The sequence below is a fragment of the Labrus mixtus genome, chromosome 2 (assembly GCF_963584025.1).
Source record: "Labrus mixtus chromosome 2, fLabMix1.1, whole genome shotgun sequence".
NCBI lineage: Eukaryota > Metazoa > Chordata > Actinopteri > Labriformes > Labridae > Labrus > Labrus mixtus.
Genome location: NC_083613.1, coordinates 2,418,102 through 2,702,467, shown reverse-complemented (window position 1 = coordinate 2,702,467; position 284,366 = coordinate 2,418,102). Strand labels below are relative to the sequence as shown.

The 284,366-nt window shown below is 40.0% G+C and overlaps 19 protein-coding genes and 3 long non-coding RNA genes across 41 annotated transcripts in view; 15 read left to right on the top strand and 7 right to left on the bottom strand.

Annotated features, from left to right (window-relative positions):
* The window catches only part of naa15b (N-alpha-acetyltransferase 15, NatA auxiliary subunit b), a 23,163-nt gene extending 8,383 nt beyond the window's left edge, over window positions 1–14,780 (top strand). The window contains exons 5-20 of the mRNA XM_061047203.1: window positions 1,964–2,098; window positions 2,512–2,665; window positions 4,154–4,273; window positions 4,367–4,462; window positions 4,552–4,658; window positions 4,858–4,930; window positions 6,458–6,627; window positions 6,719–6,871; window positions 9,177–9,305; window positions 9,404–9,617; window positions 9,801–9,994; window positions 10,096–10,204; window positions 10,324–10,422; window positions 11,052–11,195; window positions 12,914–13,011; window positions 13,161–14,780. Coding sequence (XP_060903186.1) covers window positions 1,964–2,098; window positions 2,512–2,665; window positions 4,154–4,273; window positions 4,367–4,462; window positions 4,552–4,658; window positions 4,858–4,930; window positions 6,458–6,627; window positions 6,719–6,871; window positions 9,177–9,305; window positions 9,404–9,617; window positions 9,801–9,994; window positions 10,096–10,204; window positions 10,324–10,422; window positions 11,052–11,195; window positions 12,914–13,011; window positions 13,161–13,358 — 2,193 coding nt within the window. The 3' untranslated portion in view covers window positions 13,359–14,780. The remainder of the gene's footprint in view (window positions 1–1,963; window positions 2,099–2,511; window positions 2,666–4,153; window positions 4,274–4,366; window positions 4,463–4,551; window positions 4,659–4,857; window positions 4,931–6,457; window positions 6,628–6,718; window positions 6,872–9,176; window positions 9,306–9,403; window positions 9,618–9,800; window positions 9,995–10,095; window positions 10,205–10,323; window positions 10,423–11,051; window positions 11,196–12,913; window positions 13,012–13,160) is intronic.
* A 1,189-nt stretch (window positions 14,781–15,969) lies between these two features.
* LOC132980839 (ras-related protein Rab-33B-like) lies at window positions 15,970–20,199 on the top strand. The gene is made up of 4 exons (XM_061047192.1): window positions 15,970–16,217; window positions 16,347–16,590; window positions 19,311–19,489; window positions 19,577–20,199. The coding sequence occupies exons 2-4, from the start codon at window positions 16,372–16,374 to the stop codon at window positions 19,902–19,904; spliced, it is 726 nt and encodes a 241-aa protein (XP_060903175.1). The 5' UTR covers window positions 15,970–16,217; window positions 16,347–16,371; the 3' UTR covers window positions 19,905–20,199.
* A 6,050-nt stretch (window positions 20,200–26,249) lies between these two features.
* LOC132981115 (fibrous sheath CABYR-binding protein-like) lies at window positions 26,250–34,736 on the top strand. The gene is made up of 5 exons (XM_061047429.1): window positions 26,250–26,429; window positions 29,829–29,926; window positions 30,269–30,341; window positions 33,256–33,531; window positions 33,565–34,736. The coding sequence occupies exons 1-5, from the start codon at window positions 26,357–26,359 to the stop codon at window positions 33,747–33,749; spliced, it is 705 nt and encodes a 234-aa protein (XP_060903412.1). The 5' UTR covers window positions 26,250–26,356; the 3' UTR covers window positions 33,750–34,736.
* Window positions 34,737–36,111: 1,375 nt separating this feature from the next.
* LOC132980829 (fibrous sheath CABYR-binding protein-like) lies at window positions 36,112–40,284 on the top strand. Its single transcript, XM_061047180.1, has 3 exons — window positions 36,112–36,248; window positions 37,448–38,320; window positions 39,473–40,284. Exons 2-3 carry the CDS (start codon window positions 37,453–37,455, stop codon window positions 39,508–39,510), a joined length of 906 nt encoding a protein of 301 aa, XP_060903163.1. The 5' UTR covers window positions 36,112–36,248; window positions 37,448–37,452; the 3' UTR covers window positions 39,511–40,284.
* Window positions 40,285–47,292: 7,008 nt separating this feature from the next.
* LOC132980786 (ETS-related transcription factor Elf-2-like) lies at window positions 47,293–56,458 on the top strand. 5 transcript variants are annotated; one of them, XM_061047124.1, is made up of 9 exons: window positions 47,293–47,481; window positions 47,584–47,833; window positions 52,011–52,124; window positions 52,310–52,492; window positions 52,917–53,003; window positions 53,117–53,309; window positions 53,404–53,799; window positions 53,913–54,087; window positions 54,477–56,458. In XM_061047124.1, the coding sequence occupies exons 1-9, from the start codon at window positions 47,407–47,409 to the stop codon at window positions 55,035–55,037; spliced, it is 2,034 nt and encodes a 677-aa protein (XP_060903107.1). In that variant the 5' UTR covers window positions 47,293–47,406; the 3' UTR covers window positions 55,038–56,458. The 5 variants fall into 5 exon arrangements, with proteins under 5 accessions (XP_060903107.1, XP_060903098.1, XP_060903132.1 ...); XM_061047115.1 differs by having other exon boundaries at window positions 53,114–53,309; XM_061047149.1 differs by lacking the exon at window positions 47,293–47,481 and having other exon boundaries at window positions 47,690–47,829; window positions 53,114–53,309.
* A 1,644-nt stretch (window positions 56,459–58,102) lies between these two features.
* On the bottom strand, window positions 58,103–76,281 carry LOC132980814 (nocturnin-like). 2 transcript variants are annotated; one of them, XM_061047168.1, is made up of 7 exons: window positions 76,066–76,281; window positions 71,727–71,830; window positions 71,562–71,634; window positions 60,844–60,962; window positions 60,580–60,754; window positions 59,172–59,503; window positions 58,103–58,882 (listed from the first exon to the last, which is right to left on the bottom strand). In XM_061047168.1, exons 4-7 carry the CDS (start codon window positions 60,952–60,954, stop codon window positions 58,358–58,360), a joined length of 1,143 nt encoding a protein of 380 aa, XP_060903151.1. In that variant the 5' UTR covers window positions 60,955–60,962; window positions 71,562–71,634; window positions 71,727–71,830; window positions 76,066–76,281; the 3' UTR covers window positions 58,103–58,357. The 2 variants fall into 2 exon arrangements, with proteins under 2 accessions (XP_060903151.1, XP_060903143.1); XM_061047160.1 differs by lacking the exons at window positions 71,562–71,634; window positions 71,727–71,830; window positions 76,066–76,281 and adding an exon at window positions 63,005–63,213.
* Window positions 72,427–76,055, bottom strand: ccdc175 (coiled-coil domain containing 175). The gene has a single exon (XM_061047103.1). It carries the CDS (start codon window positions 75,567–75,569, stop codon window positions 73,359–73,361), a length of 2,211 nt encoding a protein of 736 aa, XP_060903086.1. The 5' UTR covers window positions 75,570–76,055; the 3' UTR covers window positions 72,427–73,358.
* Window positions 76,282–76,972: 691 nt separating the features above from the next.
* Window positions 76,973–92,494, top strand: LOC132980942 (uncharacterized). 4 transcript variants are annotated; one of them, XM_061047333.1, is made up of 10 exons: window positions 76,973–78,194; window positions 78,508–78,597; window positions 79,030–80,133; window positions 80,238–80,327; window positions 86,957–87,267; window positions 87,404–87,468; window positions 87,641–87,798; window positions 87,907–88,422; window positions 89,603–91,065; window positions 91,534–92,494. In XM_061047333.1, the coding sequence occupies exons 1-10, from the start codon at window positions 77,060–77,062 to the stop codon at window positions 92,185–92,187; spliced, it is 5,586 nt and encodes a 1,861-aa protein (XP_060903316.1). In that variant the 5' UTR covers window positions 76,973–77,059; the 3' UTR covers window positions 92,188–92,494. The 4 variants fall into 4 exon arrangements, with proteins under 4 accessions (XP_060903316.1, XP_060903339.1, XP_060903333.1 ...); XM_061047350.1 differs by lacking the exons at window positions 76,973–78,194; window positions 78,508–78,597; window positions 79,030–80,133; window positions 80,238–80,327 and adding exons at window positions 83,745–83,911; window positions 85,623–85,870; window positions 85,956–86,053; XM_061047341.1 differs by lacking the exons at window positions 76,973–78,194; window positions 78,508–78,597; window positions 79,030–80,133; window positions 80,238–80,327 and adding exons at window positions 83,936–85,870; window positions 85,956–86,053.
* Window positions 92,495–94,031: 1,537 nt separating this feature from the next.
* LOC132980767 (equilibrative nucleobase transporter 1-like) lies at window positions 94,032–106,775 on the bottom strand. The gene is made up of 13 exons (XM_061047091.1): window positions 106,617–106,775; window positions 105,060–105,357; window positions 104,351–104,480; window positions 103,222–103,268; window positions 99,804–99,880; window positions 99,602–99,694; window positions 98,984–99,123; window positions 98,729–98,880; window positions 97,081–97,224; window positions 96,791–96,898; window positions 96,520–96,706; window positions 95,104–95,227; window positions 94,032–94,883 (listed from the first exon to the last, which is right to left on the bottom strand). The coding sequence occupies exons 2-13, from the start codon at window positions 105,235–105,237 to the stop codon at window positions 94,734–94,736; spliced, it is 1,530 nt and encodes a 509-aa protein (XP_060903074.1). The 5' UTR covers window positions 105,238–105,357; window positions 106,617–106,775; the 3' UTR covers window positions 94,032–94,733.
* Window positions 106,776–120,010: 13,235 nt separating this feature from the next.
* LOC132980747 (equilibrative nucleobase transporter 1-like) lies at window positions 120,011–135,412 on the bottom strand. Of its 3 annotated transcripts, none has more exons than XM_061047062.1 (13): window positions 135,107–135,412; window positions 131,274–131,539; window positions 130,767–130,896; window positions 128,161–128,207; window positions 128,004–128,080; window positions 127,819–127,911; window positions 126,019–126,158; window positions 125,380–125,516; window positions 124,081–124,224; window positions 123,431–123,538; window positions 121,297–121,483; window positions 121,039–121,162; window positions 120,011–120,917 (listed from the first exon to the last, which is right to left on the bottom strand). In XM_061047062.1, the coding sequence occupies exons 2-13, from the start codon at window positions 131,464–131,466 to the stop codon at window positions 120,780–120,782; spliced, it is 1,518 nt and encodes a 505-aa protein (XP_060903045.1). In that variant the 5' UTR covers window positions 131,467–131,539; window positions 135,107–135,412; the 3' UTR covers window positions 120,011–120,779. The 3 variants fall into 3 exon arrangements, with proteins under 3 accessions (XP_060903045.1, XP_060903054.1, XP_060903036.1); XM_061047071.1 differs by lacking the exon at window positions 135,107–135,412 and adding an exon at window positions 131,826–132,383 and having other exon boundaries at window positions 131,274–131,616; XM_061047053.1 differs by lacking the exon at window positions 135,107–135,412 and adding an exon at window positions 131,826–132,382.
* LOC132980761 (uncharacterized) lies at window positions 126,465–127,812 on the bottom strand. The gene is made up of 2 exons (XR_009674202.1): window positions 126,944–127,812; window positions 126,465–126,901 (listed from the first exon to the last, which is right to left on the bottom strand). It is a non-coding gene; the product is annotated as an uncharacterized LOC132980761 (long non-coding RNA).
* Window positions 135,413–136,385: 973 nt separating the features above from the next.
* LOC132954405 (uncharacterized) lies at window positions 136,386–136,989 on the bottom strand. Its single transcript, XR_009665757.1, has 2 exons — window positions 136,746–136,989; window positions 136,386–136,648 (listed from the first exon to the last, which is right to left on the bottom strand). It is a non-coding gene; the product is annotated as an uncharacterized LOC132954405 (long non-coding RNA).
* Window positions 136,990–138,295: 1,306 nt separating this feature from the next.
* On the top strand, window positions 138,296–173,039 carry ctnnd1 (catenin (cadherin-associated protein), delta 1). 8 transcript variants are annotated; one of them, XM_061047377.1, is made up of 23 exons: window positions 138,297–138,381; window positions 144,984–145,131; window positions 147,438–147,512; window positions 147,630–147,755; window positions 147,880–148,172; window positions 148,258–148,348; window positions 148,589–148,779; window positions 148,897–149,152; window positions 149,593–149,664; window positions 150,354–150,504; window positions 151,155–151,356; window positions 153,528–153,645; window positions 154,168–154,324; window positions 155,364–155,381; window positions 155,660–155,725; window positions 155,972–156,099; window positions 156,604–156,754; window positions 156,889–157,084; window positions 157,191–157,384; window positions 158,072–158,119; window positions 158,255–158,336; window positions 159,819–159,874; window positions 160,303–162,357. In XM_061047377.1, the coding sequence occupies exons 2-23, from the start codon at window positions 144,991–144,993 to the stop codon at window positions 160,359–160,361; spliced, it is 2,871 nt and encodes a 956-aa protein (XP_060903360.1). In that variant the 5' UTR covers window positions 138,297–138,381; window positions 144,984–144,990; the 3' UTR covers window positions 160,362–162,357. The 8 variants fall into 8 exon arrangements, with proteins under 8 accessions (XP_060903394.1, XP_060903360.1, XP_060903377.1 ...); XM_061047394.1 differs by having other exon boundaries at window positions 138,298–138,381; window positions 159,819–159,912; XM_061047411.1 differs by lacking the exon at window positions 144,984–145,131 and having other exon boundaries at window positions 138,296–138,381.
* A 107-nt stretch (window positions 173,040–173,146) lies between these two features.
* timm10 (translocase of inner mitochondrial membrane 10 homolog (yeast)) lies at window positions 173,147–176,452 on the top strand. The gene is made up of 2 exons (XM_061047431.1): window positions 173,147–173,342; window positions 175,229–176,452. Exons 1-2 carry the CDS (start codon window positions 173,272–173,274, stop codon window positions 175,422–175,424), a joined length of 267 nt encoding a protein of 88 aa, XP_060903414.1. The 5' UTR covers window positions 173,147–173,271; the 3' UTR covers window positions 175,425–176,452.
* A 125-nt stretch (window positions 176,453–176,577) lies between these two features.
* On the top strand, window positions 176,578–190,400 carry unc93b1 (unc-93 homolog B1, TLR signaling regulator). 2 transcript variants are annotated; one of them, XM_061047425.1, is made up of 13 exons: window positions 176,578–176,734; window positions 178,109–178,219; window positions 178,334–178,475; window positions 178,571–178,724; window positions 178,810–178,971; window positions 179,324–179,453; window positions 179,577–179,670; window positions 181,089–181,213; window positions 182,028–182,210; window positions 182,325–182,598; window positions 182,689–182,810; window positions 182,910–183,032; window positions 188,066–190,400. In XM_061047425.1, exons 2-13 carry the CDS (start codon window positions 178,109–178,111, stop codon window positions 188,291–188,293), a joined length of 1,848 nt encoding a protein of 615 aa, XP_060903408.1. In that variant the 5' UTR covers window positions 176,578–176,734; the 3' UTR covers window positions 188,294–190,400. The 2 variants fall into 2 exon arrangements, with proteins under 2 accessions (XP_060903408.1, XP_060903409.1); XM_061047426.1 differs by lacking the exon at window positions 188,066–190,400 and adding an exon at window positions 183,428–184,201.
* Window positions 190,401–191,301: 901 nt separating this feature from the next.
* Window positions 191,302–195,419, bottom strand: cryba1l2 (crystallin, beta A1, like 2). Its single transcript, XM_061047430.1, has 5 exons — window positions 195,313–195,419; window positions 195,075–195,193; window positions 193,808–193,949; window positions 193,212–193,354; window positions 191,302–191,691 (listed from the first exon to the last, which is right to left on the bottom strand). Exons 1-5 carry the CDS (start codon window positions 195,349–195,351, stop codon window positions 191,544–191,546), a joined length of 591 nt encoding a protein of 196 aa, XP_060903413.1. The 5' UTR covers window positions 195,352–195,419; the 3' UTR covers window positions 191,302–191,543.
* Window positions 195,420–200,536: 5,117 nt separating this feature from the next.
* Window positions 200,537–205,306, top strand: crybb1l2 (crystallin, beta B1, like 2). Its single transcript, XM_061047428.1, has 6 exons — window positions 200,537–200,726; window positions 201,629–201,729; window positions 202,120–202,238; window positions 202,808–202,940; window positions 203,042–203,184; window positions 204,760–205,306. The coding sequence occupies exons 1-6, from the start codon at window positions 200,549–200,551 to the stop codon at window positions 204,929–204,931; spliced, it is 846 nt and encodes a 281-aa protein (XP_060903411.1). The 5' UTR covers window positions 200,537–200,548; the 3' UTR covers window positions 204,932–205,306.
* A 20,765-nt stretch (window positions 205,307–226,071) lies between these two features.
* On the top strand, window positions 226,072–230,959 carry rtn4rl2a (reticulon 4 receptor-like 2 a). The gene is given in 5 exon segments (XM_061047040.1): window positions 226,072–226,174; window positions 226,177–226,284; window positions 226,875–227,101; window positions 227,277–227,510; window positions 227,633–230,959. Coding segments are annotated over 5 exon segments (1,518 nt in total). The 5' UTR covers window positions 226,072–226,086; the 3' UTR covers window positions 228,494–230,959.
* Window positions 230,960–248,097: 17,138 nt separating this feature from the next.
* LOC132954394 (N-acetylaspartate synthetase-like) lies at window positions 248,098–251,504 on the top strand. The gene is made up of 3 exons (XM_061026950.1): window positions 248,098–248,374; window positions 248,611–248,775; window positions 250,660–251,504. The coding sequence occupies exons 1-3, from the start codon at window positions 248,173–248,175 to the stop codon at window positions 251,040–251,042; spliced, it is 750 nt and encodes a 249-aa protein (XP_060882933.1). The 5' UTR covers window positions 248,098–248,172; the 3' UTR covers window positions 251,043–251,504.
* Window positions 251,505–253,408: 1,904 nt separating this feature from the next.
* Window positions 253,409–260,251, top strand: LOC132980728 (CD209 antigen-like). Its single transcript, XM_061047029.1, has 7 exons — window positions 253,409–253,568; window positions 253,901–254,031; window positions 255,714–255,812; window positions 255,913–256,701; window positions 257,185–257,327; window positions 258,349–258,458; window positions 258,594–260,251. Exons 2-7 carry the CDS (start codon window positions 253,911–253,913, stop codon window positions 258,730–258,732), a joined length of 1,401 nt encoding a protein of 466 aa, XP_060903012.1. The 5' UTR covers window positions 253,409–253,568; window positions 253,901–253,910; the 3' UTR covers window positions 258,733–260,251.
* Window positions 260,252–263,964: 3,713 nt separating this feature from the next.
* Window positions 263,965–270,892, top strand: LOC132980722 (CD209 antigen-like). Its single transcript, XM_061047015.1, has 7 exons — window positions 263,965–264,125; window positions 264,312–264,423; window positions 266,192–266,290; window positions 266,386–267,180; window positions 268,713–268,855; window positions 270,206–270,315; window positions 270,440–270,892. The coding sequence occupies exons 2-7, from the start codon at window positions 264,315–264,317 to the stop codon at window positions 270,576–270,578; spliced, it is 1,395 nt and encodes a 464-aa protein (XP_060902998.1). The 5' UTR covers window positions 263,965–264,125; window positions 264,312–264,314; the 3' UTR covers window positions 270,579–270,892.
* A 9,716-nt stretch (window positions 270,893–280,608) lies between these two features.
* LOC132954387 (uncharacterized) lies at window positions 280,609–282,744 on the top strand. Of its 2 annotated transcripts, XR_009665754.1 has the most exons (5): window positions 280,609–280,718; window positions 280,867–280,967; window positions 282,166–282,212; window positions 282,291–282,435; window positions 282,571–282,744. It is a non-coding gene; the product is annotated as an uncharacterized LOC132954387 (long non-coding RNA). The 2 variants fall into 2 exon arrangements; XR_009665756.1 differs by lacking the exon at window positions 282,166–282,212 and having other exon boundaries at window positions 282,571–282,739.
* The last annotated feature ends 1,622 nt before the right edge of the window (window positions 282,745–284,366 follow it).

The following is a 284,366-nucleotide window of genomic DNA, read 5'->3' as shown; positions in this document are numbered from 1 at the left end:
ATCTTTTAAAGGACTTTAACAAACTACAATGAGGCGTTTGAGGCCCCTTCTATAATGGAAATGTCAATGCCAGAGGATGAAATCTAAAAAGTGACAAACATGGTTTTAACAACACCGTAAATATGAGACATTCTTGCACATGGGAATGGCTGATGGACTTCGGAAAATCTCAACAAAGGAAATGAAGGCTTTAAACAAAGACAATGTCTCAGTGATGATGCCTGAAATAGGACCCAATGACAGTATTTCAAATGTTATCACAGATCTCAAACCCATTTGTCTGCCTCGTCCAAAATGTCAAGCACATGAATAAGGGCAGAAGCTGAAAAGGCAGCACTTGTTCAGTGCACGGCTGCATTGGGAAAAAACTGTTTTGCAGGGAGCAGGAGGGAATCGAAGGGAAAGAGAAACTGAACATTTGGAACTAAACAAGCACTTACCAACGCAAAGCGAGACTAACTTGAGAGTTAGTCAGGAGTTGTTTTCATGTACCAGCAGATCCAGGATATGGAGGATCAAAGAATAATTTGAAAGAAAGCTCTGGAACTGAAATGGAAGTTGCAGCAGCTTACATTGAAAAGGCAATGGACCGTCCAGTAACTAAAGAGTACGGCTCTCTGCAGCCATTTTTCATTGTTCTTAAAATGGATGCTCGGGCATGATGGAAAGGTTACAATACATGGATGAGATGAGTGTACCTTCAGACCTCAGGCTCATTGTAATGAAGCTCCCATACAAGCTGCGGAAAAAGTGGGGAGGACTTTTTGATAGCTACAGAGCCATGTTCCCCGACTTTGTCAACTTCATTGAAAGACGAGGGAAGTTTCTCCCTGCCCCCGTCTTTGGAAACTTCCCAGACACAGTCTTACAAATCTGCATAACCACGTAAAAATCCCTCAGCAAAGAAAGAAGCCATGCTACTCTATCAGCCACCAACACCTCTGAAGATAGAAGCTCTACAGAGCAGCAGACTCACAGTGCTGCCACTCAATTTCAGAGAAAATCTGGTCTTTGCTGTGCATGTAAATGTGTGTCATGATTTGGAACATTGTGCACATCTCCAGAAAAAGGGATTTGCTTTGGCTGTTTGAAACCTGGACACATAAGCAATGAATGTACAAATTCTTCACATCTTCACCAAACCTCAAATCAGGACCATGTATGTTCCTCTACAAAATAATGTATTGTATTTAAATAGTTACTTAATTTGGACACTATGGTAATTATCTATAGTGTGGGTTCAGGTGTTTATAGGTGAAGAGGAAGTGGCAAAGGTAGTGGGAACACACGGTTCTTACTGTACACATGACAGATGCAGGTGACTAAAGGTATGGACATTGGACATTTGAAAGTCACTACAATGTCTTTTTTTAATATTAAAATCAAATTACAGTCCCACTGTGGTCAGGGCACATTCTCACCCATTTAGCACCCAGGTGGGACAAGCAGAATAAAGAAAGTGGGCACTTTTCAGTGAACATGTTGACATATCTTGGGGAAAGTACCTTTAGAAATAAACAACCTTTGTTACACTGGAAGGAGGACCCAGTTGGACAATGGATTGGACATGAAGGAGCATGTCAGTGGGTTCATATCAGGTTCAGGTCTCAGTCGTCACGTTATGTAGAACAGCTCTCCTGGGAAGCCTAAGATCAAGACATGTATTTAGTAAAAGGTACGGTATAAAATGGCAAGAGGAAGGTCTGGTTGGAAGCACATTCTGTATATAGATATCTAGGTGTTATTTGCTTTTTGCTCTCTAAACCATGAAACAGCTAAATGACTCATCTCTAAAATGTTAGCTATTCCATCCTACTACACGTCACATCGTCAATTCTTAGGTTCACAAATGCAAGAGTCAGAATATGGAGGAGATGGGCCGCTAAGTTCAGCGATATTTTCCCTGTGATGGTTTTGATGTTAAACGGCTAAATAAACCAGTTTGAATATTTCTTTCCTATAGGAGACACGCTACCAGCTGCTGCAGCTGCGTCCAGCACAGAGGGCCTCCTGGATCGGCTATGCCATCGCATATCACCTCCTGGAGGACTATGAGATGGCTGCTAAGATCATTGAAGAGTTTAGGAAAACACAACAGGTAACCCAGTAACGTGAGAGAAGAAGTGGTGTTTGGATCTGAACTGAGAGACTGAATATGAACAGTGTTGTTTATTCAGATGCCATGAGCACACTATGGTATTATTTCCTTTCATGTTGACGTCTGATGTCTTACTTCCAGTATGAGCTCTGAGGACAGAGACACCTTCTCTTTAACTGGGTCTTAAATATTGGTGTTAAGTGGTCACAACTACAAAAGAGCTCACTCCCCCTCTCTCTTGCTTGCTCCTAATAAGACCAGTCTGCTTCCTGTCTTTGTGCCATCTATGTAATACAACAAGCTGGTCGGACTAGGCAACGGCACACAGCTTGAATGTTGCTGAGTTTCCTGACCAGCATTGATAAGAAGTCCACCCAGCAGCTTGTTTTACTAACAGCTCTTTGTTTGTCCAGACGTCTCCAGACAAAGTGGACTATGAATACAGTGAATTGCTGCTGTACCAGAACCAGGTGCTGAGGGAGGCAGGCCTGTATAAAGAGGCGCTGGAGCATCTGTCCAACTACGAGAAGCAGATCTGTGACAAACTGGCTGTGGAGGAGACACGAGGTGGGTCACAGTCTTCAATGTTTCCGCTGAATTTAAAACCTCTGAAGTCTCATCTTGGCCGGTTGTGGCTCACTTCTTGAACAGTGAATGTAAACTAAAAGTGTTCAAACTGAATATTGACAAAAACATACAGCGTCATCAGCAAGGTAGTCTAATCTTAAATCTAAAATTATGATGGCCATGAGGTGATTTAATAGAGGGGGGGTAAAAAATCGATACAGTATAGTATCGCGATTTTTTGTGTGGCGATGTTATATCGTGTCATGGTATCGATGATATGTATATTTTTTATGATATTTTAGACATGCTTTTCAAATGTTTAACTGCTGAAGGGTTACACAATTCATTTTTAACAAGTTGCAATGTTAAGAAATCATGTTCAAGTTCAATTAGACTGAAATACAAATAAACAGACTTAAGAGAGATGAACAGATCCAGAACTTTATCTTATTTGACTAAACTGTTCTTGATTTAGTTTAGTGTAGTGGACATAATATGCTGTTAAAAAGTTAATCGCAATATATTGTATCGCAATTCTCAGCATATCGAAAAATATTAAAAAATCTCAATCATATCGTGTCTCGAGTATCGCGATATCGTATCGTTGGGACTCTGGTGATTCCCACCCCCTATGATTTAACCTTTTTTTTTTTTGCAATTTCCATCCACAGGTTTTAATTCGAGACCTTTAACGCTAGGGTAGGGAATTAATTTTGTGTTAAATTTGTTTAAATGATCTCAATATTTCTGCAGCAATAAATAAAACCAATGTCCTGGCATGAAACAGTAAGAAATCTTGTTCTGTCATAGGCCAGTAATAAGTGTGTCCAAAAACTTCATTTGGTAGCAATGATTGGATCTTGTCTCGAAACATGCCCTCCTTGGGTTACTCTACTTGTGTACTAATTCAGTCTTCCATAACCATTCATTGGTAGGATACTTTAAAAATTGAGCTTTCTCTTTCATGTTTTTCTAAAGTCGCCAGCTTTTATTCATTACTTGGCCTTATTGATAAGAAAAATTAAAGTAATATTTGTAAATGTTGTGAAAAGTTGTAATACTCAACAGAACAGGTGACCCAACACTCTGTGGTAACTTCATTCTGCTGTGTTCACCAGGAGAATGTCAAAAGTTTGATGACTCCTCCAATTTTTGATAAACTGTGTTTTAGGAAAAGTCACTTTGAAGCTTTCTTAACTTTATTGAAGATTTTTAAAGATTTATTTTTGGACTTTTTGTGCCTTTAATGGAGAGCAGTGCATAGAGTTGGAAATCAGAGAGAGAGGGGAATGACATAAGGAGCCACAGATTGAGCCACAGATTGGATTAGAACCTGAGCCGCACGCTTGGAGGACTACAGCCTCCATACATGGGGCGCGTGCACTACCACTGCGCCACCAGCGCCCCTTGAAGTCTGATTTTATACAATGGGGTCTTTGGTTGGATTTAGTAGCTTCTGACACTGGAGCTCTTTCCTCTGCTTAACAGGAGAGATACTGTTAAAATTGGAGCGTCTGGACGAGGCAACTGAAGTTTACCGCCGTCTGCAGGAGAGGAACCCGGAGAACTGGTCCTATTACCGTGGCTTGGAAAATGCACTAAAACCAAGTATGACGACTTCATCTTTAAAAAACATATCAGTTGCATCACCAATGACTATTAAAATATCCTAATTCATTCATTCGTGTAACTATCTTACAGACAGTGTGGAGGAGAGACACAAGATCTATGAGGACGCCTGGGAGAAGTTTCCCAGAGGCCTGGTTCCTCGTCGGCTGCCCCTCACCTTCCTCTCTGGTTTGTTCTAAAAATATGTCTTCTTTCACCTAAAACCCCATAACATTGTCATGGAAGTGCAGTAAGTGATATTCTCCATCTCTTCACAGGTGAGAAGTTCAGAGAGTGTCTGGACAGATATTTAAGGATGAACTTCAGTAAAGGCTGTCCGCCTGTCTTCACCACTCTCAAATCACTGTACAACGACAAAGAAAAGGTGACAGCACTGTTTTTGAACATGTCAGATGACTGCTCCAGATCTGAATCATTTAAACCATCTTACAAAATGCACAGACGGCAGCGAGGTCATTCTGAGGGAGAGCCTCTAGTGAAATAGATTACAACTATTCTGCTGTAGCCACAAATACTTCATGTTGCCCGAAAGGTAATGTTCTGTGTCCTTTTTCTCTTTTCAGGTGTCAATAATCGAGGATTTGGTGGTCGGCTATGAAACCACATTAAAAAGTTGTAGAATGTTCAACCAGAATGGTGAGGGAGACATTTCTAAATTTGAATGATAATGGTGTTTTGTTTTTCTATTAATTCTATTGTGTGCATTGTAGCATCTCGTAGCTTTTAAATTGTAATCCTTAATCCTTGCAATCCTACAGTTGTGGTAATGGCAGTGACTGTTAAATATAAATACTATAAATACTTCAGGGAACTCTTAGTGAGCGTCTACTTTGTCAGATATAGTATAGAGGAGCAACACATCTAAAAGAAGATTATTTTAAGCAGGAGCAATATGTAACTCTGACACCTACTGTTAAAAATGGAACTTCTCCACACAGACTGTCAAAACAGCGCTGCGTTATAGACAGCAAATATGTTTTTATTATTTATTTATTATTATTTTCTTTTATATGATCTGATCAAATGATCCAAATTATCTGTGACTTAAATCTGTGATTAATTGACATAATACCTTAACTCAAAGAAATGTACTTAAACAAATGTGTATATGAAATAACAGGAAATGCACAGATTTCTGTCAAATAAGGTAATACAGACTCGTAGACTATACTGTTATACGCGGGTCGAACGTTTACTACAGCGTGTATAGTCCCCCCCAAAGGCCCATTCTGAGCCAGGAAAAACCCTGTACTGTATATCCTAGTTTAACACGATCCTGGTCGTAGAGCTTGTTAGAAAAATGTCAAAGCTTTTTAGGTCCGGTAGAATCAGTTATACCTGAACCAGTTCACTCGCCCGCTTTTATCACTGCAACACCTGTTGGTTTACTGTTTGCCTGGCAAACCAAGAGACGTGGGGAAAAACCACTGTGTGGAGGTTTCGCTGGTCAAAACAAACACAGACCCTTCTGAATAAAAACCTTAGAAAGAGGACATACTGGCTGCTGCATTTTTAAAGAGAAGCCAGCACTTCAACATAGCATGTTTCCTTAGTTTTTTTTTTTTTTTTTTTTGAAAACCTATTACTTTTTAATTTAAAAACCGAGGACGATGCATGCACAACAGCATGGCCGACTGTAAACTTCACAAACTGAACATTAAACACTGACTGGCAATATTGAAACTTTACCAGGAGTCTAGATAACCCCAGAGGTGTCCTCCTCTCTCAAACATAAGAGAAGGTGATTGAACGCAGCAGGAACTCTGAATAAGTTATCTTCAAGTCCAATTTCAGTCTTTCTCTGATGCTAATAAGAAACCACAGGATGTCTGGAGGGATTGTGAAGAAATCCTGAAACAAAGTAACAAACCTATAAACGTTGAGGCAGCAGCTCAGCTCCAAGATCAGGGCTCAAGGTTTTTATGGGGAGAGTAATAATAAACATAGGTCTCCTCCCTGTAAATAGATTAATGCACTCTTGCAAAAAAAAAAGAAGCTGATTTGACATTTGATCTGTTCTCATGAAAATCTTGAGGTTTAAAACTATAAAAATGTGTTTGATATAACTCTATTTTTTAACCTTCAAAGTGTATTTGTTGCCATCTTTTGTTTACAACCCTGACATCACACTAACCTTATCTCCTTCTCCCTGCACCGTGTTAGATGACGGGAAAGAGGAACCACCGACCACTTTGCTCTGGGTGCAGTACTTCCTGGCGCAGCACTTCGACATGATTGGCCAACAGACACTGTCCCTAGAATACATCAACGCAGCCATTGAGAGTACACCTACACTCATCGAACTCTTCCTAATCAAAGCCAAGATTTACAAGGTAACAAAGGCCACACATTTGTTTATGTGTTTGCTCTCTGAACTGAGAAGCATAGTTTGATATCTGTTTACTAACCTTTATCCTCCCGCAGCATGCTGGGAACATCAAGGAGGCTGCTCAGTGGATGGATGAGGCCCAGGCTCTGGACACAGCTGACAGATTTATCAACTCCAAGTGTGCCAAGTACATGCTGAAGGCTGGCATGATCAAGGAGGCGGAAGAAATGTGCTCCAAGTTCACACGGGTGAGAAAAACTGTGCACACAAGTACACACTGACAGCTGACAAGTATGAAAATATCAACAACTTCTATTTCCTGTTGAGTCCATTCATGAAGAACTTGGAGATCTTGGAGGAAGTTATTCACTTTGGAAGATTCATGGAGGATTAAAAACACAGGATTGATTCTTCATTAGCAGTGAAAGTCATAATATAGTTAGGATTTATTATTGATATGACGAGAGGGCCCAGAAAGGTAAAAAAACTTCAATCCTAATTGACTTGTATTACTGACTCTGGTTACTTTATGTTTATGAATATGTGAGTAGGTGGAGGCTGTGATGTGTGAGTAAAGACATAAAACCTTGTGAATATTTTAAAAGAAACCGGTAATACTTTTTCTAGTTCAGCTGTAGCTAATGTGTCACAAACAGTTCTTTGTAGTTCAGTCTCTCTGATTGGCGGTACAGGAGAGCCAGTGCATGGGAAGAAATATGGAAGCGCATCTTCAATAGCTGACAATGCCAGCGCCATTTTCTACTTTTCAAAGGACATTATTTTCCATTAGAAGTTCCTATATCACGAGTGTTGAGCGACAGCGGTGAGAAATCTTCTCGTATCATAACAACGGTTTATTTTCTTCCTCGTCCTCTTCCGTTTTCCCCTTTGGAATGACGATTTCAGACTACCGCCCCCTGCTGGCGTGGAGAGTTATTGCCTCTCAAACATGCGCAGAATGTACGTGGTGGTTGGCCGTCGGCTGCAGTCTTTGCGGTGTGTTCTAGTGTAACTTTCTGGCCAAGACGAAAGGCGCCCCCTGCTGACGCCACAGGCAGCCTTCGTCGCCACCAGTTCTTGGCTGTCTGCTTGTTGTGTCAGTTATTCTCTGTGCACCAGCTGGACTTCTATGTTACACCTGGGGGTTACCTTAACACCTAGGATTGAGAAGGTGTCATTTTAGAAAGTCAGACTAGTCTCTGAGGTGATACAAACCGAAAAAACTTATGATAGGTGTTGTCATTGATCAGGCAAAGTGTACTCGGACAGTGAGCCAATCGAAAGGCTTAATTTTTCAGATGGAGCCTGTATGAATTGAGGAGCTTTCCCCTCAACTACATCATTTTTTTTCTTGATTTTATTTGTAAGGGACCATGTGCAATTAAAAGATAAATGTAACCATTTAATGCATTGCACCAGAGTTAGCCTTAGGCTAATTTACATCTGCAGTCCCTTGGCTGTCATGTGTCATACAGAGACACAGAGCTGTCCCCCTCTCTGCAGCTGCTTATTGCTTTCAGACTGTGGTCCCACTTTTTAACAGCTTTTTCTCTCATTATGTCATAATAGTCCATTTAAAGAAAACGTTGAAATACTATTTAGTACATGAATGTTGTGTGGTGCTTGTATAAAAGACTCCAGAACTCGAGAGCAGAGCCGGGTGGACAGGAGTGGCATTTTTAAAACATGGTTAATGTTCATCTGACAACAGCATGCTGGGACATAACTGAAGAAGTGTTCTATGTATGGCTCTATAAGATTCAAACTTCAACCTTCTTTTAACACACAAGAAACAGATTTAAGATGCAAGCAGAACTTGGAGTTAGAATAATATTGCTTAATGTTGTTAGATGCATTGACGGGAATCAATTGCTGGTGTTTAGTTTTGTCTTTATGTTCTCTGTGTAACTCCACGAGTTTCCTTATCATACTACCTGTACATTTAGGATTTCTATACTTTTGCTTTGTGTTATCCATATCACCTGTCGACAGATTGACAGGAGATTTGTGTACGCTACTTGGCGACACTCATTGCACAGCGAATGTTCACATTCAAGTCAAAAATTTAAGGCGGTCAGTTGTAGCTAAGTCGAGACGTAAGATGAGATGAGACCCATTATAGTTACACTCAGCTGGTGCATCCTGCAGTTGGTGCCTAAAATGAAAAAGGGGACCACATCTGCAAACAATTTCACACCTTGAACATGCCCGTTCATGAGACATTACACATGAGAGTTAATTACTGCTTTCTAAGTAAGGAGCTCATGGACCTTGTTTTCCTCCCAATTTGCAGTCAGGGTTGGTTGGTTAGTTTCTGACTACATGAAGACACTTCCTCCTTTTATATTTCATGTCATTACAATTCACACCCTGTCACATTCTTCCAACTCCCCTATTTAGCCAGAGATCAAGTAGTCTTCTTTTTTTACAAACTCTGCTGCATAACAGAGGAACAACAATGCTCCCATCGGGTACTGTCGAAAGAAAAACAGTGCTGCATTGACATCTGATAGTTTGTGTGACATGAGCTTGTTGTGCTTTCTTTTTGTTCAGGAGGGAGCGTCAGCAGTGGAGAACCTCAACGAGATGCAGTGTATGTGGTTCCAGACAGAGTGTGCACTCGCATACAAGGGCATGAACAAGTTTGGTGATGCCCTGAAGAAGTGCCATGAAATTGAACGGGTGAGCCCTTGTGATTGGGAGTTATACTCACATATTATAACTATGTTTTTTATGGGTCATATCCTTTATTCACTTTGGTCTTACATTACTTTCATCAGCATTTTGTGGAGATAACAGACGACCAGTTTGACTTCCACACCTACTGCATGAGGAAAATGACGCTACGCTCCTACGTGGACCTGCTTAAGCTAGAGGACGTGCTCCGGATGCATCCCTTCTACTACAAGGCGGCCATCACGGCCATACAGATCTACCTGAGCCTCCACGACAATCCCCTGACGGATGACAGCAAGGAGCTGCAGGCAGACACTGGTGAGGGTGCATGACTTGTGGAAACAAAGTTACAAATTGTAATAGAAACTTATGGAGAAATATTATTATATTATTAATATATATATAGAAGTTATCATATAATATATATATATATATATATATATATATATAAGTTATCAGGCATCATTGATCCCTGATGAATACCCCGCTTCTTTCTCTTAGCTAATCTTTCGGACAAAGAGCTGAAGAAGTTGAGGAACAAGCAGAGGAGGGCCCAGAAGAAGGCCCAGCTGGAGGAGGAGAAGAAGAATGCAGAGAAGGAGAAGCAGCTCAAGAACCAGAAGAAGAAGAAGGAGGATGATGACGAGGAGATCGGAGGTCCCAAGGAAGAGCTAATTCCTGACAAACTGGTCAAGGTGAGAAAGAGAAACCTAAAGATTCCTTGCCTGTACACGTCAACATCAAGTTATCCATAGAGCAAAACCAGTGAAAGTGATGACTGTTTTTCTGTTTACAGGTAGAAAATCCACTGGAAGAAGCAGTCAAGTTCTTGATGCCTCTAAAACATCTGGTCAAGGACAAAATCGACACACACCTACTGGCCTTTGAGATCTACTTCAGGAAAGGTCAGCGTGCACTCTTATGTATGAAATACTTTGCTGACTCCTATTCAGTTGAAAGGTGTCGGGAATTTGTGCGATATTTGAATACTTTGTCACTCAGATTTACAATCTTCTCTTTTCAGAAAAATACCTGTTAATGCTCCAGTCGGTGAAGGGAGCGTTGGCCATCGACGCAGATCACCCGTGGTTACACCAGTGTCTTGTTCGCTTCTTTAAAGGAGGTATGAGATTGTTTTGAGCATTTTCATTGTGTGTATATGAGGCCTAGCAGGAGGCACCTTGACGTCTGCCAGCTAAGTTAAAGGGATAGTATGCATCACATTCGTACCAAAATTGAAGCATACAGTATACTAAATAATGCACAGAGCTTTAAAGTTAATTAATTCCTCAATATAAGTCCCACCGGTATATTAGTCGCAGTCTGTTTTGGGGGGTTTCCCAAAGAGATACATTTTAAACTTTCTAACTGAGGACGGTTGCACTGGTATATACTGTAGGATGGAACCAACTTTCTGGATGTAAAAATAAAAGTAAATTTTATACACTGGATTTTACCCCAGTGCTGTACACTGGGACAAGGACAGTTTTCCAATTGAATTGACTAATTGAGCTTTTACCGTAGTTTGACTTAACTGTGTATGTGGACGTACTAAGTGTGCCTCATGCGTTTCCGCAATTACATGACACAATGTGGAATCCCACTCTGAGACACCGTTATAATGCTGAAACAATTTATGAGGACAAAGGCTTAATCATGGCGGAACTTTGTTACGAGGCTATTGTGAATCTACTCAATGCTTTCCCATTTATTCCCACCATAGCTCCTAACTCTCTCCTCTCGTTGTTTCAGTCTCAGAGAGTAAGGAGCTGCCGGAGGTGGTCAGGACGGTGCTGAAGCAGGAGATCGCCCGGCTGTTTGGGGACAGCAACGCAAAGAGCTTTAACCAGGCCTACCTCACCAAGCACTCAAACTCCATACCACATCGACTTGCTGGTAGGCCTCTCAGACATTTCAAAATGTAGTTTTTAATGATAAAACTATACTGACACATCCTGGAATATAAGTTTATTTTGCTATTTGAGACAAAACACAAGTTAGAGTTGAGGTCTCTGTGAAGCACCAATTGATCGGCATTCGACCGGAACCTCACAAGTATAGCTGATTTTAGGCCGATCACACACACACGAGCCGTTTCATGCACTGTGCAGCGACACAAACACTAAGGGACGGCCACACACACAACAAGTTAACATGTCGACAGTGTAGACGTGGGATGCCGATCAGCAGTGGAGAAAAAGGTACATGCAGTTTTAGGCCAGTGTGTGCGCTCTCTCTCTCACACAGGCTTGGGGAGGGCAGAACATTAAAATATTTAATTATTGTCTCCGTAATATTATTTGGTTACAGAGGGACACCTAAAATCCCAGTGTATGAGCACGTTTAGAAGTAGCCTATAACTTTGCAGGAAATATTAGGCTATTGATTAATATAGATAATTAACGGATAAACCTGATTTAAACTCTTGAATAGCAATCACAAAGTCAGAGAGAGGCAGACAGGTGAGAGTCTGTAAGCTGAACAGAGTGAAGCAGTAAACTTCTCTGTTTTTAAAATTTGATCTATTTATGAGATTAAAAACCTAAAGGGATAAAGAGTGTTACTGAAAATTGAATGCAGAGAATGAGTTGAGTTATGAGTTATTGTAAAAGATCATTGAATACCTTTTGTTTGTTTTTCTTCACACAGACATTTCCACCATATAAATGATGGTTTTAAACTAAAGTAGAATACAGACCTGTACCTGTAACAAAGGGTTTGATTTTCAAAATCTTCAAGTGGAGATTCATTTGAGTGAGCATGAGAGATTGTCATTGCAGCAGTTTTCATATTTTTTTGTAACAAAAAGTTACTTAACAGTCAGGTTTTATTATAAATAAAAATATATTTAAATCAAAGACATTTTCCAATTTTTCTTTGCTGTTGCTGTCAATAATAAAGATAGAAAATCGGTATCGGCCAGAGAAAGTGTAATCTGTGCATCTGTAGTCTCTATGCCACTTTACTGTAGTTTTTCTGGTTTATTTTTTAGTTACTAATTTCAAACAATCTCAATACATATAATAGGGGACGACTTGTAGCAAAGGGCAGAGGCGAGAATTGAACCCAGTTGGTAGAGTCATCGCCTCTCAACCAGAAGGTCGAGGGTTTAATCCCCAGCTAAGCAACATGTCCGATATGCCCTTGTGTCTTTGTTTTAATTGTACTCTCAACAGCATTGAATGAGGGATTGCCCTCAATGATTTCTCAATCAAATAGAGGTTGAATGAATGATAGTTCATTTATTTTCTGTCCTCAGATCAGATGTGAGTTGCTACAATTCTTCAATAGAAGTGTGTTTTGTCTTGTAATGATGTTTGACATGACCTCACTCACTGATCATGAGTGTATTGAAACATATGATGCATTCTGGCTTTAAACCGCCCTCTGGGAAAGATGAACATAGAAGAGTCCATCCATTCTTAGACCTCACCTGGGTCCAGATTTGGACAGAGGCCCACCGTTTGTGGCCGTAACAACAACCTGACAATCTAACCTTTCCCCCTAGACATTCCCCCACCCTTTTTATTTTTTTCAAAAGTTTCAGATCTCACCTGTCACAAATGTGCACGTTGTATATAAGACTCATAGTTGCTCTTCTCTCCCTCCTGCAGCTGCTAAGATGATGGTGTATCTGGACTCATCGACAGAAACAAAGGCAGCAGAACTGGCAACTTCACTAGATGAGTCACTCAACAACAGAACAATACAGGTTTGCATCTAATGATTATATGATCAGTGTTAAAATACTGGCTTTGATTGCACTCAGAGTTTATCTAATCTTTTTATACAGCTTAGTTGGAGTGAATAAAATACTATGAATAATATTTCAGTTAATAATTCTCTGTCTTTCCTCATCAGATCTGCACAGAGGTCCTGGAGTGTCTTCGGAGCGGCCTCCTGGGCGATTTTAAGGACCGCGCTGAGTCGTACCGCACTGAGTGTCACAAGCTTTATCCCTACACGTTAGCGTTCACGCCCCCAGGATACGAGGAGAACACCAAGATCGCCAATGGAGATGTTTCTACAGAAACAGAGGAGATGGCAAATGAGATGTGAGCAGGACAGAACAACAGTGGATGAGGAAAAAGGAACGGGGCCGAGCATGAAGCCTTGTGGTACGCCTGGCAGCCATTTTGTAGAGCCAGACATGGGAAGCGAGAAAGGGTGTTTCGGTCTTTGGCTCAGCTTAATCGGGTCTGACTTGGCATGGCTTGGCTCTCTCCCACATGGTGAAAATCAGGACTGTGCGTTTGTGTGTGAGTGTGTGTGTGTATGTGTGTGTGTGTAGAGAGCATGTATGATGTTGTGTATATTGTGGGAAAGAGGGGGGGAAAGAGGAAGACAACCGAATGGCCATTTAACTTTTTTAATAGAGCTGAAAACTATGCTCAATCGGAAAATAAACAGTAATTATTGGCAAACTGTTGGGAGAAACTGTGACAGACTGACACAGACGTTTGGTTTCTTCAAATACGATCAACAATGGTGACAGCAACCACTCGGGTTTGACTCTGTGCTGCCCCAACACACGTCTATCACATACTGTGTTCCTCTCATTTTAAAATGTTAATTTAAATAAAGTAGGACACCGCTGTCCCGGGGGAACTGGAGACTGAGCTGAGTGGATCTGACCTGCCACAGATCTGAAGGAAGCTGAGCAGGAAGAGTTACCGAGGACCCTGAAGCAGACACCGAAGACATCCAGTAACCACAGGTGTTTCTGCATTTGCTGTTGCTCTATTGAACCAATTATCTACATGTGACATCACCAGAGTGTGTGAGGAAGAGGCCAATCCTCATATGTTACCAGTTGTTTTTTTTTATCAAACTGTGCTTCCCTCACAGCTCCCAGCTTAGCTTGGGAATATGTTATCCTTTGTCTGTAATATTGGAGCACCTTGTAGCACAGATTAAAAACTGTAAAAGTTGTGTATTGGGCTCCATTTCAAATACACTGTTTCTCTTAACATTTTACATAGTTCTGAGAAAGTTGGATAGATCCAAGCAATACCATAGATACCTTCCTCTCCAATGGATCAATAAAACTTGATGATTATAATTTCTAGATCTGGTTGAAGTGGTGACACCGAGCCTTCTGGCAGAGCATTTGTGTTGTTGCTGTTGTCACTGCTAGAGATGGTTTCATCTGCATGTAACAGAGTCTAATATTGGAGTTGAAAAAGCTTCCAGGACACCTCACTCCTACAGCTCCTCTTGGTTTAATAAAAATGGCTCCTAAAGGTCAGAGTTCAGGCTCCAGGGACGTTAACCCGGAGTAGGAAGAAGTTTCAAGGAGAGTAAACATACAAGAAGTTGGAATTTGTCATTTTACTTTCTCTGTTCCCCCTTTTTTTTCTCCAGCAATCTCTTTTCTTCCCTTTTTCCTCTAATTTGGGTTCTAATGTGAAAGATGAAATCTGAGATGGCGATGTAAGATATCTCTGGATTTTTGTATTAAAACTAAACAAAAGAAAACAATTGACTTCTGTGCAACCTGTTTTTGTAGCTACTGTTAAAAACACCAGAGCTTCTGGTTGGTATCTACTTGTGTCTTTGGTTCAGACGTGAGAAGCTGCAGGGTGCTGCTCAGTTTGGGCCTGTTCAATGTGGGAACATAAACACTAATGATCATAATTATTGTATTTCTTCACAACTAATCTGGGTCTCTACATGGATTGCAACACTTAACATACCCTGACCATTTTATTGAAAACATGAAAGTCACATTTTTAACATTTTTATAGACTTTTCTAGTTGGCGTTCAGACTTCAATGATCATATACATAAACTTTCCAAGTCAGGAAGTCATTTTTAAAGTCATTCCAACATGACATGAATGCAAAGTAGAGCCCTTGGTGAATCTTCATTGTGGTTTTTCAGTTTCTCAATGTGTAAATAATATAGACCCTCGCTCTTTATAAAATTACTCAGACATTGTTTTACATTACAAGGCTGTAGTTTCATTTTTTTCACATCAGTAATTAATAGATAAGTTGCTGGGTATTCTTGTTAAAAGCGTCTCACCAAAGTTTTTGATCAAAAACAAAAAAGACTGGAGAGATTTTGACTCCTGAATTGGGATGAAGAAATTCTCCCTGGACTAACAACACATCGTTGATGTTGAGACAAATGTGGTTTTAACTACAAGCTTGAATGGGGATACATCTTACGGAGAAGTGCCTTTAATGGACAGTGGGTCCAGCGGGATTGTAAAGTGAAATACAAGAGTGTAAAGTAAATCCTGTAGGGGGCAGCAGCATGTTGCTCTCAGGGAAATTGAGTAGAAGGAGCTGTTGCAGGGTTGAAGTGAGAAGTTGGCATAAATGGGTTACTGACAGGACACATCAGGCACAGGTCGGTTACTGGACCGGAAAAAAAGCAATAATGCGAAAAGAAAAGGCATCCATATAGGTAGTCACAAAACATCATAGAAGATGAAAAAACATCACTAGGGCCAAAAATTACAAAAAAGTGCAAAATAACCAGAGACACAAAACAAATACTGAAGGATGTAAATTAATCTCGAATGACTTTAGGCCTACCTGTGACTCTGTGATGTATTAAGGGCTGGAGGGTCTCTACGTGTTTTTGCCTAGGGGTCATAATCCCCCCCATGACAGTTGATTACAAAAATGGACGAGAATTTAGTTTTTTTCCATATAGTGAGATGTTACTAAATGTTCAGGGACCTTTATTAAAACAATTGTGTTCATTTTCTTAAGTAACCGATCCCTTGAATATTTGCAGAGGAATCCACCCGAACCAAAGCAAAGCCATATGCTGATGCCTGCTTGTCATATGATCAACTCTCCACCCTCACACTCCAATAATCACCACGCTGCCAACTGAAGCAGAGGGGCAAACCCTACACACTTCTCCTCTCATTCAGCTTACTTAACGAGGGAATACTTGTCAGTGAGCTATTTATCGGAAACTTAGACATTAAAATATTTTTTTTTCTCGGAACAAGCGACGTTACATCTCTACTATTTGTCTTTGGGATCAACTAAAACGCCGAGCGCATTCTGCGCATTTCTCCACCAGGATTGTTCTTGTTCTTGACCTGTAAATGGAGTCATCTCTTGAGTTGTCAAACTCTATGAGCAGCGTGTCCTCGCTTCTAAATCGCTCCCGCACCTTTAAAGTTCTGGTGATCGGAGACTCCGGGGTGGGGAAGACCTGCCTCACACACCGACTCTGTGCCGGGGAGTTCCCCAGCAGAGTGGAGGCTACCATCGGGGTGGACTTCCGCGAGAAAGTCCTGGATGTCGACGGAGAGAAAATCAAGGTAAGTGACAAACTTAGTGCATCACATAAAGTAAAAACATTCAACTACAGCAAACCTCTGGTTCAACTCAACGTGCCACTTTTACGCACAGTGGTGATCTTCAATCCGATGTTGTTTTCAAATTCTTAACAAACTGAAATGTAAATGATGTTAGCTCTTAACCTAAATCACTTTCCAAAAATCTGTTCAAATCAGAGCTGCTCACTGGCTGTACAAAAGCCGAACACAGCCTGAACAAACCACAAAACACCCTGAAGCCCCATGTGTGAGAAAGGTCATCATAAATGTGTGTTAGATTCAATCAGGTGATGTAAGTGTACGTTTTAAACGTGACATTATCGTATTTTATCCAGCATTGTTAGCCTTAAATATCCCCTGAGGCTCTTTGGTAGTGTCCTGCAGTGTAGCTGGGCTGAATGAGTTATTTGTCCCATAAAACGAATGAATGGGAATTCTCTGGATTTCACACAATCGGCAGACCTAATGCACAGCTAATGCTGCTTGTAAATCACTCTGAACATTACATGCTTCATTAAAGAAAATAAATATAAATTCAGGTCTGATTTTGGTACCCTGCAGTTAAGGTGTGAACATTTTTAATTTATCACCATCTTGTAAATACAACTGACTGTTGTCTTTTAATACGCTGGGTGTGTGGGGTAGTTGTTTAGAACTGGAGCTGGTTATGAGCTTTGTGTACAGTTTTGTGTCATATGTTCAGCATTATTGTACCTGTCAAAGAAACATCTCATGCACCTCAATTGTTTGTGGATGTTGCCCTGAGTTCATCAAACTCAGTATCATTTTACCAAACCAAGTCTCAAGTCACCAAACATGAGTCCCAACACAAGCCAACAAAGAAAAGTTGTAAGAAAAATCATAGGTCACTTACGGTCAGACTGTGAAAAGTCAAAGTTTCAAGTCTGTCAATATAAGTTTCTCAATTGGTCTCATCTTATCAGGTCAAAGGTCAGTCCAGGTCCTAGGCTTAAAAAAATAAAGTTAAGCCTCAAACCAAGTGTACAGTATGTCCCAACAAGTCTCAAGTCAATCTCGTAAAGTCCTAATAACTCAAAGTTTTGTTAACCATGTCTCCTCTCTACCAGGTCAAGTCATAAGATCTAAACTGCCTTCACACACACACACAAGTCAAGGCAGTCATTTTAAGACTCAAGACAAGTCCCTATTGTAAATAATCCTGTCCACAAAGACTAGTTTTTAATCAATCTTTACACGTTTCCAATTTAATTCGAGGTTTGGTTTATCGAGTCAGGTCAAAATAGGTCATGTAATGTTAGCCATGTCTCCTGTCAAAACTCAGGTTAAACCAAGTCACAAGTCTATCACAACATGTTTTAAGACAAGTCATGAGACAGGTGGGTTAAGTTGTGAGTCAAGTTTAAAGTAAGTCAAGTCAAGGCTTGAACCAAGTCTCAAGTCTCTTCAGAAAGTTGTTAGTCCAAACCGAGTCGCAAGTCTGCCATGTTTCAAGACCAGTCATGGGACTGTTGGGTAATGTTGTGAATCAGGTCTCAAGCCAAGTCTCAAGTCAATGAAGTAAAGTGTTAGTCCAAACCAATTCTCAGCTCTATCATGGCAAGTTTTAAGACATGACATAAATCATTCAAGTCTCAGTAAAAGTCTGAAGGTAAACAGTTCAGGTCTCATGTCCACTGTCTCTTGCCATACAAGTCAAATCTCAGTCCAAACAGTTGGTCTGCCATCAATCAAATGAAATCTCAAATTCCTGAGGGCGTCCTAATCAAGCCACAAGTCGAAATTAACAAATGAAAAGCCAATTCCCAAGTTTTCAGAACTTCAAAGACTGTATGCAAAGATAAATACAATCATAACTCCAGTACATGTCCAGCTCTATGACCATGTAAGACCTGACACTTCTCTTAACATGAATAAAAATCTGTTTATTTAGAACTTTTCTAAAAGAGGGTTTTAGAGTGACATTCTGACAAAGCCCAACAGATAGATCAGACTTTCTAACCATCAGAACATGTTCCCTCTCTGTGATGACTCATTGCCATGCTCTGCATGTGGTGGTTTTTTGTGCCTGTTTTGTGGTATTTCACAACATGTTTTCTATTCCTTTCCGTGCCTTCCTACTCATTAGCTTCCTCTTTAGCCGTTTTCACATATGCACTCTGGATAATATCTAGATATTTACAGGAGGACTTCTCTGGAGATTCTCCCGACCTAGCCGTTCACATATGCTCCTCACAGCAGGGGACTTTACCTGTCTGGGGGTCCGCTACACAACGTTATAATGAGAATATTTGTCTTTATATCAATGCTATGTGTAATCCAATGGAATGACAACATCCACAAAAGAGAGGAGAACAACATACTGACGAACAGAAAACAGAACGCAGACGTTTAATTACGTGCACGGAGATCGTAGTGGTCGCGTGCAGACACTTTAGGTCACTATATAAACGTCATTCTCTTTCTATTGGCTCGAAATGAAATCTCTGGAGTATATGCTGCCACGTTCAGACATCAGCTCACTCGGACCTTCTGCAAAAAAAACACTAGGGGTCTGGAGGAGAAACTCCGGGTAAAGTCTGTGCGGAAAATGTGTCTGTTTGCGTTCACACATAGCCTAAAGAACCTCCGGGTAGACTAATCTCCAGAGTTTTTCAGGAGATTTCTGTATGTGTGAAAAGGGTTGTTCTTATGTTTTGTGTCCGATGCCCTCTCCCCTCCAGCTCCAGCTGTGGGACACAGCAGGACAGGAGCGTTTCCGTAAGTCCATGGTGCAACACTACTATCGCAACGTCCACGCTGTGCTCTTCATATACGACGTGATCCGCCCTGCCAGCTTCAACGGCCTGACCGCCTGGGTAGAGGAGTGCAGGCAGAACTCCCTCGGACATGACATCCCCAGGTAACTACACCAACACTCTGTTTGTACCAGTCTGTTCCAGCTCAGCCTCTCTCATTTGTCTGTCCCCGCTGTGTGACTTCCTCTCAGGTTCCTGGTGGGTAATAAGAGTGACCTCCGTGACCCCCGGAGGACCGAGGGCCAGGTCAACCAGGACCTGGCAATGAGTTACGCCAAGGCCAACGGCATGTTGTTTTTTGAGACTTCTGCCAAAAACCCACCAGACAAATGTGTGATGGTTCGACAGGGTAAAGGGGAGGTGCCTTATCAGCAGGACAAGCTGGAGGACATCGTCGTTGCTCTCGGCGCCAAGTTAAAGAGGCAGAAGAAAGTTTCAGGAGCGAACGCCACGGCGTGCAACAAGTCCTTTAACGTGAGCAGGAAACGAGCAGAGAAGGAGCAGTGGGCATGCTGCTGAGACAAAGAGGAAGTGTTGGACTTTCAGATGGCAGAATGTGACTTTTTACTGTGATTGTGTGTATGTGTGTGTGTTCATGTGTGTTTGTGTGTGTGCATGTATGTGTGTGTATGTGAGAGAATAAGAATATTATTTACGATGTTCACTTTTGACCAAAGATCAGAAATGCAGTTTTACTATACTTTCATATACAGCCCTACATTTTTAAAGAAAGGAGATGTAATACTGGAAATGTTGTGTAAATGTTTGATTTCATTGTTTACATATCTGACAAATAAAAGACTGTGAAAGTGTATTTAGTGGAAGTTCTGGTCCAAATTTACTTCAGTTTTTTGACATTTGGTTTCACAGAACTGGCTGTGGCTGTAATCCCATCCTGTGCTTTACAGTTAACCATAACTAATAGCTGTGCTGCACAATCAGTATGAGATTGTTTGAGCCTTGAAGAGACTGTGAAATGACAATGTGGCACAATGGCCGTTACATTTTGGTTTAATGACTGAGAAACTGACTTAAGCTGCTTTTTCAGGCACGTCTATGTTTCTCAGTACAAAGTCAGGTATATAAGATAACAGGAAAAACATTTCAACTTGGAAGTTATCATGTATCAGAGAAACTGGACATTTGAAAAACAACAGCATGACATGAATATTGCAAAAACACCAGGGTGTATAAATAACTGTCATGCAATCTGACTGGCATGATGTGGACACAAACGTAAAGGTAGAATGAAAAGGAGCTGGAAAGCCAACATTTGAAGAATTCAAAAATCGCTTATTTATTCCAATTCTCCTTCAAAATGATTAAAGAAAAAAAAATTTTTCCCAGCACACCATCATCATGTTAACGAAGTGTGAATGTCATGCCAAGTGTTAGTGTCGGCTGTTAGCCAGGCGTCCATCATGTGACTGGTAGTGTGTGTGAAAAAAGAAACAACAACCATACATGATAACACAATATACCTGGAACATCAGAAATACGTCATTTAAGTATAATTTTGGTAATCTATTGAATTCAGACTGCTAGAGCCTGAGATCTTATTATTAATGGGCAAAAGACATGATCATTTATTTAATTCAAATACTGGACTCCGACACAGACTACAGAAGTATGACCATGTGACCTACATTCATTGTGCTCTGGCCTGTTATGTAAGAATTGATTTGTAATAGTTTCTCTGTAATCTCTAACCTCTTAATCAAACGCTGCAGGTTCAGCTCTGCTTGCCACATTTTTGGAGTGAGTTTGCAAACTGACCTTCAAACTGGTGAGAATAGGCTTCCCTCACCTGCACTCCACTGCCCTGTAATCATCTGTGGGCCTAGTTTGTTTTCTTTACTAAGCACATTTGTGTTGTTGTTGTTGTTGTTGTTGTTGTTGTTGCAGTGTGGGTACAGGGCTTGGCATCATGTGTGTGTGTGTGTGTGCGTGTGTGTGGGTAACTTCAGTTTCCTGTCTCCACATTTTCTACTGAACATTCATCACTTCAGTTTATGAGTTCTGTTTTCACCATTGTGTATTTGAAACATGCTGTGCAGAATAAATCATTGTACATTTGAATTACTACATTTAATAGATAACTTGTTTTGTCTCTGACTTTAATATAATAACTGACATCCCTCTGTTGAACTGTTGAGGTTGAGCTTCTTCCTACTTTTTTAGGAAAAAAGAGCTAAAGGGTTAATTGTATTAAAAGTCACTAGATGTCTTTTAAAATGTTCCTGTAAGATTAAAATGACCACAGTTTGAAGATGTAAACATCTGTATATGCTGACTCATCATATATTGAGTAACTTAAATACAGTGTGATGTTAAACTTGATACACTCTAATACAAATCTAATCCTGGCTGTTCAGGGCTTCCCACCAGAGGACTGTGTGCAAATGGATCAAACATCACAGCAGTCATGCATCAGTCTTGTGCATGAGCACTGTGGGCATCTGGAAGTGTGTCACGTGTCGTGATTCTGTGTCCAATCGCTGATTCAGAGGTCGTCACATGAGGAGGGCGAACCTCTCCTGCTCTGGTCTTTAAACTCCTGCAGACCCAGCAACACAGCAGAGATACAGACAGCTGTGTGTGTGTGTGTGAGGCCGGGGTGGGGGTGGGGGAGGGGGGATAATGTGTGCAAATGCCAGTGTCACATTGGTGCAACATTCAGAAGGCGATTGGTAGAAGTCTGTCTCTAGACTCAGGGGAGGAAATAACTGAGGGAGGAGAGGAAGCTGATTTTTTTTGTTTGACATTTCGTGTTTTCTGTTCTCTTCATGTTCTGAATATTTGGTGAAAGTGGAAATAATCAAGAGATAGTGTAGGAATGTAATTCTTTTGTTTGCTGACTCTGAAAAGATACACACTAAAATCACTATTTCCCCTGAACACCAAGAAGATTCAAGGAGCTATGAGCAAAGGTCACAGGTCACATACTTACCTGCTGACCAGAGCCCGAGAACCCGTCTCCACATGTATTCATTTATGAGTGATAGTAGCTTAGTTTTGATTATCTGATTATGAAGTGGTATAAAGAGAACTCTAACTACCCTCTCTAGACGAACATTAGGCAGTCCCACCATGTTCCATTTTGCATCGACTTATTTTGAAGGGTGATTTGGCTTTCATTAACCCGAATACTAAAACCTAATTAACCATGAAAGAAGTGAAATATAATGAAACGTTTGAAAGTTACACATCCATTCGTAGAACCGTCTATATTGTTATTACATATTTACCACTGCCATCACTGTTTTTGCAAACTTACACCTCTCTTTTTTTTAACCAGTAAGAATGTTAAGTTCAATCCTTAATGTATAAATATCTTCTTATTCTTATTTGTTTATATTTTAAGTGCTTATTTACTATGTATCTATTCTTATATTGTTTTATTTGCTTTGATAACATGCTGCTGTAACACCACAATTTCCCAGTTTGGGATCAATAAAGTAATTCTATTCTATTCTATTCTATATCATGCATTGCTTGTTCAAGTAGATTTCTGGGTGGTTAATAACCATTTCTAACAGTTTGTAAGAGGACATGAGCAACACAGACTTAAGTTGTAGTCTTTGAAATAGTGACCCTGCATGATACTCAGTGACTGAAATGTATTTACACATCAGACTTTTGTCTTTTCAAAGGTTTTTCATATTCCGCCATATTGTAGGTAAGGCATTCATTATAAAACTTTACTGAAGCAGCTTCAGTGATGTCTGACAACTTTAAGAAAGTGTTGCAAATGTCTCATGAAGATGTTGATTTGTCATATATCACATGTCCTCTTTTACTTGATTTGACCTTGTGTAGACAGAGATGATTGCCTCAGAGTTCTGCTGAATCAGCATGATGATGATAGTGAGGCTCTGCAGTGACCTGGTAAGCTGACCTCGTTGCATTCCTGGCCTTACTTCCATTTCCCCTCCCAATGCTACACATCTGCTCACAGGTATCACCCTAAACACCTGGTACTTGACTATGCTGCCCTCTGCTGGATTGACCTGGGACTACAATGTGTGACAAATAATGTCTAGTTTACTTTCTTTTTTTTGTAGATGTTAATCCTCCAGTTCTTCAGAAGTAATTCCTATAGGTCAATTATGCAAAGCCTGAAATATTTTATTTTATTTTTTAGGTTTAGTTTTTTTTTTATGCATGGTTCAAAGGGAAATATCTAACTTAAACCTATAGGTTCCCTTTTTTATTTAGTAAATAAGTTCTTTGTAATCATATTTCTCAAATCTTTTTAATTATCTGCAAGGTCTTTCAAGGTTGTGATTGTGCTTGTTTTTTTGTCACTGATAGAAAAAGACCTTTGTTAAAGAGTGTGAAGCAGTTATTCAGCAGAAACAGACATCGCTCTCTCTAAAGCTCCTGCAGACTCCACTGCCAAAACCAGTAGTTGAACCTTGTAGAACACAGGAAATATCTGATGTACTGCTGCTTGAGCGGCTACTTTGTGTTACTGTTTGACTTTGTTGTTATAAAGGTTTGACTTTATGTTTTCCCAATTCAATTTAAAACCTCTAAACTATAATACACACCTAATGCATGCACTCTATGAATTCACATTAAAGAAGAAAAAACACTTTGAATTACCCAATAAAACTAGAGTTGAAACAAACACATTCCTTTAGATGTCTGTGTGGTTCATTGAACGCAACACCAAAGCAGCTAATTCAAGAAAGTTCTGTGACCCTTAAGGCGGATGCTGATTGGTTGATGTTTTCTTTCAGAGGGCTGAAACATTGTCAAAGATGCAAAGAGTCCTTCCCTGATAAATACAAGTAAAAACAGGACATTAATGTTGTATATATTTGTAGTTTAAGGGAAGTGGAACTTCGATATAAAGAGGGCCTCATAAGAACAATGAGAGGGGTTTCAATTCATGGCTACCAAGCTCCTTAACTTACCCTCAGATTTAAATAATAATGGGGAAACAATAAGTCATCCACATGATTTTTCTCCTACTTGAATAATAAATCAACTGAATTCCTGTTGTGTTAACAAAGTTAATATTTTTAGTATCTATATATGCAATATATTTGAATGAATATGAAATCCTGTTCAGCACTTTGTTGTTTTATTACATTCATAACTTCTTTATTTTTGCGTTTCCTCACAAAAACAATAATCTGCTCACTTTGTGCCAATTCCTCTGCCTCACACACAACGCCTCACCTCGCCTCTTTCCTGTCTCTTCCTCTGTTCACGTCCTTCATCAGCTGTGTGTTGCAATGAAGCGATTTAAAGCACAACTCAAGTTTAAATTCTATTTCAGCCTCAAACTGTTTGACATCAGGTGAGTCAGGTGTTTGAGAAAGAGGCTTGTTTTGAGTGACAAGGTAAAATGACATTAAACAGGAGATTGATTGATTGATTGATTGATTGATTGATTGATTGATTGATTGATTGATTGATCCAAAAACAACCAATGAGTGTGTTTATCTCACAACCATCCTGATCTCACTGGACAATAATGAAAAAAACAAAAACACTTTGAATGCTTTCTTTTGATAAGAGTCTTTAACAACTACAATTATCAAAACAACTTAATTATTTTTTTGTTTTTATAAACTAGAGTAAAGTGAAAATGGAAGTCTGTTTTGTTAACTAACAGGCTCAGATTGTTATTCTGTCTGACATAATTTCAGAAAGGACCCTACGGAGAGAAACATGTTTGTTAAAGAATAAGAAGATAAAGAAAAAGGTTGTTATCACCAGACTCCATTGGGAAAAAAACCTCTGCATTTTGACCTTGAATGGTTAGTTCTGATCCAAACAAAGAGCAAATGAAGTCACCCTTTGAGCTGTAGCACTAGCATTGTTTGAAAAGCTTTGGCACGGACCCATCCTCAAAATAACACAATCTAATACACAGTTTCACACCGATCAGAGAAAGTCTGGTGTGAATGAAAGTCTTCATGATGTTTAGATTGACATCTTCTCTCGGGGGCCTGAAACATTGTCAAAGACACTAAAGCTGTCCTGCCATGTGAAATAGATTTTAAAAAACCACACACGTCCTTATGATATGCTTGTGTTTAAATGTAGGCTATTGAAATCAAATATTCTAGTCCTCCATCGTATGTTATACATTGTATTATCATTTTAAGTACTTGGACCTACTTATTTTATTTAAGGTTACACAAAGGACACAATTAAGCACAATACAATCTTGCTTAATAAACTAATCAAAACTAGTGAATACGCCAAAACAGATAGAGTAACGGCTAAGGGAGATAAACCTCTGTTTGCATGTTATAACCACTGGAGGGCGACAAAGACACTGCATCGTATATGGATTCTAAATGAACTGTGGTCATCAATACAACACACAACATCATTAAAGTCACTCATGACGTTTCTATATGAAAGCAGAAATGACGTCATCTCTCGTTCTCACACCTCTACGTCTAGATTTGGCTCGTGCATATTGCAGGTCTACAGAAGTAGTGGGGCAGTGTTGTTGTGTTATGCAACCACAGTTCACTGTCTCTTTCCATGCAACCAGATGGGACTGTAATCCTCTTGAAAGCAGCCTGAGGGATGTCTGATCCTGCACTCACAGCAATGGCAGCATGATTTCAAAGTATTTTAGGGCTGATTTCTACACAGTACCATGTCCAATGGATAATCACCTGCAGCTCATGTGACGTAGGCCAACTTCAGCAATGCTGCGTCTGTACAGAAACACTTATATTATAGAAAATGTTTTATATCACTGAACTATAAGACAAACTCAAAGTAAAACTATCAGAAGACTATCAAGAGACCATTACGCTCTCACACTATTCCATCCTCTAGGGGGCGCGGTGGAGCAGAATTCTCCTCTGGAAAGGGGGTGTCCACCTTGCAATCAGTATTGGACAGCTGCTCAGCGCTCCTCCTCAATCATCTTTAAAACCTGCTTGAAAACGCGGATAGGCACTCATTTACCTGCTGCTAATAACCGAGTAAACATGTTCTGCAGACGGGCATTGCAGAGGGTCGGGCCGCTGGCACGGAGGGTTTTCGAGCCAACATCCAGAACCGGTGAGTCGAGTTGTTGATTGTTGACACTTTAACAGTTTGGCACGCTTTGTTTTCAAATTAAAACAGCAATTAAGGTAAAGTTGAGCTTTTTTTCCCCCTGTCTCGGGCATATGCTTGCTCCCTTTGAATCAAACGAATGGATTAATTGGGATGTTTTCTGACTGACTAATGGACTTTAAATCTGCTCAAAGTGAAGCCTTTTAACTTGTAAAAATCTGTTAACTAAAACTAAACTTCTACAAGAGAGGTTTCTTTTCATCAGCATAATCTATAATGTATTTGGAATATGTTTAAGTCCGAAGAAAGATGCGTTTGAGTGCTTTCCATTGTGCAGACAATCAGTGAGGAGGAGGAGGTGTGTCCTGCTTTGGGAACACGCAGTTCTTGCAGAGTGGTTATGAAAGAGCGCATCACATACACGACACTAACTCGTCTCATTCTTCGTTTTTTTTAACTAAGCTGCATGAATTGCATTCGGTTTTTAATGTTAACGGGGGAGTTGGGATCATTTTGCAAAGAAATGCCAAATTCAGAGCGATTCACTGTGGTAGTTACACGTTGTCCTAGGACCTCTTTGAGGTTGACCACATGGCGATCAACCGTGCTCTGCAGAAGTTTGAGCCCTCCTGAATTCTGTTTTAAAAACGTGGCTTTGTCTACAACGAGTTAATATATATTAAACCTGTGGTGACTTAAAATAAATTTTGGTGCTGCATATCTAATTATTAGCCCCCTTGGGGCGTTTGCATGTAGTGTAGAGGGGGTTTGAGGCTCACTTGTATTTTCAGGATGATTGTTCTTTTCTATATCATTCGGTGTCTAAACATGTGGAATTCGGCCTGAGGGTGAACTGCTGCTTTAATTTCCTGTAAAAAAAAAAAAAACCTCAGGTAAGACTAGCGTCTCCCTGAAAGACAAGTCTTCTTTTAGCAGACTGATAAAATGTGGCAGTGTTTGCCAGTTCTTGCTGGTCGCCCTGCAGGTCTGCATACATCCCTGCCCCCTCCTCATCTATCTCAGTGAGCACAGTGACAGACAGTAGCAGAAGAGCACCTTCACACAACTATATGTCCACACATGTGTCTCTGCTATTATAGCAGCCATCTTGCATGCTGTTGCCTGACATGCGTGTCCATTTTTACAGGCTTGTACCTCACTGCAGGGATTAACTGATTACTCGTATAAATAACCTGTACTTGGACTTGTCCTACGTAGTGCTGCTGTGTCATGGGTATTAGAGGACTTATTACTGCGTGTACTCAGTATCCACAACATTACAAGCTCAGTTTTGGTTTCCTCAATGTGGCTTGACTAATTAATCACATATTTGGCCTGATCCAACAGCCAGCTTAGATCAATCTAATTTGGCTCAAAGGTAACTGAATTGACCGAAACCAACCCTTGAACTTGCCAAGGAACACTATTTAAAATCGTATTAGTTTCATCAGAACATAAATCAAAATCTGAAAATGATGTATTTTGGTTTCACAGGGTTAATGTGCCTGGCTGTAAAGTCACTACTTCAGTTTCACTACTCGTCTTAAAACAGCAATGTGTCATTTTTCTTTGGATTGAACCAAAACAATTGAAGGTTGCTGCTTGTTTGACTTATTTTGTTCAATGCGCTCAAACTAATCTAGATTGCCTTTATCCTGCCATTGTGCTAAGCAAACTATCTGCTCGAGTCAGCATCAAAATGTATCTATATGTTACCATTTTAAACAATACTTTCCAAAAAGTCTTCGCCTAATGAAAGTCACTTCTGAATTTGACCTAACTGAACAAAGGTATCTTTAAATGAAGAAACCTTACTAAAAGGGAATGCTAAGTAGGCTAATGGTTTGCAAGTCCTAAATAGTTAACCTCCATAGAAAGTAGAATTCACGCAACATGGCCACCTAGGGTCATGCTTTGACTCCATGTATTGTGACCTTTGTAAAGGTCACCACACGGCCCTCATGAAGATAAATCAAGCTGCAGGTTCAGATGAAAGTTGTCTATTGGTTCCTTTAGGCAATTCCTTTCTAATTGACATTTAATACAAACAAGTTTACAGGGACTTTACATATAACACTCCTTGATATTTGGAAGTCAAGGTTTGCTACCTCATAAGATGTAACTAACATAAATGGGCAGGGCAGTCGGGGAGATCATGACTTGCAAAACCAGCTTTTACTTTTTATGTTTCAGTGACAATTGATTTAAGAATGAGATCTGGTGGTCAGCTGTTTCCATTCAATTTGAAACATTTTTATTAATGGAAACTCATCCCAGTATCATGTTAACCTGTGAGTGATTGAACAGGTGACACACTTTCATGTCTTCATATAGATACAAGCTGCCAGAGTAAAAGTCACAGGGGAGTTATGATTAGCTTAAACACACATGTAACAGGGGAAGGACAAAAGGGGGTGTGTGCCGTACATTGTGTTCTCTTGCTGCTTCAGATGGCCCACTCAGCTTGCTGAGTCAACCATGTACACACAGATTGTGTAAATCATGCTAAAGATATCATATGTACTGTAAACCTGTGCATGCACACCATCCTTGTGGTGTGTGTGTGAGGTCTAAGTGGAAAGAGATTAGGCTGAGGCAGTGTTGCAGGGCGTTTTATTTATGGCCTCCTCTGCATGCACCACTGGCAATCCTTTAAACACCAGCAAATCAGTTTGTGCAGAGTTTTTAATCAGCCAAACTCAACAACAGCATGGAAAGCATTTGATGGATCATTAATGATTCCTGACACATGTTGAAGGACTAGTTCCTAGAAATTCAAGCCTACTTGCTTGTTGTTTTGGAGATCGAGTCCGTCAAGCAGGAAGTGCTTCAATGTTTGTTTGTGTGTGCTGGGGGTTTAGTTTAAGGACAGTTTGGTGTTTAGTTTGGCTGCTGCTAAATCTTTCCATCTCCTCTGCTACAAATGAGCAGAGCTGTCTTGTGTAACTGGATTAAGGGATGATGACACATTGACGCTATCAGAATGCAGTCTGCCAAGTGGTTCCTGAAACAACCTATTAATTCTTAAACAAGCTGTCCTTTTGCCCTGACTTTCACTTATTATCAATGCTCACCCTGCATTCAAGGGATGCCTGAATAATTGGGGTGGGAACAAGTAGTCTTCAGGTTGAAATCATGGGAAGGCTTTCTTGAGACAGGGAAAAAAAAACTTGGAGGAAGAAATTGTACACAATCTGTGGAGTTCAGACTTGATGTCACATGATGTAGAAACATGGCTGACCTTTAAGTAAATGTTGGGGTGGGAAAAAACATTTTATTAATGCATACAAGTGTTTCCCTCATTAATAATATATTAAGCATGAACTATTCCCCAAACCACTACAGCCACCTCCAACATTTGAACCTTTAATATAATGTTTTCTTTTTTGTGTCTCTCTCCAGTTCCAGTGCGGCACATGGCCTTTGGGATCCCTGGTGGCTCCACCAACATGGCGTACTTTGTTCTGTGTGGAGGAGGCCTCACTGCTGCAGTTGTCTATGTGAGTACTTGTTAGAGATTTCTGCACTCCAGGTTAATGAAACACCAGTGCAAGGCCTGACCTCCACTTCCAAACCACAGCAGTGGCTGTGATTTTTACATTGTGGTGTCTTGGCTAGTGTGAACTGGGAACCAGTTAACATGAAGGCTCAGGTCAGACACTGAGACACACAGGAGGTTCTTTGTGTGTTCTACACACAGCTATTGTCCAGCCAGACTTCATGTGTACTGTCAGGCTCTTGGCAGCTTTGTTTTTACTGTTAGGATAAGGTTGTATTTTGTAATACTGTTATCATTTGTGTGCTGCAATACAATAAGTGCATATCTGCTCTCTTTCCCTCAGGCCTACAAGACGGTCAACGGTGATAGTGAGCGCTATGAGGACAGACTGGCCAACATGGGCTCTGCAGCAAAGGGTCAGTAACACAAACAATCAAGAAAGCACAAATGATGTTGCATTTTCAATCTTAAGTCCACAGCTGGATTCTGATTAAGTTGAAATAGCTGTCCTAATAATTGCTGTTATTTAATATGCTCAGTGATTGTATTTAACATCTTAGTCTGGTATGTTGAGAATCTAAAACCTGTTGATCAGCTCATAACAGACTACATTATTATTGTGCAGAAACATCACCAAATGATGTGTTAATTACAAAGTAAATAGAACTCTCAATTTGTGCATACACTTTTATTGTGGTTAAGTAATCAGAAATCCTGAGATACTGACATTTTACCCTAAAGCCAATATAATATAGCATCAAGATGCAAGTTGTCAAGATTTCTGACATCATTTCTATTTTTGTTTCTCTTTTTTTGTAGAGTTTAATTAAAGAAATATAACTCTGCTAGCTTGATTTTCTCCAGATTATTTTGAGACTTTTTAAGATTTATTTGAGGGCTTTCATGCTTTTTTTGGGGGGTGGGGGGGAGAGATTGGATAGTAATAAACAAGGCTACCAGCAACCACATTATTTTGAATGAATTATCTTAATTTTGTTGGGAGTTATTCAAATAGTCAGTACAGTATTCAGAGAGTGAAAGCAGACGATCTTTCTTGCTTCTGTGGGTTCTGGCTTCACCACCCAAACATCCAACATGGTAGACTGATCTCTCTCAATGGCTTTAGCTCTCCTGTCAGTTTTGATTTCTGTCAGCAAATTATTTGTCTATTCAGCCTGTTTGAGCCCGGCACAATCATGGCCCTGCGCCCGCAGTACCTAACTACTAACGGGGGATAAGCAGATGACTGCCATTAGTTCAGTTGTATACATGCAGCCTGGAAGTTAAAGCTCAGCTCCATGGAGTACTACAGGTACCACCACACATTATGCTTGACCTTGTGATGATAAAGGGATTGCGGTCAAAGATCATGCATTAATTAAAAGGATAATAACTGTATACTTTCGTTTTCCTGAGCTGCACGAGTTGATATGTGCTCAGATTTGTTTGACTTCTCTTCGTTTGCCTTTAAAATTTAACTTCTTAGATCAGATTAATTTATCCCACAATGGAAGCTGTGACACACTATGTGCAAATGTAAGCTGTTCTTCAATATTTCAAAAATTCAACCAGGTTGGAATAAAACCCAAACCCAAGAGCTTCACTAGTGTGCTCTTCATGGCACCGCAACAATCATACACTTTTTCCCAAAGTTCCACAATTGGGTATCTTAAAAAAAAAAAAAATGCTAACGTTTGATCCATTTTCTGGAATACTTTACGAGCCATGCTTGTCGCTACAAAGCTGTTTAGGGGTAACTGCTAATGCTAACTAACATGCTCACTGCAGGGAGAATATCACCATAGTGATCAAATGAAATGTTAACCTTAGAATTCTTTATTGGCTCTTAAGGATTACCTGATGGAATTTAGACTTAATTGTGTAGATGACAAAATGTAATCACAGTAGACTTTGAATAAGGATTTTATCTTTGTGGTAGAAAGCATTGCAATCCATTCGAACCAGAACAGCCATGAGGGGCGCACGCTCAACAACTGAGTTTAACCCGACAAGACATTTTGATTTTAACCTCAAGTTTCAACGTCATGCTAAACGGTGGAACAACCAACCTGCATGGCTTTTCTTTGAGCCACATTAAAGATGCAAGAATGCAATGATTTACATGATCTTGTAAGTTTTCAAGAATTATGAGACCTATTGAATTTGAGTGTATTGCATAGTGGTGCCTTGAAATTAGATAATCTGTAAGGCTACATTTTACTTTTGAATTCTGGCTTGAGCCATTAAACATGGCCATCAATCATCACTTAAACTCCATAGTGATTATAAATATGTAAATTCAGCTGTTTTTATAGGCATGTACTAATTGTCTAATCAATAATCAGCTAAATACTGCTGAATCATTCCCTTGTTGGTGTCTCTGTGTACTCAAGATCTGTATAAAGGATTAAAACAGTTCCTTAGTGAGTGAGACCCACAGCTTCAGTGAGGTCAGCAGTTATATTTCTGTCCTGAGGCTGACATATAAGGATGAAGGATTATCCTTCACTTTGCTAATATTATGCTGCTTTACCTTTGGCCCCTTAAGACATCAGCTCCTGACCTTCAACAATAGAATGGTTGATGGTATTCTTGCCCATTCATTTACTTTGATGCCATGTTTCTTTGAATTTGTACCATCAGAAAAAGTTCTGTTTGACCCCATCACTGTGTACTAACTAATCAATACATTTTTATTTGTATAGCGTCAACTCATAACAAGTGTTATCTCGAGAGACTTTACAAAAAGCAGGTAAAAGACCTTACTTATTATGTTACAAAAAGCAGGTAAAAGACCTTACTCATTGTTATATTACAAAGATCCGGCCTATCCATCATGAGCACTTTAGCAAAGCAGTAAAAGTTACAGTGGTAAGAAAAAACTGTCTTATTAAAAGGCAGAAATCTTCGGCTGGATCCCCGGCTCATGAAGAAACAGACTTCACAGGCCTAGACTGCGCCGGGCTTGGAAGGGGATAGGGGGAGAGATGGGATAAAATGCAGGAAGAGGGATGTGTGTATATATATATAGACTGCACTAATGTGTTCCTTTAATTACACAAACCAGTTTAAAAGCCCAAATAATTTTGTTCTCATGCTTTGGACATTTTATTGTTAAGGAAATATTTAATCTTAAATCGGATAATCCACAATGAGCACTTTTTTTTTTTTTGCCTGACACACAAGAACTGTTCATGTGGTTACATTGACCCACAAATCTCAGCTCCATTTATTAGCTTTATTTTCAGGAATTTTTTAGTTTCTCTGACCACAACATCAAATAAATAAAGAGACTGCATTTATTGATTTTTGGATTTCAACTTTCTGTAGCTCCAGAAGAAGCTGCTCCTGCACCAGAAGCCGCAGCAGTACCAGAAGTGACGTCTCCAGCAGCTGAACCTGTCCCAGTGGAGGAGGCACCACCATCCGCTGAAGTTGTTGCCGACTCAGAACCCACCCCTGCAGAACCCGTGGCAGAGACGGCTGCTGAACCTGTCGTTGAGGCAGTGGTGGAAGAAGCACCCGCCGTGGCCGCTGAGGTGGTGGTCGCTGAGGCTGAAACTGAGCCAGCAGTCGCAGAGGAAGTGGCTGCAGTCGCAGAAGTAGCTGCAGTCGCAGCAGCAGAAGAAGCTGCTACACCTGAAGTAGTGGAAGCTGCTCCTGTCGCTGAGGAAGTGGGTGCTACAGAGGAGACGCCAGCAGAGGCCCCTGCAGCTGAGAGCACTGGTACGGCACCAGTAGATGAAGCCCCTCCTGCTGAGGCAGAGACTGGCGCGCCAGCCCTTGAGGCTGAGGCTGCCCCTGCTGCAGAGGTGGCTGCATAAAGCTGTGATGGCTAGCTAGTTTTCCCAGAAAAGGAGGGCTGGGGGTTAGCTGTGCTTTGTCCAATCTCCCTGAGCCCCAGAGAAAGGACTCGTGAACCCCCCTGTTTTTTAATAGTGGGTAATACACACACTTGCAGAATAGTCGGGGGTTCATCAGTCTAGTTTTCTGGGGCCTTCCTGCCCTTACCTCACCCAAACCTTCTGTCCCAAACCAGAACATTTGGCATTAGGCTGCCTGTGTAGATTCAGTTCAGAACAATCGAGTTTCTTTAGGGATTTTACAACCAGAGCAAATCCAAATCATGGTTTGGCCGATGTAGAGTGTTGAACTAGGTAATAAAAGGGATAGAACCATGTTGACGAGTAATGTTCTTTAAAATGAAGTGCCCTTAAAACAGGTCAGCACTGCATTTCCTTCCTGTTAAAATGTCAGCAGGGGGAATGAATGCAGCCAATTTGATTGTTGACAATGTTCAGTCTCATCTGTTAAAATCTTTCTCTGCTCAGAATTTGCTCACATTCAGCTTGTATCTCATGAATCTTCCCATTTTTAGGTTAGGTTTGTTATGCAAAATATTGGAGAGATGAAACCTAATGTCACTGTGCTTCATTCAGTTTTAACTGTCTGTGTAAAGTTTGACCAAAATCCAGTTTGCTTCTCTTTTCCTGGCTGGAGATCTTGTCTAGTTTCCTTGGCTCTAAATAACATCGTATTTTGCACATCTCCTCAGAGCCAGTCCAAATTATTTTTTTTCCTCTCACACCATCAGATACTGTTATTTCAATGATTTGTCACTTCTCCAGTTATACAGCAGTCTGCAGCCCAGCCTACTTCAAGGTGTTTTTTTGTGTTCAACTCACTTCTGATTGCTCTTTCCTCTTTACATGTAAGACTTAACTCTTTCAGGGAACTCTCTTCCGTTTCTGTTGTCAATATAATAATACAGTTAAGATTTCAAAGAATAAATATCACTGGATCGATATTAAGATGACTTTTCTCTTCATTTTTTGCTACTACATGTTGACTTGTTGCATGTATGGTCTCTTCAGTGAATATCACTCGAACATCATCATCTATTTTTAAATTGACATGCATTTAAATATATTGCCAAGGGCTTGGTAGCATAGGTTTACTCTGCAACATTCTGATCTGATCCACAGTAAGCATAGAAACAACTGTATTGTAGATGTAGACACCCCCCCCCCCCCCCCCACCTGTAGAAATGCTCCCCCCTCCTGCTGAATCCCTGAGCCACGTTCATGCTTTAGAAGGCTACCCTAAGGCCTCATTTAAATTCTACACCCCGGATTGTTTTTGTGTGCTAAAAAAAATGTATCCGTCAAGTTGGTGGTACATTTTGTTATGAGCTTATGATGCAGTAAAGAAATTTAATACTGATCAATCATTCAAATAGTTCATAATGGAAGTCTTTGCTCTTACTAAACAAATGTCAACATCTGTGAAACCAAGTCTGTGTGAGGGCTAGACTCTGAACTTCTGCTCAGGAACAGTTATGTCCTTCACAAACCAAAACTTTGTAAGCAACATAAGTTTTATGTATTTCTAGTTTCCATAGGTGAATGCTTTTGGAAGGATATCAAAACATTTCCAGCCCATTGCCCTCAACAGGTTTCAGCCAAGTCACTGGTTTTTGTTTGGTCAGCTTTGAAGGTAAAGGTAGTGGAAGCTCAGTCCATGGAGCCTTGGCATTAAGGGAGTGATTTAAAAAAAAAAAAACATTATCTAGTGTTTATCATCAGGTTAGTTTGCTTTTGAAGGGACATCCTTCATATCTTCTGTTTTGACACTAAAGGGACAATTTAAGACTCTAATGTTGACTTTAAGGGGAGAGGTCCTCACAATCAGTCACCAACCCTCACATAGGTGTCTGTCATTTGTTAGCTTGACTATATAGTATATATTGTCATGTTGTATAAGAGGGGAGAAAGCCCTTCAGGCACCACTCTTAAACTGTCAGATGGTAGTGACTGGTCCTGCTCAACAAGTCAAAAGAAAACGTGTTTTAATTCTGCAGGAAGTCAAGCACATGCATGAAGCTTAACTGTGTCCTTTCAAAGACTCTGGTGAATGTAGATGTTAAACCACAGATTAGTTTTGGCCTCTGATTTGTCGTCTTAATTGTTAAAAGTGCAGTTTTAAGCAGTCGATCAGACAGATCGAGACTAATCCTAGATTACAATGCTTGTTTTAGGATGTTGTTGTTGCCTACCTGGATCAGTTGGCAGACAGGTTAATAAGACATTGTTACAGGTAATCCGAGGATGTTCAACAACAGGAAAGTGCCATGTGGATAAATCCTTTAAAGATGTGTGGAGATTTGTTTCTTTTAGTGTCTGAAAAACATGACTTGTACCCTCACTTACTGACATCAAACCAATTTCAGCAGCAGAAGCATGACCTGGGCAGGTAGACTCCTGTAGAGCCTTTACTGAACCTGTGGTGAATGTAGAACGTCCAGTGATAGACAACCTCTCCAGGTAAGTGTACAAAACTAACCAATGGGTGGAATTTGATGCCTTCTCCTTTAACTCATCAGAACAAAACCCCAAACGTCCAGTGATTTCAAACACAGATGAGCCGCAATTCATCACATCTGGAACAATGACAGGCATTTGTGTTTGATTACATAATAGATTATTTTTTTAATAGATGTTATTTTATCCGTCTGTTAAAATCAACCTAAATTATTTCAGCACCAACGAAACGTTTTTCTGATGAGTAGGAGGACATTAGCGTCCAACACCTTTAAAGTATGATGCATGAAAAAATTTAACACTCCAATGAAGGTTCAGTTAATGCTACCTTCATGTAACCAAACGTTAGAATCATTCCCCTAGAGCAGTGCTTCCCAAAGTGTGGGCCGCGACCCCCTGGTGGGCCGTGTGGGTACTGCAGGAAAAGCCCTCCACCAAGTATAAAAATAAAAGAAATATCACAATAATGATGATTTACCATGAGTGAACCCTTTAAGTGATTAGTAAGGCGTGTCATGACTATTCATGGACATAATGTTTAGTAAACTTTTGTGTCTCTCTTGCCATAATGTCATGTTGTAATGTCCAATAATTTACCCTAACTGAAAGTTATAGATGTAGTCATAAAACATTTTTTTATAACGGGCCCAGGAGTAATTTTGTATATCAAAGTGGGCCTCAGCAGTTTTAAGTTTGGGAAAGGCTGCTGTAGAGCTTAAGACACTGATTTTAAAGCAATGTCACTGCACCTATGCTCAGTTAAACTGGCATGGATACATAAAGGTGCACTGTGGGATTTTGGTAGAGAAATGTGAAAGTTGGAGAAGTGTACAGCTTCTGTGGTATATGTTCATAACTCTAAACACAAACTGTCCTCAGAGGAAAATTTGGACCCTGTAACACAGTTTGAAGATAAAATGCTACGCAAGAAGTTATGGTGGAGGGCCCACAACAGTGAAACCGTAACTCTCCTGGTTGTCCAAAGTCCAAACAGTCTTCCAGGGACACATTATTTCTTATGAATAAAGTTTATTTAGTTCAGAAAATATAGCATAGAATTGTTTCACTTCTCCAACTTTCAAATGTCACTACCAAATCTACAAAGTGCACCTTTAAATGAATATAAACATGTCAGAATCTGTGACTTAGGATATTACACTTTATTTTAAATTTGTGTGACATGTCCTCTCTCTGTCCTGTAGAGTCTATGCCAGAGCTGCTCACAGCGGTGCAGATCTTGGCCAGTTCTACAGCTGAGATTGCAGCAGCTTCTGTTGGGGATTCCAGTCTGGTGAAAGCTGATAAAGGTCTTGACACCACATGGGTGACGACACAGCCAGAGGCCCCAGATGCCACCACAAAGGTGGAGGATGAAGAAGCGACTGAGGAGGCAGCTGCTGTTGTGAACGAGGAGGAGCTGGAGTCTGTAGTTGATACAGAAGCTCCAGCTGCTGAAGAACAGACCGAGGAGGAGACAGACACACCTGTCGCAGATTCAGCTGAGGGGGAGGAGGCAGCTGCATGTCTCCTCGAGGATCTTACAACCCCAGCACCAACATTGGAGGAGCAGGGTGAGGTTGAGGCTGAAGGTCAGGCTCTCGTCCCTGAAGCTGCTCCAGAGGAGGCGGTCTCCTTCACAGACGCCTCACCGGAAGATTCTGCCCCTGTAGAGGAAGCTCCAACCACTGAGGAGGCAGTCAGTTATGCTGAAGCAGCTCCAGTGGATGAAACATCAACTGCTGCCAGTTCATTGGAGGAGGCACCAGCTGAAGCTCCATCAGAGAAGACCGTTGAAGTTCTGGAGACACAGAGTGAAGATGCACTAGTTGTGAACACGATTCAGCTTGCAGCAGCCTCCTCTGGCTCCTTCCTGGAGGCCGTTTCAGCGTCTGAACCAGAGTGTGCAGAAGAGACTTCAGAACATGAGGCCGGGCACTGCCACTCCTGCCACTCTGCTCCATCTTCAGCAGAGGAGGTGGCGCCACCTGCTGCTTATGGAGGGCATCCAGCAGTTGATGGTTCTGACGATATGATGCATGAGACAAATGAGGCAGAGTCACTGGTGGAAGGACAAAGTAAGAACAAACTGTAAAAAAAAGAAAAAAATCCATACCAACTGAAGCTTTATCTACTTAAGTAAATGTATCCACAGTTGGTGCTTTTAAGTTTTTAAATAGGAGTAAAGAAAATAGAGGTTTATGCTTCAGCTTATTTAAGATATTGACCTCATCCAGAGCTCACTACGAGAGGTTGTGTAGGCGTGAAAACCAAAATTGCCAGGAAGAGGATTTCTATTCTGACATTTTATGAAAAATCAAAACAAGAACAACCTTTTTGTTAATCCTTGTCATATTGGGAGTCTGACTTTTTCCTTAATATTTTAGACTTTATTCTCGACACTTTTCAAAATTCACAGCATGCAGAGTTTATTGTCATTTAACTATTCTAAAAAAAAGCGTTTTCCAAACTTTGACTTTAACTCATTATATTTGCACTTTTATTATAAAAATCTCAATGTTAATTTACTACATTCCTAATGTTCTGACTTTATTCACACAATATCAAGTTTATTCTTTTTTTCTTTATTCTTATTTATTTCAATTTCATTCTCAACATTTAGACTCCTTTTTAACTAATAACTTTAAACATTTATTTTTAAATGATCACATTCAATTTATTGTAAACACTTTACTCTACTTCAACTTTATTCTCAATATTTTAGCTTCATTCACAGTCTAATATCTTTATTTGAACATTCTTATTGATTTTCTTCTTTAAGGACAATTAGTCTGTATTCAAAACATTTAAAATATATTCTCAACATAACAACTTTACTCTGGACACTTCGGCTTAAAAAAAGACATTTCAACATTTAAATGTCTCTCATTCCTAATACTCCTGCAATGTTTTGTACTCTGCCTTACATTTAACTAGGTTAAAAAGACTTGCAGATTAAATACAATGTTTTGAATTATGAACTAAGCTTGTCATGTCTTGAATAAAATGTAACTAGAGCTTTGTTAGGGATTTGAATGCCCCTCTCTCCCACATTATTCATAAACATTTTATTTTTTGGATGACTGTGACTTAAAAATCAAAGATAAAAGACCGAGCTGTTTAAAGTTACAGTGGGATATATTGAAGTGAAGGCAGGTGCAATGAGTTGACCTCATCATGATTTATTTTTTTCTATCATACTAACTAGTGTTGTGCTTGTTTTTTTGCAGCCACAGAGACTATGGTGGTGGTGACAGCCCAGTCATGAAACGACAGTGTGCCTTCCACAACACTCAACCAATTGACCAAACCAGAATGACCAATGAAAACATGGGGAGAACTGGCAACAGATTTCTCTTTCTAAAGTGTAATTTTCTAAATATGACTTCCTTTTTCTGATAAATGTAATCCCATTATGTCTGTTGTCCACTAGGTGCCGCTGTTGCAAAGCTTTTCATGACCATCAGTTTCTGATGCTGTAGGCAGTGGAAAGAGTTTGTTATTGTAATGTCGTGATGGACTTCTTTCCATGGCATTAATATGAAACTATTTTGAGAGTTTTAAAAACCTATATATGTTTTCTTTAAGATTATAATATTAAATGTAATTTCCTAAACCCGTAAGCTGAAAGTATTTGCATGTTGACCAAGTTCGTCATAGTACAAAATAATGTGCAGGCATAACTATCTTTAGGCTTGTAAGTGTTTTACGATTATATTATTGTGTGGCAGATTTCAAAGTGATGCATTTAGAAGAAATATTACCAGGAGAAAAAAGTGTCGCAAAAGTGTTGTACCAGGTATGACAACATATAGGCCCATGTTTATAAAATATGTGAATGGATTTACACGTTTTGTACTTTATATATTTGTTCATTGTACTTAACTATAGGCTATAATTATATATTAACAAACAATTTCATCTATATATATATATTGAATAGGTTATATGTTTCAGTTGTATGTAGTTTATACCTAAGTCTGTTTCATCATGTGTTCATTTAAATAAAGTTATCAACAATTAAACCAAGTTTTGCTGTGCATTCAATTGTTAGGATTATGTATCATTTGCTAGTCTTGACATTTAATATGGTGAGGCAGCTCTTGAAAGTCATTTCACTGACCACTTGGTGGATACAGTTAAACTGTTATGTCATCTTTGTAATTTGCTCTTTTTGGAATATTTGCTGGCTTCAGGCAACGGAGATATTTGTAATATAGCAATCAGTAAGGTCTGTTACCTGCTTTTTGTAACATAACAATGAGTAAGGTCTGTTACCTGCTTTTTGTAACATAACAATCAGTAAGGTCTGTTACCTGCTTTTTGTAACATAACAATCAGTAAGGTCTTTTACCTGCTTTTTGTAAAGTGTCTCGAGATGTTATGAGTTGACGCTAAACAAATAAAAAATTGATTGAATTGATTGATATAAATTATCCTCTTGTTAAAGCATGTGCTGCCTATAAAGGATTTAGGAAAAATAACACATTAACTGTATTGTAAATAAAACTCAAACGTATGCGTTCATTTTAGTGATTGTTTATTGTACGTCATGACGTCACAGTGTAACTTGCCTGAACGTGTGTAGAGTAAACTGACAACAGTGTCTGTCTCCATTAGCAGAGGAGCAGCCTGGCTCTCCTGTCACTTATTATCCAACATTAAACCCCGGGGGCACAGAGGGCTTTATACTCTTCAGTCTGGAGGAAACACAGAAACTCTTAAACGAGTACAAACAGCTAATGTTAACCTGCGTGTTAATGTTTTGTCGTTAGCATCAGGACAGCAGCAGCAGAGGTTACTGTGTGACACACAAACAACAAACTGTCGTTAGCACGCCAGAAAACATCAAGTAGCTGGACACGAAGTTGGCGACAAGCAAGGAGGCGAAAGGAAGAATTTCACGGTATGTGAGCTGACTTTACGTTAGCCAGCAGCATTAGCCACATGGTTTGTTTTGTTTCTGTTTTGACAGCTTGTTGTCTCAGTGCTAACTTTGCTAGCTGACGTATATGTCAACATGCTCTTTCTCTTCACTGGTCTACTCATGTGTGACGTGTTTGATATACATGACATGCATCCTACAGAATCTCGGACTTTTATCGACCTGACTTACTTATCTGATATGGAAACGTGTGTAAATGACACCAGAGCTGATTATTCATTGATAAGGTTAGCAGATGTATCAGTGCAGCAGTGTGACTCACTGTACATGTCTGACTCTGTTTATAAAAAGGCTGTCAGCCAACTGTGTGATGAAGGAAGGGGTTTGTAATCTCAATAAACTTTGTTCTTGACAGGATATGGATATTATTACGGTTATTATCACCACCAGCAAACTAGATTTTAGACAACACACAAAAACTTAAAAATGGCTCTTTATTGTAAAGCAAGTGAGTCTTTATAATTATAACTCTGCACTATGATATAGTATATGAGGGCAATAATCACATAATGGTGATGGAAAGTTAAGACTTCATTGTTGTTGGTTTTTCATTTTCCCTTAGTGTCCTTTGAAAATGTGGAATAGAAAACAACCAGTTTATTATTTAGTTCCCTCTCTGTGCAGCTTATTGACATTCACATTATTTAACTCATCTGGAAAGTTTAATTGTCAATATTAGGAATACATTTGTACCTACTAATTATTGAACATCCAAAATGTTATAAGAATGACTAATTCCCCTTGTAATTTGAGGTATCTTGTAATTTTGTGTCTGTTAAAAATGTTTTTGGATATTTTAACTTAAATTACTGATTTTCTCTCAGTCAGGAAATCATGTCATGAATCGTATTTTAAATGTTGATTCTTGTACAGTGTCCTTGTGTGTCCAGAAAGGCACTTATAAATAAAATGTATTCTTGCTATTATTATTATGAATTGATGACAACATTCAAAGTAAGACTTCAGCTTGAGTTGGATGGATGAATAATTGAATCATTTACTACTTTACCTTTATAATTTCTTGAACATCGCCACCTACTGGTAACTATTTTTGGAGGGGGGGGGGGGGGGGGAGAAGACTACCATCTACCATCAGCTACCATCATTATAAGTAGCAGAATCCTTTAATCCAGTCACTGGCCTGTTGTATGCATCCGTAACCAGTGCTTTGTGCTGTTAAATGATTGACCAGTCTGCCTTTGCTTAGCCCGTATATACTGCAGTCTGAGCTAACACTTGGACTGCTTTCTGAAGGTCTCTACTGGGTTGCCACACTTGTGCCCATATTTTCCGTAATGGGGCAAAATCAAGAGCTCCCTGTCCAGAAGTTTCTTGATACAGACACTGAGCGAAGGCACTGGTACAACAGAGATTGGTGATGGAGGGGCTCGGATGTGACTGTGGGGCTTCTGGTTTGTGTGTGTTGGGCTTTGTTGGAGGCTCATTTACAAACTACACAACATTATAGTTGCTCATCTGTAAGTCTGTAGTTTGTAAATATATGTTTCGTATCTTCATACAGAAGTCCGGGGCTTCCTTGACCTGATATCCACAGACATTTCCGGATTGTGTTTTTGAAAAAAATATCCGATCACATATGGGATTTTAATATCTTTAAAACTTTGCAATTTACATAATCCCATAACATATATGAGGTTTGTTAACCTTATATAATCATGATATTAGTAGTTCACAGACAAGAATAAACAGCAACATTTGGTCCCATTGTGTCAAAATTTTGGAAACAGCAATATGGTCATGCTACATGGTGGAATATGAAAGCCGTGTTTTTGCTCTTGTGCTCTTGCTTGAACATGAACTGATGTTTGTAACCACTGAACGAAGAGTTTAAGTGAGACTGTAACAATGCACGGGTTGGTAAAACTATCTCAAGTCTACATTGTCACAACTGAGATATGTTTAACCTTGCCTTATTATTGGTTTATTTAAAGAGAACTAAATCCTAAAGCCATGTGTATTTGTGTGTGTGTGTGTGTGTGTGTGTGTGTGTGTGTGTGTGTGTGTGTGTGTGTGTGTGTGTGTGTGTGTGTGTGTGTGTGTGTGTGTGTGTGTGTGTGTGTGTGTGTGTGTGTGTGTGTGTGTGTGTGTGTTTGTGTTTGTTGGTAGAGGGCAGGACACAAGACAGGGCGTTGTATCTGTACGAACAGCCCCAGTAACTTGGAACAAAAGCCCTGTTGTTGGAAGATCATGTGACTGTGTGTGTGTGTGTGTGTGTGTGTGCGCGTGTGCGCATGTGTGTGTCTGTGTTCCACCCTTGTCATGTGATCTGAGCTCCGGGCAGGGTCTGAGAAGTGCTGAGTCGCTAGGAGAGGTTTCTTCCACCCTGGGAACAGTGAGCCAGTGAGCATGCGGGCAGGCAGAAGAGATGGAGGGCCAGACAGACAAGAGTTGTGGAAGGGAGTCAAAGAAGATGCAGAAATCCTGTTGCCTTTTTGTACCATGACAAGAAAGCACCACTCTCATTCTCTCATGTATCTGCTTGTTTTTCTTGGATGGATTTTTAAAAGCAGCAAAGTCATGATGCAGGCCTGCGTTTTGAATCATATCAACTTCTCTGCGGCGAGGCAAGTTTACACTTTTTTCCTTTTTTCATTTTGATGTGTTCATTTGGATCTTCAGAGACGAAAGTTGGCATGTTGTCAGGATGACTTAGCTTTATCTTCTGAAGTCTCACCACATACTTAACAACATTACTACTTGTGTGCTCCCCCAATCTGGTATTCAAAAGCCAAACGTGAATTGAGCTTGAATGCATTTACAGTGAGACGTGTAGCTAAAGCTCTGACCCTGGAATGATTGTCTTTGCAGCAGAAGTAGAATATCAACATGACATGTATAGCTATCGCATCAAAAGGCATCAATTTAAACCTTTCAAAAACAACTTTTCTTGTGATATGACAGGGTATATCTATTAGTCGATTCTGAATTGAAGTAGTTTGTTCAAACGCAAATAATGCAGCCTCTTGACTCATGAATGCTCCGGCTGAGGAGCGACAAGGCAGCCACGTGTTTCCAGTCGTCCGGCAGGTCCTGTTTAACTGGTTTGAATCAATGGAAACTGCAATTTCAGCTTCAGGGACTCCTAACAGATCTTGTATGCACAATTACTCGTTGAAGTCTGCTTAAGGGCTTCCATGTTATTACTCAGGGTCTGTATTTGTCCTCCTTGAAGGGTGCTCTCTCTTAAGTGAAAATAAAGGATGGAAGAAAAGAACAAGCTTTAAAGGCAGAAAGAACCTACACAACTCTGCAATGAATCGTTAAACTTACACAACTCTGCAATGAATCGTTAAACTTACACAACTCTGCAGTGAGTGGTTTTTGTCCATGCTGATCCATTGTGACATGCATGCATTTGTCATCTTCGTGCCAGCTCATTCTGTTGACCAAGTGGAAACAGACAGACACATAGAGTACAGGACTCTGCACTTTGACTCTCTCTTGCACCCACTCTCTCTTTATTTTATGTTTTTCTGATGAACAGATTTTGATGGGCCGAATAGATGACTAAATCCCAGTGTGTCTCAATCTTCAACTCCATGAACTTGCATAATAACTGCTGTCAGTTCAACAGCACATAGTTCAACTCGTGTACACACCTTTATTTGGTTTCTGTGCCAGAGAGCAAAGGGAGAGAAGTTTTAGACAACCTTAAGAGTGGAAAGGAATGGAGAAGAGAAAGGAATTGATTTTCATTAACTACTGAGCCGGATTAAATAAAAGTGGTTGTGTACTCCTTCCTACTATCCCATGACTCACGGGCAGCATCTATCATTTAGATCTCTTTCTGTGTGTCATGTGGTTATTGAACAATACCCCTGCATGTGCATGCACACCACAAATCTGAACTAGCATGCATGAGCCTGACTGATATAGGAGCTCAAAGACCAGAACTGATGTGAGAAGCGAATAATTCACTTATTACTGATATGAAGACGGATATATTGAACTTCTGAGATGGATAAAAATGGTCTTTCTATACATGGATTGTGTAATGAACAAGAGGCTGCTTCCTGACAACATACAACTGTATTTAAGAATACAATGCTTAATTAACAAATTATATTCTTACCAACTCTGAGAGTGTGGTGCACTATGGACTCTGAGGTGTTTTGTGTTATGGTGACATCATTTCTAGATCACCCACATTATTATCTTTCCGGCTCTAATCCTAGCCCCAACATACAGCTCTGTAGATGAGTGTGTGTAGTATGCTTTTGAATAATTGAACAGATGATCCAATCTGAGCTGATGGCATGTTGGTCCCAGTGGCAGAGGAAACACCAGCGCAGCGTGGCTCATCCATATTACAGCAGCTTGAGTAACTGAGCGTGTCCTCATACACTCCCTGTGAGAGGATGTATGGTCAGCAGGTTTGTATAAAACTAAAATGCAATGGATAATGCCTTACGTTACTTTGTGGTCTTGCTCTGTTCAAATGTTTGAACGCTTTTTCAATGAACATAAAGTGTTTGTGAGGATGTTCTTTTCTTTGTATGTAGAATTTTGTATTGTATTTGAACCCACGACTGTAAGATAACCTTGTTGTCTAACATCTGCTATTTGACCCCTCCATGCCATCATTACAATGTAAAAGGAGACGGGAAGAAGTAAGCCTATACTAATAACGTCAACCACACAAAAGTCACATATTAAACTGCTATAAGGCATAATATCTCTTTGCCTTGAATGTGACCATTTTTCAAAAAGTATGTTTACACATTTTTCCTGATATGGATACAATTGTCAGATTACACCAGATAATGATCCATGCGAAAGGGATGAAATATACAAGCACAGTGTTCATGAATTGCGGTGAAAATGTGTTGTGGCTTAGAAAATTAAAGCTTTGTATGATATTACATAAGGGCTCTATTCAGCTGCTGTGTTAAAAAAGTGTAGATGGGGTTTTAAAAATCCAATTAAGATCGGAACAGAGGCACAAATTGTACCCTAAACTTTGATCTAGTAGCATCAAGAAGTTTTTTTTTACCCGACCAGCTATGTCACAAATGAATATCATATAAATCCCTTACAGGAATTTGAAGTATTGCTGGATGCTAGATTAGATTACTACTCCAGTAAAATGGGTTAAGCTAGCTAATTGGACATGCTAATGTTAGTGGTTTACTGCATGCATGGAGATGCATATTGTGCTAGGATTTTGGAAAGGTCAAAAATAGACACCACATTTATTTTCTGTTAACATGGGATATCTACCTCATTTGACATCTTACACCGTAGTGACACCTCACTTTGCATTTTAACTTGTTTTAGAACAATTTAAAATGTCTTCTGGTTAAGTCAACAATTTAAAAACGTAGGCCTACATATATCAGTTTAATCGACATGCAGCTTATGTGTCTGCTTGTCAACACTCTTGTTTTCCCTTTGTCAATGATCCTATTGTCACCCTGCAGAGCAGAGCAGTAACTCAGGGCTATTGTTCTTAGCAACTGTTACCATGGCATAGCATACCCTGCCTTGATCTTCCACTGGACACTGTGCATGTGTTTAGGGACTGACTTGGCTTCCTGTTGGTGCATTACTTCCTGCAAATTGCACACACGCACTTCCTGCAGACCAAAGCCCAAAAGAAAGAGATGGAAAAGATTAAAGACATCTGCTGTTCATGAGCTCTTGGTCTTCACTGAAAAGAATTGTCCTGGTGAAACAAGTGGACTTTTCAATAGCTAGACTAAAAAAATCAAAAGTTTGACGTATTGGATTTGCTTTCTTGCCAAATGTTTGATGTGGAGGTTGATACCATTCACAGTTCAGTATTGTAAATATAGAGCCACACTGGAGGACTAAAGCCCAGGATCGGTAAGTGCTGGGCAATTCATCCAGTTTCAATTTCAGTTAAGATGTTGGCTTCAATCATGGAAATAAGATAATCAAGGTTTATCGATTATGCTGCATGCCGTGTTGCATTTGTTACATCCAAATTCTTGTGATGCAGAATCACCCGGGGGGGTGTCAGTATTCATCGCTATGATCAATGACACAGCACAGGGCAGCATATCATGACATTCATTTTTCAACTATGCTTTGCTGAATCATGGACATAAAAGTTATTTTTCTTTTTTTAACAGAATACTTCTTCTCTCTTCAGGGGCCTTTTTTCACCCAACGAGGGGAGGCCACCAGACCGAGGTGCTGCTGAAACCCCTGGCTGATCCCTCAGGAGCATGAGTCATGACCTCAGTGGTGCTGGTCGACACTGGTGGGACAGTGGTGGAGTATGTCACGGCTGAAGAGGACCCCCAGCAGGTAGGTCGGACAGTGACACAGACTAAAAAAAAACAACAAAGAAGAGCGCTGCAACTTTTGACTGACTTGTCCTACGTCCCTAAACCTACTTCCTCTCTGCAGGAGGCAGAATGTGAGGCAGAGATGGAGCTTGAGGGAGAGGTAGAAGGCGAGTGTGAAGCAGAGGCTGCCTATGAAGAAGTACAGGAAATAGACGAGGCTGAGGATTACCCTGCAGTCATAGTAGAGGAGGTACCTGGAGCCAGCCTGGCCGAGGAGCATTACTCAGGTCAGGTGGTGGTATATCAAGACGAGGCCTACCTGATGCAGGAAGTGGGCGATGAGCAGGAAGTGGAGACAGAAGGAGAGGCAGGTAAGACACATTTCTTGATTTTACATTACCTTGTTTTCATGCTTTGGCAAAGTATACAAGATGACTATCACATCGTCGCTGTTGCAAAAATAACACAAACACCTCTCTCCGGCTGACACTTTAGTTTTTTCTTGTGAATTACAAAGGTTAAAGGAGGAGTTGTGTCCATGTGGTTTTTGATTTATGGTGAAAACACAATTTGAATATTTCAAGCTTTTGTTGCGGTTTGCATTTTCATTTGATGATGCCGCTGCACTGGTGACACAGGGTGCATCCGTATAGTGCAAAAGACAGTACCTACTATCTGTACTGTATACATTTAGTATCTACTATTCAGTATGCACACACAGTAGGCAGATATTTGTTACTACTTCGTTTGATTCATTCAATAGGGAGGTGGCATCATGTACGTTTCCAGAACCGGCCGCATACATCCTGTTTTTTTTTTGTTTTTGTTTAGCTTTATTCAAGAAGAGTAATGCACATATACAGTCAGGTAAACAAAAAACAATATTACAATGTAAATCAAGTAAAAGACAGATTAAATAACTAAATAACATACAGTAAAGGAAAGAACAAATGAAAGACAGTAATATACAGAATATAAAATAAACCAATAAAGACACATTTAAATAGTGAAATCATTATTTAAATAGAGGGGAAAGGTTTTATAATAATGCAGATATTTCTTATATTTTCTGTTGTTAATTTAAAGTAGTGATTTCAGTCGGGACTTTAACTCTAGATTAAAAATTGATTCTATTAACTGAAAAGTAATGCCTACTGAACTGTGGATATTCGGAAAGGACCACAGTGAAGTTTAGCAGGCTGTGAGAGGATCAGGCTTCTGTGTCTACACACTGCCCCCTTGTGGATCTTATATATGACTCCAATAGAAATAGTGACTAGTGTCTGAATAAATTGGATGTTCCTTTGTATGAAATAGGCTGAAAGATGGAAGTACATTTTGACATTTTTAAAGTTAAATTAGTCAAACTATCAAGATAAAATCTCCACAATACACTTTCAAAGAATGTAAAGCACAAGTATCTGCAATCAGGTTCAAGAATTTGTCATAAAACCAAGAAATATATTTTTTACCACTGCATGTTTTTACCAATTTTGCCAAATGAAGCTAGCTTGGATTTGATACTTTTTAGAATACATTTATGTACCTGAGTAGTTCACTCTTCATCATGCCTGATTTCAAACAAACACAAAAGCTCTCTGCAAGTGCTGCAAATAGAAAGGAATTGCATATAGATGTCAAGTGAGATGAGAGTTGAGTTTTGTCATGTCTAATGACTTTTATTAAATGTATTAATGTTGCCTTAGACCTAAAAGTATTTCACAAGAAACTGTGAACTTTAAAAGTAAATATTTACCCACTCTATTCAAGTGCATAGTCATTTTACTAATTTTTGCTACTGGCAGTAAACTTTTACAGAAGAAGATTTTTACAGTTAATTGCTAATGAATGTACTGCAATGCATTCATTGATTTGACTGAGAGAAGTAAAAACCCTAGATGAATCAATTATAAAACCAAATAGTACACCCTTTATTTGTATAAAACATTACGCTGCAAAAGTGTGAACACGCATTACAAAGGGGAACTTGTTTTTGTGAAGACAGAATTGTTTGCAGCTTTATTTGACGTAGTTACTACGCAAGTGAGGGAGGGCGAAGGAAGGATTTCCTGTGTCGGCGGCGGAGGGATACCTTACTGCCGCCGAAACGTGTTCTGTTGAATGCGAGGAGATTTCCTATTAGCGGCGGAGTGATCTAAGCTAGTAGCTTCCTATACAATTTAGTGAGAAGTCAATGTGAATCTGCAGCAGGGGAAAACATGGCGACTTCGCAGCATGAGGGGCACGCAAATCAGCTCGATCTACTTATTAGAGCCGGTAAGATAGCTTTGTGTACTTAAAGTCTCGACCCCGAAGCTTACTCAGGGTTGTGTTTTCAACCGAGACCGCTGCGTCTCAGTCCGCTCACTACAGTGAAGTAATGGAGGGCAATCAGGAAGTGATCACCTTGGTAGCAACCTGCATGGCGTTGCTACGCGGTTTGTAAAATCCTGTCTTAGAGGTGAAAAGTTTCCAAGGGCTTGCTTGTCTGCACAAATAAGTGTTTATTTGCACAAAGTGTGGTATGCATGTTGCAGTGTACTTTTCTCAACACGATGTTGTGTAGAATAACGGTCTGAAGATCGGCGCTGCACAACCAGGAAGTGTAAAGATGTTGTCTTTCCTACGTCTTTGCCACGCTGTCTGAGTCGGAAGGACATGCGGGTTTATTTTTACTAGAACAACTCTGGTACAGAATGTCAGATTTAGTCTATTTTATTGTTCTCATGGATTGATATGTTCGTGTTAACCGTTAATGGCTTTTGTTTGCTCCGCTTGTGGAAATAAGCAATCTTCACACTTTGATCCTAAAAACATTTATACATAATTAATAGCGTTTTAAGTTTGTTAAAGACTTGTTAAACAGTTTCAGTGTTTGTTTCGTGGTTTCTGTTGTCGTGTTGCAGACTGTGATTGAAGCGTGGGATGGCCTGGCTTCTTCTTCTGTGCTCGTTTTAAGTACGGATTCAGACTTCGACCAAACTGAGGGGAAAACAAAATAAATCTGCGATTTCACTGTCATGTTCCCCTTTACTGATAAGAAACGACCTATTACAAACACATAGCGTCGTATCCTTAGAAGTTTAATCGCACATTTCTAAGTATTTTTGCTTCATCTCGATGGCGGAAGCATTGTGTGTGTAAGAGGGCGTCGTATGTCTTTGATTGACTTGCCCGTTTGTCCAATGGCGTGCTCATCCAATCAGGTTTAACCAGGGGCGGGATCTTAAACAGGGAATGAGCCAATAGGCGGCGAGGCTGGTGTTGAGTGACAAGAGGATTTGTGAGCTTCTTCGAAGAGAACTGGAGGGAAAGGATGAAGACTGTAAACACGGAAGTCATCAGAGGCGGCACTACTTTTTGCCGGACTTGCTGCTATTCTTGCCGCCGTTACATTTTAGTATAGATTGACAACGATTTACAAACCTGTTCATTTATTTCTAATCTTGATTACCCAAATGTAATAAACATTTGTTACATAATTGTCAAATTTTAAGATAAAGGATTAAATCAAAATCTTAATATTCTTTACAGACTACAGATGACTATATTTTCAATATTAGCCAATTTGTAGGACAAGCCAAGCTTTTGGTGATCTTATTCCAGCACGTCTGCCTGGTTTCAAGGGCAGCTCCTTTGCCTATAGGGTCTCTGCTGTCCTGTTTGTTTGTGAGGGGGACTGAATGAGTTGGACAATCTAAAGATAGCCCATGTCTCTCCCCTATGCACTGCCTTTTGCCTCAGTGAGATAGCCAAACATGGATAGGGCAGGGTGTTACAGAATCTCATGTTTCCAACAAATGATTGACACCAACAGCTGGTGCCCTGGCTTCTTTCTCAGGGTCCCAAATGGGGATACATAGCATGTCTCTTTAACAGGCTCAATGCAAGTTTTGATTGAAATGCCATTGTCTTTTCGTATAACGCCATGGCGTATTTAAGGTTGTAAATCTTTGTTTTGGATTATGACTGGTTGTCAATTACGTTTCTAGATGCCTGTATTTGAGTGCAGCTATAAGTGCCATTGAGCCATTGAACAAAACCATGTGTAACTTTTCTAAATGTCACTCTTTAATATTCAGAAAAAAAGACAATACTTTAGACAATGGACAGAGGTGTTAGTTAACAATGTGGTTGTGTTAATGTAGAGGCAATGTAATGACATTTCCTACTATAGAGTCTTTACTTTACATCAAATAAAACTGTCTGGGTGACTGAATGTTTACTTTTTATTTATTTTTTGTAATCAAAGCATGTATTAGCACTTAAACTTTCCACTAGGGGGCACCACACACTTACATTTAGTGTACGTTGTCTTCAGCCTTATGCTAGTAGGTCCGGTTGAGTGATCTGACCAAGTCCTGGCAGTTTTTATAGTTTTAATTTGGGGGAAAATGAAATTATACAGGAAGTCTTAAGTGTTAATTTCTCTTCCATCTAGTTATAGTCATAGTTCTAACTCCGGGGGGAATATGATTTAAAAAGTGTTTTCAGGTCCTATTATCTTCTCTAAACTATTTGCTACTTGTTTATTTGTGTGTGTTTCAGTGGAGGCTTCTGTCCATGGCACCAGTGTGCACTGCTCTGACAAGACCTTTGAGGCTGCAGAGGCTCTGCTACGAATGGATTCACCTTCCAGCCACAGGGAAGACAGAAGTCCAGGTAACATACATCAATTGTAATAAATCTAGTAGATTTTCCATTTACTCTAAACTTGGTGTAAATGAAAGGTCTGGAGCTTTAAACCTTTTTATAAATGCGTAAAATCAATGCTAAATAACCACTTTTTATTAGAACTTTCTAAAGCATAATTCTAACTCTTTGGTTTTTTTTGATCCCTTATCCAGAAGCATTTATTCCACCATGTATAGTGACACCAGATTTTCTCCACGCTGCCATGCGTCCGGACATGATTGCAGAGACGGAGGTAGAGATATCAACAGAGGAGTGCTGCGAGGAGGAAGATGAGGAGATGGTCACCCTCCTCGAGGAGCCAGACCACGGCCACGAGCCTGTCAGGAAAAGAAGAGGTAATAAACAAAAAAAAGCTTTAGTTTGTGTTTGTTGAAACGCCCCAGTACTGCAGAGATGTGGAAATTAATACAATAATATTCAAAACTTACTTCATGCAGTGGAAGAATCACTGCAGCACCAGATTGTGGAAGACTGGGAGCTGAAGTCCTAACTGAAAATAGGAGAAACTTTGTTAAAAAAAACTTTTTTTATCCCAAGTTTCAAATTGAAAACATCTGGTAGCTCTGTGATCAACCGTCCTCGCCTCACAAAGCAGGCCACAAACCCCAAAACCAAAACTAGACTTGGGCTCTTAATTACAGTTATTGTGTTTGCCCACAGGCACCGTCTAGTGGAGACTGAAATCCTTCTCTCTAGTCAGGGAACCCCGTTATTCTCTACAATGATAAACAGAATGATTAAGTCTCCTTGATTTTACAGCTGGACGGAAACCGAAGACACATCAGTCATCTGTTTCCAACGGCTCACCAGACCTCGGCATCAAAAAGAAACCAAGAGAAGGGAAAGGTACCTTACTGTGATAAACATATATGTATTTCTAAATCATATGCCAGTTTAATGTGTAATGCTTGGATGAAGAGATGTTAAGCAGTTAAAAAAATGTGCTTAATCTCCAGCAGGGAGCACCACCTACCTGTGGGAGTTCCTGCTGGACCTACTTCAGGACAAGAACACCTGTCCCAGGTACATCAAGTGGACCCAGAGAGAGAAGGGCATCTTTAAACTGGTCGACTCAAAAGCTGTGTCCAAGCTGTGGGGCAAACACAAGAACAAGCCTGACATGAACTATGAGACTATGGGGAGGGCGCTCAGGTGAGAAGTGTGTGTGTTGAAGATTTCAGATTGTTTTTCTTATTTGTGTTTTTTGGTAGCACCGCTGTAACTCCCTTTAACTCTCTTCTCTCAGATATTACTACCAGCGTGGCATCCTGGCCAAGGTAGAGGGCCAGCGGCTGGTTTACCAGTTCAAAGAGATGCCCAAAAACATCGTCATCATCGACGACGATAAGGCAGACCTGCCCACCCCCGACGATCTGATCACTTCAGAGACTACTGCGTCCTTTGAGCGTGTGATGCCCTCACCAGACATGCTAATGTCCTCCAAGAAGCCCAACATCCTGCGAGGTGGGAACAGGGCCAACGTGGTCCAAGCTTCTGTCGCCACAGTCGGCAAGACAGCAGCAGGGGGCGGTGCAGCGGTGGCAGCAGGGGTACAAAGGATTGTGACTGTTTCAGCAGCATCTGATGGGGGTCAGACTCAGCAGTCTCAAACAGCTATCATTAGTAACGCCTCTGGGCCTAGGTGAGATGAGAACATTTAGTCTGGTGGGGAAAGGACGATTCATAGCCACTGTGCTGGTGCATAGAAAAGCATTTTTTCTTAATTTGACTTTCTGTCGTAACTCTCATCTACAGGACTGTGCGGGTAGCTATGCAGGTGCCCGTAGTCATGACAACATCACTGGGTCAGAAGATTTCCACTGTTGCTGTTCAGCAACCTGCAGGAACAACAGGGGCTGCTGGACACACCGCCCTCCTCACCAACACTTCTGCTCTCGGTGCTGCTGGTAACCCAAACTCCCAACAGAAGGTGAGCACAACTCTCCAGTGACTAGACTTTTTATATTAAAGAAATATATCTACATAATAATAATCTGACAAAGCTCTTTTTGTTAAGCGTCTCTAGAGAACATTTGTTATGCACTGCCAGCTATAGCAGCTAGTTATAACATAGTCCCACAATGAAACATTATACATGTAGACCATATCTTCCCGACTGGTTTCCATCAAAACTCGAGACTTTTGCATGTATGATTGTGAAAAGGTATTGTGTTTTATTCCAAATGTTTGAAAAGTTCTAAAATGATGTGCCTTGAATGAGACTAGTTGAACCCAGTTGAACCTGTACAGACTTTAATGCCACCAAGTCATTTGTAACGTTCTCTAACATTTTAATTTCATGTGTTTTAATAATTGAAGGTTGTGATCCAGACTATCCCCACCATGGTTCCAGCCACAGCAGAGAATGGAGACAAGATCACCGTCCAGTTGGCAAAGATCATCACGATTCCCGCCCACCAGTTAGCTCATTGTCAGCTCCAGACAGGCACAAACAAAACCGGTTCCCAGGGCGGCATCAGCCTCCTCGGGGGCCCTCTCACAGTCCGGACCCTGGCGCCTTTCAACGTCGCCCCCGGAGCACAAGTGATGAGACTCACTGTGCCGACTCAGACGCATCCACAGACTCTGGTGGTGTCACAGCCAGGCAGCGGGGCCGGGGTGGTGACCGTATCAACAGCCAATCAGACGGCAACAACACAGCATCGGATCATAAGCGGAGTGATTAACGGTTCGGAGCTGGTTCTAGGATCAGCAGCAGCCGGAGGAGTCGTAGTGGAAAAATTGAAGGTCCAAGCTGTGCAGGTGCCGGTGAATATGGCGGTCCAGCAGAACCAGTCAAACCAAAAAACTGTCCAGAATGTCAAGTCAGAGGTCATGGACGCTGAGGTGGTTATCAAACTGGAAACACCTGATGTGTGAAGAGAGACGAGACAGAGTGTTGAGCACACTCGATCTTCATTAACCTGCTCCTTGTCTGCCAGAGACGGTTAGTTTGTGCATGTCAAAGGTCTTTTTTTTTCACTCTTTAATTACCAGCAACGTCTGTGAGACTTTAAAGATTCCCGAAGGCCTGTTTTTAGTCCTGAACCTTCCTCACATCTTCCCTGATGCTGCCTAAAACTGAACTGAAACGGTCTCCCTCAGGACCACACTGACACCTGAGTGTCAGAGGGGTTCAAACTATGCTGTGCAACAAATGAATACAGACTAAAAAAAGGGACTTTTTGGGAAAGGGACCAACCTCGATCACTACATATGCCTTCTGAATGGATTGCTGTCACTGACTCAAATTTGGAAAAAAAAGGAAAGTATCTTGAAAATACAAAAAAAAAAGCTGAAACACTACAAAAGGAGGCGAATAATTACAACTGACAATGTGAACTATGATTAAAGACAGTGGGGTGTGCGATAACGCTTTTGTAGAAACCATTTGTTAATGACTTTGCCTCCACTGATGTTAAAACCAGCAACTTTTTTTTTTTTTACGTATCACTGTGTAGCTCAAGTGTGTGAGGTGCTACATGAGTCCTGAAAGAGAGAGAGGAAAACAGAGAGAGTGAAGCTAAGAGAGGCTCTTGGTAAGGAACGATATGGGACAGAAAGTGGTTATGTATGTACATATATACATAAATATATATATTATCTACTATACAGTTTATGGAGCTCAAGTTTAACAGCCTTAGATTTCATTTTGACTTTCTTTTTCTTTGTATTGTCTGAACAGTTAAGAATTTTGTTTTGTGTTTTGATACGTTGTACCAAGCACAGTATTATTAACATAGGGGAACTAATATTTCTACTATTTTTAGTTCCTCGGTCTCTGTTGGGCTGTTAAGCGCCCATGTAGACTGAATCTAACAGGAAACACTGCAGCACATTGTTCTCCAGTGGAAAATGTCTTTTTGAATTTCAAATTGATTTCACAAATGTATCTCGACTTTTTCTTAATTCTTTTAATTCTGGATTCTTTAAAAAGTTCTGCAAATGAAAAAGGAATGTATGTGGACTCAGATTGAAATGAAGCGATTATTCTAAATGTTAAAAGAGAGGCATAGTAAGTCAAAGGTTTATGCAAAATGTCTGTGAGAAATCTCAAACCACTGGAGTCCAGGTCACTTTACTGTAAACAGAGGGTCAATATGCCAACATTACACTTTGTCACTTATATTAGGCCCCTTTATTCATTTTTATCGATATAAAAAAGAGGGAAGATGTTGTAGAGCTGTGTTCAGACTGAACTGTTTGTATATTCAACATTTGAAGTATATTCTATTTTGCTGTACTCTTGTTTCAAAGTGTATTAGATTTTACTGAAATATAAAAAAAACATTTGAAACCTGGATGTTGTGTTGGTTTTTTATCAGGTTCCTGTTCTAAGGTTATTTGTAGGTAGCCATAACTTTAATTATTCCTATGATAAGGAGGCTGAGTGCAGAATGTTTCTGTGGTGGCATTTTGTAACCCAGACTCTTACCTTAACAAAACGTCCCGTTTCACCGATAAAGAAGGCAAAGATACATTTGTGATAGCCAGATGTGCTCATGAGTTCAGAATAGAAAACTTTTTTTTTTTTTTTTTTTGGAGAAACCCTTCATGCCAAATATGCCCTACTGATAAATGACATGACCTACCATATGGTCCTTGATTACCACTGCAACCAAAACAGCATTACAGAGCCAGGCTCTGTTGGTGACAATGCTGATACTACCTACCCTACCACGTAGGCCCCTATTGGCCCCCACAACTCAAAGACATAGATCTAAAAGACATGACAAGAAAAGTTTACAAAAGTCCACAGCAACCAACTCATGGTTATCTAAAGACAGATGTTGTCTTTCTATCTCTTGTATCCACACTACAGGTCAACATTTTCATTAAAGTCTTTATATGTGATTTTTTGATCCAGCAGATGTCGCCCTTGAGCACCAGCATGAAACCAAAACAACTTGCGCTGCATTGTTGTGTTAGCATGCTAATGCTAGTGATCTTTATTATGCTCGTATCTTCACACTGCATGTAAATTTACCTGAAATGAGCGTGATCTAGAAACACAGTTAAGCAGTGAGTACAGTATGTTATTCTTCTTTTCTCTAGTCCCTCAATTAAACAACTTTTATACGCGAGGGGAGGAGTCAGCCGGCCGTCCAGACGATGTAAACAAAGTGAAGATAGGACTCTGAAAACTCTGAAAACATCACAGACAGTGGGACTCGGGTGTTACACCCATTGTAGACAGTCATGACTCACAGAGTTATTTTCAGAGGATATACTGGATTTATATTATATTTAAGTGTGAAAAATCACATAGAAAGACTTTAAATAGAGACGTTACCATGGACACCGTCGTTCACGTGATTTGAGTAATGAGTAAGGGCTTCTACCTGCTCTTTTGTAAATAGTCTTTAGATAACATTTGTTATGAAATGGGGCTTTACAAATAAAGATTGAGTGACTCGGCCACATTTGTCGATGACATTTTCCTTCAAAGAGGATTCTTGTACACTTACATGCTATATGTGGTGGCTGTGTGGTTGTTTTTTTTAAATTAAGACAAAACCTATATATGACATATCAAGGTTTATCGTTGAGACTGTGGCTCAGTGGGTCATCTCTCACCAGAAAGGTAAGAGGGTTCGAATCCCCAGTTCCTGCAGCCACATGTCCGATGTGTCCTTGGGTGAGACACTTAACCCCAGGTTGCCTTCGTCTGCGGCGTATGAATGGGAATCAGTTGGATAAGTTACTTCTGATGGTCACTTTACATCATGCTGTGATTAGTGACTAAAGTCTAAAAAACTGCTATACAAGCTCAAGTCCATTTACCATTTTAAAAGAAGCTTGTGTAATTTAGAGTAACAAGGACATTGTTTCTACATAGACCTACTGCAGTAATCACATTTTAATGCTGTTGAACCACGTACAAAATAAACCGTAGTCGCAAATCAAAGTGGACGCAGATAATACCTGAACCAATAAAACACTGAAGTGAATAGATTCTTTAATTCCAGCCAGGGAAAGGGGAGTTAGTAAATCTTAATAATAATATTCTGTAAAAAGCAGCAGTTGTAAAATATAAACATCACACATACAGCAACAACACTTGTCAGTCATTGTGAAGTTTACTTGGCAGACCTCTGAGTCCTGTCTTCATCCTCTGCTGCACACCTTCACCATGATCCAGTCTGAACTCTCTATACACCACTCCTTCCCTCCCGACTTCCTAGTTCATCATTTCCTCCTCACTCGTTCTCTTTGAAGCTCAAGTCACACACCAGAGAGAGATGGTCAGAGGGATAGCTAAAGGACGGGAGCCTGTTTGGCCCAATCTGTTCCTCAGTGGGCATGTCCAACACTGCGTCCACCCTCAGAGAGTCCTGACTGTACCAGATGTAATCCAGAGTGCTGCAGCATTCCCCCGTAGGCCTGATCTTCCACGTCGTGTACTCCGGCTCAGTCAGTCCGTCCTGGCTGAGTTTCTTATAGGCCGACTCCAAACCGAGAGGTGACCCAGCAAAACGTCGGTACACCTCCTCGGTTGGGATTGCGTTGAAATCGCCACATATGAGCAGAGGAATGTATGTAGCACCGGGGTCACCCGTTAGCCCGGTGGGGTGTTTCTGGACCAGGTTCTGGAGGTTTCGTAAGAGGTCGGAACCCTGCGCGCTGCGGAGCCACTCCCAGCCAGAGCGAGCCTTCAGGTGAGTCACGGCCACACAAAGACATCTCCCTGTGCTCCGACAACGTAGCATGGTCACCACGGCAACCTGGAGGAAAAGATCAGCCTGTGAGGTGTCTGTGGAAAAACTTTACATGGAGTTGGAAGTGTGGCTTTAAATGTATGTATATATCTTTTTTAAAGATTTATTTTTGGGCTTTTTGTGCCTTTATTTGAGAGATAGGACAGTGGATAGAGCTGGAAATCAGGGAGAGAGAGAGTGGGGAATGACATGTGGGAAAGGAGCCACAGGCTGGATTTGAACCTGGGCCGCCATACATGGGGCGCTAACTAACCACTGCGCCACCAGCGCCCCGCTTTAAATGTATTTCACCCACCTGATTTGTTGGAATCCTCATGGCAGAAAGCCGCATGTTCATGCTGTCCAGGAATTCAAACCGCGACTGATCGTAGAAGAGCGCACAGCCGTCGGGCCCATTGTTGCCCTCCACACCCAGACACGGTGACCAGGGCTTAGGGCAAAAGTTGCTGCTGTAACCCAGGCCTGCCAGGATGGGCTGGAAGGTGTCATAGTAGTGGTCAACTTCCTGCAGACACAGGATATGAGGTCGGTAGGTGAGGATCTCCTCTAATATGAGGTACTTCCTGCGGGACCAGCTGATGGCCTCCATGGGACATTGGACAAAACTGTCGAGTCCCTCGCCGAGAGCTGAGGGAGGCAGACGAGAAAGAATATCTGAATTAATAATAATACATTTTATTTATAAGCACCTTTCAAGACACGCAAGAACAACAATCAACATTTAAAAAAACAAGGATGGATAAAATCAGCATACAATAAAATAAATGAAATGTAGGACAGTGTAATTACAGTTTAGAGTGAGTATGTGATCTTGAACAGATGGGTTTTGAGTCTGGATTTGAAGATGGGGAGGGAGTCAATGTTGCGTATGTCAGGTGGCGTTTGGCAGGTAGCTAAACAATGATCATAGTTCATGTGAGCAGATACATCGAGACATGGTCGTGCTTACACAAAGATTTAAGATTTTCTAATTTCTACTTTCTTTTTTACATTTCCCATAACTTTAAATATTTAAAGTCTTAGTATTCCAGTTTTTGTTTGTGAAGTGAAAGGCTATTGACTGTTAAAGAAAGTTTTTAAATGCAGTTTAAATAGATTCAGGAGCCATCGAGCTAGTTGTCCAAACAACAGTGATGAATTATCCCCTTTTAAAACTGATTCTTGCTTCTATCACATCAAGCAGGGACAGAGCATCACTGGCTCTCTTTTGAGTATTGCTTCTAGCCACATGGCAAATGACACGTCCACTTTATAGAATGATTTAAACTGAGACTTTGCTCTCCACCAACTCCAGAGGGAAATATCTGGGCTTTTCTCCCCCTCTTATATTAAACAGTTTTAACAGACAGTGTTTAGAGAAGCTGCCTTCTGTTACTGGAAACTGGATTGATGAAACCTGCAGAGTGAAACAAATGAATAAAGCTACAGGCCATAAAACCCACACTAAGGAGCTGAGGGGGGAATGCTGAGGTCATATTTATTACCCTGCCCTTTCACAATAAAATAAGTAGATTACAATGTGTGCAGCTTTAGTGTGCCTGAAAACAAAAACAAATAGACGATATATCTCTAAATTAGTGGAGCATGAAAACACGTTTAAAAGCCACTTGTTTCATCTCATGTCACTGCTCATCTGTAGTTCAAATAAATCATTAAACGAGATCTGACAGTACTTTGTCATGTAACATTAGATAGTTGTCTACCTTGGGCTAGTATGTTCCACTGCATCACCCTAATGGGGCTACTGGTGGAGCAGTCCCCATCACTGAGCTCGGTGAACTTTCTATGGAAGCGAGGTGGTCTGTCTCTGAGGGCCTCCTCACATTTTTGAAGCAGCTCTGCTGGATCGGGGGGGCATAAAGGGGAGCCCTTCTGCTCCTGCAAGGCATGACATGACACTTGTCAACAATGATGTGATCCCATGAGGATGGTTATTACGTTACCACAAAAAACACAACTGGAGTCACCTGGCAGAACACTGGATCCAGTTTGTCCTCCACCGGCTGGTGCGGGAGAGGTGACCTGCTGCTGAGTGTTGGAGTCAGGTGGCTGTACAGCCTGGTGGCCCCTCCACCCATTGGACACACTGATTGGAAGACAAAGATGATGAGGTGTGTGTTAAAGCCCCACTCAGATCAGAAATTTACTTAAAGTTATCACTTTATTTTGAAGATGTACATGGTCAACCATCTTTACTGCAGACTCATGTTTGCTCAGCCGTGGTGTCTGCTACATATGCTGCAGATAGTACTCTGCTCTGGATAAACTATGTGATAACGTTATTTCTAAATACATCAAACCTTGTTGTTAAAATAATTTTAAAAAGGGTTTTCATTGGTTAGTATTGGAAAACATATATACTGTATCTGGTATCAGCTGATAATCCCGCTGTTTCATGTTTGAGGCTCTAGAAAAATCAATTAAGATGATTTGAATCATGTCGAGGATCTCAAGTGTATTTAACTGAAAATGATTTAGATAGTAGATAACAGATATCGTACTGAACAAAATATAAAAGCTGCAAAAAGATGAGACAAAGAGTGAGAGGAGCTAAAGGGAGCAGCAGAGTCAGGACACACAGACATTTAATAAGACAAACATTAAATCAACATTTACAAATTATTATTCTGTTTGATAACCAGACACTCTTCTCATTAAAGCTGCACAACAGGTAGGCAACTTTGGATGTTAAAGTGCATGTTTGCAGATGTCACACACCAGGTCGATGATAGTAAGCACAGTCACGTTCACACGTGAGCCATCTGTCCTAGTTTGAGCCTCCATGAGTATCCAACATGCTGCCTGTTTGTTTGTGAGAACTTTGATCTGCAGTAGGTCAAACCCAAGTGGGTCAAATTCACTGGTCGCTTAGCCAAGAGACACCGAGCGTGTTAAACAAATGTAGGTGACATTAAGTATGAAAAATACTTGATTTCATTTTCTTTAACCTTGATCATTCAAATGTTTGGACCATTGGTTGGTCTTAAACTCTTCTGTGTTTAAGCAGGGTTATTATAAAAACATTTATTTAGTAATTGTCTATGTTTTAATTTTCTGTGGCAGAGATATTTCAACCTTTTCCAGGTGCATACATTTACGTAGTTTTTAGATGTCTATATTGACAATTTTCCAAAATGAACACAAGACAACGAGGGATTTGTTGAAGGAAAAAACACACTGGCCAAAAAAAGTGAAAAAGCTCTTTCAATCAAAGCAACCTATAGATAACCCTTTTACTACTGGGTAGATACAAAACAATTATACAAGTACATCATAATAATTATACAATAACATTAATGTAGATTCATAATAAATATTCCCAATAATAATTATACATTTACGTTAATGTGTAACACAGTTTGCAACCTTACAACACTTTTCTCTCCAGATGTAGCCACTCTTCTCTGACATTGTAAGACTTAATCATGACAAACTGCTTCATGTGCATTCTCTCTGTTTGCACAAACCTGAGGCTGACCTCTTCTCTGTCAACACAATGTTGGTGAATAGCTTTTTTTTCTGGGCTCCTGTAGACCAGAAGAATTACAGGACTATAAAAAGGAGAGCTCAGTTTGTGTTTGACCACAGATGTTTAAGATGTGACCACTGATGGATAACAGGACGGGACTAGCTTGTTAACCCTCTCGTCCACATATATAAAAATAGAGCTAAACATAAACAGAGTTTTATGTGGGTTCATGTTTATTTATATACCTGCTGGCCCCACAATCAGATCTATGGTAAATGGACATTAGCTTGTACAGCGCTTTTCCAGTTTTCGGACTACTCAAAGCACTTTTACACTGCAGGTCACACCTACACATTCACACACTGATGGTAGAGACTGCTGTGTAAAGTGTCCATCAGTATAAAGTAATGCCAGTCATACACATTCAGACGTCGTTGCAGCTTGGAGATGAGTGTCTGCAGGAGCTGGGGATCGAACCCCCGACCTTTCCGGTTATGAGCTGACCTACTCTACCACTGATCCACAGCCGCCCCCTATATAGAAGGTCACTTTCACTGTGACTCCGCCCCCCTCTGTTCTTTATACACACAAAACCACACTATTAATACACGGTGAATACATGAACTCATCTTGGGTGAAATAAAAAAATCTACTCTTACCCAAAGTCTCCATCACTGTCCACAGCTTTGTCCTCTTTGCACTTGACTATACCGTCTTTAACGCCTCCTTTCAATGCAAGTGACTCTAACAGTTACAGTATGTTTCTGTCAGCTGGTTTATGTTTCCTGTTTCCACTGAAAAAGGAGACGGTGAGAAATGTGTTTTTCGTCTCTGTGTGAATGAAGAATTCTGACTCCCCACTCCTGCCTATAAAACCTCAGGGAGAGAGAGACGAGGAGGGGGGGATTAGGAAGTATGGACGTCATCAGGCCATATGGAGTATTACAGGTCATGTGCTGGTGAGCGAGAGGGACACACACACACACACACACACACACACACACACACACACACACACACACACACACACACACACACACACACACACACACACACACACACACACACACACACACACACACACACACACACACACACACACACACACACACACACACACACACACACACACACACACACACACACACACACACACACACACACACACACACACACACACACACACACACACACACACACACACACACACACACACACACACACACACACACACACACACACACACACACACACACACACACACACACACACACACACACACACACACACACACACACACACACACACACACACACACACACACACACACACACACACACACACACACACACACACACACACACACACACACGGCTGAGAATATAACTGATAGAGCACTATTGAATTACATCATAATGGAGAAATGTTAACTATTCAGCTTGAACATTTTTTAATACCCATAAAGAACCCAACAACATAAATTAATAATTGTACAGAATGTGCGTGACTGTGAGCAAGTGTGCGTGCATATTTGGCAATTATAACTTCCTCAGATTTTGTGTTGTAACAGCACCCGAGACAACTTTGATCACTATTAACCGTCACTATTGTTGCATCAGTGAACACTGTTATTTTCCATGTGATATGCTTAGCTCTTACAAAACAAAATCAACTACAGTAAGTACACGGCAAAAATCAAAACAACAGTGCTCACATGAATAGCTTCTGACTGGTTTATTGTTTGATCATGCTGCCTTTGCTCTACAGTTTATGTCTATTTATTTATTCTCTCCTTATTATTTCTCTGTTTTATCACTTTTCTCCCTATCTTAATTGTTTTCTTTTCAAAAGTCTCCTGTGGACCGGTGTTAAGAACTAGCATGCTTGCTAAAACACTTAAACAATGCATCTGGTTCGTCCAATGTGTCTGTGATGTCCATGCCAAATAAAGTTTCTTATTATTATGAGCTGGAAATAAAAGTGGTCACTGAGACAGTGAATGACAGTAATAAACAGCAGTTCTCAATCTGTGCTTTCAGACCTACTTAAGAGGCTCTTAGTATAAATGTGAGGTTTGAGACATGTTGATTTCTGGAAAACAGAATGAATCAGTTAAGAGATTCCAGGAAAAAAACACAACTTTATAAAGACTGAAATGAGGGTAAAATTGTGAGCCAAATTATTACACACATTTTCAACAGCAACAAAAATAGTCCCTCTCTACGACATAAATAGACATAATATTTGCAGATTAATATTTGCAGATTTACTTTACATAATCAGGCCAAAAGCATTCCAATTTGTTCCAATTCCAATTAGTCTCAGCTGACCTTTGTGCTGAGGGCTAACTGGCACATGTTGTAACACTAACCTGATAAACAGAAGTCTATTTACACTGTAACTGTGAGCATATTAGCACACTCAGGTTCCCTCAGCCTCAGAGATGATAGCATGTTAGAGACTTGAAAACATTTAAAGTTAAGTTATAGAATCATTTATTATCTCATAAAACAGCAGACAATGTTTTAAAAAGGATTTAGCTTTTTTTTCATTAATAAAATGTTTGTCCAAATCATTTGCTTCTCAGAGAGAACTAAAGAAATCAAAAATAATAAATATGATTCATCATCACTTTGGAGGGTTATGTGTGATGTACAGTCTAACTTCAGTGACATGCACAGATAGACAATATAATAAAGAGTATGGTCTAGACCTGCTCTATTTGTTAAGTGTCTTGTGATAACTTTTGTTATGATTTACAAATTTAGAATATAAAGATTCATTATCTTATTATTTAGATAATAAAGATTTAATGATTAATAGATTAGAGTCTTTATGAGACCAGCAGAAGGTATTAAAAACACTTCAGCATCTTTCTACAAGCATGCCGACTTAAAATGTAAAAAGAAAACAAAAAAAACAGTTTTGTTCTTAATCAGCATTGTGCAGAGACCTCAGTGAAACATCTACCTGTTCAACCCTGTGAATAGAAACCAGTCGAAGTCTATGTGAGCAGAATCTGTTTCATGAGTAACACAAAGCCATGTCATTCCTCTTGATCTGAGTCCCTTAATCCCACAGATTGGAGTCAAGACACAAACATTTTCATGTTCCACTTGTGTTGCTTTGACGTCAGCACAGTGCTGCCTCTGTGACTTTGATGACTCATGTCTGTGGACTGGAGATGGAGCATTGTCTCTACACATTACTACAGGTCACGACACATCATGACGAGGCACAGCGTGATACGGAAGTTCATGACTTTCCACAGAATGAAGCTTTTTCTTTACAGTGGCAGAAAAGAAAAAAAACATCGGTCACTGGCACTCAAGCAAATGATTGCAAAGAAGGTGAATAAGCGGTCGTTGATAACATATCAGTGCATGCAGCCGTGACCCTGTGTCCTTGTGAGTGCATGTGTGTTCATCAAGCCTTTAAGGCAGTGTGAATCATTTCCTGTAAACAGACAGAACAATTGAATGTAGTGGGGTTGATGAGGTCCATGAAATGAGAAAAGAGAAGGATGTGTCTATGCATGTAATGAGGCAGCAGCCTTCAATGTAGAAATGTCAGTGTGCCAATAAAAGATACAGCAACATGTTTCTGTGGGTGAGTGAGTGAGTGAGTGAGCATGTCACTGTATCTTTTATTGGCATACTGACATTTCTACATTGAAGGGCAACTGTCTCTTCACATATATGGGTCGGTTTGTGAATGTGACGCTTAAAATTAGTGATAGTGATAGTTGTATTGATGATCTCAAAGTTCCACTACTGTATATACACAAAACATGTTTTCCTCTTGAATAAACGATCGGCAGATGTTTCAATGAGGGAGCTACTGTATTCAACAGGTCATGTGGTTATATGTGAAAAACATTTAAAGACATAAATAAATCTGTAAATTTCTAATTATGCAGTTATCAAAATAATGTACTCAGATTTTGCATGATAACACTTTTTTTTTTTTTAAGATTTATTTATGGACTTTTTTGCTTTTATTGTAGAGATAGGACAGTGGATAGAGTCTGAAATCAGGGAGAGCGAGAGAGTGGAATGCCTGAGGACTTACTTTGGTTATTGGAATCAAACTAACTCAAACAGCTACCGATACGATACAAAAAGTTTGGAAACATTATTTTGGTCACTTAATTCGCCCATTTAATAATACTAATTGATGTTGTATTTTATATTGTTGGAAAGCCTGATTAGTCAACTTTACAACGAGGTATAACTTGTAAGGAACGTGCATTCATAGAATGTGCAACACAGCTAAACGTGAGTAGCGCTCTAAAAATGTTTGCCAAAATCCCCTAAAATCTTCTCCTGTTGGTATTCACTTTGAGCTTCAAGTGCTGCCAGGTGTGTGCCAGTTACAGGTGTATGACTGACACCTGATTGGCACCTGACTGACAGCACTTGTGGGATCATCTTGGGCATGCTGTTCACGCCAGAGTGACCAACACAACCACGCTGGTTGACCTTCAACAACTCCTGGTTGAGGAGTGAGATGCCATCCCACAGCAGAATGTGACCAGACTGGTGACCAGCATGAGGAGGAGGGGCCAAGCTGTTATGGTTGTGTATGGATATTCCACACGTTACTGAGGTCCCTGACAGTGTCAAATGTATAAAGTGTAAAGAACGTATTACTGTGGGAGAGTTCAATCATCCATTCCACCAAGAAACTCAAAACAGGAGTGAATACCAACAGGAGAAGATTAAAGGGGATTTTGGCACATTTTTGGGGCGCTACCCACACATTTAGCTGTGTTGCTCATTCTATGAATGCACGATCCTTAAAAGTTATACCTCGTTGTAAAGATTACTAATCAGGCTTTCCAACAATATAAAATACGGGTTTCCAAACTTTTTGTTGAGGAGTGTCTTATGACCTATTTTGGATTGAGACATCAGGCTTCATTTGACTAACTGTTGAAATAATATTCCAATTACAGCCATGCTAGCAGCCTCCTGGAGCTACACTTATCCATGCTTTGAACTAAATGCTAATGTCTTAATGCTAACACACGCAAACCCAAAATGCTACCTAGCAGCAACAAGGCAGGTAGAAAGTTTAAAGGGATAGTTCAGGTTGTATGAGGTACTTTTTAAAAGAAGATAGTAGTCAGCATGGCCCGTTTGTAAAAGGTACAAACATTGAACTGTTGTCATTAAAAAAAAGTCTAGCATGTAAATAAACATCTCAGTCAAAGCATGTACTATATTTTGGTTTTTATTTGTACCACTTAATCTTCAAGTAAACAGCTCTTTGAATGTTTGTTTTGACTGCACAATGGCCCTGCATTCTCATGCATACAGCACACGGTATCAGATCAGATGTTCTGCTCAGTAGTTATTTAAAAAGGCAACACAATACAATTACACTATGTTATCATAAATAGGATTTCAAGCTGACATACAGCATTATACATTGCACAGCATGTGTTGGAAGAATATAAGTCGTACCTAGTGCCAAAAGAAAAAGCTGTCTTTTGTCTACTTGTGGCCCCTCCTACATTGGAACATATCTTAGTAACTTTGGATGGTTTCAACAAACATGGACCATGCTGGCTGTTACTACTGTACATAATAGTAAATCAACTATTGATAAGTACCTCATACACCAGTTGAAGAAACCAGAACTATCCATTCATGTCAAAAATGTAGTTTAGTGTGCTAGCATTTCCTGTTTAGCAATAAACATGAATATAGGTTTAAGGGAGACTGTTGGAATTTTCAATATATCTCTTCATAAACTTAAGTATTAAGCCAAATAGAACTTTTAAGGGTTCACCAACACAGCTGTGATTCAACATGTACCATGTTGCTACCATGCCTATTGATAAATAGTGCACTTGCACTAACATATGTGCAAATGTACATGTGAGCATGCAAGTGTAGCTTTAAGTAGGTATCATGTGTGTTAGCTTGTTGTATAGCTACATAACTCTGTAGGTGAGCTGAGTGTAACATAAAGAGGCAACACAATTCACATAGGTCTTTCTTAGTAGTGAAGACGGTGGCTGCACAAAAGCTGCTCAAAGATATTTAGCCTACTTCTGGTTTGCCAAGTTGAACTGTTGTTGTGATCTTAGCATTTGAAGGAGGAGAGTTGCATCACAGTCTGCATTTTTGAATGTTGTCCCGAGGTTCCATCTTATCCATGTCACTGCATGTTTGCTTTCAAGAATAAACTTAAAGTGACAGTTTACTAACCCTGTAGCTAGCTGAAGCTGTCATTTGCATAACTCGCTGTTTTTTTATACGTACTGTAGATAACATCAAAGTTTTAATAAGATATTTTCAAAAGTGTTTTATTGCCATGATCTTATCAAGAATATAGGCTACTTATTACTAACAACAGTCCTTCTCTGAATTGGACATCCCACCTTGAATGACTCTGCTGACTCCTGAAGACACAGCAGGCCTCACCTTCAGTTTTCAGTCTGTCATGAACAATCAGTAAGAACAGTACTTTCCGTTCCTAACCATTTGTCACACATCCCCTTTTCTCAGCAAGATAAAAATGAGCTGAGCCTTAAAGTGTGAAGTTCTGAGTATGACAAATAGACTGTAAATATTACTGAATGAAGCCTGAGTGACGTCACCCATCTGTTCCTGCAGGGGGCTTTGAAGACCCATCGATGGCGGTCTCCATGCTGGAAATCCTGTCTCAGTCTAACTTTCAGTCAACCTAACGACAGGCTGAGAGCTGGAGCGGGTTTTAAACCTCCTGACAAACCGTTACATTGCGCCCCAATTTTATCTTCTTTCCATTAATGTTTACATGCATATATACTTTTTTTTTCTCTCTAACAAATGTTTAATTTATTTTTCATTTATTTATATTTTTGTTTGTTTTCTAGCTACTCCCTACTAAATTCCGCACTTTACTGCATTAAGCTGCCAGGAACGCATTTCACACCTTTCTAACACACTACCTGAAAATAAAAATCATTGCTTGACTCTTATCTCATTTAAATGTATTTTGTCTGTATTGTCGCTCTGTATCTTTGCTTATGTTTTTCTATTTTGTATCTATTTTTATTTTTATTTTTTGTCTTTGTTTGTTCTCGCTTTAGTTGTCATGTCTATATATTCTTGTTTCTTTTTGTTCACTTTATCACCAATAAAAAAATAAAATAAAATAAAATTTAAAAAAACATTGCGCCCACCTGTCAATCAGGTCAGCTACACATAAAATCAAAATGGATGAGTTATTAGAAAATGCACCGCCAAGGAGGGTCTTCTTTTATTTACCTAGGCTGCTTGAGTGTTGGAACAGCAGATATACAACCGAACAAATCACTGGCTGATGTAAATGCTGTCATGGCCTCCTTTCAACCAAAGAAGCTAATGTTGGTTAAAGATCTGTCCTGTTTATTTGTAGCTGTGTGTCAAAAGCTTCACTGGAGCTTCACTGTCACTACATAACAGAATGTAGGAAGGAAATGCGCTGAACGACTTATTCTGGGGCTTACTGTGCACATTTAGCCTGTTGCTTCTTCATTTTGACTGAACTCGTTCTGCTCTGAGACTTGGCATGTTTTTGTTCAGGTGATCTGTCCTCTCATGGTAAAAGGGTTCTTGGCTAAAAGCTGCCAGCAAGCTGCTTCTCTGTGGAGTGCTCCTGCCCAACACAACTCAAATGCTTCATTCTTCTAATTCAATTTTCAGAGCAGTCAACGACAGTCACATCTGTACCAACATTATCACTCTGGTCAAACCTGTTCAAATGAAAACCAATAAGAGCACTATCTGATTAAGACCTATGGTAGCTTAAAGTGAGCGCTGGAAATGACAGATCCCCCCCCCCGTCTGAACACAGAAATACACCCTTTATGAGGATATTATAAAACAAATGGAAAAACAAAGTCAGAGGTAAACTTCAGGGGTAACCTCTTAACAGTGGTTCATTATCAATCAATTTATTCATTACCATGGTAACTTACGCTTCACACCTGACCTGTCCTGGAGCAGAGCCCTGTACTACAACATAACCTTCTTACTGCAGGCCTCAGGTATCTCTAAATACGATAAGAGATAAGATAAGATAATCCTTTATTTATCCCACAATGGGGAAATTTACAAAAGCATGTTTGGAGACATGACACTTTGGTTATCCTGCATGATGTGAATCATAAGATATTCATAGTGCTTTTTACTGAAAACATCCTTTAACAGAGACACAAAAAGCACTATAGCTGGTACTTGAACTCATTAAATATAAATTAACTTCTACTTACTGCACTGAATTTATTTTCTCTATATTTCATAGGGTTGCAGCTGCAGTAACACATATAAGTAAGTCATCAGATGAAATTACAGTCCATTGGTTGCCAACTTATGCTGGATAAGTGATAGTATGATCTTTAATTTAATAATTACTCAGTCGGTGATTTGTTGCCCCTGTTCAGTCTTGCATTTAGCCCCTCCAGTTCTGTTGATTTTAGCTTGATTCTCACTTTATGTATTGTTTTCTCATGTTTGCACTAAGTCTTACCCTTTTTTGAATATGCTACTCAACCTGTTTAGGTTTGAATACGACATGTTAGTGCACTCATTTAATCCAAAGGGTAACTTAATTTTAAAAAACAATGCTACTCAACAGTATTTCACAGAGCCATCCTGTCAACACACTATTTAGTGTAGGCTTTTGTTTATTACAATTGTTTTGGTACCAAGTCTGGGATCATTTATGACTGCTTATTAAGGATTCTTAAATGCAAAACTAGTGGAGTCTCTTCTCTAAAGGAACTGTGTTAGAACTCACATGCACCAGTTCAGTAGGTAAGGCTAACATTCAGAAACCTAAATGTTTGTAGTATTTTGACAATAAGACATAGGACGGTATTAATCATGAACTAAACTTTTTTATCTCAACTCGTGCAAAATACACAACAGCACAAAATTTAAAGATGTTTTTCGACTTAACAACAACTCATGTCCTTCAGCTGAAGATAAAAAGCTGCGTAAACAGCTGAGTGTGCAGAGAAACAGCTGTGTTTGTGGAACAAATCTTGACTTCTACATGTATTTCTTCGCTGACACATAACTTCAGACACAGACAGAAGAGAAAATACCTCAAATAATCTCAATCACTTTCAAGCCAAATCTACATCCAAACAAGTTGTGTGATCATCAAAGTCTCACTGCTGGGTCACATGGCACAAAGAGTTCTTTGTGATTGTGTAATGTTTATCTGAAGACTTACCTTCTCTACTAGAATAAGCTGATTTCTGTTCCACTCCTCTTGTGCAGCTGCTGCTTTGTTTTCAGCTCAGGTTCTTAAAAAGGTGTGACACAGATTGAGAGAATGTTATGTTGTGTGCATGTGTCGGCGTGTTGTTGTCCACAGGATAGGAAGTGGCTGCCTGACCCTCTCACTGCAGGGTATGCTACAGGGCAAGGTCACAGTGGAGAGACGCCTGATCCCTTCTGCCCCCTGCTGGTAGGAGCTGAGTCTCACTTCATGCAGGGAGTCTAAGAGAAAGAAAAGTTGATGAAAAGCTGCAAAGTTATTCTGGGATGATTTAAAAATGACACTCTGTAAAAATGTTACATATTATCTTTGATCATTAATTAAATCATTTACTATTTGTATTTACAGCAATAGACATTAACTAAAGCAGAGTAAACTTTGGAATAAAAGAACAACCTCTTTTCATTGTAAAGTTTTTCACTTTATGTTCAAAAGTTTTAAGAAAAATATAAAATATGAAGTTAATGTTGATGATTTGTTTTTAAAGTCCTGTCATGAACAAAAATCTGCAAAAGTCATTGCATCATGTTTATAAAAATATGATACTAACTACTATTACGTTAACCTCTAGCAGGAGCAAAGGTTTTATTTCTACCAGAGAGCTTGGTGGTCTCAGTGATATAAAACAAATAAAAACATCTGTTGAAAATGAAGCCCCTGTGATATATTTTATGATTATTGACTTGAATCTAAATGTTTTGGTTGTTATTGTTATTTACCTCGTGGTGTTGAACTTCACTGCATAATCAAAAACTTTTCTTTTTTTTAAATAAAAAAGACAATCTATTATGACTTTGTATTAGTCATTATCAGTTTTTCTAGAATCTTATAGCATCATTACCCATTTTTAAAATGTATCTCATATTTTTGCTAGTAGTGAAAAGAAATACACATTATTATGTTTTCAATAACAAACGTATTATAACCATAGAAATGACAAAATACCACTACTTTCCCCCAGTCTTCCTTTATTTACAAGGGAATAGGATGCACCAACACATCGCACACTACACTTTGAGATTTCAAAGCAGAGATGTTTTATTTTATCTTTCTAGAGGAAAATGTGAGCCATTCACTCAACCATGCCAACATACACGATGCCACGACTCTGACGCCGAAGCAGCTTACCCTCATTTATTTGATTTATTACATCTATGCCTTTCTAACTTTAATGTCAAACTATATTAGTAAAAAAAAAGACTGTTAATAAAAAATAGTAATGCTACAGTCAAAAGCAAAGTATGATTTATATTCCACTTAAACTAACCATTTTAAATCATGAAACAATATAGATTGAAATGGACTAAGATCTAATGAAATTAAACTCAGGTAATGCTACTTTCACAGTGGATATTTCTATATTTTCTTTTTTTGCACAAAAGCACAGATGCAACTCAAAAAATGAACAGCAGCTCTACTGTTCAAACAACAAAGGCAGTGCAAGAATAGCTTCAATGATGTGGTTATGACCCGTTTCTTTACTAAACATGGGTACTGAAACTAAAACAGTATCTATATTACACTGTAACATCTATACACTGGCTGAGAAGACGATCAAATGAGTGAATATGTCCCACTTTGGATGATTGCTTTTTTTCCGCATATATATTTTCATATACTTGAGCTTAAATTAAAATAAACCCAACAGACACAACTTCATAGTATCTTCTCATACTTTATTCAAAAATGCATCACAATAGACACTACAGGCCAGCAGTCTTTTGAGCCAACCAGAAACAGCGACACGTCTCAGATCTGCTGCTCTACAGTCGCTTTATCTCCCAGTCGTTTGCTAAAGTTTAACATCTGTTGGTGCAGCAGTGTACTGACAGTCCCTAACTGTTGTCTTCTGCTCTTAAGATGGTCCAACATGGCAGCCAGTGACATACAAAGACCCCTATTACTGCACTGAAAGTCCTGAGTTGCCAATAAATCCTCTCTCCATGCGTCCTGTAAACTCTCAAACAGGGACGACGTCTTCTGCTTGTACTGCTGGACCTCCTGCCAGTACCGCTCTTTGTCCCCCCTGGCTCTGGTAACATCCTCTGTCATCTGTCTGATACGGAGATGCAGCCTGCTGTTCTCCACGCTGACCTGCTCCAGTTTCACTCTATTATCATAGACGCTCATCTCTACCGCTCTGAACTCTGAGGCCTGTTTGTTGAGCACATCCATGTGACTCACACGCAGCTCCCCCAGCTCAGCCTTCATTTCCACTTTTGGCTGAAGGAGGGATCCGGTTTTCTCCTTCATCCCCTCAGTCGACAGCTCAAGATAGTTTTTCTTTCTACAAAGCTCGGAGGTCAATGACTTCAGCTTCTGGTGTCTTGACTTCTCTTCACTCCAACTCTCCTCCACCTCCTTCAGCTCCCACTCTTTCTCTTCCATCTCCCTCTGCTTCTCCATGCTGCTGCTCATGATGATCTCAGTCTCTGCAATGCACTGCTCTATGTCCTGATGGAGTTTGGTCTCTCTCTGTTGGTACTCCACCTCACAGTGGTCTGTATAGCTAATCATCAAGTTTTCATCCACGCTCTTGGGCTGTCGCTGGTGAAGTATAGCCTCCTCTTGTTGAAGCTCCTCATATCTCTTCCAAGTGCTGCTGATATCATTTGCCATTTTCTGCACGTGCTCTTCCTGCTTCCTTTTTACCTCCTCCAATAGCTTTTTCAGCCTCCTCTTATCCTCCTCAAAGTGGCCGATGTTCTTCTTCTCTGTATCCACATTACCACAAATCTCTTCCTGATTCCTCTTGAACACGCGCTTGTTGATCGTGCAATCATCCGAGAGCTCTCTGATCTGCTTGTCCATCTCGTTGATCTCTTTGCTGTGTTTGACAATGGAGGTGATGCACTCCTCCATCTGCAGCTTGGATCGCTCCAGCTCCTGTGAGGCATGGAAATGTTCTGTCCTGACTTCATTCTCTTTATCCTGCTGGCACTTGAAGATCTCGTAGATTTGTGCAAGTGAGTCCTGACAGAGTAATCTCGATGTGTGACCCTCGTCTATTTTACCTTCAACTATGGCGATTTCCTCTTTAAGCTGTTGGATTGCAACGCTGAATTCTTCCATTAACTCGCTTAATTTTTTCTTCAATGTTTCTCTTTCCTGTTTTAAGTCTTTATGTTTTTGGGTTTCCCCCTCCAGCTTTTTCTTGTACTGGCACTGAGAGTCAGTCAATCTTCTCAAACTGCTCTCCAGCTTTGCCACTCCAACTGTGAGCTCACCCAAATGTGCATTGCGTTCCATGTACGTATCATTAACTCTGTCTAACTCCCTCCTGCACCTACTGACTGTTTGCTTCTGCTGCATTATTTGCTCTTCTGTCTGGTTCTCTTCTTTTGACAGGCTGTCTTTCTTGATGGAAAAAGCCTCTCTCTCCAGCATCATATTTTGCCGCACTGTTTCTCCGTCCTGTTTCACTGCAGCTATGGAGGACCTGAACTCCTCTATAAACTCTACTGTCTGATCCAGCTTATTCTGCAAGCAATACTTTCGGGTGATTTGATTGTTAAGAGCCGCTATGATCTCTTCATGTTCAGCCTTCACCTTCTCTCGCTCTGGGTACAGGCCTTCATTTTGGCTCAAAAGGGCTTCCTGTCTCTTCACGGTCCTGTCTTGTAGCTGGATAACTTTGTGGAGGTCTTGGTGCAGCTGCTTTATCTCATCTGCATTGGATGCGCGGGCTGCTGCCACGTCAGCCATGATTTCCTGACTTATTCTTTCACTCCTGTTGTTAATTTGGTGTCTAAGCTTACTGTTTTCTATAGTTTCCACCTCTAAATGTTCATGGGTAGCACTCCGCTCCCCCTCCAGCTCAGTGATAGCTGCAGTTATCTCAGTCAGGTGGAGGCTGGCTTCACTTGAAAAAGAAACCTCTTTCAGCTGCTTGTCCAGCTCCTTTATATGCTCCAAAGCAACCATGACGGCCGGGAAGTCGGGGACCAGACATGAAGCCATTTCGAGTCCGTGTTTCGTTTCCGGTTAGTGGTCGAAGATGTGTCAGCAGTTTAAAGTTTTCTACCGCCGATAACCGTAGACTGTAAATATTATGCGGATAACTTGTGAGCTTGGTTGCCATGGGAACAGCTGACCAACCACAGAAGAAGACAGCATGCTACGGAAAGTCCGCAAGGCCATGATAGTAGCGGTGGCTGAAAATACACTAACCAGTAGATGATACAAAGTAGCTAGGCTACTTGATAACATTAAGGTAACCTAATAAAATAAAATAAACCAAAGTTTAGTGAGCCAAATATTGAAATAAGAGTCGGGTGACCTTGGAAGCATGAAATTACTTGTGGTAGTTTGAGAATGTCACAACTTGTGTCTCGTAATTACAGCATCGTAGCAAACTTAGTTAGCTCACTAAAAGCGCTTTTAAATATTTCCCAACTTAAAACTATAGGCCCACTCGAGCAAACATTCATCGATGCATAAGCTGAGTTTCACTCACCTGGTGTTTGAAGCTGTAGCCCACAATGAGCAGCAGTAGCTTGTCAGGCGAGCCCTGGGTTGCCAGTTTTGAAGGTTTCACGTAAATCGTTTAAAAAGAAATTAAGGCCGATAGTTTATCTTTATTTCAGCAAACGGCAGATTTTTTTATTTTCTGAAGACAATACAATTATCTTAAGTACTTCTGAGATAATTTACCGTATGCCTATTTAATTGGACGGAAGGTTCTTCCCACAACAGGACCTGGCAACCCCATCCGGTCGAAGTCTTTGCCACAATCACACTTTTTTAATTTTAATTTCTTACATTTAAAAAATGAAATCCTTTTTTTTTAAATTTACAAAGTCAACTCAAATGTTATCAAGGACTAAAATTGTCTTCTAATCTGTTGTTGTAGCCTACTTAAATGTTGTCATGTATTCAATTTTGTTCTTGTGAAGCCAAAGACAATCTTCCACATTGTGGACAAATAAAGTAATATTCTGTTATAATCAAAGCGACTGCGAGGCTCCTTGGTAAAGCTCCTTAACGTTTTTTTTCAAATGTTTAATGGCCAATTTAAAAGTACATGTAAAAAAAAAAAAAAAAACACTTCACAATCTAATAAACACGTTTACCTTTTTTATATAATACGACGGAGGATTAGGGCCATGTTAAATTTCTTTTTTTTTTTATTTCGAGATTCTCGTAAATTTACGAATTTAATCTCGAAAATTAACGCCCTAATCCTCCATCGTAAATATAAGACTAGATGAGACTATATTAGAACCTGAATGTTTTTTGTTTTTGTTTTAATTTGTTTTTTTGCAGCCGTACAAAATCACAATTTTAATCTGACGTTTTTCGAAGTTTCGAGATGACACGGAACTTTAAAATAGTATATGTTTCATGACGAACGGCAACGACGTTGCACCAGTTTAGTAAATCAACAGTGGTGCAGACTCTTGCTGACACTTAATGTTTGTTTCAGTTAGCTTACAAAATCAGCAAACGACATGGATGATATTTTAAATATAAATTTAAATTCCTTCGTGGAGCACCGAACCATAGACTCGTGGTTAACCTTTGACCTGTCACCATCAAAGGAGGACGACGAGGAAACCGTGCGGGAGGTTAGAAGACATAAGGAGCTGAGTAGAAGAGACGTCGACCAACTTGAACAAGAAAGGCAAGAAGCAAGCCCTCACCGGAACACAGCATGGGCTTTTTCAGTGTTTAAAGACTGGTTAAATGAAAAGAAAATGTCAACAGACTTTGGAAGTTACGAGGCAGAAGACCTGAATCAGGTGCTGGGGTCATTTTATGCATCTGTTCAAAATGCCAATGGAAAAACTTACTCCATTGGTAGTTACAAAGCTTTGAGGGCTGGGGTAAGTCGACATTTCTCAGAGTTTGATATGATGAATTCTCCTACCTTCACATCCAGCAACGAGGTTTTTAAATCTGTTATAAGAAACCTGAACAAAAACGGACATTGCCTCGGCCAACACTTCCCCCCCATCTCAGCTGCAGATTTAAAGCTCATCAGGGGTTCAGAGGTGTTGAGTCCAAACACAGCGACTGGACTGGTCTGGAAAGTGTGGTTTGAAGTACAGCTACATCTGTCAAGGCGAAGCAGAGAAGGTAATCGAGAATTGAAAAGAGACTCTTTTATTTTGAAGCATGATGAGAAAGGCAATGAGTACATTTCACTTTCCCACAAAGCTCAGACCAAAAACCAGAAAGGTAGCGCAGACCCATGTAAGGAAAACAACAAGGGACGTATCTACGCTGAGCCCGGAAACCCAAACTGCCCTGTAGCCTGCTTTAGAAAGTATTTATCCCATTGCCCTGTTGATGCTAAGGCTTTTTACCTTCACCCTGTAAAGTTACCCCAAGACCTACTGAACAGTCGAGTTATGTGGTACACTCGTGAGCCCATGGGGCACAACTTCCTCGGTAAAATGTTACCTGAAATCAGCCAGGCGGTCGGGCTTTCAAGGATATACACTAACCACAGCTTGAGGACAACTGCTTTACAACTTCTCTCTCAGACTCAGTGTGAGAGTTGTGAAGTAATGACAGTTACCGAGGACAGATGTGAGAGCAGCCAGAGGAGCGACTGCAGTCCAGACAGCAGCAACACAGCTGGTGAGTGCATCTCTACGGCTGCATTCACACTGCAGCTAAAAGTGACCTCAATCAGATTGTTTTTTTCCGCTCACAGTATCTCAGCTTTTCAAATCAGATATGGCCCACTTTCATATGTGCATTCCTACAGAAGTCTGATACAGGCCACACTTAGAATGCAATCTGAACAGACAAACACAAAAATCAGACATGAGCATTAAGGCTTGCTCTGTGAACATGTGGCAGACTGAGTCTCTGATCTCTTCAGAGTAACATTAACATTAAGTGGTAGTGATGTTAGAAAACCTAACATTTGCTTCATTTCTGCTTGAAGTTGTATCAACTGCAAAGCCCCGAGGAGAGCCAGAAGGAGACAGAACTATCAATATTCCTTCAGATGTCCAGATCAACCCAAAGAGAAATGGTAAGTTTCATTGGAATTAAAACCATTGACTGCATGAATGAGTGATGGAGAAAGATGTCTATCAAAGTTTATTTGAAGTCCCTTTTCAGTATAAAACATGTCACACACAAATACACACGTCTACTGTTTTCAAGACTTGGTAAATGTACATTAGATCCTGAATACAATGTTGTTATTTTCAGCCATACTTAACACAATTTTAATAAGACTTGAAGCCGTTAAAGTTTTGATGAAACACAGAACTTTAATATCGGGAATATCGTTCATGGCAAACATTAAACGGCGTTGCACCAGTTTAGTAAATCAGCATTGGTGCAGACTCTTGTTGACACTGAACGGTTTGTTTCAGTTAGCCTACAACATCAGAAAATGACTTGGAGGATTTTTTTTAAACATTTATTTAAAATTCCTTTGTAATGCACTGAACTACAGATTCCTGGTTAAAGGCTGACCAACCACCAGCAAAGAAAATAAAAGTAGAGGAGGAGGAGGAGGACGACGAGGAAACCGTGCGGGAGGTTAGAAGACATAAGGAGCTGAGTAGAAGAGACGTCGACCAACTTGAACAAGAAAGGCAAGAAGCAAGCCCTCACCGGAACACAGCATGGGCTTTTTCAGTGTTTAAAGACTGGTTAAATGAAAAGAAAATGTCAACAGACTTTGGAAGTTACGAGGCAGAAGACCTGAATCAGGTGCTGAGGTCATTTTATGCATCTGTTCAAAATGCCAATGGAAAAACTTACTCCATTGCCAGTTACATAGCGTTAAGGGCTGGGATAAGTCGACATTTCTCAGAGTTTGATATGATGAATTCTCCTACCTTCACATCCAGCAACGAGGTTTTTAAATCTGTTACAAAAAACCTTCGCAAAAACGGACAATATGTCGGCCAACACTTCCCCCCCATCTCAGCTGCAGATTTAAAGCTCATCAGGGGTTCAGAGGTGTTGAGTCCAAACACAGCGACTGGACTGGTCTGGAAAGTGTGGTTTGAAGTACAGCTACATCTGTCAAGGCGAAGTGGAGAAGGTAATCGATACTTAAAAAGAGACTCTTTTATTTTGAAGCATGATGAGAAAGGCAATGAGTACATTTCACTTTCCCACAAAGCTCAGACCAAAAACCAGAAAGGTAGCGCAGACCCATGTAAGGAAAACAACAAGGGACGTATCTACGCTGAGCCCGGAAACCCAAACTGCCCTGTAGCCTGCTTTAGAAAGTATTTATCCCATTGCCCTGTTGATGCTAAGGCTTTTTACCTTCACCCTGTAAAGTTACCCCAAGACCTACTGAACAGTCGAGTTATGTGGTACACTCGTGAGCCCATGGGGCACAACTTCCTCGGTAAAATGTTACCTGAAATCAGCCAGGCGGTCGGGCTTTCAAGGATATACACTAACCACAGCTTGAGGACAACTGCTTTACAACTTCTCTCTCAGACTCAGTGTGAGAGTTGTGAAGTAATGACAGTTACCGAGGACAGATGTGAGAGCAGCCAGAGGAGCGACTGCAGTCCAGACAGCAGCAACACAGCTGGTGAGTGCATCTCTACGGCTCTGATGGCTTAAGAGTAAAACCTTAAAAGTGATTATTGTCATAATGTTAGAAGTTGTTACATTTGCCTGATTATGTTTTTAAAGGTGTGTTAACTGCAAAGCCCCAAAGAGAGCCGAATGGAGACAGAAATGTCAACATCGGTATTCTTACAAATGTCACCACAAAGAAAGATGGTAAGTTTCATGTGATATATAACCCTGGGCTGTATAAACAATATTATAACACATTAGATGGCTGTGTTCCCAATACACTGTCAATGGGAAGGTTCAGTAGTGTGACATACAGTGGGTACGGAAAGTATTCAGACCCCTTTACATTTTTCACTCTTTGTTTCATTGCAGCCATTTGCTAAAATCAAAAAAGTTCATTTTATTTCTCATGAATGTACACTCAGCACCCCATCTTGACAGAAAAAAAACAGAAATGTAGAAATTTTTGCAAATTTATTAAAAAAGAAAAACTGAAATATCACATGGTCATAAGTATTCAGACCCTTTGCTCAGTATTGAGTAGAAGCACCCTTTTGAGCTAGTACAGCCATGAGTCTTCTTGGGAATGATGCAACAAGTTTTCCACACCTGGATTTGGGGATCCTCTGCCATTCTTCCTTGCAGATCCTCTCCAGTTCTGTCAGGTTGGATGATGAACGTTGGTGGACAGCCATTTTCAGGTCTCTCCAGAGATGCTCAATTGGGTTTAGGTCAGGGCTCTGGCTGGGCCAGTCAAGAATGGTCACAGAGTTGTTCCGAAGCCACTCCTTTGTTATTTTAGCTGTGTGCTTAGGGTCATTGTCTTGTTGGAAGGTGAACCTTCGGCCCAGTCTGAGGTCCTGAGCACTCTGGAAGAGGTTTTCTTCCAGGATATCTCTGTACTTGGACGCATTCATCTTTCCTTCAATTGCAACCAGCCGTCCTGTCCCTGCAGCTGAAAAACACCCCCATAGCATGATGCTGCCACCACCATGTTTCACTGTTGGGATTGTATTGGGCAGGTGATGAGCAGTGCCTGGTTTTCTCCACACATACCGCTTAGAATTAAAGCCAAAAAGTTCAATCTTGGTCTCATCAGACCAGAGAATCTTCTCTCTCATAGTCTGGGAGTCCTTCATGTGTTTTTTGGCAAACTCTATGCGGGCTTTCATATGTTTTGCACTGAGGAGAGGCTTCCGTCGGGCCACTCTGCCATAAAGCCCCGACTGGTGGAGGGCTGCAGTGATAGTTGACTTTGTGGAACTTTCTCCCATCTCCCTACTGCATCTCTGGAGCTCAGCCACAGTGATCTTTGGGTTCTTCTTTACCTCTCTCACCAAGGCTCTTCTCCCACGATTGCTCAGTTTGGCTGGACGGCCAGGTCTAGGAAGAGTTCTGGTCGCCCCAAACTTCTTCCATTTAAGGATTATGGAGGCCACTGTGCTCTTAGGAACCTTGAGTGCTGCAGAAATTCTTTTGTAACCTTGGCCAGATCTGTGCCTTGCCACAATTCTGTCTCTGAGCTCCTTGGGCAGTTCCTTCGACCTCATGATTCTCATTTGCTCTGACATGCACTGTGAGCTGTAAGGTCTTATATAGACAGGTGTGTGCCTTTCCTAATCAAGTCCAATCAGTTTAATTAAACACAGCTGGACTCCAATGAAGGAGCAGAACCATCTCAAGGAGGATCAGAAGAAATGGACAGCATGTGAGTTAAATATGAGTGTCACAGCAAAGGGTCTGAATACTTATGACCATGTGATATTTCAGTTTTTCTTTTTTAATAAATTTGCAAAAATTTCTACATTTCTGTTTTTTTCTGTCAAGATGGGGTGCTGAGTGTACATTCATGAGAAATAAAATGAACTTTTTTGATTTTAGCAAATGGCTGCAATGAAACAAAGAGTGAAAAATGTAAAGGGGTCTGAATACTTTCCGTACCCACTGTATATGTTACATAACAGTCCCTCCAGGATTTAACTGGACGTTCTCAAATGCCGGATTCTGCAGCAGCATTTAATCCAAAAGTTCAATAACAGTTTTTTATTCCTTTAAGATATATACAGGCAGAACAAAAATAAAGGAAGTTAAGGAGGAGAAATCACTTACAGTTCACTAGTTTATTTGGCCCACAAACGTTTACTCTTTTGGCACGAGAGCTTCTTCAGAATTAGTCTGAATGTAAGTTCCATTCAATAAGATACACAACAGCAAAGACTGTTAAAGGCTTTATGTGTTTTTTTGATCCAGCAGGTGTCGCCCTTGAGCACCAGCATGAAACCAAAACAACTCGCGGTGCATTGTTGTGTTAGCATGCTAATGCTAGTGATCTTTATTATACTCGTATCTTCACACTGCATGTAAATTTACCTGAAATGAGCGTGATCTAGAAACACAGTTAAGCAGTGAGTACAGTATGTTATTCTTCTTTTCTCTAGTCCCTCAATTAAACAACTTTTATACACGAGGGGAGGAGTCAGCCGGCCGTCCCGGCGATGTAAACAAAGTGAAGATAGGACTCTGAAAACATCACAGACAGTGGGACTCGGGTGTTACACCCATTGTAGACAGTCATGACTCACAGAGTTATTTTCAGAGGATATACTTGATTTATATTATATTTAAGTGTGAAAAATCACAAATAAAGCCTTTAAACTTTTTAAATGTTGTGCTGAGTAGCAAAACAATATTATTGACAGAGTAATAATAGACAGGTAGGATGAGTGATGTAGAAAGATGTCATACAAAACCATTATTTGTATTTATTTTTTTCATATGCGTAGACACTAGGGATGTAACAATTCACTCAACTCACGATACGATTCTCTGATTATTTATTTTACAAAATGAGACTGTAGACAAATTATGACTGAAAAAGATTCCTTTATGGGCTGCAAACCCGTTTGTTAGTGTGGTTTGGCCTTTTCATGTTTTTTTTCTCACAACAAGGGGAGGTGATTGGAGCTTCTCATTAAATGCTGCATCATGTTGTGTGTGCTATTTGTGTTGTTCTCTGTCTTCTTGTAATATTTGAACACAGTTTTTGTCTTGTCTGTTATCTTCTCACCTCTTTCATGCCCAAATGCGTTTGAAAGATTGAAAACATGAAAAAGTGAAAGATCAGATAGGAAGACAGATCACGTTTTTAACCTCTTTGATTACAGTAATTTAATATGCTACTTCTGCTGTATGGAAATCTGAAAGAATACAAACTACTGTTGATGCTGCTCCTGTGACAGTATTGCCAGTTATGGCCAGAATTAAAAGGAGAGGAGGAGCTGCTCGGAGAGGCTGTGAGACCCTCAGAGCCTAGATTGAGGCGTTATCAGGTGATTCGATGACGGGTGTTTTCCCTTTCTTTTCTCTTTATTAATTTGAATAAATCCGCCGAAGTAAGTCGCATTTTCAGTCCAATAGGTGGCAGTAATGCAACACTTTGGATGACATCCGCCATAAAAAAAAAACGAAGAAGAAAAAGACAGCCGGGCTGCAGCCAGTGGACAGCTTACAGGGAAAAAAACAAACTACAGAGCTGCACTACGAAAACATGGATCTTATCAGTAAACCCAGAGGAAAATCTATCGTGTGGATGTATTTTGGCTTGAAAGCAGACGAGAATGGACAGCCTTTGAACTCTCGCGAGGCCGTGTGTCGTTTATGCAGAAAGATAGTGCTTTCAAAAGGTGGGAACACCACCAATCTGAGAAGTCATCTGAGACGTCGACATCGTGCAGATTTCTTCGAGACCTCTTCTTCCACGACAAATGGAGCTTTGTTTGAGTCGCAAGGTGATTTTCCATAACATTCAGGGCTTTCACTAGGTTATTATATACAAAGTGTGCATCAAACGTCCTGTTCACTTTAAGTCCAGGTAACAACCATTTCATCCATGGATTAAAATTCACCTATGCAACGGGGAACGATTTGTAAAGGTGCATTGTTATTGGAAATGCTTAACTTAAAATAATATGCTAATCTGTTATTGTAAAGGTTTATGCACATTGCATGTTCACAATGATTGTGATTCTACCAGACACACTGAAAGTCCAGATTATTGATTACAATGAATCATTGTTGAGTAATGCATGTTTCTATATCCCTAACTGGTAAATCTAATTGGTCCTCACATGTGGTCAATTTAAAGTCACGCTTGCACACTACACAAACGCTGAGCTCATTTTCACAATAACAAACAACTGGAACCCGCTAAAGATGCCTGTGCGCATGCTCAGATGCCAGCGGTTTAAGTCTGTTTTACGGCAGTCCCATACCAATGTTGTTGCCATGGTATCGCCGTGACAGTCACTCAAGCAGTCCATTGTAGGGAGCTAGCAGACGCATTTTGAAATATTATTAGATAATATCATGAGTTTCTGGTTGTTTTTCTACCTTCCCAGTCGTAGAATATGTCATGATTAAGGACAGATATGCGGTTGGTGCGTTTATTGGCCAGTTAGAGCCGCCATCTTTTGCGTTTCAAAGTACCGTCTGTTAACCGCCTGGCCCTGTGTCCGGTGTGATAATGTCCGTGCTATAAGAGCAGTATAGCACCGTGAGCTGACCGTACAGTATCACTCCGCTTTGTTTCCGACAACTAATCCTTCGTTTCATTTTACACTGGTACAAAGATACTACCTGGATTAGCCAGTGGAGCTAATGGCTAATAATATGAATGCAGACCTGAGAGAATCTGGTGATAATTTGGATTTGTTTGATATGGAAACTAAAAGGGAGATAATTCTGAAAGAAGAAGAGGAGTCTGAAGAAGAGGATGGTGAGGTAAATTCCAGTGACATTTCTAGACATGCAATTGTATCAGACTTGGAACTGGATGAACTTGAAATCAGCAGATCTGAAATAAACAAGCTGACAAAGAAGCAGACTTTATGGGCTGTGAATATCTTCTTTGGTTGGCTGGAGTCCCAGGGGCTCCAGGTGGACCTGAACACAGTGGAGAAGACTGAGCTGAACGGCTTGCTGAGACAGTTTTATGGATCTGTGCGAACCAGCAAAGGAGAGATGTATGGGATTGCTAGTTATGTTGCACTGAGAGCCGGACTTAACCGTTACTTCAAAGAGCCTCCTGTCAGCCGCCCTTTGTGCATTATGAGAGATCCTGAATTCAGCCCGGCCAACAAGGTCTTCTTGGGAATGCTCAAAAGAATTAGGAAGTCTGGTCGTGACAGAGCACAACACCATCCATCACTGTCTCCTGACGATATCCGCATCCTGAGACACTCGCATGTGATGGACAGCTGCACTCCGAGGGGGCTTCTCAACAAAGTCTGGTTTGATATTCAGATACATTTTGGCCGCAGAGGGAAGCAGGCCAATAGGAATCTAAAGCCAGATTCATTTAAAATCAGACAAGACGAGAAGGGGCTTAAATACTGCACTTTATCTTTTAGTGATGAGACAACATTTCACAACAAAAAGAATCACTGCTATATGTATGAGAAGCCAGGCAATGAATTCTGTCCTGTTACTTCTCTTATAAAGTACCTCTGCAAGCTCCCGTCCAATGCAACTGCCCTTTACCTGCAGCCGAAGAAGGAAATCACAAATGCGATATGGTACAACAAAACCCCCCTCGGAGTCAATCATCTGGGCTCGATGCTTTCTCGCATGTGTAAAGAAGCTGGCACATCGGCCATTTATACCAATCACTGTATCAGAACCACGCCCTTTGACCTGCTGTGTAATGCAGGACTGGAGGGGAGAAAAGTTCTTCCTGTCGTCATGCACAGGTAGGATAAGTTCACTAACTTGTTTCAATTTAAATTCAAAAATATCCTGCTGCTGAAATTAAGGAAATATCATTTTTTTCACCAGGGTTGTAAGCGCCCTTCAAAGTCAGCCAACGCATTCACTTGGGAGCAGTAAGAAGTGGAGAAAAATATTACCAAAGAGCGATTCAGCTGTCCCACCAGGTCTGGCACCAGACAACTGGGCATCCGTAAACAGAAGTCAACTGAAGCACACACATTGTGCACCACTGCTCCAGTGGATTCATTATACTAGTAGTAACAGTCTGAGTCATATCTTCAGATAAAGTGAGAAAGTCTGCCATACTCCATACTGGATACAAGAAACTCTACAAACACATTTTATTTGTTGGGGAACAAAATAAAATTGATTAAAGTAAATCAAGAGCTTGTCTTTGATGTAAATATCTAATGTAAGCAACAATCACTAGGGATGTAAAGATTAGTCGTTATAAATCGTTTCAAATCGATTCGAAGGTGTTAAGATTTACATCGGTACTCTGAAAAACAAATCAGAATTTAGAATTTTAAATCGGAGGAGTGGAAGCATTTGGGCTTTCCCAAGACAGAAAATGAAAGAGGTGAGAAGATAACAGACGAGACAAGAACTGTGTGCAGATATTACAAGAAGACGGGAACTACACAAACAGCACAACCAACATGATGCAGCATTTAATCAACACCACAATGAGAAGCTCCAATCCCAGAAAAAAACAACACGAAAATGCCAAACCACACTGACAAGCGGGTCTGCAGCCCCTAAAGGAATCTGTTTCACTCATCATTTGTCTCATTTTGTAAAATAAATGGTGAGAGAATCGTATCTTGAACCATATCATGAGTTGAGTTGAGTGAATGGTTACATCCCGAACAATCACACTATGATTCAGTAAATGTCTCTGCTGTCTGTATTCCTTGTGTTGCCTAATTCCATTGAATTTGTGTTTTGTTGCTCAAAACAATGAATATACTATACCAATTTAAAGTCAAGTCCTCATTTAGATTGTCAATAACATCTCTACTTAATTTCAATTCTGTCGTCTCTGTGTTTGTATCCAAACTATGAAGAGTTCCTGGATGATTTTCCGTTCCTCCAGCCTGCTTCAAACCAGAGCTACGTCCCGGACGGCGTGCTTCCACCCGGAGAGCCCTGGCTCCATGGCGGCCCCTCTCGGGCGGTGCTGTCCCTGCCTTCCTGCCTCAACCTCTTCAGCGGCGTCGAGTCAGAAATGTCCGGACCAAGCTCCTCTGGAGAAGAGCAAAGTGAAGAGATGAAGGTGTACGCCAGGTGTCACCTTCAGCAGGGAGTCATGTTTGGACCGTATGTAGGAGAAATGTGCAGAGGACAAATGCCAACCAACCTCAAATATGCCTGGGCTGTAAGTACACTCATGCTGTGCTACATTTACATTTTAAATTGAAGGAAAACCCATGATGTATTTTGTGACTTGACTTGGAAGTCCATATCAAATTGATCATGAAAGTAGTTGAAATACACATTTCTCCCATTTCCAGATCAGGGACGATGCTGCTTTTGTATATGTGGATGCTTCTGATGAAAACAAATCTAACTGGATGAGGTGGGTTGTTCTTAATGATTTTTGTAATGTTGCTCTCTTAAGTCAGTGTATTTTACCCCTTCTGCCCTCATAATCAAGTCCAACAATTACTCCCATTGTGTTTAATTTGATCACTGCATTAGTTTGAATACTGCTTACAGTAGAATATCATATTATGTATGTTTTGTCTCAGGTATGTAACATATACCAGTAATGAGGAAGAGCACAACCTAGTCATCTTCCAGTTTTACCGCCATATCTATTACAAGGTGACCCAGCCAATCACAGAGGGTGCAGAGCTCAAGGTGTGGATCGGCAAGGATTATTCCACCTTGTTGGGCCTCGGGATGGGTGAGTTCACTCACTGAAGCTTGGGAGTTGCATTTGGTTGTCTGGTGGATCTCACTTCAATTTATTTTGGTAATCATATTATGCATTTATTTTGGCGGGGTGATACAGGTGACAACGTGAAATGTCAATTTGGAGACAAGGAGGCGGTTCTACGCCTTCTGCAGGACATCCAGTTAGTCACCCTTCCAGAGCCCAGCAGCTCCTCCGTTTGGTCAGACCACAGCCAATCACAGAGCCCCATGCCTGTCATCAGTGATGTGACCACTGTGTCAAACCCTGACGCAGTTTGTGATTCAGGCATAGCATCTGGATCGTCCTTTCCTTCCTCCTCCCTCATGTCCTTCCCATCGCCCGGCTCTCATCCATTTGAAAAGTATGAATTTGTCCCTGGAACCGAGAAACTGCTGAGCAACCCGAATGTGACCCAGCAAAGCCCGTGGTACTTTTTTGGGTTGGAGCCTGACCAGGCCGGCCGACCTCTTGACCGGAACACTGCAGTGTGTAAGCTGTGTGGGGAACGTGTGGGCTGTGGAGGAAGAGCATCAGATCTCCAAAACCATCTGAGCAACAAGCACCACATCAGACCTCGTGACACTAATAAGGATCGGACCCTTCCTCCAGCAGGTGAAAAAAAACAAAAACGCTTTTTGTGTTGGAAAAAAATGTAACGTCTTGTCTGTTCTGTCCAAAACCTAAGAAGTGAAAGTGTTTGTTAACAAACTAAGAGTCATGTTAAATTATCTAAAGCAGTGGTTCTAAACTGGTATAGTATCAGGACCCACCAACAACTCCTTAAAGTCTTGATATGTGATTTTTCACACTTAAATATAATATAAATCAAGTATATCCTCTGAAAATAACTCTGTGAGTCATGACTGTCTACAATGAGTGTAACACCCGAGTCCCACTGTCTGTGATGCTTTCAGAGTTTTCAGAGTCCTATCTTCACTTTGTTTACATCGCCAGGACGGCCGGCTGACTCCTCCCCTCACGTATAAAAGTTGTTTAATTGAGGGACTAGAGAAAAGAAGAATAACATACTGTACTCACTGCTTAACTGTGTTTCTAGATCACGCTCATTTCAGGTAAATTTACATGCAGTGTGAAGATACGAGCATAATAAAGATCACTAGCATTAGCATGCTAACACAACAATGCAGTACGAGTTGTTTTGGTTTCATGCTGGTGCTCAAGGGCGACATCTGCTGGATCAAAAAAACGCATATAAAGACTTTAAAGTGAAATCGTGACCCAAATATCTGAAATGTTCTAATCATATTTCTATATTGAAAATGGTGCTGTTTGGATCTCAGATAGTAAAAAGTTTAAATATCACTTTATAGACTATTTTACACATTTTTCTTCCAGGCACACATTTGAGACCCACTGTAACAGCCCTTCGACCCATTTTTTTGAAGACCCGACCCACCAGTTGAAACCCAATGATCTAGATATTTTACTGAAGCTTGGTTTAGCAATTTGTTTAGAAAGTAAATTAAATTATGTAGAAAAAAGAAAAGATACCAAATAAATATCTTGACCAAATGATGAGTAGATGGATAGGCATAGCATGACTGATAAATGTCCTTAGTATAAAACATAAGTCCATTTGATATTGTGTTTATTGAGTTGTTTTACTTGGGACCACTATGATGAATCAACTCACTGGGAAACCTTCACTTTTGTCGAGAGCACCCATAAACTGCTTTAGTTCAAATTGTGCCACGGCTTGAACAGGCTTTTTCAAATGTGTTCTCAATCTGTTGAAAGTTTTTACTGATTGAAGTTTTTTTTGCTCTCACAGCAGGTCAACTACGGCCTCAGCCAGCGATGAGTAACAGCAGCCCGGTCAGTACCCTCCCTCTGGTTTTGTCTGTCCATGTGACTAATGCCATCACCAACTTTGTCATCATGGATCTCCAGCCCCCGTCTCTGGTAGAAGGAGAAGGTTTCAAACAGCTCATCCACACCCTCCTGCCCTTCTACAAGGAGATGCCTGTAACCTGTCAACTGGAGAACCTCCTGAAAGAACACCACACCAGAGGCAGGATGAGCCTGGCTCAGCTGCTGAGGGGGGATGTAATGAAGGAAGAAAGTGAGGAAACAGATTACACTGCTCCCATTGACTTTGAGCCCAGGAGACGTGGCCGACCTCCAAGCCAAAGAAAGGAAAGTCCACATTTTGTCACTTTAAGTGTGACTGACTGGTTCCACATCTGGCAAGGCAACACTGAGAGATACATCACCCTCTGGGCACATTTCATAGACAGCGATTTCAGTTGTCAGAACTTCGCTCTGGCAACACAAAGGCTGACTGAGAGTGAGGTGGAGGCTCAGGTGAAGGCGACGGCCCAGGAGTGGGGAATCTCAAAGCCCAATCTGCTCTTGCTGGGAGGGGAAAGGAAAGAGAAGGGGATGGGTCAAAAAGGGATTGGGAAAGGTGGAGAGGCTGCAGGAAGCATTCCTTATCCTAACTCGACAACGTTTCTTGAGAAGGACGACTCTGCATCGCCCGAGGAGCAAAGTGGCTCGACACACGGAGCGTCAAGTGAAGGATTACCGTCCGTGCCGTGTTTCTTCAGCGCTGTTCAACGCTGCAATGAGGAGGTGATGTCACACGGTGTCATTTCCAAGACCCTAGGACAATTCCAAGACATGCTGTCAAATCTCTTCCTGCCACAGGAACAAAACAAAGGCATGTTTCAGCACCATGTCGGCAGTATCATGCAGGCGCTTACAAAAGAAGAAGTGTCAGAGCTGAAGTCGTGGGCACACACGTGTCCAACGTGGAACAAACTCTATCCTGTCCTGAGCATACTCATCAAACACAAAAGCCTTTTCTGTGAAACCATCAAAGAGATTAAAGAGGAGTATAAAGAAGACACTGCTTCAGAATCCAGTTCATCTGGCAGCTGTCACGCCAACTCAACCTCCAACTCGTCATCAGTGAGCTTCACCACCTTAAAGTCTGAGTGGAAGGTTCTGGAGGAGCTGTGTTCGGTTCTCAAACCGCTGGATGTAGCGTGTCGAACTCTCGCCAAGGAGGCGTTCCCCCGCCTGTCCCTCATCAAACCCATTCTCACCGGCCTGCTCTCCCGCCACCTTGTGCCACGGCCGGGAGATTCCTCGACCATCCTGAAGGAAGTGAAGAGGATGATGAGGCGTAACCTGTCGAGCTGTTATGACAACCCGGCTGTGAACAGGGTTCTGTGTGTGGCATGTTCCCTCGACCCCCAGTTCCACGGGCTCGGGTTCATGGCCGAGAAGGTGAGTCATAAAGTTTAATGAGGAGGGATTGGTCTGTCTGCTACACTCGCCCAGAACCTTTAACTTGATGGTGCCAACTTTAAAACAACAACTGTTGAAATATTTATCTTCTTTCACCAACATGCTGTTTTAAAAAAGAAGAAATATTTTAAATAAACTTGTAGGCAGTATTTGTGCTCTAAACATCCAATGTTTAAATGATAAATATCTATCTGTTTCCTTTATTTAATCCTCCAGATTTTGAATGCATTACACTTTCATATGTAAAGAGAGATGTCCCATTCCTGTGCTAATGTGCTTTAAAGTTATTTGCTTGGAAGACTGAATCAGACAAACTTCTGATCCTAACCTTGATCTGTTTGTTTTCAAATACTTCATGTGACTTGTTTCTTCACTGAATGGAATCAAAGTTACAACAATGTATGCAAATAAGGACACATTTGAACTGAAGTTTAATTTCTTTTTAAGGAGCAGAAAGCCACTTTTGATTGGCTAAAGGCCGAGGCTGTCAGGATCGTGAAGGAGGACAGAAGGAGAAACAGAGGTAAGAGGCGGAGCCACAGCAAGAGAAGCCCTTCACCGAGGTCTCCGGATTCAGACAGCGACTCCCTCCGGAGGAGCAAGCGCCTCAAAGAATCCCGCCCGATCAACTTCAGGGAGATCGAGGATGAAGATGAAGAGAGTGATGAAGAAAAGCCTGATGAGAGTGAAGAAGCAGATCCAGGTGGTCAGGGTGGTGGGCTCTCGGGGATGGAGTTCCTCCTGGGAGACCTGTTCTCCTCTGCCCCCAAGAGCAAGCAGAACTCTGTCGAGGAGTCTGTGGACATGGAGATGTCTGTCTTCAGAGCTGACAAGGGAGCGTCACTGGGTGTCGAGCCCCTGCAGTGGTGGAGGACGAAAGCTGTGCAGTTCCCTCTGTTGGCTACAGTTGCCCGGGCCTACCTGGCTGCCCCAGCAGTGGCAGGCAGCGCCGCACAGGACTTTGTGCAGTACGGAGCACGATCCACCTACAGCAAGAGAGCCAACATTCCCCCTGAGAGTTTGGACTCAATCCTGTTCCTGCACCACAACCAAATGCTCACAACTGAGAGAGGGGAACTAGCAGTGAAGAATGAGTACTAGACAAGCTGGGTTGAAAAGGTCCCATGAACACACAGAAGACATGTATTCCTTTTTTTATAAGCTCTGGAGTTCACCCTCTTTCCAGTTCTAACCAGGACCTGAACAACAACTAAAGTGTATTTGGTGACCTAATTAAGCATTCTCAATTATTCATCCTCTCAAAAGAACAAGGTCAATAGTGATAGATATATAGAATAGCTATATGTCAGGATGTCTCCCATGCTAACCTGTCAGTTCTGAGGTTTCAAGGAGGGTCAACTCAACATAACAAAGGAGAAAGAAAGACCATCCCCTATAAAAACACAGACTCTGCTGTAGCGTGTCCTTGTAAATGCACCTGCTTCTTCTTCTGTCTGTTTTCATTTGGTAGCATTTGGTTTTGATTGTTTTTTTGTGATATCCTACAACATTTAAAACAATCCTCTTCCTAATGCTACTCACCTGTTGTTGCACAATTTGAGTTACGGTTGTAAAAAATCTCAAAGAAGTTTAATTGTTTTGTTTGACTTTAGAACACGTGCGGTTGATGAAAAAGTAAGCAAGAGTGTTTGGTTCCCAACCTGGGGTCCAGGCTCACCTAGCAAGGGGCAACCAAGGGACTCAAGGGGGGGTGTGAGGCTTTGTCTGATCTGAGGTCGTCAAACTTAGATTTGCACATGTTACCTAAAATCATGATAATGTACTCACTGGATAGTTCATATAAAATGCTTTCAGTAGGACCAAGTGTGTGTAGGCTTCTGCTGTTGGGATGTCAAAAGAAAATAGAATTTATACCAAATAAAAGAGACATTTATTAATGAAGACAAGTAAAGTTGATCACTTCTTTTTGAACATGTGGGTCCTGCAGGGATCAGCTTTTCTTGAATCCAATTGGGGTGGGGGGGGGGATAGATCAGGGTGGTTGTTGAATAAAAACTAACAAAGTGAAGAGTTCAAGTAGAATTAAAAATGGTGAAATAAAAAAACTACTAGAAATAGGCGTCTGTATGCTCGATGTTTTCCATACATAAACACCCAGTTCATGTTTGTGCTACCACTGCCTTCATGTTTCAGAGGCAATCTATCACTTGATTGATTCACGATATATAATATGACTGATCATGTATCCTCCAAATTATTAATTGTAATTGAAGGTTGGGCTTTGTATTTGATTGGAAGAAACTTAAACAATCTAAAGTTTCACTGATTTTACTCTTTTTTTTTTTTACCTCAGTTTTAAAAATCATTCAAGGTTTAAGACATAACCTTAAAGATGTACCCCCCTTCCCTTCCCCCCACATGTACATTTGTATAACCTTTCCACTAAAAATTAAACTGAAAAAAATCAGTTACATCCTGTGTACAGCTTGGACTGCTTTACTCCTATAGGTTGCAGTATCTATGAAGTACCTTGTAGCCTTGTGCCTTAACAAAACAGTTGTAGATGTCCAAAGTATAAACGACAGGGTGGAGATTTTCAAAACATAAAGAAAGTCCTTCATGGAAGTACTGTGATCGTGGAGTGAGAATGCTACCATGTGCCTTTCCTTATGTTTAACCACTTGTTCATTCTGATTGGCCCGACCCCTTCTTGGCTTTGACTCTGATATTCTTATATATTCATGTTGGTGTCTTTGTTTGGAGGTCTTAATACCTTTCACATCCTGTTTTTGAAATAAAATATTTCAACATTTGCTGTGTGGTACTGATTAGATCTGACAGATGGTGTGTGGACATAGCACAGGGCAAAGGAAATGATTGGTTCACTGCATTGTTTAGGTGCTTTACAGTAGTATATGTGTGGTTATGTACAGAATATAGCTTGTAAAATCTCAGACATTTTAGTAAATAAAATAAAACACATGTTTTAAGCAGTACACTCATTCTGTTTAATACAAAACATTTAAAACATCAATCTGTTTTCACAAATATGAAAATGACAAGAAATTGTATAAGAGCAAATACATTACAAAATGTATGAAAAATGTAAAAAAAAAAACTAATACATTTTTTGTCCTAAAGTCACATGTTGTGCAAAATACACTTCATGTTTTTCTAACACTAATATGTGTCTCTGGTCTGTCGACTAACCCCCCAATGATGAGAAAAGTCCATCCGCTTCGTCTTTTGCCTGCTCCACTTTTCAGATAATGTGTGCTCAAACGGGCCGTTTGGAGATTTTCCTTTATGACATCACAAAGGGCAGTAACCCCTCCCCAAAGTGGATGACACTCCCACAGCTCGGTGATTGTTCTGCCCTCTGAGCACTGTAACAGGTGTGCACGGTGCAAGAAAACCCCAAGCCCTTCCAGGGACACAGAAACAACCTGAGATAGAGGGGTTTATAGATCAAAAACAGGATCAGAGTGGATTTAGAACAAGAAAACTTCAAGGACCTTTGAGACTTATTTAAAATTGTTGCTAAGGAGTATAATATGTGACCTTTAAAATTCTTAACAGAAGCAGACACACCAGTGAGATTATATATAAAAAAGCATTTGAAACCTAAAAGTCAGGTTTCTAAACACATTTTAAAAACACTTATTTGACAATGTAATGTGTGTTTTCTATAATTTAGCTTCTGCCATTATGGTGCCTCTATCATCCTTGGTCAGATATTGGTCCTCTTTGTTGCGTGCGACTCTCCTGCAGTGGAAGAAGATGTATGCGGGATGGATGAACACCAGCAGAGTGAGAAGGATCAGAGCAATGTCCACCTGTAACACACCACAGGTCTCCATTTGTCTGCAGTCATTTACTATATCTGCCTCCTCCTGACAGTTTGACTGTTTAATGTGAACATACAGTAGAAACTGACAAATTCAAATAGTCAGTGCGTCTTGAAATGTATTCATGTTTCTCTTTCTACACCAGGATAGGATAGTCCCTCTCTGGCCTCTCTTTTCTAAAACTACTTGAGAGTTCTTTTAAACTCACATAAAAGGGGTCGCCGCCAAGAGCTCCTTTGACGAGGGCGAAACAGGGGTACTGCAGCAGGGAGAAAATAGCAGACATGGACATCACCATGCCATACAGCTTTCCGAAGTGAGCCGCTGGAAAACTGAGGGAGATAAGAGAGAGAAATCATTTGTTTTGTTAAGACTTGATGTCCATCGTTCTTACTACAGAATAAATATTGCTACAAAAGCAAGCTGAGATTTGACATTTTCTTCAGTGTTCATTTTCTACTTAAATGATCATAATGCCATAATACTCGACATCCTTCTGTTGACTGAACATGGACCAAGAAACTGTGACATCCAATTGGTAAAGGATATGTCTTGCTTTATCCTTAACCTTTTGATTATGGCCTTGAGGGTCAGAGGGGACTACATTAGGCCGGGCATTAATATCCCTCTGGTTAACAGGCTGCTGAAGTAGACCTGTGTCTTGATGGGAACCCACACCCTAGAGACAGCACAGCTTTCTTGTCTAATTAACACAGAATTAACAACATGCTCCATAGAAAATGATTCCGCTGCAGACCACAATAGCTTGACCATAAATTGCTTGGGAAATTGTTTACTGATGCAATGAATCAAGTGAGCAGTGAAGGTCATTCTCTGGTAGGTTTGCACAAAGTGGTAGTCTCCCCCTGCTGGCTGTTTTCAAATCAACAGGCTAATTCAGCTTATCTCCAGTCCATGAGACAGACTGCCTGATACATATCAGAATATTTTACAACTCAGGATCTTGTAAAAAATAATTGATGTTCTCAAACCTGCTCCAAAAGTAATTGATGACATTATCAGGGCTAATTTTCCGACACTAGAGAGAGCTCAGTCCAGAGGCAAAGGAGGTGAAGTTCAATTTCATCACATCAGAATGAGTAGTACATCTTCTGACAATTAAAATTTTTTTAAGACAGGACAAAGACTCATTGAAGTCACAGTTACAGAGGCATGCTGTAGGGTATGTCAACTATACATTCAATATTCTTTATTTAGTGTTGTTGTCAAGTCAAACAACATACCAGCAATTACAGCAGTCTGTACTGTCACAAAAGTGTCCTGAACAAAGACTGACCATTAACCTGGAAAAGTTGATAACCTGCCACAGTACCCTGGTATTTATGGGAGGACCTCAGGTACCAGGATGTGATGTTTATAGACTACACATAACCATGATATATGACAAGGGTACATGTAAACAAATAAATAAAAAACTATCGGCTAGAAATGCCTCGTTAGAAAACAAAAAACTTTGACATTGAGGCCAGGGGCACTGGTGGAACTGAAATTGTCCCAAACACTGAAATATGAAATACTTTAACCCAAGTCTGTGTAAGTTGGTGATTAATTTAGTTGTGGGGCTTTTTTGTTTTTTATGTATGTGTGTGTAACAACTACTCACGCAATGCTAATGAACGCTGCAGTTCCCCCATAAAGGAAGGAGCGATTGAGGACTTGCAGAACAAAGGTGAGGTACTGCAGAGGGAGGAAAGGAATAGAGGCGCACACTGAGAACAGCAGGCACATCAAGCAGGTGAGGAATAGAGACAGAATGGAGGAGCGCAGGTCCACCTCCTGCTCTGTCTCTCCTACAGCGGGGGAAATAGTTGAAATGGATTGTTGAAAGTTGCTTTCTCACAGACATGAAGTTCAAACACTAGTCAGTGATTTACCAGGAGCCAGAGGCTTCCCCTTGTGTCGGTCCAGGATGAGTCCATTCCAGGGAGCACACAGCACCCCACACAGCTGGGTCATGGCAAAAGCATTAGTGTACTGACTCACTGAGGGAGATATCATGACAGCACACAGTGAGCAACAAAGAGACAAAAAAAAGGATTTGAGGTTGGATTGTGAAGATTGGAAGAGAAGAATGGAAATGTCAGTGAGATAACAAAGATTGTACTGTACATGCCAGTCAGTTAGTATGTAGGACAGGAAGTCAATAACTTTTATAATGAGTTACCCAGGTCAGGGTCATTGTTTGCCAGCCGGGTGAGCCTGGGGTTGAGTGTGCCAATGAAGAGGTAATGTCTCAGCTGCATTACAGACAACCACATCAGGTGTAACATGAAGAACCAGGACAGCAAACAGCTCTGGAAACTTGCCACTAAACATGCAGAAAATTGTATAAATATCTCCAAGCAACTGTACCTGATACAGAGAAAGAACAGAAAGTGTGTGTACCTGCATCAGCTCTGGAAGCTATTACTCCAATTGACTGTATATTTACATAGCAAACAGTTGATATGTATGTATAAGAAGGCCTACAATTTATCATGTTTTAAATATTTTCTTTACAAATTTTTAGTTTTGCAAATGAATATCACAGTTACAGTTTATCCTCGTGCCCCATGGAATAAAAAGGATGCAAAGGAAGACAACAAGGAGGAAAAAAAGACAAAACAGACACAACTAAACAAAACAAAAGATTTGCTCTTATAGGACCCCAAACAATACAGTTACAGTAACAACAGAATTAATCTTGTGTCTCCTTGATTCAGGCCACTATACATAAATGCATGGTGCATATATGCAGATTCAACACATCTGTTTGTACAAACATTGAAACACTTTAGGTTGTTCTTGATTAGTAAAACCAAAAATGGCTGCTCCATTTTGCTCACTTACTTATTTAGGTTGTTGGGAGAGAGAGAGAGAGAGAAGTGCTTCTTTTTCTCTTTGACAATTTTGTACTACAACACACATTCTAATAATGATCATGTTCCACTGCACTCTTTGAAAAGGACGTCTGCTAAAGGCTCTTACTGTGATCTGAAAGAAACATTGTTTGACCTGAGCCAGCTGTTTCACCTCCTGGAAATTGTTCTAGTAATTAGAAGACTATTTCATTGAATATTAAAAAATTGCACATGTCTTCCCATTACAATAAAGACAATAAATCTTTGGTCTTAAGTGCACCTTAGAACATTAGACCGGATAAAAACTGCACACTGAAATGATAGTGTGGTAGAGTTGAATACAGTGACAGTGAGTGGCTGGAGAGAAGCCCTCGTGCATATCCCTCCTTATTGACATAGTCGTAGTCTATTTGGAGAAACATACCTTTAGCCTTTGACTAAAACAGTGACTAGGAAAAACTGGGTTTGACATGAACTTTTAGACTTTTAACAGTTATTTTCTACGTCTGTACACACTATGTATTGTATGAAACATATTGGTAATAATGTTTGTTTTCTTTTCACCGATTTCAGCTTCTTATATGTTCACACAAAAGCTTGAAAATGACTTAAAGAGGGGCGCCCAGGGCTGAGTGGTTGGTCTGCATGCCCCATGTAAAAAGGCTATAGTCCTCAATGCGGGGGCGACCCAGGTTCAAATCAAACCTGTGCCTCCTTTCCCGCATGTTATTTCCCACTCTAGCTCTCTCTCCTTCCCCCTGTTTATCCGACTCTATCCCTTGTCCTTTGTCTCCAATAAAGGCACAACACTCCAAATATAAATCTTGTAAAAATAGAGGGGGATTTGAAAAAAGGCTGCTTTATTTTTTTAAATCTCTCATGTGTGTGTGTACTTCATTTTTTATGGAGGAGTTTTACTGAATATACATGGCTGAGGTGGGAAATCAATGGCAAAAATAGAAGAACTAGTACCTTCTTTCCCCAAGTCTTGAGCATCTGTCCCATCCTCAGTTACTGTGGGCATGTAGTCTTTCTCACTGGACTCCTGTGAACCTGTCACGGCCCCCTCTCGCACTCTCTCAGACTGCTCTTCATTGTAGGTGACGTCCTTTCCGCAATCCAATCTGAAGAGCGGGAAAAAATAGAATGTCTATGTCTTTTTCAAATGCATGGAGATGATCTTCAACTAATTCTGAAGCTGCTTAATAGACAAGTAAATGTTGTCACCCGTAGGTGTAGTCTTCTTGCACCGTGTAGGGGATGTGGATTCTTGGCATCAGCACAAAGGTTCTCACCAAATGTATGATGCTGCAGAAGGACAAAACAAGGAAGGAGGCACGGAGAGAAACTTCCTGTTCATACATAACCTGGAAAGCAGGGGGAGAAACAAGCAGGAATTAGATAATACCAATTTGTCAAAGCTGATGATCATCTTGTGTTACTAAAGTAAGTAAAAATACACAAGGACTGTATGTCCAGAAAGAAGAGATCATAACACATTTTTTGCCACTCCATTTATGGATTTGATTTAAGAAAGACCAGCATTATTTTCATGCTGTTACTGTAGGAAAGATTACCTTAAGACTATGTAGATTTCTCTTGTTATTGATCAAAACTGTGATCTGAAGTCTGCATGTTTCACTTTGTTGTTAATGGTTTTTGTTCTACCTCTTTGGAGCAAGCTGTCTTACATTAGTTAGTAATCAATGATTAAGTGCAGCCTACAATCCTGCACTGTAAATGCCCTGGAGAGCTGTTAGTGTGTTGTGACAATTACCCTTCTAGTAAATGATTTGAAGATACTGCTTCAATTTTAAAATGATAATGTCTACAGTGACACTTTACCTTGATGAGGAGAAACACAGCAGAAGAGGAGTCAAAGGCACCATTGTAGAGGGTAATGATGGTGGAGCGATGAGCAGGGAACAGGTTCCCTATCTTCCAGACACACAGAAGAGCAATTAAGCAAAACTCTCTGAAGAGCTTAACCAGTGGAGAATATTTATTTGCTCAGATATCTAGTTGCATACTGAAATACAGAATTTACCTGCATGTTAGTTAGAAGGAAGAGAACTCCTCCAACAGCGATGCAGGAGAGTGCCGGAAAAAGCATGTTGGAAAATTCTGCAACAGTAATAGATCAAGTTTACAGCCAGTTTATCAATGTTTAACAAATCCCTGACAAATACATTAAAAAAAACTGAACAAAGTGTAACAGGTTTAGAATATGGTGGAAATGTAACATACTTTCCCATTTCAAAGATAATACACCAGTGAAAAAAGAGATGAAGACGTGGAGGTGAAAGGCTAATCTCCTCACAGTTTTCTTTCCCAAATGTCAAAAATACACTGGACTCAGAACTCCCTGATGAGCTGTTAACGTAGCATGACTTGAGAGCTTCTTATCCTTCTTACTTATCCTGTTGGGTTTCATGCATATCATGTGCAATACAGGAAATGTGCAAAATGTTCTATGCTGTTGTTAGGTATAGTATAGATGTTTGGTATGTATGGTATTGTATGGTATGGTATAGTATTTTGTGGTATGGCATGGTACAGTATAGTATAACATGGCATGGTATGGCATGGCATGGCATGGCATGGTATGGTATGATATGGTATGGTATGGTATGGTATGGTATGGTATGGTATAGTATGGCATGGTACAGTCTGGTATGCCATGGCATGGTATGGTATTTTGTGTTATGGTATGGCATGTTATGGTATGGTATGGTATGGTATGGAGTGGTATGGTATGGTAAGGTATGGTATGGTATGGTATGGCATGGCATGGCATGGTATGGTATGGTATGGCATGGCATGGCATGGCATGGCATGGTATAGATAGTATGGTATGGTATGGAGTGGTATGGTATGGTATGGTATGGTATAGATAGTATGGTATGGTATGGCATGGCATGGCATGGTATAGATAGTATGGTATGGTATGGTATGGTATGGTATGGTATGGTATGGAGTGGTATGGTATGGCATGGTATGGAGTGGTATGGTATGGTATGGTATGGAGTGGTATGGTATGGTAAGGTATGGTATGGTATGTTGTGGTATGGTATGGTATGGCATGGCGTGGCATGGTATGGTATAGATAGTATGGTATGGTATGGTATGGGATGGTATAGTATTTTGTGGTATGGCATGGTACAGTATAGTATAGCATAGCATGGCATGGAATGGAATGGTATGGTATAGATAGTATGGTATGGTATAGATAGTATGGTATGGTATAGATGGTATGGTATGGTATAGATAGTATGGTATGGTATAGATAGTATGGTATGGTATGGTATGGTATGGTAGAGATAGTATGGTATGGTATAGATAGTATGGTATGGTATGGTATAGATAGTATGGTATGGTATGGTAGAGATAGTATGGTATGGTATGGTATAGATAGTATGGTATGGTATAGATAGTATGGTATGGTGTGTATGGTATGGTATGGTACGGTATGGTATAGATAGTATGGTATGGTATGGTATGGTATGGCATGGCATGGCATGGCATGGCATGGCATGGTATAGATAGTATGGTATGGTATGGTATGGTATGGTATGATATGGTATGGTATGGTACGGTATGGTATGGTATGGTATGGTATAGTATGGCATGGTACAGTCTGGTATGGCATGGCATGGTATGGTATTTTGTGTTATGGTATGGCATGTTATGGTATGGTATGGTATGGTATGGAGTGGTATGGTATGGTAAGGTATGGTATGGTATGGTATGGCATGGCATGACATGGCATGGTATGGTATGGTATGGCATGGCATGGTATAGATAGTATGGTATGGTATGGAGTGGTATGGTATGGTATGGTATAGATAGTATGGTATGGTATGGCATGGCATGGCATGGCATGGTATAGATAGTATGGTATGGTATGGTATGGTATGGTATGGAGTGGTATGGTATGGTATGGAGTGGTATGGTATGGTATGGAGTGGTATGGTATGGTAAGGTATGGTATGTTGTGGTATGGTATGGTATGGCATGGCGTGGCATGGTATGGTATAGATAGTATGGTATGGTATGGTATGGGATGGGATGGTATAGTATTTTGTGGTATGGCATGGTACAGTATAGTATAGCATAGCATGGCATGGAATGGAATGGAATGGTATGGTATAGATAGTATGGTATGGTATAGATAGTATGGTATGGTATAGATGGTATGGTATGGTATAGATAGTATGGTATGGTATGGTATAGATAGTATGGTATGGTATGGTAGAGATAGTATGGTATGGTATGGTATAGATAGTATGGTATGGTATAGATAGTATGGTATGGTGTGTATGGTATGTATGGTATGGTATGGTACGGTATGGTATAGATAGTATGGTATGGTATGGTATGGTATGGTATGGTATGGCATGGCATGGCATGGTATAGATAGTATGGTATGGTATGGTATGGTATGGAGTGGTATGGTATGGTATGGCATGGTATGGTATGGAGTGGTATGGTATGGTATGGTATGGAGTGGTATGGTATGGTAAGGTATGGTATGTTGTGGTATGGTATGGTATGGCATGGCGTGGCATGGTATGGTATAGATCGTATGGTATGGTATGGGATGGGATGGGATGGTATAGTATTTTGTGGTATGGCATGGTACAGTATAGTATAGCATAGCATGGCATGGAATGGAATGGTATGGTATGGTATAGATAGTATGGTATGGTATAGATAGTATGGTATGGTATAGATGGTATGGTATGGTATGGTATAGATAGTATGGTATGGTATGGTATGGTAGAGATAGTATGGTATGGTATAGATAGTATGGTATGGTATGGTATGGTAGAGATAGTATGGTATGGTATGGTGTGTATGGTATGTATGGTATGTATGGTATGGTATGGTACGTATGGTATAGATAGTATGGTGTGGTATGGTATGTATGGTATGTATGGTATGGTATGGTATAGATAGTATGGTATAGATAGTATGGTATGGTATGTATGGTATGGTATGGTATAGATAGTATGGTATGGTATGTATGGTATGTATGGTATGTATGGTATTGTATGGTATGGTATGGTATGGTGTGGTATAGATAATATGGTATGGTGTGGTATGGTATGGTGTGGTATGGAGTGGTATAGATAGTATGGTATGGTATGGTATGTATGGTATGTATGGTATGTATGGTATTGTATGGTATGGTATGGTATTGTATGGTATAGATAATATGGTATGGTATGGTGTGGTATGGAGTGGTATGGTATGGTATGGAGTGGTATGGTATGGAGTGGTATGGTATGGTATGGTATGGTATGGAGTGGTATGGTATGGTATGGTATGGTATGGTATGGTATGATTCGGTATTGTAATATTTAGACAAAATATTTATTTTCTCTAACAGTGAAGACAGATACATAAACTACTAGAAACTGTAACTTGGCTAAATGCTTGTGTGAATATGCCTGTGAACCTACCAGCAGTCGAAAAGGCCACAAGTAGAGTTCCAGTTGTGTGCAAAGATCTGGAGAGAGAAATTTGACTGAATGTAGTTCATCAGCATCAAACACACATTAAGACACCATTTACATTTTTTTACACTTCACCCATTAAATAGTTCAGGGTAAAATATTGTAAGTTTACGATGAAGCCATATTTAGAGCAATTTTTGTGTCTGGAAATAGTTTAGCTGGTTATGGCTGAAATAATTATGATTTATTCATAATTTTGGACATTTGTTTTGCTGTTTTTTATTTGGGATTTGTTTATCCCAGATTTGTTTATATCTTTTAAAACACATTACCACAGTATGGGTGTTTTCATCCAAAGGTTCTTTATCTTGATGACCTGTATAACGTTATCTAAAGATATGCATCCACTTGGTCCATGAGGAGTAAATAAGTAACCCAAAGTGTAAATGTATAACGCTAAAACTCTAGAAATCAACAGTCCTTACCGTCCTGAGACAGAGCTTTTAAAAGGGCTTTGAACATCATCTTGCAAAGAGTTGCATTACATAAGTGCAGGCACATGTTTTCAGTGAAATGTAACTTTTATGGAGAAAAAGTCAGGGGGTCAAAGGGGTTGTGACCAACTGTAGCTATGTCTGAACTAGGATTGTCAGGTCTGGTACTACTTTTCTTTAAAAAGATTCAGGGAGGAGTTTTTTTCTTCATTTTTTATGTTTATTGCTTTATTATTATTTAATGTTATTTCTTTAATCTGTACTGTGCCAAAAATGCAAAATAAAAAGAGTCAGGGTTTTAAACAACAAAAACAAGGCGTTCTTGTAGGGTATAGGGTTATCTTTTGCCTGACTTATATCACTCGATCTCCATTAGACACTCCCTACTGTTATCTCTGCAACCCCTACTGGTCCCCCCACTGAACTGAAGAGCAAACTGAAACATACATTTGACTTCATGGATCCTATGTGTGTATCATGCATTTAATAGTGACTTTTTTCACCCTGAAAATATAAAATATTTTTTCCAATAGAACTTACAAACCTTTTGTTATTGCCCTTTCAAGAGCGTGTGTTTAAGAAAAATACAATAAACACAAGGAAAATATGAGTTTGTCAGACCACTATCAAAGTTAACTTACATTCCCAGCAGCCTGGTTACCATGGTGCCGAATCGATCAAACAGGTAACCAGTGATTAGATTAATGAAGTTGTTTAGGAATGATGCGATAGTGAAGATCAGAGAAAACTGCTCATCCTGTATACTGCAGTCTGTAAAGAAAAGAGACACAGAGACACATGGTGGGCTATTGAGCAAACTGGTAGTGTGCAATGCAATGTGTCTGCTGAAAACAGGGTTGGAATTAGATCCAGTAATTGAACTTGAATAGGATGATTATGTTGCTCTTTGCTGGGTGGTAACGTGGAAATATATATGCCAAGGCGAACCTTCTGACTGAGGTTATTGTCAGTGGGTGATTTGTCAATTTTTAACTGGGGCTATGGCCAAATAGAAGATAAAGAAGTCAGTTTAAGGATCAATGAGCCGTCATCACTGAGGCTAGTAGTCAAAACCCAACTAGAATAAAAAATACAACTAAATAGAGCCAGCTGGGTTTGAACAAGCAGTCCATCGTTTAGTTGGCAATAGTTACCATAGACTGTCTAACAAGGTAGACAGTCTCATTTTGGCAACAAGCAAGATGACCCAAAGATGGTCATCATTTGGTTTGGAGTTATTGTGCCTTAGAGCGAACAGAATGTACCCATGCAGCTAAAATGGACAGTAACAGTGCTTTTTGTGTGTGTGCTTCTAATCACCTTCAAAACCTTGAATCCAGAGTGTCTTACCTGTACTGTTGGAGCCTGGGACGCTGACACACAGATCACTGAAGTAGCCATCCTTCTTCAGCACAAACACCAGAGAGGCAAATCCAAACACCAGACCGGCAAAGCACAGGCACTCCAGCATCCCTGTGACCAGAGTCAGCCTGTAGCGCAGCCTGGTACCATCTCCGCACCGCTGCATGCTGCAATCGCCCGTTGTCTCAGAGAAAGGGATTGTCTTTCTTTCTCTTTTTTTTTTCTTCCTCTTGCACTACTTCCTCTTTACGCAGGACAGAAAAAGGACTTTGCCGGATTCAAGTTTCTACGATGCAGAAGAAAAAACCAAACAGGTGTCAGTCCAAACAGGACAATATGGAGCATACTGCTCCGCTGCATTAGCAACAGATGATCCAGGACTTAACTGTATTAGTAAAGAGTTTGAATGGATAAGCACATATGTCAACAGATTTATCAACAGCATTGTGTTTAAAGCAAAAGGTGAATATTGTACAATGTGTGGAGATGATGCTGAATACGTCCTACAAGTATTCAATATGAATAATGGGAGCCATTAAAACAGCAACAAGCAGAGTTATGTTGTCCTCTGCTGCTTGAGGGTCCAGTGTCCAGTTTACACTGTAGGGTGCCACACTGCAGCTGCAGAATGTGAATCATGTATATTGACACTAGAGTCATCAGTGTCCACAAAGCCTGCTAAGAGAAACTCAAACTGACTCTGCTCAAACTGATTGTTTCAAACTTGATATCCAGAATTAAAATATTGAATATCTGCTTACATCAAATCAATCTCTCTGGCATAAACATCTGAAGCTGGTCCAACAACACACACACACAAAACTGCTGGGGCACAAATTCAACACTGTACTGTTCTAAGAGACCTGCACTTTAAGTGGAAAACGACGTTTGCTGAGAGTTTATTTTTTGTTGTTTTTTTTGCAATCAGATTTTTGATTATCCAGTACACAATATCTGTCGTTTAAACCAAATAGTAGGCCAAGAGGAGCTTTCATCAAACTGCTCCAAACTTGAGGCAACACAATAAATGATTCTTTAAATAACACAGTCTGTAAAACAGTACAAAGACTTCAGCAGAGGTAGTTTGAAATAAAGGACTTTATTGTAATTGCAAGTTACAGTTTAATGCTAGTTTAATAATTGATAAAGGTTTATTTTCACTTAAAAGAGAGGGGGGTGGTGGTGGTGGTCTATATGTTTTTTTTCTGTTTCTTGTCTCTTGTGAACATGCGGACAGAGCGGAGGTTATCTCCAGGTTTTACTCACTCTAATCCAGATTACATCACTTAATCTACGCGCATTGACACATGGCAAAATGTTGACACAAAACCGCTACAAATTATACAATTATAATAGGTTTACATATCGTTGTAAATCGTTTTCATTGAACACAACAACATTTGGTGTGTATTAACGCCTGTAGATATGATACCTGTAATATCTCTATTTTTCTCAGTGGAGCTGCAGCAGCTCACTTGAGTGAAGAAGTCATTGCTTAATTCCATTTAAACCCTGATGTACCAATTCCATTTTTAAGTGTCTTACCTTGTAAATTCCTGTTGATCCAAACATCCATTACGGATGTTGTGAACTCCGCAGGACAGAGATGCGCCTTGCACCCAGCGAGCCGCACTTAGTTTGTTTTCTGTGCAGAGCTGCGCCTCTCACCCTGTCTGTCACAGAGCCAGCTGTAACTGCAGCAGGTGGACACGGGGCGGGAAACCACATTAACATATGGCTCTCACTAAACTGAAGTCATTCTCATTAACGGGTTGATTGAGAATTATTGGCTAATCCTACAGATTTACAATCACGTAGCTCGCGTTTTAATGGCATAAGAACACCTCTGCTAATTTAATGAATAACTATTAATGCTTCATAAACTCATCAATGACCAGCAGTAACAATTGAATGATTTTTAGAGTCCACTAGGGGGTCTTTATAATCATGATTGCATTGGCTTTCATTATGTTAACCAATGATGGCCACTGTTCATTTACTGCATGTGGACTAGTTTAGCTGGAAATGTTTGTAAGCAAAGATAAATATAAATAAATATACTCATCTTATATGAACATTGCTCTGTGGTTTGACTGTGTCATGCAACTGCATGTTTTTTCTGCACCACTGTATGCTTGTATGTAAGACATAGTACAGTGGATACTGTGTGTTATATGTCAAGCTGCACCACTAGAATTAGAAAATCACAGAGGGTAAAAATAAATAAATACACAGACAAAAGAGTGCATATTGAAAAAAGAAAATGACATTACAGCAGGTGCTCCAAGTGCATTTTTAAAATGTAAAACTGAAATACATTGGAATATTGTAGAATTCTTAGAACACAGCATTGCACATATCTACTCATTCATTTCATGTTTTAAATTTAAAGTGTGTATAAACAGCTATTAAATGCTATTAAATGTTTCTATTCAATACTCCTCACCCCACAATCCTCCACACGAAGCCTCCACTCTGGAAACACCAACCTCCTTCATCCCCCCAGGACTAAACTCCACACCATGGATGACTGGGCCTTCTGCTCCTCTGCTCCCAGTGTGTGGAACGCTCTCCCTGAGCAGCTGAGGGCTCCACAGTCTGCTGATGCTTTTAAAAGGGCCCTAAAAACCTTTTTAACACCTTCTGCTTGTGCTTTTAGTTTCGTTAGTTGCTTAGTTGATGAAATTTGTTTTTTATTTCTATTTTTTTTTTTTTTTTCCTGTAGCACTTTGAGATTTTTTTGCAAAAATGTAAAGTGCGTTACAAATTAAATGTATTATTATTATTATTATTATTATTATTATTATTATTAAGTCAAAACTATTTGAGCAGCAGCACGCATGTTTTTAAGAGAAATGTCGACCCGGTGTTTAAAGTTTACCGTCAAACACCAGAGAAAAAAGTAGGCCAACTGAGGAAGAAAACTGAGCAACAAACAAGATGAAAACTTCAACAGTTTTATTAGCAAAACAAAAGACAAGATGTTGATTTACAGTCAGGAAATCTTTTGTTCCCTAGTGGTCAAAACCCGAGTGAGGCAGCTTTTGTTACTCTGAAGCTTTCACAGAGTGGTTTGACATTTTGAAAAGGATGCTGGTTGCCACCCTCCTTTTTGTGGAGTTGATGTATGCACGCTGATACTGATGAAAAACAGTAACAGCGTTCACATGTTGTGAGTCTTCATGTGTGAGCTGAGGTGAGCGCTGCGAGAGAAGGTGCGCCCACAGACCTGGCAGGTGAACGGCTTGACGCCCATATGCAGCATCTCATGGCGCTTCAGGTGGCTCCGCCTGATGAAGGCCATCCCACACAGACCACAGACCTGGTTCCTCTCTCCGGTGTGTGACAGCCTGTGGCCTTTCATCATGCTCAGGAAAGGGAAACCCTTCCCACAGTAGTCACACTTGAAACGCCCAGGTGTCTGATACTGAACGCTCCTTCTCTTCTCAAACTGATGACTGTCTGAAGCATGCTGCCCATCTGAGGATAAATCAGTCATATTATATGTTCTTAGCATGTGCTGGTCTTCTTCTGGTTGTAAACTAGTCAAGCATGTTGGTGTTTGGGTGTCAAGCAGGGTGCCGCCCAAAGGGAACGCTCCAGATTCTTTGTACATCTGACACAGAATCCCTTTCTGGAGCTCGAGGCCCAGACTCACATCCTCATCCCGAGTCTGCAGGTCTGGACTCTCTACTTCTCTTTTAACATGAAATTCCAGATCAGTGAACTGGTCTCCACTTGGTGATAATCTTAACCTGCACTCCATTTCCAAAGCCGGGTTGTGTTCTGTGTGCAGATCTTGGCTGGCTTCTGGAGTTTCATTGCAGAACTGTGAGCTCTGTCTAGCTGCATGCGCACAACACTCCCCGACCTGAGAGACAGAGTGGAGAGGAGGTGCCACTGGAAAGAACAGCATCACAGTCATTTTAAAAAAACATCATATGAAATTGTTATTTTAGCTAAAACATTGTATGCTTACCTCTCAGTTTTGGTTGACCTTCAGGAACTTCCTCACATTTGACGGTAATGGGTTTAAACTTGCAGTCTACAGAAGTAAAAGTTCTCTGTGGCACACGAGAAAACAGTGAATCATTATCCTCTCCATCTACTAGTAGTTCAATACACAGTCACATCTGGTAAATAGTAAATGGACTTGAGCTTGTACAGTGCTTTTCTAGTCTTCTGAATACTCAACTTTAACACCACAGGTCACACCTACACATTCACACACTGATGGTAGAGGCTGCTATGTAAAGTGAGCATTCACACACTGCAGAAGAAGCAGTAAGAGCAACACGGGGTTGAGTGTCTTAAAGGCAGTATTTTAATTTCATTTGAATTAGACTGGATAGATGGGATTTATACAATTGAGCAACAAACACAGTGATATGTTGTTCTTCTTTCCTTTTGTCAGAACATTTTATGTATTGATGTGCAATATTAACCTTAAAAACAAAAAACAGTGGAATTATATAATGTAAAAAATATGTGTCAAGAAAACATATTTATATTTTCATTTCATTGTACAGTGTTCCCCTTTGTTATTTTTTTGTATTATATCTTTGCTTTAATACAGTGTATAGCTTCTGTACAGTTTATTTTAATTTACTTAGCTGTTACTACAACTTTTTATTTTATTTATTTATTTTATTTGTACTTTTCTACTCTTTTTTTCTTATAATGCTATTCTATTTTATATATAATTTTAACTTCTTTGTAGAAGCTGACTCAAAATTCCAATGTACCTGTACTGTCCTGTGCAAATGGCAATAAACATCTATTCTATGTTGAGATGTAAAGAACAATTCAACAAGTAAAACGACATGTGCTATTGGCTATCCCATCGTAAAGCATCTGTTACAAAGGTAAAAGAAATGTATTATATGATGCAAAACAAATATAAGAGTATGAACGTTAAAAAGCCTGAGTGATGAAGGTGAAGAGCCTCACCTCCTCCTGCTCCTCTGCTGTCTCTTTACTCTTCCTCTGATCTGCCTGCAGCTGTGCTCCTGCTCTGCTGTTTCCTACAAGTGAGCAAACAGACACTCAACAATGCATTAGCAAAGAATGAACACAGCTTTTTACAAAAAGCTATAATGATGTCATATTCGCATAATCTTACCATAAAAACAACCATTAAAAGTCGAGTGATTCCATATGATGGCATTTATGGAAGCAATTAGTGATCAGAATTCAAATGATAAAGCTAATTTGAAAATTCAAATGCATTAACAGAAATTATTTTTAAGTTTCAGAATATGAGTGTATTATTTGACTCAAAAATAAAATGATGATTAATTTATCTAATTTGAATTTTAGTTTTCAACTTCAAAAATGCACATTCTTTGACTAAATTAAAATGAGGAAGAAAATGGCATTTGCTTTATCATTTTCAAAAAATGCCCCGCTAAATCTGTATCATAATTCAAATGAAAAAGCTCATTTTAAAATGAAAATACAGTAACAGAAACACGTTTTAATTTTCAGATTATAGGTGCATTATTTGACCTATATTTAAAATGAATATTCAGTCATCCAGTTTGCATTATACTTTTACTCTCTATGTATGCATATTGTATGACATCATTCAAATGAAAACTAAAAGGTCTTTGGCTTTTCGTTTTCAAACTTGCCGTGCTAAAAAGTGATCATAATTCAAACTCGAAAACGAATTGGCAAAGTGGACAACGCAGGAAAGTGACGTCAGACTCCAGCTCCCAGGCAGGTGAACGTAATATTTACAGTCTATGAGGCGAGTGGGCAGAACGTGCAGTACGATGGGTGGCGGGGTGAATCTTTAACACTTGGGCAGACTTTAGTTCACACTGTGATGCAGGTGGTGATCGGAGTGTTTTTTTCAGCGCACACTGAACTTTCAGCGAGCATGACGCAGCAGCTTTATAACCAGAGCTGCCAAGTCTCACGCAGACACCATGCCCACTATCTCTGACCGTGAGAGTCACTCAGCATCTGCACGCCGTGAAATTCACACAGACGTGTCCTAAGACCGGTTTATTGATAGATTATAGATCACTCTCTTCTCTGCTTAACTTAGTTACATTAAAAAAGATTATCGATTGAATTTTCTGTTTCTAATAATCTCTCCAGCTCTGTGCACAAAGTGTCTCTCATCCTCTGTGCGTAATGGCACACACTCTCCCTCTCGACCGACTGTATGAGCTCTCTCTCCCTTTCAAAGGTTGTTTTGTAGTTATTAAAAGAATAATCAACTACAAAGCCAAAACTGAATCAAAATCAGGGCAACAACTAGTTTGGAGCTTGTACCAGCGTTAAAGGTTCACCCCGCCACCCATCGTACTGCCCGCTCGCCTCATAGACTGTAAATATTCGTTCACCTGCCTGGTAGTGATGTGTAGTTGGTTAACGATTCGTTCAAAACGAACGAATCATCTGGGTGAACGAACTGAACTGAATCACTTACTGAAAAGAGTCGTTCATTTCTCAACTTCAGTTGCGCTCTCCTCTCTCCCGTCTCGTGTCTCTCTCTCTAGACCGTAAGAGTCACTCAAAGCCCGCCCTCCTCTCCTCAGTCAGTACAGTGTGTGTGTGTGTGCTCTCGTTCTCGTGTGTGAGCTCTCGTTCAGTGAACGAACTGAACGAGAGCTCCGACATGAATCACTGAACGAACTGAACGAGAGCTCCGACATGAATCACTGAACGGACTGAACGAGAGCTCAGACATGAACCACTGAACGAACTGAACGAGAGCTCCGACATGAATCACTGAACGGACTGAACGAGAGCTCAGACATGAATCACTGAACGGACTGAACGAGAGCTCAGACATGAATCACTGAACGAACTGAACGAGAGCTCAGACATGAATCACTGAACGGACTGAACGAGAGCTCCGACATGAATCACTGAACGGACTGAACGAGAGCTCCGACATGAATCACTGAACGGACTGAACGAGAGCTCAGACATGAATCACTGAACGGACTGAACGAGAGCTCAGACATGAATCACTGAACGAACTGAACGAGAGCTCAGACATGAATCACTGAACGGACTGAACGAGAGCTCCGACATGAATCACTGAACGGACTGAACGAGAGCTCAGACATGAATCACTGAACGGACTGAACGAGAGCTCAGACATGAACCACTGAACGAACTGAGAGGAAGAGCGGATCTCTCGTTCAGTGAACGAACTGAACGTACTGAACAGAACGGTCGGGGAAAATAAATGTGATTGTTTTAGCAGCTTTCAGTTTGCAAACTGTAACTTTATCCAACTAAATTCTCAGCTCATTGGTTTATTATTCACCACCAGCTGTTCTCAGTACGATCGCGAGCAGAACTAAGCGTTCGGCCGTGTTTCAGCTTATTAAATTCTGATTCACAGACAGAGCTGCTGAGAAGCACTGAACGATTTGGTGAACGAATCTTTTGAACGAATCACTTTACTGAAGTGATTCTACTGATTCAGTACACTGAAAAGAACTGCTTTTCCCATCACTACTGCCTGGGAGCTGGAGTCTGACGTCACTTTCCTGCGCCGTCCACTTTGCCAATTCGTTTTCGAGTTTGAATTATGATCACTTTTTAGCACGACAAGTTTGAAAATGAAAAGCCAAAGACCTTTTAGTTTTCATTTGAATGATGTCATACAATATGCATACATGGAGAGTAAAAGTATAATGCAAACTGGATGACTGAATATTCATTTTAAATATAGGTCAAATAATGCACCTATAATCTGAAAATTAAAACGTGTTTCTTTTACTGTATTTTCATTTTAAAATTAGCTTTTTCATTTGAATTATGATACAGATTTAGCAGGGCATTTTTTGAAAATGATAAAGCAAATGTCATTTTCTTCCTCATTTTAATTTAGTCAAAGAATGTGCATTTTTGAAGTTGAAAACTAAAATTCAAATTAGATAAATTAATCATCATTTTATTTTTGAGTCAAATAATACACTCATATTCTGAAAATTAAAAATAATTTCTGTTAATGCATTTGAATTTTCAAATTAGCTTTATCATTTGAATTCTGATCACTAATCGCTTCCATAGGCATTAAATGTTGAGTTATAATTTTAAGCCATGCTATGATGTGTTTAGTAAATAAACAGAGTCAGACATTTCTATAGAGAACAGAGTAAAACAATGTGAATTCTTCTAGGTATGTGGGGGATACCGGGGGACACGCAGCAGCCCCTGAAGTCAAGTCATTGGAAGAGTGAAGAATTTGAAACAAGGATTGGATAGACTTCTTTTTTATTTATGACATTTAAAGAGCATAAAGGGAAATAAAATAACAGCGTAAAAAACCAGGAATGATTACATTATGTTTTGAACACAGGCCTTTATCTTGATGTGATATGAACATGTTTATAGTGATAACACTTTTAGTCTTATTATCCAACCCTTACCTGACTTCTATGCAAGGTAACTGTTTCCCTTCCATACATCTACAAGATCCTTTCATTCTTTGTGAATTAAGTTGTCACCTTTAGCCAACTCTTTGTTATGTGCTGCTCTTATAGAACTACAATACTGTGAAAAGGAAGGAACTAACAGACATCATGTTTTATTCTTTTAATAATCCAAGAGGATTTTGAGTGTTAACTTTAAAACCTATTTTAGCTCCCCCTGCTCCCCCCTCAGCATCTCCACTCCCCTCCTCCAACATCCTGGTGTTTTTACATCTGTAGTTGATGTCACCTTACCGTCCGGTGAGCCCGGCATGAAGCCGTCTACAGGTCGCTGCTGCTTCAGTTTCTCTCTCAAGGTGCAGTTGTCTTGTTTCTCCAGGCTCAGCTCCGACCGGAGGACGGCGCAGTACTCACACATTAACTGGTTGATCTCCGTCACGGCGGACAAAACCAGTTTGTCCATGATGGAGGACAACTGGGACTGAAACGTGCTCATCTCCTCCATGACGACTACAGTCAGTCTTTAATGAAGGGACAGGGGTATTAGTGATTTATCTCAGGCTCCAGCTGAGAGAAGAGGTCCACTGGATGTTAGCAGCTTCCCTTCTTCTTCTTCTTCGTCTTCTTCTTCTTCTTCTTCGCATGTAGTTCGTTCTTCTTCTTCTATGTGTTTTTTTTGTCAGGTGCACACCGACACCTACTGTCCCGGAGTATTAAGAAGGGATCCAGTTTTACAAATTCAAATATACAGTATATGTGTGTCTACAATGATATAAAATAAATAAGTGAATTACTAAAAACGTATGCAACCATATGCCTATATTATGCACAGATACATTTTCTATACATATAGACCTAAATATTATTTAAAATAAGACAGTCCTTATTAGTTATAGGCCATAGGTGTTCATCCCCTCCATGTTACAGTCTCGTATTTCTAAGTATCTGTAGAAATAAGTCTTATATTCACTTTCTGTCCAATCATTTTTTTCATTTTCATGATGCTACAATCTGTAATCTGAGGAAATATCCAAAGGGGAACATTACTTATTGGAGTAGGGGACTTGTCTTTGTAAAAGCATATGCATGTACTTTATCTTTAATCTTCCACCCAAAGCCACCTCCCTTTAATCTGCTGTCCTCCCAGCATTCATTTACTCTACTGTAATATACCTTTGTTGACATTTTCTTATCCACTTCCTCTCAGCTGAATCCAATATTCTAACATAAGTTCATCCCACCTGGGTTCTAGTGGAATTTCTCCACTTTCCACCAACACATAATATCTTGGAGTTGACCTCATTACACTAGCCCTCAGCAGTAATGACTTCCTGAGCTTTTTCAACAACAAAGTTCTAGACATCAGAGACAAAATTGGTAACCTCCTGCCCTTACCTGGTGCAGATACGTCTGATACGGCAGAGACAGTTCCAGGACCAGATATTAGTCTCGACCTCTGGAACCGCCTTCCAGCCGGGGTCCGGGAGGCAGACACAGTCTGTATTTTTAAGAATAGACTTAAAACTTTCCTTTTTGATAAATCTTATAATTAGGGCTGGTGCTGGTGAAGACCAGCTCTTAGTTATGCTGCTATAGGCTTAGACTACCGGGGGAACTGGCACCCTGAGCTCCTCTCTCTCGCTCTCTCTCTCTCTCTCTCTCTCTCTCTCTCTCTCTCTCTCTCTGCATATACAGTACATCATATTACTGCATGTATCTATCTGTAAATCTCAGTCACTAACCACCTACTTTCCTGGGAGCTCTTGAGCTCTCCTAGGCTCCTCAAGATCGTTGGTTGACGGCTTGCCAGAACAACCCCCACCCCACCACTACCCCCTCCCCACCGGATCGTGGGTTGGCGGCCTGCCAGAACAACCCCCACCCCACCACTACCCCCTCCCCACCGGATCGTGGGTTGGCGGCCTGCCAGAACAACCCCCCACACCCCCTCCCCTCCCCACCGGATTGCTGATGGACGGTCTACCTCCCCCCACCCCCTTGCTCCCTATCCCTCTTCCTGCATCTTCTCCCATCTCTCCCCCTATCCCTTTCCAAGCCCAGTGCAGTCTAGGCCTGTGAAGACTGTTTCATCATGAGCCGGGGATCCAGCCGAAGATTTCTGCCTTTTAATAAGGCAGTTTTTTCTTACCACTGTAACTTTTGCTGCTTTGCTAAAGTGTTCATGATGGATAGGCCGGATCTTTATAACATAGCAATAAGTAAGGTCTTTTACCTGCTTTTTGTAACATAACAATGAGTAAGGTCTTTTACCTGCTTTTTGTAAAGTGTCTCGAGATAACACTTGTTATGAGTTGACGCTATACAAATAAAAATTGATTGATTGATTGATTACACCAATGCACCAATCCCAAGGCTCTATTTTGCACCCTGTCTTACTTAGGTGTGATTTGGCTGCTTTCTGTAATACAAAGCATCCACGATCAATCGCTGATCTCATCAGTGCTTTGTATTTATCTCATGATGCCTGTTTGTCTGCGCTCCAGTTTGTTCCTGATATCGTTCTCATTAGGTTTAATATTTAGTTCATTTTGTTCCTAGTTTTTTTTAGTCTTCCATGTATATTTCTGATCAAGCCACATTCCTAAATACTTCAATTCTTTCATTTTTCCATTGGTTGCCTGTTGCCTGTACAATTAGAGATTCTTGTTATGCATTTTTCTCTTCCTAGTGAAGTACAAACTACAAGACTTATTGGTCGAGAGTTTAAATCCCCAGGTGTATTTCAATCAGGAGAAACTTAATTGAGAATGAACAATTATTTATATAACAATAAATGTGCAACAATTTAGATTTGAATGTGCAAAGTCTTTGGGGGATTAGACTTCATGTACTCGGAGGGGTAATGAGGCCGACAGCAGGATAGGATACCCCCCTATGGAGTCTAGACCCTGGTGGTGGTGATGATACCCCCCTATGGAGTCTAGACCCTGGTGGTGGTGATGATACCCCCCTATGGAGTCTAGACTCTGGTGGTGGTGATGATACCCCCCTATGGAGTCTAGACCCTGGTGGTGGTGATGATACCCCCCTATGGAGTCTAGACCCTGGTGGTGGTGATGATACCCCCCTATGGAGTCTAGACACTGGTGGTGGTGATGATACCCCCCTATGGAGTCTAGACCCTGGTGGTGGTGATGATACCCCCCTATGGAGTCTAGACCCTGGTGGTGGTGATGATACCCCCCTATGGAGTCTAGACCCTGGTGGTGGTGATGATACCCCCCTATGGAGTCTAGACCCTGGTGGTGGTGATGATACCCCCCTATGGAGTCTAGACCCTGGTGGTGATGATGATACCCCCCTATGGAGTCTAGACCCTGGTGGTGGTGATGATACCCCCCTATGGAGTCTAGACACTGGTGGTGGTGATGAGGAATGGAGGCTGTGATGAGCCTGGATCTGGACTCTGCTGAGCTGGAATGGAGGTGACTGGGGCGGTGGTGGGTTGCAGCGGTTGCCCTGAAATGACAGAATGACTGTGGAAGAGAGAGAACTGTTTTAACATTTTGTCGCAGCAGGATGATTGGTTGAGAGAGGTTGTGCACAAATCTGGTTGGTTAATTACTTAAAGAATAAACGCCCATTATCAGCTGATCACCAGAGCAGGTAGACAGAGGAAGTAGTTTAGGTTGAAGTGAAAGAATGAATGAATTTGTGAAAGAATATAACCAGTCTTCCTGTCTGAACTTACGCTGAGCTCCATGACCACTGTTCTACCTTTAGAATGTTCTTAACCTTCTGCAGAACATTCTGTTGTTCATTGGCAGCAGGCAAACAGTTGTTATGCCCATTACCGCCACCTTCTGTCAGTATGGCCGTTATACATTTAATTTACTATATACCTATTCCTTTAATTTAGAAATATATCAGTCATCCCCTGGGCTAGGCTAAGCATGAACCAGATTTATTTGATTCTTTAGATTTTGTTTTTGTATAAAAAAAACAGTTTTTTTCTGTTGAATGCCAAAATATCTTGCACAGAACTGTGAGCGCTAAATATCTTGAAGCCCATCTCAGAGCTTTTACTTTCTCCATTGTTTGTTGAACCTCTATAATTCTTTGTTTATCAATTTGAAGCTGCTCAATACGTAAATTATGCAAAGTAATTGTGTTTATCACCACTATGACATTTTTCCACAAAATAATCTTTGTTATCGAGATTATCATTCCCAATAAAATCTTTTGATCATCTTTTGCATTATCATTTTATTGAACAGTTATGAAACTAAAATGTCAATTCCTCATCAACATGTAGTCGTTCTTTTTCTAAAGTTAAGATGAAAAACAAATGACACTCTTTAGAGGGAGCTTCCCAAGTATGTCCTATACACATTTAAAGCTCTGTTCTGCTTCTTCCTCTCATATGTTCCTCCTTATAACATTTATATTATTTTTCTTTAAGATTTATTTTTGGGCATTTTGTGCCTTTATTGGAGAGATAGGACAGTGGATAGAGTCAGAAATTAGGGAGAAAGAGAGGGAATGACATGCAGGAAAGGAGCCACAGGTCAGATTGATATTCTTATTGAATTTGTAATGTAATGTTAAAATTATAAAATCTTAATATTTATTTAACATTTTCCTTTTAAGCTATTCTAACTCTCTGTCAAGCCTGGGGGCTTTTACCTTGTGGTAACCATTATTGGTCTTTTTCATTTAAAAGGAGAAAGATCAATTTGCCATTATCTTTTTATACCACTCTAACAATACTTCTTTACTCACTTATTTAAGCTGTACTCACAGTTCCTCCCTCTTAATGGAAGTTTGTCCTTGACAATGTAACTTACTGAATGTTACTTAGTGCTCATGATGGATTCATGTTGGGTCTTTGTAGATAATATAACAGAGAGTATAAAGGTCTTTTACCTTCTCTTTTGTGTCTTGAGATAACATTTGTTGTTCTGAATTGCCGCTATACAAACAAAGACTGATTGATTGATTGATTGATACTGATACTAATGTCCCTGAAAGTGACAGGATCTGTAAAGTTACCTAGTGTCATGTTTTGTTTTTTACTCATTTATTTAGTATTATTGTCTCTTCCTGTTTTATTTTGTACTTACCCTTGTCTTCTTTCAGATCCTGCTCCTCATGTTTTCTTGCCTTGAGCCGCCCTGCCCTGATTGTGCTCACCTGTGTCTCGTTATCCCCTGATTGCCTGTGTTGCCGGTTTGTAGTGTGTTCCTGTGTCACCTTGTTCCAGCATTTTTCATAGTAGACTTATAGTGATTTTTGATTGTGCCTGCCTTACCGTTTTGCCTTTTGCCTGCTCCCTTTGGATTTGTTTGCCTTGAAGATTTGCCTTCCTGTGTACCGACCTGGACTGTTATTAAACTCTGCCTTTTCCTGAACTCAGCCATGTGTGAGTCTGCTTTTGAGTCCCTGTCTCTATCTGGTTCTGATAGTAAGCCTTTAACAGTTTTGGTCATAGAAAGGGTGTTCATGCTTTACAGTCATGTACATGGAGACTTATCAGAGATGTGAAGCTCATTTAAAGATTGATGTCAATTACAATAAAGGAACAATCAGCGAATAAAACACCAGGAAGAGGCAATACATTTTAACACTTTAATTGTTGAAAGTTATACAAATATACAAGAAATAGCACAATACACTTACAAGTTTCTTATATTTAAGGCTGTTGAACATTTCTATTGTTTTCTTTCTTTGTAAACATGGGTAAACAGAATGCCTTTGTCATGATTTAATTTGCACCTATGTGAACACAGCTGTTACAGTACAAAAAAAGTTTAGCTTAAAGTTATTATTTCGCTTCTCCCTGACTTTTGACCTATCCTATGCTAATAACTGGGCAAGTTGACTTTGCATTTAAAGGTTACATATTATACTCCTTTTCAACATGTTTAAATAAGTCTCAAATGGCCCCAAAACATGTTTGTGAAGTTTCAAATCCACTCTGATCCTGTATTTTATGTCTATAAACCCCTCTATGTCAGCCCTGCTCAGAACAGGCTGTTTCTGTGCCTGTACCTTTAAATATGTAAATGATCTATGTGGACCACGCCCCCTCTCTGGAAGGGCTTGGGCTTTCTCGCTCCATGCTCAAATGTTTACAGTGAGAAGGCAGACTCAGAGGGCAGAATAAACTTTTAGCTGTGGGAGTGGAACCCGACTGGGGGAGAGGTTACTGCCTTTTGTGATGTCATAAAGGGAACATCTCTAAACGGCCTGTTTGAGCACAAGTTTTCTAAAAAGTGAAGCAGGAAAAAGACTGAGGATGAGCTTTTCTCATCATTGGGGGGTTTGTAGACGGACTAGGAACACTTATGCTGCGTTCCATTTGATCTTGGAAGCCGGAAATTCCGAGTTGACGGTCTGATACGTCATCAGAAACGTCAGAATTCCGACTCGGAAACTCGGAGAATCTTTAGTAGTCCAAATTCAAATCCAATATGCCTGCTGCTCGACAGGGATGTTTAAGCTGTAACTGTTGTCTTTTTGTGGAATTAAATCAATCACACCGATGGTATCATGCAAGTTCTCTCTGTGGAGGTGTTGTCATGTTATTTCAGGTCAGAAACTATCACGCAGTGTGTTGTTATCATCTGGTGTTAGCTAACAAAACAAAAGGTACTCCATGTTGCTTGTCTGACTTGCAACTGGAACGCAGTTAACTCGGGTGTGATGTCATTCCCAGCTCCGAAATCCGAGTTCCGAGGTAAATGGAACGCACCAATATTTGTGTTAGAAAAACACGGTTTAGTGTATATCGTATAATATGTGACATTTAAGATATAAACACAGGAATGTGTCACCCAGGTCAAGGATGAATCTCTTGTGCTTAAAAAGACAATCATACTTCTTTCATTCTTGTGAACAATCACATGATCCTTGATAATGCAGTTAAGACGGTTCAAATCAATATTACTCTCAGCAGCTTTACCCTGATGCTGTAATAAAATACATTGTGGTGTCTAATGTGATTAATGTTGTTCTGCCTGTCTATCTTCACATTCAAGTCAAAGCATGTCCCAATACATTCTTCACATAATGCAGTGTTATTACCAAATGTAACCTCGAAGCACAACAGTTACACAGTATATCTAAGTACCTAGTATTTATGAAGAGTTTAAAAAATCCTACTAATTGCTACTGAAATAAAAAAAAAGTGTGAGAGTTCCCATGAAGTATAGCAGTTACAAACCTGAGCTCCAGTATTTCAGAGACTCTCCCTCTGCTGTTCTAAGTAGACTGTAGTCTGTATCATTCACAGTCCATTCTTTTGTAGATTTCTTCTTATAGTTGGCTAAACTGGAAAAGTTCAATATTTCAAGAGCAATTGTTCGTTAGCTTCTGGTGTGGTGGGTGTTCTTTGTTTTTTCAGCTTCTTGCAGTAAAGTCTAACATGGATCGGATGAATGAGAGCAAGAAGGGACAGCAAGGTGACAGCTACATTCACCTGTGAAAAAAGGAAAGAAAACTTGATTAAAACCAATGGCTTTTTTTTTTTAACTTGTGGAGCTGAATCATCAGCTTAAAGTAAAGCTCATGTCAGAGGAATATCACATCTGAACACTTACATAAAGTGGATCGCCATGCAGCTGATGTTGGATGAGGTGAAGGATTGGAACTTGAAAAAGCAGCCCCAGAGCTGACAAGGACATAGCAATCCCTGAAATCTTCCCAAAATGGGACATAGGAAATCTAGAGTGATTTAAAGGAGACGGAGAGGGAATAAAAGAGGACAAAAAGGCACAATTAGGGATGGACATTTTTTTTCACTTAAATTGGATGTTCACTCTAAAGTGTGGTGGATAAAGATGGAGATATTAACGTACGCAATGCTGATGAAGGCTTGATGGCCTCCAAAAAAGAAGGAGCTGTTGATAACCTGCAGGACAAAGGTGAAGTACTGCAGAGGGAGGACAGGACAGGTGAAGCAAACACAGAAGAGGAAACACTGCAGGGAGGTGAGGACGAGGGAGAGACAGGATGAATTCAGGTCTGCCTCCCGTCTGGTTTCTCCTGCGAGATCGAGGAAAGAAGACAAGGTTTAACAGTGAGGCCTTTGCAGGTGAATACATATTATACAGTTCAGGAAGTATAACTCTTCTTTTTTGTTTTCATTGATTACTGATAGTACGAACTTTCATGAATTCATGCATTTTAGTAACTTTGTGAATGAACCATTTAAATCTGTCTACCATCTCAGAGTTATATTTGGCTTGGAGCCAACTGTCTGTTGTAAGAGAAGGTTTACTAAGAATGATATGTATGTATGTGGGCGGCAGTAGTTCACTGTGGGCAGCAGTAGCTCAGTCTGTAGGGACTTGGGTTGGGAATCGGAGGGTCGCTGGTTCAAGTCCCGGCACGGACCAAGTCCAGAAATTGGTCTGGTAGCTGGAGAGGTGCCTGAGCACTGCCGATGTGCCCTTGAGCAAGGCACCTAACCCCCCCCACCAGCCCAGGAGCACCCACCATGGGCAGCCCCCTCACTCTGAGACCTCTCCATCAGTGCATGTCCATAGGATCCTGTTTGTGCATGTTTGTGTAGCATGCTAACTAGGCAGAGTGTAAAAACAAATTTCCCCTTGCGGGATCAATAAAGTATAAATTATATGTCTGACATTTACGAATCAATCTTTCTTGCCTTTTAGAGATGTACCAAAGTAACCAAGAATTTGTAGGATGTACCTTCTAGCAGAATATAAGCAAGTCTGTTAACATAGAAACTTTGTCAGTACTTTGTCAGTTCGTGATTGTTAACAAATTGTGTTCTGTTGTAACTGTCTGACCTCGATCGATTAAACCGTATTATAATCCACAGTCTGTTTCACGATTTCATCATTGAATTTATACAGCAGCAACAACCCCCACCCAACAATAACATTGTGTGTTATCATGATTTTAGTTGATATGTGGTCAGTATAGCACTTTTCTAGTCTTCTGACTACTCAAAGCTCTTTTACACCACAGGTCACACCTACACATTCACACACTGATGGTAGAGGCTGCTGAGTAAAGAGTCCATCAGAAGTAACTCATCCATTCATACACAGTCACACACTGATGGTAGAGGCTGCTGAGTAAAGAGTCCATCAGTATTAACTCATCCATTCATACACATTCACACACTGATGGTAGAGGCTGCTGAGTAAAGAGTCCATCAGTATTAACTCACCCATTCATACACATTCACACACTGATGGTAGAGGCTGCTGAGTAAAGAGTCCATCAGTATTAACTCATCCATTCATACACATTCACACACTGATGGTAGAGGCTGCTGAGTAAAGAGTCCATCAGTATTAACTCACCCATTCATACACATTCACACACTGATGGTAGAGGCTGCTGAGTAAAGAGTCCATCAGTATTAACTCACCCATTCATACACATTCACACACTGATGGTAGAGGCTGCTTAGTAAAGAGTCCATCAGTATTAACTCATCCATTCATATACATTCACACACTGATGGTAGAGGCTGCTGAGTAAAGAGTCCATCAGAAGTAACTCATCCATTCATATACATTCACACACTGATGGTAGAGGCTGCTGTGTAACGTGTCCATCAGTTTGAATCCCATCCATACACATTCATACACCACCAACCGCTGGAGCAATTTGGGGTTAAGGGTCTTGCACAAGGACACAACCCCAACCTTCCAGTTAAGAGATGACTGACCATTGAGCCACAGCCTGATGGCCAACTCTTTCATGCCAAACAGTGTTTGAAAGCATGAATGTGGCTTGCGCTCTGCTTATGGAAGCATCTTGTCAACCGATAATGGTTCATCTCTTTTTAGTTATTTACCGATCTTTTGTGCTAAAATGTGCTTTGCATTTGAAGGTGGAGGTCTTTCAAACACACTCCAGTCATTAATTTAGCCATGAGGTTTACAGAAATACATGTGTGGAATCATACTTTTCATATCAAAAGCTCAGAGTATCTTTGAAGGAATAACTCACCTGAAGCAAGAGGTCTTTTCTTGTGTCTGTCCATGATGACTCCACTCACCGGGGCAAACAAAACACTGCACAGCTGGGTGAGGGCAAACGCATTGGTGTAGTGGCTCACTGGAAATTAGGGATGAAAATTAAGGGGATACTTAGTTTGGAGGAAACTGATTAAAAAGTGTAAAGGGAAAAAAATGATGTTATTAAAAGCAAGCTTATTTTCAATTCTAAAATGTAACCTTGTGGTTTGGGTTTACAAGCTCATGCATAGAAACCAAGGAGATAACTCTGAAGTTGAAGCATTGCTCCGACAACATAGTCAAACAAAAAAAGAAAAAGAAACCAATGGGGCAGATTAACCTAGGCCTGGGACCTGCATTACCTAAATGCAACACAACAGGTAACATACTTTTATCATCATATTATTAGTATATCTAGAATTCATTTTGATCAGTGGTAAAATGTTTTACGGCAATAATCTTCAAGTTTTCTCATTTTCAAGTTTCCTTCAGAAGGTATTCAATGGAAAAGTCACTGTTATGATCCAAGTCTTCAACACTCACCAAAACCCAAATCAAACGTGGTATCCTACTTTAATCAGTACAAGCAGAAAGCAACACAGGGGAGAAAATGTCCCAAGAAATCCAATCATTTTACCTCACCCAAGGTTTGGTCATCATTTGCCAGCCGGTTGAGCATGGGGTTGACGTTGGATAAGAAGATGAACTGACAGAAGAGGATGGTGATCACCCACACCAGGTGCCACAGGAAGAGCCAGGACAAGACACAGCTCCGGAAACTAGCCACTATTAGTACGACAGATGAGGAGTTGAAAAAACAATTTTTGATGTTTAGAAGTTAGCTGCAGTTGCACTTAATTTACACTATTAGACTTTTACAATTTGTAATACTTTAAGCGAAGATAAAAACATTTTTGGCCTTGGTTGGTGCGAATCTCCAGAGACCTGACTGAGTGTTAGGTGGGGGAAGTCACACCCATCAAGAAAACAAGCTTGGTACTGCTTTTGTCAAACTGTTGCTCTTACGGGCAGGCACAGGGCGGCTGTGGCTTAGTTGGTAGAGTCATCGCCTCTTAACCGGAAGGGTTCGATCCCCAGCTGAGCAACATGTCTGATGTGTCCTTGGGCAAGACACTTAACCCTGAATTGCTCCCGCTGCTTCAGTGGTGGTGAATGAATGGTATTAGTTACTTCTGATGATACTACATAGCGATCACTACCATCAGTGTGTGAATGGGTGGGTGTGACATGTGGTGTAAAAGCGCTTTGAGTAGTCGGAAGACTAGAAAAGCGCTATATAAGCTCAAGACCATTTACCATTTATTTGGCCTTCCCCCTGTGAGCCTGAAAACGTCTCTAGGCTCCTAGGAAAAAGGTTGGGAACCAGTGCAATAGGTAGCCATAAAGTAGAGGTTGGATGAAACAGTTCCAGCCAGTTCCAGCCGGCCCTCAAAAAACAGCCAAAGAGTTAACTTGTTGGAACTGCTGGTCGGCTGAGGCTCAGTTGGTAGAGTGTCGCCTCTCAACTGGAAGGTCGAGGGTTCGATCCCCCGCTGGGCAACATGTCCGATGGTCCTTGGGCAAGACACTTAACCCCTAATTGCTCCCACTGCTTCAGTGGCGGTGTATGAATGATGATACTACATAGTGATCTCTACCATCAGTGTGTGAATGTGTAGGTGTGACCTGTGGTGTAAAAGAGCTTTGAGTAGTCAGAAGACTAGAAAAGTGCTCTACAAGCTCAAGTCCATTTACCATTTACCCTGCGAGTATCAACTTCTCTTTTATCTGCTTTGTCTATTGCTTCCACTTAAGGTAGAGAATTCTGACATTACCCTGAATTACTTTAGTGTAAACCTGAAATGCCCCCCCCCCCCCCCACCAAGATCAACGTTGGTCTTTGTGAGTTATATCCTGGAAAACGAACAAAGAGAATATCACCTTCCTCGTTCTTGGGCTCGTGCTCTGGCTTTGCTCCGTCAGTCTGCTGGTCTTTCTGTGTCTTCTCGAGGTCTTTCTGGTCCTTCATTTCTTCTGTCTCATTATTTTCCTTTTTTTTACTTCCAGGGCATCTTACCCTGTAACAACAAATGTTGGGAGTGAAAAAATGTAAACCCCCCAGAGGAACACATTTAATTGTATCCGTCAATCAAGGAATCTGTCAATAATATAACAAAACTAATCAAATACAAATGGAGCAGGTCTAGACTGCACTCCACATAGTTTTATATACAGACACCCAAGGCAAACAAAAACTCAGTGGTGTAGTGCAGGGTATATAAATCTCCTCTGATTCACGCTATTGATTGATTGACAGCATTCAGTAGGATGCTGCAATTTCTAGGATGGTGAAGGGATGACCCTCCCTACTCTGTCCCTAATTGGCTAGTACACACTAACTTAATATGAGAGAGGAGTCTTATGTCACTGTTCGTAAAAGAGGCAGTTTATCCTCCGCTGGACGGGACGCTTGGGGAAAAATTAACCACTACACCACTGCAAAAAACTGCCTTTTAACAGGAAGAAACCCTGAACAGAAACAGACTGTAGGCCATTAATTTAGATGATGTTTGTTCTGACCCATATGTGTATGACTCCGGCAGCGGGTAGGGGATGTGTCCTCTGGGCATTAAAAAGAAAGTTCGTAGAAGCAGGATGGAGCTACACGAGGTGAGAAAGAGAAACGACAGATACAGAGACACTCCTCGTTCATGAAGCAACTGTAGACAAAGAAAAACAGAGAAGGTGTCGACTTGAGCTTTTTAAGTCTAAGAGCAATTAGGTCTCACTGAAATATTTGCTGCATCTGTTGTAGTTTGAAGGGTTGAATCATAACAGAAATATACAATCTGGTAAGCAACAGGCACAAATCAATAGTAATCTAACCCCTGAATTTAGCCAGATCATAAGGTCATGTTCTGATACACGTACACACACACTCTTTCCTGGTAATAGACCAGTTGTCCATCAAAGAAACTTCTAGCAAATGGTCTGTCATGATTTGGTTTCTTATTTTCAGAGTTTAGGTTTTCTTGTTGTTTTTAGTTCTCATTCTTGTCTGATGGTGTTGTTTCCCTTGTGTGTTTTCTAGGTTAGTGTTTCATGTGTTATTTTTGTAACTTCATATCCTAGTGTTTCTTTATGTTCTAGTGTGTTTTGTTTCATTCTTGAGTTCTGTGTGTCTTCAGTGTTTCATGTATTTTATTTTGTAGTTGTCCATTCCTTCCTCTGTGTGTTTCCCTCCAGTGTGATTACCTTCATTGTCTTCACCTGACTCCTGCTCCCTCGTCAGAGGCCCTGCTGACTCCTGCGCCCTCGTCAGAGGCCCTGCTGACTCCTGCGCCCTCGTCAGAGGCCCTGCTGACTCCTGCGCCCTCGTCAGAGGCCCTGCTGACTCTGCCCACCCCTGTGTTTCCGTGGGAGGCCTGGCCTCTCACTGGTCCCGTGGGTTCATCTGGTCGGCCTCACGGCTGCCCCCCTGATCGCCTCTCTAAGGTTGGTCGACCTTCCGGCCACCCACCCGAACTGCTCCCTGTGTTTGGTCGGCCTCCTGGCCGTCTGCCTGAACTTTCCGGGCTATGTGCCCTGCCTCCAGGCCGTCCACCTGAACTTTCTGGGTAATGTGCCCTGCCTCCAGGCTGTTTATTTTGTAGTTGTCCTCAGTGTTGTGTCCATTCCTTCCTCTGTGTGTTTCCCTCCATTGTGATTGCCCTCATTGTCTTCACCTGTGTTATTAGTCTCACCTGTGTTTGATTACTCCCTTGTCTATTTAGTCTCTGTGTTTCTTCCTTTCTGTGTCAGTTCATTGTATGTTGTTGGAATGTCAGTTTTGCTTGTGCTCCTCTGTGGCTCCCTGTTTTTGATCCCTGTGTTTTTTGTTGAACTTTTGGAATTGAGTTTTGTTACCTTTGGCCTTTTTGTTTAATTAAATATTTTTGGTTTCTGCACTTGGGTCCACCTCCCTTGTTTTCCAACTGTCCGTAACATGGTCTTTTATATAGCACACATGTTGTAATTGCCCGTTGTGATGATTGCCCATGACGGGATGATTGAGATGTTATAAAAGAACTGCTCCAAGAGAAATAACCAGATCCTCAATTCACAAGCCATAGTCTCTGTCTGATTGTTCAAGAGCATTTACTCTTCTACATAATGGCGCTGCGAGCACACTAGGAAGAATGACTGGAATGCTGGAGTGACACTGCACAGTGGCCACAACAAAAGGTAGGAGCTTTATCTTGCCAAAATGTATATGTGCAGTCTGACACCCAATCTCTCTCCTCGCTGGGGCAGCTTGACCCCAGAGTCAGAAGGGAGGAGAGGACGCTGTGTGTTTCAGTAAATTAACCTAGGAATAAAAGGATTAGAAATATACATTACCTTTACGACAAGAAACACTGCGGCAGAGGAGTCAAAGGCTCCATTGTAGACAGTTATGATGGTGGAGCGATAGAGGTGGAACAGGTTCCCCACCTTAACAGAAAATATCATCCTTTTAAGAATACACACACACACACACACACACACACACACAATGTCTGTTTTAACCATGGATAAAAACCTACCTGTGCATTAGTGATGTGGAGGATGGTACCAGATAAAATGAGACACGACATGGCAGGGTACAGCAGTATAACTGTATCTGTGTGAGGACAGAGCAGAGAGAGGTCAGAGGAAATGTAAAGATGACACCCTCAAATTGCAATGTACACAACAACATACCTTCATTTAACAGTGTGATGAACAGTGCACCAGTTGTGTACAAGATTCTGTAGGAATATAAAAAGAACTGTGACATTGCACCATGACAACATTTTTTAAATTTCAAGATTATTCTTTAGTTCGAGACCAGCCTGCGCAAAATGATGAAAGTAGAACTCTTACAGTCTTTTCCTCTGCAGGCAGCTTCCTCCCAGTCATTGTGGTTCTTTCTTCAGTTTCTTGTAGTATCTTGTCAGGGTGCTGATATTTTGACAATGTGAAGATGATGATGTGCCAAAAGCATGTGTAGTTTCATATCTGCATAAGTAAAGCCCCAACACGAATATTATCGTAAATAGTGTCTGTTATCTGTCTGCCTTGTTAAAGTGTCTCATGTGCAGAGACAGTTTGTGTCCTGTTCATCAGTTTACAGATAAACAAGGTCTTTCAAGTTGAAGTGAAAACTTCTCTTGAACTAACTGTTTTTGCCGACTACACAAGGAAGTAGCCTATTTCCTTATTCGTGAAACCTCCACGTTAGTCATTTGAGAACAGGATGCTGCTGCTCTTCTGATATAGACTAAAATAACCACTTTATTCTTTAAAGACTTCTACTTCTACTAAGAGTTCTACTTTCATCATTTTCGCACAGGCTGGTCTCGAACTCGTTAATTAATTAGATTAAACTCGTAAATTTACGAGTTTATTCTCATAAATTTACGACTTTAATCTCTTCTTTTTTTTTTTTTTTAACGTGGCCCTAATCCTCTGTCGTATGTATTCACCCAGACACGTGGCAACTTTATGACAATGGATTAACTGTTTTAAAATAAACAAGCTTTGGTAATAACAAAAACTGTTCCTCATAGGGTGAAGTCCCCCCCCCCTTTCTGACACATCGGCTCATCCTGATTTCATGCAGAAATTTAACTAGAAGGCATGTCGAAAAAATTCCGGGTAAAGTCTGGATTCAACTGCTTGCGTTCACACATTGTTCACGTGTGAATACAACACAGCTAAGGTTACTAATGATAGCAGCATTTCTGCCAAACAAACTCTTCCAGGAAGCCTTAAATCAACAAATAAAAGTTATCAACAATATCGGACATTTTATTCTAATTTAGTCATAAGCAGAATAAGTTCTGCAGAATACATTCACACCAACAGATAACTTTTTCTTTCCATGTCTTCTGAATTGATAAGCAGTCAGTAAAGAAGTCTGTATTTAAGCTGCTGACGTAGCTTTGGCCTGGATCCTTTAGCTCACTCATATCATGTCTGTAGCCGTCTGGGACTGTCAGCCAGTCTGCATTTTTTGTTGTTGCAAAATCGATTGAGTAAGAGTAACCCTAACCCTGACCGTATGATCGTTCAGTTTGCAAAATCAAGGTTTGTTGATGAGAGACCAGCTTTGTAACACTCTGTCACAAATGAAGGACCAGTTGTTTCAAATATTTGTATGAATTGAAGAGATTTTTCAAGTTTCAAGTAATCTTCGTAATCTGCACGGTGCTGCATGATAATGCAATTGTTGTTGGAAATAGCCATAGTTACAGGGGTACAGTGGGACATGTGACAACTCATGCAGTCACATGTCAAAGTGACTCTGGGCAAGACAGAGAACCCCAAACTGCTCCCACTGCTTTGCCAGTGAGTGATTGTGTGGATTGAATAGTATTGTTGGGCACATAGCAGCCTCTGCCTTCAATGTATGAATGTGGTGTGAATGAGTGGTCAGAAGACTACAACAGTTCTATAGAATAGAATAGAAAATACTGTGTCTACTTTTGCATGCAAAAAATTTGTCTTGGACTTGTAAATATGTGCAAATATGAGCCATACAGAAGGTAATACAGTCAAACAAAATATCACATAAGACTGTCCAAGTCCAAGTCCATCAAGTTAGAAGTGAACAACAATATTGTTTTGATCCAGGGGTTGGTTGGCTGGCACCAACATAGATGTTGACAATTCAAGAGGGAGATGAATGTCTTGACTTAAGTCCAGGGCCATCCATCATAGTAGTTGAGACATTTCAGTCAGGGCCAAAGTGGTGAACCAACAGACCAATGTCACATACCAAAAGTCAAGCCACAAACATGGCTCTAATGTTAAAAGGAGTTCTAAAAGACTTAATGTCACACTTAACACCGGTAACATATGGGCAAACACTTTCACCGGACATTTTTTCAAGAAGCAAAAAACACAGTTGAACACAGTTGAAGAGTTCAAGCTGTTTCACTGTCTGCGACCTGCAAAACAGGAGACTTTTCAAATCATGGCTAACCTGAGGGAAAATTGATCTTTCAGGGGGCTGCCGCAGGTCTTACATTAATGGAGTTTTAAAAATGTTTTTAGCTACTTTGAAATGTTCAACTTGAAGAAAACGAATGTTAACTGGTTGTGAAAGCTAAAGCAACATCTGCACATATATTAACCTTAACCACCTCATAACAATGAGCCCGGTGAGTTATTTGTCCACATCTAGGAGCCTGTTAGTTTGCAGCATACAGTCTAATTTGCAGCCTGAAGTTTCGAGCAGTGATACCACCAGTTGATTGTTCATAAATAAAAAAAACATCCCTTGACAAAAATGTTATACTAAAATAGACTTTCTGCGCACTTACATTGATATTAGCCTTGTTGCTGTAGTCCCAAAGTGGTCGAAGACACATCCAATAGGGAAGCGTATTAGTGTGTTTGTGATAAGAGCGACACACATGACTAGAGATAACTGCTCATCCTGACCCATGCAATCTGGAAGGAAAAGTAAGGAAATAAATTAATTAGGTATAGAAACTACTGGAAACCACTCAGTTCTTCTGTAGACTGTGTATACGGTGTGTATCAAGGTACAGATCAAGTGGGGACAGCAGGAAAAAAAGATTGCATCTGTACCACATAGGAAAAGCAAACACTAGTGTTGTTTTGCTTGACCTGCACTTTCAGCTGAACTAATTGTTACGTTAACTGTCAAGTTGACTTTTTCTTCTACATATGGATTGAATTAACTACCAACAAGGGTTAAAAAAAACATCATCTCTCTGCAAAGACACATTCAGATATAAAATATAGATTTAGGAAACATGTCTGTGTGAACATCTCTCCACATACAACATGCCCATTTACCTTACCTATATACACAGCATTGTCAGAATCTCTGGTAGTGTTGACACAGTATCCAGCAAAGTATCCATCCACTTTAAGCACAAACACGAGAGAAGCCCAGCCAAAGGCCATCCCTGAGAAGAACAAACTCTCTACCAGTCCTGACAGCAGGGTCAACCAGTAGTACGACTTGGCTCCGCTCCCTGGGAATCCAAACATGCTGCCAAACGCTTCTACTTGTGCTGAATGAGGTTGGAATGATAGGCTGTCACAGCGGGACCAGGCGAGGTTTCTTAAAAAAGAACAGACAGGACTGTGACTGGAGTACGACAGAGCTCACCATTGAATCTATTCTGTAGAAAGTCTGTGCTGTGGTAGTGGATTGAAAATTAGGTCATAATCACATCAGAATGCACATCAACACAGAGAGTCTTTGTTGTCTGCCACTTTTGATCACACAGACACAATCAGTTTAATTGAATCAACACATGGACACTGTGTCAGAAGAGAATCAAAGTTTGACATTACTGCAGCATTATTCTATTGTTTGAATGACAACACAATCCTGCAAGACTTACCTGTCGCACTGCTAGCTGTTGGAAGAATAATTGTTTACTTTCCCATTTCTTGCCACACCCTCTGTCTTTGCTCCTCAGACGTCTCACATCTACTGGAATGCCCTGGGCTGAAAACTGTTTACTGTCCTGCATGCCACATCAAGAGTGGGGGTGGTATATCACACCATTTACAGCTGGGAACTCAGGTTGCGCAAGGTTGTTGAGTGCATGAAACTGCAAGATGCATTTCTACCCTCTGCTACAGTGAGGTGAGGGTGGATGGAAATTATGATGTGAACTTTGATAATGTTGGATACAAGGACAAAGGTGCAAAAAAATATCAAGACTCTGTCTCAGAGTGGCACCAAAAGAAAGTCATAAACCGCCTGCGTGGTGGCAATATGAAGTTTATATGTAAGATAACGACTTCAATGTAGGACTTTGAGTTTAAGGAACACATGACCGAGTTACATATAAAACAAGAAAGATAAATCCCATCAACAAGTTGGCCCTTCAATACAACAGGTTCATATGGAAAAGGTTTCTTGGCAAAAATTTTAATTTCTTTATTATGATAATACTATTACATACATTATTATATTACATGATTTATAATGCACTTTTCTTAACATGGTTACAATGTGCTTCAAAAAACATATGGAGAGATGAAAAGAAAAAAGGAGTTAAAAGAAGATACAATTAAGACTTCATAAAAGCCTTCCCATAAAAGAAAGTTTTAATAGAGGATTTCAAACAGTCTACAGATGTGGAAGAGAGTCCCACAGTCTATAAGGCCTGGTCATCTTACAAGCTGGGATTTATACAGCCAGACGAGCTGCATCTCGCAGGGATCCACATAGGAGTTAGAAGATCTCTACAAAATTTGGGGGCAAGGCAATTTAAGGCTTTAAAAAAGAACAATAAGGGGCGCTGGTGGCACAGTGGGTAGTGGCTCCTTTCCCACATGTCATTCCCCACTCTCTCTCTCCCTGATTTCCATCTCTATCCACTGTCCTATCTCTCCAATACAGGCACAAAAAGCCCAAAAATAAATCTTAAGAAAAAAGAAAAAAAATCAATAAAATCAATACGATAAAAAATGGGCAGCTAGAATGAGCTGGCAAGAACAGGAGTGATGTGCTGGTCGTTGTGGTGTTGAAACTCGAGCAGCAGCATTGGCGTCTATGGAGGGAGCTCTGACTGAAACTATTTCAAATTACATTTAAGTACATACAGTTAAGAAGACAACGAGTGGAAGACAAGGTGAAAGACATAGCTGGTATTCACTACTTCAAACAGTATTGTAACTGTTTTTTTTAAAACTTGTATAACAGTAGGGTAGGGATGAGTTCATTGTGATGTGTCACATGGTGGTCCCCAGTGGGTATATAATAATTAATCTGCTGACAACAAGGAACAATGTGGGAGTTCTCTGGCTGTCAGGTTCTCTGGTTGTTTTTGGTTCTTTTGTTGTTTCAGTTTATTTTGTTTAGCTTAAAAAAATGTGTATGTATGTGTCATGATTTGGTCTCATTTAGTTTTGTATTTCAGCGTTTAGGTTTCCATGTTTTAATTTCGCCTGTCCATCCTAGTGTTGCTTGTTTCCCTTGTGTGTTTTTGTCTTAATGTTTCATAGTTTAGTCTTTAGTGTTTCCTGTTTTATTTTGTAGTTTCTTATCCTTGTGTTTCTTTGTTACATTCTTGAGTTCTGTGTGTCTTTAGTGTTTCATGATTTAGTTTGTAGTTGTCCTCAGTGTTTCTTGTTTTGTATTCCTGCCTCTGTGTGTTTCCCTCCATGTTGATTACCCTCATTGTCTTCACCTGTGTTATTAGTCTCACCTGTGTCTGATTACCCCTGTGTCTATATAGTCTCTGTGTTCCTTCCGTTGTATGTCATTTGTCGGTGTTGTATTTTCTCGTGTCGGTTTTCCTTGTGCTCATGTGGCTACCTGTGTTATTTACCCTTTGTGTTTTTTTTTCAGTTTGGACTTTTTGAATAGTAAGTTTATGTTAGATTAAATCATTTTTGTTATTCTGCACTTGGGTCCACCTCCCTTGTTTTCCTACACCCATGACAGTATGTTTTAGCAGGTATATAAAAGCACTGTGCTAACCTTCATTTTTTAAAGGAACTTTATGAATATTATTGTGTTATTATCATGCTTATGATGATGATGCCGACAGAGACGTTGACGATGATGATTCTGCTTCTTTTTCTTCTTATTAAATCAATGTTATACGTTGTGCGTTTTTCACATACATAGGCCTAACAAATTAACTGTGGATCACTAATATGAGGTCTAAATGCAGTCGAGGTTCTGATCTTGCTTCTAATTTCCTTTGAAGTGCTGCAGTTTTAACAAAGAAAGTGCTTTAAAAAACAAAGGTAATGAATATTATATATTTATATATTTGAGTCAAAAGATTTTTCACAGATCCAACGTTACAATATGGTGCAGTGATCTTCATTGAAGCTGCTCAGTATCCCATATTGGGTCAAAGGGTCTCGGCACAGTACTGAATTGTCACCCAAAACATTCCACTGGGGTGGCCTGTTTTCCAAAACCTGTTCAGAAACAGCTGTCATCACATCTGGAATTATTGCAAAACACGATGCACAGTGTAATGTAACTTATCCTGTTCCATTCAGAACTCTGTCCATTTTCTTTCATCCAATCCAGAATACATGGTTTAATGAATGAATTTCCTCAACAGATCTCAATGTCAACCAAACTGTAAACGCAGGCTCTGGTATTTGATTCATTGGACCAGACAGCCTGTGCTAAATGCAACATTTGGGAACAAACTTTCAAACTGCTGTTATGTAGCTGCTCTTCTTTACTGTTCTCAATGACAAGCTCTGCTCCTCATTAAAGATGTAATCTGTGAAGTGTTGACAACAAAGGCAGTCAAACTTCAAATGTAGGCAGACTCAGAAACAAGCTCAGCGGCATTCAAACAAACCAAACTCTGCACTCACTGAGTAGAACCAGTCACGGCAGTCTGTTATCATCCCAGCACATTAACACAGCTATCTGCCACCAGTTTTCTTTAAGAACTTGAATAAAAAAGCAGGCTTTGACTTGACATAGGTGAGTGGATGTATAACAGAGAAAATCCTTCTTTAAAGGAACACATTTCTTACAGTGGATAACAGTGCTTTTTATGCCAGTGAGGAGAAAACAACAGAGCATACAGTCACAGCCTTTAAAGTCCTGCCTGATTGAAAGTGTGACCACAGGTGGATGAAAAAGTCATTCAAATAGTGAGGACAACAAATAATGTGTAAATGTGTTACTCACATGGCTGCTGATGTTCTGTGCTGTTACAAATCTGTGACCTGTATGATTCTGAGCATTCATCTCTCCAGTGTCGAAGGTTATGTTCTCTGTTTGGTTTGTTTATCAGGATCGCAGGGACCAATGCAACAAGGCATCTCTTATTCGTCCTGATGTCAACAATCTGTTGATTTCTCCCCTGTTCCATCATACTGCTATTCCCAGATGATCTGTTGTGTTTGTAGCACAGTATCATGTTCTCCTGTACATTGCGGCACAGAGTCCTCTCACCTTTGCGCTCCACTCTATTTGTCACTTGTCTCACTATAACCTGACTCACAGACACTGCCAGCTTTTGTGTAACACTGAAACTGGAGTATAGTGGAGTAATGTGTAACTTCATCAGTTCATTGCTCTTTACTTTGCATCACTGACATTTAAAAAAACACAGGATTAGAAATACTACAAGAAAATCTTAAAGGATCATCTAAGAGAAAGATGTAATGAAATTTATGCAATCACAGTACAAACATGAATTTTCTTATAAATATGCTTAGTTTGCACACCGCTAAATAGTAAAAGCATTTGTGACCTTAACCTTTAAAATAACCAGGTTACGAACTGTAAAGTATACAATAAAAAATACTTTCATTATGGTATGTTTTTAGTCTTGATAAAAACATAAATAATGATGTGCTGACTGGTTGATAAAGAACATTGTGGTAATAAATTACAGTATAGCACCACTTACTGGCCCCTGGTGGTACTACAAAATACCATTTTAAAATAGTGAATGCTCCTAGGCCTTTGTGCTTTGTCTGCTTTAATTGTTTGCTGCCAAGTAACATAAATTTTGTCTGTTAAGATCAGATATGAGTAACCATAACCATAAGGGGGCAAATACGATCAACAGATAAGTGGCATCATTTAAAATGTTTTTTCTGCAACTATTTTAATAATTAAAAGTTAAGTTAATTATTACTAATTAATAATTTTTCAAGAAAAGATGGAGCAAAAAAAAAAGTACAGATCCCGCTGCCTCAAAAAAGCTCAGAGCATTCAGAATGATCCATGTCAGACCGGACACTTTCTGTTTGAACTGCCCTCCGGCAGGCGTTTCAAGACAATTAAAACCCGGACAAACAGACTGAAAAACTGTTTCTACCCAAGAGCTGTGACTGCACTTACCACTGCACAAAATGTTGTGTTAAATGTTGAGTAATCTGTAAAGTGAAATCTGTACCTCAGCAGAATGTGTATGTGTGTGAAAGTGTGGTGTGATGTGTTTTTTAGTATCCTCTTATTTTTATTTACTGCGTTCTATATGTAATGACAAATAAAGATATTATTTTTCTGATGCTCAGTTGCTCGTGTTATGGTTTCAGTTTAAATCAAAACCCCAAAGCAGAGACTGACACAGATATACAATGTAACAAAAAACCTGTTCAGTGTTCAAAAAGAGCAGGCAGTGAAGGCAGGGAGTTGGCTGGCCAGAAAAATAATCCACAAGGTGATGCAGGAAACTCAGGCGAAGCAACTTGAGAACAGTGAGGCACACTGGAGTACCTGAGCACAAGAAAAAACAGGTAAGAACAAAAAAACATCCAGAGCACAAAGATTCACTGTGAAAATAAGCAGCTCAATAATCACTGAGAGACACTACCGAACAAGACGGAATTATCTGGCAGAGTAGTGGAGTGAAGACCAGACTTTTATAGAGAAGATGATTAACTGAGTGCCTTGCCTGCTGCTGAGTGGAGAAGCCAGCCACACCCACTACCACTCACATACCTGCAGGAGAAAGAAAACAGAAAGGGGAGGGGGAGAACAAATACAAAAAACCCTACAGCAAAACCAAAACCAAACAGGATCATCACAGCTCCAGCTACTTATGTGTGAGGATTTGCAGCTAGACCAACTATGTCTTTGGTGCATTCACAAGCTTCTAACATTGTAAAGACAAAAAATAACGTTACAAATATTTTTATGATCAGAACTTTGACTTTTTTATATAGTGCTTATCCTAAGCTATATAACAACCCATCACATGAATCACGTGTAAAAAGTCAAAGTATAGCAATTATAACTGTGAAATGTAATTTATGCGCCTGATTAAATTGACAATAGTTCCCTTGAAATGTAGGTTAATGGTTAATGGAAGAAGCATAAATTTAAAAAAAAATCTACCTATCTGGGGTTTATCGTTCTATCAAATGTAGTTAGTAGAGATGCACCTATTTGGAAAATCCGGGCAGATGCCGATACCGATGTTTGAAATAACAATTTTGCCTGGTTGCAGATTCCAGTACCGATGTTGGTTTCATGAATTCCTTTTTGTGTAACACTCCCACAATGTCAACATTTTATCATGTTTGACAATGAAAACAAGTCAGAGTGATTTCATCTGCCCAAAACAAATCTTCTCTGAAATAGCAGTTAGATGTAGATACCAGCATTAAATTGATTTGGCACAACAAATAATCATCGGCGACTGACATCGGTTCATCCCACAATGTTTGATGATGTGCTGATGTCTGTCAACAGAGCCAATAATGGCCGTTATTGATATTGAACTGATGCCTTAATACATCCCTAGTATTTTTTTATTTTTTTTACCAGCACCATTGCACTGTTTCTTAAATGACTTCAGTATAGCTGATGTAGTACTTTTGTTTATTCAGACAGAATGTAGACACTCCATTTGGGACTAAAGCAGGAAAAAGAAGAAGAAGAAAAAGCTACAATCTCTATCCAGCACATCATTTTCATACTCCATATTGGAACTTTGTATTCATTTATTAAAAATACATCAATTTAGGGGTTATTATTTAATAATTATTAATTATCCTGCTCTGTCCCAGCACATCCATGACCACATGAGGGCAGTATCTGTTTCTTTAAGGTGAGAGGGTTTGGCCATTAAACAAATATAGTGAGGTTTTTGGAAGCTGAGAAAAAGATAGCAAGCTTATTATAATTTACTTTAACATTCATATAACTGTATCCCCCTGATTTAACTCATTTAAAAAGGTCTATATATGAAAAACATTTGACATTTTATAAATGATAAAATAAATATTTTATATTCTAAAAAATTCTAAAAATCAACAAATATGTTTGCACTGTTGCAAGTTAAGGAAAATGAGAACAATAGTCGTTAATAATAAAATAATACCTGCATGTTTCCAAACGCCCCCGCGTTATCCAGCTCTGCCCCCCCTCCTCTTCCCCCCAGCGGAGAGGAAGAGCACAGACAAGTGAACAACAAGCCAGGGCAAGGAAGATAGGAAACTGCATAGGTGGGTGTTTTCTCCTTCTTCATAGTTGTCGCTGTGCTCTGTCCCTGCGATGGACAGTGTACATGATCAGCTATAAGTTGTTTTTGTTGTCTCATCTTTCCTCACTTCTTCTGCGGGTCGACGTTTGGATCGTGTCGGCGCAGCAGCAGTGCCACTCTGCTATCGGCTAGGCCTGAAACCGCTGCCTCGCAAACACTTATGGACTATTAAAAACAAGCCGAACAGTCTCCAGAATCGGTAATGGCCTGTCTTTTTGATATGATATCTTCGATATAGGTGGTCGGGAGTGGTTCTGGGTGAACGGGGGAGTGGGTTGAACTTGTTTGTAGTAAACGCAGTGTTAGCCAGCTAGCTACCATAGTACAAGCTAATTTGGCTAGCATCGGTGTATGCGATTCGTCAGCTTGATGAATTACTTATTTCATTAAAAGTCTGTGAATGTTTTACAAAACACATGCCTGCTGTTTAAAGCAAGACTGCTAGACTATAATTTATCAAGTAGCATGACGTTTATCAGTTTGTTAGACTAATGGGTTAGTTTGTACGTGACTTGATGTGTATGTAGTTTTGACATAACACTTTGAGTATTTTGGGGTTAAAAAAGCAGTGACTGTATAAAGCAGTGATATTTTACCAGAGTGCTGTGAAACTTTTCTGTGCTGAAGGATATTGAGGGCAGGTGAGACTACACGGAAGTGGTCGTTTCCACCGCCGCCTCCCAGCCCGTAAGTTAGGAGTCAAAGTCCAACACGGTTTAATTATCAATTTCACATTTTGTATTGTACCTGCGACGCCCACTCCCTGCGGACACTCAAACTGCGTGGTGCTACTCAGGTCATTATTCTTGAATGCTGTGTGTCTTTTGGCAGATTGCATTTGACTTGTGTTACATATTTGTCTCCTAGTCTACTGTAAAAACCAAGCTTCATCTTCCACTAGTTGTGTTTTGATGTGGTCTACCAGGTAGATGAGAGAGGCGGGGGTGTTGGAGCTGCAGCGAGGGACAAAGCAAGAACCTGTTCTGTGAGTCTGGCTGTGTGGGGTGTGGTAAGGTGGCAGGCGTGTTTATTGCTTCATTATTCAGTCCCTTATGTGAAGGCTTGCAACTACAGATAACTTCTCACCTTACAGTTTTTCAATGCGAACGGATGCTGGATTGTTAGTAGACTGTTAGTAGAAACCAGACTTGTTCTGCGGTTGTAGTGTATCCCTTTGGCAGTAAGCTTTCTATTTACAATCTTTGTAGTGTATCCCTTTGGCAGTAAGCTTTCTATTTACAATCTTTGTAGTGTATCCCTTTGACAGTAAGCTTACAATCTGTTGTGGGCTTTTGAGGATTCTACATGCAGGCCTTATATTAAAATTTGTCACTTGAAAGAACAATTAAAACCGGTCTGGGTAATGTTTGATCGCCTGTCCAGAGTTTGAATTGTTAAATTGTATTGAGGCAGTCAGTTGATTGGTGAGTTTCAGTGCAGCAAGGCATGCCTGTCATATTATCCTATAAACCCTGTGGGCATGTCTGCCTTGACCTGCTGGAACAGAGATGGAAAAGATTGGGAGCAAGTTCAGGCATGTAGTTTGTTCAGATATGCCCACTTTGTAAGATGTGAAAAATAAACAGACTGTTCTTTTGCTACATAAAATTTGCTCCTAGCCATGTCTGCTGGGGTAGGGTTAGGGTAAGTTTTGCTGCTCAGCCAGTTGTTTTAGCCAGGGCTATCATTTGTGAACCTCAGTAATAACGGGCTTTCAGAGCACACCACGGGTGTGTCCCTTCAACACACAGGAGCTGGGGTTTTCTTACATTTGCTCCTCCCAGTCAGTTTTCTCTCTCTCCCTCGCTCTGTTTATTTCTCTGCCTCTCTCTTTTTCCAACGGTTACACCTGCAAGTCTGTTTTTATTTGAATGGTGATGAACATGTCAACTCCCTCCCCATGCAGGGGAGGTCATGTGAGGAGGTTTACACAAGGTGAAATCAAAGTGAACAGATTACTAGAGCGGTCTAAACTGTCACACATTACCCTTCCTTAGCACTGGTGGTTCACTTCCTGGAAATGTTGAGTGTCATTTTGCACTTTTACAGCCCCCACTGCTGCAATTAAGTCACCTTCCTCCTTAAACAGTCCTCACAGTCAGTGTTATTGCATTCACAAGTGGGAAATCTTTACCAAATGCTGAATGTCTTACTTTAGTTTGCCTTACCACTTCACATTTTTTATACCTGAAACGTTAAATACATGTCCCATGTGTTTTGAGGAGCTTTATAAAATGCAAATGAACTGACTGAGCGGTTGTGCTTTCTGAAACATCTTATCATTGACTTAAGTTGAAGTGAAGATAAAGTCTTTGCCTCTATTTAGAACCTTTATTGAAGAAATTCAACTAGGTGAGAATACAACATCATCTGCTTACTTTCACATTAATGATATGATGAAAAATGTGTCAGTGCTTAACTCTTTTTTGGGGAGATTTATCGGATGTACTGTTTAAACAGTGTTATCTATTGAAGTGCTATCATGTGATTGCTGACCATATCTCTTCATCATAGATATTTGTACTTCTACTCACACCGATTGGTAGTTTTTTCCCCAATCTTTTTCTGCCCTGAGTTACAGTTGCCTGCTGTTTCCTTCGTCCCTGAGAAGTCTGGGGTGTGCGTTGGTGGGTGTATGTTCATGTGAACGCTCTCTAACACACTGTCGGCCTCATGGGAGCATGGGTGGGGGTTAGGTGGTTCATGGTTTCATGTCAGGATGGCAAAGGCGGTATTAGTTGGAAGTGGGCCAAGGCTAACACACAAAATACACAATACTAGTCGCACGCACACACAGTGGTCAAATCTCTGTGTGACCATTCAAATGAGGCTGAGTCAGCGAAGCACTTGGCCAAGCCACAACAGCATTTTATTATAGCTTCACCCCAGCTTTATGTGAGTGTGAGAGTTTGTATGTGTGACTGGTACACTATGCATGTCAGTCTGCCAAAGCCACCAGTGGCTAAAATAGCAATGATAGCGTATGAGAATTATGGAATACACTACAGACACAATTGTCAGTGTGATCTGGGTGATAGACTAAAGAATTGAGTGTGAGTTTGTGCTACATAAAGTTTTCAGTAACTTGCCAACACTGATGGTGTCTGTGTGTGTCTACAGAAGCAGTATGAGGCTCAGTAAGCTAAGTGGCTTAACACTGTAAATCCAGGGCTAGCCCATTAGCAGATACAATTTAGCGTTGCTGCTAATGGCCTTACAGCAGATTAACAACTAATGCCTGGGCTTTAAGTGCCCAAAGCCATTTTAAAACTCTCACAAGCAATTGCTCGCTGCCACAAGAATCTTAGTGGTGAGACTTGTACAGCTAGAGAGTTTTGTGTGGGTCTGTCTGTTACACTGGGGGACTGCCCTCCCCTAAGCGTTTAGAAAGGCGTTGCCATTTTGACAGCGCTACAAAGCAGAAGCCTACAAGCAGTGGTATATTGACTTATCTGATGTATCGTGTCAGTTCTGCATCGCTAAGTTAAAAACTCGGTCCAATGTATAGTGTGACAGCTGCTATAGGCACCCTTCTAGAGACAAACTTTTTTGCAGCTTGCTGCTGTATATAGATACCGGCTTTCTGCTTTATTTTTGTGATCCAAGCAAAGATGTGTCACTGTTGAATGACGCCAAGGTTTCAGTTTTTATTTTAATGCACACTTGGCTTAGGTTACATATACCCACTTGAAATCACTCCTTAACCGTCTTTAAATATGTAAGCACATTAACTGTGGTTGAATGTCATGATTGGGTCAGAGAAAGTTACAGCACCCACTCCAGTGTTTCCCCTACCATTATTATGGGGGGGGGGGGGGGCGCCCCCCTGAAGGTCAAGTAAAAAAAAAAAAAAAAATTTTTAAGGATTTCTTTTGGGCTTTTTGTGCCTTTATTGTAGAGATAGGATAGTGGATAGAGTCGGAAATCAGGGAAAGAAGTCATTTAAGGATACCTTTCCAATAGAAAAGGACAGCTGTCATTAAAAGTAACGCATGAACACCAAGATTCCTTCAAGTCGCTGTGTCGGCTTGTCCCCACCCCCCCAATGCTGTAAACCTAGGGGAAACACTGCGCTCTACATATGCAGGGTTGAAGTGATTAGCTGGAACAATAAATGTTGGGATGAGTGATGGATGAGAGCAGCACAATGAAGCAGTGAAGGGCTCCCTTATTAGGTCAGCTTCCAACTGCTGACAGGATATGACACGCAAAATCTCTCAGTGGAATGTATGATAATAGTGGTGCGCGTGTTTTTGTGCAGCTCAAGTGAACTTAGTCCACAAATGTATGTTTTTCTTTCCCCACATAGACGGAGAGAAACAAGGCAGCATTAACTTCACCAAAACTCGCAACAGTTGTTTGAGTATTCAAGGATATAACTAAAGGTCACATACACATACACACTTTCCTCTGACCCAACCATTTACCCTGACACAGATGTGTGCAAACACTCAGGCTGGTGAAAGTGCACACTCAGTCTCAATACAGGATCCTTTGTTCACTCAGACAGTCCAGTGTCCACGGATAGGGAGCAGATTTGAACTACATGAGTCAGTGAACTTTGAAGAAAATGTTTTTTACCCTGCTTTGAAGATGAGCCACACTCGTGTCATCCCGTTATTAGACAGACAGGGGTGAAGTAATCTTCATTCCTCTCTCACTAGCTTCCTTGCTGAGGAAGTTGGTGAATAGGGCTTTGTTGTTGTTCTATTCTGAATTCAGGAGTGATTTTTGGCTTATTTTTATGCCTTATTTTTATAAAATATCCTTTTATTTAGCTGCAGTCATCAGAGGCACATATGTGTTGTTATGTCTGTTGTTGGTTATGTATACGTTTACGTTATGTGAAAAAAGAAATCGACTTTCTTCTTCCTTCTCTGTTGCTTAGTGGCACGATTCCCTGGGAAACCCTTTCACTAGTGCTCCTCAGTGCATCGTTGGTGTTTTTGATGACTTTTAAATCTTTGGCAATTAATTAATGATACTGTGCTCCATTGAAAGGTCTGGTGTCAGGCGGTCAAATGACTGGAAAAGTCATTAAACTCAACCTGTTCGAGGAAAGAAGTGCAGAAAGAGGATATGAAATGTCTCTCAATCTGTGAAAAATACCTAACCTCCTGAAAAGTGTTTTTTTTATCATATGAGCTCACTAGAGTTTGATTGAAAAGACACGTAAGAAGCCTCAAAACTATATCAGAGTTATAAAAGGCTGCACAAACAGGTGAAAAAATAGGTCACATTGCAGGAAATGAAATGTTGGGTGCTACAACATTTAACTGATGATGCCAACGACGGCTATGTAAATATTTAATGACACTGACCAACAGGTTGTTGCTGAAGATGAATAAATATTTTAAATAAAGTTAAGTTGTAGGCACAGTGTAGGTGTATCTAAACATTGGATACATTTTCTACTTGTTAGGTGTGTGTGTGTGTGAGTGGGAGCCGTATTTTTTCTGCCTTTTTGTCTTTGCCAATTACATCCCTGATTAATGGCTGATCACATCACAGTATTGAGCAGGATTGTTTTTGGAAGGTAGTTTTTGTAAAGGGGTCAACACAGCAGAGCATACTGCCTTAATTTGATTACTGGAGCTAAGGTGATTTATCGGCACAGTAGAGTGGCTTGTCACCATAAAATACAATGCATATTCCTGCTGTTAGGAAAGCCAGTTGTTAAGTTTTACTGCATGCACACATGTCAAAGAGAGCTCTTTGTCTAATAGTGTCATATGGGAAGAAGATTAGATTAGAATAGTATTTTATACCAAAATGTATCTTTGAAAACTTAGTGTGTGCTGTAGATCCCTGCTTGAGTTGTACTTACTCTCTAATGTTGTCCACTTTGGACAAAAGCATTGCTAATGGATTGTACAATTGTAGACTTAAGTAAAGGGAAGAAGTGGGCCCACATTCTCGTTCCCTGCCCTGGAGAGCACAGCCTCTGAATTTACAACACCTTTCTAAGTTTAGTGATACTGAATGGTGTCATGCTGTGTCTTGATAAATCATCTCACTTTCTTTGCATCCTCTGCGTAAGGACCTGCTAACAAGCTCAACATGCAGCAGCTGAAACCTGCTGTAATCATCACCAGTCACGTATCACACTTTCTATTTTTAACCCTGCATAGCAGAAGGTGAAGAAACGCAGTAGAAAAGTGCACTCCGGCTCTGCTGATGCCGGTCCCACCTTGAAATCTAACGGAATATTCAGTCTGAGTTGTGAGCTCTTTCTTTGTGCCTGCTCTTCTCCTTCACTGTTTCTCTACTTGCGTAAGTTCTGTCTGTTTGCCTTTTCTTTGTACCTGCTTCTTTATCTTCACAGTTCTCTCGCTTCCCTTCTTGTGCCAGCCCTTGCTGCTTTTTAAACTCCAAATATCAACCCCATTAGCACTTCACTGTGTGCATTCATAGATGACACTGTGCTAGATAGGCTTCTGACTTTATATCTGTGTGGTGGGTGATTCAGCATGTCTGTGTGTCTTTTCTTTAAACAAATCTGGGTGATGGTTGAATCTCTCCTCTCTGGTGTTGATCCTGTCCTGTCCTGTGCTCTGCTCTCAGCGTGTGAATGGAGCAATGTGCAAGTACGGCCTCCCTGCTGGCCTCGGTGCGGGAGCAGGAGAGGCAGTTTGAGATGCTGAGCCGAGCTCTGGAGGAGGAGCGGAGGTCGTGTGCCGGCACCCTGCCCCGCCCCCTCCCCAACATGCAGGTAACACAGAATGACCCCAGCCCACTCCTTCTAGCCCTCCATACACATTTTTCAACGTGAAATCCCTTGGATTCTCCCTGGATCTGAAGGAGTTCGTCTACTGTCATCTCCATGGTCACCCCATCCCATATGTGTGGACATGCATGTTGGCTGCAAAACTAAACCACACTAGGGGTTCCTCCTCGGTTAGTTTTTAGTGAGGTTGGGCTTTTGAAGGTTGCTTGAATTTGCATTGAATTTTGTGATTTGAAAGTTAAGTCAAATCAAGAAACTGAATCAGGCATTACCAATAGAATAATCTTGATGTTGACACCTTGAGTGCACGACAGTTTTAACTACATTTTAAAATGTATCTAATGAAACTACCCAGGATTCCTTAATTACCTGGATACTCTTCAAACTGACAGAATAATATAAATGTTGATCCATAGAAAAACAAAGTGTTGTAATATATTATTTGCCATATCTCTAAACTGAAGCACCTTCCAGTAAAGCCTTCCTTAGGGGGTTGTCAAACTCCCTGTTGCTTCCCACAGCTTTCACCACATTTTTTCCAAGTAACCGTCATTGTCTCATTTAAAGTCCTCTGATCATCGTCTTCATTTCACTCCACCAATCAAGCCTCATAACCCAGTGTCACCCATCATGTTTGTCTTGACTTGCCCCTCGGAGTTTGCATGCAGGGTGATGTCTTGCTTGACATTTTGTTTTGTTGACCTTTTCCTTGAAAGTTGTCAAGAGTCCAGAACACCAGCAATTATTTACAATTCACTTTCCTTATGATGTTTTTTTGCCCTGGTATAAAGACATTTTTCCAGCTCTTTTTTTCAGCGGATCAGATCAAAGGCTGTTTCATGTGCTTTGGTTTCTTGGTCAGAAATCTTTGATGCTGACTCTTGTTTCAAAGCTGACGTGTGTCTGCTGATTGCTTAGACGCCCTCTTTATCATTATTGAGTCAGTAGCCTGGCCCAGAGACTGAATGGTGAAGTATTGTCTACCTCACACACCGACTGGCAGTCACGCACACCCATTATTTATTCACTTCCTTATTGACGCTCTTGGTCAATGCGTGAATAAACCAGCATACACACTAACACTTACTTGTGGCCCTCAGGCAACCTTTGAACAACTCTTTCATAAACAAGTAAGCTCTCCTGCTTGCTTACTTTCACTTTTTCTCTTGTATGTAGACACACACTACTCAGGACATGTCCCAGTCCCAGGTAAGTGTAGTGGCTGATAACCAGCAGAAATATAGGTGGAGCGTGTGTTACAGTGAGAGTAAGGCTGGCTCTTATCTGTGTGTGTTTACATAGCCCAAAGGCTTCAGCATGCCTCTGCCACTCTCCCAGGCAGCGCAACACGACCTCAGTTCTTACTGACAGGTTCCCACACGCTTGCATCGCCCCGGCACTTTCTACTATTCTGTCTAGCTGAGTCCTTATCCGAACTTAAGAGTGTGTTCTTTTGCTTTGTCTGTGTCTTGTGTATTTGCCCTTGGCTGAGTGGCATTTAAAAGCTAGTCACTGCACTTCTCTCTGGTGTTATTTCCAGCTTCTGAAAGATATTGCTGTCAGCTCAAGACAGCTCTATACTGTCTCTTATTCAATGTTGAGTATTTTCCCCCTCCTGGCTGTGCCCCTTTACTTACATGGCAGTGTAGATAAAACTGCAGATTGCTGTAGAGATACATTTAGCTCCCCCTGTGGCTGGAATGGAAATTGCGCCACACCCATCAGCACTCCTGGGCAGACAATGCTGGTGGCGTTGACTCTTTGTCTGTCCTTCTCATTCCGCACTTATTCATTTCATTATCGACTAATTATTGAATCCTTTCATGTCATTATCAAATTCAGTCATGTGTTTATTGAATGAGTGTGTCCCAGTTACCTCATTGTTTGTGTTTTAGAAGTGAATAGTGCATGAATGCTCTGTGTTTGTGCTAATCTACAGTATATGATGGTAGTCTTCTTTCTTTAAATATTGAAAAAAATCACTTGATTTAAGAAGAGCTTGCTTATATTGGTTATGGTGTGGCTTTAATAACACCGAAAAAAAGCAGTAGTTTGTCTATTTAAAGCTAGATGTTTTTAGGATTGAAAAAGATTTTTAGTAAGGGCTGCCTTTTTAATTTCAACTGGTAATGTTTTACACTGGATGGCTGTAAAAGTTCAGCTGCCCTTAGTACAAAGTTTATATGGAAATGCAGATTCATCTTTTTAATTCCAAGTGTAAAAAAAGATACTTGTATATTCAATGTGTATGTGTATTGGATCCCCTCATATGTGTTCCTTCCTCCCTGCAGAACGGCCGCATTCCTTGTGATGCAGACATAGAGAGGCTGACACTGAACGAGGGTTACATCAACGGGTCGCATCTTGTAAGCATCTTTACAGCCCACTCAGTGTCCACTGTTTAGTTCTTGATAACAGAAAGTAGTGCAAGATCTTAAGTTGTTAATATTCTGAAATGTGTGTGAATATATGTGCATTTGCAGTTCAGTATGGAGCCTGGTCAGGTGATGCAGGAGACATACACTGTGGAGGAAGACCCCCAGGAGTTGCCCCCTGTTGTCTCTGTGGAGACCAGTGAAGATGGAACAACAAGGCGTACAGAAACGACGGTGAGTTGATTCAAAACAGAAATGAATCTGAGGTATTCGCTTTGAATTCCCTTGATTGGTTGGAAGTGAGGCAAGACCCCCCGTTTAAAGTGGTGTGAATGTTCTATCTCTTCTTTTGTCAAAGGTTAAGAAGGTTGTAAAGACTACCCACACTCGCACAGTCATCCCCTCCGTGTCAGACACACTTTCCCTGGATGGTGGTGGTTCAGTGACAGGGATGGGGGGCTACACTACGCCCATGGATCGGGTCTACAGGCAGGCCCCAGGAGGTGGTGTGCCAATGGAGTACCCCACCCATACAGTGCCACGCAACTACATCTACGGACCTCCAGCCGGCTATGACGACTACCGTACGGGACCCCCATCTGAGGCCTACACAAGCCTTAGTAGAGGAGCTTGCATGGATGATCGCTACAGGTATCAGTCTGAGGAAATTTATTATCAGACAGAAACTTTTGGCCAAAGATTTTGCTCTCAAGCTGCTTGTCCCTCTGTTCTCCAGACCTGTCCATCCAGATGGTTACAGAACTCTAGATCCAAACTACAGAGCCCTCAGCAGGAACCAGCTGGACCCCTATGCTGCGCAGCCACAGGTATATTCACCAATTGCTGGATCACCAAGATTGCTGAAGATACCCTTTTCCCAGGATATTAACTTTGACTCCTGACACTTTAAGATTCACTTGCTTATTTTTGTGTTTTGCCTTCATGCTATTAAAAAAATGGAATAGGATTTCAATGGTCCATGGACACAGTCCATAGGCTTGCAGCTACCCGTAGCAATTGAAATGTGGCTTCAATTCTTCTGGATCATACTCCCTGTCCCTGTGTAGGTTGGGCGTATGGGAAGTGCATTGGAGCTGTCCGCCATCCCAAGGTTTGTCCCAGAGCCGTATGGACTGGAGGATGATCAGCGCAGCATGGGTTATGATGAACCCGACTATGGTATGGGACCCTCAATGCACTACAGCACCATGCCACATAACCACCAGGCATTTAACCATCGACCCCCACGCAGGACAGGGTAACTACAGCTTTTTCGTTGTGACCCATAACAAGTGAAATGTAAAAGTAGGTACATTTTTAATGTGGTTTTCAAATCAACATGTTGATGGTTGTATGTCCTCTTCTTTTTCCCCAGGAGTTATGAGGGCACCTTGGATGGTGACATGAGTGGTCCAGGGGACATGTACTATTGGGGAGGAGGAGCACCCCTGGCTCAGGATGAGAGAGGCAGCATGGCTTCATTGGACAGCACTCTAAGGAAAGGGCCTGGCCCTGGTGGCTGGCGTCAGCCAGAGCTGCCGGAGGTCATTGCCATGCTTAACTACAGACTGGACCCCGTCAGAAGCAATGCAGCTGCATACTTGCAGCATCTCACCTATAAGAATGATAAAGTAAGTGCTGCACGTGTTTAATCTTTTCACAAACCTTAAATTGACATGACCTTAAATAAAGGCTTTCACTTGAGTTACGCAAATGTACTTCTACATCTACATCCTTAAAGACTGTCTGCCCATTTCTCAGTGTGTTTAGTTGTCAACATAGCAACATCTTACTTTCTAATGTGAAATAATGATTTTTCTTTAGTTAGTTTTCATAAGAAATTGTACCACCAAACAGTTTTTTACTGGTTCTTGGTTGCAGCTAAAGTAGCTCTTATGGTGGGACTTCCAGGTGATGATTTCCACACCGAAGATTTTTTTTCTTTTTCACTGATGGTCTTTAATTAAGCTCCAAGCTTTTATTTTTCCTCCTTTTTTTTCTTGGCTTTTTATAAACATATAACTGAACTTAACTTGAATCTCTTAATTTGAGGTGTCCTTTTTCTCTCCAGGTGAAGTCTGATGTGCGTCGTCTGAAAGGCATCCCAGCACTGGTCTCTATGCTTGACAACCCAAAGAAAGAGGTTAGTTTCATGTTGTCCTCCGTGGTTTTCTGTTCATTTTTTATTCTTTAGAAGTGTGTTTTGATTGAGCTTGAGGGGGTAGAAGAGGGGCTTAAGGGATGTAGTGTATTTCTTACATAATGTTGCCACAGTTCATTTGGCTGAGAAAAGGTGAACTTGACACTTGCCGCTAATACCAATTGAAAGGGAAATAGAAATAAGCATTACGTACTTGCCATCTTTGCATATCCTGTAGGTCAACATTTGCGCTAAATATGGTTTCAGCCAAAACATTCTTCAGTTTGACTATGATTCCCTTTCATTTAGCATACCAGTAGCAGAGTTTTGTCTACGCTTGTATGGGTGTTACCAGACAAACCACATCATGCATTCCACCCTCAAGGCAGAGCAGCAACTTAATTTCACATTTCATGCTCTAAGGCCAATGATAGGTCAGAAGCCCTGCTGGCTGGAGAAATGGGTCAAACAGCATCTGCATCCTCTAAAGTGTTTTCAAGTGGTTACAAAAACACAACACACTTTGTCCCTTCTGTGTATTAGCCTTTTAGGCAACATACCAAACACTCACAAGAAGACAAGGGATTTTTTTTTAGCATGCAACCAAAAATACAACTGTATGATGAATGCAGTGCTATCTTTGATCAATACTTTATCAAGATTAATAGCTTACTGTTGTGTCTCTGTTATAGGTTCATTATGCAGCCTGTGGAGCACTAAAGAACATCTCATATGGCAAAGATGCCGACAACAAGATTGCCATTAAGAACTGTGATGGAGTGCCTGCTCTGACCAGGCTGCTGAGGAAGACCCACGACCAGGACCTGACAGACACCATCACAGGTCAGATTGAGGGCGCGGTCACACTGGTCATCTGTGCCATGCTGTACCCAAGCACGTGGGGGGCAACGGGGGGGCCCGGCCCGCGGTCACACTACACAGGACTATCCGTGCCTAAGCACGATTACCTCTTGTACATAACGTCTTAATACAACACATGCACGCTTTATGTTATTATGAAGCGTGCTCAGTTTACAAACAGGCGGACGAGAGAGAGAGACGCGCAGTCGAGTCCGCGTCTGCACATCAGAGGAAAAACACAGAGCATGACAGCTTTCTCCTTAATGAAGGCTGTCAGCGGTGTGTACCCACATGCTTGTGCTCGTGCATGAAGTGTACCGTGCCGAAGCACACCTCTCTGAAATGTGCCAAAGACAAGGAAGTGTACCGTGCCTGAGCACGACACGGAGCGGTCACACTGGTCAAACGAACTGGACTTAAGCATTGAAGCGTGCTTGGGCACGGTACGGATGGCCAGTGTGACCGTGCCCTGAAGCACTCTGTGTAGACATGACTTGAACTAACAACAATATTAGTGGTCTGACTGGTTTGTTGATGTTGTGGCTAAATGTTATTGCTTTAGGTGAATAATAGCGTTGAAGTTCGCTTCATGATTACGAATATATGAATTTTCCTTGTTACACATTTTCCAGGAACACTGTGGAATCTATCGTCCCATGACGCTGTGAAAATGGAGATCGTGGACCACGCTCTGCACGCCCTATCAGACGAAGTTATGGTGCTTCACTCAGGCTGGGAGCAAGGAAGGAATGGAACAGGAGGAGGGGAGGAGAACTGCAAGCCCAGACATCTTGAGTGGGAGACAGCCCTCACCAACACAGCAGGCTGCTTGAGGTATGGAAAATGAGACTGTTTAACTTTTACTGATGATACAGAAAGAGAGGTAGGCAGATTGAGAGAGGGTTGTTGAAGACTCGAGAGGAAAAGGGAAACATGCCAGCTCAACAGACTGATGGAGAAGTGGGATGTTGATCACACTTCTGTTTTTTGGGGTGCTATCTGTCAGTCACTGCAGTAAAGTTAACTTTTTTAAGACACTCCTTATAAGGAAATAATCCAATTAGCACGCAGGTCCATCACGTTCAAAAGTTTTTTTTTTTTGTGTGCCACAAGCTTATAGACCGATTCTGACTTATATACCAGGATATCTTATTTTATCTATTTGATTAGGACTTTAGGAAGAGGACTTTAGGGTTAAATTAGCTGTTGAAGAGATATGCAGCTTAACAATAAACTATCAAGGATCAGGCAAGGGTGAGAAGGGAATTTCAGGGTTTGTAGGGAGAGGGTGCACAGAGGACACTGGGGCATTGACCTACACAGTGTAAACAGTGTGTTCCAGCCTGCCAGTTCTCTATGCATTCCCTTTGACCACATGATACTGCAGTGTTAATTTGAAGGTCTCCAGAAACGTGTGAATACATTTGTACTCTTGAAGAAACTGAAAAGTTTGGTTGTTGTTGTAATGGACTGAACAGCTTCATCCTAGTACAACATATGCCCATCCACAGTTGTCGGTCACATTTTGTAAAGTGTGTGTGTGTGTGTGTGTGTGTGTGTGTGTGTGTGTGTGTGTGTGTGTGTGTGTGTGTGTGTGTGTGTGTGTGTGTGTGTGTGTGTGTGTGTGTGTGTGTGTGTGTGTGTGTGTGTGTGTGTGTGTGTGTGTGTGTGTGTGTGTGTGTGTGTGTGTGTGTGTGTGTGTGTGTGTGTGTGTGTGTGTGTGTGTGTGTGTGTGTGTGTGTGTGTGTGTGTGTGTGTGTGTGTGTGTGTGTGTGTGTGTGTGTGTGTGTGTGTGTGTGTGTGTGTGTGTGTGTGTGTGTGTGTGTGTGTGTGTGTGTGTGTGTGTGTGTGTGTGTGTGTGTGTGTGTGTGTGTGTGTGTGTGTGTGTGTGTGTGTGTGTGTGTGTGTGTGTGTGTGTGTGTGTGTGTGTGTGTGTGTGTGTGTGTGTGTGTGTCTGTCTGTCTGTCTGTCTGTCTGTCTGTCTGTCTGTCTGTCTGTCTGTCTGTCTGTCTGTCTGTCTGTCTGTCTGTCTGTCTGTCTGTCTGTCTGTCTGTCTGTCTGTCTGTCTGTCTGTCTGTCTGTCTGTCTGTCTGTCTGTCTGTCTGTCTGTCTGTCTGTCTGTCTGTCTGTCTGTCTGTCTGTCTGTCTGTCTGTCTGTCTGTCTGTCTGTCTGTCTGTCTGTCTGTCTGTCTGTGTCTCCCTTCACTCCATCACCCTGCCTTCCCTCAGTTGATAGAGAACAGTGTGTGTGTGGCCCAGGCTGTGTTTACATATAATGCTTCCTCCGCACTGTAATGCACTACACTGCAAAGGCTTCTGATGCGAGCAAGGGAGTCGCACAAACTTTCAATATTTCCTGATGCTAAGCTAATCTTTTTATTTTGAGTTAGACATCTGTCATGTTCTGCATTCAAGATTTAATTCAAGTCAGGTTTTAACATTTTGAATGTTTGGTGACTGCTGCATATAAATAAATAAACTCCCAGAGATATGCATTGAAGTGGAACCCGTGCCCCCTGCTGTGTAGGGGAATGTGTCCTGCCATTGTGAGAGGGTGTGTCTGTCACTTTGACAAACAGGTCAGCACAAAAGAACAAGGCTGACTATCATTCCACAGAGTTTTCTCTCTAGTTTTTTCTATTTTTTAAAAGCTTTCTATATCAATAGATGAAGAACTTAGTGGGTTTCAGTTTCCAATTGTTTCCATCCATCAAGTCCTGTTAGAGCTCTAACAACAACTGAGTCTGAAAGCAGTTGGAGAAATAGGTCCAGAGCTGTAACTTCATCTTACTGAACTGCACTCTCTTTGTAAAGCACTAGATTTAACAGGACTTTCATTCAAACATCTCTTGGGGGTGTGTTAAAGCATTGTGGGCAGGAATTCTTCTCTACTCACTTAAATTGCCTTTTCCCATTCCCCTTGAGCATCCTAACTGCCTCATTAATGCTTCTGACCGTTAACAATGCTAATCCTTGTTTTGTTTTACATTCTTTTTTTCTCATAGAAATGTGAGTTCAGAGCGAAGTGAGGCAAGAAGAAAGCTAAGGGAGTGCACAGGATTGGTTGATTCGCTCATGTACATCGTCCAATCCCAGATTGACTGTAAAGATGTCGACAATAAGGTATGTGGACCTTTGAATTATTTGACCAATATAACTATTTTAGACCCAGTGGTTTTAAGGTGCTTGATAATAGTTATGCATATGTGACCTATGTGACAGCTGACGTTACGTTTGAAAATGAAACATTTCTGGGCATGTGATGTGACAGCGATGTAGGTTTACCAAACTTCTCGAGCCTGCGTCTCATCTTGATGCTAAAGGCTTAGGTCTACATTGGTTGCTACAAGAATTGCCCCCCCCAACTCGGCAACCAAACCATTTGGTAATAGAGTTGCATTGCTGGCAATGTGGCCAACAGGCTTTTACAATGAAGAGCAATACTTGCAATAAAAACAAGACTTGTGTTTAAATGTCGTAAGAGTGCAGTACTAAATCTGCTGAATACAGGTCTAAGGGGTAATGTAAATAGATAACACGGTGGTGTATGATGCACTCTGGCTGATTTGAAATAATTGATTTTCTAATGTTTTTCCTTCCATCCCTTCACTCCATCACCCTGCCTTCCCTCTGTCTTCTCCTCAGTTGATAGAGAACAGCGTGTGTCTGCTGAGGAACTTGTCCTATCAGGTGCATAGAGAAATCCCAGGCTGTGAGCGCTACCAGGAATCTGTGCCAATCAACCAGGGCCCCGCCCCCTCCAGTCAGAAAGGAGGCTGCTTCAGCTCCCGCAAGGGCAAAGGTCAGTGTCACTGAGAAAGTCGTACTGTATTTGTTCAGTCTGTAGGAGTATTTGCGATGATGTCATTGTTGACAGCAGTGTCTTGCCAGACTGATACTAACACACACACTTGCACAAACAAAACCACTGGCTCGCACAGGAATGTGAGCAATTTCCCCGACCAGTGGAAGCTCATCCTCTCTCCTGCTGTTTTCTGTTTGTGTTTCACTGAGAGTATTGATTTGTTTTTGTCTCATCTCATCCAGTGGCTTTGTCTGTTCAAATCAAATCTTTTTGCTGTGACAGTGAATATCTAAGTCAGACATTGTTGTTACATCTCAGCTATTTTTATTTTTTCCTGAAAACTTTTAATTTACGTAAAGGTAAGGGAGGGATAATACAATTAATAAATAAACAACTTGACTTTCTATTAATGATGATAACTTAAAAGATAAGCTCCAAAAAAAAGAGCAGAATATATTGCTGTGAAAATAATCAGAACCACTGTGTGATTTCTGCTTTTGACACATTCTGTATAATCAGGCAAACATCTCTGGTTGGAAATAAATTCATGGTGGCAGAAATGTTTCATACACTATACAAAACAGACTAAACTACAAAGACAGTGCATGAAAGAGAAGATTCAAGACGAGGCTGTGACGCACAATGTCTAATTTAACCTGCTATCAACCACTGCTTACTGGTTCAGTAAATACTTCCCCGTGAATTTAAAATGTTGTGTATTTGCACACGGATGCATTTCATTCAGTTACCGCACAGATTAGTATGACGTTACAAATTTTACAATGGTCATATTAGCTGCTGTGTGCTTTCATCTTCTGTTTATTAAGCCTTCATACTTGGCATGTCCCATTGCTGGTTTATGTGTGGGGTTAGCAGTGCTGTTGGGATGAAGGTGATAACTGGGTGGCTCAATGATGGCTGCTTTCCTCTTACTTACTGTAAATGCTCTCTCTTCCTCCCTTGCTGTTTTTATCCCTTTTTGCCCCTTCCTTCTTTCCTCTCTTCTTCTCTCCCTTCTTTTTGAGCTGGGCTCCAGACGAGTGGTTTTCCAAAGGTAAGTTCTTATCTCTGTCAGACTATGCTTCTGCTGCCTGTTGTCATGGTAATAGTAATAGAGTAGCTGACTTATAATGCTGATATGATTGTCTTAGTACTAACATGCATGCCCTCTGTTCACCTTCAAATGCCCAAATGCATCTTTTTTTTTTGTCATAGCATATGTCTAACCAAACCAGAACAAATGTACTAACATTGGAACAAATTCTGTAAAATCAGACTCAGTCATATTTAGTTTCTGTCTCTAAGGGTGTAAATGTGAATGTTTGATTTTAGGGAGGAAAGATGAGGATGCAGCTGCAGACATAATTGACATTCCAAAGAGGACCACACCTGCTAAAGGTAACTTAAGGCTCAGCTGACACTCTTTATTGAAACGTAAAACAGAACAATATACATTTCTTGATAACCTTAATGCCCTTCTAAAAATAATTGTCTACTGCTTTTATTCCTTTCCCCCCTGCTCTCCCCCTATCTGCTCCTTCTGCATACTTCTCATTATTTTATGTTTTCTATCCTCACTTGCTCCTCCACATTTACCCTCCCCCTCCTCCTTCGCTATCCCATACCTCTCTTTCGCTCCTGTAGGCTATGAGCTTTTGTTCCAACCTGAGGTGGTCCGGATCTACACCTCTTTGCTAAAGGAGTCGAAAAACCCCACTGTGCTGGAAGCCTCGGCTGGAGCCGTGCAGAACCTGTGTGCTGGACGCTGGACTGTAAGAGCTGCCATCCATCAGTATACTCTGCAACACCTTTATGCAACTTATATTGTTTAAAGTAGCAATAGTTGAGTAATCTATTAATGTCAGATGTTTAAAATCATATTTTCAATACTCAATTTTACATTTTATTGAATTCACCAGGTCTGCTAAGAAAAACACAGAACAGCTCTATTATGAAAGTTCAACCTGACAGCTGCCTGAGCACTGCCTGTCGGTAGTGGAACTGAAAGATCTTTCTGTGTGCATGTTATCAGTTTAGAGCCTCCACCCAGCCCACGCGAGCAGTTCAAAATCTAGACAAGCTTACCTTGTTTTACCACAAGTCACTTGTGGTGCTCAGGCAAATACACTGCAGTGATGATCCCTTGATAGTAACATTGTCATGATTTGGCATTTGCCCTCCAGCAAATAGGTTGGGCTTAAAACCATAATCATGTTTTGTCAAAGGTAGAGGAGGAAGTCCCCTGATTAATGAGCTTAAAATTTTGTCTTTTTTAGTATGGGCGATACATCCGTGCCCTGCTGCGCCAGGAAAAAGGTTTACCCATGATGACTGAGCTGCTGGCTCATGGCAATGACCGAGTAGTCCGCGCCATGTCTGGAGCCCTCCGCAACCTGGCCATTGATGCACGCAACAGAGATCTACTAAGTGAGACTCAGAGCTCTGTGTGACAGATTTACTTAAACTGTCCTGCAGCCCCATGAGATCGTCTTTTTTATCATTATTAATATACTTTTTTTTTTTTTTTTTTAACACTTCTCCTTCTGCTTGTGTGTGGTCAGGTAAACATGCGTTGCCTCACCTGGTGGCAAACCTGCCCGGTGGAGGTCAGAGTCAGCCAGTGCGAGCGCTGTCAGAGGAGACGGTGGTTTCAGTATTGAGCACGCTCCATGAGGTGATGGGCTCCAGCCTGGAAGCAGCTAAGTGGCTCAGGGCCTCACAGGGCATCGAAAGACTTGTGCTCATTAACAAAGACGGGTGAGAGATTTTGAGATGATCTTGTGTTCATTTTGACTTTCCTTTGTAAGTGTTGACTTCTTTAAAATATCTGTTCTTGTCCTTCCCTGTGTACCTGTGTCATCAGACATCGCTCTGAGCGGGAGGTGCGTGGGGCTGGCCTGGTGCTGCAGACAGTGTGGGGCTACAAGGAGCTGCGACGCACTTTGGAAAAAGACGGCTGGAAGAAGACAGACTTCATGGTCAACCTAAACCCTCCAAGCAACAACACCCGGGCCAACGGAGGATATGAGGACAGCACTCTGCCACTCATAGACAAAGGTGATGATGCTCGGGTGCATGTGAACTTTTGCAGTGACTTTCTCTGCAAGGCCAAAGATCGAGAAGATTGCAGAGCCTAAGCAAGTCTTCGGTGTCTGCTTTTCATTTTAATGGGCATACATGTCCAGTTCTGAGAAGCTCTAAAGACTGATTTGTTGAAATTATCGAGTGTGCCTGGCTAAAGCTTTTCATGTAGGACTTAGGAAAGCTCTACCTTCAGTGTTTTCAAGCAACACAAGTTGTGTATTTGACTTAAGCTCCACAGAGCTTACAGACTTAACTGTGGCAGCGTTTCAGAGAATCAGCACTTCTTACTGATTCTCTGTGTGTTATGGTAAGTTGTGTGGACTTCGTAGAATCATGTAGGGGCTGCAGTTAATCCTCTTATGTTTGTCTCAATCTGCTTGGCACTTAAGACGTTTAAGAGTCGTCAACACCCATGTTCATGTTATGATTTCTTCAACGTTTTCAAACTACTCCAATTAGGGAGCAAAGAAAGATACAATATGTAGTTACAAACACTTGCTGGCTCGTGTCTCACACTTGAAACACTTACAGAATACTCAAACACCTACACGCTGTTCTATCTTTGGCAGGAGATGGTGTGTCTGTTAAAACTGCCTCTGTGAGGGAACAGTAACATCAAGTACATATTGTTGCTCATTATTTTGTGTCCTTGATACACAGGAGGAAAAGGCGACCGTGAAATGATTCCAATGAATGACATGGGACCAGGCAAGTGTGACCACAGCAAAGTCAAACATAACAGACCAATTAAACGATAGTCTGTCATTACTTTTTTCTTTTTGTAAGATTGTTCCTGAAACTCTGGTACCTGTGGTTTAACCCCCCCCCCCCCCCCCTCTACAGATGCCTACTCCACACTGGACCAGAGAGGGAGAAGGAACACTCTGGATAACACACTAGAACCTGCTGACAAAGATGCAGTACACATGAACCAGCATGACTGAACTTCTGTACAAGTAACGCAAACTCTATTACATACTCGCAGCTTCCCTCTTCTTACCCGAGTACAACTTCAGGTATTTACAGCAGACAATTTGAAGACATGATTGTTATTTCCAGGTTCTTTCTGGACAGCGTTCCTGCAGCAGACGTTACTTTCTGTTAGCGCTGGGCAAGGCTTCCAGTTTGAAGTAACCTGATACCCTGAGACCACAGGGTTCATTAGTTAAACTTAATATATTTGTATTGCATATTAATTAACCTATTAATTTCACATTTTTAAGCCTGCATTCTTTTTTTAGGGCCACGGTGATTTAAAATCTGTATACCTTGAACCACATTATAAGAGCTTGCAGTGTCACATTTGAAATGAGTGATTCTTCATTATCAGCAGACTTCAGGGGCTGCAAACCAATCTAACTATACTGTAGGTACTCATACGGTTATAAAGGAATAGTGAAGGGGTCTGAAACAGTCAGAAGATCAGAGTCAAGTTGATGTGTTTAAGGGCACATTGACACTAGGCAATCCTTCATCCTCAAACTCCAGTTTCTTTTGACTAGTGTGAGGGCTCCGATGTAAGGTCTTTATCTGCTCTTTCTTAATATTAAATAACAAAGAGTAAGGTCTTTTATGGAAGCAATTAGTGATCAGAATTCAAATGATAAAGCTAATTTGAAAATTCAAATGCATTAACAGAAATGCTTTTTAAGTTTCAGAATATGGGTGTATTATTTGACTCAAAAATAAAATGATTAATTTATCTAATTTGAATTTTAGTTTTCAACTTTAAAAATGCATCTCGAGTCGCTTTACAAAAAGCAGGTAAAAGACTATGGAAGCGACTAGTGATCAGAATTCAAATGATAAAGCTAATTTCAAAATTCAAATGCATTAACAGAAATTCTTTTTAATTTTCAGAAAACGTTTCTTTATCCTATCATCTCTCTGCACCATCTTCTTTGTAAAGTATTTCCGTCAGCCCCGAGTCTGTCCTGACAAAGTTGAATAATCACCCATCTGAAAAGATGGAAACTGGAGGAAAAAAAATCTAACTTGTTAACCATGTGATGATACAGGGACTGACATCCTCACTTCCCTTGAAAAAAATGCTGCCGTGTGAACAGACATGCTTTCACACACGCCCACAGGCAGCATGTTGGTGCATGTCTTGTTAAAGCACTACTGGTGATGTGTGTCTTTCACATCATTTCTCACAGGTGTTCTTTTTTTTTTTTCCTGAAACATGACCTAACATTTAACCCACCCCTGTAACACATTCTCTCCTCTAACTTTGATTTGACTAATCGGTTCTCTCTCTCGTTGTTCCCTCTTCCTCTTTTCCTTCTACCTTCTCTTTGGATTTAAACTTTTAACACTCTTCATCAACCCTTTCTCTTGTCCTCTGGTCTCTATCTCTTTATCTACACACTCCACTCTTTCTTGTTGTCTCTCTCTTTCCCTCTCAGGGAGGGATGTATGGGGAGAGGCAGGCCTCTTTGCCTCTAATGGATTCTTACGATGGTTAGCTACACCACTGTCACACTGCATGTCAGCGCATGGTATGTGTGTCCCACGGGCTGCTCTCCACTCACTGCATGGCCTAAAATGTCAATTGTGTATAAAGAACTAAGACTTTGTGTGTTCCATATTGCCAGTGTTGTTAATGAGCATCCATTGTAATGAACTTTTGCTCCTCCTGCTGGTGAGAAGTGTCACTTATTTATGTTCTCCTTAGATGTGATTTTTTTTTTGTCTCTGCACTTGTTTGTGTCAAACAAGTGTCAACATTGTTTCCAGCTGCCTCGACTTTGAATTGTATTTTGTATTCAGTTATTTTAAAGCGTCTGCTGTGAATCTGAATTTTAAATGTGCAATTATTCCCACCCAGGCATGAAGTCTGCATATTAGCTGCTCTGCATGATCAACTCCCCACACTTCTTCTCTTACAGAAAAACTGATTGTGTGCATCACAAGACGACAGCCTCCTCCCACCTACTGCCCTTGCTGAACTGACAATGAGGGACCACTACACTAAAGATGGGGCTACACACCATCCTTAACACTCAGCTGTTCTGTCCCTCTTCATTCTTTTGTAGCCTCTCTCTCTCTCTGCTTCTCTGACATTCCTTCATTTTAAACTGATGTAGATGCCCTCTCCCTGTGGACAAACTGAACAAGACACTATGACCACTTTGTGATCTGCGAGTCCCTGGACTCCAAAACAGTAACCACTCAAATCAGCTACAACACTACAACTACAACTCGTCTGGACAACACTACTTCTTTCTCCGACAAAAAAATAAAGACGATGGATTCATCTAAGAACTTTTCTATTTCTTGGAGATTAGAACTAAGACCGATGAAGCTTACTGGAAAGAACTGTTGGGAACAGAGCGGGATACTTTTTGGTGAAATTTTACATAATGGCTTGATACTTTGGAAGAAATTGAGGGAAATGTGACATTTCCTTTCTCTCCTTATATAGTACAAAAAAAACGACCAACAACAACCGATGTTAAATGATCTTATCAGATATGTGTTCAGCTTCTGCTTCTGTTTTGGTCGTGGTTGTTCCTCTTCTTGCTTTTGCTCTGTTCCACAGTAATGCACACGTGCCAAATGACACTGCTAATGCTGCGACTGCCAATACTGAATGCAAGAACTTCATACACTGAAGACTTTTTACAACAGCTACAGTCATCTGCTTTGTTTTGTGCTCAGTTTGTGTAAGTGACAGTCCATTGCAAAGATGCATGGGGATGCTGCATTTTACTGTATATGATTGTGATCTATAGATTTAACCGTGGAGATACTAGAATGGGTATACCTACAGACAGAAATGGAGAGACAATAAAATGATTGTACATCTTGTTGAACACAGTATAGTCGGTTTATCTATAATGTAAGCCCCTTAACTATAATGTAATTCTTGGGAGATACCACATGAATCAGTAGGTGCATTTCCTTTTATATCTGCAGGTCTGTGATCTTATGAATGTGTACTAACAAGACTGTCTCTGAAAGTATCTGGGTGGGCTAACTGGAGTGCCTCGTCTGATGGGTTTGTCCAACATGACAAGGGTAACCAATTAAGGTGTCTTTTTTTTTTTTAAGCAGGTTACTCTTGTTGTGAATACTGTCTACAGAACTCAGCAGTTTTATGGGACAGTTAAACTTGTAAGAGTTGATTCTTGTCATTTGGATTGTTTTTTTTACAAGAAACTATTGAGTTCTGTATGATTGAAAACTTCACAAACCCATGGTCTAACCTGGCTTTAAAGAAACAAGAGAAGTAAAAAATGGGAGAAGACACAGTATTGTCGTTTTGTTTTTTTGCCCACATTTCTTGAGTTCAGTGCTTGTTGTGTAGAAAAATGCATTTTCTTAGTGCCGACTGAGATGTAGATACTTACTGAGCAGATGATTAAAAGAAGCACTAGGGGGGTATAATGTGTTTTTTCCTTTCTTTTTTTAAACTTTCCTTTGTTATTTTTTCTCCATACTGATTAAAACACGACAGGCGGTGCCTCATTTTGTCAAAGAAACATGTTGCCTTTTCAAAATGGACTGACTAAAAGAGAATAGATGAGCAAGGGTTTGTTTGATAATCTGTGTAAGGTGGACAAGACCAGAATTTGACATCAGATAAATTGAGAAAAAAAATAAAAGCACATTTAAACTATATATACAAGAGAATATTTGTTAATTTTAATAGTTTAATGTATTTTTTTGAATGTGGATTTGGGTTTAATTGTTTTGGGTGCTCTGGGTGAACGCATATGCAATCAGTTTTTATGTCGAAACATTCAGTTTATGTCTTAATTAAATGCAAAATAAGTTAGCTAAATGAAATTCAAAGATACTGGAACACTAATGGAAAAATCTGATTATTGACTACAGCGTAATATCTTTGCCTTGGCTCTTAAAGTTGCACATTCTCATTTATGAATGAATTCTGTAACTAGCAATACTGTTTTTAATAAAAAGGAAAATGATTTCTCAGAGCTTTTGTTTTCTCCTGTCTTATGTTCATCACATTATTTCATAACTTACAAAAGGGATTAGGGTCCAAAAAGAACGACATTTGCTGGGTCATGAAATTGTTTTTTTTTTTCTCGTGAATTTGAAAAGCTGCCAGTAGGTGTCGCTGTCCGTGTGAGAGTGTGTTTTAAATAACAACAGCCTGAGAGGTGATAAACATTAAATCACTCTGGGACTTAAACGTCGTTGCCTCACACTTGACTCATCGTTTGAAAACAGTTCTAGTGTCCAAAACGTCTCTGCTCCTGCAAAAGAAACACACAGGTAAGTGTACATCTGATGCTAATGCTACTTCACTTTAACTTTTGAAGGGTCGACTTGCATTCAGTGGCATTTTAGCTCGACTATTCAGATAAATAAAATAGTATTCCAACGGGTAATTATTTCTTGCAAACAGGTAGAAATTGCAGTATTTTTAAATTAGCTATTTTTTGACTGCTAACAATGCAAGCTTTAATAACGACTAGCCACATCGGCTATAGCATGCTACTGACAATGAAATAAACATTAAATTTGTAACCTGTCCTCAACTCTGAGTTAGAGAAAATACAACAGTTATTGTTGTTAATTTGCAGTTTCAAGATATTACAAGTTATTATTGACAAGTTCACCAAAGTTAACCTTGCACCAGCATGTTCCTGCTCCTCCACGTGCTGCGTGACAGGTCAACTTCAGGTCAAAGTAAGAGCTAACCACAGCTAGCTTAGCTGTTTTAGTTAATATTAGACTGTTGAAGTTGACAAGTGATATTTTTGAGCTCACATTTCAAAGTACTGAATATAATGCAATTTAAAATAATGTAATTTAATTTTTTTTTTTACAAAAGATATATCTTTGAAAAGTACAGAAATGAGGAAGGAGAATGTAAATCTCACAGATGTTAATGGCGCCTGTTCATTTTGTTCTTTTTTGTTTGTTTTTGTTTTGTTCTGTTTTTCTTAATAGCTTGATTGGAGTATTTTTTTTGTATTGTCCATTTAGTTTATTTTATTGGATTTTGCATTTGTTAATGCTGGGTAGGACTTGACAAGCCTAGGCTTCTTCCTATCCCTTTTCCAACAAGTCAAATGTGTATTATATTGAAATTGGCTTTTTATTTTTTTTATTTTATACAGATTTTTTTCCATTTGTTTATTCATTTTCATCTATTTTTAATCGTTCGAAATAAAGGATAAAGAACATTTCGACACGCTGCCTTTTTTTTTTTTAACTCAGTCCAAAGACGCTTTAATTTTAATTATTTTAAAGTAAAAATATTTTCTATATTAGAGATTTGGGAGGACTTCTAAAGTAGCAGTGCGTGGTGTTGTATTGATAGCACATACATCAGAAAGTATTCAAGACGTATAACATACAAAAGCAAATTTCAGCGACATTTTCCTGGTAAATTTGAAGTGTGACAACTCAATAGAGGTTGTACAAATATGTGTGTGCTTGACATTGAATTTAACCATTCTCTGCAACTCTGTCCTTCCTCACTCCCAGCGCCCATGTGGATATGCAGAGGTTCATGTGGCCTGGTTATAAGATGCAGCTTCTTGCAGAGCTGCAGAAACAACAGAACAACACCCAGTTCTGCGATACTCTTTTGCAAACCGAAGGTAGGGGTATGCTAATTGAAGATTTCATTAGTACAGCACACTTAAAGTCGGAGCTGAAATGGTGACCCTTTTAGTTGTCTTTGGTCTTCTAGGTATCTCAATCCCCGCCCACAGTTGCATCCTTGCAGCTCTCAGTCCCTACCTGTCTCGGAAGCTGTCAGCATCCACCTCTCTGTCGGGTGAGAAGCACCAGCTCCAGCTGCAGGCTCTGAAAGCCCAGACCCTGCTTAAGCTGGTCGGTCTTCTTTACTCTGGGGAGCTAGAAGTAAAAGGAAGTGTGGAGAAAAATGATGTGCTGTCTGCAGCCCGCCAGTTGGGGATCACAGATCTTGTTGAAGGACAGAATTGGCAGATGAAGGAGAGAGAACCACAGAAAAAGGGTTCACTATGTAGCAGAGATAAAGAAGAGAGAACTGAAAGTCTAAAAATGCAAGATGCACAACAAGTCCAGTTAGACTTCGCTGTAGCGAGAACTGCAGATTCTCCACCTGAAGAGAGAAGCTGTGTATCCATAGGCACACAAACTATTGCAACTGGTGAAAAGGCTGTGAGCAGCTCTTTTACTCACTCCAGCCAAACTAAAGCTTCAACCCAAGAGCCTGCATCCTCTCTACCTCAGTACAGTACATTACTAACCCAAAACTTCTGCTCCTCTTCCTGCCCAACCATACCCTTCATGCTCAGTGAGGCATCAAGTGATGGAGCGTCTACATTAGATCCATCCTCTGACAGCGTCACCAACCCCACATCCACCTCTGCTTCGTCCAAAAATGTGATGGCTTTGCCATTTTTACTTGATGAAGACTCGAGCTCAAGCGCGACACCTCAGGAACACATCGCATATCAACAGTCATCTGAGGGGACAACAAATGGCAAGATGGCTGACGGTTGTGAAAACACAGAGGAGATGAACCTCCATATCCATCGAGAGGATCCACGTAGAGGAGGAACATGTACCTCTAAAGAGAAGAGGCAAGATCATGCACATTTAGGGATGAGGAGTCTAGCTAAGATGAAGCAAATGCACAAGATGATGGAGGCCACACAGATTTCTATCAAGGTAAAAAAAAAAGTTTTACACAAAGAAAAATAAGCTTGTAGGTATGTTGTTGCATAGTTATGTGTTTCTAATCCCTTCAATACAAAGTGAATGTGATGCCTAGTAGTCCACAGTGCATCAGTTGTACTTTCATTAGATGTAATGATTCCTACATGTATTGTCCCTGACAAATAACATATCAAATAATAAGTAAATAAACCCTGTCAAAGTTTACACTGCTTTGAGATGGAGAGCACAATGATCCTCTCGGCTATTAAGACATCCCTCAATCAGTTGAAGTGGAACTTTTCAAGATTAAACTACCAAAATTGTGAACCACCCCTCTTGTTTGGTGGAAAAGAAGCCACCCCAAGAACCACAGTTTCCAGAGTTTAAGCAAACAGCAGTGCATCAACCCTGTACTCGCCTCCCTTCACTATCGCCCTGTTGATTTTAGAATCTGTTTTGAAATGCTCTTACTTGTTTTTAAGTCACTGCAATTTATTAGAACTTTTAACACCTTACACCCCAACATGATAACGCTGGTCCTCTGAGCAGTCTGTCCTTATCATCGCTCGGGCGCAGCGGAAAACTCAGGGGCGACCGGGCCTTCTCAGCTGCAGGCCCCCCGTCTGTGGAATCAATGCCCCCCCCCCCTCATCAGAGGCGCTTACTCATTAAAGTCAAAGCAAAACACAATACCTTCCTTTTTCCCCTGGCCTTTGAAATAAGTTAAAACATGTTGTTGTTTTTATGTCAGCTGAGGCTGTTGTTAATGTGCCATACAAATAAACTCCACTTAAGTCTGTCTCGCTCTTATCCCCTGGATCCCTCTGCAGTTTGGAGTTGAACTAAAAACAGCTACGTTAACATTAGAATCCTCAAAGTCTCTAAAATGAGACGGGAGATTTGAGACAGGCTTTGCTTGTTAACCAATACAGATGACTTTGTTGGATAAAAATCATCTCCCACTTGGGGCGCTGGTGGCACTTTGGTTAGTGCGCGCGACTCATGAATGGAGGCTGTGGTCTTCCAGGCGGGCGGTCCAGGTTCTAATCCCACCTGTGGCTCCTTTCCCGCATGTCATTCCCCACGCTCTCTCTCACTGATTTCCGACTCTATCCACTGTCCTATCTCTCCAGTAAAGGCACAAAAAGCCCCAAAATAAATCTTTAAAAAAAAAAAATCATCTCCCCATTAAGTATTAATAATTTTGTCAGCAGTTTCCTAGCTGACAGACGCAGCTTTAAAAACTTTTTGTCTTCTTTCACGGTCAACGAGAAGAAGGGGGGAAAAAGAGAGAGAGGATTTTCTGTGTCTTCATGCTTAGATGGACTGTGACTCCTTGGACTCAAGTACCACAGATTTAGCTGCCTCCTCAGTAGAATGTTCACATCTCTTATCTGGTATGTGTTTGGACTCAGTCACAACAAACATGTATGAATCCAACATGTCTGCTTCCCTCTGCAGGTGAAGCTGAGGAGGAGGACTGAAGAACAAGTGTGGGAGGTTGTGAATAGGCAAGACTCCGATGAAACATTAGCTGCTCTAGCTTCCCTGCAACAGGTAAAAAGTGATCCAGTCAGGTTACTTTATTGGATGTTTGCAGCAATAAATTAACAACAATTAGCATAATTTAAATTTGGAATATTTTTTCACAATATGTCACATTTGTTTGAAACGGCTGGAGCTTACATACGTGCACTTTTTAGAGTAAGAATATTTATAATGAATAACTTCTATAAAAACAAATTTGACTACAAATAAACTGATACAGAATATTTCAACTGTCATCTATTCTCGAGAATTAAATTAAGTGTCATAATGAAGTTTAAAACCCCTTTCAGCACAACAAACATGACATTTATTCATGTAGGTTTCTGTGGTTAAAAAAAGGCAACACATCCATTCAGTTTGTACGACCTGAACTGCTTTGTTTGGTGACAACATACAGTTCAATGTCACATATATAGCACAGTGCATTGCTGAGCCTCTTTCTCCTGCATAATGAATGTAATCAAGAAAATAATAAGTGAGGTGGCTGAGATATGTTGCAACCCATTTAAATCCGAGACTGTAAACAAAGCTGCCTCCAGAGCAAGTTTTGTCAGCCGCATGAGTGACCATGGCAACCAAAAAAAGAGCTACCTTTGTAAAATGAAAACTGCTCAACAAACCTCCCAACCTCATTTATCTCCCTACTACCTGCAGTATCATCTTTTACATTCCCCTTTCCTTGCTAAAGGACTGAGATGGTATAAGTGAACTATTCAGAGGAGAAAATAAAGCTGTCAAATGTGCTACAATGTTGTGCAACAGACACGGTGATCCAAAACCACTGGATGGTAGTTTGAGGAAGCCCTGGTGGAGTAGATTTAAATTCAAGGGGGGGATTGTAGGTGGAGGAAAGTGATGAAGGTGGCACACCAATGTGTCAGGACAAGTTGCTTTATGATGAAAACAAAGGGTTAAGTCTGTTTCATCATCTACTTCCAGAATCCACACGAGCATCAGCAGCATTAAAACCACACTGATAATTGTTGCATCATTTTTTCATACTGCACTAAATAAAAGATGTGTGATTTCTTCTTCTTCTTATTTTAAGGATGGCTCCAACCATAAAAGGCCACAGACAGACCTTACAAATGATGCTCCTCCATCCACATCTGTCCAGCCAGATTCAATCTCTAAACCAAAGAGCCCGCCTCCTCAACTTGCCACCAGCAACTCCACTGACCCACAGCCACCTCACTCCGACACCACCTCCAACTCCCAGATCCAAAATGGTGGGCTCGATCCGGTCCCGCTCCCCCAGCCTTCAGGCCAAGTGGAGGACTCTGATGAGCAGATTGAGAAGCTGCTGGAAGACATCATGATGGGTCTGAACATCCTGCCTAGTTTAGAGAGAGACCCTAAGAAGTCTCATCTACTTCAACCGAGCAACGAGCGAGCGCCTGCCACCTGCCAGATCCGACCTGCAGAGAACGATGCAGTGACCGGTCAGATGCATGCTGGTGTCGGTGCAGCAGTGTGTGAATGCTGCCAGGATCTTGGGACACAAATTGGCCTCTCTTCAACAGAATCAGGTATTAAATTACGTCTTTTATTTCTAAGAAAATATTTAACCTAACAAATGTTCAGTTTAGTTTTGTGCTTTATTTACTTAATTGTAGATGAATGGGTGTTCATTAATTACACCAGTGTGTCTAAAGAATATTTAAATGCAACTATAAATAATCAGTCTTACGGTTATTTACATTCCAGCACAGCACAAAAAAAAATCAAAGTTTCTTACATTTGTTGATTAGAGCTAGGCGATATGATTTATTAAAACTTATTGGTTCAGGATGAATGAAAAATAATTTTTACATCTTGAGAAATTATATTAAATTTCCATCACCACTCCCCTGAGCTACCTTAGGGTGCATTCACACCAGAGCTGTTTGGTCCGTTTGAAATGAACTCTGGTGCGCTTTGTCGCGTAGTCCTTTTGGTTCGGTGGTGGTGTGAATGCTTATACCAACTCAGGTGCGGACCAAATAATCAAACTCTGGTCCGCTTAAAAACGGGGGTCAGTTCACTTTGTTGTGAACCAGAAGAAAATCTGAACCAAACAAAGAAATGAAGTAAAAAGCAGTGCACCAGCCTTCAGTCCTCTTTGCTTGTTAACGTCAGCATGCCTGTGCTCACTGTGGTTACAGATTGCTCACCGTCGGTTTGCCAGTTTAACATGACACAGCAGTCATATTGCTTTATTTCCATACTGCCAAACTGCCCCAGGCTACAAAATGTCATTATCCCACTGTCCTGCTGTTTACTTTGAGGTCATAGAGCAGCATCAGGCAGGATGGGAGTAGCCTCTGAGATTATTTTCTGCTGAAAACTTGTCTTAAGATTGACTGTGGCAACAAGCAGCAGCGCGACTCATGTATTCAAGCTTTTTAAACAAGGGGACCCAGCTCAGCGGGAGAAGTGGCACTGACAGCAGCAGCCCAAAAGACATGCTTAACAAATATCTGTATCAAATTCATGAGTATGACAAAAGATGAGAATTTATTTTGAGCTATAGAAACTTAGGAGGACAGCATGTTTCCTTAATGTCTGATGATATAGTAAGATCATTTTATGATTTCAGAATCAGATTTATTGACCAGGTATGCTTACACACACAAGGAATTTAACTTTGGTGAACTGTGCTCTCTTATGTACAGGTCCAACATTAAATATCAACAATAAACATAATAAGAAAAGACTAATATTTACATGACTAAATATGAAACAGTGCAGTGGTGAATAGTGCAAAAGATGCTGAAGTAACATGATAATAAGTAAAATGTAGTTATGTGACAGATTGGTCAATTAAGATGTCAATTACAATTAAACAAAAACATGACAAGTACTAGAGAGCGCAGTACCATGGCAACCATCCGCGGTGCCATCTTTACATAGGATTTAATTAATTAATTCAGTAGATATCTTGCATATTGCTCCTTTAATTTTATTTTGATTAACTTGTCTTTCCATCTGTTTGCACAGGTATCCATTGTTGTTTTATACTTCAGAACCAGCCCAGCTGCTCAAGCCTTTCATCTGTTCAGTCGGATGTTGTACCAGCCAGGCAGCAGCAGCTGTGCTCTCCTCAAAATTCATACTCCGTCACATCCATGAGCGAAAGACCTCGACCGAGCCACCAGGACATGTCGCTGTCTAAAAGTCCAAATCCAAGCAATGAAGTTCCCACAGCTGTAGTCATTCCTGTAGCTCTCTACTGTACTGGGCAAATAATACATTACCCAGAAGTCAATCTTCACAAGTCTTCACAAGAGGATCAGAACAGCCTGGAGATTCTACCCCGGACAGATGTTCCTGATGCCCCATCCTCACTCTCTGTTTCTTTACCATGCATGAAGGACTTCCAGCTCCCTCCATGTCTCTCTCCTTTGGAGTCACCTTCCTCAGCAGCGAAACATCCGTATAACTTCAGCAACCCGACGAGCCATAGCGACAAAATCCAGCTGCAGCCATGTCTGCATAGGCCACCATGGCTCACTGAAGACCCTGGATCACTACAGTATCCTCTCATTGCCATCACTCACAACAGAAGTACAAGTGGATCTTCACCACGGGAGAAGAACAACGGCTGTTGGGAAAAGTGTCAGCAGGGGGATCTGACTCCACAAACTGGAGGAACCTGTGCAGAGTCAGGCCAGGTGAATGAACGAAGAACAATATCAGCAGATCAGCACAATGTAGAAGAAGGGAAGTCTCCACCCAAGAAGATGAAGACAGATGAGAAATGTAAACAAAGTGAAGCAGATACTGCAGCGCCTGGAAGGAGAAAGAGAAGTCGTCTCCAAGACGCTGCGGGTTCTCTTTCCCACAAAGAAGTGAACGATGGTGATGCAACACAGAGTCAGTTCAACATCAGCGTTTGTTCTGTCCGTCTGTCAAGCAACAACGTGTTGGCAAAGAAAAGAGAACAGGCCACCAGTTCATCAAACATGCCCGACACTCCTGCAGCGACACAAAATGAACCGTCAAATATTACAGAAAACCTGACGGAGAAAACCAGAGAGCCTCGTGGTGGGATCAGGACCAGAAGCTTTTTGAAAAAAGCTCAAGAGACTGCAAATAACACAAGCCCACAACATTCCTCTGTTTTGAAAACTATCGACCATGAAGCAACGATCGGGAACAAACAAGGTGAGTCATGCCCCAAACGGAAACGTGGAAGGCCCCCGAAAGTGAGGCGTCAAAAGAGTCCAGAGATCTCTCATACCATCAATGAGCAAAAGGATGACTCTGCTAAAAATGAGCCCAACAGTAGTTTGTCAAAAGAGGAGGAGGGCAAAACAGCAGAGAGAAAGTGTGAGAAACGGAGGAGGAATAGAAGTCGAGTTGGGGTAGTTCCTCTGAAGAAGACCTCAGGGGCTGAGAGCACAACAGAGAAAGACCTGAACAACAACGAGGATCCAGCCGTGAGGAAACCCAAACAACCTTGCATGGTCACTTTAAAGGAGTTTCAAAAGCTTTTCAGACAGCGGCACTTAAAAACCAGGATGTCAGAAGAAAACTGGGATGAGAAAATTAATAAAACCGCAAGAAAGGAAGAAAATGATGAAGACAGTTTCCCAAGAAGTGGATGTGAAGAATCAACCAAGGAGACAGAAATAGATCTCATTCAGCCTGACGACACCGAGGGGATCGGAGAGTCGCACAGTATCTTTGATGTCACAGTTGATAAAAAACAAAATCACATTTTAAACAACAAGGATAGTGAGTCACAGAAAGAGGAAACGCACAAGTCTACTGGTGAGGAGGCCCGTTCGTTTGGTGAAGAGCAGCACTCAGTGTTTTCCTCTGATGTTTGGGGAGGAGATGTGGAAGAGTTAGCAGTGGAGAGTGAGCAGCCACTCCGGAGTCAACATGAAGGTAATGATAATAACTGATGATTGTTTTTATTTCATTGTACAGGGACAGTAAGAATTGCATTAAAATAAAGATGAAACAACATCCTCTGTGGCCCTCTAGTGGTGAAACATGTCACAAACAGTTTGACTTTGCAGATTGCTCAGAGGTATCATGCCATGTGACTTTTTTGATACAAATTAAACAACATTAAAGTATCACAAGTAGTCCTAAAGTGAGATTTAATTTAAATGTATAAAAATACAAAAGTATAATCAGCAAAATGTCTTTAAAATATCTGCGGCCAAATTGTTGGTTATAACTGATAACTCGACACAAACTAAGTTCACTCAAACTAATCTAGATATAAAGGAACAAGATACTCGTCATTGAGCCAGTATAAACATACAGTCTTTAGTTGAAATATTTTTATGAAGTTAGGTGAAAAAATAAATTGTTCATGTTTTGGACTTCACATAAAAGCTTATTTCTCCTTGTTAGAAATAACTACTCTGCAATTAATCCTAAACACAATTTTCTCAAAACACTGCTTTGTCTTGTCAAGGACTACAAGTATAAAACACCTTTAGTCAAAGCATTCTCTACATGAAGCCTAACCACACATTGTTGTGTTCAAGTATCTTAAACTCCCTTTAAAGTGTTGTAAAAACTGCTGCTGATGTAGCTTACTGCTTCCTGTTTTTTAGCTCCGACTTGTGATGGAGCAGTGTCAACACAGCGGACTATCAATAATGGAGCTTCTCATAATGACTCCAATTTGGCACAAGACATTATGCCTTTGGACCACATTATAAACCCCCAGACTCCTAAGAGGACTGGTCTGCCGCTGATGGATGCCGATGGCTGTAAGAAGAGCTCAGGCTGTGATCAAAAAGAAGTGAATGAGGAGGAGGAGGAGGAAGTGGAGGTAGACGTTCTGCTTTGCTCACCGGACAAAGCGCCTCAGACCAGACATTGTGAGAATGGACAGGAAAATGTGGACATTATTCCAGAGGAGGAGGAGGAAGAAGAGGAGGATGTGAATGAGATTGATGTGACTGGAGATGAAGCAGAGTGACCTTTTGACCTTAAATTGTAATTGGTTTTTACTCTGACATGTTAAGCCGTTGGTTGGACTGAGCCTAAACTTATGTTCTAGTTTATGGATGTTCACAGAGATTCCAGAGGAAGTGAGATAATTATGTCCCTCCCTCTCTGTTTCCACCATCAGTCATCAGGTGATTTAAAGCTTTGTCCATGAAAGAATCACAGACTGAGGGACAGTTTTGACCTCCATTTGGTTCCATTTAAAGGTTCAATGTTATGTTTGTTTTGCCATTAACAATAATGCCTTAGCATTAATACAAATAGGGAACCAATGTTCTTGTTGTTTAGATTTATCCTTTGTATTTGTAAATAGTTTCATTAATTTTACATTTTCACTGAATGTTGATTTGGCAGACTGATTAGGTAAAAGTACTTGAAGTGATGACGTGTTTAAAAAGGAACCTTATTTTGAGCCTATGTTTGTAAAGTTCAATGTTTTTTATGTGAAACAAAAAATATAAATAGTGTTTATAAAATCAATGTCTGTCATTTGTTGAATTAATAGGCAGCCTACGAGTAAACCGGGCGGCCAGCAGAGGGCGCACTGTCTCCCTTTGCGGTTTGGATCCAACTTTATTGACAGCGGAAGTGCAGGGCGGAAATGGTTCACACGTGTATTCATGCAGGTTTGAAGGTTAAAGAAGTAGCCGGTAGGTTTTTTTTGTTCCGCTGTGTGCAGGAGAGGGTCACCAGGACGGCGTGAACAACACTGAAGTGCAGACATGGATCCTATGAAGGCACAGCAACTAGCGGCAGAGCTGGAGGTGGAAATGATGGCTGACATGTACAACCGGTAAAAACACGCTAACACTTAGCTAGCTATCGCTGTTTAATGCTTCATCTGTCATGAGTAAACCCATGGCCTTAATCAGTCTTTATTTAACTTGAGTCCATACGTTGTTAAATCGACATTGTGGTGAATGAATGAAGACAGTTATAATAACAGGAGTTATAATTAAATTAGCCACATGTGACACATTGATGCTCACACTTGTCATAGAGCTGCAGGTTTTTACATCACTGTACAAGCATCGATTTACAAACATTTAACTGTGTCTAAAAGTCATTTATTAATGCATGCAATCTACAATGTAACATATAATAACTTAACTTTTCTTTAGTTAAAATGCAGATGAATGTAGCATTGACGTCTTCTAATGGGTTTCAATGGAAAGCTAATAACAGCTTGAAGAGCTGAATGTCATCGATTGTCTTCCCCTTTCAATAAAAAAACCCAAAACAATACAATGGGATTTCATATTTTCTACCCTTTTTAAATGATTTATAAAAGCTATACAATATTGTTTATATCAATTTTCCAAAAGAGAATTTGAGAAATGTTAAAAGTATATTGTGTCCCCACCGTCCAAACACAGCAGGGAGGATTTGTTCCCTTTACAGTAAGTCAGGCCTTCTCAATTCAATCTGTTCAAAAAGAAGCTCCAGTTGTTGTTGGGTTTTTTTTTGTAAATTTTATTTCATTCAAACAAACAATAAAGTTAAGAAAAACAAACATAAAATCTCAGAAGACTAATCTTATAATATCTGCCCCTCTTTCACAAAGCATTAATCAAAACAAAACACTTCATTCAAAAACAATTCAAATTACTAAAACAATTCAAATTAATTGTTAGCTTGATGCGCAGAATAACATTAAAATGCTCTCAAACTGAAAGCATAATGTATCTAACAAATGAATCATTATGATCCAACGTTCCTACCTCTTTCAGTAAAAATAAATGACACATAAGGCATTATTAGCATTCAAAGCAACACATGTACATCACATACTGTGTTTAACTGTGTCAGTGAGCTAGCATGCTCACCACCAGAGCAACAAAAACACAAATCTACTGTGGCCGCTATGAATCAAATCCAAAGTTTTCTACTATGATGACATATCAAAATGTATATTGGTAACTTTGGCTCAATAGAGAACCCACATGCAGAGTGGCACATGCATGATGTGGATACACGTGAGACATATTGACTTGACCAAACTGAAGTCTTATAATATCAATATTGTCTATATTTAGGTTGTCTGTCTCACGCGCCCTGGTAATGTAGGTACTTGGTTTGTGGATTTACAAACTGTCATATCTTATCTGAGAAAAGCTAGTGTTTTTAAAATGACTTAAACTTGTATTCCCACATATTAATTTCAGCGTCCTGGTAATATGCGTGCTGCCTGTCACCTTGTCATGACAAACTGGGACACCTAAAAGGAACAAAGCCATTATTACTGTTATGAATTATCCCTGTGCTCGTCTGCTATAAGAAACTATATTCAAGGTCATGAGGCACATTGTTTCTGGAGTCAGCTCTACGGCTAATCTCACAACATATGTTTGAGTAATGGCTGCTGCTTGATGTTATGTCTTGGGTACTTACACACATTTATTGTTAATTTCAGACATAAGGATAGAGCATATTTTGCTGTAAAAAAGCAACTTTTTCCAAATCAGTTTTAAAAATGAATAACCCCCCATATGTGTTCTGCAGCACTGTCGTTGTTTTGTTAAGTCTGTTCTGAAGATATTTGATGACATCACAGTACACTTAAGGACCAAATAATTGAAGCCTTTTATTCAGATGTTTTCTTCACACACTCACACACTTGGTGTAATAATGATCGTTTTTTAAAATATCTGGCTGTCTCCTGTTTTCCTTTTCTCCCAGAATGACCAACGCCTGCCACAGGAAGTGTGTACCTCCGCATTACAAGGAGGCAGAGCTGACAAAAGGCGAGTCCGTGTGCCTGGACCGGTGTGTGGCCAAATACCTGGACCTCCACGAGAAGCTGGGACGCAAGCTGACAGAGCTCTCAGTCCAGGATGAGGAGATGATGAGGAAAGCAGCTGTTGGCAGCGGATAGAGACATTGATGAAGGGAATGAAGTGGAGCATTGTGGGGGATTTCAAGTCTATGGGTCGGGGTTTGCATATTTAGTTTCTCTCAGATGAGAGACTTGTGTTTTAAAGAGTGGGAGGGTTTTGTTGGAATTGAAAAAAAATTAAATAAAAGTCATGTTGAGGGTCTAGGACCTCCTCTGTGGCAGAGACGGAGACATTGGATGCAGCTGGAGGAATCACTAAGCTGCATGAATTGCTAGCGGTTATCCATGAGCCTCTCTGGAAGTGTTCAGCTTGGCCTGGTCCTCCTGAAGTCACCCAACGACCAACTGAAGGGGAGAACTTCCTGGACCCTTAAAAACATTTCTAAGTCAAACTTTGTGCTTGTTTTTAGCTGCTTGGAGTGCAAAAAAAAAAATCTGCCACTACTGCAGAAATTCAAATACCTTAAGGCAGTACCAAGCATCTTGTACTTAGGGCAGGTCAAAACAGACACTCAGGATCATCACCATGCAGTCTTTGTTCCCACATCACCCTTTGAACTTGGTTATCCTTACTTCTTTTGAAAGGTTGTAAACAGAATACGATATTCAGGTAGAAATACTTAACAAACTTTCTATTTTTGCCGCCAATGTAATTGTGTAAATTTTTGCACAAAACCATGAAATACAGCAAATCAAATGAACGGACAAAGATTAGGCCAGGCAAGGAATCAATTATGTATGACGGATGCCAATATGTCTTTCTCTATAAGACACTATGCAGAGTTTACTCTCTTACAGCTGTGAGGTGTTGACTCTGTGACATTAACTCAGTTACAGACTGTCAGCCAGGCCCTTCAGGTTACATGGACATGTGTTGAAGTTGAACTTTGCTTATTTGTCATGCTTGTTTTGACTGTGACGTCATAAATGTCAGTGGACCATGTTTTTGACTGTGATACTTTTTTCTGTAACGACTGTCAGCGGCACACCTACATATTAGAGAAGCTGCACTGTGTTGTATTTTGTTGTTATGAATGAATAATAAAACAATGCTATCCTTTATCATATCAACAAGAGAGCTGGAATAGTTTTTTTTTCATCGAATTAATTTTCCTTTCTTTTTTAAATATTTTCTAACCGAGAGGAGGGAGTGTTTAGAGATGTGCCTGTGCCTTTAAGACAAACAGTGAAGCGCATAGGAGGGAGGAAGTGAAAACTACCGACTTTCGTTTCCTTCGTGAAACTTATTTTTACCTTGACGTTGTGCCTGGGAAAGGGGAAGTAAATGTAGATATCAGAGGTGGGCTGAGTGTTTCTGTCTCATCGGGTGGACAAATTTCAGAAACACGGTAAGTGAGTTTAAGGTGTTGGTGGAGGGTGCAAAGAATGAAAGCTTATACATCAGCGTAAATAAATTATTCTTCTATTAGGATGTTTGGCACCGATGTATCTTGTACCATACTAATCAAATAAAGCAGAAGTCCTTAAATGTTCTATCAAATGATTGCCAGACGCTTCATTGAAGTGAGTAAAAGTTCATGATTTGGAGAACAAAAAGTAGCCTAAGTTACAACCTGTCAAACGCGTCTTAAAGTAGACTTTATTGTCCCCATGAATAACATGTTTATTATTCATATTATGCTTAACATGACCTCAGTAGTGTAGTAACCTACGTAGACTTCGACAAGACTTTGTGCTTTAATGCTAACATTGTAGATAACATGTTGAGTACATATCCTCTTTTCACAGCAGATTAAAGTAAACAAAAAAAGAAGCAAAGAAGAATCGATTTGAAAAGGTAACGATCAATAATAATAACGTACGAAAACTAGGAAGAGGGGACAGTCTCGTCCTTTCCTTTGAGACTTCGGTAAAGTTAGAAAGATATTCACAGATTCGTCTTTCCCGGATCAATAACTCATCAGCGGAACATTGTTTTTACAAAACCGACACCTCTCTGCAATCACAACAAGATAGACTGCGAGCTACAACCGGATTTTCCTCAAAACGAGCCTCCTCCGCGCTGGGGAACTTGATTTGGCCTTGGTCAAAGGTGGTTACAACACCGAAAAAAGATGCTACAAAAATATTCAATAACTTCACCCAGGAGAGGTGTAGTGTCATCAAAATACTTTTACACATATGTGATCGCATGTTTTTCATACTACATTTCTTAGATTGGGAAATAATACTTTTACATAATTTTGAGGATTTTGTAATAGCCTATAAATAGCCTAATTTTCAATAAAATCCTCTTTGTAAGGTCCCATCTTGAACAAATGTCCTTCTGCTGTTTTAACTACATCACATTGCTTTGGAAAACGTGCTTTCATGTAAATTTTAGTGAATTTTTATCATTAAAATAAATAATAAAACAAGTAATAACTGTAACATGTAGTATCATCAAACTCATAACACACATAGACCATCTCCTCTTGATTATACTACAACTCTTTTTTGATAAAAAGTCAATAAATGTAATTTTAGTGATTTGTTATCATTAAAATAAGTAATATAATAAGTAATAACTACTATAACATGTTGTAGTATCATCAAACTCACAGCACACATAGACCATCTCATTAGAAGCACTGAAAGACATTTGAAAGCCTGAATGGACCTTACAGGAATAACATAAAGAACATGTGTCATTGATTGGTTGGGATCATTGCTTTATGGTGAACCATCTGTTAGTCTGGTTTTCTGCTTCTTTTGAACACCAGATGGAGGCAGCTGACGTGGCACCACTGCTCCCGGATGAGCTTGAAGCACCTCCTAATGCCGCCCTGAATGAGCTGCTGAATGTGGGGCAGGAAGCCGACATGCAGGGTCAGGTGAGCTCCCCGATGTCCTGTGAAAAATACTTTCAACTCCACTCTCTTCAAATCTGTGATCAAAAAATATATATCCCACCCTTTCCTCCCATCACTTCTCCATGTTTACCTCAGGTGGAGGAGTTTCTGGCCCCGCAGGCAGAGTACAATGAAGAGGAGGAGGAGAGGAAATATTACAGGAGGAAGAGGCTGGGAGTCATTAAAAATGTTCTTGCAGCCAGTTTAGGAGCCATGATTGTGTACAGTGTGTACATGGGTGAGTGATAAGAGAATAGTATTTGAAATGAGGAAAGAATAACTTGGACCGGCACTTTGATGAGGTATATGCGGATGTGTTTGTGTATCCCACAGGTCTCCTGCAGATGCAGCTGATTCTCCATTATGATATGACCTACCGGGAGGTGAAGTATAGCAACCTTGGTTTGGAGGACATTGACCGTAAGATGCTGATGGGCATTAACGTCACTCCCATCATAGGCCTGCTGTACACCCCCATACTTATCAGGTACTTAAACACAATCAGTAAAACATTTCTTTTTTTGTGTCCTTGCTCAGCCTACCCTATAGAGTATATACTCCATATGTTTCAGGTTTCTAGGAACCAAGTGGATGATGTTCCTGGCTTCGGGAATCTACGCACTCTTCGTCTCAACCAATTACTGGGAGCGATATTACACCTTGGTTCCATCAGCAGTAGCCATTGGCGTGGCAATTGTGCCATTGTGGGCCTCCTTGGGAAGTTATATCACTAGGTAAGAAACAGGACGGGTGGATTGAGAGGTTTCATTAAAGGCTGAAGCTTGACCTTCACTACCTACCAGTAGTAGATTTTAAACACGTTTAAAGTAAAGAGGAAAAGGAATCCTACATGTATAAACTAAACTCAAAATAGAGTGTAAAGCCACATCCTCACTGTGTGACTGTGTGTGAATGATAAGCTGGTTAGTGGCCAGGCATGGTACATAATTAGCCTATGGAGAGTGTGCGTGTGAAAAGGTGACATGTGGTGTAAAGCTAGAATGTAGAAATGCGCTAAATAAATACATACCACTTATCTTTTTTTCCACCTTCTCACCCCGCACACACACGCTCAAACACACACAGGATGGCCCAGCAGTACTATGAATATGTCAACTACAAGGAGGAACACGTGCAGGAGCAGAAGAAGCTTCCTAAGGGGGCGTGCAACAGCTACATCATAGTTTTCCACTCAGTCTTTTATATCATCTTCCATGTGAGTCTTCAGATGTCTTTCTCCACTAATACTTCCATCAATGCCATGTTGTGTTGCAGTGTTTGTGAAGTTGTACAAACTAATGAGCATTATTTCCTGTCTTTTCTCTCTCTTCTTCATCAGCTGAGTTTGGTCTTTGCGGAGTTCCCCATGTTTTTTGTCCTTAACGATTACCTGCGTGAGAGCGACCACATTCTCAGTAGTGTCACTTCCTGCGGTAAGGTCACATTGGAGGAGGTCAGCTGACCAGTGTTTGCAAAAGTGAATTTATGTAATAAAATTAATGTTCACAGAAACCAAATTTAACGTATGTTAAACGTTCTGTTAATCATCTTTCAAGTTAAAGTCCACGTTAAATAGTAATCCAAAAATTAATATAGATAATTAACAATTCTACAATTCTACAATTCACTTAGCAGACACTTTTCTCCAAAGCGACGTACATCAGAGAGTAAGAACAACACAAGCAAGGATCTAGAAAAAAGGAACAATGTCAGTAAGAGCAAACGATCAGCTTTGAGTCTGATTGGACACACAGGTGCTGACAGGAAGTGACCAGAGGCAAAGCACAACATTGAGGGCAGTTCTTGAGAGCTCTAATCAGTATAGAAACCATCTTATAAGTCGACGTTATCAAACAAAAACCATCGTCATTACCATCATCATCATCAATAATATGGAGACCATCATCATTAAGTTAGTAGGTATTCATAAAGAGCTGGGTCTTTAGCTTTTTCTTAAAGGTGCAGAGGGACTCTGCAGATCAAATGGAGTTTGGAAGTTCATTCCACCACCGGGGGGCGACAGAGGAGAAGAGTCTAGTCAGTTAACAGATGAATGTAGATGTACCCAGCTCTGATTATCTATCATCACAATATAGATTGTTTAGTGTCATAGCCTCAAACGAGCACCATAGCATGCATCAAAACAACATGTCATAATTAATACCATACCTTATAGAGCTTTAAATGTTTCTTTATATTTCAAAACATCTAATTGTCTTACGAATTGTTTTATAAAAACCGTGTTTACTTTTCTCAATTCAAAGTCGTAAAAAAAACATACAAACAAACAAAAGAAATAAGGCTCAGGTCTTAAACTCATGACCTCATAGAGGACAGGATTTTACACATTTGCATCAAGTACAATCGTTGGCTAGCTTGTACCGTCTTTTCTTTTCTTTGGTGATAAGCGAGGTGCTACTATCTAACTTGTGAAGTGCAACACTTCTTTTAAAGCTGAAATGTTTCCATGTTGCACGCCATGTTTCCATGGCAATGCTTTATTTTTATTGTGAACAAGAAAAGACAAGAAAAAACTGTAGAGAGGTTTCAAACTTACAACAATGATCACATGATCTAGTTGTCTTTCAAATGCTGCTCTGTTAGTTATTCAATCATTCATTCAGAGGCTCCGTCTTACCTGTCAATCAAACTACACTGAAACCTGTAGTTTTCTTTTCATACTCCTCCTTATAACTGAACCTTCTGTTTTTTAGATGTTGATAAGACAGTTCTACGGGGAGAGGGGGAGAGAGAGTGGGGGATGATGTGCGACTATGACTGTAACCTCTGCTCTACCAGATGAGCTACAGTATACACTAGCGCCCCCTGCTGAGCCTTCTCTTTCTTTCAGGAGCAAATATCAGTGGCGTGATCCCCGGCTTCAACACCACCGTGCTGAAAAACCTGCCTGCCTCCATGCTGCTTATCAAGGTGGAAAGTGTCCTGATGGGCTTCGCCTTCCTCGCAATGATCATCGTAAGATCATATAAAACACACACAAGCAGTACACACACACACACACACACACAGAGCCATCATACTTCAAATCAAAACAAACATCAGAGCTACTCAGTAGGTTCACTGCCCGTAAGGTGTAAATGTGAGTGTGGATGGTTGTCTGTCTCTATAAGGGCTCTGTCAGCCCTGTGATTTACTGGCGATTAGTCCAGGGTGTAACCCCGCCTCCAGCCCCCTGTGACCCTGCACAGGACAACGCGGTGAAGATAATGGCTGGATGGATGGAAGTATAGACTACATATTTGAAACCTTTGAAGTCTCAGTTTGCAGTTTCAATACAGGAGCTGATAGAATATAGCATATAGTAGAAGCTAATAAAAATATGAATTGAATCACCCTTGTAGGAAGTTGAACACTGATTTTTGGATATTGAGCAAAATATGGGTTTTTGTCCTAACTTGTTTTTCAGGAGCTAGGAATTAAAACTGATGGCATCAGAGCCATCAGGAAGGTTGGCTTTAGTGGATAGAGTAAAAACTCAGGGAAAGAGAGTGAGAGAGTGGGGAAGGAGCAAGAGGTAGGACTCAAACCTGCTTGGAGGTCTACAGCCTCTATATGTGGGGGTGCGACCTACAGCCAAACCGCTTGGGCCTTCGGTGCCCCTAAAAAAGATTTGTTTTAATGTGCAGAGAATTGTGTTTGTATATTATCTGTTCACCCAAGCTCCCCCCCCCAACAATGGGCTGAAAAGAATTGTCCTCATTGTTCTGATTAAAGCACTCACAAACACAAGATTAATCACTAAATCATTCAACATCCCCTCTACCTACAGTTCCTCGTGCTGTGTGGTGCTGCTTACCGTCCCACAGAAGAGATTGACCTCCGCAGTATCGGCTGGGGAAACATCTTCCAGCTTCCTTTCAAACACCTGAGAGACTACCGGCTGCGACTGCTCTGCCCGTTCTTCATCTACAGTGGACTTGAAATGATGTTTGCCATCACTGGATTCTCTTTGGTACTGTGCCGTCAATAAACGAGTCTAAATAGTAGAGCAGCTTGTACTTGCACTTTTTGTGGTATATTTACATCATATAATATGTTTTTTATGTTGCTTCTCTTTTCTCCACAGTCCTATGGTGTGTGCGTTTTGGGTCTCAAAAAGCTGTGGCTCCTGATAGTGGTATACGGCCTCTCCTGCTCCATATTTTCCTCCCTCTCCCTTTGCCTCCTGCGCCTCCCGCGATGGCTGTGCCTAATCGGAGGTGCTTTTGTGCATGGAGTGCTGCTGGTGGCTCTCATGGCGTTCTCTCTAACGAAGAACCAACCATCTTATCAGGCCCCTCTGCTGGTTATCTCTGTGCTGTGGGGACTTGGCACCGCCCTCAACAAGACGGGTGTCAGCAGTGAGTAACAGCTGTGTTCCAGAGTCTGTACTGATCATACACTAACTCTGTTCACACCTGACCCCAAAAACTCCTCTGTGTTTGTGTCAGTTTTGGTTGGTATGCTGTACTCTGAGGATAAGGAACGTCTGGACTTTGTCTATACTATCTATCACTGGTGGCAGGCCATCGCGATCTTCATAGTCTACCTCTGGTCCCACCTGCCAATGAGGGTAAGACTCTTAGTGTTAAGACAAAAGTTAGACAGCGACTATTTGAAGGAAAAGCGCCTCCTTTTACTCCCTTCACCAATGTGTGTCCTTCTTCCTCAGGCCAAGCTCTCCATCCTGTTGGCCACTTTGCTGCTGGCCTGTTACTGTTATTGGTTGATGGAGAGTCGGCTGGCCATGAAAGTTCAATACAGACTGCCTCGCATCCCTCGCCCACGGCACAAGGTAAAAGAGTTTGGGGGATGTGAACCAAACTCGAACATGATTATATTAATAGTGAATAATTAGTATCAATCAATCAATCAAACTTTATTTATAAAGCACCTTTCAGACAAATTAAATTTCAGTTCAAAGTGCTTTACAAGAGTGCAGAAAAGTTATTGACGAAAAAGTAGTTTATAAAATCATTGATAAAATCATTGAGAGACTAATGCACACCAGTAAGAATTAAAAAATAAATTACGACATATAAAAGCAATAAGATATTAAAGTTAATACATATATATATATATACATACAATAATGTTAAGATTTGAATTTATAGAAAGCACTCTATAAAAGCCAGACTGAATAAATGAGTTTTAAGACTGCGTTTACAAATCTCAATATTCTCCTCTCAGACCCTCAGGAAGGTTGTTCCACAGTCTCGGAGCGTAACAGCTGAAAGCAGCATCGCTCTGTGGAACCACTAAAAGAGAGGAACTGGAGGATCTGAGGGGCCGTACTGGTTCATAAACTAAAATCATATCTGATAGGTAGTCTGGTGCAAGGCCAGTGGTGTAATGACGGACGATGAGATAGTTGTTTGTGTTTGGCAGCTTCAGTGCACAGTGAGGTAGGTGATGAGCCATATTCACATTCACTCCTGAAGTGCCTCCAGTTGCTTGTTCACACATGCACCTCACAGCGGGAGACTATCCCTATGGAACGGGAGGAGGTGGGTCTCAGGAGGCAAGACAAGAAGTGGTGGATGAAGCAACAGAGTCAGATGTTGTCATGATCATTTTTGCCTAGATACCAACGCTATATGTAGTTCAAAACATGTTGCATTACATCGACGGAGATTGCACCAGACACATACATACAGTCTATTCAGTCGTTTCCTGAGTATTTCTTGCTGCGCTGTCATATCAGCTCACCTTGAGTTCATATAGACAATTTACTAAAGGAGTAAATCAAAGTGTAAACTCAAAGTGAAATATTTTTCGGGGTTTGTAGCTCTTGAAAATTTCAGGAAGCTTTCTGGAGTTTTGTGAAACATTGATCACAATCACATAAATATTACACTCCGTAAAGCACTTTGTAACCTTGTTACAAAGTGCTATATAAATAAAGTTATTATAATTATAAATATAAATGCAACTATGCAAATAAAATGAATATTTGAATCTCAATCTACAGTATGGGAGCTTCAGGTTTCAAGTTTCTGCATTGCTGTTGTCAAATTGTTGTCAAAGTTTCATGATGGATACTGTATATTGTACTTAAAGTTAAATTAGAAGTAAATTATTTTTTTAAAAATTCATTAAAATATCACAGCTCTCGGGGTGCAGATAGCCTAGCGTCTATGTATGGAGACTATAGTCCTCGTCGCAGCAGTTGTGGGTTTGAGTATTTCTGCCCGTATAATAAAAAAGGGACCAGAGTAAGAGTAAGTCTGTACATGTTATGTCACATACACTTGTTTGAATATTAATGCACATTCAGAAATTCAGTTTTTATTTGTAAACTAATTAAATATTTAAGTCTGTGGCAATACAAAGCTGTGTAAAGCAACTTTGGATGAACATGTAACTGTTAGCTGGAGTTTAAATGTATCCAAAGGACCCAAGACCAGGATGTTGTTTTGTAACACACGTGTGTGTACAATATCAGAGCCAAACATTCTGCACATGAAGTCATTGTGGTTGCTTTGTGTGACAGGTGGATAATAAACACGGCTAGTTCAGTGAAATGTAAACTTGTTGTTGATATGTTGTTTCGGTGCTCCACTGTACCTTGTTTTTGAGCTCATACAGTGTTTGTCAAACGTCTCTGTATGTTGTGGCCGATACAAAGGAGTCAGAATTGTTCTTGGCTTTCCAGTCACAGAAGACAGAGAGGTATATAAATGAGTTAAATATGTGTTGTTGGTGGCGCAGTGGTTAGTGTCGTCTCAAGCAGGCGGCCCGGGTTCACTTCCCACCTGTGGCTTGTTTCCCGCATGTCATTCCCCACTCTCTCTCCCTGATTTCCGACTCTATCCACTGTCCTATCTCTCCATTAAAGGCATATAAAAGCCCAAAAATAAATCTTAAAAAAAAAAAATATATTTGTGTTGTTCACTCAAAGCTGGCTCTCTACAAAACGTGTCAAAAGAAAACCCTCTTTCCTTAAGATGAACAGACGGCTGAATTTGATGACCTCTTTAAATGAAATACAAATCAGTGTATCCTCTATTGGTGTTGCCTTATGGGTAATAAGTTAAAAAGCGTTCATGCCTCCAAAGCTCAGACCCCCACCTCCAAAATAAAGCGTGCTTTGCTTATTGTTTCATCATTTGCAAGTTTAAACTTCTCTCTGGAGAAATATTTGAGTGTACGGTTTGAAAATACAAGGCTTATGTAACTTTACTGGCTTAAAAAGGAAGGCAATTTGAGCTTACCTTTGACCTGTGTTGACAGTAACATATATTGTGACATAACAACTAGACAAATAAGAAAACTGCTTTGTAGAATTTTGACACTTCCAACCCACATACAGCATAATGAGATTAGACTTTCCATTTCTATTAAATTGTTACAAATGACTCAGGGACAAGAAGTTGATGTGATCTCTTTCATGTACATGTAGAAGTGTTTTATGACCTTTTCAAAGTTAAACATCATTGTGAGTTTTTGCCGTGGAAAATGTAGAAAAAGGGGTATTTATTTAGTGTGCTGACAGACGATCACTAGCATTATTAACAACTAGATAGTAATCATAAATCTTGCTAATGGTGTTGTTTGAAAGTCATAATGAGTATTCAGTATTAATTAAAGCTTGTTTCATAACCAGTAGCTTTAAATGAGCAATAGGCAACAAAACATTGAAGAGCCCCCTCCTCTCTAGAGTCGATGCTCACGCAGGTTGCCATGTCTCTGACACTGAAGCTTCAGTGTTTATCCAGCTCTGCTCTCTTGAAACCTTTCTGTGTTCTAACCTCTCTCCATTTTTAAGAGTAAGCATCTCCAATATGTATCCTATTTTTACCACGTTTCTGTTCTTGGAGCTTATTAGAAACATGTTTAAGGTCGGGTAAAATGAGTTCTATCTGAACCGCTTCTATCGCTGGAATATCATTTGGTTTACCGTTTCCCTAACAAGCCGAGGGGTGTCTAGAATGGCTGTTTCGGGGTGACTTGACACAGTCAAAAAAGGATATACCTCCAAGCACACACCCGAATCTAATTACCTGGAGCCTTAGATTAGCCTAAGCTAAGACTCCTCCCAGTGTACAGTTTCGGTATTACACTCAAAATTGCAAATTCACAGTGTTGTTTTGGGTTTTCTGAAAATATCAAATAAAAGAAGCTTTTTGGCTCCAACATTTGATTAAGTCTGATAAAGTAGCACAAAGAACAATCTTTATAGTTAATAATAATATTTTACAGTGATTTCAAACATGTTTTGACCTTTCTTTGATTGCTAATCATGAAAAGCACTAAATTCAAATAGTTGTCTTTGAATTCCTATTGCCTTCTGCCAAACAATCTGAATCAAGTATTTTCATTGCCAAAGTTATTCTTCTGAGATTTCCCCTGGAGTGTGTTTTTATGATACTGTTGGCCTCTAAATTCAACATTCAGTGTGCTTCCCATGGATGATTCAACAGCTTCACTGCCTCTATCAAGTTGTTTCATAGTCCTTAAGGGGGAAATTTAATGATTTTCCATCAGATGTGTATCACTATTTCTCTGGCTATGTAGGGGTGGACTCAATTTTTTTTCACCTGTCTTCTGCACAGAAAGTCTAGTTTTATCTTCCCAATGGAAAATGTCCCCTTTAACCTTTGTTACATATAGAACTGATCTAACAGGCCTGGGAGAAGAGCTTGCTGAAGAGTGTTATCCTCCGGTCATTGGCCTATTTTGTGCCATGGGGAGCCACCACCCGATGGAGCTGCTGCCCAATGTGCCTACCACATGTACTACTAGTTAAATAGGCCAGGTGTCCTGTAGCTATGGGGAAGACGAAGGAAGGGACTAGGGGGCCAAAAAATAGCAGATCATCACCTCACCTCTGAAGCAGTACCAGCAATTTGATTATGAATTTTGAATTTTTTATACTTTATTAATTCTGGTTTTACTCTCTGTTATTTGTAACTTCTCACACACATAGGCCCTAATCACACACATGCACAAACAGAACCTATGTACATGCCTTAATGGAAAGATGTCAGAGTGGGGCTGCTACACACTGCTATGCAGGGAGCGTGCTGGAGCGGTTGGGTGCCTTGCTCAAGGGCACATCGGCAGTACTCGGTGCCCTGGTACCTCTCCAGCTACCAGACCAACTTCCATATTATGGTCCGCACTGGGACTTGAACCTGCGACCCTTCCGGTACCCAACCCAAGTCCCTACGGACTGAGCTACTGCCGCCCCCAAGTTAAAAAAGGATTCATCTTTTAAATATAGCACTAGGTCTAATGCCAAACTTCTTGACTGAGTGCATTCTTTACTGTGATTTCCTTTTGCAACAGTGAAGCATCTTGGGAAATTGAGGGAACATTTCCACCCTAACAGAGCCGGAGGGCTGCTTTGAAATATGACACATGTGATTTTTATAGACTAGCTGTAACAAACATATTACAAGATGTCTTAGACCCTCTGGAAACCCTCAACACATCATCCTCTGCTGATGAGTCAGATCATATGGCGGGGGGAACTAGGAATGAGTTTCTCAATCAAAAGGGAGCTTATCTTAGGGACATATATTCAGAGTGGTTCTGATACATTTTAGTGTCACAGCTTCTGCAGGAGAACATTTCTTGCCTGAAGCCATACGTCTACAATTGTATGTTCAATTTCACCTAGGATAGATGATTTTCCTGAATCATCTATCTATAGTGATCTGGTGTGGGGAGATTTGGACTCCTGCAAACAGTAGTTGGTCCTTTGGGGGGTTGTGATAGTCCAAGTCCAGTTATAATCAGAGCTTTTTGCTAGGCCTTTAACTATTGACTCAAAGGTTACTGAAAAAACATATTAACATTATGAACAACCTTTTGTGTCTGCAGGTCAAAGGCTACCGTTACCTGGAAGAGGACAACTCAGACGAGTCTGACTCTGACAAGAGTGAGGAGGATGAGGAAGAGGACAGGGGGAGTTTTGCAGGGGAGATGGGAGCAGATGACGGGGAGGAAGGAGACCAAGAAGTGGGGGCCCCCAGGGCTGACTCACCCGGAGCAAGGAGGAGAATGGCTGGGGGTCAGCGACCCAGAGAGGAGGATGCCAATGTGCAGTAGGAAGAGGGGAAGGAGCGTCATGGAGGGTAAGCGTGGAGAAAAAAGGAGCAGAATCAGAGGAGATGTCTGTCAGATATCATACAGAAGAGGAAGTTAATGCTGTTGTGTTTTTGTCCCCTCATATTCTCACAGATATTTATACACATATATGAATCTTACATATTTTACCCATCAAAGCTTTTTTACCTTTTTAATAATCATCATAACTGTGATCCAGAAGAAAGGGTAAAAAACACAACATTATATTGCATTTTAAACAACAGGTATGACAATCTTAGAAGCACATTTTGGATAAAACAAGCTTAGAACTTGCAAAACAAACCAAAAAGTTTGTTCTGCAGTTTGTGGCTCAATAATTGAATGTCTTATAATAACTAGTAGTTGTTGTTGTTGGGCTTTGCTAAGAAGGGAACATATTCTGTAACACTTTGGTATTGATTTTTAAAAGTAGAATTTATCAGACATGAAAGAACTGAAAGAGACGGAGCACAAATTAGTCATTGATTTTCTGAATCCTCCTCAGGGTGACATTGTTTGAATGGAGTTGTTTTTAGAGAGTCCTGTTCAATGTGAACAGGATGAACAGACACGCAATTTTCAGTCCTTGATATGATACGCTACTCTCTAAAGAAAACCCACCGTGTAGCTTGATGTATCTCTTTGGAAGAGTGAAACATCCTTTTTACAGAAAATATAAATAATATGAATGTATGTCAATACACATAGCTCATAATGCAACAGGTACGGGCAGTCAGTCAAGTTCAATGCTCGTGAGGTTTGCAATTTGAAAACATTTGCCACACGAATCTGAATATGTGAATTGTCTCAATAGTGAACATGCTAATGTTAGCATGCTAACATGCTCAAAGTAACAATGTTTATATGTTTATATATTGGTCTAAAATGTATACCTTGCTAATGTAGCGTGATAGCAAGCTAAAGAAAAAGCGAATTTTTCACAGTAAGCAAAAACAGCCATGGCTGATAAGGATGTGTTTTTCAGATATTTACTTATAAACCAAAGGTGTGGATGAATTTAAATTGTAACCCTTATAAGACAGAAAAAGGGGAAGGTTTCTAGAAATTCAGTAGATCACCTTATTAATGTATATATTTTGACAAGAAAATGAAAGTTTGTACAGAATTAGTGGGGAAGCCATCTGAGGGCTGATTAAACATTTCATTTAAATATCCTGAAAAAAAGAAGGAAGCACCAAAGTGTTTATGATTCATCACCCAGGGACCATGAATGTTTGGACAACATGTAATGCTAATGAATTTATCCCATTAGTGATTTATGATACTTCTGTACCGATGTATAAAGTTGTTCTGCTAGAGGGGTCACCAAAAACTGTGTTTTTTAGCCAAAAGCTGGTACAGATAATGATGCATAAAAGGAACTATGCCAGTCAGTGTCCACATGCCCATCAAAAGAAGCATTGTGACATTTTACTGATAATTAAATTGTTTAATTGAATTGAGAGACTTTCCTGCTTTAATGCACACTGACTCACTGTCACACTGTCATTGCTGATTGGGACACTCATACAAATCAGTCCATCATAAATGTTGTTAGTACCTGTATATGACAAGTGAAAATGTCGATAGTAAAGGATTTACAAGGTCTTTAGATACTAGCTATTGGATCCATTATAGGGAAAAGAGGAAGGGGGGTTGGGGTCTGCAAAAAAGGTTCAATTGTGTTACTGGCCATTTTCTGAAAAAAGTCACCTTCTCTGGAAATAACCTGACTTTAGCACTCTTGGTACTTTTTTAGTTTGTTGGTTTAATTGGTTTGATTCTTTCATTCTGCTGGTTAGACGACAGTTGAAATGTATACTGTAGGTACTGTCCATGACACGAGGTTAAGGGTTAGTTCACCTGTAGTTTATTCTGTCAAAGTATAAACAGAAGAATCTTAGTTAAACTTGCTATTAGAAATAGGTCTAGGTTCTCTAGTGGACATAATGCATTCCATTTTTGCAATGAAAAGACATTTTCAGTAAACTGATGCAAAAGCTAGAGGATGTTGCACTGATTTTTTGTAAAATGAAACTTTGTTCTTCTGTCTTGAAGAAACACATTAAACACAATGTTATTTTGAAGAGCTTCAGTCTGTGATTTTGTGTCTTTGACTAGTGGGTGGTGAAATCTCAAAGTCACCTAAATATGAAAAAGTCACCTTTGTATTAAATCATAACTGACAGCCAAACACTTATTGCCATGGAAACTGTAAAGCACTTGAGAGAAATGAAAAATTGCTAAATAAATGGTAAATGGACTTAAACGTGTACAACACTTTTGTAGTCTTCTTCCTACTCAATGTGCTTTTTACATGGCAGGTCACACCCATCACTCCACTGATGGCAGAGGCTGCTGTTTGTCCATCAGTAATGACTAATCACATTCACATGCTGACAACAAAGGGTCACATTGAGATGTGGCTGCAGGAGCTGTGGATCAAACCCTACCTTCTGGTTGACAGATGACCGACTCTACCACTGAGCCACAGCTGCAGCTGTTACAAAGTACATTTCCATACACACACATTTAAACAAAGACTGTTAAAGCAGACTAAGGGATTAGAAATACTACCTTCTTTAGCATCAAATTGTAATTCTTTTTTAATGAAGATTTATTTTTCGTTTTTTTTACTGTAGAGACAGGACAGTGGATAGAAAAGGAAATCAGGGACAGAGAGAGTGGGGAATGACATGCGGGAGGGGAGGCAAAGGCTGCTCGCTTCGATGACTGCAGCCTATGTACATTGGGCCCCCGAGGTTCTAGGTGTTAGCCAATTAAAAAGTGAATTGACTGTCAAACTGTATAACTGTATGTTCAATCTGTTTTGCATTTTAAACATTGTTTTGTTGGTTTCTGCTGGAATCCTGAGACTCTCAGTAAAAACAGACCTTTGACTATAAAACCATTTAAATCCTGACATTGTAGCTGCTCTTTGTGTTTAGGGACAGCTGCATATGTTCACTCACACAGTAATATCTCAGAGCTTCTTGGGTTCTCAATCTTCACTTTATTTCACTTTGACTGAGACAAAATGAGTTTGAACAGAAATCTGACTATGAGCTGGGATAAGGAGGTAGATGCTACATCACATGGTTTGATGTTGTAGGTTTTTTTTTGGCCCTGACAGATGATGCCTCATCCTGGATGATGTGGCTCATTTTCAGGCACCCTATGTACAGCATCAAGGTATCAGCCTGAGCCATTTCAGTTAGCAGAGCTGTTTCTCTCAGTGCCTGATACGTCTGATGGACTGGATCTTTGGAGTCTGGCAGTGGGAACCCCAGGTCTTCCAGTGCTGGTAGTCTCCACTATGTCTTTCACTCTCCATGATGTACTGCTGGCCTCTGTAGCCCGGGTACTCATAGCACACAAATCTAAAGAAAGGCATGATGATGCAAAGTTAGTAAATGTTGAGTTATATTTGCTTAAGTTGCATAAAAGTTCATTAAGCAAATTAGAGCCCCAGTGATGCTGGATTTTTTATATTATTTAGTACTAATATTTATAAAGTAAATAATATTATAATAATACTCTCAGTTTTCTTGGGGCACAAACTACATGGGGAGGTTTCAATCTGTGACAGGAAACCAAAGGCTCTATATTAAATGCATGATTCTCTGCAAAAGAATCGCAAAAGAAAAATAAAGTACCGAGTGTTATTTTGAGCCCCCAAAGACTGAATTAATATTCCATATTTACATTTCATTCATTTTATAGAAATGTCTAAAATATCATTCAAACCAGTGGCACTCTGAGTGCTGCTCCTTGAACTGCTCAAGAGAAACTCATTACAAGACGGATAATCATTTAGATTTGAAGTTGGTTTCGAGCCATAGAAAATAGTGGTCAAGTGTAATGTGATTATCATGCCATGAAATGCAATCTAAGAGTTTATATTTTCAGCATCTTGGTAGAGTACAGGGATGTACAGATGTGTTATAACTTCTGCAGTTATTCTGTCCCAAAGCACAAAAACACACAAACAAGGATTTGCATGACTTAACATTTTGAATACTTTTGTTAAAAAAACAGTGGAACAAATGTAACAGTGCTCAGAGAGCGTCTGTGTAACGTGTGAGAAATCTGAATTCATTTCTGTTCTCAGTTTTGTATTTTAATGTTCTTGATTCAAACTTCTATGACTGTGTTGCGATTGTTTTTTTCCACTGAATGTGAAGCACAGTGTGTCGCCGTGTGTATGAAACGTGCTGTTTAAATAGTGAAACAAAGCTGGTATAAGGTCCCCATGTGCTTATTTAGTCAGCCTGCGAACACAAGCTATTTCAGACATAATGGGTAGAGTCACCAGCATTCACTCTGCACACATTTGGTTTTGAATATTTCAATGAATGAGTGTGATACAGTTTTTTGAGAAAGAGGTTAAACAAGAGTCTTGTTGTTTGACAGCTTTAGGACTATTCAAAGCTGAGCTAGTGCGTTTGAGTTAAAAGGACAGGAATTGAATTATAACACTCTAACAGCATAGATTATAAAAGAGATAAAGCAGGAAGACACTGAAGGAAAAGTGAATGTGCTTTCACGTGTGTCAATGACGGATACGGTTGCTAAGGATGTGATCTGCCTTCTAAATGATTGAATAATGGATGTCATAACTAGTACTTTTATTCTCCTTCATACTGTTAACATGGTTTTCTCCTCTACTATGTTCTCTGCGGTAAAAACATGTTTTGCATGTGAACCTTGAACAGGGGGGGCACCTGTGTGTGTGAGACCACCTGGATGGATGTGTTTCCACCTGCAGGCTGAATAAAGGTGGTGTTCATTATAGTTAACACATACCTCCCTCTATTGCTTCCTTTTCCCGTTAAAGGCCCACTGAAAACTCTTTATTATTAAATGTTATAATTCCGCTTGAACTTGAACGCTGACTTACGCTCCACACTGCACGTGCATGGAGCCCACCTCGGGCTTGATCCAGCCCATGGCCACCAGGGAGGGGTAGTCGTCACACAGCTCTGTGCTGCGGCCAATGAAGTTCTCTTTCTCAAAGATCTTCATGCGGCTATTGTTGTGAGACTGTGGACAAAGGCAAGAGAGGGTTAGTGTTAAAGTTAGATGGTAAGTAGTAATTCAGCACTGAGTTTTCACATTTCAAGTTTATAGCTGTTTCAGTCACTCATGGTGCAGCTTGTTCCTCTAATCCAGTGATTCTCGAGCTGTGGGGTTTTGAGAATCCCTCTGTAATGTCTCCAAACAGACATGGTGGGTACAGAAAATTAGAGAACACACTGCAGGTCACCCCTAGCCGTTCTCACACTGATGGCAGAGGCTGCTATATAAAGTGTCTATCAGTTTGAACTAATCCATTAACACACATGATGCAGCAGCAGGAGCCATTTGGAGCTAAATGTCTTGCCCAAGGACACGTCAGACATAAAGCAGCTGGAGCTGGGTATTGAACCCCCAACTTTCTGGTACAGAGACGACTGACTCTACCACTGAGCCTCAGCCTCCTCTGCAGGTACTCACAGCACAGTGTATGGGCCGAAGGGACATGAAGCGCTCGATGTGGTAAGACAGGGAGCCACTGCAGGCTTCCCAGTTTGGGTACTCGCCCCTCTCCAGAATGAACTGCTGCCCTTGGAAGTCATGATGCTCGAAACCCACCCAACTGGAAACATGAGTGGAAGAGATGAAACAGTCAGTCAGGTGAGTCAAAATAGTAAATGTTTTCCAGTTTTCTCCCTCTAATGATCACAGGAAACAACACACTAAAAAAAACAACGCACCACATGAATAATTCATTCAAGTCAACACCCAGTTTGTAATATTAAAGAAAACTGCAATTGTAAGATTTATAGCTCAGAAGCTCAGTAATTTGTTAAAACACATTTTAATTTAATTATTTGTTGCCTTTTCCATAAATTGTTTTTTTCATTTGTTAGTTTTCTCTCTAGTTGTCACTAAGGGCTCGCTGGGTCAGAGTCACAGTGATGAAAAAATCATGTTTTACACGTTTACAGTGAAATACATCCTCTGGGGTAGGCTGTTTGTAAAGGTGCTGCTGCTGTCACTGTAGTACTTTACCTGGATTTTTTTTGTGGCTGTGCATAACATCATCTACTGTAGCTGATGAAGTCCTCATACAAACCCACTTTAAAAACAAACAAACTATGTTTAAGTTTTATATTTAAAATAGCATCTTTGCTTGACGTGTATGTAGTCATGAATATTTAATATTGTGAAGAAAAATGAAGTTTTTGGAAAATCTTATGATGAAAGTAACACAATTGAAACTTGACTAGATCATAAAGAAAGAATAGTAAAAAAAATAAATGAACGTATAAGATATAAAGTTCTTAGACTAGTTTAACAGTCTAACACTTTTCCACATCATTTTATCAAAGGGATGCAACCTTCAATTATCCGCTTCTGACCAAAGATAATTGCTCTCCACAGAGGAGGAACGTGTGTCAGCTTTGCCTCCGCAAATGGAAACTCTGGCAGAGTAAAGGGCTTCAGATTAGTTAAACGACCCTGTTAGCTCCTCAGGTGATCGTGATGAAGTATTCATTTCAAAATGGAAGCTGTGGCGAAGAAAAGATGACCTCACCACCACGGTGTACGGTGAGTGCACCTTACACAGGGTCACCCACTTTATAGAGGGAGGATGGACATTACTTCCTCTCTCAATATCTCCTCCATCTCACAGACACACACTTAATAAACACCAAGACACAAAAGGTCAGTCAACTGTCCACAGAAGCTTGCAGGCGTACAGGTTTTTGTGACTCACGCTCCACTCTCCACTCGGATGGAGCGAATGTTGTCCAAGCTGCAGTCGTGGATGTTGCAGCACTCAGATGTGAACTCCTGACACTTTCCCTGAAAATGCTCCTGCTCAAACACTGTCACCTGCACACAGAGGAGGAGAGGGGAAGGCGTGAGAGTGTGTGTTGAATGTGTACTGTACACATCTATGTTTATGCAGAATGCGCGTGTGTGTGTGTAATTGTGCGTGTGTGAAAATTCACCTTAAAAAAAGGGGCTGTACCCATACTAGGCAAGTACATGATGGGGGAGGTCGTGTGGGTTTTAGTGACTTGACACGTTTCTTAAGTGAAATAAAAACAAGGAAAACAAATTAAGTGAAACAGAGAAAGGGTTCAACTGTAAAATGTGAAATAAAAGCCTTTACATTTTTGTGGCAAACAAAACTCCGATTAAACGAAATGAAAATGAAGCATGTAAACAACTTAAAACATTTCTTTGTAAACTGACAACTCTCTTTGAAAACTAAATGAAGCACTTCATATTCGGCCTAAATCAACCTATCGGAAAGTTATCACACATGTCTCCAGCTCCTGCTTACCTGGATGCTTTTTTCCCACCTCGCGTTCCCAACGAACCAAATCCTCTATGGGCCTCTATGTAAACTTTGGTCTTCACCTGGTACCTGCTACTTCTGTTTTATACCGCTGTTCACGTCAAGCTCTTTTGCACATGCGTGTTGCCACTGTGAATGTCGAGGCAAGTTTGTCAAATGTAAAGCTAGCTCCAAGTTAGGATGACTTTTCCGGTCAGTCTTTCAAATTAAGCTCCAGTAAAAAAAAATTTTATTTTTATTTTTATTGAAGTGATAAAAATAAGCACTCAAATCGGACGTTTCGGGGCTGATACATAGGCTATGCCTACTTTTGTGACCGTTTATATGAATAGACCCAAACATAAACTAATAAATCAAGAAAATAACAGCCTACAGTACATTTTGGTAAAAGGTGGGTGAGCATTCATCGATGTTAGGCCCTGCAGTGATTTATTGATAATAATAATAAAAGCCTATTGACTGGCAGCCGTTTTTTATTTTGAAGGGAGGAAGTAGATGGGTTCTGGTGTTTGTGGTGAAAAGTGTACTTCACACTCACTCCTCTCCGTGCCTTTTTGTGTGCGTCAAAAACGCGCACAATAAACACGTGCCCGTTTGCCTGTCTCCCCAGTCGCGCCTGTCGCGCCCTCTCTCTCTCTCTCTCTCTCTTTGTGACCCTGTGCAGCTTGTCGACTCAGCACATCATATACAGCGCAGCCACAGAGGTAATGGTTAGGAATGTGGAGCTGTTGTTAGCCTATTCGTATAGGTCAGCAGTGCCATCGTATAGAACAACAATGAGCGGGGCTATAGGTAGAGAATGAGGAGGATTTGGAGAGCCATCCGGGGCGCCCGTTTTAATATCAACTCCCAAAGGTCGAAGAAATAAGAACAGAGGGATTCAATTCATAATGACAGCCATTCATATTTTCTATCTAGATGGAAAAACATTGCAGGAGAATATGATTAGATTAACAGTTCCTTTATAAATGTAAGAAAAAAAACCCTGAAAAGGAATAACATCCCTTTTAATGACGATAAGCATATTTAAGTGTTGAACTCACTTCAGGTTGGTCCCACGATATGCAATTGTATAGGCCTGGCCTACAATAATGCAACAGTGATGGAGAACAAAAGAGCAGGACAACAGTAAATAGTTCTGGAATAGTATTGTTTATAAGGTAGTATAATGGTATGTAACTGTGAGAGAGTGGAACCAATGGTGCAGGAAAGCCTGCAGTGCAGTAGTATTCATTCAACCTATCAGTGAATAGAAGGGATTTATAGCTTATATTACTAATGTAATATAATCTTTAAGAATTAGACAATAAAATATTCTCATCTTTGTCCTTGAGCAAATGTGGGATCGAGTAAGCATTCGTTGCTGTGATGTTTTAATTTGACGCTCCTTTGTCCATTACTTGGATGATGGACCGCCGTTGCCTAGTAACATCCCTCATCCCCCCCACCCCATCAGATCCTTGGCCCTTGACATTTCATGAAGAGTCCTTATGAGAAGGTTCCCATCAAGTTCTCTTGTACATGTTCACAGTCATATAGGCAGAAGAACACGAGAGCAATGGCTGCTCAGAAGACACTAAAGTCACCACCAACAACAGAATTTCTGAAGACACTGCTCTGCACCAACAATATATCCTAATATCAATGTGAACGTCTGTACAATAATGATGTGTGGTTTATAAAAGCACCTCTCAAACTGTAATATGATGTCTTCGCTCTCTTTTATTAATGAACTGAACACAGACCATGTGGGACTGTGAACCAGAATGGTAAACAGATGGATGGATGGATTGATGGACATTTGACTTCATTACCCTAATCAGGCTAACAGAATTGAAAGGGAGTCATCAAGAAGACCCTATACAAGCCATATAAATAAACTAACTTTTGCTCAGTTAGTGTGATGTGGTCTTGTATTAAATATAAGATAAGATAAAACTATTCATTTATCAACAAAATATTGCAGATGATATCTAAGGACTGCATATGGAATTTAAAATTCTGATGCAAACACAATATACTGCTGTATATTTTTGGATGATGAGAAGAGTATATTAAATTAGAAGGTGTATATCTATACTTGATGATACAATAATGATGTTCCATGTATTCGTCCAGGAGCCTTTTCAGATTCATTAAAGCAAATACAAAAAAAAAATGTATTGGCTGTATCTATTCTTTCTCATCAGATCTACTGCAGCATCTTTATACTCCAGATGAGCATATGCAGTCTCTGTAGTCTGGGCTGATATACATTTGTATTTAACACTATAGTCTTAAACCATGCTGTCCAAGAATATTTTTGCAGGATTAGTCTTTTTCTTTGCTTTATACATTTTATAACGCGGTGCAAAAAAACCTGATTCCATAACAATGAGTTATCCCAAGATAACATGTTGTTATGAATTGGCGCAATACAAACAATTATTAATTGATTTATTGATAATTAGCTCTCCCTCAGGTGACTAGTGTTCTTAGATTTTTATTTGGAAAGTCCCCAAACAAATTTTTTGTTAGCATGTTTCTTGTTTACTGATTTTTAAATACTTCTTGTGTTATTTGGGTCTACCCCCATGGTCACCCGGGAACACCTCGTTGCTGGGGAGAGAGAGCTCTGGGTTGACTGCTTGCTGCCACCGTGACTCGACCTTGGATAAGTGGAAGAAAATGGATGGATGGATGTATGAATGGATGAATGGATGGATGGATGGATGGATGGATGGATGGATGAATGGATGGATGGATGGATAGATGGATGGATAGATGGATGGATGATGGATGGATGGATGAATGGATGGATGGATGGATGGATAGATGGATGGATGATGGATGGATGGATGAATGGATGGATGGATGGATGGATAGATGGATGGATGATGGATGGATGTATGAATGGATGAATGGATGGATGGATGATGGATGGATGGATGGATGGATGGATGAATGGATGATGGATGGATGGATAGATGAATGGATGATGGATGGATGGATGAATAGATGGATGGATGATGGATGGATGGATGTTTGGATGGATGGATGATGGATTGATCGATGGATGGATGGATGATGGATGGATGGATAGATGGATGGATGATGGATGGATGGATGATGGATGGATGGATGAATAGATGGATGGATGATGGATGGATGGATGGATGATGGATGGATGATGGATAGATGGATGGATAGATGGATGGATGTTTGGATGGATGGATGAATGGATGGATGGCACTTATGTGTTATTTCTGTCATGTCTTTCAGGGCCTATTTCTATTTTCCTCCTTGTAAATGTTTGACATCATCAATGTGTATTTGCTTTTAAACATCATAATGCTTCTATTTCAGCATTTGTATCCCGAGAAGCTTTTCATGTAGATAAAGTAAACACATTAAAAACACTAATCCAACTGTGCTTTGGAATTGCCGACTCTGAAATGTTCTGCTCTGAGACATGTTTAGTCATGGAGGTTGGTATTCCCCCCTTAATATGTTTTCATTTTCATTTTTCATTCATTTTTAATGCCATAATAAAATCCTTAAACAAGCATAACAAAACTAAAATAAATAAAAGATTTAATCAATGAAAGTGCATCACAGAAAGTTTAAAGGTTAGAAATCAGAATCAGGTCGAGCCCATGCCACCCTCTCTCAAGGACTATGGCCTCTTTACAAAGGGTGCTCGCACTAACCGTTAAGTAACCAACGCCCCAACAGTTTGTATCACTTGATCCATTGTTCAAATTCCTTTACATTATTATTTGCAAATAATTCTCTCAGTTTGGTTATATTTGTGTTGGTCCAATGTCAGAAGCCAGAATGCAACATTCCTGCTGAAAATTCAAAGTTATTGTTAATTATCGGAGAAAATGTGGAAGTTAATTTGGACCTGTCCTCCAAATGGCAGACTGACCACCATGTCTCCAGAGCAGTAATTATTAGAGTCACAATTATCTCTTATATTCTTAGAAAAATCTTCAAGAATAGCATTTCTCATCATTTACAATTTGATAATGATGACTCAATGTCACACCAGATTCAGGAAAATGAACTCTTTACTCATTCAGATATGAACTTCCAGTGAGCACACAGTGGGTGTGTGATTCACTCTTTTCACCTTGAGGCTCACTTGAGGATTTGAGGAAATTAAACTTCAGGATCAATGAGGCAGACCATTAAACCCGAGGAATTAATATCCAGGATCTCATCTGGTGAACAGCTGGGATCCTTATATCCTTCCTGTCCTATTTACCACAGGTAAAGCCTTCATGTCACAGAAGATGGGACTTCCCCTGTGAAGCCATGGTTTCCCTTTCGGGTATTTTGAAAGAAGCATCTCATGGACTTTCGTCTTGCAGCTCAACGCCCACCACAATATGTAACTCACCCACGCAAGAAAAGAGGCAGAGGGGTTTTATTTAATAGCTCCCTTACTCCATGATGCGGAGAGATTCAGATTATTGTCCATACACACACCTAACCTCATTTCACACACAGAGGTGGACCAGCGAGGTAATTGCTTCTCACAGTTTTATTGCTTTCTCTGTTATTGTTTGTCCCGCTGCCTCCTGATTAAAAAGCACTGAAGGGAACAGGAGTGAATTATTCTGCGACAGGCTGTTAAATTTGAACCTGGTCAGCCTGGCTGTGTTTATTCAGGCCAGTCAATCGGGCTTAGGTCTGAGAAAAACGTCCTGGAGATAGCTGCAGGCTAAGTGTATACTGGCTAAACTTTCCTTTTATTTTATGGATTCATGCCATGATCAGGTGATTCTGAAGTTATTCTATATTTCATTCAGTTTTCTTACTCAATAAATATACTGACTTTCACATCATCCACCTACCCCTACCATCTCTCTTTCTCTCCACCTCCCTCTCTCTCTTTGATGATGGGGGTATTTCTATTCTGTGGGGGCTGTGAGCTCAGCGAGTTTGTTTCTGTGTCTATAATCCCCCCTCTCTGGGCGCCAGCATATAAAAGCTTCAATGGGCCCGGCGCACTCTTGCACAGAGCACCAGTCTCAGCCCTGAGTCCTACTCCTTTACGCACACACACTGCCACAGGTAAGACAGTGGACACACATCTTTCAGAGTGAGGAAGAAAAGAAAGAAGTGAAACTGGTGTGAAAATGTAGTTTGAGCTCGAGATTGAGAGTCAAACATTGCTTTGACATAATTTATGACTGCTGAAGTTAGGGTGCTACTGTTTCATTTTAACTCAAAATGTTTTTGGCTATCAAACGTTTTATGTAATCTGAAAAAAATGAATGACTGTAAATAAGATGTACCTCTCTTCATAATTCATTCTGCTTAATTTGAAGCAGGGACTTAATCATGGCTATTTATTGACTGAAGAAGGAGATAGTGAAGACTAGAATGTTGTACATTGAAGTTGGAGCTGCATTGTGTTTTGCTGGGGCCTGCAAACAAACTATCGGGGTGTTGTAGGGAGGTGAGAAAGGCTGATTGTGTTTTAATTTGAAGGACGGATAGTTGAAGCTGTACATCCTTTTGGGTGATTGAGGGAGTGTTTTAATGCTTATGGTTAATTCAGCATATCGATCAGACAAATATTGTCACAATCCTTAACCAGCTAGCACAAACTCTAAATATTTTTTATATTAAAAGGAAGAACTATACTAAGGGAAATCATGTAAACTGTGTACAATGTGAGCTCATGATTCAAAAATACAAGGGCTGGAAGAAGAAGGCAAGAGGACACATCTATTGTTATATTATATATTATTTTGTTGATGAACAGCAAAATAACATTCTCTGTATTTTCTTGCAATGTTAATTTAAATGTGTTAACAGATTTTGTTACAGTATTTGTTCATGTGTGTTTATAATGAGCAAATATAATGCAACTGAAAACAGTTTGAACTAAAACACACAGTGTAACTCCTCAATCTGCTCAAATATTTCAATGTGACAGTAAAAGATTTCTCTATTTCTTCTACTTTCAGTAATCATGTCTTCTGGGGGAGATAAATCCAAGTCTGCTTCTCAGACTGACGGGAAGGCGGCTCAGAACAAGATGTCTGAGATGGGCATGATGTCCTACAAGGTACCCCCCCCCCCCCCCCCCACACACACACACACACACACACGTACACCAGATGATCAATCATCTCCAGATATACCATACAGTCTTTTTCACACCATATGAAGCAGCTGGCATCACACTAACAGTTTACCTTCTTAGCTGCTAGCTATTATCGTGACCTCTCGTACCTTATCTCTCAGTGAGGGGGCGGTTTGACACCCACAGCTGACAGAAACATACCATGTTTGAGGCTTTTACGTCAAATTCCTGTTAGGAAAGCTGTCTTAATCAAACAGTCTTTTCATTTTACTGTGCTTCTAACTTTTTTTTTTTCTCTCTATCCTGCTAATTTGATGAAGTTTCTGACCTCCATCTGCGTCACTTCCTCATGATCTTTTCCTCTCTCCCCAGATGCGCGTGTTTGACCAGGAGAACTTCCAGGGACGCTGCATTGAGATCACTGGGGAGTGTATGAGTGTGTGTGACATGGGAATGGACAAGGTGCGCTCCCTGCGTGTCGACAGCGGCCCGTAAGTAGCCTATGCATTTGAAGCTGCACTTACACACCCACCCAGGTACACGTAATGTATCAAACACACCCACTCGTCTGAGCAGAGAGCAGGGGATTTCAACGAGTGTACCCCACCATTATGTGACATTTTACACTTTGCATTTTAAGCAATGTAGCTGATGCTTTTATCCGAGGTAATTTACAGAGAGTACAGAGGCAGAATTAACTTTAAAACTAATAACAAACAAAGCAGCAAAACTTTTAGAATGAAGTGGAGCAAAAAAACAATGTGGACCAATAAAGGTAAAAATGATGTTAATGTAGGAGCTTCTAACTGCACATAAAGGAGATTATTCACTAAAGCACCCCCTTTATAGTTATTTTTAGGATTGCTCCACCATGAAGTTGGCAGTCTCACAAGAGACACAAAATGAAATTAATGGTCAAGACTAAGAGGCTTTGTTGTTTTCACTTTTCCCACAGTCATTGGAGGGCTCGTTTAAAAAGCAATATGATGTTTCTCAATTGAATGTATAACTCATCACCTTTCTCCCATCTCACCCTCGTGACCATTTCTCTCCTCTTCAGTTTCGTGGGCTTCGAGCAGATGAACCTCTGCGGTGAGATGTTCATCCTGGAGAAGGGAGAGTATCCCCGCTGGGACTCCTGGAGCAACTGCCAGAAAAACGACTATCTGCTGTCCTTCAGACCTGTCCGCATGGTATAACCTTCTCATCGGCTTTGACAGCTTATATCCATGTGTGCTCTACAGTTCTTCATCTTCCTAATTCAACTCTTTTCTTTCCCCACCCCACCTTCTAGGACCCCGAGAAGCACAAAATCTGCCTGTACGAGGTCGGAGAGTTCAAGGGCCGCAAGATGGAGATCATGGACGATGATGTCCCCAGCCTGTTCTCCTACGGTTTCACCGACAGGGTTGGCAGCATCATGGTCAGCTGTGGAACGTGAGTATGAAAGCAACATTTTAGGAGCATTTTTTTTGCTTTCTCTAAAAGACTAAGATGAGAAAAGTAATATCACTATAATGTACGTTGCTTCAGTTAAAATCTGGTTAGCTTAGGAACATAAAGAGTTAGCCTGACAGCCAGCACCTCTAATGGAGGCTTCCGCGCTGCTCGCAGTGATTTGAGGTCATTTTGGCTTTGAAGTTGCTGGTTAGCTAACCTGACTTAGCCTAGCACGCTGAGCTAAGTAAAACTCAGCCAAGCAAACCAGTTTCAGGTTTTAGCTTCCTGTCACGCACAGTATTTGTAAATTCTGCCGCCATGGGGCTTTCAATCCAAACAATAACAAAAGAGGGCGTCGAGGCTGTCAGGGAATTATGGGAGTGATGCTCTTTGCCCCGCCCCTGATGAGAACTAACACAGACTTGACCGTAGTCAAGAGGAACGGGTGAGACCCACCTGAGGGAGAGAATATGTTTACAGACAAGCTAATGCGTTTTTATAACAGCAGCACACACAGCAGCAGTACGACAGCTTTAGGTAATAGTTCCTACTTCCTTATGTAGCACTCCTTGACGTAACAACTGGCGTTTCCACGGCAATGATACACATGTTGTATCTAATCATGGTGGCTCTGACAAGACATGTCCTGTTACAACTACAAAATGAAGGATATCTCTAGCTTTCTATGTGTTTGAAATATTTGAGGTAATGTAAGTACTCAACAAAATATATATATATAACATATGTTTAGTAATTTTTTAAATGATATTAGATCATTTAGTGTAAAAATTCTTCATAGTGTATCTTTAAACAAGCAAACAGACTTAAAACAGGAGGGATACATCTCTGCAGGAAGGCACACATGTTTCCCAAAGCTTAAAAAAACATCCACTCAAACACTGATTATTGTTTGACTATGGAGCTCAGCTATCTCACATCCCTTCTGTGTTTGCAGCTCCCAATTTTCAAAATATGAAACATGTCCCATGTGTCAGCAGCAAACACTAAACCCTTCTTCTGTAACAAGACGTCCATCTCCATGTGTCGCTGCTTATGTCAGACTATCACACCCATCGCTGCCTTGTTTCGTCATTCTCGGAACAAGGCAGCGTGATCAACAATGGGTGTTTTTCTGCGAGGCTTTTTCATCAGCAGCTCGCAGAGGGTGTCATGAACGTCAGCAGCTTTCTGTCTATTTCTGCGCACAGAGGTGTGGAAAGCATCAGATACTGTTTCTTAACCGCAATGATTACTTCATTTGTGGGGCTGCAGGCTGCCTGAAGCAAACAGCTGGGAGGCCGTCTGCACTGTGGTCTCACACCGACAACATGACGAACCCGCTGATGTCTTTATTTGTCACATGTTTATCCTACCTGATTGGCCTACAGCTGTCCTTCTAGCATCTTCCTCTCACTTTCTGCTCACCACTCATCCATGTTTTTTTGTTCCTTAAATCAATATGGTTCCTCTGTTCCTTGGAGCTTTTTTCTGTATATTTTCAACTTCACAGTTTAATCCCCATTATAAAAAATGCAAACTCTTTGTCCCCCCTCTCCTTTTTTCTCGCTCTAGTTTTGTGGGCTACCAGTTCCCCGGTTACCGTGGCAGCCAGTACCTGCTGGAGAAGGGCGAATTCAGACACTTCAATGAGTTTGGCGCCCGCTGCCCCCAGATGCAGTCCATCAGGCGCATCCGCGACATGCAGTGGCACCCACACGGCTGCTACACCATGTCCAGCAAGTGAAACCTGGCGAGGGCGAGGAAGAGAGGGATCGGAGGAGAGACGCAGCATAGAGAGAAAGGGGAAAGTGAAGAAGGGAGGGTCAAAAAGGAGAGGAGGAGGGAAAGGGTGTAATACTCCTCCTCTGAACAACCTCTGGGCCGTTAAGGGGCAGGATGGAGGGAATTCATTTTCACAGGGTATTTTTAGTTCTTTCAACAATGTAATCAAAGTATAGAGGGAGATATTTACATAGATCACTAAACCAACTATGCACCCTTTTTTTGCGCTCCCTCTCACATCATCTCTGTTCGTCAGCTTGCTTCTCCCCACTCTCCTCCCTCCTCCCCTCGCTTCCTCCCTCCCCCTCAAACTTCGCTTTCACATCACGTCAGCCCCTATCACTGCCTGACTGTCGGCGGGGAACCAGTTTGGATTTGTGTCTGCTCTTGTCCACGACAAGATAAATGGTCACAGATTGTCTGTGCTGAGACTCTCAAAACATTTTAGCATGAAAGCCAAATAAAGCCTCTCACATCCTGCTCCACTTGAAATTATGTCTTTTTTTTTTAATTCAACAAAGTTTGCATGCAGAAGCGATATTTCTAAAAGTTGTCTTTTGGTTGTTTAAGATCTCTATTCTTTGGCTTTCAGCCTTCATTTGATTGGACAGTGGATAAGAGTAAGAAATCATGGAGAGAGAGGGTGGGGAATGACATGCGATCAAACCCAGGCCGACTGCTAAGAGGACAACACATGGGATCGTACACGTAACCTCTAGGCCATCTGCACCCCTAGGTTTCATTATGTATTACTGTCAGTTATGTGTTGCAGATTTATCTAACTGTATTGTTGGTTGACATTCAGCTTGAGATCCTTAACTTGAAGTTGTTACAAACACACACTGACTCAACAGACAGCACACTCAGAACACATTTTAGTGTCTTTAAGCTTATATTTTGGTTCTACAGGTTCAAACGCATCAAGCAGAAGCAGCTCGGTTTAACCCAATTCATGCTATGGAGCATTTAGCAGAAGAGATATTTCCCTCTGGGGTTGAAGTTGAACTAAATCTTAGAAAAAAGAAAGCCAAAATCATGTATCAAGTAGCCAAAAACAGTCAAATGAGTATGAATGTCTGTATCTGATTGTTGTGTCTAAATACTAAACCTAAACATTTGTAACATCAGGAGATAATAAGTCAATGGTCTTTGGCTTTTGTCTGCTTCCCCCAAAAGGGGTAACTTAACTTTTTTTTTTACAATTAGTTTTACAAATAAAAGTCAGCATATGTGAAATAAATCTCAAAATAGACTTATACAGTTTAATGTTGATCAAGTTGTGTCATTTGGGGCTAAAGACTCCAGCTAGTACAAAGGAAAAAAAACAGACCAAATGAATGTTATGAAAAAAGTTTGATTGGAGAAATAAAGGCTGCCTAAATGTTTCGATAAACACATCCTTCACAAAAGTTGTACCAAAATAATAATGAATATTCTGTGAAGAAAACAACGGATTGAAGAAACTGAGCGACTCAACATTAGATCACACATATGCTAAACTAATTTTACTGCATCTAACATTGGACTGAAATCTTTACAGTCACAAGTTGCATTTTCATAGAAAATTGTATTTAATTGAGATTTCCTGTCAGACCCAACATTTATGTTAATGGATCTCTTTTTACAAAAGATTAATTTCTACTGTCTAACTCAGACTTGGAGTGAATTGAAGAATTGAGCGGCTCACTGAATTTGTTTCAGTTTGCGTCTACTCAACGTGTGATTTCTCAACATAATGATGCTGCAGAGACACAGATTTGATTTGTACAGATGGAAAACAATTTCAACCAACATTGTTAATGTTTGAAAGAAGACACCGCTTCAACTCCTCCAGCACTCTCTCTACAGGAGCACATTATATCTGGATGCATGCTTTATTCTCCTCACCACAGAGAATATTAATACTCTGCGTGATGTGCTAACGTCAGCAACGGAATTGAATTTTCCGGCATTCAAACTTTAAATGAAATATAATCGATTATGCTCTGCCTACCTCTTCCCCTTATGCTCATGAAATATTCAAAACTCCCAAACTTCATCCTTCATGACGTTACTGCAAATTCTGTTGGTGTGGTGAGATTTCCCCTCCGTCAGTGATGAAAAGACTATTTTAAAAGCAAGCTTTTAGCTGACTGGGGTTCAAAGTATTCAATGAGCTTCAGTAAATTATATCAGGGTGTTAGTCAACCATTGTCAAGCCTGAAGTGACTGCACAGAAACATGATTCACTATGTTCTTTCCGTTTGTTCACGCTATCAATACAAAAGCTATTTATATACAACAAAACATGTTCACGCTCTAAATTTAAACACAATAACATGCTTCTTGCACCTACTTCAAAAGTGGCTCAGTTTATCTACAGCAGCCTTTCCCGAATTTAAGACTGCCGCGGCCCACTTTGATATACAAAATTACTCCTGGGCCCGTTATAAAATAAAAGTTTTGACTACATCTATAACTTTCAGTTAGGGTCAATTATTGGACATTACAACATGACATTATGGCAAGATAGATACAAAAGTTTACTAAACATTATGTCCATGAATAGTCATGACACGCCTTACTAATCACTTAAAGGGTTGATTCATGGTAAATCATCATTATTGTGATATTTATTTTATTTTGAAACTTGGTGGAGGGCTTTTTGCAGCCCACCTGCAGTACCCACACGGCCCACCAGGGGGCCGCGGCCCTCACTTTGGGAAGCACTGATCTACAGTATCTATGTTGAGTGCTTATGCAGGAAAGCAAGATTCCTTGTTGAGAGATACCAAAAGGGGAATGAGTTTCTAATTGTTTACAAAGCTCAGTAATGGTTTACCCCAGTTATTGGCTTTTGCAGTTATATTGTTTGACATTTAAAAAACGTGTGGTATTGGTAGACTTGGGAGTGCAAGGGGGGGGGAATCCACCTTTGGGTACTAATGTTTAAAAAGTGCCCTCTTGGATGCTTCTATGGTAGATAAAACATGATGAAGTGTCCTCCAGGGTACCCTTCCTGGGGTTAGACGTGCAGTGGTGATTCTAGAGCATGTTGGGGCCCTAGGCAAAAATCAACTGAGGGGACCTACTACCAACATTCAGCAGGGCAATGAGAATGAGTGCTGTCAGATGGGGCCCACTTAGGGAGGTTTCCTACCATCATTGCAAATCATTGCGTTGGGGCCCCCTACTGGTCTGGGGCACCAAGCAGTTTCCTGCCTTGCCTGTTGACATGCATTGCTCTGTAGCCGTGGTGATGTGACCTCCATGGTGCCCTGCCATGGACACATGGTAATGTGCCCTCCAGTGGACAAAACATGGTAACACGCCCTCCAGGGTGCCCGTCCAGTGGACAAAACCTGTTGAAGTGTCCTGTAGTGTGCCCCTACCCCCTGAGTCTGTTGGTGTTGCTGTCTTGTTTTATTGGGAGCCAGATATGGACATATTTGAACACGTCTACTTGTGGGCTGTAGATGATCAACAGGTTTGCAAATGCTTAGTTGTCAACGTTATGAAGTCTAAACCCTGTCATCTGTCGGAGAATTAAATAGAGTGTTTCCCACTGAAAGAGTCTGCGCCGGTCTCTGACTGGAGTTATTAATTTATTTGATGAAAAAAGCTAAGAGAGCTTGTGTGAATATTTGATGCTCTCTGAACATGACTGAATGAGTGATTGAGATCAAGGAGGAATTAACCACGTTATCTTGAGAAACATTTCACTACTTTTCACTTCAGCCAGCCGTCCTCTTTAAAATCTTTGAATGTAAGATTGTTGTTTTGATTGCAAAATCAATCCCGACTGCACAGACACATACATCAATGTATGGGAAACAGTTAATAAGGTAACAAGTCAGGTACAGTGCTAAATATTATAAAGGGATTATAATTCTAGAATTTCACTCAAAGATGTGAAGGCCTGTTGGTGCAATAAATCCGACAGCAAGCCATACTATAGTTTTATTCTTAAAAATATATCCAAAAGGCTGTTAAAAAGATTTGTCAACATGGCAAGTTCAGTGACTGACATCATGCAGACTAGAAGCCATACACAGCTATAGTAACCAAAACTATGTCATCCAGGCAGTAAACATGTTTGTGCAGTAAAGTTGGTCATTCCAGTATTGGGCTGTTTGGGGATTGACTTACAGAAGTCAAGCAGCCATCAAAGGAACCATAGTATTTGGCAGTTATTTCTACTAAAAAAATACTTTCAGCATTACATATACAATCAAAGTAAAAGGAAAGTAATACTTGTGCATCTCTGAGTTTACAATTTCTATAAAAATATGAGAAACTGTCTTAAAAAGAAAATCTGACTCATTGATTGAAAAGTGTTAAAAATGGGATTGTATTCATAAAAACGGCAGGAGGGAGTATGACTGCATCTCCGGGGGAGCATTGCAGTAAATAAGGAGCAATTTCTCAGTTTGAAATGTTGTTGCCTGTGACTTTAATTGCAGGCTGAAGCTAAAATGTCTGTGCTGTAGACTCCTGTTAATTATTAATTCATTTTGCATTATACATCAATTCGCTCTGTTATTGAGGTCACTGACAGAACTCTCTGGTGTGGAGGATTTGAAGTCCAAAGACGAAGCCCTTTGAATTCAAAACAGCTCTGACAGATTTGACTTCTCCATGAATAATGGTTGAACTGATAGTCATTTTCCATAAAAAACTGAATTGAATGTTGAAACTGAACTAAATTAGGGGCGCTGGTGGCACAGTGGTTAGTGCGCGCTATATGGAGGCTATAGTCTTCAGAGCGGGCGACCCAGGTTCAAAGCCAGCCTGTGGCTCCTTTCCCGCTTGTCATTACCTACCCTCTACCTGATTTCCAGCTCTATGGAATGCTCCTCCTATGCTCGTTGTGCTTGTTTGTCTCTATATGTCAGCCCTTTGATTGACTGACAGACAGTCCAATCACAGCAGGGATGGGCTCCAGCCCCTCCTTAACCCAAAATGGGAAAAGTGATAATGGATGGATATTTGCATGGCCTGGCAACTTCTCTGTTTGATGAATTCATTTCAACACAGCAGGAGTGAACACATGGGCTTCAGTAAGTGCTCACTGTTGCTTTCCACTTGGGCAAAACCTAATTTGGACAATCGTCCTTCTCTGTTGTAGCTAAGCTAAACTCCGTCTACCCACGGAGCTGAAAATGCAACACACTTTTAATGTTTTCAAGAAAGGTATTAAATCATGGCTGAAGGAGAAACAACATGTAAATCATCATCAACACAAATGTCTGTAGTATTTTTTTGCTGCCATCTTTTTGTAATTGTATGTAATCCATTTTTGCATTAATAACTGCACTGTATTCATAACTAGCTGTTTTGATGTTCTCCTATTTTGTATTTTTCTTAATTTCTATCATTTTTTTCTAAAATGGGCAGATGTGGCTAAGTTGGTAGAGTCGTCATCTCTCAACCAGAAGGTTGAGGGTTCGATCCCCAGCTCCTGCAGCAACATGTCCGATGTGTCCTTCAGCTAGACACTTAACCCCGAATTGCTCCTGCTGCTTCGTCAGCGGTGTAAGAGTGTGTATGAATGGATCATTTACTTCTGATGGTGTCACTATACAGCATCCTCTGCCATCAGTGTGTGAATGTGTAGGTGTGACCTGTGGTGTAAAAGCACTTTGAGCAGTCAGAAGACTAGAAAAGTGCTATACAAGCTCATGTCCATTTACCAAAAACCTCTTGTGGACAGGTGTTGCAAATTAGCATTTTGCTAAAAACACTAAGAGCAGTGCATCTAGGACATGGGCATGGTTAAATGTTACAGCACCAATGTAATATTATGTTGAGAAAATATGAACTGTGTGACACTTGGAGAAACATAAATTGTGACCTTATATTTCCTTCCTGTGTTTTTCCTTTAATTTTCCTCTTTTGGAGCTGCTTCGTCACTAAACGCTGTTATTTCTTTATGTTGTTACATAATTGAACACTTTTGGTGTAGTTGTCCTTTTAAGTTGTAGAAGCTTGTTAACTATGTGATGATGCACCATTTCATCACATCTCTCATCCATTTTTCATGCCTCCTTCCTCATATATTCTTTATCTGCCCTCGGAGCTGCAGTAAAAACCCAGTTCTATCAAAACAGATTCCCGTGCAGTCTCACTCCAGAAATAAACTCTAAATTTAGCCCAGCTTTTTTCTGTCCTTCAAATCCATGAGGGAAAGGCACACTTGAACTGTCACATCAGCACTCACTTTACTTCACTCTATTAATAGTTTGAGTTAAGACACCTACAAGGTTCTATGAGCCTTCCCAAAGGCTTGGCTAAATATGGACCGAAGGAGTATTGACGTCAGACTGACACGCTTGCACATGCACAAATCACACAAGTTAACACACGAAAACATTCATGAGTGAGTAGACCCCAGCACAACCCACCCTCACATATACACACAAGCAGGCACACACACAGCTCCTCTTATTTCCAGCCCTGCTTCTGATGTCACTCTGTGAATTGGGACCATCTCAGCAGCAGGGCATTATTGGATAGCTTATAAGGGCATAATGACTCCTTGTGGAGCAATACTGCTAAATAATGGACTGAGAGCGAGAAAGCAGAACAGAAACACACACTCCCAAACACATCCACATTCTTCCAATCTCCACCTTCTAACCTCCATTTCCAGCTCTGCACATGTCACTCCATCTGGTGATGTATATGCTGTCATTGCAGATTGGCTGCTTCGACAGAGGTTCATTCACCACTATTGGTAACAAATTATTTTGTTTGTTTGAAATTGCTAGAGAAGATGAGGTGCGCAACAATCCCCCCCCCCCTCAGAGGGTTGAGTTCTCTCAGGTTTAGACCTCAGTGGCTACAGGAAGTGGATTTAATCTAACAGCAACAGCTTGATTAGTGCTAAAAACAAAAAAACTCATTCACAATGGAAGTCTTTAGGGATGACACTTTAATTCAAAGTCTTCATTCTATGGCTCTCACGGTGAATTTAATTAGATCATCAGAATTCAATTCACTTCTGATTCCCTGGAGTTCTGCTCTATGGATCAAATCTAGTTCTTACACACATGGGTAAGAAAAGGGGGAAAGTAAAGTGCATCAAATAAAATAGTAAAATTAATTTCCAAAAAATAAAACGAGGATTATTAATTTATAAAAATCTATGCATCTGTTATTTGTCATTAGGTGTAATGTTCTTTTGATCTTGAACTCTCATAAGACTCTTTTCAGAAGATTTGACAGCCTGTTAGATTTCAAATTAAAAGAAATATCAATTAGGCCTTCATGAGTTAGATACAGTCACATTATGGAAATGGGGGGGGGGGGGGGGGGGGGGGGGGGGGTCATTACATTTAAAGAGACACACACACCAAAACGGAGCGTTCTGAGAGAGCTGGTTTATACAGGGTCACAAACCTCCTCTGGTGCTTGATTCATGTTATATTTTGACCAAAGCACAGCACAGATGTTTCATTTAGACCACAGAGGGACTGTTTGAAAAGGTGGAGGAGGGGGAGAATATGTCCTCTTTAATGTCCCTTTCCTATAGATAATTCCCCAAGTCACTTTCACCTGTTGTTTGGTGTATTTGGCCATTGAGAACATTTACCTTTTTTTTGTTTACTAATGTCATCTTTGGTTTTCTATTTAGTCATTATCTTCCTTCCCACCATCTGCACTGTAACAGTAAGCGTCTCAGGAGGCTTAAAATGACTTCAGTCAGATGAAAAACAACCACTGAGCAGATGATTTCCTGTAATGTTTATTTCTTTCAAAGCCACAGATTTCACCGTCTTCAGTGGTCATTTTACTGTGATCGTTGAATAATCCCACATGTAGCTGTATTAATCATAACAATTGGCAGTACTTTAGATCCTCTCATTGTTACATGCAGGGACTGTGATGTATACGTTTGAAAAACAGCTTGTACACATATGTTGAGTAGGTGTGTGCAGACATTTGTAGTCTCATTGTCCAAGTATGAGTAATGATAACCCATTATTACAAGTTATATGGATGAGGGGAAGTTGTTGGACCATATGGTCTTCCTTTGATGTTGCATGAATCTGTGGATCTGCGTCATACTTTGTGGGTGGGATTATCAGAGCCTGGGAGTGTCAAAAATTGGCATCAACATTGATTTTGTTTCATTGACATTTTTTGTGTAGGGTGAGATTATATAATAAATGTTACACCTTTCGCCCTAACGACGCAAAAAAATTGTTTACTATTATTAACTTCAGTCCTCATCATACATAGCAAATATCCATTGTGTTTCTGAAATTTAACCCCTTTAATGCCATTTTTTGTGATTAGAACTTGATTTTTAAATCAGACAAAAAACACAAAAAGTGAATAGTTTTCCATCCCATATATGCAAAATAGATTTTTTGGGTGGGATTATCAGAGCCTACTCTCTATAAAGATCTGCTCTGATAAAATAAGTGTGTATAGATTCATTAGCACACATTTGAACTTATTTTCACATGCACACATATGCAAAAATACAGGCCTCCATAAACACTACAACCTGACAGTTGGTATGCGTCATGCTGGGTTCAATTTTATTCAGCGCCTCGATGAAAAGTCTGACGGTTGAGTGATGTAAGATTGATACCTAACTCCTCTTTCCTTTGCTTAGACAAACGAGTGGGCGTGTTGGGCTTTCAGGAAGACAGATAGGCTCGGGAGGGTGAGGGAAGAAATGGAATAAGACAACTGATTAAGTATTTGGATTTACACCAGCAGGGATTAGAAATGTTGCTGGCAGGTATTACAGTGATGTGTTACAGGTGACAAGTTCTAGGAAAGCTACCAGATTGGCTCTGAGTTTTCTTGTTAAATGAGAGATGATTTTATGTCAGACTTGCTCTAAGTTAATCTCACCATCTGTCTTTTTTTTGCCAGTCTTTCACTCAATCTTTTTTCTTCATTTATCTCGCCACTGTCTCTGTCTGCAGCCCCGGCCTTTTCCCTCTTTAGTTTGCCTTGTCTGTATTACGTACCCATCTGCGTCATGCATGAGGCATGCCTGAGGGTTAAAAATAAAAGATGAAATGGAGGCAGATGGTTGCAAGAAATAAGGAGAGGGGGTCTGATGACTAGGGGTGAGGGTATAGGCAGGAGAGAAGAGATGACTGACATTTTAGGCAGCAGAGTGCAAGAAAAAGTGATAAAATCCATCCACTAATAGTTGTTTGTTCATGCATTTATACTCCATCACCTGCAAATGTGGTGCCAGTTAAGCGACATAGAGCCTGAATGCTTTCTGTCTGGCAGACATAGGAGCTAATGGAAGTGTCTGAATGCTAATTGATGAGGGATAATGGGCAGTAACCACAATCAACAAAAATAGGTTGAGAGGTGTGTTTTACTTGAAAAGTGTGTGCCTGTGGTGATGTAATCTTTTATTTTCATCAGGGAGAAATGATGATTAAGCCTCTAAGTGCACCACCATCAGAGCCTGCAAGAAGAAGCAGCAACAACAAAGTTACACTGTATATGATTTGACAACATGCCCTAAAAATATGTTAGTTAAAGTCACTCCTGGTGACTACAAAATAATTTATACTATATTTAAAAAAAATGTTGTTTGTACTTAGAAAACGTGAAACTTTAAGTTGACTGGATTTGAGAAGATAAGCTGTGATTAATTTTTATTTGTTTAACCTATCCCCCCCCCAAAAAAAATAAAATAAAATAAAATAAAATAAAATCCTAGACAAATCAAGTTGTATACTCTCAATGTAATTGTTTTTCCAGTGTTTCCTTTCATTCGTGGCCAAACCAGGTTGGGACCTTGAGATCTTCTAGCTGTGACTGCAACTGTGAAGCCACTGCATATAATGGCATCTTTAATATACAATCAAATTTCAGTCACTTTTATTGTATGGTATATCCTTTTGAATCATATTAATCATTTGAACTGAATAAAACGTTTCATCAGTTGAGATGACACAAACGATACTGAGTGATCACAACATTTACACAAACATGTAGTTAGAACATTAAGCTACCATGACTAAGTGTTTCTCTTATTTCATGCATACACATCCAAAATGAAATTACTAATCATGGTACTGCAAAAAAAAATGTTAAAGTGTACATACATGTATGAAGGAGTTTGCTGATCACTTAATTTATATAATCTGCTATTCTGTAAGGAGTTGATTCAAGGGATTGTTCTTGGTTTTTGTGTGTCAAGTCACTGATGTCTTTATGCATGTGTGTGTGTGTGTGTGTGTGTGTGTGTGTGTGTGTGTGTGTGCGTGCGTGCGTGCGTGCGTGTGTGTGTGTAACTGTCTGTTTGTCTTTCCTGTCTTTTCTTTGTGGTTGCTGTAACTTTTGAATTTCATTGTCCATTTGATTGCATTATCCAGCCAACCATTATGCTGGCTTTCTTTGCCTGGTTTTCTCTTGACACATATCCCCTCATACTGTTGTGCTGTTATCTTTGAGTCAATATTCCAAAGTGTCTGTTGAGAAATGAAGTTGAAATAAGTCTTAGAGCTCTCCAAAACATGTCTGTGAAGTTTCTTGCCCAAAATGTATTTTAGCATGCCTATAAACCCTTCCATTTCAGCCCTGCTCGGAACAGGCTGATTTTGTCTTAGTACGCACTGACACAAGGCGATCTGTACCATGCCTAAGCTTGTTTGACCCTAAGGGCGTGGTCACACTGGCCATCTGTACCGTGCTGTCCTCAAGCACGATTGGCCCCCCGCTGCGCCATTCCCACGCTGGCTGGCACGGCCTGCGGTCACACTACACAGGACTATCCGTGCTTAAAAGCATGATTACCTCTTGTACATAACGTCTTAATACAACACATGCACGCTTTATGTTATTATGAAGCGTGCTCAGTTTACAAACAGGCGGACGAGAGAGAGAGAGAGAGAGAGAAAGAGACGCGCAGTCGAGTCCGCGTCTGCACATCAGAGAAAAACACAGAGTATTACAGCTGCTTTACTGACTTTGCGGCTTATTTTAAGCCGTTTTAATCAGACACAGCAATAAAAAAATGGAAACTCTGGATTTCTCCATAATGAAGGCTGTCAGCGGTGTGTACCCACGTGCTTGTGCTCGTGCATGAAGTGTACCGTGCCGAAGCACACCTCTCTGAAGTGTGCCAAAGACAAGGAAGTGTACTGTGCCTGAGCACGACACGGAGCGGTCACACTGGTCAAACGAACCGGACTTTAGTGTTGAGGCGTGCTTGGGCACGGTACGGATGGCCAGTGAGACCGCGCCCTAAAGTCCAGTTTGCTTGACTCGTGTGAGTGCTCCGATCCATGCTTAAGCACAGCACACTTCCTTGGCCTGACAGGGTTGAATAAGGGTGTGTAACTGAAGAACTCATCATGATCCCGTAAAGCCATGCATGCGTTGTATTACAACATTATGTACAAGAGCGCTCAAGCACGGTTAGTACCGGAACAATTTGAGTACAGACCAGCGGGGGAATGTGGAGGGGGGGCAATCATGTTTCAGCATGGTACGGAGCAGCTTTGCCTAGTGTGAGTGCGCCCTAGCTTTAAATGCAAATGAGCTGTGTTCACCCTCTGGAAGGGCTTGTGTGGCTTTGGCTTTCTCGCTCCATGTCCTATTGTTTACAGTGAGAAGGCAGACTCACAGGGCAGAACCAACACCTAGCTGTGGGAGTGTCACCCACCTGGGGGAGGGGCTACTGCCCTTTGTGATGTCATGAAGGGAAAATCTCCAAACATCCTGTTTGAGCACACATTTTCTGAAAAGTGGAGCAGGCAAAATAAGGAGAGGATGGACTTTTCTCATCATTGGGGGGTTTGTAAACAGACTAGAGACACATATTAGTGTTAGAAAAACTTGGTAAAATGTATTTTGCACAATATCTAACCTTTAGAGGAGGATCTGTACTTCCCTACATGTAATACTGCCTACGTGTGCTTTGGTTCTGTTTGTTTGCTAATTAATTTGACAACAGCACTTAAAAGAAAATGTCGATGTAGACACATGCGCAAGTAAACATTTAGAGAGGGAGCTGACGGCAGCAAGCTAGTGTGGGAGATGTGAGAAAAGCAGTTGAGAGAAAGAAATAATCTTTGATTTTTTAGTAGAGCTCATGTCTGCAATAATCCTGCCAATAAAGCCTCAGAGAACCCAAAGCAAGCTGACCTGTGAGACAGATGGAGACAGAGAGGCCTCAGAAGCAAGTCAAACACTGTTGAAAGGAAAAAACAACAAAAATGCTAATTGATTCAAGATAAAAAAATAAAATAAGGGCAGACTGCTTGTCTCTCTTCTGTGCTTTATGATAATCAGACAAAGGATGAGTGATTCCCCCCGTGAATAAAACCCAAAAGATCCAGACGACCAAGAGGGGATTCAGTTGGTTAAAAGAAAAGCAGAAAAGCAATACATCCTCTAGTTTGACAAATGTTGCTCACTGTTAGAAAACATTGAAAGATAATTGTACAAAGACATTATCCTGAATTTTACAGCCTGTTACAAAAAAAACTAAACCAGTGTGATTAGCTCATGTCTCTATCGGCACAAACTGTGGGGAGTCATTTTTTTAAGAACTCATCTGTTTTGATTTTGAGAAGGATAAGAATTAGTCTGGCTGACCTGATGGGCGGGCGCTGTTGTCCTGTTGTTTGAAAACTAGGTTGAGATAGCATTTCAGCACTGCCTCTGTCAGCTTCCAAGCCCCCCTGCAGTAATCAATGGCTGACGTCACTCAGTCTATGGTCTCTCTGTCCGTATGTCTGTCTGTTTGTATGTACGTTTGTATGTGGGCACACATGAAATATGTACTATTTAAAGACACAGTATGCCCTTCTTTCACCTAATTAAAAGTGATTGTCACTTCAGCACTGACAGACCATACTCCCTGAATCCTTCAGCCATCATGCATTCCTCACATTCCTCCTCCTTTTCTAACTCTCCCTGCTAAAGTAATCCTGCCTTCCTCTCATTTCATCCACATTCTTGAAGGTGAAAATGTCTCGAAGATTTGTTGGAATTCTTCCTGGACAAAACCAAAGGGGACCTCGATGCTTACATCATCACACATTATGCTTATAACTTGATTTTTGATTGTTTCATTTAAGTCGAGCAAAACAGCCAGATGTTCTGGAATAAAGCAAAAAATATTTTTAGATATATTTCACCCTATTGTAATGTACAAGGTAATTATAACATAGTGTCTTCCAAGCTAAAGGAGATCAGGAGGCCTGAGGAGCTTTGTGTAATTTAACACATTTTATATAGTCATGCAGTATTACCAACTCAAATTTATCTTAGGAATCATTGACAACTTACAGTAATGCTGAATGAAATCTTCTTCTTCCTTTAATTTTTTGACACATTCCTCACTTTCCTTACATTATTCTGCTTCTAATTGTCGATAAAATATTATTAAACTGATGGCAGATATGGGTTACAAGCTGCCTTGTTATTACAGCACACTCATATAAGATCCACCTTAGAGTGAAAGAAGTGGACCTACAGCCAAAGCATTTAGGATGTAACATCAGAATTGATCACATTTGGACGAGAGGGATTTCCATTGCGTACCCATTGTTAAACCACAGTCCAGATTAACAGGACACTGTGGTGCACACTTGTAATACACAGGGAGCCAGCAAACCACCTTGACACAAGAGAAAGAGATGCTACAAAGGTCCTTGGCTAAGTCATGCATGAGGATGTTATTGACATAGTTATTCGGTATATACTCAATGATTCACTCACACTGAGAAGAGTGAAGCCAATCAAGGACACATCGTTCATAATTAACAACCCGTCATTCAACTATAGGACCGTGTTCTAAGTGTAAAAGAACATATAGTAACAACTACAACTCAGAGAAACATCACAATACAAATTAACTGTATTTTCCACAAGATCTTTGCTCCAGTGCATGCTGGATATCATCCTTATATAGATGAGAGCAACTAATACAAGTACTTTGTCTGGCCCATCCCAGTCTCTCTAATATGACTGGTTGCAATATGAACTTCTTGGTCTTTCTAGATTGAATAGCTTGAATTAAAAATACAGGAGTATTTTGGATCTCTGGTTGGCCCAACATTAGGACAATATTATAAAGTTATTGGTGTTCATAAGTGTATCAATCCAACTCTGCTGTCAGCTCGAGATACAGAGTTCTCCTATCCTTTGGTGAAAATAGAGGTGGAAATAGTGTTTTCTTATTGTTTGAAGAAGCAACAGCTTTCAGGCTTGCTGCTTGTAGCACTTTAACAGCGCTTATTATCATCCAAATGGGGACTCATCCAAAAAGTAACTATTGGCTTCTCTTACCTATACTGTATATTTTTGTGATGTTTTTTTTCCCAAAAGCCCACTGAGGGTGGTATCACCAAAATATGGCTGCTTTAATCATTTGCCTTTGTAAACATCGCTTATTCTACCTGTCAGAATTATCCTTTGTTGATTTTCTCTTTCTTTATTTTCACATGGTTTAGTTTCACAGAGAGCGTGCATGGAGAGAGAGAGAGAGAGAGAGAGAAGGAAATGTAGAGGGAGGTAGAGATAGAGGAGGTGGAGTGAGAGTGGATAGTATTGGTCTGAACACATGCAACACATATGGTTGAGTGTTATACAACTGTTCTACTGTGGATAAAAGACGAGGACAGGAAGTATCATTGACCAAAGAAAGCAGAGATGACTCCTCATTAGATTCATGTTGAGGCATCTTCTTTAAGAGGGGCTCTTTGAATTTTGAGATTATATATGATTATTAGTGCATTTGTATCTCTGATAATATTTAAGATATTATATGGAAAACACATTATAACATGTGTTAAAGTGGCACAAATTTGCATCTAGCTAAGGGGATCCCTCCATAAACAAAATAGACGCTGCTCATACACAAGCATGCTTTACTTCTGAATGCTTAACCTAACTCTAATTTACTCAAAACACTACCATTACACTGTCGGTCCCCTTCTCTTCTCCATATACACCACCCCTATCATGGTTCTTATACCACTGCTATGCTGATGAAACACATTCCTACCAGATGACATTACAGTCTCAGAAAGAGTGTCATCATGCCTTGCTGATATCTCTAAATGGATGAATGAAGGCCAGCTTTAACTCAACCTTTCAAAGACTGACCTCCTTGTCATCCCAGCCAGTCCCTCTATGCAACCACAGATCAATATCCAGCTTGGAACAAGACTTTGTGGGCAACTCATGCCCACAAAGTCTGCCCGGAACCTGGGTGTTATGATTGATGACCAGCTAACATTTGAGATTCAAGTGGCCTTGATTGCCCGGTCATGTGGATTTGCCCTGTACAACATCAGGAAGATCAGACCTTACCTGTCAGAACATGCTACACAGCTCCTGGTACAGGTTCTTGTGATATCACGCATCGACTATTGAAACTCTCTACTGGCAGGTCTTCCTACATGCACAATCAACTCTTCAGATTATCTAAAACACAGTAACGCACCTGGTCTTCAACCTACCCAAAAGAGCACATGTCACTTTGCTGTTCAATTCCCTCCACTGGCTCCCAGTTGCTGGTCGCATGACATTTTAAAGCCTGCTGCTCGCTTACAACATAGCGACAAAAACAGCTCCTCCGTACCTACACTTTTTCATCCCTACCGCCCACTACACTCTGCCAGTGAAAGACATCCGATCCAACCTTCACAATAGGGTCCTAAGTTTATTGCTAGACTCTTCTCCTCTGTCGCCCCCCGGTGGTGGAATGAACTGCAAAAGTCAGTTAGATCTGCAGAGTCCCTCTGCACCTTTAAGAAAAAAACTAAAGACCCATGTCTTTCATTAACACATACACACTTTATGATATTGATGACGATGATGCCATTGATCATGATATTGGTGACGTTATTAAGACTGGTTTTGATGATTATTAGAGCTCTAAAGAGCATCTGTAGATGGTGTTGTTGTTGATGATGTAGTAACTGTAATTTAAAAAAAAGAAGTGCTTTGCCTCTGTGCACTGCCTGTCAGTACCTGTGTCCCATCAGACAGAGCTGTTCCTTTTGCACTTACTGACACTCTTTCCTCTTTTTTTAGATCCTTGCTTGTGTTACTTACTCTTTGATGTACGACACATGGACAAAAGCATCTTATAATTGTAGAAAATGAGGAAAATACTGCTATTTTTGTCTTGTAGCCCAAAGATGATTTTTGCCCAAGACCATCCAAGCAGCTTTATCAGGTCCTGCACAGTTTTTTTTTTTGTTTTTACAAAGCTGCTAAATGATGCAATGTATTATTTTCTTAATGTATCTAATTTACTATAGTCACTGTTACTCAACACACATATTTTAAGTATTATAAAACTTTAAAAAAATGTAATATTCTCACACATAGAGGTGAGGTGCACCCAGAATCGACGTCATGCAATTTGGAAAACTCAAAAGCTGTTTGCTTTATCAGAAGAGGAAAATAATGACATGTCACTCCACTAAGCATTGTGCTGCTGACTGTGTGCCAGTGTGTGGAAAGAGAGAAGCAATATATGGTTAAGCGGAAGCAGTGACGCCAGGGAACAGAACAAATGAAAGACACTGGCAACAAAAGGGAGGGAACATTAGAAGACAAAGCGAAAAGCATTGCAAGAGAGGGGAGGCGAGCAAAAACACAGAAGATGGCTTGATCGTCTTTGTCTGTGACAAATGGGCAGAGACTGAAACACTGTGCTACCTCTGTGAATGCATGTGTGAGTGAGTGTGACAGAACGTGCCAGGAAACGTCATGTAGAGTTTTTTAGAACAATTGACTTGTTGAATCACATTCCAGAAGTGCGTGTCCTCTAATCTTTTGTCTGTAGTTGATGTGCTGTTTATTACATTGTTATTCTTTGACTATTTGCATCTTGAAATATCTGTGTCTGAATCAGTCTTTCATTTCAAACACATCACAGTCTGCTGTAACAGTCACAGGCAATGTGTGCTCAACGATGGGAATTATTCTGTAGCAACAGATGAAGAAAAAAGTTAAAGGTGTATTTGGTTGATTTATTACAGATTTGTACATGTGTGATTACTTCTAAGAGTCTAAGCGTGCACCTTTGTTGTGCATTAGTGCAATATAAAATAGACAATTGATTGATTACAATGTTGAAAAAAACACGTTTTCTAACTTTCAGCAAAGATGAAATAAACTCCCCTGACTCCTCACTCATTTTCCTGTCTTTCTCATCCCTACCCTTTAGTGCTGCCCAGTGGCATGCAGAAACACAACGTTTTCAAGTTATGCATGCAAACAAACCACTTCAAATCCATCCTACCTTCAAAGATTGTCCTTATCACATCAACACCACTGCAAGATGATAATTAACACATGCCAATTCACTGTGTTTTCAAGCCCATGTGAAATGTCTCAAAGGGTGCTACAGTTCATTAACAGAAACCTGTACTTGATATCATTTCCAAAGTCATCATACCTTGGAAACAGGGTCTCTACCACAACAGAGAGCAAGATAACCAAAGGTCATGCTGGTATGTGCAATGACGCACTCCTCAGTGGGTAACTAAGAGTGTATTATGGATAGAAGATAAATAATATTCATTAATAATAAAGAATTGAATTTATATAGTGCCTTTCAAGGGACCCAAGGACACTTTACATGGCAGAGTAACAATAAAGATACAAAACAAAAACAAAGACGATGGGAAGAGGATGGGAGTCCAATGAGGAGGGATAGTTATGAGAGGTTGTAGGCTGTGGTCAACAAATGGTGTTTTTTAAAAATGTTTCCAAAGATAGGGCATTGCGGATGTCTGAAGAGAGGGTGTTACAGATGGTGGGGGCTGTGACGCTGAAGGCCCTGTCTCCATAGGTACGGAGTATGGTGTGGGGGATGTAAAGCAGGCCAGTGTCTGAGGAGTGGAGGTTCCCAGATGGGATGTATGGGGTAAGGACGTTAGAGAGGTACTGAGGGGCAATGGCTTGGAGGGATTTGCATGTAAGAAGGACTATTTTGTAGTTCATGCAAGATTTATTTGGGATCCAGTGGGGGTGGATGAGGGTTGGGGTGATGTGCTGCCAGGGCTTGGTGTGGGTGAGGACCCTGACAGCAGAGTTGTGTTCGTAATGGAGCCTGTCCAGGGCTTCGCTGGGTACCCCAGACAGGACTCCATGGCTATAATCTAGATGGGAGGTTATGAAGACACTAGAGTCACAGAGTGATGGTCAGACTTAAGAAATTAATTTTAATGAAAGAGGGCGGATTTGGTGACAGATTTGATGGGAGTGGAATGAAAGGGTGAAGTCTATGATGACGCCCAGGTTGCGGACCTCTGAGGATAGGCGGATGGAGCACCCCTCTACATCCAGTAAGAGATCTCCAACCTTCCTAAGCAGCGCCTTGGGGGCCCACAAACATAAGCTCAGTTTTATTGTGTGCAGGTACAAGGATATTGGTTGACACCCAGGATTTGATGTTTTGCAGGCAGTTGACCCGGGAGTCGGGGGATAAGTGGAGGGTTTTGTGCTGAAATAGAGCTGTGTGTCATCAGTGTAAGAGTGTAAGTTGAGACTCTGTAGGTGGATGATCTAACCGAGGGGGAGAATGTTAATGATGAAAATGAGGGGTCTGAGTACAGAGCCTTGAGGCACACCCTGGTTGGCTGGGGCTGGGCGGGAGTGGGAACTGCCGATGGTGACAGACTGTTATTTGTTTAAAAGGTAGGATTGAAACCAGCGTTGCCGGTGATGCCAGATGAGAAAGCAAGTGACAGTAGGATGAAGACAGAGGGACAGATAAAGACAGACACGCGGATAGAAAAAGAGACAGGCTAGCAGATGTTGCAGTGTGTGGGTGTTGCCGGGGAAGCCTCAGTTTGTTTCTGTGTGGGGGAACACAACGTAGCATTTGGCAATACTCATTGAGGAGACAGTGCCTACACAATACCACAAACATGCTGTGTGGGTGCTTGGCACAACATGGATTGACTGACACTCCGCGATGGCATTTAGACAAAGTTGTGCCTCAGCATGCAAACACACATGCACATTAATTACACAGTGACACACGGACTCACACACTTGCACAGCTGGTACTGTGGGTGTTTGTGAAGGAGAGACCTGTGAGGTGTTGGTCCCGGATGGACTGTGGGCACTGAAGCTGGTCGACAAGTCCAGATAAGGACACATCAGAAGGTGTTAGGGAACAACAACACACTATGTCATGGATCCCCTCACTTACTCATTTGTTTATCCCTGCTTGTGGTTCAGTGAGCTTTATGCAGAAAGATGCTTGTGTCATACAGTGTGTGAGTTCTGTACTGCAGGCATGTTGATGCACACACCCTTACGCGTGACTGTTTCTTAAATCCTACACCTCCATCTGTTTAGCCGCCTGTGTATGAATTAGTGCTCTTCTGTTGTCTACCCCCTCGTGACTTTTGATCCAGGCAGCAAACAACATTTATTTTCAATGTCAAGAATACAAAAAGGCTGAAATTCTTCCTCAAATTAATCTTGTATGGCTGGACCCACACAATAAATACTGTGAAGGTTGCTGTCCAACATTTCTGCTTGAACAAAGTAACACTAACAAAAAAGTGAAAACCTTGGAATCATAAGTTCATATTTTTATGAGTTTCAATACTAGTGTTCATTTTGAAAGCCTGCATTATCGTTTTAATTAAATACTGCATATATCACAGCTTATTCTTAATTTGTAATATCAGGTTTACTATACTGTAGCATTGGTTCATTGAGTCAAGTAAAGCCAATCAATAATGTTTCAATATTGCACAAAAAAGTCCAGTTCTGTTCATTTCTACATCCTTGTGAAATAATATTTAGAAATTCCCAGAAAGAAAAACCCATGATACCATGCAATGTTATAAAATAGTCCTTCACACAATACAACTGGAGGCTTATCACTGTTTGTGTATTATGTCTCCCAAAGGTTGCTTATATTTTGTTCACCAATTTAACATTGATAGAGGAAAAAAACATGTCCAATGGCACCATGACACAAACTAAGTTTCAAATGAAATTATCTGTAAGTCAAAATAAAAACAATTAATCTTTTGAGAAAGGTAGTTCATTCACGTTTGAAGGCTGTGGTGTTGGTTTCCATAACAGTATACTGTTTATTAAAACAACTAAAGTAGTTTAAAACATTTGTAAATAACATTTGGTTTGATCAATGAAAAGGGAAATGGTGATTTAATTCATCACTGTATGATTGACTTGATTGATGCTATCTTTCTGTCTTACAGCTGGTGTTCAAACACAAGCATTGACAGCTTGAGGCACCGACTCATAGCAAAACAGACTTTCAGTGGCATGCATATTAAAGGCATCACTGCTGTGTTTTTGCTATATTTATGGATTTATTACAGGCCCTTTTCCTAACATTGAATTGAACCTTAGCAGAAAATTGTAACTGAGGAATGAGAAAAGAGATCATTTAAAATCTTCTATTAACTTCTACAGTTTGGTGCAAATGTCCTTAAATAGGAATACAGCACACATCTATCTCTTACCACAATCTATCATTCTTGCCTCATAAAGCTAATTGATGCCATGTTTTATCTTCATCATCAAATGAATTATGTCAGCAGCTATAATTACAAATAGGCTTGCTGGACTACGTCGTAGTTAACCTGTAATACTTCTCAATAAGAGTTGTTTTGAGTGGATCTATTCTGGCACGGAATTCTCCCTTGTGGCTGAATCATAATTCGGGGGGCATCCTCCTTTCCTAAGACAGCACCATCTAAGCCTTTTCTGCATTCTGTCTGGCTGCTTCAGGCCGGAAACAGACCATAACGGTCCACGAGAGAGACAGCCAGGAAGCGAGCTGTGCGCTCCTCTCCTACCCGTCCTCCGCTCCTCCACACAGCCCAGTCATCATCACCGGGCACCATGCCTTGCCCCCACCTTTCTCTACCCTCCCTTTACTGGTTCTACTTTCACTCCCTCTCGCCCTCCCTTCCTCTTGTTCCTATGTGCGTCGAAAACGTCTCCTCCTCTCACAGACTCTGCGCGCACGTCTCCAACCAGTCTTTACGTGCGTTCAAACTTTCCAAGAGAATCCCCTGTGGTCCGGCCCGCCCCTTTCCGTTTCTCGCCGCCCTCATTCATTCATGACCCTGATTTGGTGACGTAGGAGATTCCACGGTACCCACTGCCGTAGGCAATAACGGGATGCTTGAGTATATATGGGACACTGGGAGCCATCAAACAGCACACTCTCAGTCGCTCCGACTCGGGAACCAGGGCATCAGCGGAGATAGCAGGCTTTACTTCAACCTCTTAGGCTAACTCGCTTTGGGCTTTGGTTCAGGATGGAAACCTCTCCGATTTATCGGAGCCGACGATGCTCCATCATGCACAACTGCAAAAGTAAGTTTTCATCGGCTTTGGACTCTTCAGGCAGATAGAGTTCATGCTGCTTTACTTCACTTGTGCTGCTTTTTCTTGCTTGTGCAACTACGGTCACAACTGTTGACGGCTTAATACAAGTTTAACATATTCCATTTGAAATCGAAATTGAATATATGATTGGATGTATTATACAAAATAGAAAGACAATCTATAGTAACTCATGTAACGCCTAACACGGAAGGCATTGTAGAAACATGGTAACATCGAATGATTTAAAGTGGAATTGAAGTAGCTTACTTTTTAAAAGCTGTTTTTACTTTTGCTTGAAACGTTGTGATTTCGCTGTGCGTAATTGGCGTTTCAGGTGTAGTGCTCACGCGTAAACTTAATTTATTATGGAGAAAAAAATATTTCTCATGTAAGAGTTCAGGCTTTATCAGTTTAAAACATTATTTTGAGTCAATCCACAGCCAAAATGTGTGCTAATATGCACCCGTATAGACACAGAGAAATGATGTAATGGAGGCTTCAGCTACAGTTGATTTCAGCAACTCGGACAGCTCCAGCTCACCTCTTTCTGCTCTCCCTCTCTCCCTGCTCTTCCACAGGCGGTCTCTCCCTCTGGTTGGTGGTGTGGCTGGTCCTCGGCAAGCCAAGTCCGGCATCGGCGTGCCCGCAACAATGCGTGTGCTACCCGACGCCCATGACTGTGAGCTGCCAGGCGCAGAACTTCACCGCCGTCCCGGTCGGAGTGCCCTATGAGTCGCAGCGTGTGTTTCTCCAGAACAACCGGATCACGGAGCTTAGAGTTGGCTCGTTTGGCTTCGGGACTCAGGTAAGAATGCGTTTTGGAAAATAACATTTGCAGTAAGAAAATTAATGCAAAGTTTTTTATTTTTTATTTTAAAGTTGTATAAGAAAAATCTATTTATGCATATCTTTTGATTCCCCCCGTTTGAAGGTTAGTCATATTCACGTTTTTTTTTTGTTCACATGTCTTCTTGCATCAGGTTCTGTGGCTGTTCTCAAACAACATCACGTGGATTGAGGCAGGGGCTTTCAGTGAGCTAAGGGACTTGGAGGAGTTGGACCTAGGGGACAACCCTGGCCTCCATAGGCTGGATGGGGGAGCCTTCCGCGGCCTCGAGAAGCTCCAGAGCCTCCACATGCACCGCTGCAAGCTCACTGCCCTGCCTCATGACATCTTTCACAAGCTGTACAGCCTGCAGTACCTCTATCTGCAGGTAGGGGTGGAACTTGCAGTGACCCTCTCCTGTATATGAAAAGCATCATACATTTCCTTTAACTGATATCATCAACCATGTAACTTTGTCTAACTCCGCTTGTCTTTTCTTTTGTTCAACAGGAGAATAATCTCCACTTCTTGCAAGACGACATCTTCTCTGACCTCATCAACCTGAGCCAACTTTTCCTGCATGGCAACCGTATCCGCACCCTCTCGGAGAACATGTTCCACGGCCTGGTCAACCTCGACCGCCTTCTCCTCCATGACAACCGCATCAGACAGGTGAACCGCCGCGCTTTTCGCGACCTCGGCCGCCTGACAATGCTCTTTCTCTTCAACAACTCCTTGGCTGAGCTGCCCAGTCAAACCCTGAGGGACACACAAGGCATCGAGTTCCTCCGCCTCAACGCCAACCCCTGGTCCTGCGGCTGCGAGTCCCGCGGCCTGTGGGAGTGGTTCCGCGAGGCCCGCGTCTCTTCCTCTGAGGTGATCTGCGCATCCCCTTCAGCACGCCGTGGCCAGGACCTCCGCTTTCTCCGCGAGATGGACTTCGCTCCCTGCCCCCTGCCCGACCCAGGGTCGATCGCTGGCTCCACCACCACCACCTTCAGCACCAAAACCCGCTGGTGGTTTCACAAGAACAAGCCCCAGTCGTCCATGAAAGGCGTCATCGAGAAAGCCTCAGAGACCGTCAAAGCCGGTTTGTACGGGAAAGGCCCGTCCACAACCACCTCAGTGGTCAAGTATGAGTTGGGTGAGGATGAGCTGGCGCTGCCCAAACTCGACCCAGAAGAGTACTGGGCCAACTACGGCAACGAGGACTCAGGTGTCACCCTGCGATGCTTCGAGCTCGAATGTCCACCTGAGTTTGACCTGCCTCCATCGTCCTCCTCTCCCTCATCCTCCTCGCCATCAGTCCTCTCACTACTAGCCCTTTCTCTTTCAAGCCTCTGCCTGAACCTCAACCGACTGTTTGGCTGAATCTGACTCTTAGTCGACATCTTTCCCTTTAAGCCTGTTTTATAGGCTGTGGGGATCCCTGTTAGACTCTCGACTCCCCTTTGCCCACTTTGCTCTATGCCAGTTCTCAAGGCAACAGCAAGGGAGATGGGGGGGATGGTCAGATTTGGAATCGACCACAGGGCTCAACACTTTTCAGGGCTGCTAAGAGTTCTTCAGTTGAAGTCATATTTATCTACAATACTCTGCAGGTATGGCTTTTTGTGTCTTACCTGTATGACGTCGTGATTCCCTGAAATCAGGGCTACGAGGGCTGAGTCCATCACAAGTATCGACACGGTTTGAAAGCAGTTGATAATGATGTTGTCAATTTTTGACAAGTTCAAACTACTAGTGCTATTAGTGCATCCAATTAACTGGCTGCTACCAATATTACAATTACTGTTAGAATCAGTGCACAGTGATGACAGTACTGTAACCACTTAAAGTGTCATGTAAATAGGTTTGTGTTTTAGTGAGTGTTCAAACTGATATGTGTGGTTCAGCACTCTCATTTCATATTGATCCAGGGTATACTTCTACAGGACAGAGCAGGACGCACAATGAGGCACGGCTTTACAATAATAGAGAAAAGAGAAGATAATGTCACAAACATGAACAAGGTGCAAGCTGCAAGGTCAACAAATCAGAAGGTATGAAGACAAGGAAATTGAATAATAGGGGAGGATATTCCATTTAAGAAACAGTGTTAGAAAGAGAGGGGAATGGGGCAGTGTTGTTGCAGCAATAAGGACAAAAGCAGCAAGAGTACAATACAACACTCTGAAGGAGAAGGCTGGTGGAAGAAGCAGCAACATGCAGGAGAAAAGTATCAAATCTAAACATCAGTAGTTGTTCAATTCATACTGCTCATCCATTATTTTTGCTACACAATACACTGTCATTTACGACAACCACAGGGAAAGATTGCTTCCTGTCAGGAAGCCAGATATTTTTGCTTTTTGAATGTCTTTCTGTGACATAATGATTTCATTTGATTTGTAAAGATTGTTGAATGAAGATGCATTTCTTGATATAAAGATACAGTGACTATTTCCTGAATAATGTTGTCTATCATACTTTTTTGAGCAATATTTGCAGAATGTATTTAAAAAAAATATTCACAGTTATCTACATGGTCATTTTGTGTTCCAAGCTAAAAACAATTACAATTATGGGGTAACAGAAAAAAACCCCAAAAGTTTACTATAAAGAAGCAGAATCCACCAATGTGACCAAACTGTGAATACAACAGACTAGAAGAGACGATAGGAACTGACCACATGGACTTGATCTTACAGATAGAGGGCACTCAGCTCCTGCTATGATGGACATCTGTCTATGTGTGGTGAGATAAAATAGGATGAATGGATTAACAAGCTGGCATCACTGCAAAAGGCAAATACGTCATTCAGTTTGCCACTACAGTGACTCATCGGTGGGCGACGCCAGATGGACAGAAGCAGTGCGAACTGGCTGATTAGTAAATATACTAAGAGAGCAATGAGAAAGTCTGGTGACTGTCTGGACCGGAGAGAGCAGGAGATAAAAAAAGACAGAAACTGGTGGAGATAATGAGAAGTGATAAGAGGTCTGGTCCTGAAGGCCCACATTCAGTTCAGGGGATTATTTAAGATGAGATGGCAAAAAAGTTTGGAGCAAGAATCACATGAGCATGCAGTAAAATAAAATACAAATAAGGGAAGTGGAAATAACCAAATATAGTCAGTGTTTATCTATTCCTCCCTATTCAAAACAAGTATTCACACAGTCTTGTAGGAGCAAGTCAATGGAGGTGTGCTGATGTATAGCAACAGTTTCTCTTCTTTTTACTTGCCCACCTTTTTCCTCAAGCTCTCTGCATCTCTCAAGGGCTGAGAGAATACGGAAGGAGATGGTCCCTGGCTCCAGTGGAGGTGACAGGGGCAAGGCCAAGATGTAGTAGGTGTAAAAGAGTAGGAGGTAATGTGAGAGAGGCACTCACATAAACAGACCCACACACAGAGCGTGTTAGTGTTTGTATTACAAACAATACAAACAATGTCATCCATTCCTCTCTCTCTTATTTTCAAATTGACAGAAAATGTAACCTGATGAATTGATAAATTGAAAATGAAGGTCACTGTAATAATAAGAATGTATGGAGGAAATATTCAGTGTGTCATCCTGTTGTTAAGTCTTTTATTGGGTTTTGCGGAGGAGGTCAAACTGAGCCCGGGTGCTCTTCAGTGGCCATCACAATGAGGTCACTTTCAGACGACCAAAGTGCCAGTTTTCCTTTGTTCCCTTGTCATTGTACACATTCTATGTTTTGTAATTAAGAATGAAATAATCATTCTGTGTGACAGATTGAATAATTTGTTATTTATTTTTACTGTAAAAGAAAAAAAACATGTTGTTCAAAGATACAGTGTAAGGAAAGAATACATTCATACTTGTTTAACACAATGTCTTTGTGTTGTTTCATTTTATGTCTTGGCGATTGTCCAGCCAAACACCGAAAGCAATCAAAGCAGATAAACACACACTCCCCCGCACAAACTCGTGGACACACGGCCACACTTGCCATTGTGTAACTCCTCCAGGCAGTGATCCAGCTTTCTAAACTGTGCAACAGTTCAGCCGAGAAAGACTGAGAAGCGGAAGTGTGGAGATGAAACCACAGCACGAATAGTGTAAACTTCATTACTATTCACAGTCAAGTCAAGCCAAGCAATTGTAAATGGCACAAAACTCAGCTGACACCATAAACACCTGCTATTTCACTAGATGACCAAACATGTAGAAAACAGTAAAACTTTACAATGAATGTACTGCAGGGCACATGAATGGAACTGTTTTGCAACACATATGTGCAAGACTGCTTTTTAAATATAAATATGAATCATTCTTTGGGAGTTTATGTGTACCTATAGACCACTAAAAATGGAATTTCCAATACAAAAAATGGAATAAGGTCTTCCCACTGGTATTGGTGTGGGTTCTAATAATTACTTTAATTATTTACAAGCTGTAGATGTTAATTATTGTGATAGTGTTATTGTTGAAACACAAGAATAACTGAAACATTTTTAACACCTGATTCTTTCAGCCCACAAGTAAAGAGAAATCTTTTAAATGTAAGGTCAGTGTACAGGCTATTCAAATGACACCATTATAAGTAGTCTAACTCGGAACACACATGCCAATGTGTACTTTGTAAAGGCTATCGGCCTCAGCAATCCATCCTCTTACTCATAATGCTGGCCCTTCTTAATTAGATTCCAGTGTAAATCCATCATCACCAGGCTGTACAGAGGTTAGATTCAAAGGTCATCTGAAGCTGTATAAGGCTTTATCAGTTTGAGTTATTCAAATCATTTTGGTATTTTTCAAAGACAGTCTCTTACAAAATATGTCTTTCTCCTTGGAAAGAGTTTCCCTGAACTAATAAAAGGTCTGTAACTTTGTGTGATACCCACTTGTCGACCTCAAGCTTCCCACTATTAAAACTGATCATCAGAGCATCCAGACATTTCATTTAAATGGTGTCTACAGTCATGCAGGCAGACAGGCTGCATCTAAGAACAGCAAGTTTTACATGTTCCCTTTGAAAATGTTTTCATTCTGATATTTAGCAGTAATGAGCGTTAAAGTGTGAAATGTTCATGTTCACAATCTTGTTCACATGACGCTGTGAGAAATCGATCTTTGGCAATCCATCAAAAGAATGTTGAGAAATGTTGGTGTACTGTTTACCGAAGTTGCATGCAGCCTGACCAATACTATCCATTACAGAGTCAAGATGCAATCATCACTAAAAAAACAGAAGTAAATTGGGTTTCTAGAAAGTAATGACTTAAGGGAAAATGCTAAACATTCTGTCTTTCACTGGGACTAATTAAAAAAATATAACAAAGAGTATGGTCACTCTAGACCTACCTTGAGCTAGCATTTTTTATGAATTGGAGCTATGCAGATATTATTCAGAACTAATTACAGTTGCTTCTTATATTTTATTGTATTTAAGTTCTTGCTAATTTTGCTTTATTTCCCTTTATTAACTGTTTTGCACCAAAACACCAAGTTAGATTCCTTGTATGTGTAAATGTACTGATTCTGATTCATTCTGAGCAACCAGATATTGATTTTTGATAGAATGCAAAGTACTAATTACTTTTGTTGAAAATGTAATTTTACAATGCATGAGGAGAAATGATGATATGAAAATCATCTATTCAAGAGTATCTTGAAGTATTTTATATATTAGGATATTACTGGATTGCTTGGGAGAAGAAGGAAAACTAGATAGCTTTGATTATACACAGTCATCATGCATGAAGGTATTTTTTTAACATGGTTTTCTAAAAATATGTTTTAACCTGTTTGCAATTATTCTTATATTGATAATGAGTTTATTCGTGTAAGAATAAGGTCGCTGTCATCAAAACTGACAAACAAAGCAAATAGAAAGCTGTTGCATACAAAAGACAAACTCGCACACACACACACACGCACGCACGCACGCACGCACGCGCGCACACACACACACACACACACACACACACACACACACACACACACTAACACAGAGCTCAGTTGGAGGATCACACTTTGTCATGACTATATAAGGCTAAAGCAGACAGCTCATCCTTCACATTCCCATTGGTCTCCATGCTTTTGTGTGGCAGAAAAATTCCATGACGCATTTTCTTCTAGAAGTACATATAAACTGTGTGGGTACAATTGGGCAGCTTCAATGCCAGTCATCCATCAGCAAAGGCTGGAGGCGGGACTTGAATGTATCTGTGGAAGCTACAGTTTGTGGAGAAGATGATTATCAAAGGATGCTGATTTATTCATGAGAGGAGAGGGAGCAGAGCAGAGCTGGGAAGGGAGGCTGCTTGTTGTGCGCTTGATCAAATGCGTCACTACTTTGTCACAACTTGCCTCCACCTGCTGGGCCCCCAGCCCTCTCACAGTCTTTTTCTTACTCACACATACACACCAATATGCCAGCAATTTCTCATGTCCTCATGCACATACGTAGTTTTCCCATCCTTTTATTCTGTTCAGGAGTTGACTAAAAACTCTTCTTCATTCACATCTTGTGTATCTGAGTTTATATTTTAGCACGCTTGCTCTCTACTGAGCTTTTGATATCAGAAGATTTTCTCCCAACTATCTGCCCTATTTTCTTTCATGTAACCTCCAACGTGAGCTGACATGCTCCTATGATTCATGGAAGTCATTTCCTCTAGTTTGGAGTCAAAATGTCTGACTTATGTGATCTTCTTTGCTTGTCTATTTGAAAACATTGTTTCACTGTCTCTGAATCTGTTTTTCACTTCTGATCTCCTTCTATAACAACCAATAACCATACATATTATCCTGCAGCAATCAGTTTAAAGGCCAATTAGTACAAACCTCTGTGTGTTGTTGTCCTCCTCACAGCTAGTTGGTACCTATCTATTTGAAATATCAAAGAGTCAGAGAAGATGTTGTTGTCAGTGGGGTGCTTGTTATTTCTAAGATATGTTTTCCAGAACATGTGGACATATGCAAGACATGTTCATTACAAGAAACATTAGTTGCAACATTTTTATCTATCTATCTATCTATCTATCTATCTATCTAAAGCAGAAGTAAATTTAGGGCACACAACAAAAAGAGCATGTCTAGAAGAGGTGTGATGTTTGAATCATGTATTTGGATCTCTGAAGCTGAGAACATTTGGAGGGCTTAAGAGTGAACGCGCTCTTGTTGGCAGTGCTCGGTGATGCTGATATGCCATGTTACAGGCACACTGGGAGACAGACGTTCCTCATTGCATCACTCAGGCAGCATCCACGCACATGCACACCGAACACCCAAAAAATATTTAGTGCCACGTGCATAAGCAGAGTAGACCGACCACATTTCACAACAATGTGGTCCAAAAATATTTACATGTTTTAAAAGACATGAGCACATGCAATTCAGTCTGTTTGTCGTTTCTGAGGAGATGAGTGCGTCATGAACTCTGCTGCGAACTGTTCACATGCCCTTATACTTTTACTAAATCCTACCCATTCAAGGAAATATTGACGCACATCAGAAAAATACTCCAAAATGAGAGCTGAGTACACCAGACAAATGCATATGCAAACATGAAGCAGCACAAACACAAAGCACACAGATGGAGACGCTCGCATGCAGATGTCTCCAATGAATTCTGACATCATCTGTCCTCTTGTCATTGAGATGCCAGTGAGAGAATAGAGGAGGAGAGGAAGAGAGAGTGATAACTCCATAGAGAAATAAAAGAAGAGAGGTGGAAAAAAGAACATAGGGGAGGGCAAGATGAAAAAAGAGAACAAAGAAAATCTGAAAGGATGGGAAGGAGTGTGAAAAACAGGATGTAGAAACAATGGAGAAAATAGTGAAAGACATACACTGTGGTATTGTTGTTCAAGAGGCATCAGTTACCAAAAGTGACTATTAGAACACTTATCTATCAAAACAGAAAATTAAGCTTGCACCTGTTAAATCAGACTTTTCCACCTGCTGTTCCATTTTTCTCCACAGGGACTCTTAAAACTCACTGACCTTTCTCCCTTTTTAGTAATAGGGCTCAAGAGTGTGGTTCTTGAAGTAAAAATCCCATTCATTTTCTCCATAGCCAATTTGACTATTATCCATAATGTCATAACTATCCTAGGTACACTTACCACGAGCTGTGTATGAAACGATGGTATATGCTCCTGTTGGAGACACAAGTTTTATCAACCTTGTTTTAAGAAAAACATGGTCTATTCGGGATATCGGGTAAAAAGAACTAGACCATAGAGTGTCAAAGTCTCTGATTGATGGAGCTGCCTGATGACCAGGTGTAGTGTGACTGTTTGTCAGGAGGCTGAAGACCGTCTCAACTCCAAATCTTTCCTGTTGTTACAGTGACAGAAAGTTAGATTAAAACTGTTTTTCCAGCATGGTCACCTTCATCGATGGCCTTCTAAAGCCCCCTTCAATTCATAGCTTTTACGTGACATCACACTCTTATGGTACCGCCCACCTGGAAGGCAAGAAAGGCTCTCTACCACTGTACACTACTGAGAAGTTACTGGTCTCAGTTGCCCCCTACGTGTTTTTATCTGTTGTATTTTAAAAATTTTCAAATGAATACAGCTGTTGTTTATTGTGATACCCTAACCGATGAGGAGACGAGCCCGAGTTTTGCTTCTACAGAATTTATCCGAGAAAAAAAACAGAAAGGAGGCCGTTTGTGGATTAAGGCAGTTAGACCCTCCGCGGCCCCTGTGACGGAAAACATCGGACATCTCCTCATCCTGACATCAATTATAGTGTTGACTAAATCTAAATATTCCTGCCAGTAACGTACGACAACCGGCTGACAGTCATCAGTTAACATGGTAACTCTTTTAACCGTAACACCAGCACGGACTTTGCAGTTTCTAGCGATATAAATAGTGTCCTGTGTGCTGCTAAAGTATCGCAAGTGTCCCAAACTCAAAGTTTATCTTAATATCTTAGTTTTTCTATGGTTTTCATGTTGTAAACGTGTCGTTTATAGGAGATGTTAAATTAAAAGCCCGTGCTGCAGTTCCATAGGGTTTTCAACGGTGGCCGTTACTTTCCTGAGCGTTTTTTGCCCTCCAGCCCTCCGCGCTGGTGACATCACTGAAAGCTTTGAATTGCATAGCTAACGTCACTCAGGCTTCGTCCACTATTATTTATAGTCTATGCATATACCTAGCGATGCAATGGCCTCCTTTTCAGGGCTTTCAGTATGGCCTGTTCTGTGTGTGGCCTTTGTTTACATTCTGAATAAAAACTTGAGAAGCGAGAGTTGAGTTGATGGTGAGAGCTGTGCTTTCGAGCAGATACCTGTATAAAGACATAAATATAACTGCTGATGGGTTCCATAAATTGTAATTTGGTGAAATGCATTCTGCCTCTCTTGCTCAGAACAGAAAATACCTGCTACTGTGTTACAAAGGAAGACCAGTTCCTTCCAATACAAAATATCTAGCCTGGCACTGCATAGGTTCTGCATTTAATGCATAATCTGAAGATATATTTATGTTGCTTCATCCTCATTGCCGTATGAAAGTATGTGAAATCACCTCTTTCAAAGCCCTGCTCCACTGCAAATGATTGACAAGTGTGCTAACGGTAATGTCAATACAAAATCAAACCTGTTAAAAGTTTGGCAGAAAAGATTCATATCCTCCCTGTCCAAGGAGTAAGGCGCTTGATCCACTTCCAGTTACAAATGATCCACTTCTGGCTTCAGACAGTGCACTTATCTCTGTGCTTGTCCTGTCAGATAATATTGCGGCATTTGGCATGATTGACCATCACATCCTATTACAAACTAGAACATTTACACAGCATTACAGGAACCACTTTTGGTTGGTTGGAATACCATTTGTCAGATCATACGTATTTTGCACAGGTTAATGATAAGTCTTCTGTACACACCAAAGTTAGCCATGGAGCTCCACAAGGTTCTGTGCTTGGACTGATTATTTTCACCCATATATCCTCATATATGCTTACTCTTGGTAATATTATGAGTAAACCCACCATAAATGCTCATTGTTATGCAGATGATACTCAATTATATGCATCAGCTAGGTGACACCAAAATAGTTATATAAGCATGACTTAAGGACATGAGGACTTGGATGATGACCAGAATGTTCTTGCTAATTAACTTGTTAGTTAATACTGATGGACATTTTTTAAGTAGCACCCTCTGCTACCTGTGTGTGTACAGGGGTGAATGTGATAAGCAATGTAAATAGAAATGTTGATAGTCATTAGACTAGAAATGCACTTTACCAGTTCAAGTACATTTACCATTAACAATGGATCCCAAGTTGATCCCTGTCATCATTATGAAGCTTAAAATAAATTCCAACCTTTCCATCTCCTTATACTCTGCTGGCTCACTCATTTTAACTGTAATGAACCTATTATATCACAAGCTCTAATCAAAACACCTCAATTATCTCTACAGTTCTTTGCTCTCCCTCTATCTTTTCTGTTTTTGCTTTGAAGTTTTACATCATCGTATTACTCCTCTGATTACTCCTCTCTCTTGTACCCTGCAGCACAGAATGAAACTTTGTGTTCATCCCAACATCTTCCCACCTCTTTGTGTCATTCTGTTTGACTCCCTCCTTTGTCACCCTGTTCTCCCTCCTCTTTTCTCCACTTTCTCTGTCATCCTCGGGTACATTCTGTTCTAATTTACCAGCGATGACTGTCCGTGTCATGTAGGTGGTATAGAAAACAGTCACTCATTTCTCTTTTTCTCGAGTTCTGTTTGATGTTGGTGTTAATTTCTTAGTGCGTCTTCAGTCACCTATTATACCTAGGTGTCATTCATGTATTGCAGTCTGTTTTATACTAATTAAAGTAATTTGACAACTGAGAAACAAACACTGATCATCTACTTACTTAATGGTTTGGGTAACGCTTTATAGTAAAGATACCGAAAATATTTCTGTATTCATGATAAACTATCAGTACTGCACATGCATTAATAGTATCGTGTGCCTGACATCATTAATTAATTAATACATTGACTAGGTGTTTCAATCATCATGACCCATGAGTTAATAATTATAATAATAATTTTTCATAGGTTTGTCTGCTGATCTATTTCGACCTCACATAGACCGTCACCACGGTCTTTACCGTGAATGAAGCCATCTTTCTACCTATCTTCGAGACCAAAATAACAACAAAGTCATGTGACTGACCTTAGGGGGATAGCCCCGAAGCATATAAGCATCCGGGCCAGTCACCACTTCCTCTTTGCCTTTCTCGCCTCATCTGAGACTGGTAAGTTTTGAAATGTCAGAACCAGTAAATCCGTCACATTGTTGTGCAGGTGCCTTGTGTCCCTGAGGATTGTTAACTGGTCTGTGTTCATTTCTGATTTGGTGTTACGGATAGGGTACTTTACGGGTACCCCTGCCGTATCGTTGCTGAATTAATCTCATCTGTTTGTGCATACAGGTAGGCTGCTAAGAGAGTGCTTTCACCTGTTGTTCTTTCACCGTAGCCTGTCTGCATTTGGGTGAGTAATTGTTTTCAGTTGGTTGAAACAAGAATTGTCCCTTCTGCTGTGTGCAGTTTGGGGTTTTTTCTTTTCCCCTCGTACATTCACGTACATGAGTGGCGATTTACGTTTGATGCAACAAGTAGCCTACATATAGCTAATTGTTCTTCCGCTGTGAGTTTTTTCTTTTTCCCACGACGTGCGCATACAAGATGGGCAATTAAGTTGAGGTAAAACCGTTTTGGATGTGAATTTAAGTTAATGATTGTTCCTTCTGCAGTGTGCAGGTAAGGTTTTTTGTTTCCCCCTCTGATGTTCGCGTACGAGAGTGTTGGTATATGTTATAACAAGCGGGTAAAAATAATAAATAAATAACATAAGTAAGACACAGACATTAGTTATAGATTAACTGTGTGAGTACTTGTTTTTGTTACACCTCTGCGAGCAGCAGGTGGGTTCATTTGTTTTCTCCCCTCATACGTCCGCATACAAAGAGGGTTATTATTTGTTGCCTGTGCAGCAGGTCAGAAAAAGTTACTGTTTTTCGGCCTAAACATAATATGGCTCCCCAGGCTTGTCGCTTTTGTGGAGTAGCCATGGACCCACGTGATGGTCACGGAGAGTGTCCTTCAGGCTCATCTTTTGGATGATGTCGAGAGCCCATGCCCAGCAGCTATGGAGTTACCTCTGGAAGAGAGGGCCCGGAGAGCCGGGCTGGGAGGTCATCCTCCCCACCCTGTAGTAGCCCCTTCTCCTTCCCATGGGAAGCGTGGTAAAAAACGACCCCCAAAGTGTACCTCTCCACCATCGCATAGTCCAGCCCTTCCTCCAGGGGATGCTGTAGGGCCAGAGGACACCCAGTTACAGAATTTGGCTGCCATTCGTGGTCTGTCAGAGAGAGTGGCAATGATTGAGGCTCACTCTCAAAGTGCGGCCCCATCTGAGGCAGATCATTTGACTGGGACATCCCAGGCACACCTGCTGGCATATCAGGAGCCACTGGCTGTTCACCCTGACTCCATATCCCTTTATGCTCAGGGATCCCTCTTGGAGGAAGTGGGGTGCTCAGAGCCTGCTGAGGGGATGCACTCTTTTAGTTCACACATTTAGCTGTTTGTTTGTTATGGGACTAAGGGCTTGGGCAGGCCACTTTCTAAGCAGCGTCTGTCCCACTGGCTGGTTGGGACTATTTCCCAGGCCTATTTATGTCAGGGTTTCCCAGTCCCTGAGGGCCTGGTGGCTCACTCCACACGCAGTATGGCCACTTCATGGGCAGCCTTGAAGGGAGTTGCCCTCACTGATATATGTGCAGCAGCATCATGGAGCACTCCATGCACTTTTGTCAGATTTTATAGAGTCAATGTCACGTCTGCAGCAATCGGCTCAACTATTCTTAGTTCGGCTGCTGAGAGAAATGACGAGGCGGGATCACAAGTTCCTCGCGACATTGTTGTCACAACTCATCCATGGTAAAGACTGTGGTGACGGTCTAAGTGAGGTCGAAATAGAGCGTAAGTTATTTCCATAACTATGGATCTATGAGACCGAACGATGACCGTCACCATCTCTTGTCGCTCGGAACTGACTGTGGCGTTCCAGGCAAGAGGAAGTGGTGACTGCCCCGGATGCTTATATGCTTCGGGGCTATCCCCCAGTCACATGACGTTGTTATTTTGGTCTCGAAGATAGGTAGAAGGATGACTTCATTCACGGTAAAGACAGTGGTGACGGAGATCGTTCGGTCTCATAGATCCATAGTTTTTTTTGTTTTTTTTAAAGATACATTTTGGGGTTTTTTGTGCCTTTAATGGATAGCTAGGACAGTGGATAGAGTCAGAAATCAGGGAGAGAGAGTGGGGAATGACATGCGGGAAGGAGGCCAGGGGTGGGATGTGAACCCGGGCCGCCGGTGAGACGACGGCCTCCATACATGGGGCGCGCGCACTAACCATTGCGCCACCAGCGCCCCTCATAGATCCATAGTTATGGACATAACTTACGTTAAAGGGTCAAGAAAAAAAACAAGCAATCTGTTGAATTCCAAGTGTTGTTATCATGGTTACATCAGCTTAACCTCTTCAAGACTTCAATAAAGCAGAGCCCTGACCTGTCTGTAACACTGTTATAAAACATACAATCATTGGTGTTATGATTGTGAAATCCTGTGTTGTCACTCAAGTCGAATGGAATAAACCATTTGCGTAACAGTTTATAACAACAATATTTCAATTGACAGTTCATTTACTGTAGTTAAAAGTTTTTTTTACTGTCAACAAACAATGAAATATTGATGATTTGGTATTAAGATTCTGATTTGAGACAGATAGCTAAGCTACATGTTTATTGAGTTATTTAAGTGTAAACTTAGGTTTGAATTGCATTAGACAGTTATCAAAGCAGCACTAGCCGTCAATGCTCATACAAGACTGTCTTTCTTGTTGTGACAGAAGTTTGGCAGATAAAAATATTTTCCAGCTTCCCTACCCCCACCGTACTCATTGACGTATAAACATATACCTATATCCAAATATCAAACTGCGAGTCATACCCTTTGCTAACAAATTCCAATATGTTTCAAATTTTTTTTAAATTCAGTGCGTGAATTTACAGCAGCTTTTACAGAGTGATACTGCGACATGAAACTTCCAAATTCCTAAGATGTAACAACAGTTCCATAACTTTAGACATTTTTAAACCTGGCTCTGAGGATGAACAACTTTCTAAAAATAAAAAAAGATTCATACTTGTAGTCCTGCAATCATTTTAATGACTAGTGTGGGCTTCTTTTGTGCTCTCTCAAGTCATGGGCGCAGCTGTGAGAAGGCCTCTCTGAAATAATTTTCAGTGTCCAACTTTGATCTGTATTTTCTGTTGATTGATCGCACACTGGTAGGCTGTAGCAAAATGAAGTGTGGCTCTCTTCATCACCCACTGTTGCAAAGTTGAAGCAGAGGGCAAAATACTTCATATTTTGTGTCTCTGTTTTAGTTGTGACATCTGGTGAAGATTCATTGTCATCCTTACGTTTACCCAGAAGTCACCTTCCAAAATGTTCCATTCTTTTCTTTTCTCATTTCTTCATTTCCCAACGGAAACAGACCACGGTACTGAAATTCTTTCTTTAAGTTGATTCGATAACAGTTATTCCTCAAGATTCTCTGATTAGAGCGGCGTCCTGAGCTACAGTCTCTTCTTCATAGCAATGAGCTGCTATAGAATAAGAAGAAGAATTTATTGATCCCGCGAGGGGAAATTTGTTTTTACACTCTGTCTAGTAAACATGCTACACAAACATGAACTGAAATACACACACATACACAAACAGGATCCTGTGGACATGCACTAATGGAGAGGTCTCAGAGTGAGGGGGCTGCCCACGGCGGGCGCTCCTGGGCTTGTGGGGGGGGGGGGGGGGGGTTGGGTGCCTTGCTCAAGGGCACCTCGGCAGTGCTCAGGAGGTGGCCTGGCACCTCTCCAGCTACCAGACCAATTTCCGGACTTGGTCCGTGCCAGGACTTGAACCGGCGACCTTCCGATTCCCAACCCAAGCCCCTACAGACTGAGCTACTGCCGCCCATAGCAAACTTTGGAATGCAGGGATTAACCAATCAGAATCAAGTATCAAATAGCGATGTGTAAAAAAACATTGATGACAGGCTCTGTTGTGGGTTGTGACATTTCAGTAAAACCTAGAACATTTAAAAATAAAAAAGCTGGTTAATTTTCATCAACTGTCTGAGGGAACAAAGCACTTAGCAGTTGATCATTAGACGATCTCTTCGCTCTCCCACTCACTTCCTGTTTATTCTACTGTGAACAGACTAACAATCAACAGACAATCTGGGAGACATTCCCCAACATCATGTCTCCTCTTAAACGGTTTTGGTGCAACATTTTTTTGTTTCAAGTATTCTGGTGGGGCAGCTGTGGCTCAGTTGGTAGCGTTGTCATTTCTCAATTGGAAGGTTGAGGGTTTGATACCCAGCTCCTGCAGCAACATGTCCGAAGTGTCCTTGGGCAAGGCACTTAACCCCAAGTTGCTCCCGCTGCTTTGTCAGTGGTGTATGAATGGGATTAGTTACTTCAGATGGTCTCACTACACAGCAGTCTCTGCCATCAGTGTGTGAATGTGTAGGTGTGACCTGCAGTGTAAAAATGCTTTGAGTAGTCAGAAGACTAGAAAAGTGCTAAACAAGCTCAAGTCCATTTACCATTCTTACTTTGCTGTTGTTTTGTTCATTAGTGTAATGTAGGGGTGGCCCCATTTAGTTGAATCTTTGACAATTCGTTGGAAAGAGCCTCAGTAGATCTCACAGTTGAACACGACATATGACACAAGGATCATTGCATTCCAGCGTTATGGTGGTGCTCAATGTCTAATTTTATAGGGATTAGTTTGTTTTCTCCAAATAAGGCAACTGAAGGAGCAAGGCTCATAACTATCAAGTCTATCTTGATAAAAATATGAACTTATTTTTATTAGTCTACTTTTTTTATTTTTTTATTTGCACCTTTAATGTTTTGCACTGACTTTTGTTTAAAGTTTGTTCTTATAAATGTTACACTTAAGACACTGCTGTAAATACATTTACAAGACAAACTTTCAGAAGGTCTACACTTTTTATTTTTATTTACAGGTCTTATTTACCGATGGTCCTTAACTGTTTATAGGTTTCATTTAAATTGCACATATATTTTTATTCCTGCATGGGTTATGTACATTTCTTTTTATAAGTCTATTTTTCATTGCACAGGTTTCATTTTTAATTATAATTCATGTAGGGGCTTCCTTAAATCTTTATTTTGGGTTTATATATATGTATGGGAGGGGGGACAGTGGTTGTTGTTTATTGTAACAAATGTTTCGTGTCGTGCATGTCTGCATATACTGCTACTGGATGCCTTGAATTTTCCTCTGGATTAATAAAGTATCTATCTATCTAGATTGTGGCTGCTTTGATGGTTGAAACTGCACTCACACTGACGTCCCATGGGTGGACTGTCGGTGTGTTTGCCTTCTGTATTGTAATTGGGCATGTGTTATACTGTTGGGTCACCATCATGCAGACTTAATGAGTGAGAATGATGGATGGATTAAAAACAAAAGATGGATCAAGTCCAATTATAAAATAAACAGGCCTATTTTACTGATGTACTTTATCTCTTGGATATGAATATGGATCAATGAGCACAAAAAAACAGACAAAAGATGATCAGTCAATGATAGGCAAAATCTGATGATTCAGGTTTGACTATTTAAATCCTTAGTTAGTGTCACCCCTGGTGTAATGTATTACTTCAAATGTTTCTTCATTTGAATGTATACCCTTCTCCAGACAATTATAGTGTATTTCTTTTGGAAACAACAGTAATGTGAACTGCTGCTTAATTTTATTCTCTGAATTCTGTTATTCAAACCCAATGAATTGCAGTTTAAAAAAAGGACAAACCAATTGAGAAAAAACAATCCTTGAGTATGACTTCATAATTTAACTGTTTCATTCTGCAACACACTAGTAATAGCTTGGTGACTAACACTCATAAGTAAGCAGGAGAAACAGCAGCAAAACACGAGTTGACCAGAGGCATGGCGGGGAAACAGGGAAGTGATGGACCGGGACAGGAGCCTCCACACTGCGGCCCACTCAGCACAAGCTCAGCTGCCTGGGCCAATGGGGATTTGACTCAGTTCAGCAGTCACAGGAACATAGCAAGGGCAGCTGTTTCCCTGTAGTGTGAGTGAGAGAGCTGCTGGTATTCAGAAGAAACAGAGTTCCTGGCTCCTGTCCAGTTTTGTCATCTCATTTTCACTTAGAGCAAAAACATTAGCATTAATGAATGAAGTCTTAGCAGCAGAGTTCACTGCCTCCTGAGGTGCTTGGGGATAAGGCCTTGTTTATATTTAGGGGTGGAGCAACAATTTCAAAAGTGTGAACATTCAAAGGCTAGTACCCCCAACCCGCCTTCCCCAACACAAGATACCCCAGAGGTCAAAATAGGATGACAACAAACCATAAAACTAATTCCATTAGAATGCCCATCTATCCACCTGCATCCTGTCTCATTAACCCCCCTTTAACCTACATGACTTACTGTAGGTAGAGAGTATTCAGACTTGAACTTGTTGTCTAGTTCTGTGCACATTTGTGCAGCTACATAACATCAGCTACAGTTTGCATTCAGTTAGTTTGTCAGTTAGGTTGTCAGTCACCAGGGTTGCACTTGAAATGGTAAAGGAAGCAACTTAGCCTAATACTGCAAACATCCTGTTTAATTTGACGTCCAATAATCCAATAACTATGTCAGCTGACACATCATACAACAAGTTCACGACTAACTTTAAATGTTGTGTGATGTCTTAGACATTTACGACACATTTTGGGATGTGGAACAAATCTGAAAAACATCAGTTTAAGTGACTGACTGTCTTTCAGAGGGTTTGCTACATCCATTTGTTACCTCTGCGGTCAAACTTTGCCAGTGATGAGAGACAGGAATCAATCTGAATCCACATTACTTTACAGTGCTTCAACTGTAAACGCTTCTCTGGCCTGGTGGGATGGTCAAACGGCTAGGATTGGCCATCCTATAAATCTGACTTGACCAATTGGTTTTCATCAATGAAAAGTGTCAGGGACGAAGTTTGAGTGTGAGGGTGGGTGTTGCAACACTCACAACACCCATGGCTGTGATGCGCCTGTTTATATTGCTTTGGAGCTTGACAGTCCTTTAAACAGCTTTTAGCTTACTTTCTCCACTGTTTCAGCACTGTGGACACCCCTTAGTAACAGAACACATCCCTGTGAATAGTTAAGACCTTTATGGCACTGCACCTTATTTTGAAAATGTTTAATGTTCTCTTTCAAATGTTAGTCAGATTTTGTGCATGTAAAAATTAAGGTGTATTTGCATCCTCTGTAGGAAGGAATTAGGATCACATTTTACAGCTTGCATGGTTTTAATTTTAGGGCATAAAGGAAATGTGTCCTATATGATGCTTAAGCTGTGGGTTACTGTTGAGTTAACTGAGTTATCATCTAAATTAGGTTGAAAAAAAACCAAACTTGATTTACACTGCTGCAATGCTAGGATAATAAATAAAACAAAAAAATATAAATGTGTCTTGAGGAGAACCAGGTTTGGATGATGTAAGCTTGTGTCAAATCAGTTAGAGGCTTCAATGACATCACACACTTTCAGACGATCTCCTGGCTCTGATAGATCTCCAGTCAAACTGACCTTGGAATCAAGAGACAGTGATGATGAAAAAAAATGTTTAGCCCGGCAACAACCTAAGGATGATGCAAATGCCAACTAAAAGTCTTCACAGTGGTGCTATAAGCAATGTCAATAGATTTTCTTCTCAGATATCATGGCTGCATCATGACACAGGCAATCAGTGGAAAAGGCTTAGATAACCTTGCTTTTGGAAGGACAAAAAAATCGGTGACATTTTGAAAAATATTCTTATGCAATTTCTTGCAAAGAGTTACATAAAAAGATTTTATATACTGTCATGTCTATGTTTGTTAAATCCAGAATTACATCACCGGGGTGTTCAGCAAACTTCAGTTCACTCCCAACTTAAAAATCTCTCTTTAAGCTTTTTGATGAAGATATTCTATAATTTGTCTGATTCAAATTCAAAATACTAAAATACTTCAGAAAGGGTTTAACATTTCATAAGGGAAGGACTATTTAATCCCTCTTGCTTCCATTGCGTCCATGCTTAATGCTAAAACCATCTCATCAAACAGACATACTACATGTTAGGGCTTTGTTTGTCAGTATGTGAAGCAACCGGGCATTGTAGGCTTCAGTACTGTATGCAAAAAAGTAGGGCTATGTTCTAGAAGGGAATCAATCAATCAATCAATCAATGAAATGGTTTACTATGAGCACCTCAGGAATGATTCTGACTGATTTTACATGCATTGTAGTTCAGAAAAAATAATTTGGAATTACAGTCTAAATTTACCAGGAAACAATGCAGAGTGGCTTATATGAAATAAATCTTCTCTTGTTGGTAAGTACATGTTGTTCAGTTCCAGCTGAGGAGCTCCTCTACATTGCTCTCTTTAGGTAAGTAAGCTAGCACACATTGAAATGCGTGCATGTTAGTTTACAATACAAGATGTATGTTTACTTTGGCAGACTCATATTTGATATTAAAAACTAATAGATACCTATACCCCTTTGCTTGCGTGGGTGTATCCACCCCTCACCCAATGACTGCGATTGACACCAAATCTGAAAAAGGCTTTTGAAGCAGACAGTATGTTGTAAGATAAATGCTAAGAAGATTAAGAACTATCTCTCTAACTTTAAATCTAAGGTTCCTTTCTAGCTGAAGGAATGAGTGTAATCATTCAGATAACAATGAGCTAGCTACACTTGTGTTGTTGAATCTTCAACAACCTCTCCAGTTTTTTTTTGTTTTTGTTATTCTCATTTTATCCTTTCATCGCTGCCTCCTTACATTCCTGCATTTGTTTCAGTATTTTGTTTCACTTCATATGCATCACAGCCAAACAGCGTCATCACAGTTTAATATAGAATCCCACTGATCCCACCCTCGTGTCACTTTTGGCCTGCTTGGTCTTGTCCGTTGTACACTGATTCTTTATGATCTCAGAAGACCTTTTGAGTATTCTTATAGAAGTGAGTCAGTCAGCCAGTTTCCCTGCTGCCGCCCAACCCCCCTGCCTTCTGCCGTCACCGCCGTGGTCTATTTTCATATTGTGGGAAAAAAAAAAGAAGACTGCAATGAATTAGCTGCATCTCTCTGTAGTTCATGTGGATACACAGTGTCTTTTGTGTCTAAAGCAAACACCAGTTGGTGTTTGTTACATTCTTTATTTAACTTTTTCAACATACGCATCTTTCTGTTTGCTTGTGTAATGCTTTGGAAATTAAAAGCTTAGTGGCTGAATACGAACTTCTCTAAAGAAGACATTTTTGTTCAGATAATAGAATGACATTATTCCAAATGGAAATCATATTGAATACACAAAAACAATATTACCTTAGGACAAAATTTACTTTTAACTGAAAAGTAGCAAAACCAATTTGCAGCTAAGCTTCATGTGAAGTGCCGAAAGCACCTTAAGAGCCACAACACCTGCATGTCACAATGTTTTATTGTAATGTGTATGTTCCAATCAAAAACAAAGTGTATCTAACCAAGCAGCTAGTTTTTCAGTAAGAGGTACAGTATGTACTAACCACATCACTTCCAACAGCTAGCTTAACCAACAGCTTTCCAGATGTTCTCAAAGTCTGCGCAAACCCAGATCATTTCTTAATATTGATTGGCTAGCAGTTAACATTTACAAGACAGAACAGCTGGTAACATCCTCATAGGACAACTTTGTAGTAAGACACATTGTTTTTGAGAAGATTAACCCCTCGCCCCACCTCAAGCTCCTGCATAAAGCCTATCAGTAAACTCCTATATAGAACTGATAAGAGGGTGTGTGTCGCCTCAGAATGAGTTAAGGAACTTATCTGTGGGGACACTCGTTGACAAAGTAGTTTTCAGGGGTTGTCTTAAAGTTACTTGTTCTTTACCATCATCCCCTCATTACCACCATTTTTTAAATTTAATATGGAGGACAAAGGAACAGAAAAGGGTCTCCAAAAATCTCCATATAGAACACAGACTGTAGTTGTGCGTGAGTTTAAGCCGGCAGACAAAGCTGAAGTGCAGCGGATCTTTTCTGAAGGACTGATGGAGATGGTACCAGACACTGCCTTCAAAGGCTTAAGACATCACCCGGAGAGTATCCTACTCTACACTTCTATGACAAGTAAGAATAATACACATATGGCATAGTTCACATGTATAACACATGTTCTTGTGTGTTATATCTTTTATCGTTCATTGACAAATAAAAGAAAACATGCTCTCTTTTGTTTGTTGTATTGTTTTCATGTGTTAACACTGTCCAAATGTATCAACTCTGTTCTGTAGCAGCAGAGAAATATACAGGAACAATATGTTTTCTGTAGAGTAACACATCTGTCCATGTCTTTTCTCTGGCAGTTATTTGTTCTGTCATCACCATGTGTTGGTGGGTGATAGCACTCCTCCCTGCACTTTGTCTGTGTGGACGCTACTTTTACAGCAGACGTGTGATCCATGGTTACCTCGAGCGTGCCATGAGCAGAGACATGGGAGACATGGAAGGGTTCTACATGAAATCATCAGGTATACATTTCAGAATTCACACTGTACTTTTTACTTTCTACTTCAAACTTCAACTGTAGTATCCCATCAAACATGATCTCCTTACACTGCTGATGCATATGATAGAATTAGAGCACCCAACATATCATATGACCTTGATTCTTCATTTATTGCCTGACAGAGTCAGCATTGCATAAACATGACCTTCTTAACACAATGTTTCTGAATCCAATATAATCCTGCCAGCCAAAGACCCAGAATAGTTTAAACCAGATTCAAGACCAAAGTGTGAAAACACTACAGCAAGTTTAAAGCAGTGCAAGAGCATAGCCATTCATTACAGGGTATATGTTTCCAGTAAGCCAAAACCTTCTGTATCACATCCTATGTCTTGATGAATGAATGATAAAATGAATGAATGATAAAATGAATGTTAGAAAACAAGACAAAAATCTAAATTTCATAATAACAGTGTATCCTCACTCTAAAAAAGTGTAAACAATTGAGGAGGCTGATAGGACCAGCTTCTTTTTGGATTTGATTTAGTGACATGTTTTTTATGTATGTAATAGAATACAGACTTTGTCAGTGACAAAGAATGATGATCATTAAATATGTCTTGTCAATTACTGTAATGTTGGAAATTACAAGATCAAAATCTTACAACAGAAAAACAAAAGTTGTTTAGAAAAACAGAAATTGATGATGAGGTAAAAGATTTACATTTCATCCCAGTAAACACACACATTTTTTTGGTCAGTTTTTCTGTCAAGATGTTGTTTCATAATGGATAGAGAAATAAGATAATAAGGGTCCACAAATCATCATGAATACGCATTAATGAATTAAGCATGACTTAAGCATGAATTAATCATGATCATCAAGTATTCATGATGATATACAGTATCTGTAATGTATTAACATTATCTTTATACATTAATTAAAAGAGCAATCATAGATTGTAAATATTAATGTTTGAAGCCTGCGTGACGTCAGCCATCTGTTACTGCAGGAGGCTTTGGAGGCTCATTGGCAGCAGCAGCCATGCTGGAAATGCTGTCTCACCCTATTTTTCAGTCAATCTAACAACAGGCTTGGAGCCGGAGCTGAGGCGGGTCTTAAGCCTCTTGAAGAATTGTTACATGGCGCCCACCTGTCAATCATGTCAGCTACGCGCCTACCTATGGATAACCCGTATCGTTCATAAAATCATAACGGAGCCCTTTAAAAAATATCACCCCCAGTACAGTGTGTGCCAGTGATGACAATAACTAATCAGACATATTTGTTTTTTTGTACCAGGCTGTAAACATGTTAGTTTATGCTGTAAAAACAGCTTTTTGCCTGTTGTGAGTATTATGGTGTTCCTGGAGCTAGTCTCAAGCAGGCTCTTCACAAACTCATTATTCTGCACTTCCGCATTGGCTTAATTTTTCAAGACCGGAGGTTGCTGTTTGGGGAGCAATATGCAACTCTGGCACCTAGTGTTTAAAATGGGTACTGCAGTCCAAATTCAAAACATTAATGAGAGCTGTCTCCCCCGGCCCCCTCCTCCCTAGAGTCTATGTGCACCCAGGTTCCCATGACGCAGACATTGAAGCTTCAGTGTTTAGCCAGCTCTGCATGGGTCTTGCAACCTTTCTGCATTCTAACCTCTCTCCATTTTCCAAATGTGTCCAGTCGTTCTCCTCAACACAAATACAGACTATTACTGACTGAAATCAAAAGTTAGAAGGAGGACATACTGGCTGCTGCACTGTTGACAGAGAAACTTCAACATCGAATGTTTCCTTAATGTCTGATATGTAAGGTCATTTTATGATTAAATTCAGTGTACAGTATATCGTACATATTGCTACTTTGATGTATTAAGCTCTTGCTGTGCCCTTGCCCCCCCCACCTCAGACTCCTGTCTTTGGGTAGCAGTGCTGGAAGGCAAAGTGGTGGGTGTTGTAGCAGCAGTCAGCCAGCTGAAGTCAGGAGGTGCTGTCGAGTTGCAGCGGATGTCTGTTGACCGGAGGTTTCGACGGTGTGGAGTTGGGGTCGCACTTGGAAGAAAGGTCCTGGAGTTCGCTGTATCCCACAAGTACTCTACTGTTGTCCTGGGAACCACAGCGTACGCACACGCTGCCCACCAGCTCTATAAGCGCCTGGGCTTTCAATGTGTGGGCATCACCAATGGTTATGTCACACCTGGTGCGAGACTGTCCTTAGTGGAAAGGATTTTCTACAGGGTCCGTCATTATCACTATAGCATGGATGTGCAAAATATCAGTTCAGCAGAGTAGTCCTTAAAACACCTAGAGCAGCCTTTCCCAAACTTAAGACTGCCGCGGCCCGCTTTGAAATACAAAATTACTCCTGGGCCCGTTATAAAAAAATGTTTTATGACTACATCTATAACTTTCAGTTAGGGTAAATTATTGTACATTACAACATAACATTATGGCAAGAGAGACACAAAAGTTTACTAAACATTATGTCCATGAATAGTCATGACACGCCTTACTAATCACTTAAAGGGTTCACTCATGGTAAATCATCATTATTGTGATATTTCTTTTATTTTTATACTTGGTGGAGGGCTTTTCGCAGCCCACCTGCAGTACCCACACGGCCCACCAGGGCCCACACGGCCCACACTTTGGGAAGCACTGATGTAGAGGATATAGACTTGCATTAATGGACCAAAGGCATCCAGTATTTTATGTGTGTGATAAGAAGCACTATCAATGTAAGAACCTTTTCAAGTTTGAATTTCCATAAGCCTTTTTCCTTTTTCCATTTAAAATGCCTTAATAGGGGTATAACAAATGTATGCTTTGTAAAAAAATAACACAAATTCCCTAGATTCATTTAAGTGGATGTTTAGCAAGCTCATTTAATATCCTCTGTGATTTTCTCTGAGGCTGTGTGTGCTGTTGTTATTTGTGTTTATGATCTATTTGTATTTGCTTTTGTTTATGTTTAATACTCATCTCTCTTGATCTGTCTTGATCTCATTGAGATTAAATAAAGGTTATTTTCAGAATTCAATCAATGAAGTTTCAATATTACCAAGAGACAGATTCAAGGAAAAAAAAAGGAATGCAGAAGAGCCTGAAATGTTCTGACCTAGCTTTAAAAATAATGGATCCTGCATGTAATCTGTGAAGTCAGATTGGAAAGGCCTTAGACCTGCATTCTTTTTCATTGCCAGCAGGAGGAGACTGCAAAAGATGAGTCAGATAGTATGTATTTTCACAAGACATTGAGAATAATTCTCAGTGGGTGTGTTAACACATTGAACAGTTTTCCATTGAGTGTTTGGTCTCAGTCTCTTGCTTTAAGTCTTCATTGTGATTACATTCCAACGTGAGGTTTTATGGTTGAGTCCACAAACCAGTTAGTGTTAGTGCTTTACAGATATAAGGTCATGGAGATAATTGTATAAACCTCATCTTGGTGTTTTATACAATCTGTTTTGCTAGAGAATCATTTCATCATTCATAGTTTTGCTGTCACATCTCCAGGGTAGTAACGTTCCTTTTTTTATTAGTTATTCTCCTGTTTCATGTTTACTTTGATACTTACCCTGTGTCTCTTTTCAGGTCATTTGCTTCCTCCCCTCCCGCCCGTGTCTCCCCTGTGTCTAATTGTCTTCACTCCCCTCGAGTATTTAGTCTCTGTGTTCCCATCTTTCTGTGCCACTTCATCTTGTTCCTTTGTGACAGCGTTCAAGCATTCCTCAGCATCAGGCTGACATTTCCAGATCATTTAATTTAAATAAATTAAAGAATCATATCCATATGTCAGCAACAATCCTTTGACTACTATGAAAACTGTTTTTGAAAGAACTGCTGAACACTTTATGAGACAAAAAGTGTTCAGTGCTGAACCCAACTCTGTAGCTGTTCTAACTTCTTCCTACTATTACTACTATTATAAAGTAAAGATGAATCACATGATTTTGAATTAAGTTGCACAAAAAATACTCAAATGGAAACTGACCAGGAAAAAAGATAGACAGGTTAATTGTTAGAGGAAAAATTGAATTTTAAGAATAAAGCAACGTTTTTTGTAATGCAATTCACTTTTCTGATCAATGATACAATGTTTTTTTTTATGATAACAGTACAAGTCAAAACAAAATAAATGTATCAACCTATTGTCCGTTTTGCAAAATCAGTAGGTATGTTCTAACTTTCCCCCGGTTTGCTGATATGAAAATTGCATGTTAAGCATTTTTTTTGTCTTGTGAAATCTCTTCTTCCTCTTATTCACTTAAATGTTTCCTGTGACTATTATGAAATCAACACATAGTCATTTTACTCTTTGACAAATCTCTAAACTACACTAATTATATCTGCTGTATTACCCATGATCTTAAATGCATAGTCTTCTTACCCTCAAGAACTGGCTAGTTTTTTTCTTTACCTCAACAAGACATGAACAATTTGGTCTTATCTAGTGCAAGGGAATTTACCCCCCCCCCCCAAAGGTACTCAAAGTAAATGACAGAACAAAGAAGATTGCACTTCAGAGGTTGAAATGTATCTTGGAGGGCCAAGATTGTCTTAAGATTAATTGCAATTGAACCCTTATTAATCTGATTTAACTGACTAAACCAGTTGCAAGGAAAGCTCTTGCTCCGCCTCCTGACCAATTATTCCACTGGCCACACACTGGCGATCCTCTAGCATAAGAACATTGCTTTTGCAGGGTGAAGTAACAGGGAGCCAATCATTAGCCTGTATTTTACTTTCTGACTGCTGAAAACACCATTTCTTTAAATATCTGAATATTTGACTGTATGGTCAACTCTACAACCAGAGGTAAGTCTACTTTGTTTATATTTTACATTCATGAGATATACACATTGAAGTGCTAAACAGAGAAGGCCACATTTGAGGCAGTTGTGAACAAGTAAAGTATATATTTCATTTATTTTATTGTATATATCTTTTACTAGTTATATTAAGGCATGCAGATGTGTATCATTTGGTAAAGTAACTATAAAAGTCTTCAGCATAGGATCTTTCTGGAGGGATGGTAGAAGAGAAGAATAAATAAGGGGGGAAGTTATCAACACGGGATCCATTCTCTAGAAACATTACAGTTAAATGGTAAACTGTCATAAACTAATGCTACTGTGTTTTTTTGTAAGACTCCAGCTCATGAAGGATGCAAAGATGGCAGTTAAGTACCAAGCCTCTACTGTGACAAACTTTGAATGTGACAACAGCAAAATTGACTACAAGCAACCTTTTTTGGATGGCAGCAAGCTTCGTAATTCAGGTAAAGGTCATTTGTTAATACTATTGATAATAATAATAATAATAATAATGATAATAATAATAATAATAATAATATATGTAAATAAAGACATCTCATATGCTATCATGTATAATGCTTGGGTTCCACAGGGTTTTGTGAGTTCAGCTGTGCTTCTCACTTTTAATAAAGTGTACACCAAATTATCTCAGTACACCAAATCAATACATTCTGAAGTATTCTGATGATACAGCTCTGATATCTTTGTTAGTTAAATCTGACGACCATGGGCTGCACCAACATGCCGTGAATAGAGAGTAAAACAAAGAACACAGAGGAGATTGTATTTTGTTAATAATGATGCTATCAGAATTAGAGTCAGAGAAGTACATTTACACATACAAGGAATTTGATTTGGTGTTTTAGTAAGAAGCAATCAACAGAGGACAAAAGATAAAAATAGTAAGAAGCTATAAGAAACAGCAGTGCTCCTGCTGACAACTTTAATGGAATACGATACAAATCTGAAACACAGTTAAAAATATATAATAGCTAATAGCTATATAATAGAATATAAAGCTATAAAAAAAAGAAATGTACAAAAGTTGCAATTAAAGAGCTGTGCACTTGTGCATGTGAAAATTACTTCCAGTATTAAACTCTTCACAGAATGCATATAAACAGAAAATGCTCCAGTGTGCGTTAATGTAAGGCATAAAGGCCATATTGTAATTAATCATGGAAAAGAGTGTCACCTTATATTTGGGTGTAATTCTTGACCTTTTAATTAAGACCACATCGAATTTAACTGCACAAAGTTTATTTTTTCTGCCGACTGGCATATTTTGGGGCATTTAAAAAAACAAAAACAAGAATGTGTCTAAACACCACATGGTACATGTGTCTTTCCACTACTTTAAAGTCTACACTGCTCCACTGATTAAAAGTCTGCCCAAATATTGTAGGCCAGCCACTCCAGAGACTTTCTGAATTAGCCTACAATACAAACATGTTAAGGCTGGCTAACAGCATTATCTCCATGCACACTCTAAACAGTGCATGTGAACTATTACCATCAAACCTGAGATACAGGGTTCTGAATTTTAACAAGGTCAGACCGAAGCAGTCTTTTGTACACCAGTCAAATCTAAATATGAATATAGAGGTGAATTCCAAATCCAAAGTATGCTGAAGACCTCTGTTTATTTGTTTGCATATTTTACATCTTCACTTTATTTAATATGTTGCAAGTGCAGCTGCTTTCAACCTTTGTCTGACAAAGTTCCATCCATCCCTCCCTCCATCCATCCATCCATCCGTCCATCCTTCCAAACATCCATCCTTCCATCCTTCCATCCATCCATCCATCCATCCATCCATCCATCCATCCATCTATCAATCCTTCGTCCATCTATCCACACATCCATCCATCCATCCATCCATCCATCCATCCTTCCATCCATCCATCCACACATGCATCCATCTACACATCCATCAGCTCAACCAGCTCATCTCGGGCCCAAGTAAAAAAATAAATAGACAGAGCCACATGTCCTTTAGTTGGTCAAAAGTAACACAAATAATGTGATTTATGTTGGTGAATTACATTGTTTCAGTATTTTATTGCAAATGAAGCACATAATGTCCAGTTCCTCATCACACTTCTTGAATTTTAAGTTTCTGTTTCCACTCTTGGTGTCGTTCAGTTCATGCATTGAGAAACAACCCTATCCGAGTTGCGACACTGTGCCTCGCCCTGCTGTGTGCTCTCCTATTGGCTGGACTCATAGGTCAGAGTGTTCACCGTGAGTCACCCTGCTTTTTTCTACCAGAAATGTGAAATGTTTTAAAGTTTCCTTGTGTTGTTGTAATATTGTTTATTTAATCCTTTTTTATCTTTGGCAGATCAAAAAGTAGAACAAGATCAACAGAACAAGTTAACAACCATGAGTAAAGCCAAAGAGGATCTACAGGACCAACTGAAGGTCGAGCAAAGACAGAAAAGGGATCTTGAGACCATTCGAAATGATTTGGAGATGACGAACAATTACTTCTTAAGAAGGAAAGACCAGCTGCAGACCAATAACAATTTACTGACTGAAGAAAAAAAACAACTTCAACTTAGTCAAAGTCAGTTACAGGCCAGTCATGATGGTTTAAACAAAGAGGTGGAACAGCTAAAAGCCAGTATAGACCAGTTGCAGACTACCAAAAATGCCTTGTTTAAAGACAAAGACTTGTTACAAATGCAATTTGATCTTGTCCTCAAACGCAAAAATGAGCTCCATGTGAGTTATGACTCGGTGACTAAAGAAAGGGACAATTTGCAGGATGTATTCCATAACGTAAGCAGAACAAAAGGTGAGCTTCGAACGAGCTACATGAAACTCATTGAAGAAGTAGAACATTTGCAAGAAAGACACAACTTCACTGCCTATGAAAAAGACGAGGCAGCGAGCAGTCACCAAAACCTGCTGGATGAAGTCCTCAAGCTGAAGGAAGAATGCGACACTCTTAAAATACAAGAAGATCTTTTGACACAAAAATTTGGGAAAGCGATGTCAAACTACACTGAGTTTAAATGTAATAATCAAACTAAAGAAAGAGAGAGATTGCAGAAAATGAATGAAGAACTGACCGAAGAAAGATCCCTGCTGCAAATCGGAGTGGACAGTCTGAACGCAACCCTTGACAGTAAGCAAAAAGTTTCAAATGACTAAATGTTTCTATTGACCAGTTATTTATTGAATGTCTTTCTTTTTAAACAAATAGGACAGCACTTGCTTTACTCTAGATTGAGTACTCAGATAAACACTCAGAGGAAGAAGTTGTATAGCCTCCCTACTATTCTGCTCTTTAGAACAAATATAAACCATTTGATAAAAGAAGACTTTCAACGTCATTGTAGGAAGAAAAGATCTGAAGTGAACTTAAACTTGATTTAGGATGATGTGAAAGAGTTATGTAAGTTAATGATCAGAACAGAAACAAACTAAGAACAGATACTGTAACTCTGACTTATCTGCAGTTACCATTATTATTATTATAATTAGGCATAGAGGTTAAACTTAATTAAGGATGAATCAAAATGTAGTCTTTACACATATTATAAATAGTTGTTATCACAGTTATATCAAGGGGTTTGGTTGTTGATTGGTAATTCTCCTCAATTTTCAGAAACGGCATGCAAAATGGGCTGGAGGAAATTTGAGTCCAGCTGCTTCTTCACTTCTGTTGTCAAGAAAACATGGACTCTAGCCAGAGAATACTGCCAAAACAACGGAGCAGAACTGGCAATCATCACAAGCCAAAAGGAAATGGTTAGTTTTTATCTGTGCATTACCTTTATGTTTAAGTGTGTCAGCACAATCATTATCACAAAAGCCCAATCACTGTGCTTTTTGTGGGCATATTTGTTGAGCTTCACACATTTGTATTTTCATTATAACAGGATTAACCATGAATTCTACCTCTGCAGTTTACATCACCTCATCAGAACTGCAACCGTACTGTTTCATTTCACTTCTCCCCAACTAAGACAAGACGTAGTGTGAACTCAAGCTAAGACAGCCTCAGCATGTCGCAATGCAAAACAAACCTAAAAGAAACATGGATTATATGGATTTGTATCGGAGGTCGATTTCTCTTTTGAAAGCTCATACACATCAAAGCTTTGGGAACTTGTACGAATCAAAGCAGGCAGCAACCAGAAAGTGTGAGCTGCATTATGAATTATCCAAAGCTATTCCCCCAAACCCAGGAACGTGCCTCTACACTACTTTTCTACTTTTGCAGAATGAGTATGCTGAAGGAAGATCATTTGCACATAATTTTCTCATCTGACCAAAACAAAGCAGAACTCCATAGAAACAATGTCATTTCCCATTATGGGCATGTTTTTAGTGCATACGTCAGAATATTTTTTCTCACAACATTTGATTTATTAATCCCATTTGAAACACAACTATTGTGTCAAACACAAATCCAAACTAGAAAGGAAAAAAACATGCTGCATGAACACAAAATCCGGCACCTCAGTGTAATGTGAACGCTTTAGCATGCATTCATGTTTTGCTTTAAAGCATATACCCTGCAAAACAATCTCAAAAAATGTTTGAAGTCTCTGACATGATTGTTCTTGCCCCCTCTTTTTATTGAATCTCTTACTTGCTTGACCACCGCAGCTCGTCTACCAGGCTGACACGTTTAGCTTCAACCTCAACGGTTTAACTGGACAAATGGCTCAAATGTCAGCATCCACTTCCCCATTTCCTTTATGTGACCTGTTAAGACTTCATGTGTAAAGAACCTCTTTAAATTTCATGTCTTTTTTTCTATTAGAGATTCGTCAATGGCTTGTATAGAAGTGACCAAGAAGTTTGGATTGGCCTGACCGATAAAGGAGTTGAGGGGAAGTGGGAATGGGTGGATGGCACACCAATGACTACAACGTAATAAAACAATCTCATATCTTGTATTTGCCAAAAAACACAACAAATAAACAAGAATTTGACATTCTTGACATCATGCACCAAAGAATATAGCTATGCGTATTTTCATTTTGCTTGTATCTCCTTGTCCTGCAGGTTCTGGGGTAAAGGTCAGCCTAATAGCCATAGCGGGAGGAACCAGGACTGTGTTGAATTCTGGCACCGAGCATTAGGAGTGGGTGAATGGAATGATGAGAACTGTAAGATATTACAATATTTTATCTGTGAAATTTAATGTTAACGTTAGGAGAAATCATGTGATCATTTGCACAGAATGAAACACAACATTCATAGAGTGGCGTACGATGAGTAATGTACTATGGAGTTAGCAGATGGCCTGTGTGGAGCTGGCGTTGATACAGATGGATGTAGGTTGTTTAGAGCAAACTGCTTGGTTAATAGGGGACTGAGATTCCAATCGAAGTGTGTGATTACTGTATGAATTAATCATATTTCTACATAACTAATAAAGGATGACATTTGTTTGTGCTTTACCCACATGTGGAGGATGGAGTTTCCACATGTTTTAAAGTTTAATCACCAGAATAAAGGCAGGGTTGGTCATTTTCTCCAGATACATTTTTTAAGATTTAGGTTGAAATTGTCTTTAGGTCCTGACAGAAATTAATAACTCATGTGCTCTGAAAAAGGAACGAAGATAATCCGTCATCTGTAGCAGTTTTAAGCCTGTAAAGACCTCGACCAATGTCTGCCACGAGGTACCAATTTAATGAACCAATCATGCTTCCCTGTCTCCCTGCCTGTTCTCTACCCCTTGTGTTCACTAGCCCAAACACAAAGTGTGTCACCGATGACAGAGTTTAAACATTGAGTTTGTCGTTGGCCTTTGTCAGTTGTAAAAGGTTAATGTTTACTTACCACTCAATGAGACATGAGACTCATGCATGTAAGTGAGGGGGCGTGGCTTTTGAGTGAGCACAGAGGGGAGGGGGTGTAGACAAAGCACTGAGGGAATGCTACTTTCAAAATCATGCTAGTTTCCAAAAATGACCAACCCTGCTTTTAATGCTTATGCAAAGAGTACTTTTCCTTTTGTGCTTTTGATGGAGCAGCTTAAACTCAGCTTGCAAACATGGTCAAATATGTCTTTTGAATGATTTCTTCACATGTTTTTGTTTTTAATGTCCCTGTAGTGTTTTTTTAGTGATTCTTGTGAGATCAGAAAGGGTGAACACACACAATGTAATGTTCTCTACGGCTCTTTTTAAAGTTTAAAACAAATCTGTATGGGTTGGATTTAAAGATGCGGGGACAGGAAAAGGTCTTTCTTATAACAGACGTTGTTGTGTTGCATTATGGGAAGTGTAGTATTTATGTTTTCGGATCTTGAATAATACTAGGGGACCATAATAAGGAATGATTACTCAGCCTCTGAAGCTGAAACATTTTCAGTTGATTTTGTCATCAGTCTATTTTCAGTCCCAATCTTCTGGGAAGAATAATCAAAATCAAAGCGGTAGCCAACTCATTTACATAAACTGTTTACTTTCTGGTGACTTTCCTCTCTTGCTGTACATTATACTTAATCTTAAAAATGTAACTCCATTCTCTTCTTCATAAATACCATTACATTAGGTGTAGTCTACATGTAGAATTTTTCTGTTTTAACCATTCAGTTATAAGGACCTCAATGACACGTCAATCATTTGAAAACTATTTACCTTTACCAAATATGTTGGGATATTTTAATGATGGTTCATCAAAACAATAAAAACATTTTGCTCACAATCTTAGGATCTGTTTGAAATGTCTTCTTTGCTGTAATTCCTTAAATCTCTCTAATCCTTTATGCATCCTACATGTTTTCTTGGCTCCATCATACTTGAGCTCCATCTGCCCAGTGACTATCTGGTAATTATTCTGGGGCTCTGAGACAGGCGGCAGGCACGGGCTTTATGCAGAGAGAATGATTCCATTTTTAACATACCTGTCTGACAACAGTTTGACACAAAGTTGTTGAAGTGGTGTCTATGACCAGGGAAGAAATCTTGGTGAAATACATTTGCAAAATGAAATGCACAAATACATTTACTATTTTGATTAATGTTGTTAAGCGTAACTATTGGACTCTAACATAATAATGAGTGATATGGATCCTATTTTTGTGTTCATCTTCTCTGGAAACAGCAAAGCAGAATTCATTATTTCATTGTTTGACAGAAATGGTGGGAACACACACACACGCACGCACACACACACACACACACACACACACACACACACACACACACACCCTCTGTCACCCTGCTTTGTGTAGATGTTTCTGTCTGTCTCAATCTTTCTGCCCCACCCACTCAAACAGGCAGGCGGTGAGCTCCCACTATTCTCTCTCTCTCTCTTTCTCTGTGCATATACAGTACATCATATTACTGCATGTATCTATCTATAAATCTCAGTCACTAACCACCTACTTTCCTGGGAGCTCTTGAGCTCCCCTAGGCTCCTCAAGATCGTCGGTTGACGGCTTGCCAGAACACTTTTTTCTTACCACTGTAACTTTTGCTGCTTTGCTAAAGTGCTCATGACGGATAGGCCGGATCTTTGTAACATAGCAATAAGTAAGGTCTTTTACCTGCTTTTTGTAACATAACAATGAGTAAGGTCTTTTACCTGCTTTTTGTAACATAACAATAAGTAAGGTCTTTTACCTGCTTTTTGTAACATAACAATAAGTAAGGTCTTTTACCTGCTTTTTGTAACATAACAATAAGTAAGGTCTTTTACCTGCTTTTTGTAACATAACAATAAGTAAGGTCTTTTACCTGCTTTTTGTAACATAACAATAAGTAAGGTCTTTTACCTGCTTTTTGTAACATAACAATAAGTAAGGTCTTTTACCTGCTTTTTGTAACATAACAATGAGTAAGGTCTTTTTACCTGCTTCTTGTAAAGTGTCTCGAGATAACACTGTTATGTTATGAGTTGACGCTATACAAATAAAAGTTGATTGATTGATTGATTCTATTTCTGATTTCCTTCTATTAGAAATCAGAATTACCAGGTTTTGTTTCATCAAATATTATTCAAAATTAATTTTATAATTTTTTCCAAACACTAATATATGTCCCTAGTCCATCTACAAACCCCCCAATGATGAGAAAAGTCCATCCTCTCCGACTTTTGCCAGCTCCTCTTTTCAGATAATGTGTGCTCAAACAGGCCGTTTGGAGATTTTGGTAACACTTTATATTAAGGTGCTTGTAATAAGCATTAATAACAGGTAATAGGTCACTTATAAGTCACTTATAAGACCTTATTAGATTCTTATTAACACAAATAAGACTATATAAGTGTTAATATAGGCATAATTAACACTTTTATTATGTCTTATAAGACACTTATAGGCTCTTATTAGAAATGTATTAACACTTTATATACTGTCATAAACATCAATAAGATTCTTATTAACATTAATAAGACTTCTTGAGTGTTAATTAAACTATAAATTAATTTATAATTGGCTTGTAAGATATTAATTAACACAAAGAAACTTGAAAGTGACAACTCATGCTTCGTTAGACAATAACATGTCATATAGGGGTTTGTACAGGTTGTTAACATTACCTGTGTATCTGTATGTCTTTATATCATTCCAAAATCTCCAAGGCTGGTATTACAAACTTTTAATGAAATATAAAACTTTTTTTCTGTGGTAAGTCAATGATGATTATTTCTATGATTTAAAATGTAACTAACAAATGCGTGACACAGTAGCTTGCAAAAATATTAATTCTAAGCAATCTGTTTGTTTTTTTTCAAATTGTGGCATTGTCATAAACATTTCCCTACCATCCCACACACCATGCAAAGAAGATCTACTTTATGGAAGAGCTAAAAAAATAAATACAAATAAGAAGTGTTCCCAAAAATGTTGATGTTGGGTTATTTTGTCTGAAATGACAATGAAAATGTGGCTCAGATGATTCTTTGTGCTCTATTATGTTAGGCAGTGGTTCCCCCTCCTGGTAAGATGTCCTTGCAGCTCTTCCTCGCCTCTCCCTTTTACATGAAATCCCTCACTGGGAGGAGCTACAACATGAGTGAGGGAAGCCAGGAGACACATGAGTGAATTGAGAAGGACCAGAGTTGTTTTGTTTTGTTTGTGTCTATCTCAGTTTCCTTTCATTGGAGCAACACACCTCTGAGCCATCTGGTTATTATTATAGGACTCCTTGCTGAAAACACACCTGTACAGGAGCTCATGAGTTTTAGTAGCATGTAGCCTTTTACCCAGACAGAAGTTGACTTAGACTTACTACCAGTAAGTAAGGTTTTTAGTTTGTGTACTGCAGTTCTGCATCAATCATATTCTTAGGTTCTGCTTGTAAAGGATTGCTTTTTTTAATTAGTTACTAAAGATTTGCAACTTACCTCCTCCTGCGGTGTTTCTCTGAGTCTGCTTCTGCGGTCCTCCTCAACTTTTTCTCACACCTATGGTAGAGGTGATGGCTTCAATGAACTAGCAGAGGCTGGAGGTATAGAGGGAGGGGATGCAGCTCTCAAGAATATTTCTGCAAAAACTGTAAATAGTATTTCAAGTGTGTCTCAACAACTTACACTGATATTGCTTCATAAATATATCACACATTTTTTTAAGCATTGGTAAACATTTATTGGTTTTATTCAATGTCATGGACCACCATCAGGTTTAATAGGTATCGTATGGTACAGACATTAAGAGTTATCCAAAAACCAGACAGTTGAACAGCCACGTACGTTCCAGTCAGCGTGAACATAGTAGCTCAGGATAAGTCTAGCTGCATTGTTGCTGTCAGGACATCTGTTCAGTTTTTTAATTAATTTAATGGATGTGGTTTAAGGAAAATAAATCGCACGCATCAGAATAACTCAGAACATTTTAGAGGAATGCATTTAGTTTAGTAATTTATTTATTGCAATGCTATCGAAAATAAAGTTTCAAGCCCAGTATCTATTTTGCTGTATCAGCACATTTTTAAATGATGAAAACAGCATGTTCAGCATTTCTGTGTATTGTGAAATCAGTTCTTCCTTATATCTTTTCATGGGTTCCCTTTTAGGAAATTGGCAAATAGTTTTCTTGTGCAGATATCTGATTACACTGAATATTTCTGCTTTATTTCCCTTGATTTTAAATAATGGTCTTCATACCCTCATCCCCTAAGAATAAACACGTTTTATTCAAGTGCTAAACATGAGTTTAGCTTTTCTTGTATGATTTTACAAGAAAATAAGTGAATTTAGGAAAAAAACCTGAAAAAGCAACAATACTACAAATATTGTTTGGCAATGAAAACCCAATAATCAATCGATGGGGTTGAGATCAGTTGACCCAGGTAATGTGGAGTTGATCACAACATATCCCTCCTCAAACAGATATTACTGACAAAATCAGTTTCAAGGGAGGCTCTCTCTCTCGCTCCGCCTGCTGACCACTCCTTAGTTCCTTTCCCCCCTGCAGAAGTATGTAACGTACATTCACAAGGATTTAAAGTAAGTGTAGCTTATAGTACAGCAGTAGTGCACTTCAAGTGGAAATAAATTGGATTTTACCTTCTGAGACAGCTTCAATCTCAGTTCATTCACATTTCAAACCGTTTGACTGTGCTGTCATCTCTTCAAGCAGAGGTATTTTATTCTCTTTCATCATAAATTCATGCATTCAAGAACTGTAAAACAAAAGATCCTCTTTTAAAGGGTGGGACCTCTGAAGATAGCTTTGGGAAGTCATTGGAAAGGGATTGATTAACTAATATTATTACGGAAACTCTCTGCCGCTGTGTGAGAAGCTAATGATACTTTTTTTCTTCAAAGCTCATGGAGGATGCTGACCACCACGCCTCTTCAGTGGCAAACTTGGTCAGTGACAACAGTGATAATGGCTACACAAAACTTATTGGAGATGGCAGAAAGCTTCAGTATTCAGGTAATAAAATGTAAACGTCATTCCAAAATAAAAGGTTGGCTTGTTGTAACATGATAAAACAATCATTTGAGAACTATCTGCTACCCTTGGCTCCAAACTGCTAAAGATCCAATGCAGTCTAACTGCCCTTATCAGAAGACTTCAGAATGAAAAAAAAAACATAACACCAGTGTGTAATATCTCAGGCAGTAATCTATTGGCAGTAATGGGGTATTACATTCAAATAATGCCTCATTCATAGAAGTATTTTACAATAAAACAAGTTATTTTTTTGATGCCTAAGAATGAGCCCTGAAACCTACAGTGGAAGCATGTTCTACAGAAGCCTGGAATGGACAAACAAAACACTGACACTAAAGAGAGCTTTTTGCTTTCAGGATATTTTCACCTTATTATTCACCTGATATTTCATCTTAAGAGTCAGATGTTTCCGTCATGAATTAGTGGAGACCAAAACAAAGCTTAAAGAGGAATGAATATTGAGCTTGCACTCATCAGTTGAGAATTAGAAGGGAGAGCAGGTCATCGTGTCAAACTTTTTTACACTTTAATTTCTCTGGCTCAGAAAATCACAGTCACCTGTTTTCCATTTAAGATTTAGTACATTCTTTGCCACAAGTGTATAATCCTATGATCTTCACCTCTCACTTTTAAATGCTTAAGTACCTCATCACGTCATCACACTACGCAGGGACATTCATTCAACTGTCAGAAAGATGATTACAAACATAGTGTCACATGTCTGATTACTATTTTCCCTGTATCTGGCCTATAAGGTTAATGCTGCAAATCCCTGATCAAAGGTAGGGCTGGACAAATAATCGAAAATGAATCGAAAACCGACATTCAGAAACTCTAACCGACGTAATCTTGCCCGTGTCAATTAATTGGATTATTTTCAGGGCAGAGTCACGTGACGACATGTCCAATCCGCAACATGGAAGCAACGTCCGTCGTTTGGACACATTTTGTCTTTAGGGAAGACGACACCAAACAAAAAGAAGTCAAATGTAAACACTATGGAAAAACTGTTTGCAAGAAATGGAAATTATTTATTTTCTTTTTTTATAGAAGTTGACTTCTACTTTAAAATGAAAATGTGTCGTTTTCATTTCAAGCAATGCTTTGATCTCGGTTCCAAATATTAAATAAATAACCACAAAATCATCATCAGATATGCACATTTCATTAGAAAACATATCCCAACTTTAATAGTTGAGCACATTCACAGTAGAGACCTCGTCAGTGAACTATGAGGGCAGAAAACAAAAAACAAATAATCGTTCATTAATCGTTATCAAGGTAAAATGTTCAATTAATCGTCATATTGATTTGAGGTCATATCGCCCAGCCATAATCAAAGGAGTTTTTGTTTTTGCATTAATATGTTCAATTACATCTGCTATATAAAGAAGCGTCTACATACAACTTTATAAATTGTGATGATATTTTAACTACATCATGTGACCCAAGTTAAAAATGATCTAGCAACTATTTGAAGAAGATTTACATTTCTTCTGGTTGGTCAAAACTTAGAAATACTACTACTATGTGATTGACGTTGGTAATACTGAATTGTATTACGATCTCTAAAATAATGACAAATAAAAATGGATGTTCACTCTTATATAAATCTAAAATTACTTTTTGCTGGAAAGAAAGTCAAGCTTTTGTCTCAGTATTTTATTGCAAATGAAGCACATAAGTCCAGTTCCTCATCACACTTCTTGAATTTTAAGTTTCTGTTTCCACTCTTGGTGTCGTTCAGTTCATGCATTGAGAAACAACCCTATCCGAGTTGCGACACTGTGCCTCGCCCTGCTGTGTGCTCTCCTATTGGCTGGACTCATAGGTCAGAGTGTTCACCGTGAGTCACCCTCCTTGTTTTTGTGAATTGTGAAATGTTTTAAAAGTTTCCTTGTGTCTTAAGCATTAATTTAATACATTCTTTATCTTTGGCAGATCAAAAAGTAGAACAAGATCAACAGAACAAACTGACCACCATGAGTAAAGCCAAAGAGGATCTACAGGAGAAACTCACAACAGTGCAAAAACAGAAAAGGGATATAGAGGCCAATCGACATGAATTGATGATAAGGAACACTGACGAAGAAGTAAAGTCAAACAAGTTGCGATTCAGTAACAATTTACTGACTGAAGAAACAAACCAACTTCAACTTAGTCAAAGTCAGTTACAGGCCAGTCATGATGGTTTAAGCCGAGAGGTGGAACCGCTAAGAGCCAGTAAAGAGCAGCTGCAGACTATCAACAATGCCCTGTCTAAAGACAAAGACTTGTTACAGAAACAATATGATGTCCTGCTCAAACTCAAAAACGAGCTCCGTGACAGTTATGACTCTGTGACTAAAGAAAGGGACAATCTGCAAAATAAAATCAATAATGTGAGCAGATCAAGAGGTGAGCTGCAGTCCAGTTACAACAACCTGTTGAAGGACGTCCAACATTTGCAAGAAAGATACAACTTCACCTCCAAAGAAAAAGACAAGATAGCAAGCAGTCTCCAATTCCTGACAGAAGACAAAGCCATTCTGCAGAACACTGCTGCCATATTTAAGAAATCAGTAAGTGAGTTGGAAAAAGCCTACGGCACACATGAGAAGGAGCAACGGGATTTTGAAACCACATGTGAAATTGAAATACAAGAGAGAAGAAGAATGCAGGAGAGAAACAACAATCTGACTGCTGAAAGAGACCAGCTGCGGGGGGAAGTCGAGAGACTGAATGCTACCTTTGTAGGTAGGCAGAAAATACTCAGAATCCGACCAAAGGCAAACAAGAAGCATGTGAATTCATCTCTTATCAGAAGCAGTGTGCTCTCTAGTCAGAAAGCACTTTTACTCCTCAGATTACAAACCTTGTAACTCATCTTTACCGATCATTTTTTATTTGTATAGAGCTCCTATTCCCAACAAATTTGATCTCAAGACACTTTACAAAAAGAGCATGTGTAGACTTTTTTTTACATCACAGCAGAGAGATAGCAGGCTGTTACCATTGTTTGACAAATCATCGTGCAGTATTTAACAAAGCCACCTTAAAATGGGTCATAACTTTTTTATTCCAATTTATATAATACATTTAGAGACACGAGAGGCAAAGCAAGGCAGGTTTATTTGGCCCGCACATTCAAGACCAAAGGCAATTCAAAGAACTTCACACAGACACCAAAAGCATTTGAAACATTTCATAAAATATGATTTTGTTTGTCCATTTAAGAAATACAAAATATCTGCAGAATGCATACACCATTTACACAAACTAGACATATGTGCATGATCAAATGTGCAAGAACATGTATACACGAGCATCAATAGAAATGTGTACACATGCAGACGTGAATACATGAACACTATATTAAACCGTTCTTAGAAAGGGAACAGAGGTGAGGTAAAAACAGATTTAGATTACTTTTTAAATAAATAATCACTGATTAAACATTTATTGATTAGAAATAAAAAGAGGCAGTGTTTCTACTTTAAAAAAATGTGTAAGTAAAACGAAGCAAAGCAGGCAAATTGTCTCTAATGACAGACATGGTGTTGTACTCAAACAGAAACGTTTGAGCCCTGATTTAAGAGAACAAGCTGAAAGTAAAGAATCCAAAATGATGGCAATATGAAATTGTTTTCTTTTTTTTTAAGTCAAGGCAGTTAAATTTTGTTCAGCTTGTCTCATTCTCTTGCCATTTTCCCAACCACTTACTTTATTAACTAATCAGAACAAAAACAATTTGACTTGAGCAAAGAAGTTTCTTGTTCTACTAGCAGCAAGGCAAACCAAACTTCATATAGTGTACAGTATATTTTCAGCACACATTCAATGAGCCCCATCCACGCACTTTAGTTATGAAGTCCTGCCTCTTGGCCAGGACTCCCTTGAAAAAGAGGTTTTTAATCTCAATGGGACTTTCCTGGATAAATAAAGGTTAAATAAAATAAATAAATAAATGAAACCCAAAAAACCCAAATCCATGTTTCTCAACGATGAAGGGTGACAGGTCCAATTCCTTAATACTGACTTAATGATACTTGCCAAGAACCAAGTCTGAAACATATTAAAATCCTGAAAATTTAACAAAAGTATTTTTTTCAATCAATTATTTTAAACACTATTGGAATAAAAATCCTGCCTGCATATTATCCCACATGCTATTTAGTAAAGCGTCTCGAGATAACAATTATGAATTGATACTATTCAAAAATAATGATTGTTTGATTGATTTATGGGACATGTTTTTCATTGATCAATAATTCCCCTTCGATTTCCAGGAAAGAAATGTAACAATGGCTGGAGGAAATACGAGAACAGCTGCTACTTCACTTCTGTTGTGAAGAAATCCTGGAATCTGGCCAGACAACACTGCCAAAGCATGGGAGCAGATCTGACTGTCATCAAAAGTCAAGAGAAAATGGTTTGTTTGTCTGCATTTCATTTTATCTGTATGTATGTGCACTTGTAAGTGGTCAAGGATCGTTGACTTATTTAACTATTTTCTAGTCTTCTAGTCTCCTAAAAGCTGCTTTCACACGTCACATTCACACACTGATGACAGATGTTGATTTGTTAGTGTCCATCAGTATTAACTTATCCCATTCATACATATTCACACACCATTAGCCATGCCACTCAAGAAAATTTCATGGTTCAGTGTCTTTCCCAAGGACACGTGTGGATGCAGGAGCTGGGTATCGATCCCCGACATTCCATTTGAGAGATGACCCACTGAGCTATATCTCCCTATTCATTTTTATAAACGCATATTAGTTAGTTTAAGCTTAGCAAGTTAGTATTTTTATATAAATGTAGAAAAAAGTGCATATTATTAAAAGGAATCCTTCTTGGTTATATCCCACTCTCCTCAGCTCCACAGGTCTTGATTTAGGTCTTCTTCCTCCATAAGGACGTTTTGGACAAAATGTTTTCAAAGCTATAATGAGAGTAAAGAAGGCTATCAAGCTCTACTGGAGATAGACTCAGAATAACTATAAAAAAATCAATGGCTAGAAGTAGCTAAGCCAACTAATGGCTACTTCTGAAAATAGTGTAACCAAAATAAATATGGTCATTAGCCAAGTATGTAAAAAAGTATCAAACTAAATAAATATAATGGATGAATTTGTATCTGAGGCCCATATGTCCTAAGACATCAGAGCTGCTACTCCACATATTCTAACTCATTCTTATCACCTTTATCCATTAATATTTCTGTGGGAGTTTTTCACGTTTTTCACGTTGGATGCTTATAGTACTTAATCCTAGGTGCTGTATACTGTGCAAAGTGGATCAAATTACCCAATAGCTTGTGTGAAATATTCTAGTTGTTTGCTAGAATAAAGAATAACAACGACACCTTTGTACAATCCAAAGTCAATATGGAGCTGTTTTCTCCTCAGGTGCGATTTGAACTTAATTGCGCTCTTTATGGAACATCGAGCTGCAGTATAAATCCCATTAAGATGCCCTAAGAGCAGCAAAGACTGCTGCTTTAGCTACTTGGCAGCAGTGAAATAAGAAACAGTTTATACACACCAAACTCAGTCTTTGTCAACCCCACAAATTTAAGTCCACTGTTTACTGTTTAAGCTCTTTTTTTGTCTACAAAAATCTGAGAGGATCCACAACATTTTACACTTTGTTCACCAGGTAGTTGTTTATTTGATCCGTACTCTTTTCATACATTACAAGTTTCAATAAGCCTAAATGATTACTGAGTGTATCTGTAATTGTATTGTAACTGTATTGTTTGTCTTTTTCCTCGTAGAATTTCACCAATAGCTTGTATGAAAGTGACAAAGAAGTTTGGTTTGGTCTGACTGATGAAGGAGTTGAGGGGCAGTGGAAATGGGTCGATGGAACTCCAATGACCACAGCGTAATAAAACACTGATCTCTTATTTTCCAAAATTAAAAACTTGCCCATTTTTGACATCACTGACCCATGATAAACCAACGTGTGTTCTCACTTTGGATCTTTGGATGTTTTCTTTGTCCGGCAGGTTCTGGGGTAAAGGTCAGCCTAACAGCCATAATGGGAAGAACCAGGACTGTGTTGAGTTCTGGCACCGAGCATCAGGAGTGGGGGAATGGAATGATGAGGACTGTAATATAAATCAATATTTCATTTGTGAAAAATAATGTTATTGTACAGAGAGGCCTAGAGTGACTAGCCTTGGTCTACTCCGCCTGCATGGTACTAATGATCATCCTGTTTGATTGTAAATGACATTTCCAGATTAAGTCAAACTCATTTTATTATTGAGAATTGATTTAATTGATTTACAGACTAGTTCATTGTTTTTCAAAAAATAGTTTGTGTTGAGCTTCTTATGGAGTAGCTTGGTAGTGCTTTGCTTGCTCTAGGACGCGGGTCCTTGACCATAAGTCCCAAGTTGAAAATTGTCATGTAGAAAAAAGGCTGCTTATGTACCAATTAAAATGTTAATTCATTATTTTGCTCATTTTATAGCCTTATTAAAACATGTTTCTCCTGATAAAACATTTCTAATGTTAATGTGTTTAAGATGATCTCTTACATCGTCCTCAGTAATGACACTATTGTTTCCAGAGAGAGAAAGAGAGAGAGAGAGAGAGAGCGAGAGAGAGAGAGAGAGAGAGAGAGAGAGAGAGAGAGAGAGAGAGATTCTTTAAGGAGGGGCATCATATCAGAAAAGTCAGAAGAAGTCACTAAAAACATTTGGGAGGTCGACATTATTTATTCCTTTAATTTTGAAATGGTTTCTTGTCACCGTATCTGACTTCCAGGTGTCAAGAGGACACAGATTTAATTCAGATCACCACTGCTGTATATATTTTCAACCTTATCTTAGACAATCGTTTTGACATCCTATCTCAGTCAACAAAAGACTTGATTGTCGACTATCTAATTATGGCATTTTGCATTATGACAGTTAAGACTGGAGATTGGCCAGATGTAAAGGAAGTATTTTCTGAGGTCTCTTCAGGATGGAAATGAAATCTTTGAGTTTAACTAGTGAATCATTCTTGGCTGTTTGAGGTTTCATTTATGTTTTAATCAATATCAAATATAGATGATGCACCTTGAGACAAAACATAGTAAACCATTGGCTTCTTTTAGTAGTGACATTAAAAGATGAACATGCTTTGCAAAAAACCCTCAACGATCCATTTCTTAAGACAGGGGTGTAGGAGAGTAATCTGTCCATTAATAACTTAAAGGAATAATGTGTAACATTTTACAAATGAATATATCAGAAATCAAGTATATCCTGTGTAAATCTCTCACTGAGTCATGACTGTCGACCATTTGTGAGAAGTGCGAGTCTCGACAGCCGTGTTGTTGTCGGAGCCGATTCGTTTCTTTTTGATAAAAGCTGTTTTAATAGCTATAAAGAAAGATGACATACTCACTGTTTATTTGATGTCACGTAAGTGTTTTTAGATCACAGTCAATCTGTGTCAGTTTATATGCAGTATGAAGCTACAAGCTAACTAAAGTGTGCTAAGATTAGCCTGCTTACACAACAATGCAGGCCACAGGCAATCATAGCTCAAGCCATGGTCAATTTTGTCCAACGCTTGCACTAAACTTCTCGGTGTGATTGCATGTCGCTGGAGGAGAGCGGAGGCTTTTTCACCAAACAGCAGTTTGTTTTGGTTTCATGCTGGTGCTCAAGATCGACATCTACTGGATCAAAAAGTCTCACATTCTTCCTTTAAAGGCTTTATATGTGATTTTTTGATCCAGCAGATGTCGCCCTTGAGCACCAGCATGAAACCAAAACAACTCACGGTGCATTGTTATGTTAGCATGCTAATGCTAGCGATCTTTATTATGCTCGTATCTTCACACTGCATGTAAATTTACCTGAAATGAGCGTGATCTAGAAACACAGTTAATCAGTGAGTACAGTATGTTATTCTTCTTTTCTCTAGTCCCTCAATTAAACAACTTTTATACACGAGGGGAGGAGTCAGCCGGCCATCCCGGCGATGTAAACAATGTGCAATCTGGAAACACTGGAACCTGTGAATATCTGGATCTGAGGACAATCTGGAATCCGTAGTCCTCTGTGGAATGGACCGGGCTGTCCGATGATTTCCAGCCCGTCACCAAAACCTGACCTATAAATAAGGCCAGATCATTTCTCTCATTTACCATTCTGTAATCAAATCAATTGCTACAGGCTACTATGAAAATAAAAAGAGCTTAATATTTCAGTAAACCCATAAGGCAAATCAAAATATCAGTTTAGTTGTTGAACAATGCTTACATTTCTTCTCAGATATCAAAACTGTAAATACGTTAATTGACAAACTTTTATAAAAATAAATGTCTAATTCAAGTTTCACAGAAACTGAGTTCTATAGTAACTTTCATGAATAAAATGGCATAAATTGCATAGTGCAAGTTAACATTCATCAACATGAATTATTTCCTTACAGGGCTTTAACTATAGTTATGTAACTTTGAGGCATTAAGACGTTTACGTGCTTAAATATCCCTCCCTGCACTGGTAACAGTGTAGAAAATTAACTGAAAATAGGCCCCAGTAATCACTATAACCATATAACTACAATTAAATTTATTAATTACAATTAAATTTAACTAAATTAAATTTAACAGATATGTCATCATTCAGTTAAAAGGATACTTCACCGATTTGCATTAAGCTTTCTAGCATTAGAAACCTGGTAGTATTTTTGAATGGTCGTGCATCCCGCCCTCATTTTCCCCTGAGATGGGAAATCTTTGTATTTCTGAGTCTGAAAAGGAGCTTCCAGTGACGCAAATATCATAATTTTGTGCCATCGGAAGCTGTTGCGGTTAGCGGGGTGAAACTACAACGCTAGATCCTCATATTTTCGACCACTGAAGCTACAGACCAATCACAGATCAGTGGGTGGGAACTCACTCCCAGAATCAAAACTTATCGTCCGCCATATTGCTTGGTAGCTATGCTAACAGGCTCTATGGAGAAAGCTGATAATGGCCAAAAAATCTAAATATAGCGGCGAGACAGCTGCTGCCGACAGGCCGGTCTTGTGTTTAGGCCGCTGGGGCCGCTGCCCGGAGAAGCCCCTGAAGGCAGTATGCAATTTGGGGCGGAGCTCAATGTGGGTGCCCACATTGAGCTCCGCCCCAAATTGACTTCACTAGGAGTTTTGTTAATGGCTTTTTATCTGATTCCCCCTGTTAGATTTGCTCTAGGGTAACTCTGCTTCAGCATTTTACATGGAACAACTCTTGTCTCGGTCTGAGTGGGCTAATTAGGGCAGCAAGTTTGGTCCAGCGATTGCTGTGAAGGAATTCTCCATTGGCTATAGTATCGGGAGGAAAGTAGGCTAGTTAATTAAATAGCCTACAGTTTAGGTTTTTTTTCACATTGTTGGAAAACAATTATATATGTTAGACTAGGAGCATCAATTTTAGGGTTAAAAACTAAATAGCCATTGTGGGGCTTTAATAATTGGAGAGCCCTGGTTGGTTGAATTCCTTTACTAATGGTAAACCCTGCCCCTGCTTTCCCATGGTGCCATAAACTTAGATTAAAGAAATTAGAAATTGCATTAAAAAAAACCAAACTGGTTACCTGATATCATAATTCATGCATGGAAGGGTTAATATGGGCAAAAATCTCAACAAATCTGTGGGGAATGTTATAGGCTACATGCAGTGTGCTTTCGTGGTCAGAAGACTAGAAGTGCTATGTGAGTCCAGTCCATTTACCATTTTGAATATATTGTAATGTAGTTTACTAAACCAAAGACTATTAAGTGCTTGCTCTTTAAAAACACTTTGGTAAGTTTTTGTTGTAAAGGAGATAACACTTTAAATGTATTATTTGTGCATTTTACTTTAAGTGAGGCTTTAGATTGTCTGTAAAAGAGCCTTAGAAATCAAAGTGGCAGCCACATCTTTATCAAAGCAAGAAAAGGTTCAAATAGGCCTACCAGACAAAAAATAAGTAGAGGGGATTGCAAAAACATGTGTGGTTTGGTCAGCCTTTAAGTATAAATATTATTTATATTTTATATTATTTGACAAAAAAATAACTGGCAAAAAATAAATTCCAGTTTTATATATTTTAAAAAAATGTAGATTGTAGATTTAAATAGCCTACATTCAAATAATTAATGTGCAGCCTACTTCAAATCTCCATAGTAACCCAGGTTGCCAGGAGACAATTCTAAAATTAAGTAATTCGAACAAAAACAAAGTCAAAGTACTTTGAAACAAATCTCACTGAGAGACAGCAGCAAATATTCACAGTGCTTTCAAAGTTTGATATTTTGGAGGATTTCTTGGACAAAGATCTTCATCAAGGACTTTTTGTTCTCCAAACATCGACTGAACATCATCACGAAGCTCAAGAGTGTCAACACGGACGACGTAAGATTGATTCTGAATAAAACTGTTTTACTGTCGACACGATCGTAACTTTGAGATTAAACGATGATTGATTAAAGTTTATTAAATGACATTTAAAACTCACATTAACACATGACAGACATTTGACAGACACTGAAAATAGTAACACAATTTAATTTAAGAGTTCAGACCAGGTCGAGTTCAAATAGGCAACAAAAAAAGAACTAATGAAAGTAGACTAACTTTGTCCCAGATGCTGGCATGTTGGCGTTTGTCTCAGTTTTCATCCTTTATTATTTTCTCATCGTTAGGGTCTTAATTCATTAACTTTATTTATGTTCTTTTTGTCTAGGAGAGGCCTAGCTAATTTTTAATTTACATGTTGTAGCCTAGCTCTTTTTTAATTTACATGTTGTAGTCTAGTTCATTTTTAATGTACATGTTGTAGTCTAGTTCATTTTTAATTTACATGTTGTAGTCTAGTTCATTTTTAATGTACATGTTGTAGTCTAGTTCATTTTTAATTTACATGTTGTAGTCTAGTTCATTTTTAATGTACATGTTGTAGTCTAGCTCATTTTTAATTTACATGTTGTAGTCTAGTTCATTTTTAATTTACATGTTGTAGTCTAGCTCATTTTTAATGTACATGTTGTAGTCTAGTTCATTTTTAATGTACATGTTGTAGCCTAGCTCATTTTTAATTTACATGTTGTAGTCTAGCTCATTTTTAATTTACATGTTGTAGTCTAGCTCATTTTTAATGTACATGTTGTAGTCTAGCTCATTTTTAATTTACATGTTGTAGTCTAGTTCATTTTTAATGTACATGTTGTAGTCTAGTTCATTTTTAATGTACATGTTGTAGTCTAGTTCATTTTTAATTTACATGTTGTAGTCTAGTTCATTTTTAATTTGCATGTTGTAGTCTAGCTCATTTTTAATTTACATGTTGTAGTCTAGTTCATTTTTAATGTACATGTTGTAGTCTAGTTCATTTTTAATGTACATGTTGTAGTCTAGCTCATTTTTAATTTACATGTTGTAGTCTAGCTCATTTTTAATTTACATGTTGTAGTCTAGTTCATTTTTAATGTACATGTTGTAGTCTAGTTCATTTTTAATGTACATGTTGTAGTCTAGTTCATTTTTAATTTACATGTTGTAGTCTAGTTCATTTTTAATTTGCATGTTGTAGTCTAGCTCATTTTTAATTTACATGTTGTAGTCTAGTTCATTTTTAATGTACATGTTGTAGTCTAGTTCATTTTTAATTTACATGTTGTAGTCTAGCTCATTTTTTAATTTACATGTTGTAGCCTAGCTCATTTTTAATTTACATGTTGTAGTCTAGTTCATTTTTAATTTACATGTTGTAGTCTAGCTCATTTTTAATTTACATGTTGTAGTCTAGTTCATTTTTAATTTACATGTTGTAGTCTAGTTCATTTTTAATTTACATGTTGTAGTCTAGTTCATTTTTAATGTACATGTTGTAGTCTAGCTCATTTTTAATTTACATGTTGTAGTCTAGTTCATTTTTAATTTACATGTTGTAGTCTAGTTCATTTTTAATGTACATGTTGTAGTCTAGTTCATTTTTAATTTACATGTTGTAGTCTAGTTCATTTTTAATTTACATGTTGTAGTCTAGTTCATTTTTAATTTACATGTTGTAGTCTAGTTCATTTTTAATGTACATGTTGTAGTCTAGCTCATTTTTAATTTACATGTTGTAGTCTAGCTCATTTTTAATTTACATGTTGTAGTCTAGCTCATTTTTAATTTACATGTTGTAGTCTAGTTCATTTTTAATGTACATGTTGTAGTCTAGTTCATTTTTAATTTACATGTTGTAGTCTAGTTCATTTTTAATTTACATGTTGTAGTCTAGCTCATTTTTAATTTACATGTTGTAGTCTAGTTCATTTTTAATTTACATGTTGTAGTCTAGTTCATTTTTAATTTACATGTTGTAGTCTAGCTCATTTTTAATTTACATGTTGTAGCCTAGTTCATTTTTAATTGACATGTTGTAGTCTAGTTCATTTTTAATTTACATGTTGTAGTCTAGTTCATTTTTAATTTACATGTTGTAGTCTAGCTCATTTTTAATTTACATGTTGTAGTCTAGTTCATTTTTAATTTACATGTTGTAGCTTAAATACACTTGAAATAAAGTTAGCTATATTTAAAAAGTAAACAGCATTTTAAATCTCCATAGTAACCTGCTGCATGGTTGCCATGGTGATAGACCAGATAGAAAATTAATTTATTTGAACAAAAACAAACTCAGAGACAGCAGCAAATATCCAAAGTGGTTTAAAAGTTTCACATTTTCGAGGATTTCTTCACAAAAGATCTTTATCGAAAATGTTTCTCCTCCTATCAACAAGTGTTTGAGCATGCAGGACGTAAGATTGATGATTTGAATCAAACTAGATCGACACGATCACACGTTTAAAGTTCAATAAGATAACATGGACTCAGAGGTTTTTAAGACTATTCACTTTTTATCGCAAACAAATATGAAAACATGTAATAAATTAAATATTAAAACATAATAATGTTAGCAGCTGCTTCTGTCGTGATCTTTATAAAAACTAAATGATTTTCTGTCAGACCTTTAACTGTTTTGAAACTCAAATAGTCTATTTCATTTATTTTGTGTTGAGAAAGAAACAGTGAAAGAAGTTTGGTTCAGGAACTTTAAGTTTGATCCTGAATGAATCTATGTGAGTGTAAACTTTAATAACACATTAAACCAACAATATATAGATATTAAAAAAATACTTTCTACTGTAAATACTCATAGAAATGAGACTTTGAATCATTTAATGAATAATTATTGATTGTTGGTCATAACTTTATAGTGTGAGGATGTGAGGACTTTTTTAGAAAACATATTCTTCGGTTTATCAGAGGTTTACATTTTGGGATTGTTTCTGTCTTTTAGACGAACCAGCGATTCAGGATGGCCTACACCCTCGTCCAGGACCCGGACTGGTCCAGCCCGAGGGTGATCCTGAGGAGGATTCCGTCTTCAGCCGGCTCTTCAGGAGGTTCATTACCGAGGTCCCCGCCTGTAACTCCTCCTCACTCTCCTTCCTCTCCTGCAGAGGTAATTATTCACTTATTTCCTTTTAACTCAACAGTTGGTTTGTATTTCATCTCAAGAATGATTTAAATCTTTTTTTAAATCCTGAAGTAAATCACTGATCCTTAACAACTTGAAGTTTCAGTACAATTCTTGTTTGTAGTTATCTGATTGTTTAGTTAAATACATTAAATACTGACTTTTATTTAGAGGCTATTTAAAGTTCTATATGGAAAAGATTTGGACCCAAATATGAAACATATTCAAAAGTTACATATGAACTTTCTTTAAACCCTTGATCATTTTAACAGCTGATTCTGTCATGATCTTTTTACAAACTAAATATTTATGTTGACTTATCTTTTTACTGGTTAAAAACCTCATTTTTTAAATTAATATTGTGTTGTGGAAGAAACTGAAAGAAGTTTGGTTCAGATAATTCATTTTCTATCCAAAATCAATCTTTGTGAGTGTGCACTTTGATCTTTTGATAGGTGAAGCACATCACACCAACAATAAACATATAGGCTGACAGCCTGCCTACAAAACAATACAAATATGAATTACAGCAAATACTTGTAGAAATGTGTTTGTTTGAATGACTTAAAGGAACACTTATTGAATGTTCTTTATAACTTCAGACTTTGAATGTTGAAATGTTGGTTTGTTTCTGTCTTTAGTGCTCCCACTGGACTGTCCACGACCCGGATCAGACCAGTCTGAGGGTCCCTGCAGCAGCCAGCTCTCCAGAACCGTCTCCACCCAGGTCCCCTTCTGTTTCTCCTCCTGCCTGTCCCTCTAACTGCTTGATCCTTGACCTTCAAGTCAGCTCCTCTTCTTCTTCCTCATCTTCCTCCTCTTCCTCCTCTACTACTCCCCTCCCTCCTCTCCCTCCTTCTCTCCCTCCTTCTCTCCCTCCTCTCCCTCCTTCTCTCCCTCCTCTCCCTCCTCTACCTCCTCCTCTCCCTCCTTCTCTCCCTCCTCTCTCTCCTCTACCTCCTCCTCTCCCTCCTTCTCTCCCTCCTCTCCCTCCTCTACCTCCTCCTCTCCCTCCTCTACCTCCTCCTCTCCCTCCTCTCCTCCTTCTCTCCCTCCTCTCCCTCCTCTTCTCACTCCTCCTCTGTTAGGCATCATCAGAAGAGACCGGCTGCACGGGTGGAAGGAGAGCCTCCACGGAAGCGTCCTCACTAGAGATAAGCTACCGTGTTGAGTAGAATATGATAAAATAGAATAAGATAAGTTAAGTTTAGATAAGTTCAGATAAGTTAAGTTCAGATAAGTTTAGATAAGTTAAGTTTAGATAAGTTTAGATAAGTTAAGTTTAGATAAGTTCAGATAAGTTAAGTTCAGATAAGTTTAGATAAGTTAAGTTTAGATAAGTTTAGATAAGTTAAGTTTAGATAAGTTCAGATAAGTTAAGTTCAGATAAGTTTAGATAAGTTAAGTTCAGATAAGTTTAGATAAGTTAAGTTCAGATAAGTTTAGATAAGTTAAGTTTAGATAAGTTTAGATAAGTTAAGTTTAGATAAGTTCAGATAAGTTAAGTTCAGATAAGTTTAGATAAGTTAAGTTTAGATAAGTTTAGATAAGTTAAGTTCAGATAAGTTTAGATAAGTTAAGTTTAGATAAGTTTAGATAAGTTAAGTTCAGATAAGTTTAGATAAGTTAAGTTTAGATAAGTTCAGATAAGTTTAGATAAGTTAAGTTTAGATAAGTTTAGATAAGTTAAGTTTAGATAAGTTTAGATAAGTTCAGATAAGTTTAGATAAGTTAAGTTTAGATAAGTTTAGATAAGTTAAGTTTAGATAAGTTTAGATAAGTTAAGTTTAGATAAGTTTAGATAAGTTAAGTTTAGATAAGTTTAGATAAGTTAAGTTCAGATAAGTTTAGATAAGTTAAGTTCAGATAAGTTTAGATAAGTTAAGTTTAGATAAGTTCAGATAAGTTTAGATAAGTTAAGTTTAGATAAGTTCAGATAAGTTTAGATAAGTTAAGTTTAGATAAGTTCAGATAAGTTAAGTTCAGATAAGTTTAGATAAGTTAAGTTTAGATAAGTTCAGACTAAGGTTGTGATGTGTGATACGTAGTTTTCTCTCTTTAGCTCTTTGGGCACTTCCTGTTTGGTCTGATGACTTGGCATTTGATAACATCTCGCTCCTCTTTAGCTCCACCCTCTCCTCCAAATATGGTCACAGAAGAAGAAGTTGAATTTCAAAAATATATTTCAGCATTATAATAAGCATCTCCAGCATACATCGTTGTTCTCATATAGCGCTCCTCCTCAGCTCCTCTCTCTCCTCAAGACATGTTCACCTGTGGCTCCAGGTAACAAAAGGCTTAAAAAGACAACAAACCAAAGTTTACAGCACAGTGGATACATCCATTTTAACGCTCTATGGTTGTGATGTGCTGTGATGTTATAACTCTTCTATAATGTGAAGAAAACTAGCTGTTTTAGCAGCTTATGAATTAATAAGAGGTCCCGAATGACATCTTAATTTGCTAACTTCTTGCTCCTCACCAGCTCCTCCTCTCCTCCAAAAATCACAAAAATGTGAAAATGAAACACCCAGGATTTCATTTAATTATTTAAACACTGTGCTTATGGTATCAGTGTCTTTACTCACTGTACCTGGTATTTTGTGTTGTTCTGTGTTTTAACACTGTGCTCATGGTATCAGTGTCTTTACTCACTGTACCTGGTATATTGTGTTGTTCTGTGTTTTAACACTGTTACATTGTTTGGTCGTGTAACTTGTCTTTTGCCAGTGCTTCGCTCCTCTTCAGCTCCACCGTCGTATTCAAACATGGTCACCTCCGTCTCCAGGTAACAAAAGGCTTTGACATGGCAACAAAATAATGAGTTCTATTACAGTGGGATCATCTATTCATTTAACAAATCTATGGTTTCTTTAGGCAGCTAATGAGTTAGCCACATGCTAAATAAGCATTTGCTAACCTCTGCTCCTCTCCAGCTCCTCCTCCAGCATTATATTGAACATCTCCTGCACAAAGTTGTTCTCATGTAGCGCTCCTCCTCAGCTCCACCCTCTCCTCAAGTCACCTGTGGCTCCAGGTATCAAACGCTTCCAAAAGGCAACAAAAGCGAGGGTTATATCACAGTGCTGTTCACGTCAATGTTACAGTCTATGGTTGTGATGTGTTTGTGATGTTATCACCTACTATCACTTAATGTAGAAACTCATTCTGGAAACTAGCTGTTTGAGCAGCTAATGAATTGATATTTGTTAACTTCCTGCTCCTCTCAAGCTCCTCCTCCTCATGTCCAAATATGGTCGCATCAGAAATAACTTGAAATTAAACAAAAACCTGAATATGAAGTGTGATAGAAACATAATCTAAATGTACCTGGCTTGTTACATTGTTTGAATTGTAATGGCTCTTGCATGGTTATCAGGATTGTGTGATGAGAAACCTGTTACTTTTAGTTCCTGGTACCTGACATTCTCCTGCTGCTCTAACCTTTGAAATGAATGTGGGTAAGGGGCAAGTCTGCTGTTTTATGCACTCTTGCATCTTAGATAACTTCAGTCACATACTACATTAATGTCATGAACATTGTGTTTACTAGCTATTTGTCCAGACTGTTTGGTTATCTGGTCTCTTCTTGTATTAGTATTTGGTTCTAATGCACCTGTGTCTCCAGGTAACAACGGGCTTTATATTACGTCATGTGTTGTCTTGTATTTTGTTGTGTTGTTGTTTGTTTTTTTCAGATATTATGTTACTATATTATATTGTGTTTATGTGTTATGTGGTGTTATTCATGTCATGTGTTGTCTTGTTGTGTTGTGCAGTGTTGTGTCTTGTTGTGTCTTTGTGTGTTACGTTGTGTTGTGATATGTTGTCTTGTCATGTGATCTGATCTGTTGTGATATGTTGTCTTGTTTGTGTCGTGATGTGTTGTGTTGTGATGTGTTGTCTTGTCATGTGATCTGATCTGTTGTGATATGTTGTCTTGTTTGTGTTTTGTTTTGTTGTGCAGTGTTGTGTCTTGTTGTGTCTTTGTGTGTTACGTTGTGTTGTGATGTGTTGTCTTGTTTGTGTTTTGTTTTGTTGTGCAGTGTTGTGTCTTGTTGTGTCTTGTTGTGTCTTTGTGTGTTACGTTGTGTTGTGTTGTGATGTGTTGTCTCGTCATGTGATCTGATCTGATGTGATGTGATGATTAATGATGTCACATAATATCAGGTCATGTGATGTGAGCTACATTTTGTTTCATCAAAATTAACTTTTTGGTTCATTGAATGTCCCAGCGTCTCTTTGATTCATTCCCTCAGCGGACAGGTGGGATCTAAAACAGGTGAGTTTGATTCCTACACAATGTTTGTTTTCAGCATGGGATCCTTTTTGATTCTTTTTTTTGTTTTTTTTTCTTTAGGAACAGGAGCTGAAATCTAAAGAAGAGCCCTGAACAACAGAACAGAGGAGACAGGAAGCAGCACAGAGGACACAGACAGGATGAGGTTGAATGAACAGACCGACAACGAGAGAGAAGAAGAAAAGATGAGAGACAAGTGTCAATGGTAACTTCATGAAAACAGCTCTGAATATATAAGAAAACATGGCTCACTTTGAGGAACATTTCTCTGACATTAGATGAACTTCATTTTATTTGTGATGTATGTCCACTAAACCATTGTATTGTTTGTTTGTTTCAGCTGAGACCTCAAAGCAAACAGAGGACTCCATTTAAAGAGGAGACAGACGAGTTTGGAGACAACAGGAGGTCGGCACAACATTTAGAATCAGCTGCAAAAACAGAGTTTGCAAATCAAATCTGAATAAATATAGATCCATGAATAATCTCTTCTGTCAACTGTTGGTATTTTCTCTTTATTTTGATGTAGGGGTCATTTATATATCCTTAATAATATCACCTTATTATGGAAAAAAACAGGTTTTCTCAAAAATGTTTAATATCCTGATTCTGAATTATTTAATTTGAGGTTTATGTTTTGCTGCTGTATGATGCAATCCTGAAATCGATCTTACTCAACAGAGGAGTTGATCAAATTTCCAATTTCAACAAATGTACAACAAATACATATTTGACAAAATATCTGTTGAAAGACATTTATATTTTCTTTTGGAGAAAGATCCACAGTGGAGAGTAATTGCGTCTGTATTGTGTCAAACGATATCAAAACATGGAAGAAAGAAGAAACTCTTTCCATTGTTACAACCCGGCTCTGAGGCTGCAACAAAAACAGGAGTCGAAGACGAGCTCTACCAAAATAACACCAAATTTATTTACAATGATCAAATGTGAGAACAAGGTGAGAGAGAGCGTCTGTCCTGAAGAGAGGATTATATGGATGAGGACTACACCGGGCCAAGGTCATACATTTATTTTGTCGTTCAGCACTGCTCCTTCAATACAACATTTTTAATAATGGCAATTCATTTGAGCTATTGTAAAAATGTTCTCCATATAATGAGAAATCCCTGCACTTTAATTACCAGGGTGTTATACAAATGATCTTTGACTTGATGAAAGTTGACATTTCTCCAGGATAATGTTTCACAAACCGTTTCAAATCAAACTGAGACCTGAGAACTTTTCATATAGCATATAACACACTTAAAGACACAGGTCGTTTATAACATCCTTTAATTCATCTTTGGATCCAATGCAATGAAACAAAGTGTTTTAATGACAGGTTGAGAATATTTGCTGCAAAAAAAAAAGGTCTATTTCATCTTCAGGAACTCTTTTTAACGACAAAGTCAAAGAAATGATTACTCGTGTATTAATCCTAGTTTCTTTCCAACACACACAAAGATGTTCTTTGTGTTCAAAACAAATACACTTCAGCTTTATGTTTGGAACATGATATTAGGAAAGTGCATGTAAGCAGTAGATTGAAACTAGCACACAATAGGAAATAGACAATGGGAAAACATAACATGGTCGGCCTAAAGAAAGTTCAAATTACGAGATAAAAAGTCATGTTGGCCAAATGAGAAAGGCTAAAGTCAAAATAGTGTGATAAAAAAAGTAATTGAGATAGAAAAAGATTTACATCAAAATGTCACAAGTCATAATGTAAGACAACAACCATCATTCTGAAATTCAAAAAAAGTCCATCGCATGTCTATGACAGTGTCACAATATTAACTCACTACGGGGAAACATTTCCATCTTAAGCAGGGTCCTGTGTTTTGTGGATATATGCTGAATTTTCAAAAAGAAAAAGCTCCAGTAGTTCAAATGGAATAAAAAGGTCCTTGCACATCTTAAAAGTTTGCCTATGAAGGCAGAACAGCAACAAGGCAGGACTAAGCCTTGCACACATGGGCAAGAAACTGTCAGGAAGTGGAAAACAAGGAACTGGACCCAATTGCAGATATGGATGTAAAATATTTAATTAAACAAAAAGATTTAAAAAAAAAAAAACGTTCAAAATCCGAAAAAGGGAAACAAGGAGCCACTAGGCAAACACTGTGAGTCACT

Excerpts from the sequence above, each read along its gene's own strand:
- LOC132954394 (XM_061026950.1), top strand. The coding sequence starts at position 248,173 with ATGGAGGACAAAGGAACAGAAAAGGGTCTCCAAAAATCTCCATATAGA. Across the intron at positions 248,375-248,610 it reads ACTCTACACTTCTATGACAA|TTATTTGTTCTGTCATCACC; the intron begins GTAAGAATAATA and ends TTTCTCTGGCAG. Across the intron at positions 248,776-250,659 it reads GTTCTACATGAAATCATCAG|ACTCCTGTCTTTGGGTAGCA; the intron begins GTATACATTTCA and ends CCCCCACCTCAG.
- LOC132980839 (XM_061047192.1), top strand. The coding sequence starts at position 16,372 with ATGGAGTCATCTCTTGAGTTGTCAAACTCTATGAGCAGCGTGTCCTCG. Across the intron at positions 16,591-19,310 it reads TCGACGGAGAGAAAATCAAG|CTCCAGCTGTGGGACACAGC; the intron begins GTAAGTGACAAA and ends TCTCCCCTCCAG. Across the intron at positions 19,490-19,576 it reads CTCGGACATGACATCCCCAG|GTTCCTGGTGGGTAATAAGA; the intron begins GTAACTACACCA and ends ACTTCCTCTCAG.
- cryba1l2 (XM_061047430.1), bottom strand. The coding sequence starts at position 195,351 with ATGTACTTGCCTAGTATGGGTACAGCCCCTTTTTTTAAG. Across the intron at positions 195,194-195,312 it reads GTACAGCCCCTTTTTTTAAG|GTGACAGTGTTTGAGCAGGA; the intron begins GTGAATTTTCAC and ends CTCTGTGTGCAG. Across the intron at positions 193,355-193,807 it reads TTCGGCCCATACACTGTGCT|TCTCACAACAATAGCCGCAT; the intron begins GTGAGTACCTGC and ends CTTTGTCCACAG.
- LOC132980767 (XM_061047091.1), bottom strand. The coding sequence starts at position 105,237 with ATGCAGCGGTGCGGAGATGGTACCAGGCTGCGCTACAGGCTGACTCTG. Across the intron at positions 104,481-105,059 it reads CCCAGGCTCCAACAGTACAG|ACTGCAGTATACAGGATGAG; the intron begins GTAAGACACTCT and ends TTTTCTTTACAG. Across the intron at positions 94,884-95,103 it reads TTGGCGGCGACCCCTTTTAT|GTGGACATTGCTCTGATCCT; the intron begins GTGAGTTTAAAA and ends GGTGTGTTACAG.
- timm10 (XM_061047431.1), top strand. The coding sequence starts at position 173,272 with ATGGATCCTATGAAGGCACAGCAACTAGCGGCAGAGCTGGAGGTGGAA. Across the intron at positions 173,343-175,228 it reads ATGGCTGACATGTACAACCG|AATGACCAACGCCTGCCACA; the intron begins GTAAAAACACGC and ends CTTTTCTCCCAG.
- LOC132980728 (XM_061047029.1), top strand. The coding sequence starts at position 253,911 with ATGAAGGATGCAAAGATGGCAGTTAAGTACCAAGCCTCTACTGTGACA. Across the intron at positions 254,032-255,713 it reads CAGCAAGCTTCGTAATTCAG|TTCATGCATTGAGAAACAAC; the intron begins GTAAAGGTCATT and ends GGTGTCGTTCAG. Across the intron at positions 257,328-258,348 it reads TCACAAGCCAAAAGGAAATG|AGATTCGTCAATGGCTTGTA; the intron begins GTTAGTTTTTAT and ends TTTTTCTATTAG.
- ccdc175 (XM_061047103.1), bottom strand. The coding sequence starts at position 75,569 with ATGGCTTCATGTCTGGTCCCCGACTTCCCGGCCGTCATGGTTGCTTTG.
- LOC132981115 (XM_061047429.1), top strand. The coding sequence starts at position 26,357 with ATGTTCTGCAGACGGGCATTGCAGAGGGTCGGGCCGCTGGCACGGAGG. Across the intron at positions 26,430-29,828 it reads CGAGCCAACATCCAGAACCG|TTCCAGTGCGGCACATGGCC; the intron begins GTGAGTCGAGTT and ends GTCTCTCTCCAG. Across the intron at positions 30,342-33,255 it reads CATGGGCTCTGCAGCAAAGG|CTCCAGAAGAAGCTGCTCCT; the intron begins GTCAGTAACACA and ends AACTTTCTGTAG.
- LOC132980747 (XM_061047062.1), bottom strand. The coding sequence starts at position 131,466 with ATGTTTGGATTCCCAGGGAGCGGAGCCAAGTCGTACTACTGGTTGACC. Across the intron at positions 125,517-126,018 it reads CCGGAGTCATACACATATGG|GGTAAGATGCCCTGGAAGTA; the intron begins GTCAGAACAAAC and ends TTGTTGTTACAG. Across the intron at positions 124,225-125,379 it reads CGAGCCCAAGAACGAGGAAG|TGGCTAGTTTCCGGAGCTGT; the intron begins GTGATATTCTCT and ends TCGTACTAATAG.
- LOC132980829 (XM_061047180.1), top strand. The coding sequence starts at position 37,453 with ATGCCAGAGCTGCTCACAGCGGTGCAGATCTTGGCCAGTTCTACAGCT. Across the intron at positions 38,321-39,472 it reads GTCACTGGTGGAAGGACAAA|CCACAGAGACTATGGTGGTG; the intron begins GTAAGAACAAAC and ends GTTTTTTTGCAG.
- crybb1l2 (XM_061047428.1), top strand. The coding sequence starts at position 200,549 with ATGATGGGGGTATTTCTATTCTGTGGGGGCTGTGAGCTCAGCGAGTTT. Across the intron at positions 201,730-202,119 it reads TGGGCATGATGTCCTACAAG|ATGCGCGTGTTTGACCAGGA; the intron begins GTACCCCCCCCC and ends CTCTCTCCCCAG. Across the intron at positions 203,185-204,759 it reads ATCATGGTCAGCTGTGGAAC|TTTTGTGGGCTACCAGTTCC; the intron begins GTGAGTATGAAA and ends TTCTCGCTCTAG.
- unc93b1 (XM_061047425.1), top strand. The coding sequence starts at position 178,109 with ATGGAGGCAGCTGACGTGGCACCACTGCTCCCGGATGAGCTTGAAGCA. Across the intron at positions 178,725-178,809 it reads TACACCCCCATACTTATCAG|GTTTCTAGGAACCAAGTGGA; the intron begins GTACTTAAACAC and ends CATATGTTTCAG. Across the intron at positions 181,214-182,027 it reads CCTTCCTCGCAATGATCATC|TTCCTCGTGCTGTGTGGTGC; the intron begins GTAAGATCATAT and ends CTCTACCTACAG.
- LOC132980942 (XM_061047333.1), top strand. The coding sequence starts at position 77,060 with ATGGATGATATTTTAAATATAAATTTAAATTCCTTCGTGGAGCACCGA. Across the intron at positions 87,268-87,403 it reads ACCTCAAATATGCCTGGGCT|ATCAGGGACGATGCTGCTTT; the intron begins GTAAGTACACTC and ends TCCCATTTCCAG. Across the intron at positions 87,799-87,906 it reads CTTGTTGGGCCTCGGGATGG|GTGACAACGTGAAATGTCAA; the intron begins GTGAGTTCACTC and ends GGGGTGATACAG.
- ctnnd1 (XM_061047369.1), top strand. The coding sequence starts at position 163,893 with ATGCAGAGGTTCATGTGGCCTGGTTATAAGATGCAGCTTCTTGCAGAG. Across the intron at positions 163,996-164,087 it reads TACTCTTTTGCAAACCGAAG|GTATCTCAATCCCCGCCCAC; the intron begins GTAGGGGTATGC and ends TTGGTCTTCTAG. Across the intron at positions 165,056-166,504 it reads CCACACAGATTTCTATCAAG|GTGAAGCTGAGGAGGAGGAC; the intron begins GTAAAAAAAAAA and ends TTCCCTCTGCAG.
- LOC132980786 (XM_061047115.1), top strand. The coding sequence starts at position 47,407 with ATGACCTCAGTGGTGCTGGTCGACACTGGTGGGACAGTGGTGGAGTAT. Across the intron at positions 47,482-47,583 it reads CTGAAGAGGACCCCCAGCAG|GAGGCAGAATGTGAGGCAGA; the intron begins GTAGGTCGGACA and ends TCCTCTCTGCAG. Across the intron at positions 53,004-53,113 it reads GAAACCAAGAGAAGGGAAAG|CAGGGAGCACCACCTACCTG; the intron begins GTACCTTACTGT and ends CTTAATCTCCAG.
- LOC132980722 (XM_061047015.1), top strand. The coding sequence starts at position 264,315 with ATGGAGGATGCTGACCACCACGCCTCTTCAGTGGCAAACTTGGTCAGT. Across the intron at positions 267,181-268,712 it reads ACTGAATGCTACCTTTGTAG|GAAAGAAATGTAACAATGGC; the intron begins GTAGGCAGAAAA and ends TTCGATTTCCAG. Across the intron at positions 270,316-270,439 it reads GGAACTCCAATGACCACAGC|GTTCTGGGGTAAAGGTCAGC; the intron begins GTAATAAAACAC and ends TTTGTCCGGCAG.
- LOC132980814 (XM_061047160.1), bottom strand. Across the intron at positions 59,504-60,579 it reads GTGGAACATACTAGCCCAAG|CTCTCGGCGAGGGACTCGAC; the intron begins GTAGACAACTAT and ends TGCCTCCCTCAG. Across the intron at positions 58,883-59,171 it reads TGAGGATTCCAACAAATCAG|GTTGCCGTGGTGACCATGCT; the intron begins GTGGGTGAAATA and ends CTTTTCCTCCAG.